At 37.8% G+C, this 279,876-nt stretch overlaps 3 protein-coding genes across 6 annotated transcripts; 1 reads left to right on the top strand and 2 right to left on the bottom strand.

Annotated features, from left to right (window-relative positions):
* Window positions 1-39,950: 39,950 nt before the first annotated feature.
* On the top strand, window positions 39,951-231,618 carry LOC127962673 (trichohyalin). Of its 2 annotated transcripts, XM_052562317.1 has the most exons (29): window positions 39,951-40,169; window positions 84,927-84,994; window positions 100,786-100,932; window positions 102,027-102,110; window positions 154,077-154,148; window positions 177,204-177,332; window positions 179,340-179,429; window positions 183,239-183,295; window positions 187,682-187,906; window positions 190,621-190,752; window positions 190,833-190,916; window positions 193,720-193,887; window positions 200,619-200,840; window positions 200,917-201,147; window positions 202,391-202,621; window positions 205,430-205,552; window positions 206,758-206,854; window positions 206,925-207,070; window positions 207,163-207,409; window positions 208,892-209,081; window positions 216,214-216,346; window positions 217,489-217,656; window positions 218,509-218,646; window positions 218,726-218,893; window positions 222,117-222,284; window positions 222,357-222,529; window positions 223,854-223,928; window positions 224,083-224,163; window positions 230,292-231,618. In XM_052562317.1, exons 2-28 carry the CDS (start codon window positions 84,938-84,940, stop codon window positions 224,159-224,161), a joined length of 3,834 nt encoding a protein of 1,277 aa, XP_052418277.1. In that variant the 5' UTR covers window positions 39,951-40,169; window positions 84,927-84,937; the 3' UTR covers window positions 224,162-224,163; window positions 230,292-231,618. The 2 variants fall into 2 exon arrangements, with proteins under 2 accessions (XP_052418277.1, XP_052418278.1); XM_052562318.1 differs by lacking the exon at window positions 154,077-154,148 and having other exon boundaries at window positions 39,969-40,169.
* Window positions 231,619-238,164: 6,546 nt separating this feature from the next.
* Window positions 238,165-261,001, bottom strand: LOC127961912 (pre-mRNA-splicing factor ATP-dependent RNA helicase PRP16-like). Of its 3 annotated transcripts, none has more exons than XM_052561223.1 (27): window positions 260,229-261,001; window positions 259,282-259,631; window positions 257,898-258,103; window positions 257,658-257,819; window positions 256,994-257,144; window positions 256,789-256,907; window positions 255,856-255,935; window positions 255,368-255,523; window positions 255,124-255,285; window positions 254,928-255,035; window positions 254,716-254,837; window positions 253,876-254,013; window positions 253,577-253,763; window positions 252,539-252,724; window positions 252,207-252,347; window positions 252,016-252,126; window positions 251,676-251,792; window positions 251,481-251,588; window positions 251,287-251,399; window positions 248,957-249,165; window positions 245,731-245,885; window positions 245,462-245,617; window positions 243,903-244,037; window positions 243,680-243,805; window positions 242,820-242,915; window positions 242,617-242,738; window positions 238,165-239,513 (listed from the first exon to the last, which is right to left on the bottom strand). In XM_052561223.1, exons 2-27 carry the CDS (start codon window positions 259,596-259,598, stop codon window positions 239,432-239,434), a joined length of 3,765 nt encoding a protein of 1,254 aa, XP_052417183.1. In that variant the 5' UTR covers window positions 259,599-259,631; window positions 260,229-261,001; the 3' UTR covers window positions 238,165-239,431. The 3 variants fall into 3 exon arrangements, with proteins under 3 accessions (XP_052417183.1, XP_052417181.1, XP_052417182.1); XM_052561221.1 differs by having other exon boundaries at window positions 259,282-259,675; window positions 260,229-260,404; XM_052561222.1 differs by having other exon boundaries at window positions 259,282-259,610; window positions 260,229-260,404.
* Window positions 261,002-261,102: 101 nt separating this feature from the next.
* LOC127962585 (cytochrome b5) lies at window positions 261,103-269,926 on the bottom strand. The gene is made up of 5 exons (XM_052562207.1): window positions 269,560-269,926; window positions 265,218-265,346; window positions 263,140-263,166; window positions 262,989-263,020; window positions 261,103-262,893 (listed from the first exon to the last, which is right to left on the bottom strand). Exons 1-5 carry the CDS (start codon window positions 269,725-269,727, stop codon window positions 262,803-262,805), a joined length of 447 nt encoding a protein of 148 aa, XP_052418167.1. The 5' UTR covers window positions 269,728-269,926; the 3' UTR covers window positions 261,103-262,802.
* Between the last annotated feature and the right edge of the window lie 9,950 nt (window positions 269,927-279,876).

Genomic DNA, 279,876 nt, shown 5'->3' with positions numbered 1-279,876 from the left:
CTTTCAAACAGTACTAAATTTTGCATTTTTGATACTAATATATATCTTTAAGTTACCAATATGAGCCCATTAGGGGTAAATACGGTACAAAAAGGTATTGACCTAGTGACAGCTCTGTTTGTGTGTGTGTGTGTGTGTGTGTGTGTGTGTGTGTGTGTGTGTGTGTGTGTTTGAGAGTATGATATTTATGATCCAGATAACCCAAAGAATTGAAATACCTTTTAAGAGTGTCACGAAAATAGGCCAATTTAATCAAAAGCTATAAGCATTTTCTTTGAATACCAGTGTGAAAACCAAGGATGAATAGAGATTTAGGTATGCAGTTAACACAAAAATTTGAATTAAAATGGAGAAAATATCATGAGACTATTGTACTTGCTTAGTATTTACCTGAAAGGTATCTCAGGGTGGAATGGTGGCTCAATGGTTGTACCGTTGCTTTAAATCAGTTCGACTTCTGGCTGAGCCAAGAGGCCTTTTTTCTGTTCTGTCAGTGTTTGTGTGGGTTTCCATTTTGCTTCTTACAGTTCAAAGACATCCGGCAGAGGTGAACTGAAAACACTAAACCAGGTGTGTCCATTCCTGATCCTGGAGCGCCAACGTCCTGCAGAGTTTAACTCCAACACAATTGAAGTTTTTAGTGAGTGTGAAAACCTTGATTAGTTGGTTCAGATGTTTTTAATTAGGGTTGGACCTCAACTCTGCAGGATAGTGGCCCTACAAGAACAGGTTTGGACATGCCTGAACTAAATAGCCTCTAGCTGAACGTCTGTCAATGCACCCTGTAATCCAGAATGCTGGGATGGGCTTCATTATCCCTGAGACCCTACATAGAATAAGCTTTTTTGAGGAATGGAAGTATTATTAGCTAATCTCCCAGTTCAATGTCCATTAAAAAATTGAACAAGGGCGTTCAAGACTATTCAGTCTTAAAGCTGAAGTTCACACAACAGATGAAGGGGTAAGCACTGCATGGGATCTCCAAATGCTTGAGCAGCTCACATATTAAGGTACACTATTGCAGTAGTGCTATGTGATGTCTTATGCATTGCATGTTCTCTCCTAATCAGTCTGAATCGCAAAACCCTCCAAGCTCTGCTTCCATCATTTGTGGAACATCAAGGGTACAAATGTTCGACAAGTTAAGCCGGCGTGACTACAAAAGGCACAAATGTACAGAAGGCTGTGTGATCACAGTCATTGTCTTAAATGGAAAACATGAATGGTTTACTGGCTGCTGGCACTGAGATGTATGACCACATAGACAGCAAATGAGGAGCAGAAGCCATGGCAGCACAGATCTCAGAGTGCCTTTGAAGGCTCTATGACACTGCTCTTCCCTTCCCTATTTCTGCTTAGCCCACATTCAGGGTTTGCTCAAGATAGGCCCAGAACAGCCATTTTAGCAGCACTTATTAAGTTGTTTGTTCATATTTGAGTTGTTGTTTTAGTCCTATTTTAAAGGATGAGAGAGGTGTAAAAGGTAAATGGAATCAGATCTAGGTAAACCTGTTCTAGGTCAAACTCGAATTAAATTAAAATGGTTTGTAGTTGCCCATGTAGGTTCTGAACATGTGCACAGTCTACTGTCCCACTGCTTGCACTGAATGGTTTGTTGAGTTACAAAGATTTTCAAAATGAGCTTTTACTTGGCAGATGATGAAACAGGCAATAGTTCCATAGATTGGTTGGAAAGAGAAGCTCATCCAGGACTGAAAAAAATAAATAAATCATTGAACCTTTCACAGAATGATCCACTGTTAAAAGCGATAGTTCACTCAAAAATGAAAATTCTGTCATTAATCACTCATGTTGTTCCTAAGCTGTTAAACCAAATAAAGATATAATTGATAAAAACAGAGCGCTCTGTGTTCCCCCGCAGAGACAGCTATGCAGCTGAAATGCTCCCATGCTCAGAAACAGAGAAAGGACATCATTGAAATAGTCCATGTGACATCAGTGGTTCAACCATAGTTTAAAGAAGCTATGAGAATACTTTGTTTGTGTCCCTTACACAAAATAATTAAATTGATAGAATTAAACCAATATAAACATACAGTATGTGTGTACACACTAGATGTAATCAAGTATATCAAGTCAACTCATCAAAATAATCGCATTCCTTTAAAGCATAGTTATAAAAAAAGTGTAATCAAAGGGCTCGTCCACTCCAAAAAAATAAAAAAATAAAAAAAAAATCTGTCATCATCCTCAAATCCTTGTTTTTCCCCTTCCTTTTTCATACTATGGAAGTCAATAGTGACCAGCAACTGTACTGTTCATTTTTGTGTACTATCCCTTTAAATGTGTGAAAAATATAGTCATAAAAGATTTGAAGTACACTAAAAGTGCACATTTAATACAATTAAGCTCAATGCTTTTTCACAAGGGTATACATGGATAAATGGATATGAGTCATGCCATATTTATGAGCCAATTTGACCCCTTTTATGCATTCTGCAGACCAAGTTCTTAAAAATATATATTTTTTATTATATTTAAAAGCGTATGGTTAACTATTGGTGTAATTTTCTTTAGAACAGTGTTTTAACAGCAGAGGTTTTCTCTCTGCATGGTCTTTGCACATGAACCGCTTGGCTAGGACTGGTCCCTAACAGACTGATCCCTAACAGGTCCTGTGAGATAATGAGATCAAGCAGGGCATTTTATTTGGTCAAGGCCTTAAAATCAGGCTGGACTCCTCCTTCATTGCTATGCATCCTGTGATCACTTCCTTCCTCTGTCTTCCCTCTCTCTTCCATCTATTCATGTCAGACATCTTCCCTGCTATCAATGTCAAAGCCAAATTATGCTCGAACTGTGAGGACAGTTCAGACTAATTCGATCTCATCCGTCAGAAGAAATGATGGGTGAAGAGGATCCGAGGAAGAGACATCCAGAACAGGGGGAAGACTTAAATGGGAATGACAAGTCACTCCCTTGAATTGAGGGAATCGGCAAGAGCTTTTATTTAAACAGGCCCTCCTCACAGGCAGGAATATGAGGCCTAAAAGAGCGGGTGAAGTGATCATGTGATCGCATAAACCTCGACTGGAACGTTTCCAACAATTTCTTTCTGATTTAGTACACAGAGCATTTTAAAGCAATAGCTCACTCATAAATGGAAACCCCATACATACTATGAAATATAAGTGCAATCTATCTATTGCTTAACAGAAAAGTTTACCCAAAAGTGGACAATATCCATGACAATAACTATTACATGTAAGTTTAAGGGTTTTTTTTTTCTTTCTGTTTTTTATAATTTGGTGTGGATGATAATATAGTTGTTCACACCTGGTGTGAACAGGCTTTTAATCTCGTCAACAAAATGACTGATGATCATTTACCAATGTTTTTTTTTTATTATTCTTGTTGTTACATCAATGTGTTACATTGTTTTATGTGGTTTAATTATAATCATCTTCATCAACTAAAATTATTAGACTAAATTAAATTGACTAAAAATAAATATGATGAAATTCAACATTTATTGCATTTTTTTTTAATCAAAAGACAGAAACTACTTGCTGAAACATACATACACATACATCTTTTTCTGCGAATTCCACGGACTGAAATATACCATAGGTGAATAGGGTAAAAACAAAACAAAACAAAAAATTACAGCATACTTTCCCCAAGTTGATTAATGACAGTTTAAGGGCCCTATCTTGCACCCAGCGCAATTGACTTTGTACACCGACGCATGTGTCATTCCTATTTTGCACCCGCGCAAAGCGCGCTTTTCCCTCCACAGAAGCACGTCGCTAAACTAGTGAATGAACTTGCGCTCCCTGGGCGGTTCAGCGCAAAAAAGGAGGCGTGTTCTGGCGCAAACGATCCCTGGTGCTATTTTGCTGTTCCATTAAACAATTGCGCCACTGACCAGAAAAAACCTAGTCTAAAGTCAGTGGCGCGTTGCGCGTTGTTCATTATGCTATTTTAAGGGCGCATGCTTGACCATAATGTATAGCGTGCATAACGCGCATACACTTTGCTCATGTAATCTACACAGATGCAACAGTTATTTTTGCAAATCATAAATTGTTACACTAAAAAAAATATTAACACATGAGATGACGGAAATCATTGTGGTGTGCCACCAAGTTGAGAAAAAATAGGCATAAATCTAGCTTACAAATTATTCAGGCTAATTGTAGTAATTAAGGATCAGACCTGTTGGCCAAATAGTGGCAAGACATATGTGTATATAAGGACATCTGACAAATTGTGGCTATTTCCTCCCACGCCTGTTTAACCGACGCTATTTTGGGTGGGTTTCTCCCATCCCCATACAACACAACTTCTCTGTCTTTCACTGCTCTTACAAGAACATCAGTCTCCTCGGCTGTGAACCGCTCCTGGCGTGCGCCTGGTAAATACGCCATAATAATAGCAATCCATAATGGAACTTGCGCACCTGCTTTTAAAGGGAATGTTGGATGAAGTTCTGATTGGTTTATTTCACGTAACGCCCAAACCACACCTATGAATAATGAAGCTACTTCAGACCAACCCATTTTAGATTTGCGCCGGGCGCAAGAGCCATTTATCCCGCCGGGAAAATAGCAACAGCGCCGAGACCCACCCAAAAAGTTACTTGCGCTTCGCGCTTTGACACTTGCGTTTCAGATCGTTAAAATAGGGCCCTAAGACTATTTGTTATGTTTAATTATGCAAATGAGTCTAACTTTAAACATTATGTAAAGTCCTGTTCAAAATTCTCATTTAATTTAATTGACATAGAGGTTTTTACAGAGAGAATTTTGGATATAATTTGGATAAATATTACAACTGAAATCTATACAGATGCAAACAGATAAAGTGTAAGAATTTTTTTTTTTGTTTCACTAATTTCCACTACCTTCCCACAATTGACCAGTGCCTGAAATAAAATTAAAAAATGTCTGTAGTGTCTTGCCTTAGGTAAATCTTAGATAATATGCATTAAAGAATCCATACTCATATTAATCAAACTCCTGCAACCTTTTATTCAATTCAGTTCTATTCAAGTTTATTTGTATAGGGCTTTTTACAATACAAATCATTGCAAAGCAACTTTACAGAAAATTACGTTTCTAGAATTTGTAGAAAGTAGTAGCTTGTCAGTGGTGACTGTAAATTTATGTGCATAAGGCAGACATTTTTGGAAAAAATAATTAAAGACGTAGTCAAAAAGACGATGAACATTATTAACAGCAATTGTTATATGATGCAATCACACTTGTAGCAAAATTTGGTAGTTCTGTATGTTGTTTCAGGGTTGGCATCATCTGAGGTCCTCTGAGGGGTCAGCATCATCTCTTCTCGGGTGTTCTGGATCCAGACTGGAGCTTGTGCAAATCCTGGACATCCTGTGGCAAAACAGAGAAACAAACGGAGACAGAAAGCTCTACCTCCTTTATTGGACTTTGCTATCCTAGGAACTACCAGCGTTTTGAGACCTTAGGGAGCGTGATGGATTGTAGCTTGGTAGAAGGCTAGTTAGTTACACAGGAGCTAAACCATTTAGGGACTTATAGGTAAGTAATAATATTTTGTAACTGATACAGAACTTAATAGCTACTGCAGAGACGGTAGAACTAGGGTAATATGATGCTACTGCATTTTGTACTACATGTAGCTTGTTTATTGAAGATGCAGGACAACCAGCTAGCAGTGCATTGCAATAGTCCAGTCTAGCGGTCATAAATGCATGAACTAGCTTTTCTGCATCAGAAACCAGTAAAATGTTTCGTATGTTGGCAATGTTTCTAAGATGGAAGTATGCTGTTTTTTGTAACTTGGGAAATATGGTTTTCAAAAGACAAGTTGCTGTCTAATATATTGTCCAGACTTTTGACTGTAGAGGAAGTAACAGTACATCCGTCTATTTGCAAACTGTAATCTAGAAGATTCTGTGTACTTTATATTGGTCCAATATATAATATTGGTCCAATATATAATATTTTTGTCTTATCCGAATTTAATAGGAGAAAATTATTGGTCATCCAATCTTTTACAATTTTACAAATAATTTTGAAGTTTCATCTGGTCTCACTGAGATATATAGTTGAGTATCATCAGCATAACAGTTAAAACGGTAATAATATTACCATAGGGCAACATGTATATTGAAAATAGCAGAGGACCTAGGACAGATACTTGTGGCACTGCATATTTTACTGGTGATAAATTAGATGTATCCCCATTTAAAGGGGGGGGGGGGGGGGTGAAATGCTATTTCATGCATACTGAGTTTTTTACACTGTTAAAGAGTTGGATTCCCATACTAAACATGGACAAAGTTTCATTTGAAGGAGTATTTTTGTTCCCAAAATACTCCTTCCAGTTTGTCAAAAGTTTCGGAAAGTTTTTTTCGAGTATGGCTCTGTGTGACGTTAGATGGAGCGGAATTTCCTTATATGGGTCCTGACGCACTTCTGCCGGAAGAGCGCGCGCTCCCGTATAGCGAGGCTGAGCAGCACAGACATTTCACTGATCAGAGCGATTCACTGATCAGAGCGAGAGCGTCGCGAAAAGTCACAAAAGAAGTGTGTTTTTGGTTGCCAGGGCAAGACAACCCTGCACAGATTACCAAAGAAACAGCATTAAGGGACCAGTGGATGGAGTTTATTTTTACAGAGCATCAACGGAGTTGTGCAAGTGTTTTGCTTTGTTCCCTGCGTTTCGAAGATGCTTGTTCACAAGGCCCAGTTTGACGATGGATTTGCATATCGTTTATTTCTTAAGGATGATGCAATCCCAACGTAAAAGGGTCACGATCGTGTGTTGGAACCGCAGGCGGTGAGTAAAACTGCTTCAAATATCTCTGCCTCCTTGTTAGTGCGTCCCCTCCCATGCCGAGACCCGGGTTCGAGCCCCGCTCGGAGCGAGTCGTTGCTGCTGCTGCTCTCGTTCAGTTTCAGCCTCTGGATCTGATTCTTGATCATAAATAAACGGCTGAATCTGACTGTAAGCCATGGTTTGTTTTGGATGATGGTTTTTCCCTCACGGTAATGTCACAGTTTCCACATGCTCTCAACGCAAAAGCCTATTCGCGCTCGTGATTCTTTAGCTCCGCCCACACGTCACGCCTCCAGTAGGTCGTGTTTTTCCGGCAAAAATCGGTACAGACTATCTTTCTCTTATGAATATAATAAAACTAAAGACTTTTTGGATTTATAAAGGATGCAGTACTGCTCTATAGGTACTCAAGATTAACAGGATATTGAGTGAAAACGAGCATTTCACCCCCCCTTTAAATAAATAATGATTTGAAATGGGCCTATGATTTGATAGTTCACTAGGATCTAGTTATGGTTTCTTAATAAGAGGCTTAATAACCACCAGCTTGGATGGTTTTGGGACGTGACCTAAAGATAACTGCGAGTTAATAATAATAACTTTATTTTTCAGATGCTGCAGATTCTACATTTGTTACTGTATTTCTGATTTAATCTATTTTATCAGTGAAGGAATTCATAAAGTCATTACCATTAAATATTGATTAAATATTTAAAATGGGTGATGTGTGGTTATTTGTTAATCTAGCCCAGGGTTATTCAAATATTGTCCTGGGGGGCAAATGCGCTGCAGAGTTTAGCTCCAACCTTGGTCAAACTCACCTATCTGTGATTTTCTAATGATCCTGAAGACACTGATTAGCATGCTCAGGTGTGTTTGATTAGGGTCAGAGCTAAACTCTGTAGGACAGTGGATCTCGTGGGCAAGATTTGAGGATCCCTGGTCTAGCCACTTTGCTAAATAAAAACCTTGGATTGTTGGGTTGCTTTGATTAACTTTGACCAACACCCCTAACCCGTCCCACCACCCATTTGGAGTCCTAGGGAGGGTGTCTGCAGAGAAGGTGTGTTGGCAGGCACCAGGCCTCGCGTTGCACTTCTCGTCTCTTGGACACAGGATCAGGTGTCACAGTTTTCACAGAAACTTCTGTTTCTGGTTAACATGAAATGAGCTCCATCAAAAGGAGTCTGAGCAAAACTGAGCAAAAATCAGGGCTGACAGGCAGGAATATTAGCCTGTGACGGCAGCCAATAATTGAGCGATCGGCTCTCTCTCTCTGGTAATGAGGAGAATATGTGCAGGGTATGTGGTTGTACTTTTCTCCCTCTCTCTCTCTTGCTCATATTCACTTGCTCTTCTTTCTTGTTTGCTCTCTCCTTTCCTTACTCCTCCAGCCGCCTCTTTTCTTCAATACCCGATATATCATTTCAACAGAAACGGAGGGATAGTCTTACTTCACTTCAAAGTTGTGCTCCAGGTGTCATCTCGGTAACCTCAAAGTAACTTTCTGCAGAGAGCTCTCCCGGGCCTCTGTGAGAGAGCAAAACTTTTTTTTTAACTCCTCAAATGTTTGCTAAGATTTATGGGAGTGAAAGTACATGGTGCCGTGAGAGAGTGGACCATTACACTTCATTACTGTTTGTTTTTTCTTTCTCTCCCATGCAGAAATGATAATGGGAGGACCATGTACGCTGTTTTTCCTTCTTTTCTCGGGGTGTCCCAGTCAATGTGCTTCTCAGATTCGTCTCAGATGGGTCTGGCAAAGTGCTTTAATGCTTTCACATATAAAAATAAAATGTCTTTGAGACTGTATATATATACATATATATATATATATATATATATATACATATATATATATATATATATATATATATATATATATATATATATATATATATATATATATATAGTTTTTTGTTTTACTTTCCCCACCTGCATTGCAGTTATTATACCTACATTTTACATACACAGTATGCACACTATTTACTGTGCAAAACTACCACATTTTAGCCTATAAATAATGTAATTGCATAAATTCTCCCTCTGCAATATTTCCTTCAATAAATGAGGAATTTTCGGGGAAAAAAAAAAAACATTTTAACTGGAGCAAAGTATTTCAGATGCCCCATTTGCACATTTTAAACTATAATGCAAAATGAGAGTTAGCTTCTTGCTGAAAGAGTTAATAATGTGGAGAAGCATCACTGAAAGGGAGGTGAATGAGAGAAAAGGGGTGTGGGTGCAGGTGTAAATGGCCGTAATATACATCTGCTTCGCTAGGTATGTATGCATACTGTATGTTTTAGACAGTTGAAGTTTATATGGAAATCAAGAAAGATTACAGCTGTATCAGAGCATCGCTTTCAAACTGTGTCTGTTTCAGACTAGAGCCCGGAACAGGCCTGAAATTTAGGGCCCAAGCCAGGCCCGTGTCCGACAGCTTATCAGAATTACCGGCCCAAGCCAGACCAGAGCCTACCCTTCTCCCAAAACAGCTTATACTACTGTTTCAGCTATTAAAAATATTTCAGTTTTGTATGTAATGGCAAAGTGATTATATTTAGATTAAGAGTAATTCATCATTCGTAACTGTAAACGATTGTTTTATACACTGTGCTTTTTTAAAACAAAGAAAACAAACATGATGCGCTTTTTGCCGTCTGGTCTTGAATAGAAGCGCTTCACAAAAATGAACCGAAACTCAGCGAATACATGCCTCACGGACATGATAAATATATCTATAGAAAGCTTTAAATACGTACTTAACGAAATAAAACATATTGAATACAAAAAATATTTTATTATAATCATAATCTTTATAGATGCATTTCTTAAAGTCGCGTCTAATGAGGAGATGGCGAGCACTGCACATGACCAGTTGGCTCGTTGTTTGTCGTGGTAATCGAACCAAAACTATTTCAAAATGCAGCTTTTCCCGAAGCATTGGGAACTTTTAATAACTCCCCATGCTCCAACTTCTCCCTGGTGCTCTGCATGGTCAACTTTAACCTATATGCTAATGTGTGTGTATATCTGTTGCATATTGTGTAGGCGATGTATAATGTTTATAATAGCCTATAATTATTATAACAGTATTTCATACAGTAACCTACGTGTGCTCTGTGCGAATATGGGTACAATAAAAGGAGAGAAGCTAAATGAGCCCGAGACCGATCTATATATATATAAAAAAAACATGTTCCGAGCCAGGCCCGAATGGACTCGGGACCTCGAGACCCGATGGGCTTGCAGACCCTAGGCCACTGCTGGCCAAATGAGTCCCCTAAGCAGAATTGTATTGTTGTGACCCCTCCCCAAATTATTATGGAAGTAAAGAAAAAACACGGCAGTACTTTGCAGACCTCTATTTCAGACAGACAGAGACTGGTTTCTCTTCTAGACTCTTTGAGGTACAGCTTCAGGTTTCACATAGTTTTTGGGACAAGGTCCAACCCCAAGCAGAATTCTTAATACAATAATTGGTAGAAGACTTGCTCTTGTTAATACTTCTCAGACTGTAGCCTGTTTCGGATTTCTTTCTTTTTTTCCTTCTTTTTTCCCCAAACCAAAATCAGTTCTGTGTGTTGCCGCTCGGAGGGCTATGGGACAGGACCCTGACCCCGGGCGTGCTGCTCTAATGATGAGAGGATGAAAGCGCTGAAGTTGGTTCCCAGGCTGGCCCGTGAGGGGGTGCAGGCCTGTGAAATGGGCAGATAATGGAGACCAGGTGTGTTTAGGGGATCCTTTTCCTGAATGGGAGGTGCATTCCTGCTCAGAGTCCATACCCTGCCTGGCAAATTCCAGATTTGCCACATAGTATCCCTGATATACTATTATAGTTTTTGTTAATATTTAGATTTTTAATATACTATTTATTTATTTATTTATTTCAAGTAAAGATTTTTTTGTATGTTTTAGTCTGTGTTTAATGTTAACAGTAATAACCCTGGTACACCCTGCAAGGTAGTGATTGCAAATTTTAGTATTCTTTTGCTGGTAAATTAATTTATTAACTCATAACAGAGTGATATTTAAAACTGTACTGCAGATTGGACTGTAGATGCTGTCACATATTTTTCTTAAACTTTTCTTAAAGTTTATTAATTTCCTACGAAATCTTACTTAACAGTCTTGAATGTATGAGCAAATAATTATAAAGCACAAAAAGATCAGTGTTAATTAAATCCCTTTATGGTGTAACTTCAGAAAATTGATGTCCTGGATGATGTCCTCGGACATTAACATTGACTTATTCAGGTTTTAATTGAATATACGGTTTTCCTAAGAAATAAGAAAATTTCAAATTTAAAAAGCTTGGAGAAACAAAAAAAAAAAAAAAAACCCTTGACATGTTCCCAGGAAAAGGTTTTGAGGAATATAGCTTAACCAATAATAAATAATCAAAAATCATATTTAAATGTATATATATATATACATATATACTCTCACTGGTCACTTTATTACTTTCTGCAATCAGAACTGCCTTAATACTTTGTTGCATAAATTCAACAAGGTGTTTCCTTCATCTGAGATTTTGGTCCATATTGGCTGATAGCATCACACAGTTGCTGCAGATTTTTCAGTTGCAGATCCATGATGTGAATCTCCCTTTCCACTACGTCCCAAAGCTGCTCTATTGGATTGAGATCTGGTGACTGTGGAGGTCATTTGAGTAAAATGAACTCATTGTCATGTACAAGAAACCAGTCTGAGATGATTTGAGCTTTGTGACATGGTGCATTATCCTGCTGGAAGTAGACATCTGAAGATGGGTACACTGTAGTCATAAAGGGTTGGACATGGTCAGCAACAATTCTCAAGTAGGCTGTGGCATTTAAACAATGCTCAATTGGTACTAAGGGGCCCAAAGTGTGTCAAAAAAATATCCCTCCCACCATTACACCACCACCAGCCTGAATCGTTGAGACAAGGCAGGATGGATACATGTTTTCATGTTCTTTTACGCCAGATTCTGACCCTACCATCTGAATGTTGCAGCAGAAATCAAGACTCATCAGACCAGGCAAAGTTTTTCCAATTTTCTATTGTCCAAGTTTGATGAGCCTGTGTGAATTGTAGCCTCTGTTTCCTGTTCGTAGCTGACAGGAATGGCACCCGGTGTGGTATTCTGCTGCTGTAGCCCATCTGCTTCAGGGTTCAACGTGTTGCTCATTCAAAGTTGGTATTCTGCATACCTTTGTTGTAACGAGTGGTTATTTGAGTTACTGTTGCCTTTCTATCATTTCTAACCAGTCTGCCCATTCTCCTCTGACATCATCAAGGTGTTGTTTCCTTCCTTCCTTCCTTCCTATATATATATATATATATATATATATATATATATATATATAATTATATAGTAACACATTATTTTAGTGGCCAATTCTCACTATTACCTAGTTGTTTTTTAGCATGTGTATTATTATCATATAGGTTGTTTATAAGTAAAGAACTTATTTTGCATGACTATATTCTACATTCCTAATCGTACCCCAAACCTAAACTTAACAACTACCTTACTAACTATTAATATGCAGCAAATTGGGAGTTTATTGAGGCAAAATCATGGTTAAAGATTTGTTAATATAGAGAATTGGACTATAAAATAAAGTGTGACCCAAAAAAACATTTCTTAAAACTTTCATCAAGTACAAATAAGGATGTTCTGAGGATGTTATTCTAAGAATGTTTTTCTCAACTTTATGAGAACATTCATCAAGTAATAAAGAATAAAGGTAATGTCAGCACAATGACAATACCACTACAATATTTATTTATTTATAAACAATGTAGAATTTCAACTGATTCATCAGACTGTATTACATAATTTAAACATTTATTTTTTAATATTCTAAGAAAGTTAAAATTGTCACATTTTTCCAATCATAAAAGTCTAATTTTCTTTTTATGATTAGTATATTATTTAAAGGTTACAAAACAGTTTCTTACAACCTTCTACTATCTTTATTTTTAATCAAAATGTGAAGTTATTCAAACGTTTATTTTTTAATATTATGATTTTTGTCCTAACATTTATCTAACTTAAAAAAAAAAAAAAGTTAGTGAGTTCCTTGTTAACTGAGTCGTGCCAGTGTTCAACAGCAGCATGTACAGTAGACAGTCCTGAGACTTTATGTGGTTGAGTACTGCAGGTATGAATATTATAACACTGAGCCTAAGTGTATTGGCTCTTCTGTGGTTTCCCGCACAAACACCCTTTTATCTGCAAATTTCCTGGCGATTAAACCAAACCAGAGCAGTGATCCTGTGATATAATGACTCGCTTTGATGCTGATAAGTGTTTTGCTGCATAGATGAGCCTTTGTGTTATCTTTCATCCAGAACACCTTCATTTGTTGAACGTTTACCCCTGATGCTAGCTGTTAATCTCGAGTAGCTGAAGTTTTAAAGGAAAGGTCAGGAGGATCAGGCCACAAAAGTGTTTCTAATCAGAGCAGACAGTCTCACAAAGCTCCCTCGTAATTACAATCTAATTAGCAGGCACCAGATGAAATCCAGCATGCCATTTCACATCAATAATTTAACTCCTTCCTAGACGGCCTTTAAAGAACATGAGGAACGGCTATTGCAGCTGGCATTAAAATATAGAACGTCTGACTCTTGCTCCTCACCGCAGGTCATAGAGTGTGTCAAACGCAGGCAGTTAGGGCTGCTTATGAGGGCCTTTACACTAGGGGCCCAATCTAGACCCTCAACATCACAGCGCTTCTCAAAACCGCTCGTCCTTCAAAGGGAATGTGATATCATTATAAAGCTGGATATTGTTTCTCATTGCGATCTTGGTTGTGTTAAGCCAAAATTCAGATGTTTCTGGGGGCAGGGCATGTGTCTGAGCACATGGGATGAGAAGGGACAGGACGTTGGCAGATACTCAGGCAATCATTTTTGAAGAGTATTGAAAAGAGGAAGATTTCTATTTGATTTACACGCTCTGGCTATTGAAACGTCTGTCACTTTCAACTGTTTATCTTGTGAGGGAGAAAAAATAAATACATTTTTTTGACATGTTGGCTTTTCTGCAATATTAATCAAATGCTGACATTGTGTTTACTATAGAAGTCCAGGAAGAGAGGGGGAGAAAAATAGAGTATACCACAGATATTAAAACAGAGCCATGTCATGAGAAGGTAGCTTCTTGCATTATATGACCAGCCTCTTTATAATTACAGACTTTGTCTAGAGTGGAGAATGGCTTTGACATACAATCGTGTGCAGCTATCTGAAGTTATTCTTGTGAAAAGCTCTTTGGCAGAAGCAGGCGTGCTGAGTGTCTGAACAGAAGGAAATAGGATTTCAAAGACAGATCCCTATTACTTTGTGTATTAGGCTGTTTGCAGCAGAAATGTGTGCTGTACTGTTAGTCTATTGCGATGCGTTGATCACATTTTTGTGTCCTTTCCTCTCAGACTGTGAAGTCACCTGACAGGCCCTGATAGAATAAGTATTGACTGCACAGGAGGGATCAGTATACTCAGGTTTGTAACTGACATTGTGTGTGTGCTCATCTTTTTTCATCATTACAGTTGTCTCACAAAAACCTTTGAGTCATTTTTTGGCAGCAAGCAAATTATTAGCAAGTTAACAACAAATAAACAGGAGGATGTTTGGTGGCTGGTTTGAACATTTACATTTTCTACTAGAGTACAAATTATGGAAATTATATATATATTTGTATATTGAAAATATACTGAATATTAATATATTCAGAAATGCTGAATAATACATAAGGAATTGCTATGTTTCATATATAAAAAAAAATATGAAATAATATCAGTCATAATATACAGTACATATATATGTACATGCAACAAAATATGGTACGTGTGAGTAAATATATTTGAACATATGTACCGCCTCGGTTACATATGGTAACCCTCGTTCCCTGAAGAAGGGAACGGAGACGCCACGTCAGTGACCGAAGAGAAATGGGATATTGCTTCGATAGACCAATGCATATTGGCATGCAATTATTGCATACAGCTGCCGCTGATCACAGCATCAGTATAAGAAGGCAGCAGGTTCAATGCATACCAGGTTTTTGCTGAGGAGCCGAGCCAGAGAACCGGCTGCTCAGCAGCAGTACAGCAACCATGGTGATGGGACGTGGCGTCTCCATTCCTTTCTTTCAGGGAAGAAGGGTTAACATCGTTGACCGACGTGAATGGGGTCCCTACCAAAGCGCCATGGGTGTTGCCACTTCCAGTGCCCTGTGTGAGCCACCTACGCCCCTATTAGGTGTAGGCCGGGGCTCGGAACAAGTATTTCCACTCACCGTTGTCAAAGCACTACCTCACTGGGTGAGACTATGTACCCGTTCCACTTGGAATAGGGTGGCTGCGGGAGCCCCGTCATTCTCGTAGGAGGTCTCGGGAGCATATACACATATAGCATCCGTTTAGGTATAGATGGAGAAATATGAAGTGATTAAAACCCTCTTGGGAAGGCAGAAGTCTGCCAGGGAAACACAGGCTCTAAGGCTATAACGTGGACTATACACATACGAGTACTGCTTTAGTTCTCAGCGATTCATCATGATGGCCTGGCGCCGGATGTTCCGCCGCGTCCAGCTGCCTAGGGTGATGGAGGATCTCAACAGGGTCTACAGTACGGACACTCTGGAGCAGTTTAAGCAAGCCGACACTAACCGGGCCTCTCAGTGCCATTACCCGTTTGAGGTGAGAACACAGGAGGATAACGGCTCTACACAAAGGCTATAAAACCATCACCTGTTACCAGGTAACAACCACACCCAGAAACGTACGGGTGAAACGGCATCCTTATAAGGACAATCCGTCCTTTGTGTGAGCCCAAAGAAAAAAAGAAAGAAAGTTATTTTTCTTCTTCCTTTCATTTTTCTTAGTGTGCAGGACATTTCAATAATTGAATTAACCTTTTTCCTATAAAGAACCTTTTGTGCAGTGGATAGGTTTAAATAATGTTAAATGTTCTTAACCATTAATGCCCATAAAAGATCTTAAATTATTTTGATTAAGTGCCCCAAAAAAAATTCTCAATATTTTTCAAGGAGCCATGATCCCCACTTGCCTGTCTGCGTTTGTGTGTGTGTGTGTGTGTGTGTGTGTTGTGCATAAGGTCAACATACAGTACATAAAGGCGCATGCATATGCATATCATCCCAAGTGCCTTGTGTTACATTATGCTTGAAAACAGTGGCTTAAATTACCGAGGATAATTTCAGAATCCCTTTGCACCTTGTTGTGCCTTCAAGGAATTTCTGAAATCATTTTTTTAAGAATTCTATGGGATTCAGATACACATTTTCCTATTAAACATCAATCAAACTAATATTATTTCAAAACGAGCAGCAGAAAGAAGGCACATTTGACCCGAGGAAACACATATTAAAAAGTTTTCTCTCCAATGAAATATAGATGCTGCACAAAACTAATCTTGTTCCCTGCTTATCTGATGATAATCACTTAACGAGGAAATTGCCTCATATTAGAATCTGGGAGACTGTAAATGTGTAAGTGTCTGGTGAACACAGACATGTTGGATTTGTTTGAGGTGTTGGATAGCAGTGATATCGTTTCCTGTCTGAATGAAAGGATTACAGTGTGTACGTTAGTTTCATTATGTGCAGATAAAAGCTTCTGATGCTTCATGCTGATGTTTTCCACACTTGTGCCACCAGTACAGCCTTGCGTTCACTTTCAATCATACTATTCTGGTCACTGACTATATCTAAACAATTTTACTGTAAAATACACTCACATACTCTGTGACTTACACAGACCCATACAGACATGCAAAGCAATCAAACTTAAGGTTAAATTACAAAATTAATCTATTTTGCACGTAAAGCTAAATAAACAGCATTTGTGGCATAGTGAATCATAATTGCTCTTAAAGCAAATTGGCGCAAGGCAATAAAACATACATGATATTAAATATATAATACATGATATTAAATATATTTTCATGTTTTCTACAAGACTTTAGGGCTCTTCACACCAAGGACAATAATTGTAAACAAAACCAGCATTGGGGAAAGTTACTTTAAAATGTAATGCACTACAATAATGTATAACTCAATAAAAAAATGTAGAAGTAACTTTTTTTATGGAAAGTAATGCATTATATTACTTTTGCATTATCTTTGTCACCTGCGCTAGGCTTGCTTGTTTGTTTTTTGATAATAACCGAAACCCTAAAGTTAATTTTTTTGGCAAATTTAAAGGTACCCTTACACACAAAAAGTGAAATGAATTAGCCCCAGTCTGTAGGAAACAGCTTTGCCACACCTCACTCAACTCAAATTTCTCTCAACATGACAATAACTACAACTATCAATTTTTTATTAATAATTATAATTATATGAGAACATGGAAGTACACATCACAACTATAGCAATATTGTTGAAATCACTTTCAGAACATAAAATGTAGTTTATGAATAATATCTGGTGACAAATTATATATATATATATATATATATATATATATATATATATATATATATATATATATATATATATATATATATATATATATATATATATATATATATATATATAAATAATCTGCTGTTTTTTCCTGACACCAGGACAGAGGTCTCAACACAAAAGCTGTGCAGCTCAAATAATACACAAAAATGAATAAATAGATATATATTTATATGCTTTAACCAAAAAATAAACTTCATATGTGATTTTCTATGAAAACTAAGGGACTCTTTGGTAATTAGCATTATACCCTAAATACAATCAATTAAAGCTTAAACTGTGTTGACTGCAGAACATTCATTTATGGTGGTCAAGCTGGTTTTTAGCTGGGTTGTTGATGGTCTACCAGCTGCAGATGGTCTACATAATGGTAGATACTAAAACCCATTACCACCTTAAGCTGGTTTAAGATATATTTTTAACAGCAACAATCAGAGATAATTGAAAAAAAAAAAAATAATAATTTTAACATGCGGGGAAATCAGTTTTCTGTAACGGATCTTGAGCAATCTATCCCATTTTTCCTTCGATTTATACATTTTTGACCAAACATCCCCGCTTGACTACTGTAACGAGGTATGATGTATTGAGCCTTTGCTGTTGCCATGGAGACCATAGTCCCCTGTTACTTGTCACTGGAGCACAAACACACACCGGCATCTAATGTCATTCCATTCCAAATGAGGAAAAGATGGAGCAGCCGTCTGTGTATCTACACACACACACATCATTCTGTGTGCAAAAAATTGTGTTTTCTTTTTGTGAGATTCATCATCGTGTTCCATTCCCGTGTGTAAGCGGGCAGGAGAGAGAGAAGAGGCCTTCAGGGGAGGGGAGACACCTCATCTGCTGCCTCCACCCAAGCCTTCGGAGATTGAAGGTGGATCTGTAGATTACAAAATGGAGTCAGCATGTCTCAAAATAATTGCTTTTTCCAGAGAGACCTCCGTCATCTCTCTCTCATCCTTCAAAGCCGCTAGTCTGCCGGTGTCTTGCAAGAACCATTGAGGAATCCGGAGATAAAATATTCATCCTATATAGCGGTGCTTCATGAAGTATACATTTAATTTGCTGCTGGTTACAAATCTAGAACTTACATTTCTCATTGACTTTCATAGCACAAATATTAGGGGACAGACCAATAAATAGCCAGATATGTCTAGTCTTACAGATATTTACCACTGTAACTATAGTTTTCACCCAAATAGATGGCTTGGTTATTATTACTGTAGTCATAATAATAGTTATTATTGTTGTTGTTGTTGTTATAAAGAATCTGAAGATTGATTATTTTAATTACTATGGTTATTGCTACTTTAGTACAACAATGGCAGGAGCAACAACAACAACCATCATCATCATCATCATCAAGATTCTGAATTAGATCAATTATTATGGTTATTGTTACTGAAGTAGCAATATTAATAATAAAAAATTATTATTGTTGTTGTTGTCGTCATTGTTGTTGTTGTCATTGTTATTGTTAATTAAAACAATTGACCTTTATATTCTTTATTATATAATAATAATAATAATAATAATAATAATAATAATAATAATAATAATAATAACAATAATAACAATAATGAAAATTCTGAATTTGATCAATTAATTTAAAAAATTACTATGGTTATTTTTACTGTCATACAAATGAGAATAAGATATAAAGATATAAAAATGAATATAAAAAATAAATGTATATATCTATTGGTCTTTGTTCAAACTAATGCTAGTAATTATTATTTAAAATCCTATCATTTTAATCAGCTTGCATAATATGCCAACATTTACAGCCCTGGCAACCTGATGAAAAAAGCTGTCATTGAGTTATCCCGATATTATAGATCTCTGTGGTCAGATGGTAGTAAATTCCTTAAGAAATTTAATTACGAGTCAAGTGAAAGGGTTAATTGCATATATACAGTATTATAATTGGATTATAATAATATTTTATTAATTAATAACACTATAGTTAGTGCATAAACTGAAACTGTCCCTAATTTAGACAATAGAAATAAGATATTATTGCTTTGGTAGAAAAGGTCATATTCCAAACTTGAATGAGATTCGAAATGAAGTAGTCCTCGTTCAGAAGTGTTTTATTCTAGTGTTGTATAATTTGCAAGCTGCTGGCTGTCCTCTTGAGCTTCACTCTGGTGTCTTTATTGCTGAATAGCTATTGCTCTCATTTAAATGGAGATATGGTTGAACAAGCAAACAGATTAACAGCAATCAGAATACTTCACACCGCAGTAACTCACACACAGCAGAACATGATCTAACTGTCACTGTGACCTAGACACAATGTGAGGGAATGAGATTGTTTCACATAGTTTATTACATCGCGCCTAGTCTTGTATTCCAACTGGTCATTACAGAAGTCTTGCTGTGCTCAAATTCACTATATTGTAACCGTTGAGACATGAAACATTCACCATATCGCTGAACAGCACACACAGATTGGCAAATATCTTAATATTTTTATGTAACTATTTTATACAAGCAAAAATTCACAGGCTGTGATGTATTGTGAAAATCAAGGAATCAAGGTTTAGCTGGTTAGTATGGTCTAGTTGGCCCCTGCTGGTGAATGCTGTAACTACACCACAAGGGCCTAAAAAGCAGGGGTGGGGGGAAAAATACATACAGTATAGTATCGCAATAATTTCCGCAGCAATACTGTATCGATACACATGTGCCAAGTATACATTTTTTTGTATACTATTTGGTATAATAATAATAATTGTTTTTTTTATTATGAAATAGTTTTGGGGGTTTTTTTCTGGTGAGGTCAGCTGGGTCACCTTCAGCAAGCAGTAAGTAAAATAAAGGTAGCAGCATCGCGGATTGTTCGCAGGACAGCCCCGTCTGCATTTAAATCGGATGTATGGACTATGGACTACAGATTTATAAACAAGGAAGGGATGTAAATAGTGATGCGCCAGATTTCTGACATCCAAAAATAATCTGCCAAAAATGTGAGCAGAAAATATAGGCTACCTTTATTAATAATAATAATAATAATAATAAAACACAGCGCCCCATCCTGAAGTGTTTAGCGCGCATGTGTTCTCCTTGTCTCTTCGTGGTTTAACACTCCACTCAATATTCCACTCTATGAATGTATACTTTCAGTATAGGCTACCTGCTCCTGTTTGCAGTAGCGCTACTGTGCTGTAACATGGTGTAGGCTAGTAGCTGTACTGGGTAACACTGGTTAAATGATTCTCAATTCAGCGTGGCATGGAGGTGAACAGTTTGTGGCACTGCTGAGGTGGTATGAAAGCCCAGGTTCCTTTGACAGTGGCATTCAGCTCATCTGCATTTTTTTGATCTCTTGTTTCTCATTTTTTCTCTTGACAATAGCCCATAGATTTTCTTTGAGGTTCAGGTCTGGTGAGTTTGCTGACCTGTCAACCACACCAACACCATGGTGTTTAACCAACTTTTGGTGCAGTTGGCAGTGTGGGCAGGTACCAAATCCTGCTGGAAAATGAAATAGGCATCTTCAAAAAGCCGTCAGCAGAAGAAAGCATGAAGTGCTCCAAAATTTCTTGGTAAACGGGTGTACAATGGATCAACACCAGCAGATGACATTGCACCCCAAATCATCACAGACTGTGGAGACTTAACACTGGACTTCAAGCAGCTTGGGCTATGAGCTTCTCCACCCTTCCTCCAGACTCTATCTCATCTATAAAGAGGACTTTGGATTACTGGGCATCAGTCCTGTTCTTCTTCTCCTTAGCCCAGTTAAAGCCTGTTTCACATATAATCTGTCTGCAGTGCGTATGCAGTCCGAGTGCGTTACGTATGTGATGCTGAAGCAGCATGGACTCATTGTGCTTTCACACAGGACGCGTTTGCAGTCTATATATATAAATATATATATATATATATATATTTTTTTTTTTTTTTTTTTTTTTTGCTACTCCAAGATTTTTATAAAGCATCTTCAAGCATGAATTGTAAACTTTTAAAAACACAATTTTTTTGTATTTATTATCCTTTTGTTTTGCCGCGCTTTACTGTAAAACGTGTATTGTTCTGTGTAATATGAAATTACTATATAATGAATGACATGGTCATTCATATATTTTACATTCAAAAACTTTCTTTTACCGTAAAAGTATATGTAATTTTAATTATATATTTTTTCACCATAGATAGGTTGTGAACTTTACATATATTCACATTATAGAGCGGCCTCTTATACCTTATTGCTTGTTTAAATCACTAGTGAGAAAAAGCTACATTTTCATTCTGAAATTCTGCACTCTACGGGGTGAATTAGGGGAGAAATTAAATTGAATTATGGGCAGTCAAGATGGTGTTGAAATGGCTGTAAAAACAGAAGTGTTGGGGGAGTGATCACAGACCAGTGATGAAACTCACAGAGTAGAAGACAGAATGTGATACTGCTCAGGAGACAGTGCACAAACATTCTGGCTTTCTGCCTTATTCTGTCACCAACTTTTTGTATTGATAAACTAGTTTTTCTTCCTATATATATATATATATATATATATATATATATATATATATATATATATAAATAATTTGGCTCAAGATGTAACCCTGAGAACATTTCTGTCTCGTCCTGGACTGTTTCAAATATTTTTTAATACATTTTCCCCCTTTTCCTCTTTTTATATCTTTAGAGAACAAAGTTTGACTGTTTCTTTCTAAAACTACCACAATGTCAAACAAAGGCTATTTCTCCCCCCTCATACCCTCTCAAACACAAGTTTGCCTGTGAGCGAGACAGGGCTTTTCTCACCTGCAAGTAATAAAGGGTCCAGCACAGAGAGAAAATAAGTGAGGATTAATGTTCAATGCGAGCAGATTATTTTCCAAGAGAAGACAGGAAGGAATGTAGTGCACTGGCAACAGCACCAGAGAAGCAAACATACAAGATATCTGCACTGCACGTGGACAGAAATAGGTGAATAAAATAATAATAATAATGATAATAATAATAATAATAATAATAATAATAATAATAAAAGACAAAGATTCACAAGGTCATGGTTATTATTACCATGTCTGGATCAGCTATAATACAAGAAGACTTAGCTTAACAGAGCTTAAAATATACCTGAGAAAAAAAAAAAAAAAAAAAAATATATATATATATATATATATATATATATATATATATATATATATATATATATATATATATATATATTCAGTGGTACAACAGCAGACATACACAAACACACAGTGAAAAAAAACAATGAAAGATATAAAAAGAATAAAAAAAAAAAAAAATAAAAAAAAAAAAAAAAAATATATATATATATATATATATATATATATATATATATATATATATATATATATATATATATATATATATATATATATATATATATATATATATATTACCCCAAATTATTAGATTTTATATTAAATGTCTTTACTGAATTAATGTTAGGTTGCCATGCCTTAAAATGTAATCTCATTGTAACAATCATTGTAACAAAGCATGTAACATGGACACATCATCATTACAGTTATACCTCCAAAAGGCTTTGCACAGATGAAACAAGTTTGGACATCCTTTGTACAATTTTGCTTAATAATAATAAAATAATACAGTATTTTATACCATTCGTTTCTTCAAATGACACTTTATTTTCATTTGTTAGGAATATTATTATTATTATTATTATTATCTTGTTTTTATGAATGAAACAGAAATGAGGATCCAGCATGCAAGATGCACATAGATTATCTCAACAACCATGCAACATTTCAATAAATATTTATTTTAATATAATATTGTGTATAATTTATTTTCTTATAAATTTAAAATGTATACCTTTGGGGATTAAGGATTATTAAATTATGTATTTTCCATATCAACCGGTTTGTCTTGTTCGATGTGCATTTTAACCTAATAAAGGTTAATAGGCCATGACTATAGAGAAATATCTATAGAGAAATCTATATTGATGCCAGTTACCAGGATGTACCACGACTTGTAAACATGTTTTATCAGCTAAATGTTCTCGACTCTACCTACCAGGGAATAAATATGCAAAACTGGTAAAAAATAAAAAAAAAATAAAATAAAATTGATTTGCATTTCAGCAAAATCTACATTCTGCCATTCCTATACCGTATTCTGTGGGACCCAGATCAATCACATCCACTAACCAACCATCATGGAATTTCAATTTACTGAAGAATTGGTGATGGCAGTTATATCAATGAGAATTTAAATACTTTAAATAGCTTGATTTCAGTTTGAATGCCACATAAAAATGTCAACGGGACATATTGTATATCTATACAGTGGCTACATGCTTGAGAGGAATGAGGAATGATCCTGGGCCAGACAGTTTGTCGACTCAAACCCTCCTACTTTCCCCTCTGGACTTTCTCTGTTTTCCTGTAAGCCGCTAAACTGAGATCCCATGTACTTGCAATGAAAAGTGACAGGAAATTGACTAAACCATTGGAAATCAATGGAAAGTAAATGCACTTCTTAAGTACAAGTGAACAGCTAAGAGCTGCCTTCTGTCTTTTCTCTCCTTTTTCTCTCCTTCTCTTCATTCTCAGCCTATCTCTCTCTCTCTCTCTCTCTCTCTCTCTCTTTCTTTGTTGCTGTATCTCCACATTTTCTCTATCTAGAGCTTTCAATCTCTGTCTGTGTCTCAGTGTGGGTCAATACCTGTGCAAAGGCATGAGAAACGTAGCTGATATGGATGGTTGGAGCCTGAAATTCTGTTTGTTTGTTTGTGTGTGTTTGTGTGTGTGAACAGAAGCATCACCAATTCCAAAACACTCAATAAAACCAAAATGCCCAATTTGCACACATCAAAACCACCATCTAAGGGTCTCAACTTCAGAAAATCACACCAATACAAACCACACATAAACCATGAGATGGAAATCACACACAAAAGTTTTCAAAAATTTTTTTCAAAAAAATGTCAAATGATGTGATTAGCTGGGCATTCCAGGAGTTAAGGTGCTCTGTCCCAAATCTTGTACTCATCACCTTGTGGTCCTCTGCATAAAGTGTCTGGTAGTAGAACACCATGAAGTCCTGGCTCAGCAAATGGGTGTATAAAGGGCAGAAATATAGCAGCAAAAAAAGGCTTGTAAGCACCATTCTAAATCATAAAATTACAGAGGATACATCCTTGTGAACAAGCACAAGATACTTCAAGTGGATCATTTATATGATAGTTGTGTACCTAGACCAGGGGTGTCCAATCCTGTTCCTGGAGGACAGTGTTTAGCTCAGACTTGTCCCCTCACACTAACCTGAAGTTTCAAGCAAACCTAAAGACCTTGATTATCTGGATACGGCTAAATAATCTTCAATTAAAATAGGAGCTATAGTGGCCCTCCAGAAGCACTCCTGCAATAGACTTTTATTTTATGCCCTTCCAAGAAATAATATCCTTTATTCAATATTTGTGCAATTCATTCCATCACATCATAGATTTTCTAGAATTTAGTTTGAGACTATAAGCAAGCAAACAAGATATCTTTGTGCACAACTGCATTTTCCACTTTGCTTTTAGGATTAGGTCAATGTTTGATTTAGCTTTTACCTGCCAAAAAAAAAGACAACATAAAAGCAAACTTTGTATGATCACTATAAGGCAAGCCAGCTAAAGGTGGGCCAACCAAATGACAAACAAAGTCAAAAAGGCACACACAGAATTCTCTTCTAATTTTATATATGCATCTTACCTTAGCATTGAATATGCAAATATTTTCAATAACAATATGGCTGTTTGGAATGAAGAAAATTAACTGATCAACATGATTCATATTCAAAATGGAAGTCAGGGGTTTCTTTGCTCTCAGCTTTACTGACTAACATCTCAAGGCTATATATGTAACCATAATTCCCAGAGGGAACGAGTCGCTGTGTCGAACGTTTTGGGAGCACCATTCAGCATGACTATGATCTGAATTTTGTGTGTAATAAGACCAATGGATAGGTGCAACATCACGGACGGGGTGACGTGTGACCAGGAAGCTATAAAAGCATATGAAGTGAAGTGAATGAGGGAAGCACTCGCAGGGATGCTGGAAGTATGGCAGGAGACGCAGCATCTTGTTGTAGAATCTGATGTATGTGAGCAACATAGATCAACCCTCAGCATTTGATAAACCCTCCATAGCCACACCTGACAGTACGGCCTTGGAGGCCACTAATTTCGGGTGGAGTGAGCCTTGACCCATAAAGGTAAGGGAGGGCCAAAGGAAACATATGACAAAGTAATGGCATCAACGATCCACTGACTGGAGTCTACTTAGTGGTGGGCAGACCCCCATTGGAAGTACCACAACAGACTGGTCAGACTTCCTCCACATGGCAGCTCTGTGGATATATGGCCCCAGTGGAGCTGGTTGAGTCAGAGAGTACCAAGAGGGACATTCCGATGTTTCTTGAGTCGCAAACATGTCTACCTGAGCCTAGCCAAACATTCTCCAGATCTGACACACCACCAGGATCTGATGTGCAAGCTTGTACAAGGGCCGCGAACACAAATGTCATTGGTGGTTGATGTACGAGACCATCGATGTGTTGTTGTTGCACACAAACACTTGCCGATCTCTTAGGTCTGGGAGAAAGTGTTTCAATGCTCAAAATCTCCAGGGAGTTGATGTGCCACATGAGATGGCGACCGCTCCACAGACCACAGGCAGGGTGGCCACTCATGACAGCACCCCAATTGTTGAGGGACGCATCTGCCGTTAACAAAACCTAGCCATCGCGCCTATCCATTGGTCTGATTACACACAATTCAGAGCATAGTCATGAAAGGCAAAGCATTTGACACAGCTCGAGTTCCTGAAGGGGAACTGGTGATTTCCACTATGAATATGAGCTAGTTGGCCATTGGCTACAGTCTTTTGTTGCCATTTGCAATTATTTGTCCCAGTCACGGGTGACCCAGTTGGCTTTCTTCACCAATAGTTATTTGATATTGGTTTGGTGTGTCAAAGCCTTGGCCTGTTTTTGTCCAGAATCAGCTGCTGTGTGGACCGAGAGGTTGTGGTAAGTTGTACAAATCTCAATCAAGTCTCAAGTTTCTATCATCAAGTCTCAAGTAAGTCAAGTCCCAGTGCAAACAACTCAAGCAAGTCAAGTCAAATTACTGGCTTACCTCAAACAGTCAAGTCACAGTACCAAACAGAAACAAGTGTATTATTTGCCACAACCTTATTTATTTTTATTTAATTAATTATATTTATATAATCTTATTTAAATATAACATTTTGAAAATAACAATATAAAATTAAATGAAACTTTTAATTATTAAATCAAAACTAGTGGCTAAGCACAAATGTTGGAAACCATGCTGATATTCTAGATAAATGGCTTAATATAAAACAAACTCATATAGGGCTGTTTTGCTCTCATTTTGAACATATCTTCAATTTTATGTGCAAGAGAAACATCACTAATCGATAAAAGGGATATTTGACATTAAAGCACTAAGATTAGAGAGGCAAATGTCATTAAATTCAAAGTTGGAAGACAAAGCATTTGATCATCATTATACTGTACTTCATATTCAAGTGAGAGTTACAAAGAAACCTCCAGTAGTGTAAAGTGAAGAACAGGACATGGACAAGTTAAGGAAAAAAATGGTTTTGTTTTTGCATAATGCAATGATTTAATGAATGGTTTTTCATTTATTATGAAGAAATTTATATTTTGGTTTGCATGATACATACCATATATTCTGCAATATACTATAACACCCACACTGAAGTTTCTGTTAAGGCCCTTTGCCAGTTTGTGTCTACTCTCTTTAACAAGAGTCTGTGCAGTCTGAAAGGTTAATGAGGTGTGTATATCACAGTGTGTGTGTGTGTGAGAGAGAGAGAGATCAGAGGTTGTGGGTGAGTGGAGGCCTGCAGGTTCATGTTTTCATGGATAAAGCACAAAATGGGGCCTAGAGCTTTTATTTTAAACTCTTAAAAGGGCTTTTTTTGTTCAACAAATGGTCAGTTAAGAGGGGGGCTTCACTTTTAGAAAGCTGTTAAAATCTATCTAAATATTATATATGAGCTACTTTTTAAATAATATTTATTTCTGATTTGCAACACAAAAATCTCTATATTTTTTAATTGGTTGAAAAAAATAAATAAATAAATAAATTCTTAGTACAATGACCTGAATATATTAGTGTACGTTTTTTTTTTTTTTTTTTTTTTTTTTGTGAATACTGTAAGATCTCTCCAGCCCAAAATCTTATTTTTTTTTTTTTTTTTTTTGGGTTAATTTTTAAGGACTTTTTTTATGTTAGGTTAGTTTTATGCTAGATATTATTTTAGTTAAAATTTCCAGTATTTCACATAACGAAAAAAGGGTATTAAGGCTCTAATTCAAAAAAGTTTTTTATTTTTTTTGTTTTTTTCTCATGGGACACAAATGTGTACTGTATTCATATAATGTCCCTTTCATTGGTAATGGCTAGCTCCTGGCAAAAAGACTAGGTTGTTTCTCTTTTTGCTGCCTGTATTTTCATTACATATTAAAAACCATCTCTGGGGAAATTAGGCTGCAGGTACAACAGAAATTAAGAACAGATCTTTGTCAAAACGTAGTCAGTTGTAGATGATGAACACGGAGATGTTTGCGCCAGTTTATCTCCATTATCTCGCAGCCCTGCAGCAAACACATACACTCGGTGCATGAGCAAGGGTGCGACTAGGCAGAGGTTAAACCCGTTGCACCATAAAACCAGAGCTGTTCATAAAACTGGGGAATAAGATGGAGAAATAATATTTCAAGTGTGATTAGTTCATCCGCAGGGCACCTTGTGCGATTGAGGACGGGGATAGGTGGGGGGGATGGGAGTATTGTGCACAAAGAGCAGTAAATTATATCTAGCCTTTGAATGATTCTTGCAGATCCTATTACAACAGTGAGCGTGAGAGAGGGAGCGAGTGAGAGGGAGGGGGGGGGGGGGGGGGTGGGAGAAAGAAAGTTACAGCAGAACAAATCGGATGAATTCTGTTTCCAGCTGTCTGAATGATCGGGGGGAGCACTGAATGCTAAGTGCAGCGAACTGGGCTTAAGGAAAAGGGGAAGCAATAAAAAATGCATTTGTCTCAATTCATTATGCTGTCATTGTTTCATGCAGGTACCAGCTGCTAAAACACAGCGCATACTGTAAATTCTCTTTGTTATTCACTTCTGCCAGTTCTGTGCCCTCTCGCTGCGATTGGCCTTCCTCTCTCCCTCCAGCCTATAAGAAAACTAAAGTGTAACTATCTTCTTTCTCATCTGAGACTTTACCTGCTGGCCTTCTGGAATATTTGAGATGTTCTTGTTCCCCATTTGTCACTTCGAGTGATGATAGAGTAGCTGACACTGGCTATTGCACTAGCGCTTCGGTGAAGATTGCCTCCTTGTGAAAAAACGTACCGTTAGACAGGCAGAATTTACTCGCACCACTCTCCCATCTGCCGTGTGTGTGTGCATTCACCCAAATATTGTGCCTGATCAGAGTTTTCCCCAGCTCAGTCGAATTAAAAACACACAAGTGATGAATAATTTCCACATTTGTCCTTGTGGCCATGTGCTCTTAAAGGGGGAAGTTGTGGGCTAATGGTTAGAGAGTCAGACTCGCAATCGAAAGGTTGTGAGTTCGAGTCCCGGGCCGGCAGGAATTGTAGGTGGGGGGAGTGCATGTACAGTGCTCTCTCCACCCGCAATACCATGACTGAGGTGCCCTTGAGCAAGGCATTGAACCCCCAACTGCTCCCTGGGTGCTGCAGCATAAATGGCTGCCCACTGCTCCGGGTGTGTGTTCACAGTGTGTGTGTGTGTGTGTTCACTGCTCTGTGTGTGCACTTCGGATGGGTTAAATGCAAAGCACGAGTTCTGGGTCACTATACTTGGCTGAATGTCATTGTTGAATGTTATTAACCATTAATAAAGATTTGTCGTTATTTCTGACCACTTTTTAAAATTCTGTAAATGTATTTTTTTAAATGAAATTAGTAGTTCTTAAAAATGAACAGAACTCTGTTATTGAGCTAGTACATTATAAACACTCCATATCAAATAAATACATTAAGTAACATTTATTTATGCATGAAAAGTGCCGCCTAAACCTTTATCATCTCCCTTGTGTTCCACAGAAAATACAGATTTGGAACAACATAAAGTTTCTTAAGGTATGTGACAAATGAAAACAATATATGGTCTAAACTCAGCTCAAATAATCAAACATGTTTGAAATCCTCTGACAGGATGGAATCATAGTCTGACGACCATATGCACTTCTATACAAAATCCTTCAAATTCAAATCTGCAGACTGGCTCTAACTTTCAACAACTAGCGCCAACTTTTCCAGACACTGCGGAAGAAATCTGGGCAGAAGTTATGTAGTGTATTCTAGCCTTCAGGTGAACTTTTGCTTTAATGTAATAGAGCTCATCAGCACCACCAACACGAGTGAAGTAACAACGGATAAAAACAAGCTCATTCAGGATTTGACCCTTTCAAACGGTCAAATGAGAATCTCTTTATACGTGGAATTCATAGACACAAGTGTTGCCACCCGCCGGCAGCATACTGAGCGCTCAACGTTCTGCAGAGGATGAGAAATGAAAACAGGTGAGACTCTGACAAAGACACGCTCCTCATGATTCACCTCATCTGATTGTGTTGCATTACATTACCTGCCGTGACATGTGTTACGCCCCAACCGCAAAAATCCCTCCTGCTGACCGCGGTCTCTCTCACACGTTCACCACCAAAGAGATTCCACTGGGGTCAGAGATCAAGCATCCTTTGGTACAACATTTGTCTTGACAGAAAATTCAAACTGCAGACTGGAGAGATAAGAGCCGACTAATCAAAATATAACCAGAAGCTAAATGAACGTCTCTGTGCTGGACTTGCAGGTTAGTTAAAGCTGCTCAGTCCCTGTACTGCTGTGAATGTTGTACTTACGCATCAGAATATTAATCAAGTCTTATTTTCCCTCCAAACATAGGGAGGTAGACATAAAGGTAATAGGGTGGCCGGACATGTAATGCGGAGCATTATTAATAAAGTGGGGGTGATTGGAGAAGGAAAATTAAAACGAGAGAATCTTGCACCCTACCTCCTCCTTTAATTGCAAATTTAAATTTCCCATAATGGATTCTGACATCTCAAGTCACCAAAATCCATCATTCTGAAGGGTATTATTCTTCAATTAACCCGTCACCCCACAGCGTTTCGCCTCTTTCTGCCCAGGTCCGCACAAAAGGAATGAAGAATTCTAATCAGCTTCAAATGTAAAAGCAGATTGATAATTCACTTTCCCCCACCTCCTCCTGTCTCCCTCTCTGCTTATTTTCATCTGACTTCTCTCAGATCAGAGAAGCACCTGCCTCCCAATATCCATCCACACATGCTGTCAAATCTTGTTTATTTCACTTTTACCTATACTATTTATAGAAAAGTCTTATTGTTGACTCTTACGCTGTATATACTAATCATGGGAGAGCATAAATTTCACAATTTATGAGCACCAAACTAAATTTTATGTCTGAAAGAATGCTGAAAGTCTTACAGACATTAATTAAAGAAACAGATGGATGAATGTAGTGTCAGTTGCTTGCAAAGCTTTTATCTTCTGTATGCCCGAAAAAATTCTGTTATTAAGAGGTGACTCATATCTGATTTAACTAGTATTAGTCTTTCACATCCCGTTTTGCAGTAAAAAAACAAACAAACAAACATATATATATATATAGTTTGACGAACACAGTTTTGCATATGTTGAATTAAAGTCATTTGAAATGTTATCTGATCATTCAAGAACAGAATGGGTCGCATATTCTATTGGGACACTGCCATTGAAGGCGAGAAAGAATATCTATGCCGAAAAAAGGCATTTTTTTTAATCTGATTTAATTGTCATTGATTTGTTATGAACGTTAACACTAAATTTTCTCTAAATATGAGAATAGTTCGTTCAAAGAACAGATCATAGTCTAAGTTCTCAGCATCCTGTGTGTACTTGTCTTTTATGTCCATGATCTTCCCATGTGTGGCTATTGTCAACACACACCATGAATTCTTTGAATACAATGTGTGTGCAGGTATCAGCATTCCAGACATGAGACTACAACTTCAGTTTCAATACCTGCTTTTGCAATAACGCTTCGAAGCCAAATTCATTTTAATGCAGCTTTTCGCTTAGTTTTGTCATACACCTGGACTCATTTAGCTTGTTTTTGCCCAGTGACCCAGTTTCTGTCTTCCGTGATTAGTTCCCAGGTGTGTCAATTCTATTCCTCATGTGTTCCATGTCCCTGTTAATTTAATGATTCCATCCACCTGTGTTTCCCCAATTATCTGTTGTACTTAAGCCGTGTCCCTTCAGTTCTGTTTTGTCGGGTCTTCTCACTTGCAGCTCATTTGCCACTTGCTACTTACGTGTGTCTACCTCTGTGCTCCATGTTGGATATCCCCTGTGTTGGATATATTAAAAACCTTATTCCGTTTATCCTTGACTCCGTATTCCTTCAGGCAGCGTAAAACCGTGACAGAAGACCCGACCTAAAGGAGAAAATAGAAAACTGCGTGTTCTTCCCTCCGTTTTGCTTTTGTTTTTTCACAGTCTTTTCGTTTCTTAGTGTCTATGGATCCCCTCTATCGTCCCGAATTCCTCATCCTCCTGCTGAAGCAGGAAGGACGTTCTCTCGAGGACCATACCAGACAGTTTTCCTTATTAGCTAATGCCACCAGCTACCCGGACGGCGCGCTCTGCACCTTCTACAACACCAGCCTGAACTCCAAATGCAGAGCGTTGTCGTCCGAAGATGGTCCTCGAGAGGATTTCGCCGCATACGTGGAGTGGACTCTGGCGAGAAATGGGTCACCTCTCACCGTCTGCCCCATAGAGGACCTCGCCAGCCCCACTCCCGACCCAGAGACCAGCCAGCCACCATCACGCCGCACGGAGCCAGAGCCCACCGCAGCCGCAGAGCCCGAGCCATCCACTGTCAGGGAACAGGATCTCGAGAGCACGACTGACCAGGTGTGTGAGCCGGCAACACCGTGCATCGTGGGAGTCCTCGTGGAGATCGAGGGCGTGGAGGAAAGCCCTGCCCACACTCCTGCGACTGAGGGTGAGCTGTATGCAGTCTCTGAAGATCATATGGAGCAAGTTCAGGATCTGATGGACTGGTCTATGGAGGTAATCCCTAATTTTCCTGTTTCCCCGCTGGTTCCGTCCAGCCCTGATTCCCCTGTATACCCTCTCAGTCTCCCACTCCTACCTCCTCCAGTCATTTCCTCTGCTCCATTTCCGCTGGTTCCGCCCAGCCCTGAGTTTTCTGTTTCTCCGCTGGTTACGCCCAGCCCTGAGTTTTCTGTTTCTCCGCTGGTTCCGCCCAGCCCTGAGTTTTCTGTTTCTCCGCTGGTTCCGCCCAGCCCTGAGTTTTCTGTTTCTTCGCTGGTTCCGCCCAGCCCTGAGTTTCCTGTATCTCCGCTGGCTCCGCCCAGCTCTGAATCTTCTGTGTCTCCGCTGGTTCCGCCCAGCCCTGAGTTTTCTGTTTCTTCGCTGGTTCCGCCCAGCCCTGAGTTTCCTGTATCTCCGCTGGCTCCGCCCAGCTCTGAATCTTCTGTGTCTCCGCTGGTTCCGCCCAGCTCTGAATCTTCTGTGTCTCCGCTGGTTCCGCCCAGCTCTGAATTTTCTGTGTCTCCGCTGGTTCCGCCCAGCCATGATTTTTCTGTTTCACCACTGGTTCCGCCCAGCCCTGAATCATCTGTGTCTCCGCTGGTTCCACCCAGCCCTGAATCTTCTGTGTCTCCTGTATTCCCTCCCAGCCTCCCTCTCCCGCCTCCTCCCAAACCTGCTGGTCCCTCTACTCTTTCGCTGGTTCCGTCCAGTCCTGATCCTCCTGTCCTTCCTCCCATCCTTCTCCTCTCTCCTCCTCCTAGACCAGCCAGTTCCTCGCCATCCCTGCTGGTGCCAGTCAGTCCCGCAGCTCACCCTCAGTCCGCGCCATCGGGGCGCGGTGGTTCGCCGCTGGACTGCCAGTCTCCAGCTCCGCCTTGGCGCGTTAAGGCCCTGTCTCCGCCTCCAGCCTCCGAGCCCTGGACTCCTCCTCGGTCCTTCGACCCAGCGGCTCCGCCTTGGCTCTTAGCTCCCTCGTCTCCACCGTGGCCTGTCATCCCACCTGCTCCACCGGGCTCCCTCGTCCCTCCGGCTCCACCTTGGTCAGTCGTCGACCATCCGCCGCCTCGGGACTCCACTCCTCTGGTTCCACCTCGTCACTCCATCCCTCCGGCTCTGTCAGGCTCCTCCTTCCCTCCGGTTCCACCTCCATCCTCGGTCGCTCCGGCTCCACAGCGGTCTGCCAGGACCCTGCCTCCGCCTTGGTCGCCTGAGCCTTCTGCTCCACCTAGGCCCTCCGGAACCTCGACGTCCCCCTGGCTCTGCGGCTGTGCTGCTCCATCTTGGGCTCCTCACCCATCGGTGCAGTCTCCGCCTGTCGGCCGCCTGGTGTCGTCGACCCTTCCTTCACCATGGCTCCTCCCGCCGTCGACTCCACCTTGGATCTCCGTCCTGGCTGGTCTCTGGTGGACCATCTGGCTCCTCCTGCTCCTGTCTCCTCCCTGGCTCCTTCCTCCGTCGTCTCCTCCCTGGCTCCTCCTTCTGTGGTCCCTGTCTGCTGGCCCCCTCCTCGGAGTCCGTCCTCCACCGGAACCTCCTCCCAGGTTCCCACCCATGCCTCCCTCTGTTGTTTCTACGGTGCGAGGACGCACCTACCGGGAGGGGGGAGTACTGTCATACACCTGGACTCATTTAGCTTGTTTTTGCCCAGTGACCCAGTTTCTGTCTTCCGTGATTAGTTCCCAGGTGTGTCAATTCTATTCCTCATGTGTTCCATGTCCCTGTTAATTTAATGATTCCATCCACCTGTGTTTCCCCAATTATCTGTTGTACTTAAGCCGTGTCCCTTCAGTTCTGTTTTGTCGGGTCTTCTCACTTGCAGCTCATTTGCCACTTGCTACTTACGTGTGTCTACCTCTGTGCTCCATGTTGGATATCCCCTGTGTTGGATATATTAAAAACCTTATTCCGTTTATCCTCGACTCCGTATTCCTTCAGGCAGCGTAAAACCGTGACAAGTTTGCATGTACAAATGAGTTGCTATTTGTTCTTCGCATTTTATTGTTCTTATTCACTTTCCTTTTCATCTACAGCCACTTACAGCGAACTAACTGAAGTAACAGTCCTCCGGGGGCCAGCTAGGGTGAAGTGCCTTGTTCAAGAGCACAATGGTGATAGAACAAGGCTGTGATGTCAGTTCCTAGGTCAGCTGCTCTTGCTCTTGAACACGTATCCCAGGTGCATATTCATCAGGGAGCTACCAGCCCATTTTCCTTTTTGATTTTTCCATTTTTAAATGTTTCAAAAGAAAGCGGTGAGTAGAGAAATATCAAACTTTTTTTCCCTTTGATTTTTTTTCAAAGGAATTGAAGAACAATAAAGAGGCCATTTAGACAGAACCTTGACATTAAAACATGAATCTGAATGTTTGCGCAAGTTACAGAAATCAGTCAATGAGACAAATGACAGGCTTTGCACAACGTTCTACGAACCGAGGGCTGAGAGTATGTGTCTTTTGTTGTGGGACGTGAAATAAAAATAAAAAAAATTCACTCTGACAAAATCCTGCTTAACTTCTCAGTTCTCGGTGGATGAGCTGTTTCTCTAAACAGTGACATTCACAAAGCCGATAATTAGTGACGACAGACACGGTTTTACACACAATATAATTGTGTTTTTGGTCTCTGTCTAAGCTATTCACCACAGTCAATCACTTTCATGTCCTTTCATGTATGTGGAATTAGATATAACACAAAGAGAGTGAAAGCACTCAAGAAATGGATGTGTTTTTACAGCTATTCTGTCACCACAATGTCATAGAAAATTGCATTGTCTTGATTGTAAAAGAGAACATTAACTATTGGTATGTGGCTAACCAGCATTCAGAGTTAATGGGACAGATTCGAGCACTAAACTGAGGAATTTTGAAATCAATAAAACAGCCCTGAAAGATTTTAAAGGATGGGTGTAGTCGGTCTGAAATAATGTTCCGTTCCATTAAATAATTTATTCCAAGATACATCTATGTAGGGGAAATAAATAAGCCATATACTCAGAAAATTGAACGGACTAGAGGAAAAGCTGGAGGATGGACAGATGGACAAAGGGGTGATGGGATGAGAATGAGCTGTAGGCATTGCAGGGACAGTTGAATGGCAGGGACAAGGCACCTGCCTGCTGGCACAATGTCATACTAGCCAGCAGTTAGATAGCTGTTGATTTTTCTTGATTTTTCAGATTTAATTAAAGGGTTAGGAGAAAAATGGCCTAAGCTGATGGTATAATGAGGTGCTGCGGGACATCTTTTTAATAATCTCAGTTTGTAACAAAGACATTGCCAAGTCTTAGTGTGCTCATGAGTCACAGGCTTCGGTGGCCATGTACTTTCATTGCCCAGATAAATCTCTCAGAGCCTAAGGAATGCTTTTGTTTGCACGTAATCTTTAGATTAAACTGATGACTTCATTTCACCTTCAGCTCTATCCTATAACTGACAATAGAGAAAGGCTAGTGCTATATATCACATTCACTGTGTACTTTTCTTGGTGGACCTCTAATAAATACTTTCCTTTTGCAAAAAGATTGCTATGGTCTTCAGATATATCCAGACAAAGGTCAAAAGTTAAAAAAAGTAAAAATAAACTATATATATATATATAGAGAGAGAGAGAGAGAGAGAGAGAGCATGCTTTAAGAATTTTTTTAGCATGCATGCTCTAAAACAACAACAACAAAAAAAAACCTTACTTAATACACCCCAGAAGTGAACATAAAACTGGATCCCACATAAAACAGGTCCGAAGTTCACAAGAGGGAAAAGTAAATATGCAAAACAACTATTTACAACAAAACAACATCAATAATGCTAAAAACAGTTAAAGCCACTATTAATTTTTAATGACGGATTTTGAAATGTCCTCATAAGTCCCTACACACTCAAAGAAATAGCTTGTTGGTCTAACTTGGTCTAAAATTATGATGCACATTTCCACACATTTAGAATTATTTATTTGAACTTAAATTAAGTTAATTGTGCTGATGAGTAAAATTCATGCTAATTTAATGAGATCAAACCAATTTCCGTGGACATACAGGTCCTTCTTAAAAAAATTGCATATTGGATAAAAGTTCATTATTTTCCATAATGTAATGAAAAAAAAAAAATTTCATATATTTTAGATTCATTGGATACCAACTGAAATATTTCAGGTATTTTATTGTTTTAATACCGATGATTTTGGCATACAGCTCATGAAAACCCAAAATTCCTATCTCAAAAAATTTGCATATCATGAAAAGGTTCTCTAAACGAGCTATTAACCTAATCATCTGAATAAACTAATTAACTCTAAACACCTGCAAAAGATTCCTGAGGCTTTTAAAAACTCCCAGCCTGGTTCATTACTCAAAACCGCAATCATGGGTAAGACTGCCGACCTTACTGCTGTCAGAAGGCCATCATTGACAACCTCAAGCGAGAGGGTAAGACACAGAAAGAAATTTCTGAACGAATAGGCTGTTCCCAGAGTGCTGTATCAAGGCACCTCAGTGGGAAGTCTGTGTGAAGGAAAAAGTATGGCAAAAAACGCTGCACAATGAGAAGAGGTGACCGGACCCTGAGGAAGATGGAGAAGGACCGATTCCAGACCTTGGGGGACCTGCGGAAGCAGTGGACTGAGTCTGGAGTAGGAACATCCAGAGCCACTGTGCACAGACGTGTGCAGGAAATGGGCTACAGAGAAGCAGCACTGGACTGTTGCTCAGTGGTCCAAAGTACTTTTTTCGGATGAAAGCAAATTTTGCATGTCATTCGGAAATCAAGGTGCCAGAGTCTGGAGGAAGAGTGGGGAGAAGGAAATGCCAAAATGCCTGAAATCCAGTGTCAAGTACCCACAGTCAGTGATGGTCTGGGATGCCATGTCAGCTGCTGGTGTTGGTCAACTGTGTTTTATCAAGGGCAGGGTCAATGCAGCTAGCTATCAGGAGATTTTGGAGCACTTCATGCTTCCATCTGCTGAAAAGCTTTATTGCTTTATGATTGTTTTTCAGCACGACCTGGCACCTGCTCACAGTGCCAAAACCACTGGTAAATGGTTTACTGACCATGGTATTACTGTGCTCAATTGGCCTGCCAACTCTCCTGACCTGAACCCCATAGAGAATCTATGATATTGTGATATTGTGAAGAAAAAGTTGAGAGACGCAAGACCCAACACTCTGGATGAGCTTAAGGCCGCTATCGAAGCATCCTGGGCCTCCATAACACCTCAGCAGTGCCACAGGCTGATTGCCTCCATGCCATGCCGCATTGAAGCAGTCATTTCTGCAAAAGGATTCCCGACCAAGTATTGAGTGTATAACTGAACATAATTACTTATGCAAATTTTTTGAGATAGGAATTTTGGGTTTTCATGAGCTGTATGCCAAAATCATCAGTATTAAAACAAAAAGACCTGAAATATTTCAGTTGGTGTGCAATGAATCTAAAATATATGAAAGTTTAATTTTTATCATTACATTATGGAAAATAATCAACTTTTATCCAATATGCTATTTTTTTTAGAAGGACCTGTATTCTGTGAATGTTCCCTGAACATAATTCACTCCTGTTGATCCAAGCAGTGTTGTTGCTGTTCAGACTGGTGCCGTTGTGCAGTTGTGTGAGTTTTCTGCATTTTTATGAAAATGGAAAGTCTTGTTAGAGTTTAAGTTTTTAACATTTAGTTATTTTGAACATTGAAAAGAGTTCAAATAACATAAAATTAAGTTTTTTTTTTTTTTTTGGTTACCATTCTGGTGAAGAGTGGAGCTTGAGCTTAGGTTGTCAATAGGCATCATACACGCATGTAAATGTTCTATGATTGTTTGATTGTGAAGGGTAGAAATGCTGATAATATAGACTACGTAAATCACGTGCTGGCGCTTAAACTGATTTCTGTAAAAATGTTCTTGTTATTCTCATAAAAATGTAATAGCAAACATACAGTGACAATTGTTCTCATGCTAAGTACAATTTTTTGTAGCATACAAGTAATAATCAAATAAAAACATTCTCATGACATTAGTATAGTTACAGCTCATGTGGTTTATAGCCTAACCACAATGTCTATACTTCACCATAATGGTAGCCTCAAAAATCGTCATAAACATAAACTCTTTTAAATGTCAAAAATAACTAAACATCACACTTTAATATGTCTTTCCCTTCACTAAAAACACATTAAACAGCACTTAATTTAAAAATGTATTCTCCTAGTCTATCCCTATGCAAAGCATGCTGGGAACTACTGTAGAAATCCACTGCCCAGTTTCAGTCAATGCAACATAAATGATTCATGTAGGCCCAACTTAACTTCAATGGTTTAAGTTAATATTTTACAATTGTAATTTAATTAAATATAATTAAATTGAGTGCAAATGGCAACGGAATAAAAAACTAAAGATTTATATTGTTTAAGCTTATTTTAAGTAACAACAACAAAGCAAATAACTAAAATCATTTTTTTTTTGAGTGCACTTTGACTAAGCAAGCATACATAATTAAATTAATCAAGTGCATGGGCTTATGGGTATATTACATCTTCTGTCATAATTTTTAAGATTAAAATATTAAAACACTTAATATTTTTTAACAAAAAAATAAATAAATAAATAAATTCATAGATAACTATTTGAGTTAGGATTTCATAATGTTTAATTGTTTCACTGTTGATAACAACATTTTTATTTCCAGTGCTGGGTATAACTGCCTATGTATAAGCCTACATAGTTTTACATTTACATTTACATTTAGCAGACACTTTTATCCAAAGCGACTTACAAATGAAGACAATGGAAGCAATCAAAAACAACAAAAAGAGCAATATATAAAAGTGCTATAACAAGTCTCAGTTAGCTTAAACACAGTACATGTAGCAAGGGCTTTCGAATAATATAATAAATACAAAGAAAACAGATATAATAGAAAAAGAACAGAGCGAGCTAGTGTTAATGTAAGAGCTAGTGTCTTTTTTATAATTGCATAATAAGTGAAAAGAAAATAGAATAAAAAAGATTAGAAAGGTAGTTAGATTTTTATTATTATTTAAGAATTGAATTAGAATAGTGAGTGCTAAAGTTAGAGGGTAAAATAAAGATAAATAATAGCTAAACCATGGTAACCACAATGTCAACATGTTAACCGTGGTTTCACCCGTAGTTTAATCTGTTTTTTTCTACAGTCTATGAGTTTAACCAAATATATATATATATTTATCTCCATGTACATTACAATGTGGGTTATTGTTGACTAATACATCCAGTCAGAACAGATGCTGGTTTTTATAACGTGCGGCTTCAGGTTTGCCTCTATCTACACTGAGCGATGATGATAATGATCCTCAACAACATTCTCGTCTGCTGCGTGCTCGTCGTGTTTGACATGTTCCCATGGAGACCAGCAGTTATCCATTGCAGAGTTCCGCCCACCTGGCAGCAGCTCTGACTGCGATTGGTCGTCAAAATCGGCGACAGGCGAGTTCTGAATGGTCATTGGCTCGCTGCGCTGTTTGTCAATCTGTGAGCAGGAAGTGTACAAGTGGGTGAAGCGGGAGAGAGAGGCGGCGGAGCGGGCGTTCAGAAATGATGAGAAAGTAATAAAGTGCAGAGATTTCAGTCTTTTCTATCGACTGTTGTCAAAACGTCTGCAGCTTGGAGAAGATGAAATCTGCGTGAACAGTCATCAAATCACGAGACACGGGTGAAATGAGGCATTGTCTGTATAACTGCAGAGCAACAGGTAGAATTAACTTTATTAACCATTTGTTTATTCCGCCTCATAACCACTCAGACGCAAGCAAACACGTTGTATGAAAAAATGCAATGATGTTGTTAGAAACATGTAGCAGAGTTACTCTTTAGATAACCAAATCCTGCCAAAATAAGGAAAGGTATTTCTCTAACACGCAAGACCTGCAAGGGCTGTGTTTGTGTTTACTGGACGAACATTTTTTTAGGCCAGAGTACATTTAGAATAATTTAAAACACCTTTAAAAAGCTTGAAACATATTTTCTCTTTAAATATAATCAGTATGTTTTGTAAAGTCTTTTAAAGAAGCGGTTGTTAATTGCTTGTTTATTCAGTGTGTGGTGTAATTGCAATTATCACATTTAACAAGAGCTGCAAATGAAGCATAGCTCATAAAGAGATATTTTATTACTGTACATATCTGAGACTGCCGGGATGTTTCCATTAGGCTGAAGATTTTTTCTTCTTCATAATGCTGAATTACTGCTAATCAAATTGCTGGAGTTTGTTAATGCAGTCGGTGTAAGGTTTACAATCTTCTCATTAACTTAATAAGCAGATAAATGTCATTGATATGGAATGCAGAATGAATTTCCCTCTTGATCAGGTTTGCTTGCCTTACATTTCCAGTCCAGAAATGGATATGACTGAAATAGGAAATAAATAACAGCTTACAAAAAGGTTAGTTAACATGAATTTATGATGACCTAACTTCAAGAATAAAAAAGCATGTTGTTTTCAATTTAAAAGGAGCAAAGTTTAACATAAAACTTAAAAAATAAAATAAATAAAAAATAATAAAAAGAAAGCAAGTAGATAGAATAGAAAAATAACAGAGAATACTAGTGTTAGAGGCTCAAATGTTTTTTTTTTTTATAAAAAGAAAGCGAGCATTGCAAAGAGTACAAGTGTTAAAGGATCAGGTGTGTTTTTTTTAATACATAAAAAGAAAACGAATAGATAGAATAGAAATAGAATACAGAGTGCTAGTGTTAGAGAGTCAAGGTTAGATGGAAAAGATGTGCTTCTAGCCATTTCTTGAAGATTCGAATTGAGTTGGGCAGGTCATTCCACCACAAAGGAACAGTGAATGTTAAAGTCTGTGAAAGTGATTTTGTGGGGTATCACTTAGAATAGAGTAGAATGTGTTGTTCGCTAATTGCAGAATGCAAGCATCTAGACTGAACATAAATCTGAAGTAGTGAATTAGGGTAGGGGGTGCAGAGCCAGTGGTTGTTTTGTAGGCAAACATTTATGCCTTACATTTTATGTGAGCAGCTACTGGTAGCCAGTGCAGATTGATCAACGGTGGTGTGACATACTCTCTTTTCAGCTCATTAAAGACTAATCTTGCCGCAATTAGATACAATTTTCAAAAATAGGAACCAGCATTATGTTTTTCTAAATTCTCATATTGTTTGTTTCTTTCTTTTTGCTAAATCTGACAAGCTTGGGCCATTTTATGACACATGCTTTATTTTACTTCGGCGTCCCATATAAATAAAGCACATCCTTTCTGATTCCACAGAGATATGAGTGTTACACTGCATCTTGATGATCGGTCATGGTTGCTCATGTTGTAGATGTTCTCCGTGCCGTTTGTTTTCACTACAATCATTTTGGTTTTCGGTGCATTTCTTTACTAATACAAACCAGGTTGCATCAGCACAGACATAGATCAGACCTTTTGTCACAGTTGATGAGGACTCCAAGGTCTAACCGTCAGAGTTCAAGCCATATATTTTCTCCATAATGTACTTTTTTTGTCCAAACCTTCCCTTTTCATGAAGTCGCCTGGTTTTCTCATTAATTACAGCTGTGGTAGAAGATACAACTAGCTATTGTGATCTTAGGCAGCCAGACCTTGGTAAGTTTTGCAGCACATTGCCTAATTAGAACTGGTTACATGTGGAAAACAAAGGCAAAGTACGCTTGGGGATTGTGATATGTTATTAAAACCGTTTATTGTGGGGGCGGCTGGCTTTTAGGACAATGAGGGGGCCTATTGGAGATCTGAGGGACTTTAGCTGTCATCTGAGGCTGTGGTTCACTTTCTTTTCTTTACTGCTGCTCGAGGGAATTTTTAGTTTGTGTGCTACAGAGCTTTGTACTTCTGACCTTCATGTTGAATTTGTCTGTGTGCAGATGACCAGCCCCATTAAGGAGACAATGGATTATCCAGACCAGAGGAATGGTATTCTGTAATGCATGTACTTTTGGAGGAGACTATCTGCTTCGTGCGTATTTTATGTACTGAAACTGTTAAGTCAAGAATTGTAAAAATAGGCCCTTTGAAATTGCTGTTGTTATGGATAGGGTAGATAGGGTCATGCTTATTAAATCAGGATTAAGGCCACAATGTACAGTAAATGCATCTTTGAAATTGATTCTGCTGTTCATGTGTGAAGACTGAAGAGTGAAGACATACTGTATCATGTCTTATATGAATGGCAGGAAATCTGATATTTTGAGGTACTTTGAAACTTTATTTCCACAGTTCATGGCTGCTAAAAGGAATTGTACCATAATGAAAGCCTGACAGTTTGATCAGCACCTTTAACAGAATTAGTTTCTTTACATCAAAAAGCTTTTTGGGTTATGTTTTTTTTTATATATCTCGCCTTTCCATTAAATGGCCTTGCATTGAATATTTTTCAGATGCCCTTTTTCACCAGCGCCTAGCAGTCAGAGAGGAAAGAGAATTTGCCACGACATGAAGAGAGTAATTTCTTTACCTGCACTTGCTCTCAGCTCGTGTAAATGTATTACTAATTCACTGGGTTCCTCCTCAACATTTAAAGAGGAGCTGTTTTTAAGACGAACCTGGCCGCTGATGACTGATGAAAGCGGGTGGTGTCATGTCATAGGTTCAGGGCTGCTGCTAAGGATTGTGGGAGACGATAATGCGCACCTAGCTTTGATGAAAGATGATGAAAATTTCAGAGAGTAAAGGGCCCCACAGTTTCTTCCAGCTTCAGGAAATAATAAATGTCATCTTCCTGCTTTAAGGAGCACTGGAGGTTTAAGCAAGACTTTTTTGCAGGTTTTAGCTTTATTTTTGGAAGTGTCTGAGAATATTTTTAACCTCTATGAAAGAGGTGTACTGTTTTGGCATCCTTATTGTTGACTATTTAAATTTTTTTTAAATTGCGATTATAAATTTTAATTAAAAGTATTTGCATTAGAAAAACTGTTTTATGCCATATTCTGATGATTCATTCTAATTTTAATCAAAGGAAGCTGCAAAACTGTTAGTTGCCTAAATAACTAATTGTGCTTAAAATATTGTTCTACCAAAAAGGAATTTTTTTTTTTTTTTTTTTGCTTCTGTCAAATACATCTACGGTGTAGCGACCATTTTCAATGCAATTACTAATAATGGGGCTGTTTTCAAGCCTGAATAAGGATGCATGGAAAAAAAAACACCATCAAAAACTTTCCTGTAGCAATAAAGCCTTGCATGGTGAGCGTGCATACAGGCCACAGTGGATGAGTGCATTACTTATTGTATTTATTATTTTCTTTGAAATAATTGTAGATGCTAATTCCAGGTCTTTCTGAAGCTCTCCCCAAGTGATCTTTTGCTCTTGGACAACTCTTCTGCTAATATTTTTCACTACTCCATCAGAAATCTTGTTCTTTCCACTTCTGGATTATGACCCCAACAGTGCTCACTGGAACATTCAGAAGTATATAAATCTTTCTGTAACCAAATGCCATCAACTGGTTATGTTTTGCAACAAAAAGGTTGTGAGGGTCTTGAGAACTCTCTTTGCTTTTAGCCATCATGAAATGTTTCTTGTGTGCCACGTTGTCCATGAAACACCTTTTTATAGGCCATCAGTTGGGACTGAACCAACCAGCTAATATTAACTTCCACTGACTAGGGGCAGGATTGCTTTCTAATTACTGATAAAGTTCAGATGGTGTCTTGGCTTTCCAAGTCTTTTTGCACATCCCTTTCTTCATGTGTTCAGTACTTTTTCCCCTAAAAATTTTAGTTTACACTTTATCCTTCATATAATGTATTAAGCACTCGTTCAACATGTAAAAACATATATATATATTTTATTTATTAAATATGGAAAACAAAATATATACAGTTTAAATTTGGATTTTGCAACTTTTCAGTTGTCAGGCATTAGTGGCACATGTTCATTGGTAAAGTGATGAACAACACCTGTGCTTATTTTGTTAGGACACCTGTGTAAACATCAGAACTTTCGTCACTTGTTTGCAGATGCCAGTTGATCCAAATACATTGACATTCATACCTTTTTATGAGTGGCTTTAGTTTTATGTTTTGAGGGTCACAGTGTTTGCTGTTTACAGTATTTGTGAAAATTTGTGAAAACTCCTTGTACACTAAGGTCCTAGAGCAGATCATTTGCAATCAATTTTCTCTGTATGTTTCAAGTTCAGCGTGGAGAAAATAAATGCACATTTTCTCCAAACTCAGTTTCTCAGTCTTATAGAAACCACCATGACCCAGCCAGTCGCATTAAATGGCATTCTACTGTTTACAAGTAGCAGTTTACTCGCCATTATGCTTGTGTAAACAAGAGTGAGTGTGGATCATTGTAAAAACAGAGTCTGAGTGGCTGGGCTTTTATAGGGCATATTCGCTTACCCTCTCTGACACTGAGAAAGCTTTATATAGACTTGTCCGATAAATAGTGTTTGTCCTCCCTGGTGTATTGTGGGAAGACAGTGGCGGCAAGTGTATGGAATCTCTGATACGTCAAAGGACAGGTTGGATGATTTAGTAGACGTGTAGGAACCCGCACGGACAAATGAGCCTATAGCCACAATTTACAGAGACAGGTCGAGCTTTGTCTTTGAGACATACAAGTGGTGTTGTGATGGTCTAAGAAGCCATTCATCTACTTTGAAAGGATGCTCCCTGAAGTAGGCCTATGGCTTAATACCTTGACAAGCGCTTTAAAGACGTGCCTCTTTGTCAGTCTCCGCAAACGTCTCGCTGTCCGTGCTTGCATGCAGTGCACTATGGGAGCTGTGGGGGTATTAGGAGCCGGGAAAGATGAAGAGATGTCTGTCTGTGGTCTGTTTGACGTTACAGACCGCATGCACTTGCTGATACTTGATCTGATGTTAATGTGCCGCTCTGTGAGAGTGAGCGCAAGAGAGGGAGAGAGCGAGTAACGGAGGGGGAGATGGGCAGATAATCCCGTCTGCCTGATGAGATTGAAGGCTCAGATTGATTGATCGCCTAATCATAGGAGGAAATGGGCCTGAAAATGAATGGGACTCTGCCCTTGGCTTCCCGGGGAGCCGGGCGGCTGGATCGCAGGGGATGTTAGCTGCAACTCTACATGGCCTTAATGTGCACGGGACCTGATTTCATTTGCGTCTGATATACAGTTATACGATCCCCACTAAATGATCAAATATAAAAAGCAAGAGGGGGAGCCAGGCAAAGGGTGTAAATCAAGCTTTATTGCTGGAATATTACTTTTTCATGCCATCTGAAATTGATGCTCGCAGCAAGGTGAACGAATGAAAATCCAATACGAATTAGCGCCAGTGGAAGCGTCAAAAAGGAAAAGGAAGCTGAAAAAGAGATGACAAGGATATGAAATACTAGTTAAGGGTACAAGTAGTTGATGATTAGGTTCGCATTATCAGCCCGGTGCCTCGCAAATTTGTTTGGAGAAATTTCCTCACAACTGGGAGGCAGGATTACGAGAAGATCCTGTGCTGTCATGAGATAACAGGTGGGACTCTCTCACTTTCAAAGGTACCTGAGGTTTCTGCTGCATCTGAGCGTGTAACCCAGAGCTATTCTTCACCTTACTGAGGTAAACCTCATCACAGAGGGATCTCCATTGGTGGGCTCTGCTTTACATGAACCCCAGCCCTTGGTGTTGCATATAAATGAGACAGGCCTGTCACATCCTTTCGGTCTCCAAATGTCGCTAGTGGAGAGGAGCATGGATTGTGCATTTATCTTTATTTCCACTTGATGCCCGACAGACCGGCAATAATGCTGGCATGTCCGTCCATGCCAAATAGTATTCTTAAGACCAAAAGACAGCAGCCCTTTTGTGATTGGAGCGTGAGCGTAACGAGGGTATATTTAGCGCTTAGCTGCCATTTGTAAGTGGAGGTGCCATGGCAGATCAGGGGCGGTATGTGACTAATGAGATGATGTGTGTTATCACCAGCAGTCTCGTAAACAGGGAGGTCATTTGGTGTGCCAGCCCAATTGTGGATATGTGAATCTTATTTGACAGAGAACGCTGACCCAAACCGCCCCTCCTGGCTTGTCCCATTGGATCAGTGGCAGTGGCTGTCACAGAATTGAAGATGATTTCTACTCGCTGGACATAGGAAAGGCTTCAGTTAAGCTCTCTTTCTTTTCACGTCATCCGTTTTTCACTGAATGCTGTCAGTGAATAAGAATATATCATGGTTAGAGTGTATTTTGCCACGCTCAAGTGAGTTGTTTTCCCATCATTTTGATTAATTTATATCTTTTTTGCACTTTTATTAGAGAGGATAGGCAATGTCGGTTCTGGAGTGCCGATGATCTGCAGAGTTTAGCTCCAGCCCTTATCAAACACACCTGAACAAGCTAATCAAGGTCTTCTGGATTACTTGAGCTACAGGCAGGTTCAGTGACTAATTCAGGACTTTTACATTTGGTCCAACCCAGTTCACGATATTTGTACAATATTCACATTATATTGTGCTCAATTACTTTTTTAGAATGCCATTTGTGGGTTTCAGGAAGGCCAGATAAAACTCACTTCTGGTAGTTGACTCCCTGGTAGATGGTGGGTGATTCTCCTCTCTGTCTCCTCCTAGAGGAAGGTGTCTTGGCTGCAGATCTGGGCAGGTTTCCAGTTTGCATATTCTTTGGAGTCAGCAGAGGGCGAGACAGAGACTTTGTGAGGGCTCAGCGTGCCTGCTGAAGGAGAGGGAGTGCACTGATCAATAGAATTGATCATGTAGTCAATACCCCAGTTTATATGCCTCTGTGTTTACTCCCACCAGGCTGTTGGCGTGTTAAACAGAGTGTGCTCTAAGCAGTCACCCTCAGGACCCTTTAGAAGCCACCCTCGCACCCGACAATGATTGACACGCAACAAGCAGCGGGTCGACAAGTGTCGACAGTCCAGTGGCCAGATTATATTTCCAAATTCCAGTGGAAGATCAAGAAGAGATGGCTTTGCATATCCCAGCAGCTCCACACGTATGTGGTTTCAACAAGCGTTCACATGTCCTAGCGGTGCTGAGTTTCTAAATAGCCTGGCTCAAAGAATCTCCAAATGCAACATTTAATCAGTTTTGGATTTATTTATTTTCAAGGCCAAGAACGGATGACCTCAGTCTTACTCAAAACGATTTCTCTTCCACTATTAACAGGAATCTCAACTGTTCTGAACATCTTGCATCCAGAAAAATAGTAAGAATAGTAAATAATAAGAACTCAATGTGTCATGTGTTTGATTTTTAAAGGTAATTCTGAGTATATTTTTAATGATATACCCTACATAGTTTCACGCTGCCATCTGATTTCACCCTCTTTGTATGTAGACCTTGGGCTTTGCTCATGCAGTATAATGAGAAAGATAATTGAGATATCAAAACATTGTGTTTGGAGAGTCTATTCACTTCAGTTTTCCATTAGCACAAGCTCTACTCTGTAAAGTGAGTTGACAGTAATCGTGAAACAGTGAATTATAACTATGACACTTGACAGAAAAGTTAAATGACTGTTTTTGTGCTGGATTGTTCCAATAGGACCAGAGTTCTCTTGAGAGTGACTGCTTTTCTTGGTCTCTCTCTATATTAGCCCAAGTTTTCGCTCCCTCCCATCCCTTTCCTGCCCCTCCCATTCCAAAAACACTGACTGAAGACCCTGCAGTGATTTAATCTTCATGTGATTTGAATACGCTTGACCTGATACAGACAACACTAATTACAAAACCAAATCAGCTCTTTAATACAGTGCTGTGCATATATTGTGAATATTTGGCACTTTGACGCAGTGCAGAGCTACTATTGTGATAAGAGCTTGGTTGATGTCTAGCTTACCCTATTTGCCTGTAGGGTTGAACATCATACAGTCTTTTTATGGCCAGAGTTTAATTGGTGCCAGGTTGTCTTTGGCATTTCGAAGAGCAGTTGTACTTACCGAGTCAACGTTGCTTCTCAGTGTCTGTTTGCTTGACAGCTCAAGATGCGGTCACTTGGGATTGGAATCATAGCGAATTAAATGATTCTGGTTCTAGTTCCTTTTAACAATAACCGTTATGTTAATTAAGGGTCCCATAAAGTATTCTTTAGTGCATTTAAAGAATAAATATTTGGAATTAATAAATATATGTAATCAAATACATAAGATATGCCACTGGAAAACAGTGAGATAATTTAAAGGTCCCGTTTTTTGTGCTTTTTTGAAGCTTTGATTATGTTTACAGTGGGCAATATAACATGTGTTCATGTTTCGCGTGTAAAAAAAAAACAGTATTTTTCACACACTTCGCCTATCTGTATACCGCTGTTTTCACTGTTTATAAAAACGGGCTGATGACTTTCATGTTCTATAAAGTCCCTCCTTCAGAAACACATAACGAGTTGTGATTCGACACCAGCTTAGCGCACGCGGCCCTCCTGGAAATGCGATTGTTGGCTAGTTTTGAGAAGCAAGCATTTGATTTTTTTGCACAGCCCTAACATCTAGTTAACAAAGCTAAACAGCGTTGCCCTTTATGTAATAAGTTACAGAAACTGTTAAACGCACCAACTTAAATAATAAAATACCACCAGTTGTGGTCCATAAACAACGCCTTCTCCAGACAAAGAGGGAACTGCTCCATCTTTCAGGAATAATCTTTGTGCGAATCTGCTATTAAACTGATTGAGATTGAGGAAGCTGTCCTCGGCAAGCTGTCCTCAGCAAAATGTGCTGCACATAGTTCTACATGTTGATTATAATTTTCGGGAACCGAGTTAAAACATAAATTGTAACCATTAATCTCCAAGTACAGCGTCACTTGGCGACAAACACAAACGCAACTCTTCCTCTTCTCCGTCGGAGCGCAACAGGACCATGCCCCCTTTTTGTGTACTCATGTGGGCGGAGGTTAGTCAAAAAACTGTTTTAGTGACGTCATTACTGCAGGAACTAGAGGGATGCAGTCCAAACGGGTCGTTTTTTGTAGTCGAATTCTGTTAAATAAAATATCTCGCTTGGAATTGAACTTTGAGCTTTAGAATTTTACAGATATTATTTATACTCTAACAACAACATTACACACTAACTAAAGTTTAAACATGGGATCACGAAGAACGGGACCTTTAAATAGTCTATATGTTTCTATAAGCTTTCTCAGATGAACAACTAGTCAGTAACTACACAGTATCACAGTCTGTTGAATGCATTTGATTCACTAAAAAGAACTGACTCAATCAAACTGACTTAATAGAGTCATTCATTCATTCAAGGAGACAACCTACACTGGTTTCACTGTATGTGTTTGATTAATTAAAAGGAAAGGACTGAGTAGATCCATTCATTTGGGAGTTGAAAAACACTGGTTGTGCTGTATGTTTTTGATTTACTGAAAAGAACCGACTCATTAAAGTCATTCATTCTATAAACCAACTGCACTATGTTTCTCGCAATGTTTTAGCATTGCAGATTCATTAGTGATTCTGTAATGCCAATGAATAAACAGTGCAGAATAAACTCTGCCAGAATATTTTACTATGGTGTTCTGTTTGCATTGACAGAAGAATGCACATGCAAGAACTGCAAATTGGACTGAAAAAAAAAAAAAAAATAAATAAAAAAAAAAAATATATATATATATATATATATATATATATATATATTATTTTTTTGGTTCTGGTAATTTTTTTTAGACAATGGTTCTGTTTAAATATGTGGGCAGCAACCACTTTTGAGAGACTAATGGTTGTGTGAAGCCAACATTCACTACCTAACCCAACCCAGCCCCTTTAAACCCACCAGCCATCCTGTTTTCTGTTTAATGCATCATTTACTGCCTGTAAACAGTTTGTGTAAAGGTGTTTATAGATGATTCGTGAGCGCCACTCACCCCACCCGTCCTACAAAAGTGTTGGCCTGAGTTACACAACTTTGATAGGGGCTCAGTAAGGGTAGGACGGGCTAGACTGTGGTGGTGGAGGTGGTTTTGGGGTCTGAACACATAAAAGCTTCACGCTCAGCTGGGGCCATCTGCCTTCCAGCTTCTGAATTACTCCACACAGCATGGCACCGACTGCAAACGAGAGTGCGAGTTCATTATGGTATGCCGCATGTGTTTTTCAGCACCCTTTTTTTGGCTGGTCATCAGATAAAAGTCATACTGCACTGGGCGGAATAACAGAAGATGTGGAGGCCCTTCTGTAAATTTGACTTGAATCTTTTTGCCTTTTCCATGTCACCTCCAAACATGTGGAGTTTGATATGATAATAATGTGAACCTGTCCTTGGTATTAGAGTTAAGCTGGCTGATTAAGCCACACATCGATTAGTCTATCACTCAGTACTGACCGCACAGGTTGAGAAGTGCATTTCCGCTCTGAAGGACGAGGGCACACACACACACACACACACACACAACTTTTATGCATTTCAGAGGGAACACGGCTATTTATCAGACAGACCTTCCATTTATTCTCATTTCTGTTTAAACTGTTGGTGTGGGTGTTAATGCTTGTGAAACAGACAGCAATGTTTTTCTGATGAATTCTTTTTTTTCTTTTGGAACTTGGGAAATAAGAATTGGAGGTAGTTTTTGTCCAGAGACAAAAGTGCAACTGAATTATAGGAAAGGTTCACCTTAAAGTGTAAATTGCCATCATTTATTCACCTCAAGTCACTTGGAAATTGACTGAGAGAACGATAGATAGACTCTGCACGTGTTCACACACACACACACACACACACACACACACACAAATATAATTATATATATATAAAATATATAAATATATATATACATCTTTCAATTTTTATTGGTAAAAAATATAGAGATATGAATACCGAATAAAAATGGTAGAGCACATTTATATTGCAAGGCTTAATCAACTGTGTGTCTTTTTGTGACCTTTAAGGTGATAGATCACATTTAGGGACTCCTTTGAGGATAACACATTTTTTGGACCCATTTTACCCATATTCATTGACTGACTGTGTTGAGAAAGTGTGAGAGAAAGAAAAACAGTAAAGAGAGAGAGCAGTAAAGGTTATAACCCAGCTCTTGTCTGAACAGTCTGAGGCCTTTAATCCAGGAACAAAGTAATTAAAGTCCACCTCTCCAGAAAAGGCCAATTAAAGTGGACCGCACGTCTCAGAAATGTGGGCATTTGCTGGAGAAAGGGAGCCCTTTTATCAGAGCAGTGGGAATCTTCACCCTGCTGCTCATGCTGTCCTTGAGATCACACTAGCATTGTGCTGTTTACATGCTAAGAACATGTGCTGTATGCCTCTTCTGTAAATGGTGAAAACTAGTACTGGATATCATTAACTGCTGATACATTTGCAATACATGATTCAATATATTGCAGTGCATCAGAATGTCATAGTTAGATTGTGATGGAAACTGTGCCAAATGTGTAAGAGAGACCCAGTGTGTCCACAGGAGGAAGGGTAAATCTGTGGGCTAATATTAAATATGAAGAGAAGTGAAGTGCACACACACATTGTGAACACACACCCAGAGCAGTGGTTAGCCATATTGCTATGGCACCCATGGAGCAGTTGGAGGCTCGGTGCCTTGCCACCCTATTGAGGGTGGAAGAGAGCCCCCATCAACAATTCCTGCCAGTCCTGAGACTCAAACCTGTAACTTCCGGGTTACAAGTCCGACTCTCTAACCATTAGGCCACGACTGGCCCTATATCAACGCTGCTTCCAACGCGGGTTTGGGGGTGGGGGATATTTCACTTCTGAGTTTAATCTTTTTGTCCTTTATATCAGCTGAGTTGCTGCCTAGATTTTATTCCAAATAAGTATTATTTATTTATTTTTCTGTCTGGTTAGTGGTGTCTATGTAGACAGTTGTTATTAGAGCATTTTATTAGGCTTTGGAACTGAGCTAATATTTTACATTGTTTATTAAAACGATACACTGTAAAACAATAGATTTTCAAAGTTGTAAATAAAGATTATTGGGGTATGTTTTACGAACAGATACAATAGTATTTCAGTTTTTAAAATTAAAAGTTTCACATTTAATTCAATGTGTTACTTGCCCTTGTTTGTCACTATTTTTGAAATTTACTTGCAATTCTTAGTGAATTCTTTTAAGTATTGTTTAAAATTATTCATTCATTTTTTCACCAAATATTCATTAATTTGTTCATTGAATTGTTAAGCGTTAAGCCCTTTCACACATTAATACCACTAAATTGCTGTAACATTACCAGAATGACTTTACCATTAAATTAAAAAATGTGATGTTCACACAGACAACAACGTTCCGTCTTTTTTTTAACGCACCAGTCACACGTCGGTTTCAAATTATTCATTAACCAGAAATGAATAATCTAAACGGTTGTACCTCTCGGTGTTGTTTTTGTAAACATGAAGGAGTATATATATGTTAAGTGGTCAGTGAGTGTTTTGTTTAGTTTTGTTTCAAACGTTCACATTCATACAGTTCTTTTGGCCCAGAGATATCACATTCCACACGACTTCAAACCAAACTGCACAGTGTGGAGTAAATGCGTCATCTGCATCAAAATGTTATGATTGGCCTAGGACCATTGAATTTTGAATTTCAATGGCTCTGGATTGGCCTAGAGTAAATCTTACGTTACCACGTTCTGAACTCATACATGCTCATACCGGTAATCTTCATTCTGCATTTTTTCACACAGCAAAAGTCCTGCAATTTACTGGTAATGTTTCAGCTTCTCATACTGGTAAATTGCCGGAACGAATTTACTGTTTTTTTTTTGTTTTTTTTTAAAGGGTTAGGCTGCCCTATTCACACATGATCTTTTTTTTTTTTGGCAATTTACCGGTAATTTTCCAGGAGAAGCTATTTACTCACCCTCATGTTCCAAACCTATATGACTTTCTTTTTTGAAAAATACAGACCAAAGAAGATATTTTAAGAAGATATGTCTCAGTATGTATTTTATTGTCCACACAATGATAATCAGTGTTGTTTTTGGCCCTATTGATTTTCCTTGTGTGAGCAAACAGTTAACACTCTTTTGATATAAGAAAGTCATGCAGCTTTGCCAATGCCAAACATTTCATAAATATCAGTGGACAAGTTTAACTGAGTGTAGTATGTTCAGGGTGGATGATGTAAGCACAGCTACTGTAGTGTTATTAAATAAGACATGGCTTAGGTTAGGCAAACAGGCCTGACTTAAGGCTCTAATGTGAAATATTCTGGAACAGTGCCTGATGTTGGTTGCTGTGCCAGGCCTCTGTCCTTAAATCCTTCTCCAAATATTGGGAGCGTTAAGAGCACTGGGGTTGTGCAGCGTTACAATGATGAAAGAGCCAGCAAAGCAAAGCGAACAGCCTTAAATGCAGCCAGAGTTCTATCAGATTATGTTTACTTAACCTCTGAGCATCTATTAATCTGTTCCCAAACTCTCTGGTTACAGTGAGCGATGGGCACCCCTGCCATCGGCCTCTGGTACAACTGGCCCCAGCTGCTCCCCAGCTGTGCTCTCTGGGTTTTAGCCTGCTAACGTAGCCCCATCCAACACCCTGGCCTCGTTCACATCAGCCCATCAAATACATCTGTAGTGCATTCACCTCACAAGACTACAGTAAAGGGTCCTGCGTTTACCCAGAAGTCACCTCGACACATGATGCACACACATTTCTTTGCCTTCTCCAGCCATGCTAACGTATTCACTGGGGAGTTCTTAAGGATGATGGATAAGTTGTTTGAGTTGTTGGGCTGATTGTCAGCTTAATATGTATGCATTGAGTGCTGCTTTGCTTTGTTAATTTGTTTTGGCTAAAACTCTGAGGAGGGTTGAAGTCTGGTGCATGTTTGAATCATTGTGTATGTGTGTGTAAAACAGATTAGGAATGCTGCAGGCCTGCTCTGTGGAGGGATGAATGCTGTTTGTGCTGTCAGGCTCAGCAGTCAGCATCCAGCAGGTTGCCACTGTCAAACACTAAATCCACGGGGGGACCTTCTCTTCGCCTCTGTCCATTTTCCCTGTAGATGGTCTCTTAGTCCTGCTACGGATTCTCAAAAACATACACACACCCACATACGCCATTCTAAAGAGGCCACATCACACCTTGAGCTCCTTACTTCTTTTGACAGGCTCAAACAGAACCACTGGTGGTCACTCTCTGCTCAGCGTCAGACTTCTTCACAGGCAGAAGTTAATCGATAGTGTTTTGGCAAAAGGCCTATTAATATTCATAGAAATTTTGGATGATAGTTTGACCAAAGCTGTTTAATCAAGCAGTAACATGTTCCCAGTGCTAGGGTCAGAAGTCTTCATTACGCTTAAAATCTGTAGAAAAGAAAAAAAGGTTACTAAAAGTTTTGGCTGCAAAACTCTAAACAATGCATGCTAAAAATGGGCAGATCTACTAAAAATTTTATTTTGCATATACGCTACGATAAATGGTAAATATATATGAGGAATGTTTCAACTGGTTTTGTCCATTGGGTTCCAATGACTTTGGCTATGTCTATATTAATCCGGATTAATTAAAAAATGCATTTTCGTTTTAAAACGCTCTCCAATCACACTAGCATTTGCAAGCGTTTTCAAAAAGTGTCTCATCCACACTGAAACATCAGAAAACAATAAATTCACTTTCTGCACATGCGTAAAGCCTCAAAAAGCTCACTGCAGATGAAACACACCAGTGATGCACAGGTGAATGTATAAACAACCCGCACCCGACCGACGTTTTCAACTAACCCGCCCGCAACTCAGACCGCAAAAAAAGAAAAAGAAAATGTTGTATCCGACCCGCTTCTTGACCCGCATTTTTTAAAGTAGTAAATGCTCATCGTATCGTCATTAGCCCATAGATGTAGGAACTAGGAAAAACAAACAAAAAAAACAAACAAACAAGCAAAAAAAAAGTATATATTCCAAATATTCTAATTTTGTCAAGAATTATAAAAAAATCATCAATAAGCTCATAATATGTACTAAAATAGTCTAAGTCTGGCTATATCTATTTTGATGTTTCTGCAAGTTCAGCAGACATTGAGGTTCAGGTTTGTTCCCATCAGAGCTCGTGAGCGGAGAGCGCATTTCTGAATATTACGCTCCGCTCATTCATTCTATGGGGTCGCTCGCTCAACCCAGCTGGATTCGGCCTGCTGGTTCGAAAATATGTCGAATAAGGGCTGCCTCCGACTATTTTTTATTTATTTTTCTCTAGTCGACTAGTAGGCCTAGTTATTAATTTAAGCCATTTGTGGACAAATCGCTCCTTTATATTAATATAATTACTTAAATAGGCCATAGCCTACAGGATAATAAGCGTTATGACCGCATGCATAAAACTTGCCACAAAGAACCGGTTAAATTAATGATTATGAATGTGTCTAAATAAGCAAGGAGGCATTTAATTGTTTAGTAATAAACTGGTGTTTTCTGTGTCACAGAAAACACCGCAAAGATGAAGTTGACGATGCGGACTCGCCATGAACGCCAGAGAGAAATGCACATTTAATATGGATTACATAATCAGAGATTAGCCTATTTTGGTTCGAATATTTTCATTTAAAAGTAGACATTTCAGAGCTTTCTGTAATATATAGCCTGTATTTCTCAAATCTGTGAGGCACAAGCTGAGTTTCAGCAGCCTCCAGTTCACATGCAATGCAAGTGATAATGCCGTCGCCTCATTACATTTTCTGCTATATATTTGCTTCTTATTTATTAAATATGGGCAATTGATTGATAAAACATTGATTAAAATTAAGATAAAATTTATACAAAACGAAAATCTTTTAAAAAGAGTTTTTTATAAAACAAAACTTAATGAAGTCGTCAAAATCATGTTTTACCAAAAACAGCACCGTTGCTCCCCAGTAATTGTATGGACAAAAATACTACAATGTTTTCAAAATATCTTCAGAATAAGATTTGGAATGATGACAGAATTATTATATTTTTTTTTTTGAGTAAGCTATTCATTTAAGCTTCCCAGAGCATACATGAGGGAACTAGTCGTCACTTTTAACAGACTGTAGACCATTACATTATACCAAAGAGTATAGAACACCCAAGACGTGTAACTTGTTTAGTTGAGAATGTGGAAGAATGTCCTGTCCTTTCTTCTGAATAGCCTTGAACATAATCTTTTTTTTTATGCGATTTGAGCAAAATTACCAATATTTATGGGACAGTTGTCACAGAAAAAGATTGGAGCTGCACTTTCACACTCAAATGTTGTGTTATAGAAGTCAAATAGACTTATTTATTATCACTGTGTGTGTGTGTGTTAGTGTATGGAAGGGTATACATGAAGCCGGTATATAAATGAAACTGTGTTTTAGAGGATAGAGACTAGAGGTGGATGGTAAAACAGGAGAGAAATACACCTGTAGATCGTTCTTAATAATGAATAAGACAGGTTTTCACAAAATTTCTTTAGTTGCTGCTTTATGTGTTCACCAGGATTACATGCAGTGAACTGCTGGGAGACAGACCGCACTGGGACTCTCCGTCAAGACTCATAGAATGGTTTCTCGTAACATGTGGAAACTCAAGCTGTGTTATCCAGTAATTGAGGCTTCCTGCAAAAGCTGTTCAGTAAGCAGTATGGGAGGCCATTTTCAAGGCTGCTGCATTTTTAGCTGTTTAAAGGCATAGTCCTCTCAAAAATCTACAGTCTGTGATCATGTTTTCATTTTCATGTCATTCCAAACCTGCATGGCTTGCTTTCTTCCGTAGGACACAAAATCAAAATTTTTTAAGAATGTTCGTGCTGTTCACTTAAATACAATGATGGAGTGGATGGAGGCTAAGCTCCAAAACGACAAAAAGCATCATAAAAAGTCAGTATTAGCTGTGTTGCGATTCAGAGGCTGCTTCCTTAGAAGGACGCAGACTTTAAACACACATTTTCGAAGGCCGCGAAGGTCAGACCAAGTGTTTTTAGATTGGACGGTTTAGCCTACGAAGGATTTCTCTTGTCACCTAGCAACAATTGCAGCTGCCAGAAGTAATGTTTATACTGGACTTTTTTTTTTTTAAGTTATATTCAAAAGGTTCATAGCCTGAGTAAATATGTTCACCTTGATCCAATTATGTCCATTTAGATAGACATAGGGATGTGCAAAAAAGCGAATGTGATTTTCATGCGCATCTCATCAGTAAAGGCGCTTCTGTGATTAGTGGTAATGAATCGCCTGCGATTTTGAAAGCAATTTTGTGTAGATTGTCAGTGAACTACTGCTCTGTGTTGTAATGTTGTTCCATCTGAACCAGTGTTGCCAAGTCCGCGGTTGTATTTCATGTCCGCGGGTTGAGGCGACCCTGATTTCTTGATATTTACCCCCTAAAATCTGAATTTTATCAAGGGAACCCAGTCCAAAAAATTTGGTATTTTACTTCCATGAACTTAATTTTTATCGGGGAATCCCTTCAAAATGCGATTGGGCAAGTTTTGAGAAGCAATTGGGCAGGTTTTTTTGTGAAAACCTGGCAACACTGATCTGAACGCAGGTGGAGGAGATAATCACAGGAGCTACTAATCACAGGAGCACCTTTACTGACGAGATCCGCATGAAAATTGCATTTGATTTTCTAGATCAACAAAATTTAAACCACTTGATTTGATTACATATTCAGTACGTGACCTATTCAGTGAAGTCGTCAGCAAGGGTGCAATGAACCTGGGTCCACAATGAATCTATCTGCTCAATTCTTCATTGCCAGGGAAATGAAGGACACATTTCGAGGCTGCATTTGAAGGAGAACTTATACAGCCTTTGTTTGCATCATTGTGACACATTCAGTCTTCAAATGCAGCCCTCAAAGGATGCAGCCTCTGAATTGGGACTCAGCTATACACAATACTCCAAGTCTTCCAAGGCATATGATGACTTTATGTGAAGAAAAGAATAAAATGTATGCTATTATTCAAATATAGAAATAAATGTTCTTTTGTAAATACTTATCTTTTAAAACATACAAAGTTGAGATGTATTTTAGTTAACATTTACTTGCAATAAGACTTACTACATATGGAAAAACTGTATTAATTTTTTTTTAACATCTCAACAAAAACCCTACTAGTGAGAAATATGTTACTGTCCCTTTAAATGGTTTCTTCCTCAGGCTGTTCTGCAGTCCCTCAAAACTTTCATCAAACTTGCCACTTCAATCTCGTGCTCGTCTCATTCTGTTTTTATTTTTATCACACTAACTTTTAACTTCCTTCTGTTTTGTGTATTGTTCTTCTTCTTCTTTCCTGTCTGTCTGTCTTCCTGTCTCCCTCCTCAGTTAGCATTGAACTGCTACATCCTTTTCAAAAGGTATTGATGCTGGTGTGTTCAGATGTGCAGAGTGCAATGCAATGGCCCTGCTTTTTATTGCCTGCTGCATACTAATCTCAGAGCTGGGGGTGTAAAATGACACCTGCAGGGTGCAGTGTACGAGTGTGTGTATGTGAGACAGAACGCTACACACCCACATGAAAGTACTGCCATTAAAAATGATCAAAGAAATTACTGCACTCTGCTTCACAAGCCTGTTCTCTTGCCTGGCTCGGTGTAGGATACATCTTTGTACTTGCACAATCACGTACACACACACACCTACACACATACCTCTGCATACATCAATTAGCATCTGTTAATAGATTCCTGGAGATTCACTGTGTATATATTTCCACATAAACTAGCCTAAGGCCTTTTACAGGCATACATATGCTTTGAGGAAGAGGAAATGGAGCTCATGGATGAGTTAAAAAAAAAAAAAAAAAATTATTCCGAATTCTTCTAAATTATGTATGGATCACTCATTTTGTGTTAGCATTCTGCAAACCCATAATGAAATATTGATATAATATTAAGTTGAGGTATTATTATGTGGTGCAGTTATCATTAGTGGTGCTGACTGAAGGAAGAAACACTTATTGCGCACACTTTAGGTGTTATTCTAAACCCTTAACCTTAACTAATAAACATTGGCATGTTTCTCATCCCACACTTGTGCAACAGACAACAGTGGTGCATTAAATCACAATTAAACTTACTTTTTTTTTTTTTCTTGGGGTTAATGAAATATATGGAAAAAGTTAATATTATAGAGGATGGTCTCTTTTGATAAGTCACCTACCAAAATGATTTTTTTTTGTTTACCGAAACATCAAAATCAGACAAAAATAAAGTTTATTTAATAGTCAATTAATGAGCTTTTTAATTATATAATTATACTTCTACTCCAATCCGTTATTACAGTATAAACATTTAACCAATAGCTGTAGTAAAAACTTGTTTTAATGACAGATCTATTCAAACATACATTAAATAGTGACAACAGCACTAATGGGTGATATAAAAATATGATGAATATGTAATATATTGCATATTTTTAGCACAATGCTCTTCCCTTAAGGTTTTTTTCCTAGCTAACTAACGAGCTGTGCACAATTAATGCCTTATGATGTAAATGTAACATTGTATACCATTGTTTCCAAGCTGTTTTAATGAGATCTTTATGCTGTTGAAATGCTGAATAAGTGATTACATGAAATATCATTGTCACTGTTTCGGTCCTCCAAAACCTTTTCAACAAAACCATTTTTAATTCATTAATTTATTTATTGCTCTTTCTGGTGAATATATCTGTTGAATTAAATGTCAGTATATTTTGATTTGGGCCAGTCAGCAACCACCAGGAGCACCCGAACAAATTAATGTTTGTGTGTGTGTCTGTACTGAGATATGTACCGGTATTTAAATTATTTCATCTTGCCATGTTGTCTTTCTACGTCTTGCCACATCATTTTAAAGCCTATCTAAACCCAGCATCCACCACTTTATTTTGTCCATTTTATTTTCCACCACCGTCATATATAAAGCTTCCTTTTTTATTTGTCTTTATACAGAAAGGACATTTTGTGCAACCACCGTGGCTACCTACTCACAACAGACCCACATTATGATTAAAGACAATCTCATTCCCCATCGAGCCCTGAATAAAGTACTTGCTCATGTTAAATAGCCAGTCTGGAATAGCAAGTGCATCCTAATATGCTCCCATATCAACATGTGCAGGAAAACTGCCACACACTGGAGGCAGATCAGGGAGAATGACAGCGGGGTACTGGAGGAAACCGCATTGTGTTCTAATTATTTTCAGAAATGTCATCATCACTATTCTTTTATTTCTTTTCACATTTGCGATGAATGGCACAGAGAGATGGTTATCTCAGGGAGCCATTTTAGTGAAGGAATACTCCTTCAGCCCCTTCCCCTCCCTCGACGGTCCATTTTAAAAGCGAGCGGCTGGCTGTGTGTGGTGGGCTTGGTAATTTTGCTGGCTTTTCATGTGTTGGAGGGTGATGAGTCGTCCTCCATTAGGTAGCGTCGGCCTGTGATGTATGATGTATGCGCGGCAAGACATTCTGATGTTTATTCATGATTTTCAAGGCAATGTCTCAGTGAAACCCTCTGATTTCCTTTTAAGGAACAAACTTTGTGAGATTGAGATTTCAGTTTAAAGGCGCAGAGCTCTATATCCTGCAGCGATTCAGCCCTGCTTCTTTTCCTCCCTCTCTCTTTTTAATCTTCATCTCTCCTCTGATATTACCTCTGTCAGCTTTCATTTACTTGACCACCCCGAGTAAAAAGATCACATATTATAATTCTGCCAGCTAGCTTTCCTTCCATGCCCTCTACTCTATGAAGGTCTTTGTTAAACATTTTAAATGTAACATTTTCATGTCTAAAATTTCCACACTAACTATTGCACTTTTTATATTTATGGGTTTTAATGGTATTTTTGTATGTTGTGTAAAAGACAGCAAAGTTAGACCAGAAAGTGGAGAGAGGGGTGGCATGCAGACTGGATTCCAACCAGTGTATGTGTCAGGAACATTTGTAATATATAGTGCACTCTGATAATAGCTGAACATATATTTAAGTTTTAAAAGTCAAATTAAAATATACATTAAATAATACTATAAAAATATCAAAGTTTATACAAAAATATTAAGTTTTTACTGTATTTTTATCAAATAAATCCATTCTCTTTAAGAAACTTAAAAATAAATAAAAAAAATAAAAAAGATGGTTGTTTTTTTACATATTTAATGTTTAAATTTTTTTTGTATTCTTATTAAAGTTAAAATATGATTTATTTAAAAAGTCATTTATTGGATAGCCACCCAAAATCACAAATTCTGAGAAATGTATGAAAATTAAAAAATCACCATCATATCATGCCAAACCCGTTAGACCTTCGTTCATCTTCGGAACACATGAAGATTTTTTTTTTTATGAAATCCAAGAGCTCTCTGACCCTCCATAGACAGCACGGGTCAAGGAATAGAAACATTGTAAGGACATTGTTAAAATAGTCCATGTGACATCAGTGGTTCAGTTGTAGTTTTAAAAGATAAAAAATATCAAAAATACCTTAATTTGTGTTCCGAAGATGAATGAATGTCTTACGGGTTTGGAACAATATGAGGATGAGTAATTAATGACAGCATTTTTATTTTTGGATGAACTATCCCTTAAAGTACACAAAACTTATTGATTTTGGACGTACATTGCTGAAAGTAGAGAACACCTTTAATTCAGTAAGTTAGTCAGATGTTGATTCTGTAATTGCTCTGTTGGATTCAATTCAAAGGGATAACTTGTGAGATCAGTAATTTCCAGTAATCTCTTCTAGTGGTCGACTGATGCCGATGCCAATATTTTGGAAATAAGGGTGATCGATGGCCGATATAAAGCCGATATAATTGTATTTATTTTAATTAGTATTTAAGAAATTTGAAATCATTTGAAACTGGATTTAAAAAAAAAATGTGTTAAATAAACGTACTTCAGATGACAATGTATTTTTCACTAATAAGTAAATATTTTATAAAAAGTCAACATTGTAGCCAACATGGCACTAAGTAATCTGGGAAGTTTGAGTGCACTGGGAATTATATTTTTTTCAAATAAAGCCAAGGTAACAGTCATTTTACATACAGCACACAGTAAAAATTATATGAATATGACAGTGGGTAAATGGATAAAGCAGAGCAGAATTTTAATTTTAGTCGATTGTACATCTCCAGTGAGGCTGAACTCTCCTTCTGCCTGCATTCAATTCACACGGACCGACCATCACGCAGAGCATACGCGATCATGGAGGATACAAATGCACACTTCTCAACTAGATTCGACTAAGTTTTCAATTTTTGTGAAATGAAATGTTCATTAATAGACATTCAAGATTTGTTCAAATGATTTAAATGCCTATTTACTGAATGCTGGCCGCAAACAAGACAGTATCAAAATTATTGCTTTTCTATTACTAATAGAAAATATTAACTGTTTAATATGATTAAAAGATGGACTTTTATCCTTATTAGACAGAACTGTTAATGACGTCAGGAGGAAGAATGTGAGCAGTGAGCACTGTGTGCTCAGACACTGCCGCTTATAGGGTCAAAAGTCCCACCTCTAACGCATCTTCCAAACAGGAAAAACACATCGGCTGATGCCAATATTAAAAGTCAAATATTGGCCGATATATTAGCCTTGACGATATATTGGTCGACCACTAATCTAACGGTTCATATGAGTGAATCAAACTACAAAGGATACACAATAAACCTAGGAACTTTTACATGATATTGACAAGGCTGCCAAAGTTGAATTAAGGTCACTAGAACATAATTTTTTACCTGGTGCCAGTAATGGACCAGAGCCAACATAAACTCACTTGTTTACAGAGCAGCAACTAGAATCTACTTTAAAACAACTGTAATGTGCAAAGCTAGTCCCTATTTGTCTTGTAAATTACTTTTTAATGATAATTAAGCCACATCCATCCATCACATCAGTACAAATCCACAAGGACTCCTCCTACAAAAAAAGTGACATATTTTCCAATAACTGACCAGCAAGCCTTACCATAACAAATGCATCATAATGAAGCAACATAGAGCAGGAGAAACATTTAAGACCTATGCAGAGATGGACAAAGCCTGGCGTTGTTGCATTGTTCAGTGTGAATGAAAGCAGCGAGGCTACAGCGCCACCTGTCTCCAGCAGAAACCTGTAATGAGGTTTCACGCAGAGCCGGAGAGCCTCTTTGTCCAGATACATACGCTTTCACTCACACACGCGTGCATGACAAATGGCCCCGTGCTGCCATGCCACTTCATGCTAATGCCTGTTTGGTGTGTGTGTGTGTGTGTGTGTGTTTGGCCGAGTGCCTCTATTTGCATACGCAGAGCAGCGAGTGTCCCGGCACCTCGCTGTGTCGTCCTCTCTACCCTCCCTGCTATGTTTGGTGTCAGAGCCTCTAGGATATTAATAAGAGCCCTGTTTTATTTTCAGGGCTGAAAGCGGTGCAGTGGAGCATTAGTAAAGGGAATCCGTCTCCTTGTGCTTAACATATGTAATGCCACACTAATCAGCGTCAGCTCTGCAGCACAGCGGCCCCATATTCACACTGATATGATAAATAATGCAAATGTGGCCAGCCACTGCAAATGCCAGAGTGAGCCAGGGAGCAGAGAAAGCGTGCCGGAGACTGAGAGCCGGCGGAACAGAATGATTGTTGTGCTGTCAAATTGATTTGCATGATAAAGGACAGCCTAATTGCAACACTTAGCTGTGGCATCCTGATAATACGCTACAGGATTATTAAAGGACGCGTGTCGGCTCTCCTCTGACTTGACTGATATACCCTGGACTTTTTGGGAGGCACCAGCTTGGAGTTGTTTGCTGCCACCACTCCCAGTGTGAAGCCTAGTGGTTGCTGTATGCCACACACACTTGCATTTCCATTTAAACGTCCATGTGTATTTCTGTTTCTTGTCCATTTTCTGTCACATGGGTGGCATAGAGTGGACTGTGGGGGGTAGGGGAAGAAGAAAAAGACAATATTTCCCTCCTGCCTTGATTCCTTTTCACTTTCCTTTCTTCAGCGGTTCTTTACATCTTTCCTTACTTAGTTTTTTATTTTCTTCAGTCTTCCTTACTTTAGTTCTATCCTTCCTACACCATAAAAATTTTACCTTTAGGGGTACAATAGCTTGCCACTGGGAGTGGAAGGACCCTCAAAAGGACATCTTTGTACCTTATTTTCCCCTAAAGTGTTCATGGTAGTACCTTAAGGGTACATATTATTAATCAAATTATCTAATATGCACATTTTAAGGGTATATAAGATACAATGTTGTCATTTTAAGCGCCCTGTTCCGGTGACAAACGGTTGTACTGCTAAAGGTGCAGTTTTTGCGCATCTTTGTAAAGACATAAAATAATGAAGAAAGGATTTTTCCTTCTTTCTTTCATTTTTACTTTCCTGCCTTCCGTTCTTTAATAATAAATGATTGATGTTTCAAATTAGAAAACACTGTAGAAAATCCAATTTAGTCTCTAGCTTTGGAGAAAAGAAAAAAATGGAGTTCTGTATCACTGAGCCAATCTTTAGCTTTAATGCTCACACAGGGGCCGGCACTCTATGATTTAATGTGGCTTGTGAAAATGGCCACCATTATGTACACTATTAACAAATCAAGTGCTGTGCTATCCCAGAGTGAATCTGTGGCACTTATGCTGGGTGGGTTTATGCCTTCCACTTATGATTTATGGACCCTTTATAATCAAAGCAATTGTAGAACATTGGATGTTAGAGATTAGTATTCCGGATTCTGCTCTTTTTAATCAAAGGAAAAACGATGTTTGAACGAATATCTAGCTTGGTCTAGCAGGAGGACCTCAGCTTCACCATCTGGAAGTCCAGCTGATCACCCGTCTAGACCAGCTTAGAAAAGCAAATGACCCTAATGACCAGCAAGAATCCACATAAAACCAGCAAGGACTCTTGGAAGATCTAGTCTTTCCACTTATCCCTAATGTGCTCTGTCTTCTTCCTTGTCCTAATATTCCAGCTCTGGCTCCTGCTTTCTCATTCTACTGGAATCCTAATGAAGCCAGCATGACCGTCGAGCTTCAGCCAGGAGGAAGTCTGGCTTTTAGCTCTTGCTACAGATTGGTTAATATCCCTGTGCACAGCATTAAAAAAATAAAAGAAATAATGGGCATTCCTATTTAATGAACCATTTCCTCAGAACAGGGACACAAAAGCCAAACCATAAAACTGCAGAGAGTGCAAGGAATAAAAGCAGTGTACGCTATAAAAGACACATTTCCTCTTTTTGTTCTCGCTGTGATAGCAGTAATGCTCGGCGATCACATTGAAAACACTGTTAATTCTTTTGGCCAAAGCGCGGAAGGAAAAGTTTGCTCAACTCCCTTTAGTGCTCAGCAACGTCCATATGTCCATAATCTTGAAAGCATTAAAATGCTGATTTTTTTTCAGCCCTATTTTTATGCCTCCCAATGGAACTTCAAGAGAGGCTGGATTTAATGCAGAATTATCTGCTTATATTACAGATCCATTACAATGTCTTGAGCCAAGGTAAGGGACACAGATCTACAAAAGCACAAGTACACATCAGTACTTGTGCACTGATATAGTCCTCAGTGTAAGGTGACATATTAGCACTCTTACAACCTCCTCCTCCTGAGAAAGCAAAGCATAGAGCCCTCTGTAGGTCTAACACCCGCAGTCAACAAACACTCATTCTCTCAGCTCACACATAAACAGATACAGCTGCTCTAAAAAAACAACCGGCCTTTCATACACTTCATCATAGCATGCAGATGTTTTTCTTAGTCTTTTCACACGTTAGAAATGGCTTCTACATCCAAGGCCACAGCTGTGTGGATCTAATGTCTTTCCCCCCTTCCTCTGACTCTCAATTGTGAACTATGTCAGCTCTTTTAAAGATTTGGCTTGGAAAGGGGACAGCTCTGCAGAGTACATGTTAGTTTTATTTACGTTGAGGTTTTATTCGCGATTTGAGCTGGGCTTAAGTGGGTCTCCTGCGTATTGTATTTAAGCAGCTACAGATGCCGGCCCGTACGGCTCAGGGTTCCCATGTTGAAATTGGCTACCACATTTGAAAGGTACCTCTGACAGGAATCACTGAAGTTGCCAAAAAAGCTGAAAGATGCATTTTCTCTGATCCAATTAAGTCTGTCAATGCCCTTTAAGTGAACGTGTGGACATAGCAGAAACATTTTTGCAGCAGTCACAGGTCATATACCAGAATCTCCACTCATATGTTTGGAGAGAGTCGTCTTGGCCTTTCTCTTGTCAGCCGTGTAGCCCTGTCTAATTTGGTGGGGTACGAGACTTGGATGCTGATGTCCTGACAGAACACGTAATTTGGAGCGGTGACTGGCGGCTCTGGGCTAGCACTGAGTGATTCAGCAGGACACCTCAGCTTTATTAGATCAGTCCGGCGCTTACCCATCACCCCATAGGAGTGTGCTTGCCGTGTTCGTGGGATTCTGGCACACACACAGGTGACAGGTTAAACACGCACAAGTCAAATGCGATATAGAAACCAATGTGGACTCCAGGCTGAGCATTTTTGACAGTCTTAGCTATATGAAAAATACTGCCTTGCTATTTACTGCCTACTTGGGTAGTTGCCTTCTAAGCTAACAACTTATTTGTCCACACAATTGGCACTAAAAGACTAAAATCACAGCTGACTTTAACAGAGTTTGGCGTTAAGCTAACATTGTAATGCGTTGATTATCTTAAATTTCTGACATATTAGGTAAAAAAAGTCAATTTTGTTTTCATTTATAGTTTGTTTCTACAAAATATGCGTAATGATTGTGTTTGATTATTAAAGTATCATGTTATTAGCTATATGCTAACGTCAAACTGGTTTTTCCCAAAAACTGAAAATGTTTTTACCTTTTAACATTTGTTTCCCTCAATATTGAATATATGTTTTGAAACTTTTCCGCTCATTCACCATTGTGAAATCATAGTGCATTCTGGGATTGCCTTCTCCTTGAGGAGATGCTATGTAGCGCTGTCTTATATGGCCAAAACAAGGCATATTTATGTCGTCTACCTCCGTAAACAGGCAGGTTAGGTTTTGTAGTGGAGCTACAGGCAAATAAAAAGCCATGTAGTGTAGAACTCAGAGGCAGCAGGGATTGAGTTTTCAAGATCACACCCTGGATCAGATTATATTCTGATAAGTGCTGTCCTTTGCCTTCTCTGCAGCAAAGTGAAGACACAATGTTCAGCAGGTTGAGTCCTTTGATTTACTCACAGCTTATGGTGACTACAGTCTACTGTGAAGCAAACCAGGTTACCCAATCATGCCACATGTCCCATGGAAAAGAAGGGATTTGAGCTGTGTTTGGGGAAAAGTGAGGTGTCTGCCAGCATGAGGAGTAGGGCCCCAGTGGAGAGCGAGAGAGAGTGTGTGTGGACTACAGGCATCCTCCTGCTGTAATGAGAGCATGAGCTGTCAGAGGTGCGTATGTAATGACTCCCCTGCCAGCTGCTCAGTTCAGGCCCTGCGGGACGACATGCAAACCTGCAGATACGAAGACATACACTCTGACATGCACACTACACCCACACGCACACATTACTGACAAACATCTGCCCTCCCCTCTTCTTGATGAGAGTCACAGTTTGATGTTCCTGCACATTCACAGTTCTACTCGTAAGTTTGCATATACGTTTAACATTTGTTTGAAATGAGATCATAAAAATAGTTGTAGTCAAACACTTATCAAAATGACTCGGTAAGTAAGAAGCTGTCAGACAACACAATGTAGTAAGAATCAAAGGATTGTAGACTTTTAAACACAATAATTTGTTAGTATTTTAAAAGTAAAGTAAGTAAAAGTAAAGTAAGTATTTTAAAGTTATTTTTAATTTTGTGTAAATTAAGTAAAGCACGTTTCTGTTATATAGATTGTTCAAGTGAGCAACAAAAAACAAAACAAAAAAAACAAACATTTAATTTATTTTTTATATGAATTCTGTATTATTTCTATATGAACTGGCCAGTTCTAGATCAAGCTCACAAACCGCCTGCAGTTCCTTCATTAACGCCAGTTTGATAAACCTTGATTTAATGTACGTAATGGTTAATCCACTTCATGTTGTTAGTAACAACTAATTAATTAAATATATTTACTTTCTCTTTGTATTTTTATATCAAAACAAGGTACAAAATTTTCCTATTTAAAGGGGGGGGGGGGATGCTCGTTTTCACTCAATATCCTGTTAATCTGGAGTACCTATAGAGTAGTACTGCATCCTTCATAAATCCAAAAAGTCTTTAGTTTTATTATATTCATAAGAGAAAGATAGTCTGTACCGATTTTTCCCGGAAAAACATGACCGGCTGGAGGCGTGACGTGTGGGTGGAGCTAGACGTCACGAGCGCCAGTAGGCTTTTGCGTTGAGAGCATGTGGAAGCTGTGACATTACCGTGAGGGAAAAACCATCATCCAAAACAAACCATGGCTTACAGTCAGATTCAGCCGTTTATTTATGATCCAGAATCAGATCCAGAGGCTGAAACTGAACGAGAGCAGCAGCAGCAACGACTCGCTGCGAGCGGGGCTCGAACCCGGGTCTCCGATGGGAGGCGGACGCACTAACAAGGAGGCAGAGATATTTTAAGCAGTTTTACTCACCGCCTGCGGTTCCAATACACGATCGTGACCCTTTTTCGTTGGGATTGCATCATCCTTAAGAAATAAACGATACGCAAATCCCTCATCAAACTGGGCCTTGTTTGTAAAACAAGCATCTTCGAAATGCAGGGAACAAACAAAAACACTTGCACAACTCCGTTGATGCTCTGTAAAAATAAACTCCATCCACTGGTCCCTTAATACTGTTTTTTTTTGGTAATCTGTGCAGGGTTGTCTTGCCCTGGCAACCAAAAACACACTTCTTTTGTGACTTTTCGCTACACTCTCGCTCTGATCAGTGAATCGCTCTGATCAGTGAAATGTCTGTGCTGCTCAGCCTCGCTATACGGGAGCGCGCGCTCTTCCGGCAGAAGTGCCGTTAGGACCCATATAAGGAAATTCCGCTCCATCTAACGTCACACAGAGCCATACTCGAAAAAAAATTTCCGAAACATTTGACAAACCGGAAGGAGTATTTTGGGAACAAAAATACTCCTTCAAACGTACAACTTAATTTTTGAAACTTTGTCAATGTTTAGCATGGGAATCCAACTCTTTAACAGTGTAAAAAACTCAGTATGCATGAAATAGCATGCCCCCCCCCCCCCTTTAAAGCAATGTGATAAATAAGTTGGCTCAAAATTAATCTGAAAGTAATCAAAAAGAAGTTTACATGAGAAATGTTATGGATTACGTTACTAACTCCAATGTTTCTATGTTATTTGCTATCAGTAACGGACTACAATTTTTTATACTATCTACCCAGCATATTACATTTCTCTCCAAAGTATAAACATAAAAAGGAGAATGTAAACTATGTAAGTGTTGAGTCTTGCTGATTAAGCTTGTTGAGGACATCTGCTTACCAGCATCCAACACAACATATGTTGATCTTTTTTCAGCAGAGGAAACTTTTGGCTCTTGTCTGAGTGGTCCTGGCCATGGCAAACATTTGACGGCATGTTTTCAATCTTAATACACCTGTGACAGCTCAGCCAAGCCTCAGCCAAAAAGCTCCTAACAGCACCTGCTTAGCAATGTCAATTTGACTAATTTATCACGACACTTCTCACATACCAAATGAATGTCAAAGGCACTGAATATTCAAAAACTCTGGCTTTAAAATGGATGGACTGATCATGTGGGGGTTAAAGTTTTACAGATAATACTACACAGATGACTTAGGCCTACTTTACAGACTTAATTTTTTATCATTCTTATAGTGGTCATATCAAAATTACACAGATGTGTTATTCCGAAACGTATAGGTTAACTTTCAAGATAGCATTTTAAGTCATAAATGATGTGTTTCATGCACAAAGGCTGTAACTAAAGGTAGGTTATAAAATGATGCAGCCTTCTATGAAGCCTCATTTTGGATAAACTGGTCACATGTTGATTGCTTATGACAGAAGAGACATGACATCATCAAAATGTCTTACAATTAGCTCTGGTAAAAGAATAAATCCAAAACAGCGGAGAGAATCATAAGGTAAACTAAGCAGTAACATAAAAATAAAAACGTGTTTTTCATTTAATTTAAAAAGTATGACTTAAAATGATCTTAATCTAACTGAAATTTTTTGTGTGAGTACTGAATTTTCATAGCAACATCGTTAACATCGTTAACTGCATAGCAACATCGTTATAGTTCAATTTGAGTGTAAAGCATCCAAATCATCAATAATGTCAAATCAAGTCATTTATGAAGGATGTACTTTTGTACATGTAGACACACTTCCCATCAATCCTTTATAAACCATTTTTACCACAGCCAATATCATCCCTTTGTCTTAAAGGCCTATTATCATATTGTGTGTAATGATTGACAGTTAACCTTCACTTGAGATCATGTTGTACAGACAGTGCAGGTGACCTCCGTGGCCCTAGCAACAGTGTATTAATGCTAATCTGATAGAATTACCGGGAACCAATTAATGTGCAGGCCGGTGTCTGGGCGGCAGTTAAAGAGATAAATGTTACTGCACTGCTGGTGCTGCAGGAGGACTGCGGATTTCAGCGGCAGGAAGTGCCATGCCTGCAGCCTCCGTCTGGAAATGTGAGAGGCCAGGAGGTGAACGCATCAGCATACAGGAAGCTTGTAGGTTGGCTTACAGTGTCCCTGCTTGGGTCTGACTCAAACCTCCCCACTCAGCTCCCTCATTAGCTGTGTCGAGCAGTAGGGGGAGAGAGGACGTTGAAAAGGGCAGTGTTTTAAGGTCACTTAAGAAAAATACAGCCACGGTTATGTGGCGAGAGAAAAGCATTGATCAAACTGTACATGTTTTGTGCTAGTTTTTTTTTTTTTTAGCTCTTCAGATCATTTTAGTAGTAAAGCCACTCCTCTTTAATACTACTCGATCTGGTATTTTTAGGCCACTTGATGATGTTGTTCATTATGGCATTTTACCATTTTCACAGGATGTGTCAGCTCTCTTAAAAGTGTTAACCATTGATCAAAACCATTGATCGCCTGTATTTTTGGACAGTGAGATTTTGGCGGATCTGAGCCCTGGATTTAGGAGAAGTGCCTCTGAACGAATCTAAATTCATGGATGCCTGTCATGTCTCAAGACGACCTCAAGCTTAATATCTTCATTAACTCTTAAAGGAATGTTCTTAAATACTACTTAAGCTCTGTGGTCAGCAACATGTGTACAGTCACATGCTGAAAATGGAAGTCAATCATTTAATCTTTCATAATATCATACTTTCAAGTCCAAGTAATGCGAGATTTCGAGAGTAAAAAGCTGCAATGCTCTATACAGTAGAATAAACACTGCAACCAATGTCTCTTTGCCCATCTTGGTAACATTCCCAGGCTGATATTTTTTATATAAGTAATACACATTTTAGTTCAGGTCCTACTTTAGTGGGGAAAGAGAGAATTCTACAAAACTGTCAGAATTACATTTATATATAAATAATAATAAATAAATAGTATATTTTAAATCAGCAATGAAATTTAACAGGAGTGGCATCATTCATTTATATCTAGCTCAAATCACATGAAAAATTACTGGATAATCAATGCATGAAAATGTCAAGAAATCAAAAAAGAAAAAGAAATAAAAACCTACAAACAAACACAATCTAGGGTAAACAAACAATATTTCAGTATAAAATTAAATTTGGGTTTTTTAAGTGAAAGTTTTTCCAGGACTGCCATATTTAGTGTTATGAATGTTCCAATTCATATTTCTACAGGTGGTCCATCATCTCCATATCTCCCTACTTGTGAAGGCAATGTCACTATGTAGTTAAACAGTACGTCCTGTAAAGACATCACAAGCTTGAGCATTCAAACTTCAGTAAAATCATTTCTAAATGAAAGAATCTTATAAAATAAATATAATACCTCAAAAGCAAGAAAGCATCATGGCGATGCTTATTTCAGAGGACTTTTGAGTTCATGCTTGACTGATGCAACATGTTGCTTATGTTGGTGTTGCTATCACAACAAGTTAATCAATCCCAAACCCCTTTGAAATCAGAAATGTCCAGAATTTTAGATATTAGTCTGTTATAACCTCACAGAGAATCATAAATGGTCTGCTACTGAGAAATCTGTCAGATAGGTAGATAAGTAGAACATAGCATTACTGCGCCTGACCAGGTCAAGAGCGTCTGGAGGGCAGCTTGAGCCAGAGGCAGCAGAGCTGTGAGCAGATTTCTCACTACCTGCCAACCAAAGGCAAAGCCAGTATTACCCTTCAGTGTCATATCAGAACCAAAGTGATGGAAACCTGACCATGGCATGCGTTTGTCATAACTGACGGGCACAACCCAGTGAGAAGGTCATGAAGTGAGTAGTGGACTTGCAAGTGGACATTTTTCCCCACATCACACTGGTTTATTGTTAGACTCTTCCAAGAATCCACTAGTGGGGTTTCGTGTAATTTGATGTCATTCTTCGGGATTTACTTCTAAAACTGTGATGATACTGCTTGATATGGCTTGTGCCACTCCACTCTTGCTAACTGTCAAAATACAGTGCCACTATGAGGCGTCTTGGGCATAAACAGTCAATCATCTGCCTGCTTGCACTTGAAATTTTCATGTTGTCTTTTTTAAACAGAGCACCAGATAATTAAATATTTTGAAAGTGGTTAGAGGAAAAAAATGAAGGTCTGTTTGCTCTGAAAAAGATAATGTTCGCCTACTGTAACAAGAGCATGCCTGGTGCGCCAAACAATATTGCTTTAGTGCAGGTCTGCATAATAAAGAGCCTGCTTATGCATATTAATGAGGACACTTTGCATAATGTCTGCTCCATGTGACATGCACAGCAGAATACAGACACTCTGTCAGTTGTACTTTACTTAGGCGGGACATGAATAATGTTATTTCCATCCACCTTGCTCCATTCAAAGATCTCCAGTTAAACACCCCCCCCCCCCATCTTAACTTCATTTGCCCCCCATTCCCCCCCATTCCGACACACACTCGCTTCTCTAAAAACATATGGTAGAGGTGTATGTGATTCCAAACGAGGTCCTCGTTACCCCCCCCCCCACCTCCTTTTCATTCGTGCAAGCTTTTGGAAGAACTACAGCGACATCTGCATGTATCATGGCTCAAAAGCGCCAGGCAGATACCCACTGCAAGCGGGCTCTTTCTGCCAGGCTGCCGCCCCTTTGCCCCACAGCTCTCATTGCAGCTTTCGTAAACGTGGCTAATTGGGCCGCATCCTCTCAGCATTTGCATATGCTAAGAACCACCCAAGGGCATTTAGCAGGTGAGACTTGGGCAAGACAGCTATAGTGAGTTTGCCGTTTGCGATTACATAAGATAGTTTAGCGAAGAATGGAATGTAATCTAAATATGGATGTGTGTGTATATATATATATATATATATATATATATATATATATTTAGAAACTTTTTTTTTTTTATCCAGCACCCTTTGTGTCACATGTGAATAAATGTTTGTATATATATTTTTTTTAATTATATTTATTATTTCATAATTCTGACTTTTTTGTGGCCCTGTATTTTTCAAAAGAAATATGTACATTTATTTACTCTTCATATTACAAGTAAATATTTTTTTTCTTATGAATAAAGTGCCTTAAAAGGTTCATAAACAATGTCGAATCAAGCTCTCATTTTCGTGTACCGAACAATCTCTTCCTCTTAATTAAGCGTGTAACCGTTTGTTTAGATTCGTGTGTTCGTGTGTGTAAATTTCACACGTGTTAAGAAGCTCTTTTATCTATTCTTTGCACTGGACAGTGTGCCAGACATAATGACAGCAAGCACATTTAACCAGAAACAAAGGATTAATTTTGCCAAGTGATTTAATACAGGCAATCAGAGTCTCGGCAAGCATACTAATTATGCGCATAGTCTGTTTGATGGGTGGTTGGCAGAGGGGGCAGATGTGAGCAAGTGTTGGATTTGTTTCATACAAGCAGAAAGCTTGTGACAGAATGCCCCCAGCGATTCCCACGCTTTACTCCCAACCCGAGTTGCTAGTCCCCCACCTCCCGATCATGTTGGCACATGGTGCCAACTTCTTGCATTCCCATTTATGTATCAAACATATTTAATGTTTCACAATAGCTACAAAATTTCCCAGGGCTCCTGAATAAACATGATATTTAAAAGTGTGCCTTTAAGACGTCACGTACAAGATAACATTAAACATACAAATATACATTTCCTTTCTGTGCAAAAATGGCATATTTTGGCCTTCGTTCGTGAAAAAAATATTCCGGTGATTACGAACAGACGTATCCGCATTCACCCAGCACATAAACAGTGCTCTTGTTCCTTGGAAGATGCTCAATTAATCCGCATATGACAGGCTGAGCGAGCCCCTCCTTCTTTTTTTTAATTAACGTTGAATTAAAATGAATTGGCAGGATGCCGGAAAGCAGGCACACAGCTTTGAAGATTGCCATCGCATAATGAGTCGCTCTATCCTTTTTTTAACACATTGTGCTCCTCATTTCCCCCACTCCCTGTTCTCCGCTGCCAGTTGCCAGTGTGCCTTAGCGATTTAATGATATGCAAATGAAATATGCATAAAACCATTCTGCTGTTCGATGATTAAGCGCTGAGGACATTAGCAGGTGCCCTGCCATAGGCTCTCTTGTTGTCTCCTCTCCATTTCGCTTCGCCTGCAAACGCCACTTCTATAACAAAGATCAACACTAAAAACAGCAGAAAACTAACCATTTTAATAATGACGGTAATATCCAATCGGCAGAAATTTAATCCCATGCAGCATTTGTCTCGCCCATGTTTTGTAATATCCACATCCAGGGAAAGCAGAGGTCCTTGGCATTTGAAGGACTTGGCTGCAGTGAGCAGGGAGAGAGGAGAAACATGCTGGGTTTTCCTGGGGAGGACTTGGGAGAGACTAGCATAGCCAAGCATTGCAGTTGCTTTTCTTTGCTTGTTTGCATGTGGTATTAAGTGTATGTTGGCTCACAAAGAAGGAAAATATTCTCCCTTTCTTTTCCTTCTGCCTCTCCCTCTCCCCCTCTCCCTCCTTGTTTCTGCCAGCCAGTTTTTTTTCCTCCATTTTTTGTAATCCATTTGTATAATGAGGACGAGACGCAATTAACTTCCCCTGTGGAATTAAAATAAAAGACAGATCATCCAAACCTCATTAGCTCCAAACGATTATATCCACACGTGTTCCGCGGCGACAATTAAAAGAAAAAAAAAAACACACAACAAGAATTATGAATTAAAGCACTAATTGCGTATGCGACAAATACTTAATCGATCGCGTTGACGATGCCCCAAAAGATGCCACCATTGCCCAGCCTGTCCTTGCTGGTGGCAGCCTTGGTTCTGTCATCTTGGTGGTTATGCCAAGGCAGTGTAGGAAGCACAAAGATCTTATAATCCCTCCCTTTGGATGACTTCTTCAATTATTCATATTCCACAACCGTGCCCCTTTGTCCAACAAAATCGAAAGACATCAGAACTGCAAGTAAAAGTTTGGAGTATCCACTCGTAATTAGTGCGCGCTGATGAGCCTCCTTCCCCTGCTCTAATTGCCGTTTTAATTTTCGGCATGCATTTTAATCAGTTAAAACGAACTTAAGCAAATCATCCGTTCTTTCCGGTCGCATCACCGCCCGTAGTTGGCTGTGTGCCCGATGCCCATTGTCTTTGCGGAACCGGGACGATGTTCCTCCTCCGAACCCTGCAGGTACCAGCTCTCAGAAAGGGCTACTACTTCTGTGGTCGATTTATGTATCTAAAACATAAACAAAACGAACGGGAGGAGTTTGCCAGTTTCTTGATTGGGTGGCAAAGCGGGGGCATGCAAAAAAAGTGGGGTGGATGCCAAAAATGTTCCCACAGCCCCCCTGTCCCATTTGGCAGAGTTACAGGCAGGCTGGTCTGGAGGTTACCGCCTCCCCAAAGAGTCTGATGGAGTGATTCTGTGCCCCCTCCATCAGGTTCCTGCTTGGCTGTTGTGGGTGGCACCCCCCTTGTCTCTTGTCTCCCATACGGGTTGATGGCGTAAAGAATCTACAGTCTTAGCCATTCATCTCCCTGGTGATTGCTGTGAATGTAGATAAATCGCACACGCCTGCCTCCTCCTTCCCTCTCTGGCATAGCCTTGCTTGCTGCTGAAGTGGAGTTTCATACTTCTTGTATTCCCTCTTCTTATTTTGCTTTTTAAAAAAGCCGATCTTGAGCTACACCTGGACAAGTCCACGTAGCGAAAAAAAAAAAAAAAAACACTTTTCATTGTTGAAAGAATTACAACGATTAGCATGTCATTAAGAAAAAATGCACAAATTAAACCCCATCTGGTTAGTTGATTATAATTTTATGTGCCGGCTCATTAGTATGCATCCTCATGTTTGCTGATTCTCTTTCTTGCTCCTTTTTGTGTTTAGCTTTTGTAAACAGCTGCTGTTCTGCCGTTGGCATCGTCCCTCAGGTCCTCTCATGTTGAAAGGCGATTGACAGATTGGCCGCAATGCCCGTGGTAGACATTCTTCACTGTATTGGTTGGCAGGCGGTTGACAAGTGGTGGTGGTTCATATAGAGCAAAATTAAGTAGTAAAGGGAGTAGGGCTGCCACAAAAAGACGAACACCTCCCCTTTTCGTATAACAGCTTGGTGCTTCAATTTTGTTTAGTCGTTTTTCTTGCGCCAATTTGTTTTCATTCACAGCCGCCTCGTTGCCTTATTGAATCCGTCTCGCTAATTAGCTGCGCAAACTTTTCTGTTTAATTAGTCAACAAAAGCACCACCGTTGTCTTTGTTTGTTCTTGATTCCAGTTATCTTTGCCAACCGACCATGTCGGGCAAATACACGTTCACCTTTTCCATCTTTCCACAACAGATGCCACTGTAACAATCCAGGCACCCTGTTCAACAAAAAAACGCCTTGGCATCTCCATAAAACGTATCGCTGTGGATCGGTAGATGCTGAAATGTGCCACATGTATCCACCTGGTGTCTGCGGCATGGTTGCCAGCAAAGATGTTGGCATGGCATATGCTGCCTGGCTGGCAGACTGCCTGCTTGGCACAGAAAAATGCACTGCAGGAAAGAAGAAAGCGAGGAAGAGAGAGGGAGGCACTTCCTCATGCCCCGCCTCCAATGCCATTCAGCGGACAGTGCCACTATTGCCAATTTCCCATAAAAGTCTGGATACACTTTGTACCTTTACAGTCCCGTGGGGTAGAGTGGTTTAACGCTACTGCTGATGGCGTCCATTGCGATGGCGTGCAAGGACTTTATGCCGCCTATGTTGTCTCCGATATTGGCTCCGATGCCAGAAAGGCATTATCGACTTCTTTCCATCTTTCAATTCCACACTGAACGTCACCGACATTCCGTAATCATAAGCAGCAGATGGTATTCCCCTCCTTTTCCTGTTTGCATTGAGTTATCCTATACTGTTATTAGTGTACTGTCGCTTAAAAAAAAAAAAAAAAAGACCATTCTCTTTTGCCAAAACGAACTAAATGGCATGGGTCTTCATGTTTTTTTCCTTGTGTCTACCAGAAACCCCCTCCCCCCAAAGAGCCAGCACGCCGGTCCGCTTTGGTGCTGCCACTGAGGGGATGGCACCGTGCCAGCTATTCACTGCCACAATCCGCATTCACAGCTTGTTTCTTGTGCTCGCCCATCCCTTATCTTCTTCCCGTCTTTTCGTACCCTCCCCTCCATCGCTTTCAGCTCTGCCAGCACATCCCCTGCCGCCCCCCCAACTTTGTTCCATAAGCCTGACATTAATTAACATACGGGTTAATTGATTCTAAGAGCTGATGAATTGCTCATAACATCTGTCGTAGGCTGGCTACCCCGCTGCCTGCCCCACAACACCATTACCCTGGCATTGCCCGCTTGTCTACTTTGCCCTTCCCTCCATGGAGGTGGTCACCCCAGCATCTGAGGTGAATGGTTCCCTTGTTCCTCTGTACGCTAGGAAGGAGGCTGCTTATTGGACTATAGCTGATCACAGCTGATGTTTGCCATCTGATCTCTGCACAGAATGTTACATGGCATTTTGTTATAAATAAGCAAAGTCCTCCTCGTAACCACCTCTCACCCCCCCCCCCCCCCTCAGTCACTCTTCCAAACTGTCTTTTCCTGATCCACTAAAATCTTATCTGCTTCCCTTGCAACTGAAGTTTTTTGGGTCTTAATTGTGTTCTAATTCGAGGTATTCTTCATAACACTCTGATAACAATAATAACATTTGAGGAGTGTACCATTTATTTTATTCACCATTGTGAACTTTTCATCTGCACTTAATTATCCTCTGTCTTATGTGATCGCCTACTGGAAACATTTCTGCGGTGTCGGTCATATTTGATTAAGCAATCAAAAGTGTAATTATCAAATATTATCGCACAACTTGCATCTCCGCTCTTTTTTTTTATGTGTGTGTTACTCTATTTGGAGCTGACAAGGCTAAAAACACGAAGCAGTTTTGAATTATTTAATCATGGATTTCCCCCTTAACTCTGTCTCCTTTCTGCAATTAATTAGTCTACTGCAGTACTCGCATGCAAATGATATCCCTGACTCATTTAGACATATACACGCACGTTAGCGAATCACCACATCTTATTTTTGCACACAGTATTATTTGTTATTCTTAACCACGTCATTTAATCAGAAAATTTAACTCTGGAAGATCAAGTTTTGAATTGCCTCACACTGTCAGTGTTCCGTAGCAAGTATAGCCCTAAATTTTTTTTCTGAGAAGCAGCGTGCGTGTGTTGTGGGGCACTGGCACACATGGCTCCGGCAAAGCTACATTCTTTCCACTTTCTCATCTTTTGCTTTTTTTCATTATTAAATAAAAAGGAGCACAAGGCTTTGCAGGCAACAAGAGGAATCCATTATGCAAATCGCCTGTTATTTGCATAATGTCGTATGCCAGGAATATGCAAATGAAGCATGTAATTTATGAGTGCCTGCATCTGTCTCAGAGTGTTCCCATAAGTTACAAAGAGAAGATTTATTTTAATTAATAATTTTTTTTCCCTCTGTGTTCTTCTTCTCAAACTGGCAAATATGTCAAGCACCATACTAAAAACAAAGCACAAAGTGTGTTCTTACAGGCTGTGTACATTCAAAGAGTGAGAAAACTTGGCAGCTGGTGGCTAGGAGACAGGGGAGGGGACATGCGGATGGCAGATACAGGGAAACTGGCACAATAAATTGCTTTTTAAAAGGGTGGGAGCAGAAGGCTCTTTTCTAAAACAATTGAACGTGTTAGTGCGACGAAAAGAAAGGGAAATGCAAATGTCAACAAGCCTCATTTAAGGGGAAGTTGGAAGTTCCCTGCTGTCCCCCCACACTACTGGGTGCCGTCCTGCCCACTTGGCTGGGCGTGTGCCCCTCTGAGGAGCTGCCAGCTTTGCCTCTTCCCCCACAGGAGTGTCTGCGGAGTCATTCATGATGTTGGCTGCGTAGTGCAGCTTAGCTAGAGAGAGGGAGAGAGAGAGGGATGAAGAGAGAAGCTTCATGAGGAAATGTAAATGCATGAGTACGTAAGTATGTGAGAGCACGGGCTCTTCCAGTACCTAGGAATGCCAATGCCGCCTTGGCCAGCACATCGACGGCAAGAGCGGGAACCATCGCCATCGTTGTCATTGGACGTGCCCTGCTGTCTGCGATCTCGCTAATTCCACCCATTCTTACCTTTTGTGTTGGGCTTCTCGTAATCAACGGCCTGTTTTGCATTCTTGATCTCTCCCCAATGTGACACATTGAGACAAAGCAGAGGGGGGGTGACTGGTACAGGAAAAAAAATGTATTTTTTTTATTTTTTTATACAGTCGACTGGAGAAGTGATAATCGTTTTTCTGTGTTGTTCTTCGCAAGGCCTCTGTTCAAAGTGAAATCCTTCTGATGTTTTTTCTCCCTTGCCGTCAAGTCAGGATTCGTCAGGACAACTTCAGGATTTTACCCGTATGTTGTTTTTGGAACTATTTCCTATGGATTGGGATGAAGTTGGCATGGCGTGGAACTTGTTTACCTGGATTACTCTTTGCCCTAGGGATGTTCTCTATCCCTTCTGTAATATTTCCACAGAATTAAACAGCCAGTTGTGTACTTAACTGCTTTCAGAACCCATTGTGCTCTACGTGACTACAAAGACTGATGATCCAGAGGTCGTGTGGCAGTCTGGCAACGGCTCGGAGCAGTTTGTGGGCATCTGGAGGGGTATGAGAGGATACTCGGAGCCTGAGTGAACGGTTGCTGGAATTGTTGTCCTTGGTTTCAGAGCGATCCTCTGGCTGTGGCGCTTGGTCTCATCAGGTCTCCTGTTCTAAGATTTTTAGAGCCGTTGTTAATTAAAGCCCCGAGATCATTATCCGCATTCATTTCATTCGCCTGGAAATTTTTGCTTGAAGATATGAGTTCGTTTGGGTTGTGAATATTAGCATGATGTAATTGGGAGCTGTCTGTAATTTTTTTTTTTCTTAACATTGCCGTTAAGCTTCATCTTAATTACGCAGAGCAGACATTTCATTATTTGCTTGCATACTGATGAGATTCGTGGAGCTTTTTCTTTTTTTTCAGAGGCGTTTCTCAATTTAATGGGTTAAGAGATGTGTATTTTTTTTCTTGTACTTTATTTACATTTTTTTTATTTTTGTAAAAAAAAAAATCTTTTTTCTTTAAAGACAAGTTGTTCAAAAAAGTGAATGGAATTTTAATGAGTACAAGACATTTCTGATCTATTAAGCAGGATTTGTAAAGAACCAAAATAGCATGACTATTATGACTAATAGCTTTCTTATTTTGTTGTCACATTATGCTTCTGTAAGCTTATGTATCTTCATTTACTATTTCTTTGTTATTTGTGAAAACCAAAGAAAGACCAGTTTTAATGTAGTTTGGCTAAGAAAGGAGATTAAAGCATTAAAATACCTCACAAAATTTGTCCTTTTTCCTTAGAAATTATTACTGTCTTTTCTTGAATTCAAAAAGAGAAAGATAATTCAACAAGTTGGATTGAACAAATGGTACCAGTAAACACACTTGCTCATTTAACTCCAACATGAGTCAGCAGTTCATGAGAGGACACTAAACTACCTTTTATTTGGCAACCAAGAGGAGAGACTTTAGAGTAGGTATTTGGATTACAAGAAATGAAATGAAACATTGTTTGTCAATCATAAAATGATTCATTGTACTGAAATACGACATCTTTAATGCTGGATTTTTGGAATTAGCTGATATAATTACAAAAATGAACATAGTTTCAACAATACGTTTTAAATAGTTTTATTTTATTGTGATAAAATGGAGCATTGCATGTTAACTATTGAGTAGTACTAAAAATGTAATTAGAAATGTAACATTTTGCTAGTGTAAGCAATCACAATTTCTACATAAGATTTAGAAATGAACATTAAGATTTTTTTTTTAAGAAATAACATTATGCTTGAACCGGACTGCATGAGAACAATACTCTTGTACACACAACAAAATAATGATACTACGTGCTTGTGAAAATTAGCGCTATAATTGGGAACGCTGTATAATTGTTCAGTAATTACAACTCTTTTTTTCCTTTTTTTTTACATTGCCGTTAAGCCGTCGTCTTACTGTAATTATGCAAAGCAGACAGTTCATTATTTTCTTGATGAAGCCATTTTTTTCAGACCTCTTCTAGCGGGAAGATTACCATGCTTAATAAAATGTCCGCTCTGTAATACATTTCCTCAAATTCTTAATTTTTAGATTAGTTTCGTGGAAATAGGTACCCTCTAAATAAGTAAATAAAATAATAAATAAATAGATAAACAACCGTGTGTTTTTAATAATAGCTGTTTCTCATTAATTTGTCATTGAACTATTTGAGAGCCATTGTTAATGCCTATTCTCTCACATTCAGATTTATTCTTCTTTCAACTCAGCAGTCAAGTCAGTCTTGATTGTCTTTATGTTTAAAAAGCATCTAGTCTTTTCTTATGTGTTGTTTATTTACTTGACAGCAATGATCAGAGGACACTAATAAAGATGATTGGTAAGATGAAAAGAGCCATGCCGGCACCACTGTTTAATTGTGTGTTATTCAGTTTATTATCAGTCATTCATTTATACTATTTTAATGCTATTTTAAAACAGCAGCTCAAGTTAGTTTTTAACAGTGAAAACGTGTTAGTTGTATCAGCACTTGAAGCGGTGTTTCATTTCAGTCGTGCCCTGACACAATCCTTGCTGTATGTGCGAGACAAGTTTGAATCCGGCTGGTGTCAGTTTTGTTTTCATTATAAAATATAATTAATAAACACTGAATTGTATCACTGCTTCAGCCTCACACTGATGACACCGAACAAACATTTTTGTTGTTTGTGGTAATTAGTTGCTTTGTGAAAATCATTGCACATTTCATATTGTAGCTGGTGTTTGGCGATGATGGCACCACTACTCCAAAATCGATGATGCTTTTAAGATAAATAATGGATCATGATTTTATTATTTTAAATGCTTTATAACAAGGCTGTTAATATTTGCACGGTTAACATACTACTATATATATAATATTATTATAAGCATTATTAATTAATGCTTCAGGCACGGCTCATGGACATTTCCCGATCTTGCACCCCCCCACCCCCCTTCCCCACCTTCGCTTCCTGTCTAATTACTGTCCTATCAAATAAAGACAACCCCCCCCCCCCCCTCCAAAAAATAAATAAATAAATGAATTCCAGGTAAAAAGTCAGCTCACCACTCCCTATTTCTTGAGCAGCCCTGGTGTTTTCAATTTAAACATATAAAACACACACACACACACACACATATATATACATATATACCTTCGCATTCTAAAGTTTTTCCAATTCTAGATGAAGGGAAATATTTAGCAGAATGTCAAAGCTACTCTTTCCCTTTAATGAAAATAATGAATGTTGACCATAAATGTCCTTGGTCTCCATCCACTTTTATTATATGGCCAAAAAACAGCTTGGATGGGGTTTAGACCAACATAAGGGTGAGTAAATTAAGCAAAATAAAAACAAAACAGTTTTTTTTTTTTATACCTTTATTCCGTATCACAGATGTATATGTTAATGCGTCAAGTACAAAATTTATGAGTCCTTCTCATAAACCTTGACAAATTGTGTATTGTCCTTTTGTTTTATTTTTTTCCATGTTTATTGAATTCATTCATGTATGTTCAAAATATATTATACAGAAAATTATTCAGGGTCAGTGTTACAGAACTCTTAAATCATATACATTCAGGTTTGAACTTTTGTAACGTGTTCTATTCAGTTCGGTTGGTCACTTGAAATGTGCTCTTTTATACCACTTAACAGTGAAGGAGACATGGTACTTGATTAAGGCCCAATCCACATGTGCTTCTTTGCATTCACTGTGCACCTTGACCTTACGCTATATGTCACTTGGCAAGCATTTATTTCACAAGATGCTCTCTCATAAAACTGGTAATCTAGCTTCAGCTGTGTGAAGGTTTTAGCATTCAGAGTAACTGCTCCACAGAGCACAAAGACACAAATAGGCCCAGGCTATGAATAATTGAGGTGGCCCTTGGAAAAGATGGAGATTGGCGCTCTGTGAAAGGACCTGGACAGCTCTCTGTCATGGTAATCACATAAGTGACTCAAAACACTTCAAGTAAACACTCATCCATTCCAGGGTAGATGGAGAGGAGCAGCTTGCTTCGTGTTTGATGATACGGTAACGTTCAGTGTGCTCCTCAGGTGTAGGGATGTACACAACTACATATTTTCAAATCAAGTTTGTGGCTTTTGCACTAGTTGAGGTGTCTGTTTGCATGTGTATGGCTGTAGCAGCAGTGATTTAAAGGGGAAAAATTTAAGGACGCAACTTTGAAGAATAGTTTTAGCTGATAGCATGCTAATTAAAGTTTTGGACTAAGACCTTGTCTGTCTCTGGTAAATCCTAATATTGATCGTATTTGATTTGTTTCCACCTAGGAGCATTGAAAATACATTTCTGCAAACGTTTAATAACATAATTCACTGTAGTTTCCAGTGGAAAATGTACATTTCTTCTCTACCCTGTAATTATGATTACAGGGTAGATTATCGATTAAAGGAGACAGAGACAGTTCTGTGGAGTTTCTTGCACAATACTGAATTATTGCCTCAAATTGCTTTTACTACAGAACATGATTTGTAAAACTAAACAATTTAAGTAGTCAAAAACTTGTAGATGCAAGCCACTAACCAGACATTTTATTTCTGAACTGCTGTAATAAGTACAACAATCAATATATAAAAAAAAAAACAAATGGCCAGATTCACATTCATGTGTTTTTATTGGCACTGACTGAGCGTTTCACTTTGAAAGTGTTGCAAATTGTGCAATTGTGCCAAGCAATATCAGTTTGCTGAAAGGTCGACACACAGGCATCTTTTTCCAATAACCCTTGGTCGATTCGTTTACATGGTTGAGGTTAGCCTACTTCATGTGAGTTATCATTTATTACACTGACATTAATTTATTGTCATTAAGCTAAACCTGAGCACTGATAGCCATCTGTCTGTTTTTCTTTCTCCACTGCTAGTTGTCTGAGTTATGCTGGAAGCCATTCAGGATGCCGTACAGGAGCAGCCTGAGCAGCCTAAAACTAAAGTAAGTTTCAAATATTGCATTTCCATGAAACCTGAATCAGCTGTTTCTGTTGTGTGACAGTCGCTATGTTCCAACCTTACTGAGCTGTCTCACTGTGTACGATGTTCTTACATCGGCAGCTGAATCAATAGTGTCGGAAATTAGCATGTTGCTAAGCTATCAACTTGATGGCTAAATTTGGAATAGCATATTAGCTTAGCTGATTCCATAATTATATTAAGTCTTAAATTGCAAGAAAAACACTCGAACATTAGGTGAAATATAGCCCCAGGCTCAAAACATGCCTTTACTTATGTGTTTGAAAAATAATCATAAAAAATGTACCTAAAAAAAATGTTTTACTGCAGTTTCCAGCTGAAATCAACACTAGTAGCAGTAAAACACCATCAACATTTTCACACAAATCATGATTACAGGGGCAGATTATTATTGCCTTCCCTGTGAGCGATACACTACTAAAATCTTATAAATCTTAAATGTACATTTAGTCATTTAGCAGATGCTTTTATTTAAAGCAACTTACAAAAAAGGACAGTGGAAGCAATCAAAATCAACAAAAGAGCAACTATATGGTAGTGCTATAACAAGTCTCAGTCAGCTGAACATAGTACACGTAGCAAGGTTTTATTTATTATTATATAATAAATAAAAAAGAAAACAGATATAATAGAAAAGGAATAGAGCAATCTAGTGTGAGAGGCATTTTTTGCTTTTTGTTAATTATATAAAAAAACATAGAATATTAAAATAATAGTGTTAGTTGTTTTAAAAGAAAACAAGCAGTAAGTAAATGAATAGAGTGCAAGTCTAAGGGGCAAGTTTTTTTATGAATAGAAATAGAGAGTGTCAGAATAGAGAGTGTCAGAGGGTCATATAAAGATAGAAGAGATGTGTTTTTAGCCGATTCTTGAAGAGAGAGTGAAGTATTCAGCTGCTTGGATTGAGTTGGGCAGGTCATTCCACTATTAAATCTTATAAGGCAACATATATATATATATATATATATATATATATATATATATATATATATATCTTCTTTTCAATGTAGTTATAGGATTGTCAGTGCAGGTGAGTTGCTCTTTAAGTATTGCAACAGATCCTGCATTTACTACCGTGTGTTGTTGCATATGCAGTGCATGACCTTGTCCCTGTTTCTTTACTCTACATCTGCTAAATGGAAAAACCCATGTGTTCCCATTTGTCTTTATTCAGTGTTTTGCACCTGCCTGAGCATAAGGAGGACCTGAAACACAAGGATACCCCTGAGGGTATCGGATGCTTGGTTATGCAGTTATATTAACTATAGCATGCCATAAATGCCTACATAAGCAAAGGATTGAATAATTCACAGTGCTTGGCAGATCTGTAATTAAGAGCATCTTGTAGGACCCTCCATGATTCATTTTTGCTGTCCATATGTGGTAAACAGAGCTGGCACATGATGCTCAGGCCTGACATGGTCATGGTGCTTCATTTAGCCTGAAGGGAGGGGAGGTCCTCATTAATACTGTACATACATGTATACATTCAGTGTTTTCACAAGTGAACTCCAGTTATTTAATAGGAATCCTATTGGAAAAAGATTTCCTGATGTGGGTTTAACAACGTGTTCAAGTTAGTCACTCCGATTCAGAGCACTGACCAACAGAAAGCTGCTTGGTTAGGCAGTGACTTCTGTGCTAGCTGTGCTTCATATATTCACAATAGCTAATAATCCTTCTCCTTAATTTCTCTGAAACTTTTGCTAATGTTAACAAAACTTCAAAGGAATATACTTGATTACTTACAGCTTCTATTTTTAAACGATGCTTTTTGAAAGTGAACCAAACTAGGGATAAAATGCAAGATTGAACCAGCTCAGTTTATTTTAGAACAAATGCTCTTATTATTTTAGAATTATTTTAGAAATGTTCTTATTATTTTAGAAAATCATAATTTTCAATTAATTCAATTAATTGATTACATTTAGAAATTTTGCTTTATTTTTATTTATTTATTTATTTCCCACATAATTTTGTATCAAAATGACATAACTAACTGTTATACAACAAACTTCTCCTTGGTGATGTATGCAGGACTTTTCCAATCCCTACCCATTTCAAAATCTTATTAACAAACAATAAATATACTGCCCTACATTTCTTTTAATAAAGCTGTTTTTCTAAATTTTCAAGTTGTCTGACTAGAATCCATGTTTTAATCTGCCCCAGGTGAAATCTTGATCCTATTCCCTTCATCTCGCTTCTGTTTACTGTCCTATACTTTAGATAAAGGCTACAACTTCAACTGAAGCATATTTGGTGAATAATGTAAAATACATGCTAAAAAGAAGACTGTCTTTGTAAGTGTGAATCATAGTTTCACATAATAATTAAAATGACTAATCTAATCTAATAGTGAATATACTTTCTTTAATAAAATATAATCTTTACATTGTTGTTTTCGATTTCCTGTTTTCCACAATAAGATTGACAAGTGTACATTTGATTATACATTGAGTGAATGTCTCCTGTAATTTTTTTTTCATATAAATCGTTAATTGATTTTTGTGTTATAGCATCATATAGAATGAGGATCACAGTCTAAATTGGTTACGCAATATGAAAAGTTGATGTTAATTTGAGCGAAATTCGTAATTTGTTTGATAGATGCCCTCTACTATATGGTTGGACTGCATGTCCACAGACGATGGTGGGGCATTAGAGCTGTTATTGATTCAGCATATTTAAACAGCTCCAAACTAAGAGAAAGGCTTAAAAAGGGCACAACTAATTAGTCAGTTGTCAATAATTGACACCAAGATTTATGCAGTGCGACTAGAACTGGCTTTGATTGAAAGGCCCGTTTATCTTTTACAGATCGGACTGGATGTGCTTTCTTTCTTTTCTTTTCTCAAGCGTTTAGTGTAAAGGGAAGTGAATTAGAAGTGAGCTCTGTCGAGTATGAATCATTAACCTAAAGCAGACCACGTCTGTTTCATCAGTCATTGAATACTCACTAATAGACTATCAAATTGTTGCCTCTGGGTTATGCTGTGATAACCTTGGCCTCAGTGCATACATACACACTCATGAGATGTGGTCTGGCAGGGAATCAGATGATGTCAGCTGTCAGGCTTGGGGACAGCGGTTCAGTTCATTGTGTAGCCCCCTCTTTTGGAAGTCTGCTGAAACACAAAGTGATTTCCAGAGCTGTTTCATGACCTCTGATCAGTAATGGTGAAAGTCTTTTCTTTCGCCATTTGTGTTCGCAAGATGAAACAGGACAATGGAATCTTTAATATTTACATTGAAATAGAGACCATATCTATGGACCAGAATGTCATGTAGACTGAATCTGAATCAAAGTCAAATCTGAATTCAGTTAAGTGCCAAGTTCTTACACACTTACAGTACTTTTTATGCTTATTTTATTTTATTTTTCATGGTAAAAAGTTACTTTATTTCTTGTTTTATGTACCTTACTCCTTCAGGTTGTTTGTACCAAATTACTTTAATTTGGCAAAAAAATAAAAAATTCTAATATAAAAAAATAAATATTTCTAAGAGGTAATTATAAAATATTAGGTCAAAATAAGTTTTTTTTTTTTTTTTTTTTTATGACGTTTGCACCTTTATTATGATACGAGGACAACCCTGACATCTCATTAAAAAATATTTCCATCTTTAAAAATAAAAACAAGTTTATTTGAAGAGGAGGTATCTTCCACTCAATGTATTTTTTTTTTAAATAAATTAATCTATTCATGATTGATCATGAGAGCAGCCTATCAATCACACACATTTTCTTCATATAATGTAAAAATCTATCTGCAAGTTAGTGTATTGACAATATTGTGAGTTTTTGCATGTTTTGAACTCGTCATGATTTGATTAATTTAGCTGTTTTATATTGTATCATTGAATTTTGCATTTTAATTGTTTTTTTAACATTGTGGTAGTGCTTTAGGTGTGAGAAAAGTGCATTATAAATAAAATGTATTATTATTATTATTATTATTATTATTATTTATCAGTGTGACGGTGTTTGTCCTTGTGCCATGTCACACTTAGGGGCCATACATGGGGTCATCACTGACCTCTCCCTCTCCCTCACTATCTTTACCTCTAAATCTCATTTTGAGCGCCACAGCATTGTGTGCAGCGTGCTCTGGCGGCTAAAGGTTCTTGTTAAAAGCTGTAACTTATCTCACGTTTGAAGCTAATGGGAAGAACACTGGCCACAGTGAAAAATAAATTACATTTTTCCCCCCCTTCCCTTGCGATGCCCTTCTAACCCATCGCGTAATATAGCAGTGGTGAGAGTATGCATTACAGAGCCGAGACATTAGAATTTATCTGTACTGCACAACGCTGACTGATGCATTTGAAAATAATGTACTGCAGTCCCAACATTACAGGACCCCGTAACTAATGGACAGCTCTCGCCTGAGCTCGCCTCTGTATATCATTCAACTGCTGCACCTCATCAAGCCCAGAGTCCTTTACAGAGCAGCACAGAACATCTTTTACTTTCTGTCTTGCTCTTATGGTACAGGTACGTGCCCACTGGTGTGGAATGAATCTGCCCACTGTTGCTTTGGTTTTTGGTGTCTGTAAAACATTCAGCAATGCAGTTGTTGTCATACACGGGTGTTTCTGGGACACATTTATATGAATTGATTTATAGTTTATTGATTTTCCATTGATTTCTGCATAATTTTTATGTAAACTTTCTTGGAAACTTGTTCTCATGCCTTCATTATTTAATTATGCTGGTTTGTAAAATGCATTTACCCTTTTACCAGAACCAGACTTTATACATTAAAGTAGTAAAACAATCATGAATCATTTCAATATTTATTGTGTGGATTTTATTTTTTATAATAATAAATATAGCTGACCCTCAGCGCCACCTTACCTACAATTGTACCTGTATTTTTAAAGTAATGCATTATTGGGGGAAGTCGTGGCCTAATGGTTAGAGGGTTGGACTCACAGTCGAAAGGTTGTGAGTTCGAGTCTCGGGCCGGCAGGAATTGTGGGTGGGGGGAGTGCATGTACAGTGCTCTCTCCACCCTCAATACCACGATTTAGGTGCCCTTGAGCAAGGCATCGAACCCCCAACTGCTCCCCGGGCGCCGCAGCATAAATGGCTGCCCACTGCTCCGGGTGTGTGCTCACAGTGTGTGTGTGTGTTCACTGCTGTGTGTGTGTGCACTTCGGATGGGTTAAATGCAGAGCACGAATTCTGAGTATGGGTCACCATACTTGGCTGAATGTCACGTCACTTTTTTCACTTTTATATTTAAAGATTGTGTACTTGTTTGGTTACCAATGAAAACTTGATTAAAATGAAATCTAAAACACGATGCTTGAGAAAAAGATGAATCAGTATTACATAATACTTTCAAATATTAACAAATAACACATTTTGAACACTATTTTTCTAAGAAATAACCCTGACATTTCTGACTTTATTCCTCTTAAATGCCCCTTTTCTCCCTTAAAAAAAAGTTAAATGTTAAGGAGTTAAATGTTAATATTTTTAAGTCATGGTATTTTTAATGCGTTTTTGAAAAAATCTATAGATCTGCCATTGACCCTCAGGGCGCCCTAACTATCACCCACATGTTCTTTATAGAATGTAAACCTCTAGCAGTGTATTGACAATATTGTGCTGAGGACAATGTGATGCTTAAGGAAAAGAAAAATTGGTATCACTTATAAACAATGGTTTAATTTAATGGCATTTCCAATAAAGCTGTATATCTGTCAAGTTATGCAAAATATTTTAATGTTTTTGTTGTATTTAAGATATATTAAATACTAAATATATGAAGTTAACTTTAGAAAGAAAAAGAACTTTGTTTAAAATTTCTTCTAGCTTGATCAGGTAAAATATTTTTCTTTTTAAAGCTCCATCCACACCAAGAAGAGAGAGCTACAACAATAACTGTAAAAATCACTATATTGGCATCCACACCAATGGACGGTAACATTTGATTTATTATAAGCATACACTCCATTTGTGTCATGTGCTGCTTTATGCTGAACTCTTTGAAGTCGAAAAAAAAAAAAAGGTTACGAAAGTGATTCTAACAAAACCGTTCCTCTGTGTCGTTATTTTTATAGTTATATGTATTGGTGTGTTATTGACTATTAGTCACTAGTGATTATTAGAGCTTACAGTTATCATCCTTGAAAAGGTCTTAAGTCAGGTTAGTGCTGAAGGAGACGATTCAAAGGTTCAAAATAAATTACATCCATACAACCTTTATTGTCATAAGAATATAAAACTGATAAACTTCCAGATTATTAATAAATTCTGTCACAAGCTGGATCTTTGTGAGCCTCTGATTTTCTTGGTCTTGGTAATGTTAAATGTTGATGCATTTAATTCTCTAACCAAGGACGTCTAGCATTTACCAGGAGTGTAAAACAGTACACTGTTGTGCTCCACAGTACCTTACCTTAAGGATTTTTTTTTCGATCTTAAATTTTTTATATAGTAACATAAAATATGTATAATGTGGTCTGATTTAATAATTACTGTCAAGGTTAAGCTTTTCAGGAAGAAAAAAAAAACATTCAAAACTTGCAGACATGATGTAAACATGACCAAATCAGTCACACACATCAGCATTCAAAGCTTAATAAGTGACTGATGAGACTTCTTTGAAGCACAGCTATATTCCAACTCTTTTATCCTCCATCCTATTTCCATTATCTGTATTTCTTTAATAGTGTTTATCTGAAATAACCATGGCCAGCTGCCTGCTTAAGCCAAATCAGCCTAAAGATTGAGAAGACAGAAAGACCAAATGAATTCGATCCACACAGAGGTCAGAGAGACAGAAAGTGCGTAGCAATGCAGTTTGGTCAGCGATGCTTATAAGATCACAGAGAGATGGGGAGCTCGGGCCCCTGGGAAAAACATAAAGGTGTTTTCTGTGCATTACAAAAAAGGACTAGCTGAAAAAAAATAATAATAATGATACCTGCCTTAAGGTTTATTAATAATCAAAGGCAGGCTTTTTTTTTTCTATCCAGAGGATTGTTATGGCTTGGAACCAGCATAAACCATGTCAGAGAAGATAAAGGAGGAAAAGAAAAGAAAAGAAAGAGAGAGAGAGAGAGAGCTAGATCAAAAAATCTTCTTTCCAGTACTGTATTGGTGTTTGGCTCAGCCAATGTGGATTCTCATTATCTGCTCTTTCCTATTACTCTTAATGGAATACTCCACAAGGTATTTTGGCTCACGTTTGGCATACTTTCCTTCCAGACAATGCCCTTTCACTAACAAAGGTACACAGGAGCAGTACTTTGTAAGGTTACCTGAACAGGGCCTGCTCGTCCCCTGTGATAAAGACCTGGAAGAGACCTGGAAGCTCTGTCTTGTTGGCCTCAGCCTAATTGGAAATTCATATAATAGCTAATGAAATGAGAGACCTGGATGAAGCATGCAGTATTTGGTATCGCCTGTCAGGAAAGACCAGTGCTGCATTGGCTTTATCATACTGCGGATGACTTAAGTGGATAAGATCTTGGTTATGAAAGAGTAATGCGACAATGCAGATGGGCGAATGCTGCAAGCAGAAAGCAGATATGTTCTGAAGAAAAGTGGGTGTGTGAAAATCAAACGTCAGCAGTATCTCTACCTAACCAGATGCACATGCTTCACTTTCAAGCTCACTTTGTGTAATGTGTAATGTGATGTCTACAAGTGAACTACTTTAAACTTCCTCAAGGAATGTGCTTGGGAGCAACTGCCCTAGTATCCAGTCCTGCAAAGAAAGTTCCAGCCTGCTCCAGCTGTCGACCCTGTTTCGGAGGACCCACTGTACTGCACAGCTACACCCCTAATTTAACACACCTATACCAGCTAATCAAGATCTTCAGGTGAGCTGAAGAAGTTTGGAAATAAACTTTGCAAGACAGTGGATCCCCAAGAGCACTGTTGAAGACCTAGTCCAGAGGTCTCCAAACTTGATCCTGGAGGGCTGGTGTACAGCAGACTTTAGGCAAGGCAAGGCAAGTTTATTGATATAGCACATTTCATACACAATAGTAATTCAAAGTGCTTTACATAAAAGAAAGTAAAATAATCATGAATAAAAATAAAAATGCTCATTCAATAAATGCACAGCTAAACAGATGAGTTTTGAGTCTAGATTTAAATGTGACTAGTGTTTTAGCACATCTGATCTCTTCTGAAATCTAATTCCAACTGCAGGCGGCATAGTAAATAAAGGTGGACTCCCCTTGTTTTGTGTGAACCCTTGGTATTTCTAACTGACTCGATCCTAATGATCTGAGTGCTCTGTTAGGTTTATATTCAGTGAGCATATCTGCAATGTATTTAGATCCTAGGTCATTGAGTGACTTATAGACGAGTAAAAGTACTTTAAAATAAATTCTAATTGTAACTGGAAGCCAGTGTAAGGACCTGAGGACTGGTGTGATATGCTCAGATTTTCTGGTTCTAGTCAAAATCCTGGCAGCAGCATTCTGGATGAGCTGGAGCTGTCTAATGGTCTTTTAAAGGGGGGGGTGAAATGCTATTTCATGCATATTGAGTTTTTTACACTGTTAAAGAGTTGGATTCCCATGCTAAACATGGACAAAGTTTCAAAAATTAAGTTGTACGTTTGAAGGAGTATTTTTGTTCCAAAAAAACCTCTTCCGGTTTGTCACAAGTTTCGTAAAGTTTTTTTCGAGTATGGCTCTGTGTGACGTTAGATGGAGCGGAATTTCCTTATATGGGTCCTAAGTGCGCGCTCTTCTGCCGGAAGAGCGCGCGCTCCCGTATAGCAGAGCACTGAGAGGCTGAGCACAGCCTGATCAGAGCGAGAGCGTCGCGAAAAGTCACAAAAGAAGTGTGTTTTTGGTTCAAGGGCAAGACAACCCTGCACAGATTACCAAAAGAGAAACAGCATTAAGGGACCAGTGGATGGAGTTTATTTTTACAGAGCATCAATGGAGTTGTGCAAGTGTTTGTGTTTGTTCCCTGCATTTCGGATTGCACATCGTTTATTTCTTAAGGATAATGCAGTCCCAACGGAAAAGGGTCACGATTGTGTGATGGAACCACATGCGGTGAGTAAAACTGCTTTAAATATCTCTGTGTTGTTAACTTAGCTATCAGCGCGTAAGCACATCAAGTAAACAACATGCGATGTTGTCATCAAACTGCACTTTCCACATGTACAGCTTAAAAAAAAGAAAAAAAGAAAAAAAAGATGACATAAAGTGGAACTTAGTCATTTTCCAAAACCGCTAAGCAAATATATACAGTTTCAGTACATACCACATAGCATACCGCCTTTGCTGATGCTGCTCTTGTTAAATTTCAGCCTCTGGATCTGTGTCGCAGCTTCCACATGCTCTCAACTCAAAAGCCTACTGGCGCTCGTGATTCTTTAGCTCCGCCCACACGTCACGCCTCTAGGCGCTCGTGTTTTTCCGGGAAAAATCGGTACAGACTATCTTTCTCTTATAAATATAATAAACATAAAGACTTTTTGGAGTTATGAAGGATGCAGTACTACTCTATAGGTACTCAAGATTAACAGGATATTGAGTGAAAACGAGCATTTCACCCCCCCCTTTAAGGAAGGCTGGTGAGGAACCCATTACAATAGTCCACCCTGCTGGTGATAATTGCACGAACAAGTTTATCCAAGTCTTGGCTTCAGCTTACCTCAACACACCTGCCTGGAAGTTTCTAGCATGCCTAGTAAGACACTGATTAGCTGGTTCAGGTGTGTTTAATTAGAGTTGGAGCTAAACTCTACAGGACATGGCACTCCAAGACCGAGTTTAGAGACCCCTGACCTAGACTCTACAGGAACCTGGCCTTCCAGGAGCCGGATTGGACAAAACATATCCATTAATCTCAAGCCAAAGCCCAACTCTAACTTCAATCAAAACAAAAATCTAATTTCCAGTTTATAGTAAGGGCAGCCAATCCTGCTCATGGAGGGCTACCTTCCTGCAAAGTTTAGCTCTATCCCTAATCAAAGACACTACACCCAGCTAATCAATGTTTTCAGGATTACTTGAAAATATGTGGCAGGTGTGTTTGAGCAGCACTGGAACTGTAGCCTGCATGAAGGTAGTTCTCCAGAAACAGGGTTGGCTATCTTAAGAATGTTTTTCCAAGAACAAGGACTTATCCGTCATGTTGACCAAGTCATACCTACTGAGGTCTCACATGAAAGATAGGTCTGTCAAGCCATATGGGTGCAGATATTATTCGGTTTGTCTTTTTCCAATACAGTGGGGCAGGTATCCGTTGAGCCTGCTTCAGGTGAATGGCATGGCAAATCAGACTGGGGTGCTTTAGTAATTGGCCTATGTGGAAAACTTTGCTGGAAATTGTTTTAAACCAGGAAAGCACTGAAATGCATTCTGGATGGTTATCGGTTAGCGATGCAGCATTAAAAGGTTGACCATGCCTGATGCAAAATGGAGCCAGTGAGCGACTGTCCCAATTTCAACAAATCCCTGCTGCCTGATTGTCTCCTGAAGTGGCCTTGCGCTGCCCGCATTTATAAATGGTCCACTAGAGGAATTATTTGATTATTGCATTTATTTCTTTTTCTACATGTTTTTTACTCTGTCTGGCTATCATTTATAATTTACCAAACTGCATCTATTGCATCAGCTTGATTTAGATGGATCTGATGGAGTCAGAGTGTTGTTGTTTTTTTTCATGGTAAATAGCTTGTGTTTCAATGTCAAGGCAGTAATGGTAAAATTGTGCCTGGTATATTTTCATTTGCTGACTATAACAGCCCCAGAACGTAGTCATTGTGTCCTACCCTACCCCCATCCCATATTCCCCTCGCTCTATAGCTTTGATGTGTGCTATCGGTAAGCCACATCGCTAACACCCCTCTGCATCTCAAACCACTCCATGTCAGCACCTTTTGATGTAGCCTATGTGCACATCCAAATAGAATTTTTAACAAGCTGCCATTATAATTTTGATTTCTGCCTGAATGAAAAGAGTGACCTCTGGCATTTGTGCAGAGAGTTAGGTGGAGGAGACAGTGCAGGGAGATACGGCTCATTGACATTAATCCCATTTGAAAAATACCTACTTTGGCTTTATTTTAGCAAGAGAGATAACTATGATAACCAATGAGTTTTACTTGTGATTTGACATGTTGTTAAAACATAAGCAGTTTTGGAAATTTTTGGTGTTTCTACATTAAGAAAATGGCTGACGTTATCAAGATGGCTGCCAAGTATAACCCTACTTTCAGACTACCTACCTACTTTCTACAGTTAGGCTAATGAATTACAGTATATTACCATATTACTATATTAATATAATATTTTACTGTATTAAACAAGTAAAACAGTAAAACGTGAAATGACTTTAACACTACAGTTGGGCGATGTCTACAAAAATTGGCATTGGACAATGGCTACAGTGAAATATTGTGATGAACGATGACATTGGGAGGAGGGGGAGCAGTTAGGGGGTGTGCCTGAAGTGTGAATCCATATTCAGAAAGACACGGAAAACAAATAACGATTGTTAACGGTTGCTTGTTACATTACATTACAAATTTAACTCAACATCGTGATGTCTAACAGCCTTCGGCGATGGACGATCTGCTCAACCCTATCTAACACATGGTTTTTCATGATCTCTATGCATAAATTTCATGTTTGAAATGACTACCAGAATTAAAGGCTGGATGCTGGAGTATCATGTTGTGAACTCTTTCTGCTGAAAGCTATTTGGCCAGACACAAAACTCACTCTACCTTGTTCGAGGTGAGATACATAGGACATAATGTAATTCTATACAAAAAAGCTATTTGTATCAGCAGATTAAAAAGAAATCCCATGGCACTAGCTGGACAAAGTACTTCTCTTCTTTTCTTTTTTTTCTCTCCCTCCTTTTTTTTCAGCTCCGCAGACAAAGTTGCAATTAGCATGCCAATGCCGACATCTGAACCTCAAAAGCTATAGAGTCAGTAGGAGGCTTTTCTGGGTGTCTGGAGATTACAAAGGACCTTTTACAAAAATTACTAGATGAAACACTGCCATTTATTCTGAAAGGCTCAATTCTTCAAGATATGGACGTTTGGCTATTTTTAATCTCCTTTCCTCAGTATGGTAATGAGGTTGTGTGAGCTTATGGCCTGTTGTGGTTAAGTAACTTTACCATTCTCATTTGGGTAGAATTCAGTGGATCAGCCAGGTTTTTTTTTTAATGCATTTTAGAGTCTGGAGTTGTTAATTTAGGAGTCCTACATGGTTGTCTTTTCAAAGAGTTGAAGGATCAAAGGGTCTCCTAATCTAGAGGTGCTGGGCACCAGCTTAGACCTGTGGTTCAAAGATGGCTGGTCTTAGCATCAAGTCAGAAATAATGAAGAGTGCATAATAGCCCTATTAATGGGATCTTGGAGTCCAGACCCAGGTACTCAAAAGAAACAAAGAAATGTGTGCAGTACTACAATTAAGAGAAAAAAATAGGCGTTGTTCTTAATTATGCAGGCAAAGGGAAACAAATGATGTGAAAGATGGCCTGCTAGTATAAGGGGGCTTCTGTGATCAAAGCAGCTGGGGCCCACTCTTCAACAGCATTGAGACCAAAAGGAGAACAAATTGAGACTTTTTGTTATAAACTGTGCTCAAATTCGCAAACCCTTCTGCAATCAGTATAAGATTTCAGTATGATCTAGAATGAACAAATTCTTCCAAATAAAGTGTACATTTTCTGAGATTTGAATTGTATGGTTCTATATTCTTATAGATCGCCAACAGTTGTCTTAGTTGTTCTAGTTTTCAATTTTATTAAAGGGGGGGTGAAATGCTTGTTTTGACTCAATATCCTGTTAATCTTTAGTACCTATAGAGTAGTACTGCATCCTTCATAATTCCAAAAAGTATTTAGTGTTATTATATTCATAAGAGAAATATAGTCTGTACCGATTTTTCCCGGAAAAACACGACCGGCTGGAGGCGTGACGTGTGGGCGGAGTTAAAGAATCACGAGCGCCAGTAGGCTTTTGCGTTGAGAGCATGTGGAAGCTGTGACATTACCGTGAGGGAAAAACCATCATCCAAAACAAACCATGGCTAACAGTCAGATTCAGCCGTTTATTTATGATCCAGAATCAGATCCCAAGGCTGAAACTGAACGAAAGCAGCAGCAGCAACGACTTGCTCCGAGCGGGGCTCGAACCCGGGTCTCCGGCATGGGAGGTAGACGCACTAACAAGGAGGCAGAGATATTTTAAGCAGTTTTACTCACCGCTTGCGGTTCCAACACACGATCGTGACCCTTTTTCGTTGGGATTGCATCATCCTTAAGAAATAAACGATACGCAAATCTGGCGTCAAACTGGGCCTTGTTTGTAAACAAGCATCTTCGAAATGCAGGGAAGGAACAAACACAAACACTTGCACAACTCCTTTGATGCTCTGTAAAAATAAACTCCATCCACTGGTCCCTTAATGCTGTTTTTTTTTTTTTTTTTTTTGGTAATCTGTGCAGGGTTGTCTTGCCCTGGCAACCAAAAACACACTCCTTTTGTGACATTTCGCGACGCTCTCGCTCTGATCAGTGAATGTCTGTGCTCTCAGTGCTCTGCTATACGGGAGCGCGCGCTCTTCCGGCAGAAGTGCCCTCAGGACCCATATAAGGAAATTCCGCTCCATCTAACGTCACACAGAGCCATACTCGAAAAAAACTTTCCGAAACTTGTGACAAACCGGAAGGAGTATTTTGGGAACAAAAAAAAAACTCAGTATAAAACTCAGTATGCATGAAATAGCATTTCATCCCCCCTTTAAGGAATCTAAAGTGTAACATCTGAGATTTCTGAGAATATTGGTACTTCAGTGAAATGTCAACAAACATATGCAATTGACTCAAATCTGTATGACATACATTTGTCTATAGATATTTATTATATATTTTTTAATTGTTTTGTCCATACAGAACAAAGAAAATATCATTTATTGTATCCTACAGGAAAAAAGTTATATCCACTAAGTATGAAAAATGTGAGCATGATGATATATCATTATTTTAAAGTAGTAGCAATAAGTTACAGTGAAAACCACCAACATGTATGGTATTAATTTTCACTTTTCACTCATGTTTCAGTTAATATCTGTAACCTTCGCTTCAAAGGCAATGGATCACAATCTGCTGTAGATTTCATACAGCAGTCTAAACACAATTAAATCTTGATTAGATCATTCAACAGTTTACATAACAGCCCTTCTGTTTATTGCTCTCAAATGAGTTCTCTCGCTTAGCAACATCAGATGTTCAGTCTGATGGAAGACAGTGTCTGGAGAAATTGATTTCCTTACCCTTCTGTTCACAATCTGATTTATCGGGGGCACATTTCAGATGTTCATTAAAACATCTTTATGTGTGTTATCTAAGATTTTCCTCACTGATGTGCCCACTTATGCTCTTTGTGATACGAGATAGGCCTCTTCAGTGCATAGATTCATTTTGCTCCAAGTTCTGAGAGGATGGCTTTGACCTTTTGGATTTTTTTTTTTTGTATCACGATACTTATAGTTCGCAGTGTGATTGTTGCTTCTGAGGTGAATCCTATTGTGTCTTCTCTCTTCTGGTGCACCTCTCACAGTATCTCATATTGTGACCCACAATTTCAGAGGCCAATTTAGTAGTGGAAAATGGATTCATACAATCTCTTACAAGTACCACCATGACACACTCTACCTGCCGAGCAATTCCATATGACTGATACGTGATGCATCACGGTTTGGAGCCATATCTCTCGTATTAATGCATTCACATTATATGTGGAGATTTGAGGAGGTGTTGGTGTTCCTCGTCGACATAGGGTCAAGAATCAGAAAGGTTAAATGGGCTTTTATATCTATCCTTCTGTCATTTTTCAAAAAGAAATCGCTTATGCTCACTAAGGCTGCATTTATTTGATTAAAATGCAGTAAAAATAATATTATGCATTTTTTTTTAGCAATTTGAATAACTGTTTTCTATTTCAGTATATTTTAAATATAATTTATTCCTGTGATGCAGGAATAATGTAATAGCTGAATTTTCTGCATCATTACTCCAGTCTTCATTGTAACACCATCCTTCAGAAATCAGTTAAATAAGCTGATTTCATGCTCAAGATTTTTTTTTTTTTTTGTGATTCTTATTACCTACTTTAATACTACCATTCCAAATTTTGGACAAGTGTTCAGTAAGGATACAATGTAATAGGGCCCAGTTAACTGTATTAATTTGCTTTTCTTTCTTTTTTCTTCTTTTTTTACTGGTTTTACCTGTATTTTCAATTTTGTAATTGGAGATGCAGGCTCAAATCTGAACTGTGTCCCTGACATTTGTATTTATATATATATATATATATATATATATATATATATATATATATATATATATATTACTGTCTTTCAAAATAAATACATCAAAATATGTGAATAAAAAAAACCTTTTGGCTTCCACACAGTTGATGTTGTGGTGGGTAGTTTTATGACATCTGTCACGGTAAACACACAAAATCTGATTTAGATGGCATGACATTACCAGGGCTTTAGACATTTGCTTGGACATTTGTAGGTGATTTCTGTCTAACTTCATATGTGCACATGCTTGTTAGTTTGAACATGTCCCTGCAGCAGTCACTGCTAACCCAGACCTCTTTTGTGTGATCTTGCTGTGTCCGAGTGTTCTTAATATTTAATACCCTCACAAATAACCATGCAACTCAACACCTATAGTAACAATTGAGTATAAGAGTCTTTTGACATGGCAGCGGTCATGTGTTGTAGGTGGAGGAGCGAGAGGATCTGATCCTGGAACTACAGGATGTCATCACTGAGCTACACCAGGAGATGTCTCTGAAAGAACAGCACGAGCTCCAGCAGCTCAAAGAACTCCTTCAGCTGGAGGCCAGAGTCAAAGAGCTTCAAGAGCAGGTACCAGATACACTGCAGACTTCTTTAGACCCAGCTGGATCTGATTGTCTCATATCTTAATCTCATGTACTCCATATGAAATCTGCTTTCACAACAATTCAAAAGTTTGGGATTGGGAAGATTTTTTTAAAGAAGTCTCTTATGCCCACCAAAGCTGCAATTATTGGAATTAAAAGTGTAAAAAAAAAAAGATTTTAAAGATTTTCTGTTGTAATGTTTTATTGTTTTATTTATTATTATTTTTTAATGTAATGTATAACAGAATTTCAGCAGAAAAAAATCATGTTAAAAGTGTCACATGATCCTTCAAAAATTATTAACTTGCTGATTGTGTGTTCAAGAAATATTTATTTTATTATTGTTAAAATTATCATTTTGAATGGTAAAAGTATTCATTTTATAAAATGACAGTGAAAGCTATATGATCTTAAAAACACAAAATTTAGTAAATAATTAAATTTATTATATATATATATATATATATATATATATATATATATATAGATAGATAGATAGATAGATAGATAGATAGATAGATAGATAGATAGATAGATAGATAGAGGCCTGTAAATCTTAGCCCTATAAATGTTCATTATATCGTCCTCTCCCCCTCCATCTGTGTGAGAGAGCAACTAATTTAGTGTGCTGAGCATCTCATTGACTTTTTAGGAGGTTCAGTGTGAGAACAGAATCACTGCAGGGATGAAACTGTAGAGCAAACCGTTCAATCAGCTCAATGTTCCCCTTCAGCCCAGATGACTGGATGAAGGATTGGCATGTCAGGTTTTGACTGAAGAAGTCTTTCACAGGCGTTACACTTGTTAAAACTACAGCAGGCTTTTTTCTAGCACTCACAGTGATGCAATGTCCAAAAAAAAAAAAAAAACCTGCGGAGATGAGAATATTGAAGGGTCATTATTTTACCACATCAAAACACTTGTATATTAGAACATTGACAGAGTTTGCGTTTGTCTGCATTCAGGTTTTCAAGTTTAGCAGTATGGTTGTTGATTCACAATCTTTCAGTGGCTCTCTGTTAGTCCTGTGCCCTTAAGAGGGACATACTAAACAAACTCTGTTTCTCATCTGTTCAGGTGCAAGGTTCAGAGGAGACTATAGCTCAGCTGAGACTAGAGCTGGCTGAGAAAGCAGAGAGCAGCAGCACCACGCTGAATGTCGTAAGTACCCTCAAAAGCAAGCGTTTGTTTATGAGTGTGTATTTACACCTCACTTACTCTTAACCTCATGTCAGCATGGTTCTATAACAAACCAAAAATGTGTTAAAAAAAGGTGTTGGGGTTAAAATGGATATCCTAATGGTTTTTAATATTTTAAATGCTAAATGCACTCAAGGCCAAGTTTGAAACAATTTGAAGTAGAAAGCCAAAAACACACACACTGCACAGCTTTAAATAGCTTGCTGTGATACTATAAGTAAAATATATTATTAATAATAATTGCAGTAAACAAATTTTACACCAAGTAATGCGGTTTGTTAGCCTGACTGTATGCTATTTAGAGAGTGTTGATGAAACTGGGTTTCAAATGTGGTTTATACATTCACTATTTCGAACCAAAACAGAGACCTGTTTTATCATAGGACATATTACATGAAACAATAGTTTGATTTAGATTTTTTTTTTATTTTTTAAATGGAAGTTTTTTAAACTTTTAGACAACATTTTATTTAATACAATTTTACTCTTTTATTTGGCACATATAGTATCATATAAGAGATTATTGATCAAGGAGAAAAAAACACCTCAATTTTATTCAGAGGCCCAAACTGTGTGAAAATTTGCAATTTGTTGAAATTACCAATATTTATAGGGCCAGAAGTAAAATACTGCTTATATAAAATGCATATAAATATCAGTTGTCAATCTATATATCTCCTAATAATATATCTTAGTAGGATAATATTGAAATGCTTAGTTTTATGAAAACTATATGAACAAAGCTGTTTTTATTGTGGGGATCAAACATACAATTCAAATCATTATGATGATGATTGAGTGGTACAAATAAACGTTTCACAAAAGCCTGATGAATCATATTTTGTACTTACATTTTATCATGATTTTTCTAAAATAATGATGCTTAAGTTAGTATGCTTAAGTTGCTTCAGTCCAGTAGTTGTGCACCTTGAAATATTACCAACAATTTAAAGTTATTCTCATGTATGCTTCATAAAAAAATCTGTAAAGATTAAAAAAAAAAAACAGTTGCAGTGACATCAAAATATGATAGAGCAAACTGTATAGGATTAAAGTAAATTTACCACTGATCTAGAATAGCCATTATAGAATAAGTTTTTAAGATAATCAGTGTTAATTTATAGAGAATTACTCAATGCTCTCATATTAACTTATTGTGCAATCATATATAATACAATATTGGGTTGGTCCATATGGGTGCTCTAGCTCTGAGAAATTGATACATAGACCAGAGTGCTTCATCCGTCTTGGTCTCAAGCACACAGATATGAAAACCCACATCCCTATTGACTATTGAGTCTGTGTGGAAGTTTCTGATGAGGCAGAAGCAGGAGCAAATAGAGCCGCTGTCCCTTCTCCGTCCTTCATCTGGGGGCTGCTGACATCTTCACGCATCTGGCTGAAAGCCCAGAGACACTGCGAGTCAGTTAACTCAAATGAATTGTAATATTGTGCAATTTTAATCAGGCACAAGTTTGGTATAATTATCATATAATTTCTGGATAGAATTAGATGGCAATTAAATCTGTGACTCAGAAATGGGAAAGAGGTCAGCTGTGGAGCAAATAGACAGACAGTGACAAAGTTCTTTTTGTTTTTGTCTAACATGAAAATCATTCAAATAATTTTTTTTTTAAGTTCTTTTTTTTTATTCCTCAGTCAGTTACTGGATTTGGAATGGTTAGATGCAGTGATTCAGGATGCAATTATGCATGTCGTTTCATGTAATTAGGTGACGTCTGGAGATTTTCTTTCTCTCTGGTTGATGACCCTCAATTAAAATCAAATATCAAGGGTCTTAAGATGGTTTGAGATGGTGTAGGTGATTGATTCGGCTGTTTAACAGCCTGAGAGTTTCTCATCCTGTTCATCTTGGAATAGAGTGGTTTCAGAATATGTTTGGCAGAGGTGAAATGTCACCCAGCAATCATTAGAGGAATGGTTCACGCAAGAGTTTTGATAAGCTTGTCATCTGCATCTAATTCACCTGTGCTTATTCAAACTTGCTGCATTCAGACAATGATGCTAAAATCTACTGGTTCTTCTGAAAATAATAACTGCAACAGATTTGAATGTATAAAAAATAGCTACAGCCAAGAGGGAGATTATTGGAAAATGAGAGAATGAAATTGTATGTATATGTGTGCCTGATAAAGGAAAATCCAAAAACATATATGACAAGTCTTAGAAATGTACTCTTTGTATTTATTTAGATTTTGTGTTGTTCTGAAAATCTTTTATACCATTTTACATTTGCATTAAGCAGTCATTTAGCAGATGCTTTTATTCAATACGACTTACAAATATGTAGGCAAATTCAAATACAAAGGCCAAAAGAAGCAATCAGACCCAATAAATAACAATATTCTGTAAGTGTTGTGACAAGTCTTGGTTAGTCTAACAGTACGCATAGCAATTTTGTTGTAATATAATAAACAAAACATAATGTAAAAAATCAATAAAAAGAAAACAATAAAAAAAAACCACTTAATTCAAATAACAGATTAAATTTGAGTACTTTAGTCACACAGGTCTATCGTTCAGTTTATGAAAACTTGGAATATAGCTCACGAGTTGAATAGGCTGCTTCTGTGGTGCTTTAATGCATTCTACATACAGGCTTCTTAAAATAATTGTCATTTTCAAATGAACTATTCCTATATTTTGAGAAATTGTGGCAATATGTAAATGTTGTGGTTTTATTCCTGTGGTGCCAATGGGCAAGGTAAGTAGAAGGGGAAGGTTATCTGTGTCAAATCACTTGCTCTTACTACCCACTCTTTGGGTATTTCCCAGCTGCCCCAGGGGCTGTCAGGATCCTTACCCTTGTCTTCGATCTCCTTACTTTGCTCTTCTCCTCTCTCCTCCCCATCATTCCTGCCCTCACTGTAGCAGAAACGCATTGCAAAGGAGAGCCAAAGTCACACAACATTAGTTTGGTAGTAGCAGCAGCAACAGAAAGCCATTACTCTTCCCTGACAGTATCAAAGAGAACAGTGGAGCTGAGGTGCAGCCGTTCCCCCTCCCTCTCACTTCCTCAGCAATACACGCTGCTCACAGGAAATTGCCTCATACTTCAGTGCGCAGGAGGTGACACGCTGGTGACAACCACGCATGTGTCACTTTCAGGGTCTGGGTGGGAGCAGCCCCTGAATTCTGAGACAAGTGCTGCCCAGGGAGCTGCATGAGGCCAGCGCCTTGGAGGGCTTCAGCCGGCAGTCCTGCAGCTGATGCGGTGTCTTAGAAGTGCAGCAGGGTTTGGAGCTCTAATGTTGGATTCCATATGAAGGTCAATGCAGAGACTAAGAGTCAAGATCGGAGTGAAGTGCTCCTGGACTTGTTGTGTGACACCACTCTTTCGAAGGTGATGCCTAACAGGCGGTCTTGCTCTGAGATGGGTGCACTGAGCTATACACTCACCGGTGAAGAGCTGTTGTGCCTTTGACCCAGTCTTTTAAAGCACGGGGCAAATTACATCCCGAGATAATGGAGCGATGTAGTGATGATGTGTTTTTCTAGGCCAAGGCCAACACGGAAGTTAGCATCACTCTGGTTCCCTCAACAAAAACCCAATAGCATTTTGCCACTTGCTTTTGGATTATTGCAGAAAATAAGGTCTGTGAGCAACAGAAATGTATGACTCTTACATGTTTTGTTCAACATTATAATCTTCACAAATGAACAACTTTTATGAATTCTGAAGCTTAAATACAATCACCAGGCGTATAATGCTAAACATAGTCTATACATCAGCTACACTACAGTCGCATGATGTTAACGTCAACACCATTAAGCTTCTGACAACTCTTTAGTTAAAACATTTTCCTGGAAATTTTAATTTAGAGTAGTTTGCAGAGAGCTTTTATAAACATAAGGAAGCTGGGGAAAGCAACTAGTGAGTAATTGAATTTACCAGCTTGGTGTGATGATGTCCCTGAAACCATCTGTAGTCGCATTTACTGTAGCAACCATCTATTTCAAGACAAATAGAAGCTTTAAAATATGACACAGGGTATTAGTTATGTATTTAAAACATAGAATAAAGTATAAAAATATCTAAAAGTATAAAGTATAAAATATTAGTTTGAATCTAAATAAATTAGAATTTTCTTTTATTTAACCAAAATATATATAAAAAAGTACAATTGGCATCAGGAAGATGGAACCAGATGTGCTAAAATGCTAACAAGTTCCCATACTGCACAGTGGTGTGGTAGACCCCTTAACAACCCTCAAATGCTTGCCGAAATATTCATGTCTAGTTTGCCTCTTTATACCAAAAAGATCTATACAAACTGGGGAAACAAATGTCTCTTACAAGAACATTTTAAATTTGCCTTCTTTGCTGATGGGAACCACAGAACCTTTTGAGTCAAACATGTGAACTGTTAATGACATGTGACTCAATCTGGGGACCAACAAAAGAAAGTGTCTTGTCCCAAGCTCTTCAAGACTGACCGTCACTTTAGCTGTTATGTGAAGGGTAGTAGACAGGGAAAACATAAATTGTATTTTAAAAGGAATAGTCCACTTAATTAAAATTCTGTGATCATTTATTCGCCATCATGCAATTCCAAACCTGTATGACTTTCATTGTTCTGTGGAACACAAAAGAAGATATTTTAAAGAGCACTGGGAATTCATTGATTTCCATTGTATGCACAACAAACGTTCTCAAAATGTTTTCCACCGTAAAAAGAAAGGCATACAGTTTTGGAATGACAAGAAGGTGAGTAAACAATGACAGAATTTTTTTTTTTAATAATTTTTAAATAAACCATCTCTTTAAGAGCATAAATTAATTGGCCACTGATAAAACATTTACTACATGCCAAATAAATATTTAGGTTTTTAGAACCAAAGTTAAGTTTAGTTCCATTATCTTCCACCAGGGGTTAATAAGTCCATGCCAACCATGTTAACACTAGTTTCACGCAGCCAGACCTTCAGACTGATGGCCTCAAAGCCGTTTGACAGACATGTCAAACAACCAATCACAGTTCGTTTCGTTCAGCATAATGTTTTGGGTCGTGGACATTTCGCCACAATTAAAAAGGCCGGTGTGTAAAACTCTCAGATGTATTTTAAAGATTCTATGCCGCAAACGTTAAATATTTCACATTGGAAAATCCAGCATTTAGTTGATCCTAATAAGCACTTATCGTCACAGTTGTAAACATGATGGCTTTCATCTTTTGTGATGGGGTTTGCGGTCACAACATTTTTGTTTCCAGGTGTAACATGAAAGAACACAACATACACATCTCCCGCAAATCTTATATAATTCACCCAATCAAATGATGACTACGAAACTCCTGAAGTGTTTCCACTTTTGTGTGCTGTATGCATCAGACATTCATCCAACGGATTGCTTTTCATAGTTCTGGAAATTTGAATGTGTTAAAGGTTTGCAGAGTTGCATCATATGTGGTTTCTTCTTGGTAGCTTTTGTCAAAGCAGAGCAGTCTGTGTTTTGTTGTCATATAAATACAATTTTTTTTTTTTTCAAGGCTGTTGCTGACCTCCACATATCCCCCTTTTTCCAACTCAACATAAAGCTTCAGACTTCTGGAAGAGCAGGATGTTTATTGCTATTCTACAGCAGGCCTTTGTTACCATTGTCTACGTTGTCTGTCCTCTTCTCCTTGCACCCCCTGTCCTTTAATTTGGCGCAGGGTTGGGGGGATTGCGGCAGGAGCTTGTGCGGTGGCTGCGGCTGTGTGATTAGAGCGAGAGTGCTTCTCAGCAGGACTCTCTGTTTTATATTCATCAAAAGCGCTCGCTTTGATTTGCTCCTCCTTGACGTGTGGCGGCGCAGGCTGTCGCACCGCTGCTGAGGAAATCATGCGCTTAAAATGTCCCAAACCCCCCTCTTCCTCCTCCACCAGTTCCCTTTCTTAGCCAGCTCCCTCAATATCATCACCTAAAAGACTCCTCTGCCCAGCCCTCAGGCTACCCTGCCATCTTATTAATTTCTCTATTATTTCTAATATTGCCTTTTTCCCTGAGATGGGCCGACTTTCTCCAAGGTCACTGTGAAAGATTTGCTGAGCTGAAACTTGAAATACTCCCCCGTTACACTCAAGCCCACATTATTTATTGGCTTAAATTTAGATCTTTGGTGTTGTTCATTTCATGGTGAATGTGAAGTTTTCTTGCCTTTCTTTGTCTGTATTTCAGTGACATTAAAGAAGAATTCACCAAATATGTATTTTGCTTGTTATATGCATATTCAGACATTATTTCTATTGTTAATATGACTATGCACATTGTGTTTTTTAAACAAATTGATGTGTTAAAATTATTTTTAATCATGTTCTTCAATCATTCGACATATTTAATATACATAAGATAGAGATTCAAAAGATGGGACGTGGAAAAATATCAATAATTGTCACATGCTGGAATCAATGTATGTATCAGACTCAGAGCTTGTATGCTAACCACTTCGCCCTGGTTCCAACTGAATTTAGCAATTTATTCAAACTTCACAGTTTTATGACATTTTGCTTTTTTGGCATTTGCACTATTTTCATTGCCAGGGGCCTGTTTGAGAGTAGACAGGAACCACTTTGGAGAAAAGGGCAGAGTGGGACTGGAAAATGACCAGAGTCATTTTCAAATGCATGTCAGAGCAAGTGCGTTTACCAGCCAAGTCTCATTTTCTGAGCAGTCATTCTGTAACAGGACTGTAAATAAATGAATTGAGTGAGTTAATTACACAGTATGTAGATTCATTTATCAAATTAATTGCAATTAATTAAATTGCTGATGAACAAATGAAAATAATTAAAAGATATTTAATTGAGGCGGATGAGTAAATATGAATCAAGTAATTTAACAGTATAACATAATCATAGAGAAAAAGGATCAAGCAGTATTTTTTTAATTAAATTATATTTTTTGCTAGTAACTAGAGTTCACAGTAGCATAGTGAATCCATTGTAGAAGTGTGAAGAACAGTTTTTGTTTACTTACCGTATATTAATTTTGCACTGATTCTAATTTAAATTAAATAATTCTTTTTTTTTTTTTTTTTTTACATCTGCATTTAGCAGATGCTTTTATCCAAAACAATTTACAAACGAGGACAACAGAAACAATCAAAACCAACAAAAGAACAATGATATGTAAGTGTTGTGACAAGTCTCGGTTAGCCTAACACAGTACACATAGTTTTGTATTTTTTTGTGCACATTTCTCAATGCCAAGTACGCAAATTTCGGACTCTCAAATTTGGTAGCTCGGACTTCGCAAATTTGACTCGGGAGTCTGAACTCCCGCAGACAGTATGACGCGAGTTTGGTAATACTTCAAACAGCAAATATTATAATATATACAAATTATATTATATACATATTCAAATAACACATATTAGATCAAACAGTATTGTCTCTTTTCATTTTTATTTTAACATATTAATAGATTAATTGAATAAAGACCATATATTACCTGTTAGATTTACCCACATCAAATTATATCTTGTGTTTAACCACAACAGAGACCAGCAACAGAGACCAGCCTAGGCCGATATATCAGCCGATATTTGGCATTTTTCAAATATCGGCATTGGACAATAAGTTTTTGTTCTGGGCCAATGTGTTTGAGGTGGGATTTTTTTTCACATTCTCACATTCTCCCTCTTGTTTGCTGTCAACTCTAATACAGATTTAAGTCTGTCTAATAATCAGATACAACTGTTACAAAAATTTATACAAAAAGGTATTCAAAAGTATTATAACGATTTGTTTTTATATTATTAGTAACAGAAAGGCAAACATAATACTTTCTTGTAGGGATGTGCCGGTACTAGCATCGGTACCGAACAGTACCCGGGAAAATTCCAATTGGAAGTGATCATCCTTATCCCTTTGGAGTAGGGACTTTGGAGTGAGTAGGGCACGTGCGTGCCATTAAGTAGTCGTTACTCCAAAGTCCCCACTGCAAAGGAATAGGGATGATCACTTATATTTGGAATTTGCCCGTGAACCGTTCGGTACCGATACTAGTACCGTCACATCCCTACTTTCTTGTTTGCCTTCAGCATTCAGCAAATACGTATATCATTTAAACAAACCTTTAAATGACTAACGTTAATGAACATTTAATTTCACAAACTTTGCTAACTTAGTCGAATCCAGCAGTGAGAGCTTGTGGAATGTGCATATGTATATTGCCTGATCGCGTGTGCTCTGTGTGACAGTCAATCCTTGTGAATTGAATCTGGACCGGAGGAGAGGTCAGTTTCACTGTAGACGTGTGATCAGTTTTAAACTTGACATTTCAAACTTTGCTGATTTGTGCATTTACTGCATGCTGCATGTAAAATGAGTGTTACCTTGGCTTTAGTTTAAAAAATATGATTCCCAATGCACACAAACTTCCCAGATTACCAAGTGCCCTGTTGGTTACAGTGTTTACTTTCTTTTTGTTTATATATTTTTAAATATTTCCTTATTTTTGAAAAATACTGTACTAGAATTATAGAATCAGGAAGTTGGCATCACATTTATTTTTAATATAATTAATTTTCTAATTATTTCAAGTTTCTCAAACATTAATTAAAATAAATGTCAGCCACCCTGCTCGCTAAGATATCGGCATCGGCTATCAAAAAACAAAACAAAAGCAAAAACAGTATCGGTCGACCACTATTCAGTGCCCAAGTCCCGCCCCCAAAATTTCTGTACCTTTGAAAAAGTATTACCTCATGAGCAGGGACTTTCTGAGGGTCAAATTTTTACCTGGAACTTTATTTAGATCCTAGTTACTACAGTAGAAACACACTGAGTACCGGCCCAAAGTCCTTAGTTCCTGGGGAAAGTTCCTGTGGTGGAAACAGGGCTTTAATCAACACGTTTTTCATGTGGTACTAGGGCTGGGCGATATGGCTTAAAAAAAAATCTCCGATATTTTCACACCAAACCCGATTTTCGATTTTAATAGATTTTTTTTTTCTATTTAAAAACAAACTACAACCGACAAAGAAATTGATCAAAACAAATGTACTCTTTATTTTGTTCTGATTTTCACTTATGCAGTTTAATCTAAATTTCCCCTTTGTGCATAAGTGTAACAGGAAACAAGCCTCAAAACATGCTTGTAAACAAGATGGCAGGCACTGTCTGACACTAAAAAAGCAAACCAATTCCAAACAACGGATGAAACGGTGCCTTTCTTTGGAACGAGCTCTGCGCTGTTAACTGCAATGTTGTCTGTGTGCGGCTGTAAGGAATGCGGGGGGAGGGCGAGCTCTGAACTACGGAAGCCTTAATTAAGCCTGGTTCACACCGGACGGCGAAGCGGCGCAGAACGGAAAATCACGCGCGGTCCGGCGCCTGCCTGTTCACACCAGACGCGTATTCTCCGCGGCGGTCGACAAGCGCTTCTGCTCAGACACCCATCCCCCCGGAATTGACACGGATTGCTCGTGTCTCGCGCAAAAAATAGACCAGACACCGAAACTGGCGCTTCACGGCGGAACGACACCATAGGTTAACATGTGAATCAGGCTTATTAAGGGGAGAGCCGGTGGTGGAAGTTAAAGAGAAAACCGATTTTCATTAAAAACAAATCGCCCTTAACATCAAATTCGAGTTAATTGATAAAATCGATTTAACGCCCAGCCCTATGTGGTACCTTGTATAATTGCATGATATGACCTCAACACTCTTTTAGCACGTTGCAAGACTTATAAGCTGATACATTTTGAAGTTTGCATCACATAACCAGCTCCTTGTGTATGGCTTTTCAAATGTAGTAAATAGGGGCGTGCATGGATAGTCAAACATTCGAATATTTGTTCTGCTCTAATTATTCGATAAATAAAAATTATATTCGAATTTCGCAAAAAAAAAAAAAAAAGTTCACAATAAAACCTAATTTGGTCACTTTCTGTGATTCTCCATGGCATATTTGAAGATGTACAGTATGCAAGAACAAAATAATGAATGAATAAGGGGCCGTTCACATATCGCACCTAAAAACGCGTGGAAAACGCTAGGCGCGCCGCTGCTACTGAAAGCGCTTGGACAGAAGCGCCCCTTAGGCGTCTGCCGTTGCTAAGCAACAATGACGCGCTCTCTCCATGAAGAAGCGGAAATTTTAGCAAAGGATAAATGGATTTGCAGCACAAAAAAATCGCTTTAAGTAACTCTGCTACTAAATTTATTTCAAAATGGCAATCTATATACAGCTATGATCAGCTGTTCCGTCATCTTGGCTGAGCTTTCAACGTTGTTAAGGGAAAGGATGAAGCTGAATGTTTAGTTCTTGTCACATGACCTGCGGTGCGCTTGCGGCATTCTGAAAAGTTGAGACGTTTTTAACTCGATGCGGTGCAGACGCGCTGGGAAAAAAACGGGCACATAATGCCCTTCGAATATGAACGCGCATACCGCACGCTTACATTGGAAATAACGAACTTGAGCGCGCAAAAACGCGATATGTGCACGGCCCCTAAGAACTGTGGTCTTCTACAGTAACTTACTTCAAATATGCCGTGGAGAATCACAGAAAGTGACCGAATTCAAGAACATTGTTGAGGCATCTCTCAAGCAACGAATAAACACTGCTAACTTGGAGAATGAAGTGAAAACTTCTCTTCTCGCATTTGCCCTAGACCCTCGGCACAAACATCTCAGGTTTCTCGATGAAAACATGAGAGAAGTAAGAAAAAAAAACTTTTTGAACATTATCACAACATTTTCCTTGATGCGAGTGGTGCGGATGCAGCCGCCGCCAGCAACGATGAAGAGGATGCAATGCCCACTCGTCAGAAAAAGGCTGAGCCAGTTCTTCAGCGATGATTACAGAGAGTCCAGCCGAGACGAGTGGGAACAGAACTTGAACAGTTCTTGATGGAGCCATGTATTCCACCAGATGAGGATCCCATTCAGTGGTGAAACAAAAACACAAAGCGGTTCACAAAATGTATTTGCTTAGCACACGTTATTTGTGAGTCCCGACAACGTCTGTGCCGTTTTCTCCGCGGCCGGCCTTATTGTTAACAGACTAAGAAAACGCCCATCCCAAGTAGTAAACTTGCTTGGTAGCCCATCTGGTACAGCCTTTGGGTACTATTCTCTTGAAACAAGAGTCATGACAAAAGCGAGTGATCTAAAATGGCAAGATTGCTTCAGCAATCAAGGTTAGGTTGGTTTAGGTTTTAGTGTAGTTGGTACATTATTTTCAAACACAATAGTGTTAACCTTTTAGCCCCACTAACCAGACATTAAATTTCCAAACTGCCACATTACATACAATTACTGTCCAATGAAACATTGGCAAATTCACATTCATAAGTTTCGGATAAAACTATTACTACCGCTTACAGCACACTTCACTTTGTGAAGTGTTGCAATAGGAGCCAGAAGTAATGCAATATCACTTTGGCAGACATGTTGCCACAGGCACGTGTTTCCAGTGAGCATGGGATGGTTAAATTGATAGCTCTATGCTTTTCACCTAACAATTCGGAAACCATCATTTTATTTTTTTAGCTTCATCTTTAAAAAAAGGACTTAAAAGAATACTGAAAACACTGGCTCTCCTGCAAACACTTTGAGGCTATATGCCACACGTAGCCACTAAGGATCAGTGGTCAAAGGTTAATGAAGCTGGACCTGTAGGCATTCTTCACTCGAGTGTTGTATTGTGACATGTAATTTGTAGTGTTATTTTAGCTCTTACATGATAGTTACTGATATTGGATGGAATAGCTTGGTTTTATCTAACACTTAATGAGCTTCCAGTCTCATCCCATCCACAAGCGTTTACATTGCAATCTCATTACCCAGAGCAGCCGTACAGTCAATACAGCAGAGTCTGTGAAGCCTCCAGCTAAACTCACACACACTCATTTCTCTCTCCATACAGCTCATTCACCGCACAGCTCAAGGGATTTCTTGTCACACGCATTCATGTTTGAACTGCGACGGTCCAAGTGCGGCCAGGAAATTAACTTTGTAAATTATTAAAGCTATTTCCAACTCTGCAAACATTGTCAAGGAAAACAGAGCGAGCATAAGAATGCACAAATGCACACGGATGTAAGTGTGCATACACGTGTGTGTGTTCAAGTTCCTTGGGGAGGGATGTACCAACAGAGGCCGTTTGCTTGGTCCAGAAGTGGACGACTAGCAAGGTCAGACCAGCCTCAAGGTTAGGAGGGAACAAATGCTCTGTAATATTTCAGAAGTGTCTCAGTGGAGACTCAAAACAAATCTACACATACACAACACACACTCCTTCAGTAAGTGAAAATCATCATGAAGTGCACCATTTGCATTCAGGGAGAGCAGCAGCAGAATGAAAAGCAGGAATAGGAAGGGCTGTGCATTTAATTTCTCACCTTCAGCAGCCTGTGCTGCATCTAATTTAGCCTCCAGTGCCTCCCACATCGTGTAATGTACTATATGCAGGTGAGGATATGAAGGCTTCTTTGTCAAAATGCACACCACAGCAATGGTTGAGTCCTCTACCGGCGACTTTGTGAACTAGATCTAGCATGACTAGGAATGGAAACTCATCTACATTATTTAGGGTTGTTTTCCCCTTGAGTTTGCAAAGTATGTTTTGGAATAAACACCTGGTTCTTTTATATGAGCTCTCCACCAAAAGTAACATAGTATAACTATACATACCGTGACAATATGGTTGTATTTGATACATATTGCATTACCATGTATTCACCATGGTAATGCATTTCATTTTACATTTAAGGGCTTTTAGCACTTTGAATATATGTGTATAAAAATATGATTAAAATGAAAAAAAAAAAAATTATTGTGAAATATTGGATGACATTTTTTGTATCAATCATGGTCTACTGTGCTATCATGTACTATCATGTTTTGTATAAATAGTTCCTTGTGGAAAGAATTACACTTTAGCATGCTTACAAAAAGAGTACTTATTGTGAAAGTAATATACTATGTTTTTGGACACTAGATTAATACATGCATGTTTGTTATAGCTATAAATATGTTATAGTTTAAGATTATATTAAATGTGATTAGCTTAACTTTACTGTTTTTTGACCCACTTAGGTAGGACATATTTATATGCAATTTCATTATTACTTTCAATTATTCTGACAAGCATTTATGGCAAACTGAAATATTCTTTATTATTGTTTCTTTTATAACTTGTATGTCAAATATTTACATATATTTGTATTTACACACTTATGATGACGTTGTAAATTGGTAGATTTCAAATATATGAATTTTAAATTTTATTCTAAATAAGACACTACAGTTAACATTATTAATCATGCACATTAAATTTAGAATCCAAGAAAAAAAAATACAAATAAATTCAGTTACCTCTCTAAAGCGTCTATCAGAAGTGGCAAGACCCCCCCCCCCCCCCAAAAAAAGAAATGTAATTAATTAATGAAATAAAATTAAAAATAAAATACATTCATACATCGCTGTACTCCGATTTAACTGCTGAGGCATTTAAAAACTATCACACTTGCCAGAGCATGATAGTCGGGGGCAAATGTGTTTGGAATTGCCTGTTCTCTTTACGCTTCACTTTTGTTTATCTTTACATATTCACTCAGGAGCTTTCCATGTATATCTCTTATGCTTCACTCTCTGTGTTTGAATTGTGCTTCAGCATCTCTGACAGCCTCTTCAGGATCACTGCAAACATCGCAATTCAGATTACACCAGGAATCACTGACGAGCCTTGTGCTGTTTGTTTCTTCTTATTTTGACACATGTAATGTTTTTATTTGCAGGCTGCGTGTATGATTAAGAAAAGGGTTTGTGAATCACACCAGCATCATTTGGTTTATCTGCATGAGCTCCTCAGTATCATCCTCTCATCCTGTGAAGTCAGAGAGTTTGATTGTGCTGTTGACGAAGTCAGCTTTTGGCACCGATCCTTTTGTTCTCCATCTGCCTAAAGTGCCGGAGGTGGTTCAAAAGCAATAAAGAGTCGAGCCATTTCAAAAGATGGAAGTTCTCTCATCAGACGAGGGCAAGTGCTTTAGTGCAAAGCTAGACAATGTAATGGTTATAGAAATTCAATTTCAGGGTTGGCGTTGCAACCTGTATCAGTTTTGACACTTCAGCTTACACTGATCTGCAGATATCAGTCATCTAGTAAAGGGTTCATACCATACATTTTTTTTCTTTCTTCAGTCTACTTATAGTTTTTGTAAAGGTCATCTTTTCATTTTTTTTTTCACAGCCATTTTCCATCCTCTCTCTGACCCTGGAAATTTATTCTGATGATTGCTACACAAAACCTTAGTGTGTTGGTGACTCTTTAGCTATGTCCACACCATGACTCCAGGAGCTTGACTGTTTTTGACAAAGAGCGGTACAGCTGTATTGTTAATTTTGTTAATGAAGATGACGATGAAAAATATTCGTTAATGAAAAAATTTTCTGTGACTATGATGAGACATTGACGAACTAAAAATAATGTCTGATGATGAAATTATGATGTAATTTATGCTGCGTTTTCGTTAACTAGATGAGACTGAACTATAATGTTATTTGAGGACTACCGGACATTCAAAATGCATCCTATAATTTATTGTCTTTCAAAATGTGCGTCCCTGTCATTGGATTGTGATCGGATCTATTCAGTATAGCAGCTGCAGTGGATGGATAGATTAATAAAACGCGAACTAGCGATCTGAAACAATGGCCTCAGCACCCAAAGGGGTAGGGATAAGGTGACCAGACATCCTGTTTTTTCCGTAAGTCACAATTCGTTGTCGATTAACTTAAAGTTAGTGAAGTCGGGATAGGCGAAATCACGCTGATAGAAGTGCTCTCTCTCTCGCGCGTGTACGCACCACTTCCTCAGTTCAGACATACAGCGCGCGATCAGTTCTCAGTGCTCAAATACACACACAGCAGTCAAATGTTTTATCGTGTAGAGTATCTCACGTAAATACAGTCGGTTATGGATTAAGTGAACGTGAAGAGGTGGGTGAAAACTGAATGTGTGTCAGTATTTCATGCATTCCTTTCGTCTTAAAAGGACATCATTCCAAATTAAATACCTATCTGTCATTATTTAAACGACAAAAGATGTTAAATAAATGTGAACATGTTAAGTAAAACTTACAGTATCTGAAAAATGAGTTTAATTTAGATCTCTATAGTATTTGTCTAATTTGTCTTATATATATATATATATATATATATATATATATATATATATATATATATATATATATATAAAGTTGGTCCTTTTTAACTTGAAGGGAAAGTTCACCCAAAAATTTTAATTGTCATAATTTATTCAAGATTTTTCAAATTCTGTCCTTGATTCATATTTCTCATAAGCTTGATTGATTTGGTCTAAAGAGAGAAGAATTAATGATTATTTTAATTTGAAAACTACATATAAAATAGCTACCAAAATAAATTGTTAACTACAGTTTGGCTAAAACTATTGACTGAAAGTTGACTAAAATGCAATGACTTTTTGTCGACTAAAACTAGACTAAACTATGAAAGACTCAGATTACTAAAATGTGACTAAGACTATTAAACATTTTTGTCTCAAGACTAAGACTAAGGCCCAATCCCAATTCTATTTTATATCCTTCCCCTTCCCCTACCCCTTCTCCTTGTCCTTTAAAACAGAGTGTCAAGGGGTAGGGGAGAAGATATTCCCCTAAGGATTGGAACACCACTACCATGACGTCACACATCATCAGGGTTCATCGTGTAGCTCTACAGTTTAAATACTGAATCGCTACATTATATTTTCCAGCGAGATGATACAATCGCTGTTTTTAAGTAAACTCACTCTATACACGCGAATACACTCAACCTCCCATTTCTCTCTCTCTCTTTCTCTCTCTCTCTTTCTCTCTCTCTCTCTCTCTCTCTCGAATAGGCAATATTTGAGAAAATGGTTTAGCGTTTTCTAATTATTGGGGGGATTAGCAGTTATTGCCCTGATCAGACATATGCAATGGCACTATCATGCAGTCTGTAAAGATATGACGTTAGCAAATATTAGCGATTTTTTGCAAACATTTCTTTGAGTAACATGACCGTTAATATGAACTCACAGTTGAATGTAACATAAAACAAATGATTACTTTTCGTTAAAATCTTTATGTATGTAAAAAAAAAATCTTACATTTATGTGTCTTTTTGTTCGTTGTAGCAGCCATGTTGCCGAGATAATTCATACCCCTTCGTTTGAAGTGTGGCCCCGAAAAATCTTTGTTTGAAGGGCTATCTGGCCCTTCCCCTTACCCCTAAAGTGGAAGGGCTAAGGGGTAGAATTGGGATTGGGCCTAAGACTAAATCAAAAATGCCTGCCAAAATTAACACTAACTATATGTATATTGTAACGATATGCAAATCTCCATATTCATCGGGAAGAAGGAGGCGGGAACCGGTGCACAATCAAAAATCATTTTAATACTCAAAAGTAAATACAAAACGGCGCACCAGCCCCTCGCGGACGACTGGTGCGCGCAAATAAAAACCAAAACATAAAATAATATCCCAGGCCTGGTCCTCTCTCGTCCTTCACGGTCGTCGCTCCAGTTTTATATCCTTCCATCTCCTACGTGGGACTCGATACTAGCGGTGGGGCTTAGGTGTAGCTCATCTCCAATCACTACACCTGGCCTCACTCCTCGTTCCCACGCCTCTCGGCCCCGCCCCACTCGCCACATATATATATATATATATATATATATATATATATATATATATATATAAATATATAAATCTTAATAAATCTGATAAAATAAATCTACAGAGATATGAGGGATGTAATACTGCTCTATAGGTACTCAAGATTAAAATGAGGAACTGTGTGTATTATGTCCACTTTAAAGTTGGTTTTCTTTTAATTCACCGAAGATGGATGTCATCATGTGATATGTATTCATAGATTGATTTCACAAAACTTTGGAACAGAGTTAAATGGATGATGAATGGTAGATTTTCATCTCTTTAGGCTCCTTTTCTGTACTTTTTCATGACTGCAGGACCTTGTACCAAGTAAACTTCTTGTGACAGACACTTCAGCACAATGTTTGCAATACTTGTATTTTTCCAAGGTCCTTTTAAATACAACTTTACATCCTGAACTTGAATTTAAAATATAGATAGATAGATTGCTGTCATTCCATTATAAATTCCAGTTCAGCGTTCTGCTGGATGTGTGTTCGGTTCAAATTTACACTCGAACTGAAAGAGAGCCAATTCTTCAGTTTTGAATTTTGTCCAAACCTGATCTAGACCCAAGCTTAAGAAGAAAAGAATAAATCACAATATATCCCGGGATAGAAAAGTCACCCTGACTCCCAAACTGCAGCACATGGCTTTGAGTGATTTAAGCTGAGGCCACTGCAGGCTCCCAGCCAGCGGATCAGATACCGGCTGGATTTACACTGTAGAAGTGCTGACCATGATTGCTGCCAGCACTCGTGGTCAGCTGAGGTCCTGTCTGGACCTGTAGGGCTTCATTAGAGCAACTCCACAGCTCTAGTTTTTCCGGCCTCTTTGCAGACTTTTGTAATGTAAGAAAGGTAATCATTACATCTGTCAGCAAGCGGTGTGGGTTATTACAGAATTGCATCTGTTATTATTTCTCAGGCCTGGTTCGTTTAGTGAGGTAAGTTAAATGAGGCTTAGATTCGAGTGTGTTTATTGGTTGCGATATGTGTGTGTGTGTAAGAGAGTGCATTCTGGCTGAGGATGTTTTTGTGTTTTGATGAGGTCTCTGTGCCGCGTCCTGCTCTTCTCTTGTCGAGATGCTTGGCACCCTGCGTCCCCTTCACTTTCCCAATTTGACAGCTGATGGGATCTTATATGGAATGTGGGAGAGTTTGAATTGCCCACAATATACATAATGACCTCATTTCTCTTTTCTATCCATTGCTCCTTACCGACGGCCTCCTCCTGCATGCTCTTTACTCTTCCGTCTCATTTTCTCTCTCTGTTTTTACCTCTGCTACCTTTCATTTGCCTCACGCTGGAATATGAAATCTCATTCCCAAACAGTTGATTTCTGGGTTTTTAATAGAAAAATGAGTTACATTCACTTTTTGTGTAAACATTCTTACACAGAAACCATGACTCATCCGAAAGTTAAAACTTACACTAAGAAATGATGATAAGAAATGTTTCTTGAGCAGCAGACCATCATATTAGATTGATTTCTGAAGGATCATGTGACATTCAAGACGGGAGTAATGCCGCTGAACATTCGCATTTGTCATCACAGGAATAAACACATTTTTAAATATATTCTATAGAAAACTTTTACAATTTAAATTGTAAAAAAAGTAAATGTAGTCTTGGTAAGCATATGCTTCTATCGAAACACAAACTTTAGTGACCCCAGTCTTTTCATTTCTTGGATTTTATTATAGACTTTGATTCAAGAACATCTGGGTAGGCTCTATAGGTTTTGTAAGAAAAAAGCTAATATGTTTTAGCATGTATGCTAACTGCTACCTAGCTGAACAGACCAGCACAGATGTCTTGTGTTGTATGTGCTGGTGTTCAGTGCACTATTCTACACTGAACACCAGCACAAAAAAAAACAAAAAAAAAACAAAACAAGCCAGCACATACAACAAACAAAAGGACAAAAGCTGATACTTTTTCAAAAGATACACCTTGCACCATATATATTCAGAGGAGTGTGGTTTGCTTAACTAGTAAGAATAAAAGTGCTACAGTAACTACAATACAAAGTGAGATTCAGCAACAATAGTCACTGTGTTAGCATTGAAAATTGGAAAGTTTTTTCAAGCAAGAGCTTAGTTAATATTAGCTAGAAACCTAACAAGCTAATGTTCGGGAGTGTTTGGGAAGCAGTGTTAGGGAAGGAGTATGTTAATTTTGAATGTTGACTACTAAAGCATGTGTGAAATACTTAATTATAATTTGAACTTGTTAGTGTTCTTCAATATTGCATTTAAAATTAATACATTTTAGATATACTAAATTACAACTTCATCATTACAAATTTATAATCATAGATATGCTTAAATTATTTACAAGTTTCATTTGGCAGGACATCGTATTTCAAAAACATTAGAAGTAATTATAAAATTACATACAATCACTTAAAGCACTCCAAAGTGCAGCTAACTGCAGTTGCATACATTTAAACATTTTAATTCATAACACTGTGCATTTCCATTTAATTCCAATAAACATGCAATTAAGTACCTGAAAACATTACAATCAGTTTACTATTGTTTTAAAGTATATTATTTCCATAAGTACTCCTTGTAAAAGTTTGCTAAAGTATACTTCATTTTCACAAGAGCAGGCTTGACAAACTACGTAAAAATGTTGTCATGCACTCCTTCAAACTGACTGATTTCATATCTTGTGGCAAATGATCGGAAAGTGTAATATTAAAGGCAATAAATTAAACTTAATGCTTTAATGGCAGTGGAACAAAAGTTACACACTTCAAATATATATATATATATATATATTTTTGTGCTCTGGGATGACTCTGATACATGGGCCTGTAGGCACTGGCCATACTTTCTGCTCCATAGCTCATCACATCCAAAGCCATAGTGGAGAATATTCATACACATCCACGTCTATACATCATCTTCAGCAGCACTCTTTAAATTTGTATTTACTCTTTTTTTTTTATTTTTTTTTTATGAGATTTGGCCATGGACACTGACTATTTATGGCATTACCTCAGTCTATTGTTCCCTTAATACAAACGTGTTCAGCATTTGCCTCTGTGTATTTGGATAAACTGCTTTTTTTCCCCCTCTCCCTCTGAGCAAAGAAATCCTGTTTTATTATTCATCAAGCAGACACTGTTCCAAATCTCCCTGCAGCAAAATAGAGGTGCATGAGACGGATAGTCACATGGACACGGCCGCTCCTCCAATTCCCATGTGAGTTGATGCTGGGTGACAATGGAATTCATTTCCTAAGAGCTGCCACGTTTGTGTGTATGTGTGTGTGTGTGTGTATGTGTGTGTGTGTATGCGCATCAGAGTGGGCTGTTGTAATGAGCTCTGGCAGCAGCCTGCTTTAGTATTAAAGGCACACGTACACTTTTTCTGTCTTCTCCACCTTTAGTGGGCTTCAGTGTGCTGTTTACAGCTAGCAAAGAAGAGACTGGAGCCTTGCCGACATTAGCCATGCAGATTACAGCTTCCTTCCTCTCCATAGACTTTAGTCTAGATAGAGCACCAAGGTCTATAATACCTGGAGACATCCGATAGCATTCATTTCAATGCCAGTAAGATGAAAATTCTAAGCTTCCTATCAATGTTTATAAGTCCTGTACATTAGGTTTAAATCCATCCAAGGTTAAAAAACATTGTCATTTTGTCAAAATATCATTTAAAAATTACCTCAATTCTCAGAGATCCCCAAGCGGTTCGCGCGAAGCTGTTCAAAAGATTCAGTTTCCTTAAACCCCACCTTCCGGTTGCATACTGTGTTCTGATTGGTCAACTGACATAGTTTTGATTGGCTGTTCCGCACACAACTTCATGGTAAACAATGAGTTAGCATCTGTTTGGGGTGAATTATGTTTTATTCCTCTCACCGCGAAGCAAACAGTAAAATAAAAAACTTGAACAGTCTCGCTGCTTTTTCTTCTGAGTGTGTGTATTCAAGCCGCGCGCTTCAGTTTGAATCTGAATAGCGCGTTCAGCGCGGGGGCGTGGTCACATTAGATATAACGAAGGGAGACATGAAAAACAGACATAGCGTTGTTTTTATATGGATTACTTTATCACAGAATATCTGTTGTTTACTTGTTTAGTTTTAAAGTAGACATGTCAAGCTTTCTTCTCTCTCATGTCTTACACTTACACTGTTACACTTCATTTTAACGACGTGTTTGTACATGACGATCAGCACAGACAGCACACAAAACAGACACATAACTTCATAATCATACTTCGCGTTGTGATTCGGAGATGCTCGTTGTTCTACATAAAGTTGGTAATGAACCATCTTTTATGGCCAAACGCTTTGAAAATCCCGCTGTACTCACAGAGATTAGAAAAGCAGTCATCAGTGAAATGTTGTAAACACAACAAAAGGGATTTGTTGTACCACTCTGGTATTGTGGTGAAAATGAATTTTAGCCATTGGTTCTTCTGATCTTCATTCTTTGGCAGTGAAAATAAAACAAACGGCTCGATGCTCTCACACCAACCATAGCGTCTGTGTGTGTGTGTGTGTGTGTGTGTGGGGTGGGGGGGCAGGTCAGAGCTTCGTTTCTCTCAAGAGGGTAGGCGGAGATTATTATGCAAAGTGTTCCTATTGACGTACATAGAGATGAGCAAAAGATTTGAAATCTATAACGACTCGTTTCAGCGATTCAGAGTCGACTCCTTACTTTAGAAGCCAATAACTTTATAAATCGTGTACTTTTTGGTTTAATTACTTTGCACATTGTTTACACTGATGGACAGCTACATCATACACTGTAATACAGGTAATTTTTGATTTCCCATCTGTGTGGCTCTTTAATTAAATAAAACATATATATATATGCAGTATACCAAATTATTCATTATAAGTAAAATATTAAAATAATAAATATTACTATTGTAACATTTCAATGTAAAATAATCTAGTATTTCAGTTTTTAATTTAAGAAGAAATAATATAATCAGAAGTGTCAGTAATATTTTCTAAATAATATTTAATAATGATATAGTTATTATTTTATTTTACAGTACAACAATTTCAACCATCAAACTTTTATCAGCTGTAATCAGCTTTTACTATAAACTAAGCTGCTCTGAGACACTGAAGATAATAAGAATATCACATGTAAAATTATGCTTTACTAAGTTTATTTATAAATACAAAAAAATATATATTTAAATCAATTTACTTAATTACAAATTTAGCGATGTCACAATTTTGTTTTTAAATTCGATTAATTGTGCAATCCTATTTTGAAATAATATTTTATGAATTTTCTTTATTTTTCATGACTTAAATTAAATCCAGTCAGATAGGTAAAATTTACAAAAATTTCAATTAATGTAATACAATTAATGAATATAAGATGACAAAATTTTTGCTAAAATTAAAGGATATTTTGGTCCGTAGAATTTGTATTAGCTGGAAATTTCGTGGCAGCTGAATGGATGACTAATGTAGATGTTTTCATTTGTGCAAAATTAAACCGATGACATCTCACTTCTGACCATCAGTCCCATACTTTAGGGGCATGTCCTCAAGGACTCCCTCCATGCTAATAATCATTAAATGACATAAAACACAGTCCATTTTACATAATGGTGTGCCAGCACCCATAAATGTGGCGGCCCGGGTTTTGTTCCACTTTGTCCAGTCCAGAAAAAGGCTGTACAGGTGGGCAGGAGGTGTGACTGTGTCAGAGTAAAATTGTGAGGCCTGATGGAAGGCTCCTGAAAGTCATTGGTGGGACAGGGAGGTCAGTAGGAGCGAGGGGGTGAAAGTAATATAATGAAGCCGTGCTGTGCTGAGTTAGAGGGTCGCAGTTTGTCATAAATCATCTTGGTGGCTAAATTGGATTTATTTGCCATTCAAAGGGCCACATAATCTTTCACACAAATGATCCACTTTTTGGATAGATGGAAGTTTGTGCCATCATAATGTTGAAGGGAGTTTTTGACAGGCTGTTTTCTCTTCCTCCTGCCCGGGGTAATCAGTCTGTGAGAATGGTCTTGTGGTGGAGATTCGCTGTGTCATTATGGGATAGTAGTGGCTGCCAGTTTATCCTAAGCCACCCCAGCTGCTCTGTGCTGATTTCACATGCATTCTGTGGGGAACTGCTATTGCACACAATCATCACATTGGATTAAAAGTTGTTGTGATTTTTAAGCACTCAACTCCTTTGCCAAAATCAATAGAGTAAGTCAATAGCTAACCCTACTCTTGCCACTGTGCGGTTTTGCCTAGCGTAGCGGACTCGCTGTGCTTCACTATAGCACCTGAGATATAGTCATGTGTCAAATTAATCCAGGAATGCTCAAAAATCGCATTTGTCTTGTTTTATTTAAGTCTTTCAAATTTTGATTATCTACAGGGTGAAACATGCAGGTGAATGCAAAGGTTTATACATGCTAATGTTTTGTTCTGAATGCGTCTGTAATTGCTGTAGTGGGCAAACTGTATTATACGATTTCCTTTTTTAGCTCAAGTAAAGTCAAGGCAGAACAGCTCAAGAGAATCTTGCTGAGCAGGTTAAATGGACATGCTAACTGGTTAGCAATTTTGAAGGTAACAGTCAGTCCCATGAGGTTTGTTATTTTCAGAGTTATGAAAGAAAGCGCTATCAACCCGATCATATGCCAGCAATTTATTGTGTGCTTCAATCAAAAGCAGAGAGCTTTTACGTGACCTGCCCTGTTATATGCTTTGCCTGATGCATGTGCTGTTTACCGTTTCATTTTCCTCAAAGCAAAATTTTGATTATAACCTTTATTTCCAATTGATCAAATGAATAATCAACAAATAAATAAATGATCAAAATAATTGATAGGGTTAGCCTTAATGTTATATTATCGAATTAATTAATTAAAGAAAAAATGCCAGATTTATCGATCAGCCAAATAATCGTTATCTGTAGCCCTAATATTTTGTTTATTGTGGTCTCATACGGTTTAGTTTGACCTCTTCAGTTTGTGAAGGCCAATTAAGAACTCTCTTCTCAGGCATGAAAACATATGATCTTTTATAGACCATCATTAAATCCCACAGACTTCCAACTCTAGATCCAAGCAGACTTCCTTCTGGCTGCGTGCTAACGTTAATTGAGTAGCGCTAATAGCGAAGTGTCAAGGATGGAGAAACATTCTCAACTGAAGCCAGTCCACCAATGGGCTCTTGAGAATTATTTTTAGCTTAATCGATCTACCCATAGACAGATGCAACTTTTTTCACTCGTTTGTGTAGGTGGCGGCGATAAAATGAATGTTTGGCCCAGTGTCAGGAGTGAGAATAACCACGCATTGTGATACTCAGCAAACAGAGTTAATGGTGAGTGCTCAGCGGAGCGAGCAGAGAGAGTGGGTGGCAGGTTTACAGAGGACAGAATAGAAAACTGATTAGATGACTTTCCCTTGCATTTTTGAAGGTGAATGCCTAAAGAAATGGGCAAAGACTCCAACTTCTGTCAAATTCTGGTGCCAGAGAAGAGGAAAGGTGGACCTATTTAAGGTTGCGGCTTTGAGAGTACTGTTCATGTTCTGTCTTTCTCGTTCTTTCACTCATTTGCTCTGCTTCTTTCTCAGCTGTTCACACACACACACAAACTGATACGCCTGTGTCGAGGGATGAAATAAGCTGCTGTGTGCTGTAAGACAGGTGTCAGGGTGTCCTCTTCTGCAGTCATAAAAGTTAATTAAAAAGAGGAAGGTTTATTGTGCTCCTGCACAGACGCAGGACCGCTGCTTAATAACAACTTGTCCTGGATCTGCTGTCAAGACGAGCAGCCCGGCTGAATAATACTCTGTTATTTGCTGCTCTTCCAAAAAGAAAAAGAAGACCAAGAAAAAAAAAACTCTTAGAACGTGAGATATTATTAATTAAATAACCTGTGACAGTTATCTGTGGATTTAGTGAAGTATATTATTTATTTATTTCAAGATATTTCTTGTATTTCCTTGGACATTGAGGCTGGAAATAATAAGGGAACCGGAGTCAGGATGTGATTTGAAATCATATTGTTGCATGAGCGCTATGACTCAACAGCTCTATTCAAAAACACAGTGAACTGACTTGCTTTTTACAGCCTACATAGGCTGCTGTCTTCTAAGGCACTGTAACCAAAATAAATATTATAAGGTGATTCATAAACTCTTTTGTGAATAGAAATTCAATGTGGTTCACATCATACACTGGATTCAATTGGATTCCAATACAGCTTGAAGCTAGCATGTTGCAAAGTTAACTCAGGAATACTAAGGAGACAAAACACACAAAACAACTTGGGATAGGGCAGGGTGATGTGGCCAAAAATATTATTAAAATTCATACGAGATTGATATATATCACAATGTTAATTTACCATTAATGGGCAACAAAATTTTTTCCACGTTTTTTTTTTTTTAGACCTGGAGAAATAAAGTCAACTTTTCACAATAAAAATGTTATTTTAGTTTTATTTTCTCTAAATTCTTTCTTTTGCAATTTTATTTTATTTTGTAATTTTATTGTGATTTGAATATAATATATTGTTTATCACCCAGCCTTGGGGAAGTGTTTAGTTACTCTTTTGATCAATATTTTGTGTTTATTAAGCAGAAATCTATCTATTTATTATTGACTTTACCCGATCTATCATCTTGGGTATTTTTTTTTTCAATAAGCTTTTGTTCATTTTAGGACTGCATTGTCCACAACGAACTTATGTGATGCTATCTGAGAAGGCGGTAGATGCCTGTAATGCCTATAATGCTTTCTAGGTAGGCAGCTCACTAACTATTCGAACAGAGTTGATATGTCAGAGCTTGAACTTCTGATGAAATAACCAGCATACTGCAGCATTACCAATAAATGCAGTGAATCTTGCGCTAAATTTCGTGAATGAACAAAAACCCACTATTTTGTTGGCCATATGGTCTTTTCATCATGGAGAACTCTCACTGCATTACCAGTAGGGGTGTGCACGGATAGTCGAACATTTGAATATTCGTTCTGCTCTAATTATTCGATTAAATAAAAATGATATTCGAATTTCGCTATATTTTAGCTTGCCATAAAAAAAAGAAAAAAAAAAAGTCCACAATAAAACCTTGAAGATGTATGCAAGCAAAAAATAATTAACGAATGAATAAGAACTGCGGCCTTCTACAGTACTTCAAATATGCCGTGGAGAATCACAGAAAGTGACCGAATTCAAGAACATTGTTGCGGCTTCTCTCAAGCAACGAATAAACACCGCTAACTTGGAGAATGCAGTGAAAACTCCTCTTCTAGCGTCCGGCCTATACCCTCGGCACAAACATCTCAGGTTTCTCAATGAAAACATGAGAGAAGTAAGAAAATTTTTTTTTTGAACATTATCAGAACATTTTCCTTGATGTGAGTGGTGCGGATGCAGCCGCCGTCACCAACGATGAAGAGGATGCAATGCCCACTCGTGGGAAAAGGCTGAGCCAGTTCTTCAGATGATTACAGAGAGTCCAGCCGAGACGAGTGGGAACAGTTCTTGCTGGAGCCATGTATTCCACCAGATGAGGATCCCATTCAGTGGTGAATCGAAAACACAAAGAGCTTCACAAAACTTATTCGCTTAGCACACCGTTATTTGTGAGTCCCGCCAACGGCTGTGCCGTCATAGCGTGTATTCTCTCTGCGGCCTTTAGGCTACTTTGGAATTTGCTGTTTAATTACGTTGACGACCTTTTCCAGTCGGCGTTTTGGCATCCGTTAGCTACTTGTGAATCAGATAACGCTTCTATGTTAGTTCTTGGTGCCAACTGTGGAAAAAAAACTATCAATAAAAGGCTTATAATAAACCACAGAATGTTTAACTGCAAGTGTTGCATTCAACTGAGTGACGCGCGTGCACGCGAAGGGGAGTGTGATTTGTCCGGGGAGTCCGATTTCGGTACAACACTGGCCTTGTTGTTAACAGAAGCCGACTTTTCCCCGATCATGTTTACATGCCCGTTTCTCTTATCAAGAACATGTAAAACAATAGAAAAAAAAGCAAAAAAGATTTGCTGACAGTTTCAAAGTTTCAAAGTTAAGTGTAAGCTACATTCTGTACAATAGCTTAATTCCTGCAGGTTGCTTTACGTTTTTCTTTGTTCACTTTTTTTTTTTTTTTGCTTTTAATCTGTACTTTTGTTTGTTTGCACGCATTGTTAAAGGTTTTCAGCTACAAAACACGATGTGTAATCTTTATAGCTTATTGTGTGTAAGCTTGTTCAAAAATGACGGAAACAAAAAATGTTGCTGAAAAATAACGTCTGTCTCATTAAACTTAATTTAAGTGAACTAATATTTGAATATTCGTTTTTTGTGAGCTATGGTGGATCCATATTTGAATGTGATATTTGCGGAAAACTCCCATCCCTAATTACCAGATGCATGTTAAACTCACATATGCAGACACAGAGCACGCTTCACTCTGAAACAACCTGCAATGGATAATATACTTATTTTATTAAATCACAGCCTTTTAGTAACGGTACTAAGCCAAGCAATGATGCAAACCACCACATTAGAGATCTCTGGCTGAATATTATTATGAGAAGTTTCAAAATATTTTCAGTTTATTTTGATGGCGGGACAAAGTCTATGTAATTAATGTGACACACTGGACTGGATCCACCACTTACCAGAACAAATATAACACTTAAAATAACCAACATTACAGCTTATACTGACAGATAATCTGAAAATTCTGAGTAACATAACCTCAGCAAACGTTTAAAGATCTCACAACATCCCTGATTTTTTACGAGACAGCTCATTGTATTTCATTGCGGATTTTAAGGGGTTGAAAGATGAAAGATGGGGGACCGAATAGCCTGCTAAATAGGGTCTATCAGCGCCTATGCATGAAATGCTGGACGTCATCACATTTTGCTTTATGTCCAGATTCAGGTTTAATTAGCAGGGCTCAGCTGCAGTGTTGCTGCAGTGGATGTGAGCGAGAGAAACAAAGAAAAGAGAGAGCGAGGGAGAGAGAGGAAAGGGAGGGAGGCAGAGGGTGGCAGTCCAGCAGTAAAGGATGCATTAAGCAATTAAAGTTAGGGAGCGTACAAATGAAGTCAAGCGATGATTTCTTTTTCAGTAATTGCCTGGTGATCACAAGGGAGACAGGCATAGGAAAGAAGGCAGCAATATACTGTTCATCAGCATTTTATATTGACAGTCTTTAACACACACATGCACACACATATACAATGCTTTTTTCTTCTTCTTATAGTAGCACTTCCGCCTTTCTTTCTGTGTGCATCTATATACACTAAAGCATCTTATATATCAGCCCACATGAATAAATACACAAACATACCTTATGCATGCATTTGACATTGTCTAATTATGTATGCATGAATATTTGATGAAGAACACATGAATTGTCAGTTTACTGTATTAGTCAGTGTGAATGGTGGGGTTATATGAACAGCGCTCAGACTGGCTCATCTATGATTTATCTGGTGGCTGTGGCGGAGCTCGGCTTGCTTTCCTGCCCACTTTCAAAGCATTTGTCTTGCCTGTCTGTGCCAGATAAGATAGAGGAAATTCTCCATTCAGGATGCAACAAGAAGAGAGAGGAAGAATAGGAGCGATGGAGAGGAAGGGGGCAGAGGAGAAGTATAACCTTTTGTTTGTGGCTGGTATGAATAGTGCAGCAGGGCGCAGGGCTGTGATTAATGCTAATGTATGCGGTTGGGTGCGGGCAAGGCCTCCTGGCCACTGATTACCTATAGTGGAAATGTGGAGGGGGGAGAGGGAGGGCGACCTGGCTGGCCATCTTATTTCAGTTAATATGTCGCAGCATGCAACACACAAAGCGTTGAAGAGGCAGAAGATAATCAAGAGCCCAGCCCATGGGGACAGGCTAGATATTGAACTGCACAAGCAGCAAAAGCAAACCAAAGCCAGATGGAACAAGATTTATTCCACCAAAAAAAAAAATAATAATAATAATAATTATCCCCACTAGTAGAAAACCAGTTTCAGTGAAAATCGGTTGGCGATTTCTAGGCGAAACAATTCATTTTACTCTCTGTTGCACATAAAGAAATGCATAGCAGTTTATAAAATGTCAGGATCACATGACCAACAGAATACGACTTGATTTGTCCTGTTAATATTTGTTAATATCTGGCCATGGAATAAGTTGTAAGTTATGAATGTGCCAGACTCTTCAACTAGAGTGGTTAATAATAATTAATAGCAGTTAATAGTTGTAATAAAATTTAATTACATGTATTTCTATGCCTTTAAAATTTGTTTAATATATTGTATTAAGTTAAATATATGCATGGTTTTATTATTTTGAATCAAATATTTGCACTTATGCTTATAAGCACTGTTACTAAATACTTATGTCTGTAACAGACCGTACAGTGTCTGAACAGACTATGTTTAGATAAGACTACATTTATCAAAATGGTATCAAATATGTTAAATTCACAGGCATAAAGCTTAAAACCATATACTGTAGTAAAATGTGACGTGAAATTTAGCTAAACTTATGAACATTAATAAAGAATGAATAATGTACCTGTCAGATGAACCATTAGTTGCAATTACCTTTACACGCTAAAAGTAGCCTGAATAAATAAAACTGGGGGACGCAACTTTTTCTTCAAATATCTTAAAAAAAAAAAAATATATATATATATATATATATATATATATATATATATATTTAGTTGTACGTTACATAAAAACTATAACCACATCCCAGGATACGTCTTTGAAGTATAGCAAGAATATGGAGATAAATAATTGATACATTTCTTACATGTATATAGTGCTTTTCTGGGAACTCAAAGCACATATGCATTTACATAGAAAGGGGGAATCTCCTCAACCACCAAAAGTGTGCAGCATCCACCTGGATAACGTGATGGCTGTCATATTGTGCCAGAATACTAACCAAACACCAGCTTACTGGTGGAGAGGAGACAGAGCAATGAAGCCATTCAGCAGATATGGGGATGGTTAGGAGGCCATGAAGGAGGCCAATGTGCGAATTTGGCCAGGACACCTTGGATACACCCCTACTATTTTTGAAAGGCATTCTGGGATGTTTAATGACCACAGAGAGTCAGGACCTCGGTTTAACGTCTCATCTGTGTCCCCGTCACTACATTAGGGCATTAGGATCCACACAGGCCACAGGGTGAGCACCCCCTGTTGGTCTCACTTACACCTCTTCCAGCAGCAACCTAGTTTTCCCAGGAAGTCTCCCATCCAGGTACTGACCAGCTCAGCCCTGCTTAGCTTCAGTGGGCACCCAGTCTTGAGCTGCAGGGTGATATGGCTGCCAGAATGTATATTCTGAACTATAGAGTACTACTCACTTTATCTTGGTAATGTCATCTGACACTTTTCATTGCTAAATAAATTATAAATGTGCTGAATATGCCACTTTCTTTACAATGACATTGAAAGCAAACTTGTTTTTGCACACCTACCTCCACACCAACAGGTGTCAGTATAAGTCCAAGACCACTGTTGTAATGGTTAAGTAGGCAAAAAAAAACAAAAAACACGTTGAATAACATCTAAATCTAAAAGCCAAACATTTCAATTGAGATGTCCATGTTAAGCTGACTGACTTGGGCTGCGTTTCTCTTCTGCGTAACGATTGATCTTAGCGCTTAAGAGCGTTTTCTACTAGTCATTTTATGATCGTTTGTTATTGTTTCACGTGCGTTTCCCAACAATGCACTAAACACAATTGCACGTAGCCGTGTTTTAAGTGTTACTTAGGCGTCGCTATCCATTTGTCAAGTGCTAAAATGTCACCTAATAGAATGGATCGTAATTGTAATACACGCTCGTTTAGTGAAATGTTAACCTATGTTAACCTGGTTCAGTCATTCATTTTAGATGCGTTTCTATTTTTCTGCCCTTTTTAATTATTTCATTTATAAATTCATAAAAAAGAGTAATAAAGTGTACAATAAAGTACAATCGAAATCTTAGATTATAATCTCATTTCACTTGAATAAAGTTAAATGTGTAATCTGCTGATTGTCCTGCAGGTGACCGCATAAATATTTCTTCTTACAATGCACTTAGGGCTTTACCATTACTCCAGAGCAGCTATAAATCTACAATGATTTTACTTAAGTTACGATGCTTTTGGGAAACAGACAGTGATATTAAGATCAGTCGTACGATCGTTTTTCAAACTTTTTAGGCTTACAAAGCTTGAAACCCAGCCTTGGTCAGTTCACAGCCTTCATGTGAACATCACATCATATCATTGTGTTCTAGTGATTAAAACAAACAAATGCTGTTTTATTACATAATTCTGAAGGAGTTTTTACTGCTGATTATTATTTCACAAAATGCTCTGGGAAATTTAGTTTATGTTGATGTGTGCAAAAGATAAGTGGGAGTATAAATGGGAAGCTTTGGTTCGTATTATAGACCTCCATGATTTATTTCACCGAAGAGGTTGGATTTTGGAAGGTAGGCCGTACTGTGTCATATTTTTGGCCACATTGTGCCAATAAAGATTAAATTGTTCCCATCTATGGGGAAATGCTAGAGGTCATAGAAAAAAGCATGCTTGTGCTGCATAAAGAAGGCCTAACCTCTCCACCATCAACATTTGTGACCTTTGCTCCACTACAGAAGAGCTCTCAGGGTCACATTAATGCATTCATTAATGCATTTCCATGAACTTATTGCAAACCAATTGGTGGATGGTGAACAGACCGGAGACCCGCAGAACCCCAGAGAAAAGGGGAAAGGGGAAGAGAGTGACAGAGATAGATTGTGTTCCCCTCCCCATTTGTGAGATGGAGCAGTAAAGTGCTGTCTGGCAGACGAAGAGCTCGTTTGGTGGAGTGTGCCACTGGGGAGCGTGAGGCTGGGGCTATGAACTTAATGAAGTTTGACTAAACTCATCAGCGTCTGAGTATCAAGATCTCAGAGACAGAGAAAGCAGATGCGGAGGGGGAAGAAAAGCAGAAATTTCCAAAGGAAGCAGCTCACTTAGAGGTCATTACTGTTCTACAGGATGTCCCATGTGAATGAAGGGGTAACTGAAAGAGTAGGGTTGGGGGGTTGCAACCCACCTGTTTTGTTCTCCTTTCACTTTTATCATGTTTTTTTTTTCCCTTTTAGTGAGGAGAAAGAAACTCCAAACTGGACTTGAATTTAAAAAAGGCAGGAATTTAGTGTACTACTGGTAATTGTGATGGTTTTAAAGAATGCTGGATACATATATAAATGATCACAAGTACAAGTCGACAACTCTAAAATGTTGGAATTTTAGGGTGATTTTTCATTTTTAATGTATTGGACTTGAAATGCCATTCAGAATGATCTAGAAGTCACATTAGTTATGAAGACACTCAACTGTAAAGCAAGTAAAGCTGCTGCCATTTTGGTTGTTTCAATAAAAAAATTTCATGCAGTTTTAACTTTACAACTTAAAACAAAACTTTTTACAACAAGAATAGAGCGAGTCAGTTTAAACAAATGTTTTATTGAACACACTGGCAGCACAATAAGGTCCTATTAGTTAATGCATTAATAAGTAATTGACTTGTTACAGTATTTATTATTCTTTGTAATCGTTAGTTAAATAAAATACTTCTTTTCATTGTTAGTTCACGTCCATTAGGCTAAATAATATTAGACAAATTTTGATTTAACTGATGCATTAATAATAATGTTAAAATGAACATTAGTACATGCTTTAAAAATATTTTTCATTATTACGTAGTTAATGTTAACTAATGCAGTTATCTAATGTTAACATATAAAACCTTAGTGTAAAATGTTACCAACAAACTTGATCATCTGAAATTCTTTGAGAATTTGAATTTGTATTTGAAGCATAAATTAATTAAACCCCAGTAAAAAGAAACTCTATGAATCTCCTAAAGTTACAGTAACTAGCTAACAGAATTGCATGTTAGCATGTTATTGTTTATGACAAAGCATGCTGGGAACCGGAAACCCACTGTCCAGGTTAGCTGTCAGACAAAATGATTTATGATTATGAAAATAATAAAAAATGATTAAATTAACCCTTTATTTTACAAATTTAAGTGAACTGAACATATTTGAAATAAGGATACATGCTCAAGAATTATGCTGCCTTAGCTCATTTTAATTTAGTAAATCGAAGCAGCAACAAGGAATGATGAGTTCTTTAAAAGTGTGTGTGTGTGTGTGTGTGTGTGTGTGTGTGTGTGTGTGTGTGTGTGTGTGTGTGTGTGTGTGTGTGTGTGTGTGTGTGTGTGTGTGTTTTAAGCAATTCCAGTGCGGAATGAATGATGGAAACATAGATTTTGAATGACGCCGAAAAATAAAAAAATAAAAAGTGTTATGTAAAAAAACACAAAAGCACATAGAACTAAACTACAAATAAGAAGACTGTCAGTTATAAAGTCACTAAATCAAACTTGTTTTGTACATATTGTACTACTGACACTGGATCGGTCAAAGACTTATTCAGACTGTGTACTATATCTTTTAATACTGTTTCAAGGATTACTGGAATGCATATTAGACAAATACGGCATTATTTGAGAGACATGACTATAATGTGAAGTATAGAACTTCAGATTGTGTTTGGTCTTTTATAATTTTTTTCAATGACAACCTGCTTTTGGAATATGTGTGCTGGTTCTGTGTGTACATGTATTAATATTAAAGGCAATATCAGCACACATATTCCGCAAGAACATAGTCTTTAAACAAAAACTTATCAAGCGCTCTATGCAGCTGAGAACTGAAGCACATACTTAGGACCTTCTAGAGCCATTAAACACAATTCAGAACACTTTCTGCTCATGTAATAAGTTGTTCTTGTGGTGGACTGAAAAAGTGTCATTCAGCATTTCTAAGGTGGAATCTCTAAAAATCAAAGGCTTTTGTCAAAGCATATTGTTGATGCTGATTGTTCACTGTAGCACTTAAACATAAGTGGAAACCTGGTAAGATTAACATGGATCAGAATGGACCCTTTAAAAAACAAAACAAAAAAGAAAAGAAAAAAAAGCTTCTTGTTGTGTGATATGTTTCCCCAGAAATAATTGCTATAAGCAATATTATTGCCATATTAAAGACCATTTTATGCCACTGAATATATAATCATAACGTAACAGCATATTAATGCAAGAAGGCCTACACACTTCCAAATGAAAACAAACGTGTTATATATATATATATATATATATATATATATAGATGGATGGATGGATGGATGGATGGATGGATAGATTATGGAAATTAAGTACAGTATTGTTCAAAATAATAGCAGTACAATGTGACTAACCAGAATAATCAAGGTTTTTAGTATATTTTTTTATTGCTACGTGGCAAACAAGTTACCAGTAGGTTCAGTAGATTCTCAGAAAACAAATGAGACCCAGCATTCATGATATGCACGCTCTTAAGGCTGTGCAATTGGGCAATTAGTTGAATTAGTTGAAAGGGGTGTGTTCAAAAAAATAGCAGTGTGGCATTCAATCACTGAGGTCATCAATTTTGTGAAGAAACAGGTGTGAATCAGGTGGCCCCTATTTAAGGATGAAGCCAACACTTGTTGAACATGCATTTGAAAGCTGAGGAAAATGGGTCGTTCAAGACATTGTTCAGAAGAACAGCGTACTTTGATTAAAAAGTTGATTAGAGAGGGGAAAACCTATAAAGAGGTGCAAAAAATGATAGGCTGTTCAGCTAAAATGATCTCCAATGCCTTAAAATGGAGAGCAAAACCAGAGAGACGTGGAAGAAAACGGAAGACAACCATCAAAATGGATAGAAGAATAACCAGAATGGCAAAGGCTCAGCCAATGATCACCTCCAGGATGATCAAAGACAGTCTGGAGTTACCTGTAAGTACTGTGACAGTTAGAAGACGTCTGTGTGAAGCTAATCTATTTTCAAGAATCCCCCGCAAAGTCCCTCTGTTAAAAAAAAGGCATGTGCAGAAGAGGTTACAATTTGCCAAAGAACACATCAACTGGCCTAAAGAGAAATGGAGGAACATTTTGTGGACTGATGAGAGTAAAATTGTTCTTTTTGGGTCCAAGGGCCACATGCAGTTTGTGAGACGACCCCCAAACTCTGAATTCAAGCCACAGTACACAGTGAAGACAGTGAAGCATGGAGGTGCAAGCATCATGATATGGGCATGTTTCTCCTACTATGGTGTTGGGCCTATTTATCGCATACCAGGGATCATGGATCAGTTTGCATATGTTAAAATACTTGAAGAGGTCATGTTGCCCTATGCTGAAGAGGACATGCCCTTGAAATGGTTGTTTCAACAAGACAATGACCCAAAACACACTAGTAAACGGGCAAAGTCTTGGTTCCAAACCAACAAAATTAATGTTATGGAGTGGCCAGCCCAATCTCCAGACCTTAATCCAATTGAGAACTTGTGGGGTGATATCAAAAATGCTGTTTCTGAAGCAAAACCAAGAAATATGAATGAATTGTGGAATGTTGTTAAAGAATCATGGAGTGGAATAACAGCTGAGAGGTGCCACAAGTTGGTTGACTCCATGCCACACAGATGTCAAGCAGTTTTAAAAAACTGTGGTCATACAACTAAATATTAGTTTAGTGATTCACAGGATTGCTAAATCCCAGAAAAAAAAAAAATGTTTGTACAAAATAGTTTTGAGTTTGTACAGTCAAAGGTAGACACTGCTATTTTTTTGAACACACCCCTTTCAACTAATTGCCCAATTGCACAGCCTTAAGAGCGTGCATATCATGAATGCTGGGTCTTGTTTGTTTTCTGACAATCTACTGAACCTACTGGTAACTTGTTTGCCACGTAGCAATAAAAAAATATACTAAAAACCTTGATTATTCTGGTTAGTCACATTGTACTGCTATTATTTTGAACAATACTGTATCAAATTATTAGATAACTTATACAACTTAAATACTTGTTCTAACAAAAAGTAACAACAAAAATAAAAAAATACACTTGTATTTTCCCAGACCTTCTTTTCTCTAAAAAATGAAGGGTGCACCTATACAAGACACTCAACTCTATACAAGATCCCTAAACAAGATCATATCTGCCGATGAAACTTTTTTTTTGTAGAAGCATTTTTAAAATTTGATCTACCACCTTATGACTACATCATGTTATGTGCGAGGATCTGCAAAAGACACAGGCACTAGCTGAATGTACAAAACATGGTGTCATTATTTTTTAAGTAAATATAATGGGCAAAATATTGCATCACCAAAAATGATTGAGGTCATGTACCGTATTTTTCGGACTATAAGTCGCACCTTAGTATAAGTCGCATCAGTCCAAAAATACGTCATGACGAGGAAAAAAACATATATAAGTCGCACTGGACTATAAGTCGCATTTATTTAGAACCAAGAGAAAACATTACAGTCTTTAGCCGCGAGAGGACGCTCTATGTTTTCAGTATTAGACTACAGGAGCATTGAGCAGCATAGAGCGCCCTCTCGCGGCTGGAGACTATAATGTTTTCTTTTAGCGCATTTCTCTCGGTTCATGTCAAATTCATTTTGATAAATATGTCCCACCTTACCATAAGTCGCAGGACCAGCCAAACTATGAAAAAAGTGTGACTTATAGTCCGGAAAATCCGGTACATATATTGCGCGATAAGTCGATATATTGATTATTGCGACAGGCCTAGTTCCTTGATTTATTGTGCATGTTTGGCTTGTGAAATACTATAACTTGCTATTTATCTGATATATCACAAAGTGAGTAACATTTGAACATTTTATCAAAAGAGTCAGAGCAAATGCTGCCTGTAAGTATAAATTAGATTACAATATAGGAATTATATGAGCAAAATAACTAATGTCACCTAGGCCACATGGGCCATTGGATATGGATATTTAAGCATAATTTTAGCTAACTCATGTTCAGTCTGGTTTCATTTTAGTATGGAATGCAAAAGTTTCACAAACTGATTAATTACTGTCCATATTTTCTTGTGTATATTACATTGTGGAAGCAAAATGGGTTTGAAAGGCAATTCATGTTTATTTACTAAAATGCATTCAAAATATTTAGATTTATTTAAAATGTATGTTCATTTAAGATTTATGTATATTCAATTGCAAATAAAATTTTCATCCATTTGGATTATTTATGTAGTTATTATATTTTATGTATTTTTAACAAGCTAAACTTAATGTGATGCATATTTTTTACTCAGTCACACATAAATGAAACAGATAATCATACTAATATATATATTTTTTTTTAAATACACAATAACCAGGTTTATGTATGTTTTTACCATTCATACTTTTTAACAGAGTAAAATTAATTGTTTTCACATTTTATGCTGATTCTAAGCAACTAGAATAAATTTAATTTGGAGAATATTTTTAACCAAATCAAATCAAATACTTAATAATAAACTATTTGCCATGAATCTTACCTTGTTTCATTTATGTATGAATGACAAATATGCATTGCATTAATATTAAAAGTATATACATATAATATATACATCATGCATTTAATATTTATGTATTTGAATTGTACATAGCATTTCCTTCCACTTGAGCTGGCCAAGTGTAATAGCCTTGAAATAAGTAGAATGTAGCTCTAAAGCTCTGTATAGTACAGTCGAAAATCTTGCTAAGAAATACAAAAATAGAAAGAAATCTATTATTATCTGTGGTGACAACACGGGCTCAGATAGATTGCAGATATGTTTTAAGGTTGAGATTTCCTCTGGCGTATCAGATTTTATTTCAGGACACATTACACCCCTTGCATACAGAAACAGATAAACAATGCAGATGAAAAACCAGCTGATTTTTTCCTTGTCACAGTTTCGTTCAGCTTCACCCATTGGCATGGTTCCTTACTGACTGGTTTGTTTGTGCTATTGATATGAATGAAATCTACCTGACTTGTTTTTCTCCTTTCTCCTCTCATGTTTTCATTCTGCGATGCTGTTTTTCTCTGTCTGTCCTCCTGCACCCACCTTCCCTCCCCTCTTCCATCTCTGGTGGCAGGGGGGAACTTACAATGCATTTCACGTCCAAGTGGAAGTGTGTTGCTATGGTGGTTGCTAGGGATTTAGTCTGGAGTGACGTGAGAAGTCCGAATATTTAAGGTGTCCTTCTAACGCAGGGATGTTTGAAGCCGCTCGGAATGAGCAATCACCTCTGAGGGCTGCATTTTCTCGCCTCTCTCTCTCATTATCATGTCTGCCTCTCTGGAAATATCACCATTGATTTTCAAAAACACACTGATGGATAAACTCAGAGAGACATCAAGCTATGCAGAAGAGAGCTTGGCTTTCTAGTAAATACCTAAACAATATGCAGTCACCATATAAATCTGTGGTAGGAGTAAACATATTTTTGATGATCTGATCAGAATGTGGCTTAAAAAAAAAAAAACACAAGGCAGCGTTTCTGTTGTTTTGTTTTTTTCGCCATTCTTCACTTGCAATGAGAAAAGCAGGTTCCTAATGTCCTTTCCTCACCTTCCTAATGGAGTGTTTCTCCAGCACAGATTGTGTGGTTTAAAGATCTTCTTGGCCATGAGTAGTGAGGAAATAATTGATTGTGCTGAAGTAGAGTTGGCCGAGGCCATGCTTGTCATTGTGAACAGGTTTGTAGGCAATCAGTGTTAACTAACTGTTCTCCAGAGACATTATTGAAGAAAGGGTCAATACGAGCGTGGAAGAAAGTATCAGGTGTCGTCATCGACTCCTCTCACCAGCACTTGTGAACTTTTTAACTTTCTGCCTTCACAACAAAGCAGATCTCATGAAAGACATGTTCTTCAATTACACACGCTCTGGGAGTAGAGATGTTTTGCCATGACTTATTGAGTTCTCTCTCTTTTGTCTCTCTGTATTTGCTAGCTGTATTTATATTTCATCTCTTTATAATCTTATTTTAATAAACCCTGTCAGTAATTTTTCTCATAAAACTTTGGAGGGGGAAAAAAAGAAGAATTTTGATGTTATACAGTATAAAATAGAGCTGTAAACATGAATGTAGATAGCAGCATCAATCCTTTGGTCATGAATAGATTTGATGAGAAGATCGGTTAACAATGATGGTACACAGTATATAGTTTGCGTCCATGACATACACTGTAAGAATCTCCACAAGAAAGAAAATAAATTGAGCTCAGTCTCATCAGATGCTTGTTTTTCTCTTTAGGCTTCCACTGATCTCACCACTCTCAGAGGAACAGAGCTGTTGAAAAGTGAGGTACGACCACAGTCTCTCCTTAGACCTTATAAAATATTCTAAAATCCTCCTCAAAATCCAATTACAAGTGGCCACATTTTGAGATTTGTTTTAAAGGTGTCTTTTAATGTTATTCAAATTTTCCCTTTCATTTTGGAGCGTTACAAGTTGCAAAGACTAAAGTCTCAAATCCAAAGAGATGTTCTTCGTAAAAGTTGAGTCAACCATTCCTACCTAAAATGGCTCATTCTAACATGACCCACATGTCTGCGTCACGATGTGGGAAGATTTGCATAATGCTCCAAAAAATGTTCATGCAAACAAAGAAGGCATAACTTTTATTCTCACTGTATTTCTATTAAGTGGGAAGTTCCAACTTTGCAGGGACAGTCTGGCGCTTCTTACTCACAGACTGTAAGTAAGTTTTTTCAAATTTAAAGAATTTGCCACTGATTCAAACGTGAGTTTTGAGCTGTGTAGAGAAGCATTTTTTCTTTGTTGTTTCTTCAATCATAAATGCAGACATGGTTTTATGTTTACACGTTGCAATACGCAATGCAATGCGTAAAAAGAAGGATGTAAGTAATTATAATCAGTAATTATATCCCCACTGGATGCAACAAATGCCTGGGACATGCCATAACAGTATAGTAATGTGCGTAACATTTACGTCACATGGTTGAGGAATTCAGCCAATCACATTGCACTGGATAGCTGGCCAATCAGTGTACACCTCGATTTTCAGAACAATGATCTTTATAAAAATCGACTTGTTTCAGAAAGGCGGGGCAAAGAGGAGTAACAATAATGTACATTAAATTAATGTAAAATAATGTGTTATTTAACCTTAAACCGCATAAACACATTGCATTACACCAAATACACAAAGTAATGTTCTTTTAAGCAATGTCATATGACCCCTTTAATACTAGGTGAACTGTCCAGTCTGATGTCCTAAAACAGTCACATGAGATGGGTGTTGATGTATTAATTTGGAATTTAAAAGGCATTGTTAGTTCAATTCTAAATGGTACACAACCCTAGAGGGTAGATGGCTTGCTTGATATTACATGGATGAGAACAATTCTGTAAGGGATAAATGTACAGTGTGAACAATGTACTGCTGTTGTTCTTGTTGTTTATCATTTAGCCAATGAAGCATTTAAAATAGGCCTTCTGAGTAAATTCCAGCAAATATCTCATCGTTTTTGTCAATTGTTTTTTACCCCACTGACAGTCTGCAACCTGGTTGGTAAAACATGATTGGCACACAGCGCTGTACCTTCCCAAGAACCCTAATCTCTTGTGCAAAACACGGTAGCCTATCTGTAGCAGTCTTGCAGACAGATCTGACTGTGTAATGTATTGACAGTTGAGCAGTCTACATTAAGTGCATACATTGAACGTGCACATCTGTCAATGGAGGGGGGTTATTTAGGAGGAAGATCAATAGAAGGTTAAATGACCGGCCCCTCTTCGGCACTACAGGCCCAACGAGAGCAAGAGGGAGTCGCTCTTCCGAACTCTCCCCCTCCTTCTCTCTTCTGCAGCAATCACACATACTCAGCTTAGTTAGCCTGGGAAAAAGAGCCCCAAACCCCGATCAATAACTTTGGTCTTGTCTGCCTAATTGCTCATTGGTTGACATTGGCACCCGGCTATATGTAAGTGCATGTTCCTGGAGTGATTCACTCTTCCCTTCCCTCTCTCTCTCCACCTCCCTCTCTTTACTCTTAAAAACACCTCACGCTCTCTGTTCCTTCCTCTTCACCACGTTTGGGATGGGAAACCCGAACCGCAGTTGTCACGTCGGGACGCGAGCATCCAAAGACTCCGGCAAGACCTGCTCCTCTCTCATCAGGCCCGTGACGCCCAGAGCGCTCAGGTAAATAAGCTCTGCTAATGACCATTAGGCAGATAAGACTCGCTCTCGTTCTCTCGCGCGCCTGTTATGCAGATCGGCGACAGGAAATTACCTTTTTTCCCTTTTTCTTCTTCTGTCCTCCCACACCCCCCTGTGTCGATGATTACCATCCCTTCAAGTCTTAAGTATGCAGTGTTTGCATAGCGCTCTGATTATTCTCATGACATCCTGCATGTATAAACAAAGGCATGAGGGTGCATATCACACAACCACCAATGCGTATTTCTACACGTTCTTTGTATATGGAAATATCTTTTGGGTTTGTTTCAGCGGGACTTTAACATCCCGAAATACGTGTTGATTACGGCAGCGCTATATTTGCATTTCATTTAACATCGAGTGCTAAAGTGACACTGCCCCTCTCTCTGGATTCAAATGCGATATTGATCAGTCAGTCTCATGAAGCTCAAATCAAAACAATGATGTCGGTCCTGAGCGCCACGTGCATTTTAACATTAGTTTTTACGTATAAACAAACAATTATGGTCACTAATCAGATACGTGATCCATTTTCCAGCCCTCCATTTGTCATAAAAAGCATTTTGCTATTCCTTTCGGCTTTTTTCCAGTTGTAGTGTGCTAATGTCATGATTTAAATGAAGTATTGATCAGTTTAGGAGGGGAGAATGGAGAGGGAGCGCAATTGTAAGGCAAAGAAAGAGCAGGGTTATCGGCTTGCATCACACACCGAAAAGCAGAGCAAAAGGATGAGCTGGGTTTTTAGGATTTAAGGGAAACGATTCTCATTCTTCCTTCATCGTTTTAGTCCACAATCTGGCAGGAATTTGAGCGTTCGCTATGCCAACAGACGGGTGGGAAGACGAGGCAAGACTTGACGTGCTTGTCACCAGATCACAATCAATGGCTAAGGCGAGAGGCGACTGTGTGATTTTAGGTGACTTAGGCGAATTTGTGGATTACTCTCGGGCCTCTAATGAGCAAGGCTGATTAATTGATCGTCCCCGGGCCTCTATTTTGGATATGCGACTGTCATTGTGCGACGATTTGAAATGCAGAAGAGGATGTTTGATAATGTCAGACTGAACTGGAACCAGGGGTCTGCCAAACCTCCTCCTCCTCTCTCTTTTTCTCGACTCCCATCTTCCCCTCCTCTCTTTAGCAGGTGATCATATTGTGCTAATTGCAATAATAATTATTTATTTTCGATGTGTTGTGGTGGGCCTTGCTTTAATTATCTGAAAAATAACAACATTAATGAATACTTTCTTGCTTCAAAAAGCAGATAATGCGGTGATGGCATGATGCAAACTGCCTGTGTATGTAACCAAAAATTTTAAAGAACTGCCTGCAGAAGTATTGGTTTGTCTTCCGCATTTCGTGTCGAACAATGAGCTGTGATTTCGCATTTGGTTAAGAAGCATTGATTTTTGCTTCTGCATTCAGTGCAGGGCAGCCCTAGCCTGTCTGGAGTATCAGGGTGTTTGCGAAGGGTCCTAGAGCCACTCGGGTGGATGTTGGGGCTGCGATGACGGCCAGATGAACATCGGTTCCTCTGATGGAGCTCTTGCCATGAATGGTTCTGCAAGTCGAGCAGGCGAGCAGAGAAACAGGCTCTTTGTAGTGGATTGATTTTCTCTTCCTTTGCGCCCTGCCCTCTATTGTGGTTGGATAGCTGGACGTCCAAGAGCAGAGACTGTGGGATCTGCAGAGACAGCTGCAAGAAAGCCAGCAGGAGCTCCAGAGGGGACACAACTACAAACAGCAGCTGCACAGGCAGCTACAAGATGCCAGGAAGCAAGATCTGGAGCTTCAGGCTCAGGTAAAAGCTTCACGGCCAGGCCCAGGCTGCTCGGGCCCACACACTCTCTTTCTTTCTTGCTTTCTCAATGCCAATGCTTTTGTTCTGGTCTCTTCTTTGTGACATATTTTAATCTCAGACCACTACATTTACAGTAATTTTATGTATTTTTCTCTTCTTCTAAGAAGGATTATTTCATATGAGAATATTAGCTGTTGTTATTATAAATTAAATTAAATTTAAATTAAATTTATTCATTTGGCAGACGCTTTTATGGAAATTCAGGCTATACATTTTTACATATCATGTGTTCCCGGGGAATCGAACCCCCAACCTTGCGCTTGACAGCACAGTGCTCTACCAGTTGAGCTACAGGAACACTGTAATGAAACATTATAATGTTTTAACACTGTAATGTTCATTATAAGCTCCTTATTTGTTAAGGTATATTCCAGGTTTGTTTTAGAGAGTGTAATGCATGTGTTGGGCAGATGGCTGTGCCTGTCTTAACTCTTCCAGCTTGACTGAAGTTAGAGTTTACTTTGAGACAGGTGTTTCCCCCTCCCCTGTTGAGATGAGGAGGATCCCAGAATTTTTGCTGCCAGATGCCAGGGAACACAATCCCAAAGAAGACATTTACTCTGGAAGGAAAAATGCAAAAAGATACTTAAAACATGTCACAAAACCCTACTAAATTAGCTCTTTCAAACAAAGCTCAGGAGACTTATTTTTTATGCATCAACCCTGTCTGAGATGTTTCTCAGGACAGTTATACAGTATAATAATTTGATCTTGAGAGAGATTGATGAGAAATATTTTTGCTGACTTTTCTTTTTTATTTGGAGATTTCCAGAAACTCTAGTAAAGGACACACAGAAATTACAAAAATCTGAAGGTTAAAGCTGTATTCTCCATTTATTCTCATTTGGATATTGAATGTTGTTTGTTTTTCTCTCTTTTGGACTGTAAGATGTAACACATGCATAATTTAAATGCTTATAACTAAACAAACAGTTTGTTGTATTAGGCAAGTAGCTGCAAGCTAATGTTTGCTGCAGTGATCCTCTGAGCCCTCCCCTCCTAGATGGGACTGCTGACCAATCAGAGCTCAGGCCAGTGCTGTCCGTCACCAGTGGCTGTGTCACCTGTCGCTAGGCGTCATGGCAGACTTGTTGGGGGAGCTCAGCACTGATTGCTCAGAGAACAATCTCACAGTGCCTCTGTTTACTAACACTCCCACAGTTAAGTTCATGACCTTTCTACGCTCCAGCCGCAGTTTGTTTGTTATCATGAGGGTCACCTTTATCATCTCAGTGTTCCCAGCTTTGTAGTATTTTAACCAATTCCATTACTTTGTAAGCTTGAGTTTTGTGTGCAGTATCATTTTCAGTTCTCAAGACATGATAAAAATATAGGTATCAAATATTTTGGTTGTTGTTTTTATTTAGCAGATATATTTAAAAGTATTTTATCTTCATGATTTGCTGATCGGAGCAATAGAGCTGTTGTCCTTTATACTGACACCTATTATTGTAAATGCAGTATCACATGTTTGGTCCCCAATGATGTTTTTAATAAATATCAAATTTACAGACTGGCTGCACACTGTGCGCAAGAAACACAAACTGTGTGATCGATTTATATACCCGTTAAGTGACTGTGAGCTTCATTACACGTGGGGCTGAATTGTTGGCTATCATGAAAAGTATATAGATGGTGGAAATACCGTCGTATTTAAGAAGAATAGTGTCAGCAGCACTACACAACCACATGAAAACAGAGGAGCAACCGGTGTTTATCATAGCAACATATGCAACATCATATGAATTCCATGAGCAGAGAATGGGTATGATAGAATTTATGATGGTTAGAAGAAATCTCTAGCATTAATTCTGAACAACTTTAGTCGTAGGAGACATCACACTGCAAGCCTGTGCGGCAAATCTTCTGACACTGCCAGAATTTCGTTAGAGATTGAAATCAGCGATCAAAGACTACAGATTTTAGCCAAGAATTAAAGGAACATTTTAGGATTTTGTGGCCAAAATCACACCTTGTGTGCTGGGCTTTAGCTGATACATTTATTCCACAGATGAAAGAGTTTTAAGCTCCATACCGCTTGATCCAATCCCAAGTGATCAGCCAAGACACGATATGTGCTGCCGATTTTTTTGGGCCGATATCTTGATGTTTTCCCCTTCATTTGCATGCTAAAATGTCACACGAATAATAAGTGGATGCACAACATTTCTAAACGTATCCTTTATTGAGCACTTACTTGAACCATCTCTCAAATCTTAATTTTGTGCACTGCACAGTATTAAAAAAAAAAAAATAAATTAAACTATAAATGTCAGTTTTTTTTAAAACAAATGGGCCTAGCGGAATGCAAAAATTCTAAATCGAACATTTTGCAGAATAGTACTGATCAAACAAAAAAGTACTGGTCATAATACTTGCATAAAATGTTTGATGTGAAAAAAGCGGTTCACTGACTGGGCAGCACAGCCACAAGTGCCACAGTTACTTTTGGGATAATTTTATTTTTAATACTATAGTGTCATTTGAAAACATTGCAATTGCGTTTTAAAATACATCAACGAACACCACGAAACCATTTAAAGAGACGTATGGCGCGCTCTCTTCATTTTAGCAAATGGTCATAATCACATCTATTCATTTTACAATCCTGCTGCTAGCATTTTATTCAGACTAAAACCCCTTTAATTCGGATGAGAAAGCTTTTTGTCCATGTGGCTTTTGCACATAATAATAATACTGCTGCAGAGCCATTTTGCAGCATTAAGGTTATTAATTGATTGTTAATTTAAACGACGATCGAAAATGGAAATTATAGAATATTGACATCCCTAAATTCAAATGAGTTGGATGACTACCTTTATCTCCCAGGACTGTTGTTGAATCTTCCAAAGTTTTGGGTTGGGGTCCTTCACATGTGGCAGCAGCAGTTTCCACGGCACCAATAACACGGGGCTGCCCGCCGACATGCCTGATTTTAAATCGGTGCTACTAAAAATGGATATCGGCCGATGCCGATATATTAAAAAATTAAAAATATCTCCCCGATATATCAGCCGACCTCTAATTTCTACCGTCGGGCCAAAAGCTAAAACCTGCTCTTCACATGCCTCTCTGGAAAAACATCAAGCAGCTCCATCATTTCACCAACAAAGAGAAGTTATCAGAAAACTAATCAGAAAAAAAAACACTGAAGCTAGAGAGATCACAAAACGAATGTGATAAAAGTGGATGTTTATTTGCATGCTTTGTTGTTTACTTAAAGATTTAAGTCCTAAACCATTGATGTTTTACAAAGAATTAATTATTTGTCAGGACTGAAAATTAGTCAGAGAAATAAAGTGGTATTTACTGTTATTTCACAGAAGAAAGAGGAGACACTTATTCAGTCACGTCCGTTTCTGTTTATTTGTATGTAATACTCTATTCATGTGACTCAATATGGAAACCACCATGAATAGGCAACCCACTCTATGTGAAATAACACAGCAATGTCTTTATCTCATATGTGTGCATGTGATCTGTCAAAACTATTCATTGCTTTAGCGGAAATGTTTGCTATAAGAGAGCTAATATATTTGAAGCATGTCTGCTCTCTTTTAGCTCTCAGATGTGAAAGGGCATCTGGTGAATCTGCAGGTGGAGAATGAAACTCTACTGGGAATCAAACGACAGTCCTGGTACCACTGTTGATGACAAATTTTACCCATAAATTAATTTCTGAAATGATTTTCATGCTTTATTGGGTATTGATGCATAAGCTTAGCCAACAATTGAAGATTTGGGTCTGTCTTGAAGAATATTGGTGCTGCATTTGCATAACTAGTAAATAGCTTTGGATGTTCACCAATTGTACTTGAAGGCCACTTTGCTTAAAGGAACTTAGTACCAAGTTGTTTCTTTAATTTTGTTTGTTACCATGAGCATAACATAAAATTAGAAGTATAACCCTGTGCCACAGAAAATACTTTGATATTGGGTGCAATATATCTCGTACCTTTCATATAGTCTGAAATCTTTTTAGCTTGTTTGTGCAGCGGTGTTGTGTGTACGTGTTCACGCTCTCTCTCCCTCATTAACCTGTATGGCCGAGGATCTGAGCTCTAGCAGATGTCTCTCTCTAGGGAGCTGGGTTTTATATTGGAGTTATACATAGCAATGGCTGAGGGGCTGCTGAGAAAAGGTCAGGCCTTAGTGAGCCAGTCTGATTATAGCTGGGAAATAAGTGCTCCATGGGGCTGATTGCAAGGAGGTCACCTCCACCAAGGGTCAGATTGAACGAGTGTGTCTGTGTGCGCCCTTGGAAAGAAGCTTCAATTGCATTAAGTTTCTCGTGTCTGGCGCCTCCCTGTAGGTGGACAGAGTCACTGCGGAGCTTGGTTTGGTTCGGTCCACATCAGAGCAAAAGAGCAAAAACGCACAAGAAGCTAGGAGAAAATGCCACGAACTGGAGGATGAGATGTCTGTTGTCCAAGCCCTGCTGAGTCAGTGCAGGGAAGGGACACAGGGTGCCAAAAACAAAGTGAGATTGGATATGTCACAATTTGCTAATACAATCAAACTGATGGTGAATATACAGTATGCACTTGAGTAATTGTTCTAGGAATTGAATTGTCTATGGCCATACCATGCAGGGTTATTATCATTAATAAGTGTTGTCATATCTATCTATTAGTGCTGTCAATCGATTAAAAAAAATTAACTAATTAATCACACAATTTTTTTAAAATTAATCGTGATTAATCGCGATTAATCGCAATTAAAAGACTGAAACTTTTTGGATATGTAAATGTAAAATTTAAATAATTAATGTAAACTCAAGACAAAGAAACTATTTAAATTCAAAATATGATTGTTTATTGGAATTTGTGTTTAACTTGTAACACAGATTTTCTCATGTAAACAACATACCTGCAATAAACCATCAATATCCTTCAAATTAACTGTTGGCTTGAAAGCCATATTTATTACAGAAATAAAAACACAGGCATGTAAGTACCATTTGAATTTCAAAACAATCAATGCCAATAAAAAACAAAAATGATTTCCATGTTGAATTCTAAGTGGACTGCAAAAAAATTCCAAAGTATAGTCATTGCCAGTGCTTTAAGTGGGCCGATATGCACCGGTACTCAGTACCGCCACTTCCAAATATAGCTCTTGAGCGTACCGCCACCTCTCCGTGCGCCCAGAACGTGCTTGTAGCGTACCGGTACGCTCATTTGGACATCTGTTTTAATAGAGGTTTTAATCTTTTACCTGCACTGCCAATTTTCAGAGCGCCCTTCACAATGCAAGCTTCCTAATTCATCCCACCCAGAGCATAAACTACATTACCCATTCACCCTTAAGTTATAGAAGTGAATAGCGCATGTGTCGCTTTTCCCACTGTTAAGTGTCAACAACTCAACGTGGCCGGAGAAGGTGTGTGAAACTCGTTATGAGTGTACACCACACTCGGTTCGGCTAAAAATCAAATACAGTTAACAACAACACTTAATATGTTTTCTTGGCTTCAGACTCTGAATATTGCAAGAACAAGACCAGAATCAGTTGATTCGCTGACTGACACCTCACCAAATTCGAATCCTATCACTGCAGGTCAGACTCAACCAAAATGAATTAATGCAGCTCTTTCAGGAAGGGTGACCAGATGTCCCGAAAAATTCGGGACAGTCCCGAAATCTAAACTGTTGTCCCGACTCCCGAATCTGGCCCTAATTTTCCCGGAAGTTATACTAAAGCAAAATCTTCAAAATTGTCTGATAAACATTAAAAACTGTCTGCAGAGGTTGAGTCGTCCTGCAGCCAGGCCCCGCTGGATGCTCATTGGCTGCAGCTTTTTTTTTCTAAGTTCTAAAAAAATACCGTAGACGGCAAGGCAAAAATTTAGATATTCATTTATCTAATTAATCTATAGCCTATGCACAAAGACAATATGATATTTTTGTCCCCTTTTTGTTTTAAAGCTTGATGAAGAGAGAGAGCGCAAGTTGCTGCAGCTGCGAGGAGGACAGTGATGCACGCGTACAGGAGTGATTGACAGTTCGCGGCACTGTGTACAAAAAATACTCCGCTACGCTACACAATTATTTCGTTATTTTCGTTTAAGCTTATTAACGTTAGCGTTACAGAAAGGTCTGATTTACGCACTGTTACAACAGTCATTGTTTTTTTTTGTTTTTTTAAACAATGACATTTGAGTTCATGATTTTAATGTTGCTGTTTCTTGTGGCAGACTGAATGAAGAGTAATGTTTCTTGTGGCAGACTGAAGAGTAATCCGGCAGAGTTTTATACTGAAACTTTCCGTCTAAAAGTCCTTCCTTGGTCTTATCCATATTTCTTTGCACGTTGAACACACATAGGCCACAACCGGAAATAAAAAAAACTGCAACCGCGTTAATTGCGTTATTTTTTTTTTAACGCGTTAAATATTTCAAATTAATCGAATGCGTTAACCACTAATTTTGACAGCACTACTATCTATATTTAAGTTTTTTGTTTGTTTCTCATTTTAGTTTACTATAACTACTAAAATAACTAAAACTAAATAAACTGAATAAAATAAAATGAAAAATAAGGATAAACAATTTTTTGCCGATATACAACTATTTGAAAATCTGAGGGTTCGAAAAAATCGAAATACTCTGAAAATCACCTTTAAAGTTATCCAAATTAAAGCTCTAAAAAACGCTCTAGCGGTTAATAAACAGAACTGCTTGCGTCTTGCGGAAGAACATCGTAGCCGGAACTACTTCTCTCTGTTTATGTCTATGAAGAATCACAAAGGTACTGGGTTACTCCGCCGCGGTGCCCCCGAAGCAATCTAAAATAGTCCGAATATAAACAGTTATTATAGGTGCACCCTAGTGATTCAGGACAAGCTAAAAACATGGTTTGGAAAATGGATTCATGGTGTACTCGCTTATTATATACATTTTGAACACAAACAAAGTTACGGACCGCAGCTCTGATTGGTTGATTTCTTACCGGGAGCGGTCCGTAACTGCAAATGGCAATAGGACCACTGGGAGGAGCCAGAGGAGCTTGATTTTTTCACAGATTATCTGTCACATATTCTACTGTCAGGACATAATGACAGGTTTAACAAATATGTAAAAAATACATATGTACAAAAGTTACCTACTGCAGCTTTAAGTTCTTAGAAATGCATATTGCTTATCAAAAATTAAGTTTTGAAACATTTATGGTAGGAATTTTACAAAATATCTTCATGGAACATGATCTTCACTTAATATCCTAATGATTTTTGGCATAAAATATCTTTTTTTAATTTTGACCCATACAGTGTTTTTTTTTTTTTTTTTTTTTTTTTTTTTTGGCTATTGGCAAAAATATAACCCAGCAACTTAAATCATAAAGAGATTTAAAAACAACAATAATGAAAATGGCGAAAACACACATCAAAAATGACTGAAATTAAAATACAAAATTAAAGTGAAAACAGAAAATGTAAACAAAGTACAATTCAAAATAATAAAAATTGTAATAGTATACCAGTGATACTTAGATAAAACTGATACCATGGTGCAGTAATGCTATTGGCTGTTAACACCATGGTACTGAATGATGAATATTCATAAACACCACAGTGTCTACATGATATTCCAAGGTACTTCGAAGAATACCATTTATTACCATTGGACATGTCCAAGAAACTATTGTCAATCTCTAGTTTGTATGTCATTGTAGTCTCTGGCCTATGACACACTTCATGTGCACTTGCGGACTTACAGTGTCCGCCGCATATGCATGTCCATTATTAACCATAGGTTGTCCCATTTATCATTTTAATGAACATCCCCTTTGCGGCTGCTATGCACACTTGATGCAGATTTCTACCTAGCATTCAAAGCAGCATTTCATCACACAAGTGTGGGTTTTAGGGTGTGATTTGGGACAGGGCCTCTGTCATTCATATACCATCTGCTGCTTGCTCATAGTCTCTGACCTCTCTGTAATGTTGCATGGTCTGGGAGTCATTACTTTGGTTAATGCTATTCTGTTGATCCAGTTGACCTCTACTCATTTTACTGAGCTGTCTCAAGCAATTTTACAGACGTCAGATTTTTGAAATAGTTTTTACCCTGAAACATGCATTATACTGACAGATGTTTAGGATAGAGGAACTTGTTTAAGAAGAAAGCAGGAAAACCATGGCTGATCACAAATTATTAGAGTAGTGCCTGTTCTGTTTTTGCTGTTTTTATTTTATTTTATTTTATTGATTATCCTTTGTTCATGATCTGGATCTTTAATCAAATTTCTACTTTTGAGAAGTTTCTAAACATAGTATTTTTCAAAATTTCTCACCTAGAATCAGACTTATAATACATATACATGGATGGCATGTCGCTTCCTTAAAGGCATAGCTCACCCCAAAAAGAAAATGCATTCATAAGTTCTCACCTTCATGATGTTCTAAACCAGAATGACTTGTCGATATGTCTAAAAGGAGCCATAGAAGTGGTCCGTATGTCCTGTTCTCTATATTTCAAACCATCTGAAGGTTTATGATGAGGAACAGAGTGAAATTCTCAGTCCTTTATTGTACTCCGGTTTCATCCACATATTTAAATATATTGTCTCCAGTTTCCAGTGAATAGCAAATGTGTATCTATTCCTCACAAAGATCTATTATATGACTTCATTTATAGCATGTAAGTCATATGGACTACTTTATTGTGCTTTTTGGAAAGAACATGAGTCACAGAGTTTGTAACAACATGAGGGTGAGTAAATATTAAAAAGAGAATCTTCATTTTTTGCTGTACTGTTGCTTTTAAAATCATTATTACTCCACTGCACAGCTGGACAATTTTGCCTTTTGAAAGACCTTTGTATCTGATGTTAAAATAAGCCCCCCGGCACAAGCCCGTCTGCCCACAGATCACACACTTCCTCAGTCTTAACGCTCATGATTCTCACAGAAATGAAGCTGCGTTCATGATCGAAACTTTGGACGCGTTATTACTCACGGGTGACTGTGTGAGTGTGTACGTGTCTGTCCTGTGTGTTTTAATGACGCACACATCCTTTATCTGCAGCCTGCACTTAATCCCAGCACTGCTGGCTCAGGAACAGATTACTGACAGCAGATGTGATGAGAGCAGAGCAGGGGGAACCTGACACACACACACACACACACACACACACACACCTCCGCTTCTCATTATGACAGAACAGCGCAGCCATTTTCTCACAGCTCTGTTTGTTCTGTGCTACCATCTTTGCTCTGGTTATTGTCTCCTTCTCAAAACCTTTCTGTGTTTGATGGTAAACCTTTGTGATGTGAATTTCATGATCTTTGTGCATGTGTGTTTTCAGGCTGAGCAGATCCAGCGGCTGGAGGAGGAAGTGTCCAGGCTGAAATCTCAGCATAGTTCAGTCAGTCAGCAGGTAAGAGCAGCTCTTTGACACCCCACACTCTTATTTCTAACATCTCCCAGTCTTACCCTGTCAACAGAACTGTCACTTGAACTGTCACTTTTTATTTTATTTAACTTTTTCTACTTGAATATTGAAAGGCAATCAAGATAAAGATGGGGGCCAATATCAGTCCTTTTGAGGCACGTGGTATACTCTTGGCACATCCATCAAGCAGCTATTCACTTATGAAGTTCATTTAGCTGGATTTCTGCTTCCATTAAATAAAAATGGCTTCTAGCACCAGGGTTATTAAAGTAAACTAAAACCACAATAATAAATTAACAAATAAATGTATACTTGTATAAAAGTAACATTTTAGCTATTTGCCTAATACATATTAATTTATATGAATAAAAAATAAAAAATCTAAAACCTATAAACCATATTCAAAAACCAAAAAACAAATAGCAGGCGAAAAAGGAAGGCAGCACATAATAAGTCACATGATATTTAGAGATCAGGTGACTCGCTCAAAACGTTTTCCAAATATGTTCAGGGTGTACGTACTGCCAGAATCGAACCTGCATTTCCCTCATGAGCACCAAGGCTTGAACATTAACCACTAAACCACTGGTCCAACTGTCTTTTGCCTCCTTACACTACCCAAATTTAGTCTCTCACACCTAAATCACAATCTCTGCCACATGACGCCATGGCATGTCTTTCTTTCTTTTTCTCCCCACTCTTAAGTCTTTGATTCTTCTCTGGTTGAGTTTGTAACCCTCCGTCCTCTTGGGGAAGCAGTGGGGACGGCTGGCTGCTTGAGCCCTCGTGGAGGTTAATGATGACTCGGGCTCCAGGTGGGAGTAATCAGCTGTGTGCCGTCCAGAGGGGGTCAGCGGGTACCAGCACTCCCTCCTGGAGCCCCCCTTCTTCCTCCAGCAGAGGAGTGTTAGGGCCCGGAGAGTGCCGAATGATTGCTAATAAAACATTTGATTGAGAGGAGAGCAGAGTGCCAACCATAAACAGGCTGGATTCTGCCCTTTAATTTCAGCATCTCCAGAGAATTGCTTTCGCTGTGCCGCAGAGCGAGGCTTATACACAAACAGTTAGTCGTCTAGCCTGGAACCGAAGATCTAATTTTGCGCGTGTGAGCGTGTGTGCGTGCGCACGTTCGGGTGTTTGTCTATTTTGTGTTCCTGGGGACAAAAACTAAGGGCTTTTCATTTTAAATTCCCACTGCTGTAGATGCTGCCTCGACGCTGATAAGAAAAAAACAATCATTTCATACTGCTGAGAAAATTGGCCGTAGTGCGGCTAAGATGGCAACAGCCTTGTGCAGAACACGTCAAATTCTAATTTGCTTTTTCTGTCAGGTTGAATCGTGTTGCTGAGTTTGTGTGTGTGTACCTGACTGCATGCAGATGGTGTATTAATACACCGTATGATTGACTAAATGCATTTTTGCTGCACTCCTAGTATACAATCACCCCAGTAACGTTCACAACAACAACTCTGAATTTCTGAATTTCTGCATAAAACACACGCTTGCTTGCTTGCTTTTGTGTGTGTGTGTGTGTGTTGGGCTCAGATGAAAGGTTAACGCATGAGCATATATCAGACACTAGCGTGCAGTAATAAAGGGCCAGCTATAGAGCTGCTTCTCTCCTTCTGGGAACTGCACGCATTTTTATAACCTCGCTGACAGCAAGATAAAGTGCTCGTCCAATTAGAAAAATATTTGGGCGCATACCTTCCTGCGAGAGTCCCCGGCTTTTTCATTCTCAAACCCATTTTATATGGAATCTCGGGCATTTTGATTGTTTGTTTTTCGCTCCTTGAAAGCGACACGTGTGTTTTTGCCCTCGCAGCATGTGTGCCGCGTTTCTCACTTTAGAAGAGAATGATCGCATACATCCGGTTTTTGTAAGGGCTACGGTTGCAGATATTGCAATGCCTGCACTCCACACTCACACACGCGCCCTGATTAATTCTTAACCCTCGTCCGTATTCTTTCTTCCTCCTTTTAAGAATAGATGTATTTTGGGGGGCTTTTCTTATGGAGTGCATTAAAATTAATTTCTCTCTTGTTGTGAAAGAGGCACACGTTAAAAATAATTGGATGAGGGAGAGAACAAAGGGTTGCCTCTCCCTTGTGCTGCTGCATGGCCCAGCGAGGCGTTAATGCCGCGCCCGCCGCATTGTTCGGCTGTCTGCAGCCATCTCCCCAGCCAGACACTCAGCGCTGCTCAAGTCACTTTTAATGTCTGATAATCAAGGTGAATTTTCAAAAAGCTGCCATTTTCAAATGATGGTGTATATATTATGTGGAGATGGGGATTTTGAGAGAGGGGAGGGGGCCGGCGGTGGGCGGCAGATGGGATGAGAGCCATCCACAGTGAAAGAGAGACACCTACTGGTTGCGGGCCGAACTGCCGGGATGCTGTGCAGAGGGTGTGAGGGTTGCATGACAGAAGTGTGATTGGCTTGCATGAAACCTGTGAAGCCTATGTGGAAAATGGCATTCCAAGAACTGCGGTTTCTTTATTAACTATATTTTTCGTAGTACAAATCAGTGAGAGACAGCCAGAATGTATGGATGTGAATAAGGCACCATATTGTGCTTTCCTCAAAAGAGGACACTAAAAAAAATTAGTAAATGTATTTTTAGTGCATCAGCAATCAGCTATAAATATACCATTTAGAAAACTTGTTAAATGTGAATATGCAGAAATCAACTATTTTCTCTTTATAAATTAGTTTATTGTTAGTTTATACCTAATGGATTAACCAATGTTAACAAGCCTTATTATAGAGTGTTTAATTTATTTAATTTGGCTTACAAATGCACTCGTTTGGCAAATGTTTTTTTGCTTTGCAAGAGGAATGTGTGCTTCTCAATGGTTTGCACCTTTATTTGCCACTGACATGTGTCAGCTTCGCAGGCTCTTCCAAGAATTCACATTTTAATTTGTGCATATATATATTTAGAAATCCCAGTCAGGTCCAAACAAAGGGTGTGTCCAGGAAAAAGATGATGTATGGTCACCTTAATAGAGTGATGCTGTTTTTTTGTAAATGGACATCTATAGTTGTCCATTACTGTGTTAAAGCCCTACATCATTACCTTAGTGTGTAGCAACCAAGCGCTGTCTCACTATAGCTCCTTTTTTTTCTTTCTGCAGTGCTTCTGCATTCTCATTTTTCACCCCAGCGTGCACCACACCGAACGCTGCAATACATTACAGAGGTGAATGTATGCAGCACATAGAATGTAATAAGTGTGTATTTATTTCCTCCAGACTGATTTACTCTCCCCTGGCTTGGTGGAGGGAGAGTAGAACAACCATCTGCAATGAGCTTGATGTATCAGACCGCACTGTTTTTTTGCAGTGCAATCCTTTTTATTACAACATTGTGACTGTTTTTGTTATTTTTTGGATTGTACGTATGTTTGTTTGTACATCCTGTTTCAAGCAAAAGTCTCTGTGGTGCTGGACTGAGGCGACTGAATACAAAATTGGAATGGAAGCCTGAAATTGCCACTGAGCTTTGTGAGGGCTGTGATGCGACAGGGTCCAAATGCATTATGCTCTCCATAAGGCCTCAACTAGTGATAAAGATGGAGAAAAAAATATATATTTTTTGCTTTCTTAGAAGAAAATGGACGAGTAAAAAGCCTTTGGTCTGGTGCGTCTGTTTTTGTCATTGATTATGAGAGCGCTGGGGTTTGTTTTAAGATGTCTGTCTTCAGTGGACTGACTTAATGCACCGGCAGAGCGGGGGAATGTGAACGAAGAGGACAGGAGCCTGTGTCTTCACTTCTCTTTCATGAAGAGGCCGCTGCAGACGTGACGTGCTTCCTGAGAAGGATCCTTATTTCTGTTTGTGTTTGTGACTGCGAAACGAGGACGGAGGTATCTTTGAGGCACACAAACATTTATAAACAAAGAGGAAGGATTTTAATGGGTCATGATGTAGGGTTGTCTTGTTTTTGTTTTTGGCTTCAGTACTGGAATATGTGACTCTGACCTGTTGATCGACTGCTCAACAAAAAAGGAAGTTAATGTTATGACGATGCATCGTGACAAGTTTCTCTGGTAACCCCACTAACCCTACTAACCCTAACCCTATCTGAAAGCAAAAATACAAAGTTCTGGCATGAAAATCTAAATGGCGCAGTCCGATAGATCTAACTCAATTTGACATAATGACTTCATCACGTCGCAGCTGATTGGTACTCCCCTTTATTGGTAGCCAATGAGCTCCCTGATCATGTTGCAGGATTACGGACCAATCAGATTCTACTTAGGGTGGAGCTACCTAGTGAGATTCTGCATGCATTTAAATGAAGTGACTGACAAAAAATCGCTTTTATTGATTAAGATACTGTTAGAAAAAATTCTGGGTGAAAGATCTGGACTCCAGGCTGGCCATTTCAGTACCTGGATCCTTCTTCTATGCAGCCATGATGTTGTAATTGATGCAGTATGTGGTCTGGCATTGTCATGTTGGAAAAAGCAAGGTCTTCCCTAAAAGAGACGATGTCTGGATGGAAGCATATGTTGTTCTAGAGTTTGGATATACAGTGGGTACGGAAAGTATTCAGACCCCCTTAAATTTTTCACTCTTTGTTATATTGCAGCCATATGCTAAAATCATTTGTTAATTTTTTTTTTCCTCATTAATGTACACACAGCACCCCATATTGACAGAAAAACACAGAATTGTTGAGATTTTTCACATGGTCCTAAGTATTCAGACCCTATGATGTGACACTCATATATTTAACTCAGGTGCTGTCCATTTCTTCTGATCATCCTTGAAATGGTTCTACACCTTCATATGAGTCCAGCTGTGTTTGACACACCTGTCTATATAAGACCTTACAGCTCACAGTGCATGTCAGAGCAAATGAGAATCATGAGGTCAAAAAAATGAACTGAAATGATTTTAGCAAATGGCTGCAAAATAACAAAGACTGAAAAATTTAAGGGGTCTGAATACTTTCCGTACCCACTGTACCTTTCAGCATTGATGGTGCCTTTCCAGATGTGTAAGCTGCCCATGCCACATGCACTCATGCAACCCCATACCATCAGAGATGCAGACTTCTGAACAGAACACTGATAACTACTTGGGTTGTCCTTGACATCTTTAGTCCGGATGACATGGCATCCCAGTTTTCCAAAAAGAACTTAAAATTTTGATTCGTCTGACCACAGAACAGTTTTCCACTTTGCCACAGTCCATTTTAAATGAGCCTTGGCCCAGAGAAAACAGATAATCTGAATCTTTGGATGATAATATACACTGTAGATGATGATAACTTCAAACTCTTTGCTATTTTTCTCTGAGAAACTCCTTTCTGATATTGCTCCACTATTTTTCGCTGCAGCATTTGGGGAATTGGTGATCCTCTGCCCATCTTGACTTCTGAGAGACACTGCCACTCTGAGAGGCATGTTGCCAATTGACCTAATAAGTTGCAAATTGGTCCTCCAGCTGTTCCTTATATGTACATTTAACTTGTCCGGCCTCTTATTGCTACCTGTCCCAACTTTTTTGCAATCTGTAGCTCTCATTAAATCCAGAATGAACCAATATTTGGCATGACATTTCAAAATGTCTCACTTTTCAACATTTGGTATGTTATCTATATTCTATTGTGGATAAGATATAAGTTTATGAGATTTGTAAATTATTCCATTCATTTTTTACTCACAATTTGTACTATGTCCCTTTCCGTACCCACTGTACCTTTCAGCATTGATGGTGCCTTTCCAGATTTGTAAGCTGCCCATGCCACATGCACTTTTTTGCAATTGGGTTTGTACATAGAAAAGCTAATTATAAAGCCACTGAGCTTTGTAAACAGTTAAGAGTAACCATGTCATCTCCATAAGAATGATATGATTGCCACAACAAATTCACCGGGATTTTTGAAAAGGTCCTGTTCACACATGATCAATTAATGGTAACTTACCTGTAATTTACCAGCAAATATTGTATGTATGAAAGGGGCTAAACTCTTCTTTTGTATATGCTGTGAATTTGAAGTGTGCATTATCTCACTAGATTTGTAACATAAATCATTTATAAACCTTTGCCAATACAGGAGGACATTAACCTATGTCTAAATATGCCATGTATTGTATATCGCGATTTCAAAATAAAAATTTCTGCACATGGCCAAATATCAAAATAGTTAGATATATAATAGAATAGTTGTTTTCCACCCATTAGTTCATTTAAAAGCAGACATATCACTTTTTTTATAGATAGGTCTATATTTCTTATGCCTGAGGCAAGCCTACATGGAGTTTCGTTTTATTATTTGACGCGCTCAAGTTCAAAGACCACAATGAGACAGCAAAAAGCACACATTATTATGTTTTCTTTCATTATTTTACAAAATCACAAAGTGTTTTTTGTTATTGTGACTGCACACAAATGAGAGTCTTTAAAGCTTACAAAGATGTATAACATTATATGACCAAACAAATTTAAGCGCAAGTGATCACACTTCCACATTCCGCACAAACACATGTATAGGTTCATGTTAGAGTGATCGGCCATCTGTAGTTGCTACTATTACGTTTAAGGTTATAATCCATATTTCAGGTCAACAAATTATATTGCAGAATCCAATACTTCGCAACTTCCTGTGGATTATTTTTTTTTTCTGTAAAGAATTAACAAAACAAAAAAGTGATCTACTAAGCCTTTTATTGTCAACTAACAATTAGTCGACTATTAGGGGGCAGCCCTATAAATTCCTTCATGTAGCTACTACTGATTATTACAGACTTTTCTTAGAGTGACATGTTTAGTGTCATAGAGATACTATTATAGATTTTATTTATATTTTGATGTTAGTTTTTAATGTTGTGTCTTCATTTTAATTTTATTGAATGTTTTGGTCATTTTGTGTGTTTTGTCATGTTAAAAGCTCCTTAATAATGTAAATGTAAATTTGTTTGTTTTCCACACTGCTATTTTGAAGTAGCCCACCCTGCTATGTGATTGGTTTGGTTTGACTTAATTTCATCTATTGAAGTCTACTAAGCTTGTGACAGAGAGGAAATTTTCCCAATGGTTAATCGACATGCGACAACACTCGTAATACCAGTATCACTGTGGGGCTGGGGGCGTTCCCTCTTTTTTCGCTTTGCTTCACTTTTAATAGCTTAAAAGTGCTGTGCGCATTTTACGTTCACTTTTGAATTAGCATCAGTTCGGCATCAATTGCTTGAATACAACAACAAAATACAAAGTCAAACTCACTTTAGCCTACATAAATATAAAACATAAAACTTTTATTAACAAAACAAATAAAAATGCACCATGCTATAGGCCAGGCTATGCCTAATTTAAAATAACAAATAACTTACATAAAGTTTATATAGGTATAAAAAATTGGAAATAAGTATACATGTAAAATATATTACCAAGTAAATAAGAAATGTAGAACGTTTATTAACAAAACGAGTAAGAAAGCTTGGAGGCACGGCATACTCTTTGATGTCAAATAAAATAAATAAATGACACAAAGTTTAATTAAAGTAAAAATCAGAAAACAATGAGGAACCAATTCAATGAGAAATTAATGTTTAAAAAAAACTTCCAAAATCACCTTAGATAAATGGCAAAAGTCAACAGGCTTTTCAAAATCCAAAATATTGCCAAACAGGTGCTTTTGCATTTAGTTTTGAAACTAAATCATCTGTCATCGTCTTGTCTGTCTCACCTCAGTCTTCTAGTCAGTCATCTCTCCTCACTCTCCTCACTGGATAAATGAAATCTAATTTGTGATGCGACTGTCATTCGGCACACTGCACTGAGCAGCCACGTTCAGTTTTTAATTGTAGTGTCTGTTCTTTTACTGAACTAAATGATTTTTATTACTACAAAAAATCTAAACAACGGTGGGGGTTGGTGCCATGGTGGTAAAGTGGCTAAACCAGTGTTGCGGCTTAACACCGGTATCACCGTCAGCACCGTCAGCACCGTCTTTCGCAGCAAGCCTAAAGTCTACATAGTTTAGCCACATGATCTGGTGCTGTGAAACTTTGCATATTTTTCACTACTTTAATTAGTAGGTTAGCCAAATGCTGCTCTTTTACTGCACCACAATAACGGACTATGGTTACCAAACATACAGTAGCAGCAAAAGTTACTCTACCTTCATCTCCGATGTTAGACTGGCAAAACCAATTAGCTTGAGTTTGGAGTGAAAACTGTGCAAATGTGCTAGGGTTATAAGTTAATTTAAGTGGTTTATAGTAGGGTAGGTAGAGAACTGTACTGTAGGTAGTTGTATATGCCGTTTGTTTGGCAACATGCTATTCTAATTTTATTTATTTATTTATTTGAATGTAATCTCTTTTGTGGAACTAAAAACCATGTAGAGTATTAAACTTAATGCCAATATGGGCACGGTGCCCACAAGGAGGCAGTGTGTGGCCTGAACCTTCCGCTCACACACACACACACACACACACACATACATATACACACATTTAACCTATAAGATACAGGTAAAACAGTCCTGCAATAAAAAAATATATAGTATAGATACCAAAAAAGTTGTGCACACACATATGCACTTATTTTGGTAAAAATAATTGGTACTAACACTAAAACTGTGTTCCTTCACAGAGTGCTGAGGAATATTCCCCCCATCCTCTTTTATCTTTCTCATTCCTCTTCTCTGCTCTCCTCTTTGTATCCTTAAAATATTCTGCACATCTCGCTGCAGTTCCGCATGACAGACACTCCTAATATAATCTGTGTGTCTGAATTCTAATTTATACCGTCAGGATAAAATAAATAGTCTGCAGTTAATTATAGGGAGCCAGCGCCTGCCTTTGCCCGGGTGATTTATGAAGCGCGTGCGAGCATTCTCCAATGCATTTTTCTTAATTTATTTTTAATCTGCCTTTCTATTAATTCTGCAGAAAATGTCTTAATGATGTGCGAGGTGTGCATTAATGAGAGCAGGTGGAACGAGAGGAGCTCGGGTGGGGGTGGGGTACAGGGGGTCTGGACCTACAAGGACCGCTCTTAGACCCCCTTCACTCCTAACCCCCAAAAGCCCCCCCACCATGTGTTTGCTTTGTTCTGTCTGCTCTGAGGCTGTGTGTGCAATGCCAGCAAAAAGCAGTTATACCATACAATGCAATGATAGTATCAGATGGTAATACTATAGTACTTTGATATATATCTCTCGATTAAAATATGTATACCTTATATTTACATAGCACTCTAAAATACTTAAACAATACTACTGTATACTGTATTTCCAAAATCATGCTATTAATGTACCATGGTAGAGTGGCATGTGATAGGCTGATATATCAGGTCATAAAATCCATTTTGAGGTCATGGGCATTAACCAATATCAGTTGTATATGATAAACTAACAAATAATTAACATTTTGCATAATTAACCTTTATATTACTTAACTTTGTGCTCTGTCATACACAATAACTTAAGTGGCAAGTTAAGCCAAACAATTACAATTCTGCCATTATTTACTCACCCTCACATATTTCCAAACCTTCTGCAGAAAACACAAAAGAAAATATTTTGAAGAATGTTGGTGGTGGTAACTAAAGAGTTTCTGTGACAATTGAATTTCATTGTATGGACAAAAAAAAAACCTTGAGGCATTTCTCAAAAATATGTTATTTTAATGTCACAAAAGAAAGTCTTTGGAATGTTTTGGAATGAAATGAGGGTGATTTAATGATAACAGAACTATCCTTTTAAATGTGTTCAAAGTATAGCACTGAAAATCTATTAACTTTGCAAAATTATTAGCATTGTTATCTGCTTTATATGCCTTTCTGTTGATACTTTCATTATCTTTCTAACTCAGCAACTCAGATATAATTTTAAAACATCTGCATTTCCCACTACTGTTTTCAAACTACTGTTTTATGTACAAAGACTGTATGAACATTTGACGTTCTATTAGTTGCTTATAGATTTGTCCTCTCATTTAAAAGCGAAACGTGTATTGCTTTGTTCCAGTGTGTATGATGCTGTGTTGCTGTCTATTTAGACCATTTCATATCAATCACTTATGACGTTCTATTAGAGTTACGATTCTGTTCAGCTGCCAAATGTAGGCAACAGACAGCATGGCAGCTCACAAGGTTTGGTAACAGAGCTTACAGATAAGTGCGTCTGTCTCAACACATCTCCTCAACTCTTTTCTCACATCCTCTACCATTTCTCTCCCCATCTGCCTTCCTTTCATTTCCTCCTCACAAACAGACCCTCGGTGAAGCAGCTTAGCATGGACTACTGCGGCACAGCTCCTGCAGGAACAGGGATAATTTAATTTATCTTCCCTTTTGTCTCTCCAGTCTACTCATTTTATTCACACACAGATCATTACACACCAAGACCCCATTTTCATTTCCTATTGCATACAGATGCACACACACACATACACACATGCATGGCTTTAACTAGGCTGGCAGGCCCTGGCCTGGTGCTGCTGTCGATCGATACCCGCGCTAGGATAGGAGAAATCCGCACTGCCTTAATAGGTCCTGCAGGTCCTACCATAAAACACCTCTACAGACCTGAGGGCCAGAGGCTTCATAAATTTCTCTCTCTCTTTGTGTCTCTGCAAGATGGAGTGGGACTGAATGCAGCCACATGGGGTTGGGGCTGAACAGAGTCATGCTGGGCGGCACAAGAGCTCGTCTGAACAGGTTCAAGACTGTAGCTTGAAAGGAAAGGATTGGGAATGTCTTTATGGAGTGGGCTGGCATGATTGTGTAATTTCGTCTTTCATTTAGCACGGGGAAACTATTTAAAACTAGCTTAATCAGCAAGACAAATTGCATTTTATAACAGTACTGGAATTAGAGCATTAGGTTATTTTGGTGGTTGCTGATCCTTGCACCAATGAGGATGGAATAAAAAAAACTGTATGGAATACAATACTGAAAAGTGTTCCATCAATACGATTCAGCATAGAATTTACAACATAACCAGTGACTGATGTAATCTGGTTCTCAAGCGAATGACTCTCATGAGCTAGTACCTTTAGTGAATCATTCTGTGTGAGCAATGATGGATTTGTGAGCAAATGATTCATATGAGCCTGTTCTTGTTGGTGAATCATGTAGTTTAAGCAGTGATGCCTGATTCTCAAGTAAATGACTCATATGAACCAGTCTTGTAGGTGAATCATACAGCATGAGCAGTGATGTATGATTCTCAAGCAAATTAGTCTTATGAACTGGTTTTTGTATAGGTGAATCATACAGCATGAGCATTGATATCTGATACTTGAGGGCATGATTCTTACGAACCAGTACTTGCATAAGAATCATGTAGCTTGAGCATTGAAGTCTGATTCTCGAGAAAATTATTTGCATGTCCCAGTTCTTGTAGAGGAATCATGTAGCTTGAGCAGTAAAGTCTATCTCTCAAGCGAATGACTCAATCTTGTAGGTGAATCAAACAGCATGAGCAGTGATGTCTGATTCTTGAATGAATGATTCTTATGAGTCGATTATTGTAGGTCAACCATACTCCGTGGGCATTACTAATAAATTATAATCATGTCCATGTAATCTAAAAAAAAATGTGGACCAATGTGTACAGCCCAACAAATAATCTCTTAAAAAATGCATTGTTTAAAAATATTTGTCTCAAATTCAGTAGAATCAATAATGGAACCCATTAAGGAACCATGATCGCTAAAAGGAATCGTTATCATAATTGTTAAATTCCAAACGATTTTGATGTCTTGTTGCTAGTGGTTGCCAGGACATCACTAGATGGTTGCTAGGGTTTTCTGTGTAATTTCACCTAGCAATCTGAGATGTCGTTCTCGTCATACTTGGCTAAATTACAGCCGCCAAAATGCACGCCATTTAAGATGATCTTTTCAGTGGTGACAGCTCGACTGTTGAGGAGATGTTTGTAAGACGAAAAGCATTTGTAGCTGTAGAGGTTCTCCAAGTCCCAGCATGATTCATTCCGAATGATTTTTACCTTCACGAAGCTTCGCAGCTAGAATGCACACAGTCGTGATTTGGCGCATGAAGCACAGCGGGCTGAAACGAGGCACGCAAGATTGGATTAAGAGTTACACAGCAGTAAAAGGAGATGGCCGCCCAACATCTTTTCTCCCTCTTTCCTCCTGGTCCTCTGGCAGCGCACAAGCATTATACAATGTGTGTGCGGCTGCATTAGCCAAACAGATATCTACCAACTTTAATTGCCTCTGCATCCACTTACTCACCCTTAACGCCCTTCAACCTCATCCACCTATCCCGCTTTCCTTGCCCGCGCAAATGAAAGAGCGAATGGCGGGAGATGGAGAGAGAGAGAAGGCAAGCATAATTACTTATTTTAGTGGACTGCTGTAGAATGCCTCTCGCCAAATGACTCTAATTCCAAATGGTTAACAAGAGCCGAATCCGTGTGACAGCAAATTGCTTTCCCATTTGCAGCCTTAATGGCTTTTCATACTTTGCACTTCCAATAAGCAGTAAACTCGGAAATTAATATTGCACGCTGTGTTATGATGCAAATGGGAGGGAGATAGGAGAGCTGTACCTTCATGCAGAAAGCTCTGATTAGATCTGTAATTGCTTCACTCTGATTTTTTTCTCCCTCTCTCGCCCTCCGTTCTTCTCGTTTGTAACTTTCCGACGTATTTATTGAGCTATTTTGAGATTTGCCATTTCACTTATGCATCAACATTGACTGCACTTTTGATTTGTGTCACGCTGTGGTTTTTGTTTTCAAATCAAGGCTAATCAGCTGTAATTTGCCAGCGGCGTGGAAACGCTCGTCCTGGGGGTTTAATGTCTTTGCTGTCACCTTTAAGGTGTTTGTCACACATTCTAGTCAGAACAGCTTTTTAAAATGAAACGGAATAATAACAGGAGACTTGTAAACGAGGCACTAGTGGTTTTAAGGTGTCTTATTGAAATGCACCCCACTCACACCTATACAAGCGTTTGCACAGTGAATAGACAATTGCATTCGCCAGTTTGAAGATGTTTGCAAAACACTCTAAGGTGACGTGTTAATGGCAGTACTAATGAAAGCCTGAACTCTAACCGCTCGCTCTTCTGCCTGATTAGCACATGCGTCTCACATTTAGCTGTGCTTGATTAAATGTAGATTGCTCTATATGAAATTAAATTAAATTTTGATTAAATAACATCAGGGCTGGAATGAAGCATGTAAATGTGTAGATAATGCAAATAGGATGATTTTCCTCTCTGCTGGGTAAAAGGGACGTCCGACCATCAAACTTCAGATGATTTACCAAAGAAAGCATCAGTACAGTTCCTCATGTTCAGAGTTAAGGATCTGAACAAACTCTTAACTTTAAAAGTATGTATTAAACTTAAGTAAATGAACTAAAATTATAGGGCTGTGTAGTAATAGTGATATATTCCCATTCTTTATTTCAGGTTATTCTGTTTAATGTCTTTTTGATTGTAATTTTTTTTTTTGTTTTACAAACAAATTACTTCTATGAGCTGATTCTTTTTAGTAAATCAGAAACTAATTAGCCAAATTATTTAAACTGAACACCCTTATTAGCTGGTTCTTTTAATGAATAGTTCAAAAAGATTGTATGAATAAGTATGAAATCCTCTCTATGTAGAAATGTAGAATCTGAATTAAACTAGGAGCTACAGTATATATTGTAACTTGTTATTACATGCACTACTGTCTGTTCATTCAGAAACACTGAATAATCCATTTGCTCACTGAAATATTTTCTATGCACTTTACTGTTCATTGTACTAGTGTAAATGATGTTTCTGCCTATAGTGTACATACACTTTTACATAATCCATAAGTATAGTATGTTCATAGTACACCTATCTGTACATCATGCTGATAGTATTTAAAGGGATAGCAAAATTATGTCATTAATAACTTACCCTTCATGTTGTTCCAAACCTCCGTTTATCTTTGGAACACAGTTTAAGATATTTTAGATTTAGTCCAACTGCTCTCAGTCCCTCCATTGAAGCTGTGTGTACGGTCTACTGTCCATGTCCAGAAAGGTAAGAAAAACACCATCAAAGTAGTCCATGTGACATCAGAGGGTCAGTTAGAATTTTTTGAAGCATCGAAAATACATTTTGGTCCAAAAATAGCAAAAACTACGACTTTATTCAGCATTTTCTTCTCTTCCGTGTCTGTTGTGAGAGAGAGTTCAAATCAAAGCAGTTTGTGATATCCAGTTCGTGAAAGAATCACTAGATTTAACCGGATCTTTTTGAACCAATTCACTGAATCGAATTGAATCGTTTGAAACATTTTGCATCTCCAATATGCATTAATCCACAAATGACTTAAACTGTTAACTTTTTTAATGTGGCTGACACTCCCTCTGAGTTCAAACAAACTAATATCCCGGAGTAATTCATTTACTCAAACATTTCACTGACTGAACTGCTGTGAAGCGAGAACTGAAGATGAACACTGTGTTATTTAATGATTACGTAAATAATTTTGTGATACATGTTTCTGTATTTTAAGTGTAAAGTAATCTGAAAGTAATCCTAAAAGTAGTCAGAATACGTAACCTAAATGAGTAACTTGTGTTACTAAATACTATTTTCATAATCTGTAATCAGTAACCAGCGACAATCAGCACTATACACACACACACACACACACACACACACACATATATAAATATATATATATATAGATACAGTGGGGATCGAAAGTTTGGGCACCCCTTGCAGAATCTGTGAAAATATGAGTAATTTTCAAAAAAATATGAGAGATCATACTAAATGCATGTTATTTTTTATTTAGTACTGTCCTGAGTAAGATAATATTTTAACAGAAAATATTTTAACATTTATTTCACAAGACAAAAAAAATGCTTATTATTAATGCTTAATTATTAAAATAACCCTACTCAAAAGTTTGGGAACCCTTGGTTCTTTATACTGTGGTCTGTTACCTGATGATCCTCGACTGTCTTTCTGTTTTGTGATGGTTGTGCATGAGTCCCTTGTTTGTTCTGAACAGTTAAACTGAGCAGCGTTCTTCAGAAAAATCTTTAAGGTCCTGCAGATTCTTCAGTTTTCCAGCATCTTTACATATTTGAACCCTTTCCAGCAGGGACTTTATGATTTTGAGATGCACCTTATCACACTGAGGACATTTGAGGGACTCAAAACACAACTATTTAAAAAGATTCAAACATTCACGGATGCTCCAGAAGGAAACAAGATGCATTAAGAGCTGGGGGGTGAAAACTTTAGGAATTTGAGGATCAAGGTAAATTGTACTTAATTTGTGTACCGGGAAACATACAAGTATCTTCTGTTGCTTACGAAGTGCAGATATTTCAACAAAATAAGACAAATTTGGCCATCTTCATTGTGTTCAAAAGTTTTCACCCCCAGCTCTTAATGCATCTTGTTTCCTTCTGGAGCATCAGTGAACGTTTGAATCTTTTTAAATAGTTGTGTTTGAGTCCCTCAAATGTCCTCAGTGTGATAAGGTGCATCTCAAAATCATAAAGTCCCTGCTGGAAAGGGTTCAAATATGCAAAGATGCTGGAAAACTGAAGAATCTGCAGGACCTTAAAGATTTTTCTGAAGAACGCTGCTCAGTTTAACTGTTCAGAACAAACAAGGGACTCATGCACAACCATCACAAAACAGAAAGACAGTCGAGGATCATCACGTAACAGCACACAGTATAAAGAACCAAGGGTTCCCAAACTTTTGAATAGGGTTATTTTAATAATTTCAGCATTTTTTTTGTCTTGTGGAATAAATGTTAATATATTTTATTTATAATATCTTACTCAGGACAGTACTAAATAAAAAATATCATGCATTTAGTATGATCTCTCTTATTTTTTGAAAATTACTCATATTTTCACAGATTCTGCAAGGGGTGCCCAAACTTTCGATCCCCACTGTATATGTACACTCACACATGTACTATACTGTACTATAATGTTGTGATTCTATAATGATTATCATTATAGTGCTGTCTTTAAAATGCCATCAGCTTGGTCCCTGCCAGTGTTCTCCATCTTTGGGTGGAAAGTGTACTGTACATTCTGCAGCCCCAGATGCACACAAGCAGCTGACCTTTGGACAAAAATAGCAAATACATTCAGCCTGATTGGCTGGCGATTGCAAGCAGTGATTGAGGTTAAGTGGCCTTTGGTCTTTAGTGTGCTGCTAGGCCGCTGTATGCAGCAGGACTGAGTGGAGGGGGTTCACCTGCCCACCACACATGTAATCTGATCCCCTCGCACCGTTTCCATGGTAACCATCTCTTTCTAGTGCTTCTTGTTCCCATTTCACTTGTCACTTCAGTAATTGCCTCAGAATTTCCCTGTCTGGGAGAGTATTGGGGAAAAATGATGATGATGACAATAGCGATAAGACAATATTTATGAACTGAGCATTAGTGGACAGTGGATAGAGAGGTAAAATTCAAAGGGAGACGCTGCTGGAAAACAGATGTTGATGGTTTTACACGGTGATCCTAGCTGGACATTTCTGGTCATCAACTGGCAAAAATGACTGATCAGCTACACTGAAAACAATGAAAACCTAGATACTGCCATTCTCAAAAGGTAAACATTAGGTTAATGCAGTCTAGGTTACTGTGATTAAAGTAAGCTAGAACTATATGGCAAAGAAAATCTAGTTTTTCAGAATGTTTGACCAATTCAAGATAATAATTTATATTTTAGTTTAACTAGTCCTTTAATTGTTAAGATTTTTAAAGATCAGCATTCTGAAATAAAAGTGATCAAACTGTAAGGAGTAGACACCTGAAACTAGTAACTACTGAAAAAAGGTTTGTCGTGATTGGCCTTACGGGGGAATTATGGCGATCAAAAGTACGTAATCATAAAACTCCTAAACCATTCGGTGCAGAATCAAGTCTCTTATAACATGGGAAACCTTGGCTCAAGACAAACGAAACACACTTGTTGGATTCTATTTTGGATTTTTTGGAAAACCAGCGGGAAAAAAAATCCCTGATGACTGACTATCAGTAATTATCAAAAAAGTTGAGCATTCGACTCACCATTGCAAACCAATAACAAAACATTTGAAAGACACAGGGCAGCTTTTCCTAAAAGGATTTTAAATGCACATGTATTTTTTATTTTTTTTAAGTGGGTAAATGGTTCGATGTTGTGTGTTTTTTTTTTTTTTTTTTGTGTTTTTTTTTTTTTTTTTTTTGCACATACACACAGCATTCATATCATGTGTTAGAGCTCCTCATTCTGAACAAGTTTTCCTCTGGGATAGCTGACATGAATCAAATTGTTTGTTAAATAATAACTAGTCTTTTTTTTCACTCACTCAACAAAACCACTGCAGTACAATTCTTTGGTATCTCTAGCAGGGTTGTTACGGTTAGGAAATATTCCCACCATTTATTCGACGTGTGATAACACGAGTAATACATGTATCACCATTTGGGGGAGTAAGTTCATTTGAGTTTTCCCTCTCTTCCTTATCTTTTTTTTTTTTTGTTTTTTTGTAAATACCTTGTAAAAGTGCCATGCACATTTTACTTTCACTTTCAAATTAGCGGTAATTCAACATCAATTAAATTCAAGCAACAATAAAATACAACATCAAACGCATAAATTTTATTAACAAAACAAATAAAAATACACCATGCTATATGCTCAATATAAAATAACAAATTACTTAGGCTACACAATATTTATTTAGGCTGGGGAATTTGTGGCCTAGTGGCTAGAGAGTTTGACTTCTAACCCTAGGGTTGTGGGTTCAAGTTTCGGGCCTTGTCAGGCTCCTCCTTCCCTCCGGCTCCACCTTGGCACTCCGGATCCTCCCAGTTGCTCTGGCTCATTGGCTTTCTGTCTCCGTCTCCGGCTCCACCGTGGGTTGCCGTCATGGCTGTGGCCAGTAACTCAGAGGGATGAGGCACAGCCAGAGGAGTGGAGTCCCAAGGTGGCAGATGTTCAACGACTGACCAAGGTGGAGCCAGAGGGATGAGGGAGCCCAGCGGAGCTGGTGGATCAGACGTAATATGAGGCTCTGGCTCTGGGGTGATCTTCAGGTCTGTCACTCTCTTTGGTGATGGCGCATTGGTCATGGCAGGCACTGGCACTCCATCTGCGATGGGCTCAGGCTTTGGCTCCGCACATCGGGGTGATGATGGACTGGGCTCTGGGTCAAGATTGAGACTGGTGTCATGGTGTTTCACTTTACACTTTACAACTTTACACTCTGGTTAGCTATTTGGTATACTTTGGTATACCATAAATGCAGCGTTGCAATAGAAATTTATCTCCAAAAAAATGAAGAAATCTTACTGACTCCTAAGTTTTGAATGGTAGTGTAAACCAAACCGGTGAAGTCCAAACTTTGAGTCCATTTTAAAAGATTCCAGTTATTTCCTGTTCTCTTATCACTATTATTGTCATCCTTCAGTGTTTCCAACGAGACTCCCCTGATGCCTTCCCGCGGCCATTAGCACTAGCGCTATGAGTCTGAGCTATGTTTTACCCTTGAAGCGATGCGGCATAAGTCTCTGGGGATTGATAAGGAAGGCTGATGCTTCTATCCATCATTATGTGCAGAATATCAACAGCAGAAGATAGAGCTTCTGATAGAGCTTTCTGGTAACGGAGAGATTCAGCCCGAGCTTCTTGTCTTTCTCCTGTGCTCCAGATCCTATAACCTTTTAATACAAAGTTGTCAACAAAAACAAATGTGTTAGCTGGTGGAATATTTTAGAAATTAGGGCATAAAAGTAAGAAATGATTCACCATTCTTCCTAAAACAAAAACACCAAAGTCATGGCCTCATGAAATTTATATTGTGTGCTTTCGGTGGGAATGTCAGTGGAATTAATTGATTTGCTCATATTTGTCGGGAAAGAACAAGTGCCTGACTCCAGCCCGTGTTATTAAAGCTAATACCTCAGCACTTTACCGCAGTGAATCAAGCTCTGACGTGTGCTTTTGATGTATGGATTTATTATTCAAAGTGTTGTGCAGGTCTGGGAGGCCCCGCACTCATCTTGGCCCCCAGAGACCAGCTGTGTTTTCAGAGTAAAGAGCACTTAGAGAATGGCCCAGGGCAGCAGCGTGCTGGAATGCCTCTGGACACAAGCTACTGTCTGGACCTGAGGAAACATCTACAGACGGACCTCACAGTTAGGACTGTTTGGATGAATTTAATGTCTCCAGTGGAGCTCTGTGTTTCCAAAGTGTCTGATGATAAACCATACAAATCTGTCATGCATTTTCATAGCATTGGCTAAAAGGGTTAGTTCACCCAAATATGAAAATTATGTCATTAATGACTCACCCTCATGTCGTTCCAAACACGTAAGACCTCAGTTTATCTTCAGAACACAGTTTAAGATATTTCAGATTTAGTCCGAGAGCTTTTTGTCCCTCCATTGAAACTGTGTGGGAAATTGCCGGAACATTGCCGGGTCGCCTTCTGTGTGAAAGCAACCATGTCCCGGGATTGATTCCGGCATTGAACCCGGGCCGGGGACCTAGTAACATTGCCGGTTTCAACCCAGGACGAGCGCTGTGTGAATAAAAGCCAGATCTAATGCGTGTCGAAGTGATGACGTGCGTTATCTCGCTACTCCTTTACCGGCTGTTTTGAAGGAAGATCAACGTTCGCGACGAAAAAATATTGTGCAAACTGTAATGAAGCAGAGATCAGTTAGTTCCTCACTTTCCGCGCTGACGCGGAGATCGTTCGCTTGCTTCAGTGCCTAACGTTTTCGACTCGTACATTACATGTCATGCCCTGATGTCACGTGTTGTTACGGGCTCTTTACGGGTTGTGTGTGAAAGCACGCACATATCCCAGGTAATCACTGGCAATGTGAAAGTGCAAAATCTAGCGACCCGGGAACAATTGCCGGAACACTTTACCCGTGTATTTGCCAGAATGGCAGTGTGAAAGGGGCTATGGACAACTTTGATGATGTTTTTATTACCTTTCTGGACATGGACAGTATACCGTAAATAAATTTTCAATGGAGGGACAGAAAGCTCTAGGACTAAATCTAAAATATCTTAAACTGTGTTCTGAAGATGAACGGATGTCTTACGGGTTTGGAATGACATGAGGGTGATTAATTAATGACATAATTTTCATTTTTGGATGAACTAACCCTTTAATAGTGCAAGGCATGTTTATTTAAGTTTATTTAGTTAAAAAAAATAATGTACCAGCTGGTCAATAAGACAAAATCAGGATGCCAGCATGAAGCAAAGGGCCCTCATATCATCCTGATGAAGATTACTTTGCATCTGTGATCCTGTATGTAAGCTACAGGATGTAGAACAAATGTTAAAAAGTCGTCACATATACAATAAAGTGGTCATTTTCAAAATATTTGACCACAGAATGCCATGCTCAACCAATCAAAATAAAATATTATAGAACCATGTAATAATTAGCAAGAGCATTGATAATAGTAATGCTTGCTTTAACAATCAACACTAATGAACATGTAATGAAGTCAATACTTAACAAATACATATCCTTTGGAAGGGGGCCTTTTAATACCTCTCTCCAATCAAGGAATCTGGGTCAAAGAATGTATATTTTGACTCATTTCGTTCACTCTGGCTCTGATCAGGTGTGAGGAATTGTATCATTAAGGTAATGTTCTTGAGAGGGTGTTTAGCTGAACTGTGATGTCCTTCTGCAGTCTCAGCCCAACCTACAGTGACCTTTCCAGATTAATATATCAATACTGAATATTGAAACACATCCTAAACCAAACATCTCTTAAAAAAAAAAAAAACAAACTTGTCAAAAAGAACTTCAGCTTGGGAAGTAGAAATGTTCAACTTTTTACTGGTGGTAATGACACACATTGATACTATGAATTATTAACATTTTAAAACACTAGAATAAAATAATAAGTTTAAGCTAAATAGAAATATAAAAAACTAACTAACATTTAAATAAAGCACATAACAAAATGACTTATTTACATCATTTTATATATTTGATTTCATTTAAATTGAAGTATTTTAAGTAATAGTATTTTAAGTATTAAAACTAAATCAGATTTAAAATTTTAAAAAGAAAAAAAACTAATTAAAGCATATAACAAAATAATTTTTACATGCATCATTTTTATATTTATTTAATTAGATTTTTCAGTCATTCTCATTCATTCACTTTGCGGAATGGGCTGATCATGACACTGTGTAGAAGCTCTTAATCCATGTTACCTGACCAAACATGGCAATTCAGAGAGTCCACCCTCAGTCCTGCTGCGAGGGTCAACAGCACAGTTCATATTTTTATTTCCACATTTCTCTTCATTTTATTGATTAATGCTTTCTTTTGGAGCGAGGCAGTACTTTTATTGCTTTGGCTTTTGTGATATGTTTTTGTTTTGGCTGAGGAGTACGGAGCACTTTCATATATCATGCACTTCTGCACAGTTTGCCCTCGCTAGCCTGTGGTGTTCGTCAGTAATTAGACCAAAGTCACAGAGGTGGCCAAGTTCAACCTCTTCATTAAGGATCACTCTTCTCACTGCAACAGCTGTAAATGGAGAGAGAACTATCATTCAGAAGTGCTGGGTGGACATGTAAAATACATTAAAAGTGAGATCCAAAAGTCTGAGACCATAAGTCTCCAGTTCTGAATAGAGCTGGAAATTTTAAACAAATAAACATTTTGATTTGAATTAAAAATACATTCTGAAAATGATGGGTTTCTTTCAACATTAATTTATAGTCTTATGATAAAAATATAGTACTGAACATTTGAATTACATCTTAAAAATGCAAAATAGATTCATTTTCACGAATATATAGTAGGGTAATGTTTTAACACTCTCAATAGTTAACTTCTACACAAACTATTTTACTTTATTTATTTATTTATTTATTTTTGTACTTTTGTGTCAAATTCCCACCAAATCTCAAATGGCATATGTTTACTAACATTCTTTAAAATAAACTACATTTAAAAATTAAAATGTAATAATAACAATAATTAAAACCATCTACTGTATCTTTCTCAACTGAGTTAATTTCATAAATAATAGTATTTTTGCATAATTTGACAAAATAGCAGCTGGATTGGAAATAATGAACAATTAATAAAAAAAATATATATATATATATATAATATAAAGCAGTCATGGAGAAATTAGTGTTTGTTCATGCTGAAAATGATAGTTGAAGATGGATAGTCTGGATCTGGGACAAGGGTAAAACAAGCCTGTACATTCAAAGGTCAAGGCCTTTGAAAAATAGCTAAAGTTAATAATAAAGGCATGATAAAGTAATTTTTAATCCGATCTTCATATATCTGAAATCTGTTAGCTTTAATAAAAGAGCCCTGAGACCCAAAGTTAGAAAAACAGCAGTAAGTGTTTTTGTTAGGATCACCGCAGCGCATGATTAATGATGTCACAATGATGTCACGTCTGAGGGCGGTTTCTGAGTGTGTCAGTTCACCGCGTGCGTCCAGGTTAAATGCAGGTGTGTGTGAGAGCGCTTCAGCACAGTGGCTGTCTCTTCACTCTCTCAGGGACCCGGGCACAGCTTTCCCAATAGATCTTTATTTACAGCACAGGAGTCGGAAACGGCTGGTCAATCCATTTAGCCTAAGGCCACTGATTTGTTCGTATTTACTGCAACACCCAAAGAAAAGCCGAGGTATTTTTCCCTCTCTCCTTCCTATTGATTCGGCTCTTAGAAAATCTGCTCTGCTGTCTAAACACTATTGATCCCCCTGCTCTCCTCGCCAGCTCTTGCACCAGTGTATAAAGGGACTGGATGAATTGAAATTTCATTTCCGACAACTTGTTCCTTTTATGTTTTGCCTTTTTTTTTTTTTTTTTGAACGAGAAGCAAGACAGTGTGGGTCAATAGCCGCATGAAGGCTGTAGGTAAAGGTCAGAAGAGGTGAACTGTTCTACTGTTAGCTAAGGGGCTGTACAGTAAGGGGCCTTTGAATTTGGCCAAAATAAGGGATCACAGAATCCATTTCCTTCGCTTTTAAACTTTTGTATGACCCATAATGCGTATGTGTATGTGCCTACAGGAATGGTGTTGGCTCCGGGAGGCACAAGAGGAGCTGAAAGCGAGAGAAGAGGAGTGGAAGAAAGAGAGATCCTTCCTTCAAGAGCAGCTCAATGGCGTCAGAGAGGAGCTCCTCCGCGCCAACCTCAGGGTACCACCGCCAAATCTTTCTTCCCATGAGCCCTTTCACATTTCTCAGAAGTGGAAGTTGTATAGTTGGGTAAACTACTACAGTGGTGAATGGAAACTACAACAGAAATTATGTTTGTGCTCCCATTTGCTCCAGTACCAAAAGAGAAAATCGACCATAGGATTTCTATGACTTTTCTATGACAAATTATTGAGAGATTGATTACACTGGTCAGAAGAAAAAAGATGTCAAATTTGCCTCATTGAGTAAAGACAAATAAACCCTTAAACAGGCCATGGCGACTCCGTCCTTGGCCTTGTGACACTCCATCTACACTGCATATTCATCATTATGCTGAGATCGTAATAAACTGTTTTAATAATTTTCCTGCCATTGACGAAATCTTCTATAATTTAAGATATGGCACTTCCCCATCATTGACGAATTATTCCAGCAATCACAGTTTTCACTGTTTTCACATATGTAAGGCGACGCTGTTAAAGACCTCATGAAATAGTACAGCATCTCCAGATCCAAAAACACGCAAAGAAGAAAATATGTGTAAACAAAAAGGAGTAGATAGAAGTTGTTCATGGACAAGTAAGCTAACATGATGGCCAAACATTCAACAGCATATAATGTTTTTAATGGTTCTTACCCACATTTAAGTGTGAAAAAAACAGAATGAAGCTAATAACATGTTTTGTTTGTTTGTTTGTTAATAACTCCATTCATGTTTTCGCTGTTTACATATGCATTCATACAACTAAATATTCTGGGGGTCATGGAAGACTGATAAATATTATCAATATCAAAACACTGCCACAGACTGGAAACTTAAAAATAATAAGAATAATATTTTTGTTTGTTCGATTCTTTAGTCAGTGACAAACTGTGTGTGTGTGTGTGTGTGTGTGTGTGTGTGTTGATGACACAAGTGGAATGGAATGTTGGAATTTGAAGTGGAATACTGACAACAAATCGACCAGATTTTACATGCACAACCACAACAATTATATTTCAGATAAGATTGCATAATCACTTCCTCTGACATTGTGCTTAAACACTAGTTATCTATAATTGAATACCAGTGTTATATAACACAAAGTATAGTGTTATAAAAGTACCTTTTTTTTCTTTTTTTTTACGAGATTTACGAGGTTAATAAGCATGGAAAAGCATCATCGCAGTCTGTGAAAAGAGTCCACGCTGCTCAAAAGGGGGAGGCCCTGTTTTAATTATCATAAATATTCATATAACTACCATGAGCCCATCCCACATTCCATTTCCATCCCTTAATGTTGATGCATATTTTAATAGATTATCATTACCGCCATCATAACTCTTATTACGGTAAACATAATTACCAGATTTACGGGCCAATTATTATTTCCTTCCCCTGCAGCCATTTTCCTCAGCAAAGCCAATCTTTCCCCTGTCATAAACAAGCTGCTTCTTAGGCTGCGATCCCCTCCCAAAACGTCGAGCCATTGATAAAGATAAACACACAAACAGGCAACAGGCGGCTACGTCCGTGTCTGTACGACACTCCATCTGAATTGCATATCTGCCCTGCCGCTGAGATTGTCATAAGCCGTATTAAGAAAAATGGTCACGCGGTTTGACACAAATTGGAAAATGACATTTGGAAAGCGCCGCTGCGGTGGAAATTAGATATATTAAAATTATAAATCAGTGTCTGGATAGAAGGGACAAATGGAGGGCGGGGGTTAAAGGTCCCCTCATGACTAGGCCCCGCTCAGGCTAATCTAAACCCACCGGGCTTTGATTGTTCATCCACTGTCCACTCGTAAAGAAAGGAAGAGAGGATATTGTGTCTTTTCTGTGAAGTCAAGTCAGCTTATTTAGCGGCTCCCACACCACAACCTGCTAATGGATCATCTCAAAGGTGTGATATGCATTATGCAAAGGCATCCGCTTGACACTTTTAACAAAATCTTTCCTCCCAGTGCGTCTCACCTTCAGTTGCCTTTGTCTGTGTGTGTGTGTGTGTGTGTGTGTGTGTAGGAAGAAGAGCATCGTCTGAAAGTGCTGCAGATTGATGAACTCCAAAGAGAAGTTGACAAGACGCTGGCACTGCTTGAAAAGGAGAGAGAGGTCAGCAAAACCCTGTTTAATAGCCTCCTGTACATGCACTTTGGGGTACACTTTTACATGTGCCATGCAAAAACATAAGGATGTACCTCCGGTCACAGAGAGCTTGAAGTACACACTTCTTTATCTGCAATTTTATTTTTTTATTTCTTTTTAAAAGTAAAAGGTTCCCTGATGGTTAGGTCTGCTAGGTCTCTGAAATCCTTGACACGTCTCACCCTTATTCGTCTCAAGCCTCTCGCTGTACTCTTCATGATGCTCAAAGTTCAGAACGCAACAGCATGTTATACACAGCACAATAAAATGAGCTCTGAATATCTGCTTCTTTCTGTAGTGGACCTTTCATTTTTGAGTGCCACAGTATTGGTAAAGTTAATGCACAGGTTAAGAGGAAGCTCAGGGATCATACTAAGTAGCACGGTTTCTCAGCTTTATCTCCACCTCATACAAAGCTCTCACTGGGGTGGTACCCTAAGGTAAAAAAGCTAAAAAGGTACTTTTTTCACCTTATTTACACTTAAATGGTACACACTGTATTAGCAGTGTGGGGTAGATTACTTACAAATTGTAGTCTGTCACTGATTACAAATTACATGACAGAAATTATCGTTTGTAATGTAATTTATTGGATTACACATGTTAGGTAATGTGTAATACTTTTTAATTACGTTTAGATTACTTTTGATCCAGAAATATATTCCATTCTTTGTTATCGACATCATGAAGTGTATTAAACATTACATTAGTCCTGAGTTTCCCAAACTGGGGTTCATGAATGAACTAAAAGTGGTAGAATTTTAGAAAGGAATATTTAAGGGGAAGAAATGAGGGCAAATCAAATGATTAATAATTAACTGCCATTGTGTGAATAATATGTAATCATGTAATCTATAAAAATATAACTGCAATCTAATAATGAGCATATACAGTACTGTGCAAAAGTCTTAGGCCACTAGTATTTTCACCAAAAAAGTTTTTAAGTTGGTTATTTGTATCTTTTGTTGTAGTCTGTCAGTAGTACATATCAGTTTACATTTCCAAACATTATTTTTGCCGTTAATTCTAATAATCCAGTGAGATTGTTGTTTGCACAAGGAGTCTGGCAATGTCTCCAAGACACTTCACGAAACCTACCTGAAAAGCTGCCTGAAAAACATTGCCCAAGTGCACCTAGGACGAAAGCTTTTTTAACGCGCAGTGTGGTCACACCAAATGTTAATAGAAGTTCATTAATAAAATCAATGTATGGCATTATTTTTGACGACATCCTCACTTTACAGCATTTTTACACAAGTTCCTAAAACTTTGCACACAACTGTCGCTTTGCAGGTTTCTAGAAGTGTTTCTTGAAGTGTCTTGGAGATATTGCCACAGTTCTTCTGCATTTAGTCTGTCTCAGTTTTTCCAGCCAGGCTCTGTTGACAGATCTCTGTTGTCAGATTCCTTGTGCAAACAAAAATCTCACTGGATTATTACAATTAATGGCAAAAATAATGTTTGGAAATGTAAAAAGATATTTCCCACTGACACACTACAGCAAAACATAGAAATAACTTACTTAAAAACATATTTTGTTGGTGAAAATACTAGTGGCCTAAGACTTTTGCACAGTATGAATTAATATCATCTAATTACAAGTACTTGATAGTTTTAATCTGATTACATAATCCAGATTACATGTAATCATTTACTACCCAGCACTGCATAGTAGTACCTTAAATGTATGTATTAGTACCTTTAAAAGTACATATACAGTAAGTACTAGTGCTGTCACACGGTTAATCGCATCCAAATTAAAAGTTTTTGTTTACATAATATATTTTAGTTACATAATTATATTTACAAAATATAGTTCCAAATGTATGATATATTATCGGTATTGTACAATGTCTGCTATAGTCAACAGCACAAACCTATAAGAACATTGTATAGGGTAGATTCTATTATGTTGTGTTTTTGTTGTACAGGTGCTAATCATATAATTAGAATATAACTTGTATAGTATATTCATTTATTACACACAGAATGATATTTTTGCAAATGTTTATTTCTTTTAATTTTGTTTTTTAAAACTGACAACTAAGGAAAATCCCAAATTCAGTATCTCAGGAAAAATTTGAATATTGTGAAAAGGTTCAATATTAAAGACACCTGGTGCCACACTCTAATCAGCTAATTAATTCAACCATTGACACATTGCACAAGGAGGGCAAGACACAAAAGGTCAGTGCAAAAGAGGCTGGCTGTTTAAAGAGCTCTGTGTCCAAGCACATTAATAGAGAGAAGAAGGGAAGGAAAACATGTGGTAGAAAAAATTGTACAAGCAATAGGAATAACTGCCCCCTGGAGAGGATTGTGAAACAAAACCTTTTCAAAAATGTGGGGGAGATTCACAAATAGTGGACTGCAGCTGGAGTCAGTGCTTCAAGAACCACTACACACAGACGTTTGCAAGACATGGGTTTCAGCTGTCGCATTCCTTGTGTCAAGCCACTCTTGAACAACGACTCTGGAGGAAGAGAGGAGAGGCACACAATCCGCGTTGCTTGAGGTCCAGTGTAAACTGTAAACAGGTCCAGTGAGGTCACAGGGTTAAACTGATTTCCAGTGTAAACTGTAAACAGTTTCCACATTCTGTGATGGTTTGCAGTGCCATGTCATCTGCTGGTGTTGGTCCACTGTGTTTTCTGAGGTCTAAGGTCAACTCAGCCGTATACCAGGACGTTTTAGAGCACTTCATGCTTCCTGCTGCTGACCAACTTTATGGAGTTGCAGATTAAATTTTTTCAACAGGACTTGGCACCTGCACACAGTGCAAAAGCTTCTAGTACCTAGTTTAAGGACCACAGTATCCCTGTTCTTAATTGGCCAGCAAACTCGCCTGACCTTAACTCCATAGAAAATCTATGGGGTATTGTGAAGAGGAAGATGCAATATGGCAAACCCAAGAATGCGGAAGAGCTGAAGGCTACTAACAGAGCAACCTGGGCTCTCATAACACCTGAGCAGTGCCATGGTCTGATCGACTCCATGCCACGCTGCATTGCTGCAGTAATTCAGGCAAAAGTAGCCCCAACTAAGTATTGAGTGCTGTACATGCTCATACTTTTCATTTTCATACTTTTTAGTTGGCCAAGATTTCTAAAAATCCTTTCTTTGTATTGGTCTTTAGTTATATTCAAATTTTCTGATATTAAAGATATTGAATTTGGAATTTTCCTTAGTTGTCAGTTATAATAAAAATAAAATAAAAATAAACATTTGAAATATATCAGTATGTGTGTAATGAATGAATATAATACACAAGTTTCACTTTATGAATGGAATTAGTGAAATAAATCAACTTTTTGATGATATTCTAATTATATGACCAGCACCTGTAGTTCCAGTTTGCTATGTAGCCTAGATAAAGACATTGCTTCATTGTTTATCTTAGTTTTGGGTTTATATTTTTGGTTATCTGCTAAACCAATTATCACAGCATGTTTTATAAAACATGCCAAGGAAATAAAATGCAATGTGTGTTGCAATGTTTGTGATTAACGTTCACACCTTGCATGAGACCTTGCTTTTGTTTTCCACTACTAAAGAATAAGAAAAATAGAGGATATCAGTCAATGTACACAATATAACAAGAATCCATTGTTGCATTCTCCTGTAGTTTACCTGTGGAGAAAAGATCAAGTAGAGCATCTTCTCTAGGACACTCTGAAGGACTGTGCATTTCCTTTATTTTATTTTCCTGTTGTTCTTACACATTCATCCCTCAGCGTCTCTCTGTTTTCTTTATATTTCCCTCACTTTTGCTGCAGGATTGTGTAAAGCCCGAGGAGCTGGAACGACTGAGAGAAGAGCAACTCAAGGACAAGGTCTCTCAACAATCCACTGCTTATTAGTTTCTAAGCAATGTTTTCCTCACTTTAGTTAAGTGCCAGTCATAACCTTGCCATAGTTTGAATTAGAGCTGCAGCCGCTCGTGTTAGACACTTAACACAAAGACCCCACACGCACGCCTACACAATTGCCAGTGCTCAAAACAACATCTAATATTATGACTGGCCCTAAAATAAAATCTAATATTAATGTGCTGCAGGGGCCTGATCTCAGACTCGGGAGGTACAGCTGATGCCAGTCACCGCTCAACAGGCCATTATTGAAAAGCTGCAAAATTACATATTTTCTAAAACAACTAGTTAAGAGGGTCTCTCTTCCTAAAATATAAATGCAAAAAATTAATAAAAAAAGTTGAACGGTTTAACTTTTTCAAGGTTTCGGTTTGTTTCACTGTTTTAGAGACACGGTTTCAGTATGGTTCAGTATGTGCTATGTTTATGGAAAAGCGTTACTTTTTCAGTTTTTTTAAGGAGGTCTAGCATTAGTTTTTAGGTACAGAAATTGAATAAAGTAATCAAATGTAAAACGGCATTGCATATACGACTTATAAATTTACGTATAAATTAAAGATTGTTCTTTATTAAAGTTAAAAAAGCTTTTCAATCAAGAGCAGTGCGTGATTTCTTTGTTTTTGCTGTTCGATTAATATAAAGACTGTCACTTTAAGAGAATGCAATGATACAGTAGGCCTACGTTCAGCCGGCTATGTCTGCTGTAGGATACATACCAAGAAGGGCATTTTGATATAATTTTTGTGTGAATTTGTCCATTTAAATGCGATACTTCAGAGTAAGAATGTCAACGATTAATCGATGATCGATTAATTGTCGCTAAGAGATCCGATTAAAGCTATCGATGGTCGATAAACCTATTTAATTTTGGGCTGCATGCGGCTCGTGCGCAAAACATGTGTGAGCTGCTTTGAGTGATGGTGACTGTATAAAAATGCATCATCATTCATTCATAATGTACAAATTAGGCTTTTAATGTGATTTAAACTTTAAAAGTACATTAAAATAGAAACAAAACAAAGTTTTTCAACATGGAAAGCAATAGAAATATAGTAACCAATTCATTTCACCAGATAATTGTTTCATATCGTGCACTTTGCAGGTCTGCAGAACACAGGACAGATAGTCTATTCATTCCTACAACTTGTTAATTCATTCCTTCCACTTATTAATTTGTGGAAACTGTTCATGTTTCATTCATTTTATTCCTTTAATAACTCATGATTTAACTGAATTGAAGGAACAAAATAATAAATAGAACGAATTCTTAATTCATGAAATCTTTCATTTCCCTTCCTGCATGTTTACCACAGTAGGAGATGCGAAAACTGTGATTTAAAAGTGAAAGACAATAAAATAAACTTGCAAAATAATAGGGTTAGACGCTGAGGATTTAGGTGAAGAAACAGTGCCTAAATATTATTGAATTTGTGGAAATTTGTGACCAACCAGCAAACCAGAACAAAGCCGCATGAACGTAGGCTGTGGGCTCGAACAGCATCCAAAAGCATGGATAACATTTTACAGCTAACCTATTATTCCTCTCATAAACAAATATTTTTAAACTAGACTTGTCAAAATCAGAGCTTATCATTTGTAAATAAATAATTGCTGGATTCATAACCAGAGCATTCAATGATGTCACTAAACGCTGACGCCACAACAAGAGCATCGTTCACAAGTGTCTACATGGACCTAACTAGCCTAGGGCACAGGTTCTCAATCCCTGGGACACAATAGGATGCTTTAAGGAAAATATATAAGTAATAGGCCTAACATAAAAATTACAATTTGTTTTTATGAAAAAAAAAAAAAACAAATATGCAAAATATATCTGACCTTTATTAAGATAACGGATTTAAAACAGAGGTGTGGCGGGACTCCATAAGTTGGAAAGAAAAGGATGACAACTCGCATTCCATTTGTTTGCTTTATTTTACAACAGCACAAGTCTGTGAGTGGTCTGCCTTGGATCGAAGCACGCTGAGCCAGCTCTCGAGGCATTCCCTGCAGTGCTGGCCCCGCTTCTGCTGAGATCGCCAGATCGTGGAATCATCCATACTCAGCCCGCCTCTTTTTCCCCGCGTCAGAACACTACGGCAATGTAGTGGGGCTGGGAGAGCATGGCTACAGAGCGATGCAATGCACCTGGCATGGCCAAAGCGTTTCTATACCCTTGAGCAGGTTATGTTCCATAAGTTCCCTCTGTCACACCTCAACCTATAGTGCTGCAGGGCTACCGCCCTCCTCCCTTTCAGGAGCCCGACCAGGAAAAGCTTAATTGTATGTGTCCAGTTTGAGTGCTGGACACATACGTCCACAGAGCTGCCTTGTGGAGAAAGTCGGACCAATTGCTTGTGTGCTATATTCCCCCCAAGAGGGGCTGTCCTGCATCTTAGCAGACCCTTAGTCGTTGGATAATTGAGGCTATCAACCTGACCTATGAGTCCTATGGTCTCCCCTCGCCGATGGGAGTCAAGGCTCACTCTACGCGAGGTATTGTGGCCTCTCAGGCCTTCTTAGCAGGTGTGTCCATGCTGGACATCTGCAACACTGCAGGGTGGTCCATGTCCTCCACCTTTGTGAGATTTTATGATCTAGATATGCGAGCCACTCCCGGCTCTTCTGATTTCTCGCCTTAGCTGTGCTCTTCAGATACACACTAGGCAAGAATTTGGAAGTCTGGTGGTGTGGGCACCTCGTTCCCCATAGGGTTTTGACACAGTTTGAGTTCCTGAAGAGGAACGTCTTAAGGTTATGCATGTAACCATGGTTACTCAAGGGAACAAGACGCCGCGTCTCGATACCATACTCCAGGCACCCCTGCCAATGCTTGCCTCTCTACTTGAAGCTTGCCTCTCTACTTGAAGCAGCTGGAAATTACGAAATTATGCATGTAAATTACAAGCCTAATTTACATTATAAATAATAGTTTAACATTCAATCAAATCATCGAAAATGGGCAAAAAGGCAGGAGCTGATTGCTTAACGCAATGCCCACCTAGCTCGATGGCAGTGTCAGCAGTAATCTACCTGTCACTCATGTGGCCATGCTCTTAATTATGCAGAACTTTAAGGCGTATGATTTATAAAGAAAGTCACCCTCCTCACAGTTGTCATGAAGGGTAAAGGGTTATTTTTTTATTTTTATTTTTTGATGTAAATTTGGGCATGTTAACATGGGGAGTCTATGGGATTGACTCGCTTTTTTAGCCAGCCTCTAGTGGCCAGTCGATGAATTGTATTTTTATTTACTTCCTTGTTGGCTTCACTAGAGAAACCAGGATTTTGCCGCTTGGTTAAGACCCAGGTATGTTTTATTTCCAATGTTCTGCTCACAGTTGAGTGCACAACCATTTCAAATTTTACCCCATTGATATTCAGCACTGATGGATACATTTGACCCATCTAGTGGAGCTTTCTTTTTAATCACTCAAATCACTTGTGTTGCTGTCCATGCACAAGTCAAATAGACTATGAATGTCACATACAGTGGAGATGAAGGACAATTTTTGGGTGAGGATAACCTGAGCGAGTGCTCAGATGCTCTTGTTTTTACAGTGTGGCCTCCATGAGCTTTGAGACGTCTGTAAAGTAGCTGCTTTAAAGTGCAGCCAACTGCCATTTACCACTGCATTTTCCTCTGCTCCTTGGACAAGATTACTTTCCAAACAGAGTGTAGACAGCTTGATTAATAGAGGGGTCCACCGAGGTGCCCGCCTCAGTATATTTTCACACTTACTTATGCTCATTTCATTCGCATACACTTTTATGTGCTGAACCTTTCACCACAGGAGTCCATCAGTTCGTAAAAAAACACAGCTCTCTAAGATAATGTCTGAGAAAATTCATAAAAGATACTAGATGTTGTGTTTAAGAGCTGATGGACAAGGTCACTTCTAAACTAACTTCTGTGTGTGTGTGTATGGGCATCAGTCACGGTGTGATGCAACATTCATTAAAAGATTAATGTGATGGACATGGTGTATATGGTCTTTAAATATCTTCAGATCAGTTTATTGTCTTTCTTGCTACTTTTTTGTGTGTGCAGAGTGATAGTTAGGACAGAAAAGGATGGCAAAGATGGACGATATCAGGAAATGTTGCAAACTGAGTTCAAACTTGAGTTCCCACTTGAGCACCATGGCTCATTGTCTCAGTACATGTAACTGGACCAAAGCTCTAACAGAGTAGATATGTATCTAGACTGAAGACAGCAAATCAGTCTACAGTCTAAAAAATAAAACCAGCAAAAATATGCATTGTATTGCACGAGCTGATAGAAAGATAAAACTTCTGATATCAAATTAACATAAATATAAATGAAGCTTCCTTTACATGTATGCGTAGGTCAGGCATAAAGAAGAGCTGATCGTAGAGCTGCAGAAAGAGCTGGAAAAGGCTGGATTCGACCAGAAGGAGAAAGAGCTTAAGGAATGGAAAGATCGCTGGTACTCTGTCTCGGAGAACCTCCGGCTCACACAAACACAGCTCCAGCATGCCCAGGACCGCCTGGAAATACAGCAGGAGAATATCCGCAGCCTACAGGATCATGTGGATAAACTCCATACTGCGGTGAGAACAGAGCACTAAACACTAGAATTAATGCATCAAAGGTCAAAATTACTGTCAGTTGGTTCACATATTTAACAGAAGCTGTGTTAATATGCATGTGTGATTAGTGAAAATCATTGCAATCATACAAACGGAATGAAGCAGTTATCATTTTATATTAAATATATATAAAAATAAGGTTATTAATAATATTTAATTAATTGCATGCTTTAAACTGTTAAAAGCTAGGAAAAATGTAAGAAGGAAAATTAGAAGATGAGACAGGAAGGTTATAGATATAAAGACATAAAGAAAGGTGTGATAGGGAATGTTGGAAAGACTAGAAGGAGATAAATGAGGAAGAACAGGGTGCATGTGGATGGCTAGAGGTCAACAGGTCCTCCCGACTTTGACCCTGTGACCTCTCTCCATTCACACATCAGCACTCTGGGGGCCAATTAAACTGAGCTCCACACTAGTGTGTAATCAGAAGTATAGGAGAAGAGACCAGTTCAGGAAATGATCTTTCTGAGCTCCTCCACACACACTTAAACTCACACTAATACATTTAGGGGTCATTTACACAACGTTTTTAGCTAAAAACTGGAAACATTTTATGTGTTTTGCCTGTTTGTTTACATGACAACAACATTTTGGGGACTGAAAACGCATAAAAAAAATAATTAAAAAAAAGGTTTCAAAGTGCATGTTTTTGAAAATGGCACTATTATCATTTCCGATAATATAGCTTTGGAGGAAATAAAACACAAATTGCATACTTACAGTAGTCAGTGACCAATAATCTGGATTAATACTATGTTTTCCATCGTAAAAAAAGAATAAATACATAAATAAATAATCAGATCAAGATCAAGGTCACTTGTGTCCTTCACATGACCCTAAATACCAACCCTTAAAACTGGTCCAGCCTAAATTCTTACAAAATATTTCAAGGACCCCTGCTAGTTCAATTTGTGTTGTGTTGTGTCTTCCTTTATGATTACTGTAGGTAATTTGATTAGACCAGCTATTCTCTGCTTTATATCCTACATCCACTTACAGAAAGATGCTAGAATCATGTTTTATTTGAAGTTGGATCATTGTGTTTGGAATAAAGGGGGAATGGTACTTTAGCAGATAATTATGTGTAATCCACAATCATTTCCAATAATAACAGATGAAGTGGTTTGAGCCCACGTTATCCAATTTGCCATTTAATGTGAGATAGGCTGCTGCTCGCTCCCTAAAAATTGAACCATTTCCTTAAATCGCCAATTTGCCCTGCTTCCAGAATGCATCTAGAGCACAGAAATGATGGACCTTCATATTCCAGTACTGTTTTTATATAGAAACGGAAGATAATCTGTTTGTTTTCCTCTCTTTGTTTTGATTGGATTGAACCCTGCTGGGTCTGTCAGATGGGTCATTGTGAGGACAAACTGCAAGACTGACACGAGCAGCAAACTACAGTTCTTCACACACATTAATACACAGTAATATTGTTGTAATTATATAGTTCATATAAATATTATTATCATTTAAAATACCTATTTTCTATTTGAATGTTTTGTGAAATTTAATTAATTCCTGGGATGCAAACCTGGGTTACACTTTATTTTAAGGTGTCCTTGTTACAGTGTAATTATACATTTAAATACGGAGTAATATTAATTAACTACATATACTTACTGTGTGGTTAGGGTTAGAGTTAGGGTTTGACTTAGGGTTACTTGCATGTTGTTAATATTATAGTAACTTGTAATAAGGACACTTTAAAATAAAGCATAACCCAGCTGAATTTTCAGCATCATTCCTCCAGTCTTCAGCGTCACCTGATCCTTCAGAAATCATTATAATATGCTGATTTGCTGCTCAAGAAACATTTCTGATTATTATACTTTTTTCCCCAAACTATTATGTACTTTCATTTTTCATCATTATTTGATGAAAAAAGGTCAAAGGCTTTTTGTGTCTGTACTGTCACTTTTTGTCAATTCAGTGCATCTTGGCTGAATAAAAAGTGTTAACTTCTTTTGGATAAAGAATTTGTGTTTATATACATACAGTTACATAAATATTTGAGGTGAAATACAATTTATTTATAATTTCCATGCATGTTCAGCATTAAATGAATTATTTATATTTGTTATCAACATTTCAAATCAATATTATAGGCATCTCCCTAGGTTTTGATGCAGAGTTTATACCTTTTCACAAGGGTGTAGAAATCAGAAAATTGTAGAGGGGCATCTAATCATCTTGGCTCATGAACATCAAATGCACAACAACCAACTAACCCTGTGTTTTTAATAACAGATCAGCTTGACAAGTGTTTTCTTTCCTGTGTTGAAAAAAATAAGTTTAGGCCGTTTTCGATGTGAGAAAGTACTTCGGAATTTCCAAAATGTAATTGTTTTCACCACCGTGCCTTTTCATGTTTTGTTTTTATCAGTTTTGCTCCAGCTGTATTGATTGTTTATCCAGTAGTCCGCTGCTCAGTTAGAATAAACGAGTGCAGTGTAATGTGTTTTGAAAGAAAAGCAGCAAGCAGGTCTAGATCAGCGATGGACGGAGTTTAAGACTGATCCACATCGATACACCACCTGCTACACCCTCTCCATGATCTGCACATCTATAAACACATCCACTGACCGGCATGATGCAACTTGACCTGTATTAAGAAGCTTTGCATCTCTGTTTCTGTCTATGTGTTTGGTGTTCTGGTGGAAGAACAGTCCACAGTCTCCAGGCTGCAGCGTGAGCTACAGGAAGCAGAACATCAGAGGGATCTCCTGGGCTCCAGAGCAGCTGAGCTGAACTGTGACATCCAGCCGAAAGACAGCAGGCGGCTCGCAGAGCAGGACGAGGTACACCGCACCACATACTTCGGTATCTTTGATAGTGTCTGGTAAGGGCTCATGTCGAGTTAAAGCTGTGTGTGTGGCAGGTTTCCAGTAGAGATGAGACAGTTCTGAGACTGACGGCAGACCTGCGGGCCACTCAGGAGAATCTGACCGCTGCACAACAGGAGGTGAGGATCACCTGTCAGTCATTTTGAAACGTATCTGTGACACACACTTTAAAAAACAGTCACCTATGACATTGTTGAAAAGCTTGGGGTCTGGTTTTTGATGCTCACCAAAGCTGCTTTTATGGAACTGTATTTCAGATAAAAAGAACTGATTTCTGTTTAAATATAATATAGCATGTAATATATTCCTGTGATGGAATACTGAATTTCCAGCATCACTACTCCATTCTTCCGTGTCACATTATCCTTCAGAAATTATTCAGATATGCAGATTTGCTGCTCAAGAAACATTTCTTATTATTAACAGTGTTGAAAACAGTGCTTACATTTTTTTTGTGTGTGTTTATTTTTTTAGATTGTTTAAAATAGGAAATTCTATTATTTGAAACAGAAATCTAAAAAAACATTTACAGTAAAATACCTGAAGCTGTGGTTACCTAAACTTTACCATAAAAAATATGGTAGCGTCATATCAGGTTTTACAGGCTGAACTTAAGTAAATTCAAATAATTCTTTGTAAATGTTGAAACATTGAAAAATACTTTTTTGCACTGAGTAAACTTGGTCAGTCATGCTGTAAGCCAAGGTTTTGCAGTTTAGCCTCCATTAAGTATCTGTGGTAGAAACTGAAGCCGAGCTTGTAAACATTGTTTCATTTCATCTTCATCGTCTCAGCGTTTACTTGTTTATTCTGGTACTAAGATGTAGCTCAGGTACATATATAACTCTATATAAGGTCTCTGTGGGCCGAATGCGGCCAGGATCAAGGACACAGGCCGTCTAGTCCATCTGCTCTCACTCACACACTCAGAAGAATAAAGATGGACCTGATGCCCAAACTTTTTCAGAACCTGTCAACTGAACTAGAAGCTGTTCTGGTTTATTTATACATCTCTGACTGGTCAGTTATTTGTTTGGCAGGGTGTCCTTGTATGTTATAAATGGGACAAAGCTGTCACTTCAGTGCTTACTGGGTGTTTTGAGTTCTTTGAGAGATTTTCTTTTTCATATTTATTAATTTAGTTTGACTTTTATTTATTTTTTTCGGAGCGAGCGAGCGAGTGAATAATGCATTGGATTCTGCTCCATGTACTGTTTTATCATTAGCATTCAGCCCCAGTTATCTTCCGAACTTATGAGTGCCTGTGAAATGTTTGTGATGTTATTTATTTATGTTGCCCTCTCAATTATTCATTTGTTTATTTATTCATGGCAGAACTAACTGCAATTGGAAAATTCATTTTTGCTGAAGGGCACATCCATCCCTCCCCCCCCCCCCCCCCCCCACACACCTCAATCTTGCACATCAGGTTTGTTAGGAACTGCTTCATGTGGCATTTCCTAAGACTCAAGGGGAGATGTCATTTTAATCCGAGCAGACGGGTGAAGAGACGGGAGAGACAGAAAAAGAGAGCGAATACTCCATCTGAAAAAAACTTTGCACTATAGGGGTGATGGTGCAGGACTATAGAGAGACATTTAATGAAACACGGATGAGTTTGATAGACCTTATATATCACGTCTCTGTGCTACAGCCGTGTTTCATGCTGAATTCCCTCAGGCCTCTGTGCTTTACTGCTCTTTCTGCCAATTCCTTTCCTGCTTTTTTGCCTATATATATACAGTACAGACCAACATTTTGGACACACCTTCTCATTCAAAGAGTTTTCTTTATTTTCATGACTATGAAAATTGTAGAGTCACACTGAAGGCATCAAGAGCTATTTGACCAAGAAGGAGAGTGATGGGGTGCTGCGCCAGATGACCTGGCCTCCACAGTCACCGGACCTGAACCCAATCGAGATAGTTTAGGGGTGAGCTGGACCGCAGACAGAAGGCAAAAGGGCCAACAAGTGCTAAGCATCTCTCAGGGAACTCTTTCAAGACTGTTGAAGACCATTTCAGGTGACCACCTCTTGAAGCTCATCAAGAGAAAGCCAAGAGTGTGCAAAGCAGTAATCAAAGCAAAAGGTGGCTACTTTGAAGAACCTACAATATGACATATGTTCAGTTGTTTCACACTTTTTTGTGATGTATGTAATTCCATATATAATTCCACATGTGTTAATTCATAGTTTTGATGCCTTCAGTGTGAATCTACAATTTTCATAGTCATGAAAATAAAGAAAACTCTTCGAATGAGAAGGTGTGTCCAAAATTGTATATATATTTATTCATACGCTATATGGACAAACATATTGGAACACACCTTAATTATTGAATTCAGGTATTTCAGTTCGACCCACTACCATAGGTGTATAAAATCAAGCATCTAAGCATCCAGTCTCCATTTGCAAAATGGGATGCCACCATTGCAACTAGTCAGTTGGTGCATAAGGCACATGGTGTGGAAAAGTCACCATCGCTCTGCTGATTTCAATAGCTGAAGATTTCCCAACTTCCACTGGTGTTAAACTGTGTAGCGGGAGCTTCATGGAATGGGTTTCCATGGCCGAACAGCTGCATGCAAGCCTCACATAAATGAATACAATGCCAAGCATCAGATGGAGTGGTGTAAAACACACCGCATCTGGACTCTGGAAACCTGTTTTGTAGAGTAACAGTTTCCACTCAGCTAAATTCCACATATTTTACCCTAATCCATGGGTGAAACCATAGTACAACCATTTACATTCACGAGATGCTTTTATAATTTTTTCAGCCTTGGGGAGATTAAAACACTTCTTTAAAAAGCATTTAAGAATCTTCATTATTCCCTATTCACAAGATAAAATATGATCGAAATAGTCATATTGCTTTACCATAAACTTACAGTTAAATTGTGATTTGGTTGATTGTTTAGCTGGGAGAGCAGATGCTGCAGCTCACGTCTAGGGAAGAAGAGGTTGTGGCCCTGCAGAAGGAGGCAAGCAGACTTCAGGAGATCCTGAAACAGAGAGAGGAAATGATGGAGAAGAGCAAACACAACACGACACATCTCCAGCGAGAGACGGGCTCCCTTTACAGACAGGTAAACACACAAAGCACAGACACACTGAAAATCACAAATTGGCCAGTCTGGGTATTGAGACCTGAGAAAGAGCCAGCGTAAGCATGAGTTTGTTGTGGTGTTGTTGTGAGGCGCTTGTGTGTGTTTAGCTGAAGGGTGTTTGTGAGGTCTCACGTGTAATATTTCCTGTCTGCTGCATCGACAGTCCACACATAGGCATGGAATTCCAATTAACTCCCTTTAATTAGGCCCTCCCTTGCTCATGGCGCAGTTCCTTCATTTATTTTAATCTTGTTTATGCACCTTGATTGTTTCACAATATAGATTTTTTTTAATTAGGGAAGATTGATTAAATTGCATTGATTCCCTGTCCTTATTAAAATGGAACAGCCCCCCCAACTCTACTCTCTCCAAATCAGTGTTATTTTTCATAATTAGAGCCTGTGCCTTCAGCTTGGCTTTAGGAGTGTGTGTTGTGTTTGTGTGGGTGTTATGAAAATAATGTTTATCATACTTTATTACAGCATCTGAAAGACTGTTGTAGTGCAGCCACTTTATGATTTAGGGGAGGTTTCATTAAATGGTTGTGTGCTATTCATTAGTTGCATTTACCAACATAATAGTTCCTAAATACATTTAAAAAAGCAATACAGTACATTGTTGTTGTTGTTTTGTGTTGTTGTTTTGTTTTGTGTTTATATTAATATTTTAACTCAAATGATAAAAATAAACAGAAATATATAACTATTGTAAATTATAATTGCACTGCAAAATAAAAATTATTTATAATATTTATTGATAATTACAACAATAATATTATTCACACTTAAAGTCCCTCGTGTCCAAATCCTTGAGCTTCAAACATTTCAGATCCTTGTGCTTTTATTTTGGTGAAATATTGCTCAAATGCTGTAATTTTCTGTCCACAATTTTTTTATATTATGTAAATATGCAAATAAAGTAAACTTAATGCATGTTGCATTCAAAAATCCATGTTAAACTCAAGTACAAGTGTTCTCTGAGACTGATTGTTTCATGGAACCACATTCATTTATGTACATTTTACATTCAGTATAGTTAATTACCTTACTTTTCATCAACTAAATCCCTTTTGGAAAAGCCTGACCTAGAAAATACCCAGAAAACACCTAGCATGTGCTCAGAAACACCTCAGCAAATGCACATCAACCATCTACAAAAGTCCTGTTCACACCAAGAACAAAAACTCTAAATATAACCAATAACTATATTAGTGTCACATTATTAGCAAATTAGCATCCATGCCAATTTGTGCATACTGAATTTATGCCGTCTATTGCTTTAAATGCACAGGTGGATTCTGATTGGCTCTTAATGTTTGTATCATCCATCAGCTGGAAAAATTATCTTTCTGCTAGTGATACTAATTATATTGTTTCTCTATATCTCTGTTCTCTCTGAATTACAACGAGCATTAGAACAAATATTAAAGTTATTGTCGTTGGTGTGAACAGGCCTTTAGTGTTATGTTGGCTAGTTTTGCACATCAGGCAAAACTGATTTTATTTATAAAATGTGACAATATATTTTCTTTCACGGTGACATTAGATGATTTTTTAGCAAATGCTGACTGCTTGTATAACACTTGAAGCTTCTAGAAGATCCATTGCTTCTCAAACACCTGCTGTCTGCTTCACCTGATAAACACTTGATGCTGATCTGTAGAATTTCTAATCATGAAGCTCATCTCAGCTCTTTTAATTTTGATCGATGACTCAGTTTATCCTTTATATAACACATTCCTGTCTCTGTTCTAGCCCTCCACCTCTCTCTGCACCCCTCCGCCTGGTATGAAAATGATATTAGAAACTAAATGAGATTTGAAATTGTGTGTTTGACAAGTGACTCGATGACAGGGTTTTATTGCAGGGCCTGATCCATGGAAATTTTATGCTAATAACACTGCTGGCCAAGCGATCTAGTATGAAATTAATCAGCGGTGGAAAAGAGCGAGAGAGCTCTATAAAAAGTGTGTCTACCCTCCTCTCTCTCTGTCTGTCTGAGTCTCATCTGAAATAGCCACAGGCTGTTGTCTGTGTGATGAGTTTGCGACTGAAATAGGGACTTAGAAAATTAGGCTGAGCTTAGCACTGATTGCTGTAACACCGCCACGCAACACAGTCCTGTCAACTCCTCCAAGGACTCATCAAGGTGTGCAGAGTAATTTTTTTTTATGTTGCTTTGGCCCATATGTCATCTTGGACGTATACTGACACCTAGAGGTGTGGATGTAATATCATGTGAAAGTTTTCAGTTGCTGATGCCATTGATGTAGACATGCAGTATTCACAGTCAACCAATGTTGATTTATTCTGTTTGAGAAAGTGTCCAAACAGGGAAGTACAGAGATAAAGCTAATGTTAACATGTCTGTCCAGATTAGGCAACCAACTCCATGTGGAATAAAACTTTTTTAGGCTACTGATACTTCATCTAATTTTTCAAACTCCTTTTAATTTCTGTTATCAACTTTTCATAAAGCTTCATTCATCTGTCTCAAAAATTGCAACAGTAAAGGAATAATGGAAAGGGAATATGAAGTCAGCTATACAGTGATACAGAAATCTATAGTCAAGCATAAAGAGTACATTTTATAATATAATATAATAAATATTACAGAGTATTATTATTATTATTATTATTATTGTTATTATTATTGTTATTATTATTATTATTATTGTTGTTGTTGTTGTTGTTGTTGTTGTTATTGTTGTTGTTGTTGTTATGGTAATAATGGGATCGAAAATAAATAAGACAGTGATCCATAATCATGCATAAAGCGTCTACATTTCATTATTATATATATATATATATATATATATATATATATATATATATATATATATATATATATATATATATATATATATATATATATTACATTGTATTATATATACAATATACATACATTCTGATTATTATTGTTATTATTATTAATTATGAAAATAAGATCTCTATAAAATGATAATAGTAATAGATTCTTAATATTATTATCAATGTTGTTTGAGTTATTCATCACAATTATCATCAACATTATCATAGGAATAATGGGATAGGAAGTCAACTATACAGTGATACAAAAATCTGCAATCAAGTATAAAAGAGTCTATATTGCATTAATAATATAATAAAAAATATTATTCATGAATAGTATTTATATAATAATAGTAATAATGTAATACATTATTATTGTTGTATTTGTTAATGTTGCATTAGTTATTATTAAATAATAATAATTATAATGTAAAGTGGACTCTTAATATATAAGAAGAACAATAAGAAGAATAGTATTATTTATGTATTTGTAATAAATGACAGGCCGACTAAACGAAAATTTATGAAATGATAATTGAATTGAACTGAAAAAAAAAAAAGAAGATCCATTTTCTCATGATTAACTTTATATTTGGAATTCTGTTCAAACTGATCCCAAAGTGTTTTATTAGCTAGCAAATAATAAATAAATAAGAACCACCTTTAAACTGTACAGTTTTCTATGATTTTGAATTCTTGTTTTTGCATCTATACGCCATAACTTTGACTCATTTAAAAAATTCTGCATCAATGTGCTTTTTTGTGCCACTATTGCATAGTAAATCAATTTAGTTAACCAATCAGACAACCTCAAAGTCTCAAATGTCCAGATTTTTCTTGTGGTTGTCAAGCCTCACCTTGCCTTTATCAACTTTTACTAGTTTACATCAACTTAAGGAACATTCATATTCTCTCCTTTCCTCTGCTTGCTTCATTTATCCCATTCATCTGTCAGTGGTTTTCCTATGTGCATGTCCATGTTGCTCCTCCCAGCTCGATTCCAAGGAAACAGAAGCGTAGGTGAATCTCTAATGGAGTCATTATCAGCTTCCAGTCTTTTAAAACAACACAATTAACAGTGTAGTCTTAATGATGCTTGCAAGGGAAATAAGGTGCACTGAGGAGACTCCATCCAGGGCCTTCACCAAGTCCAATAAATCACGTAAGTTAACTCACAGAACTAATATACCGCATGTGTGTGTGCAGTAGTCTGTGTGATTTATTATTTTCACCCTGCGAGACATCTGTTACAGTGCTCCTTATTTTTGTAATGCATCATCAGCCAGGGGAAAAAAAATAATATTATCCAATCTGGGATCGTCTCCCTCTGGAGTCTAATAATCTAATGTAGAGCTGCTATAAGTGAGGCACCACAGACACGCTTCAGGGAGCAAACAGGCTTCGCTGATTTCTGTCTGAGAATCTAGCATTCATTATATATGCCAGCCTGTGAGTCTGTACATATAGAGTCATAATAGGATACTTGTGACTCTAAATTCTAACTAAATAAGATGTGTTTGAAGTATACTAATTAAGAGTGCCGTTGTACTGAATATCAGCATGGCTATGATACTAGCACATAACTAATTAATTGTGAGTTTGATATTGTGTTTGTACAATAGTTCTGTGAATTAGAAATTAGAAGTAACTTACCAGCAATATTTGGCCGGTTGTACATTTATTTTTTGCCAATAAAAATAGTTCCAATTACATTGTACATTGTGTCTTTTGTGTGAATTATTGAAGTGTCTAATTAGCTTCAATAGTTATAGTGCTTGGCTACATTTTTAACCTTGTTTGTGTGTGTACGTTATCAAAGTATTTTAAGTGTTCATTGCCGAGCTGATGAGATTAGCTCACGCGACACAAGCTCTGTAACATTGTCCTGTTGACACCCAAGACCAATATTACTTCTTGTATAAAGGGGCATAATAGGTAGCCCTTAAAATTAAAGTGACAGGTTTTTCTTGTTTTGTTGTTCATTCGTTTAGACATAATAATTATACAGAATTTTAACATTGGCATTAACTTGAAAATAATTATGAGCTCATCGGTATCAAGCAGAATTTAATTTTTGTTACATCGCTATTTCAATCCGATTCCACACGACACTCATACTCTGGTCTGGGTCACAACAAACACAGAAAAGAGGAGTGATATAAAGAGTGAAAAGTCCTAGTGCTGTTACAGTATATATTAGCACTCTTAGGACGTCATGGTCCCGTAACAGTTAGTAGATTCACTCAAAGCAGAGAGCGTGACACAGAGTGACTGAGATTCTACCGACAGTATATTCCACTCTTATTAAATGTACCATTATTTTGCTAGCATATGGAACTGACCAACTTCAGTGATTATGTGTGATTTAGTAGCAAATTGAAGAAAAGTTAGTGACTTTTCTTACTTCATACACAAAAAAGTGTTAAATGATGACAGAATCTGATTTCTTGAGGATTCGATATTTTATAATAGTGATTTTATAATTTCAAAATAAAGAGAAAAAGTAGAAATGAATAATAAGGCAATAAGTGCTCCTCTGCTGCTGTCTGCTGGTTATAATTGTGATTTGATGTATTTTTAAAAATTTTACATAAGTGTTTGTTTACCACAAACAAAGTTTATTTTGTTCATCCTATTAAAAATAACATTCAAACTGGATCAACTTAGAGCTTTAAAGTGCTGGAAATAGCTGTATGAAATGCTTGAAAGTCATCGAATAGTGCTTAAATTTCTCTCTCAAAAGGTTGTACAAACCCAGAAATAAATGATATAATGCAGTTGACTATTTCTACCACAACACAATGGTTAGAGTTAGCATTACCGCTTCTGGTTTCCTGACGTATGTCAGTGCTGTTTATGACAGAGATTTCTGTGCAGAATTTGAATGATTCGCACTAGATCTCGCAGAAACCTTGTCATTGTGCGGCAAATTCAAATGCTTGTAAATCTCGTAGCACTGTTATATCTGTGTAGTAACTGTGTCTTGAAATCAACACTGGCTCCCGAGTAAAGCTATTCTGAGCTCAGACAAGTTTGTTTGTGTCGCGGTCCAAGCTGCGATGCGCAGCTGAAATGTAGCGCAGTTTAGCTTCGATTTGTTTGCCATTTGATATTTCTCAAATGCAACAGAAATGGCAGAGATTATGAGTTGGGCAACACTGTTATCGCGCCAGTGCTCACAAAAATTAGTCACACCAGCAGAAAAAATGGTCACAAAATGCGACAGTTTGGTTGCAGTCTGGAGACTTGATATTTTAGATCCCTTAATCCTACCCCATAGCTAAACCTAACAGCTTCCTTATTAATAAGCAGTAGGGTACTACAGGGCTAAAGGCACCCCGGGGTAAAAGGTGCCTGTTCCTATTCTCCTCTAAAACACAAGATGGCACAAAAACTTCCAAAACATCTGCTTTTCAAGATGCATGTGCATATTTGGCTTAACTTGATGTAATTTTTTATTTTATTTGATATTGTAGGTTTAAGTAGCAAATAAGAATCACTCAAATTAATGCATATATTTTGAGACGAAGGTCTTCTTAACGTTTTAAGATAAATAACGAAAGAATGTATAAAAGTATGGTAGTGGGGGTAAAAAGCACTCCTGCTGTTGGGGCAAAAAGCCCACAGAAATTAACATTATAATTAATAGATGGCCAAAATAAACAACAAAACGATTTCTCTTACTCTTGCTCTCTTTTTTCTTTTCTTTTTTTTTTCTTTATAGTTAAATATAAAACCCCTAGTCTTTTCTGTTACTTTGAACATTTCATCACACTTATGGTGTCCAAAAAAAAAATATCTAAATATGCTTGATCTTTCTTTTTTTTTACACTATCAAGCAAGCTAGGTGTTGAAACACATCCTGTTTATCGCTCAGTCTTGTTGTTTGTTGTGTGTCAGAGTGAAGTCCGAAGGGAGGAGCTGTGTGATCAGCGTGAGGAGGAGCAGCGATGGCAACAGGAGGCGCAGGAACAGAAGGAGAGCCGGGTGAAGGAGGTGCTGGCCCTTAAGGAAGAGCTGCAGAGCACACAAAGCCATCTTCAGCAGCACAGAGATAGCATGGAGAGTCTGTTTCAAGAGCTGGAGATAGCCCACAGACAGCAGAGAGACCCAGAGGATGAGGTGAGACAGCTCAGCAGACTTCACTTTCACTATATCACAACTTCTGCTTCTAAATATAAGTGTTTGTGTGTGTCAGGCCTCCTGCAGGGCGCCAGCTCTCCGCAGTCAGGATGCAGAGTTGATTGAGCTGAAGGCAGGTCTACTGGAGGCTGAGAAACTGGCCACAGATGCAGAGGCCCGACTGCAACCTCTTAGCGATTCCCTCGAGCTCTGCAAACACAAGTACCAGGCCTGCCTCAGCAAGATCGCACAACTGGAAAACACACTGCTTGCCCGCGAGGAGGACCTGAAAGAGGCCCACAGTCAGGTTGGTACTTACATTAGTTTTAGTTACCTTTAAAAATGAAACCTATATTTCTTATAATATTAATCCTTATTCTTTCCACTTTCCAACAGAATATCCTTTCTTTTATACAGTGTAATAAAATATTGACCATGTTTTAAATAATCAGCCATAACATGAAAATTATTATTTTGAAAGGCTATCACGTTAAAGTGCTTTGTAGTTGTACTTCTCCTCTAAACCAATACCTTCCAGTCTACCAGAAACTAAAAATTCATTTTTCTTCAGAAACTAATATTTCTTTTCAGCAATAAGTTGATCAAACGTGACATTAGAGACATTTGCATGATTAAAGAAGGCTTCAAATAAACGCTGTACTTATTAACTTTCTATTAATCTATTCATCTCAAAAAATTTTAAGCAGCACAACTGTTTTCACCATTGATGATATTACGAAATATAAGACTGGAGTAATGATTTTGAAAATTCAGCTTTTCTCCACAGGCATGAAGTACATTTATGTTTACTTCATTAAAATGTATTCAAATGCAAAACAATTACTTTAAGTTGTAATAATATTTCTTAATATTTGTTTGTTTTTTTATGAAAGAAATGCAACGTTGTTTTACTAATACCAGGCCAGTAGTTGGCGCTGTCACCTTGTTAGTAAACAATACCTGTAGGGGAGTGATGATTATATGTTGTTTGTAATGTTGGTGAAGTAAATCCACACTCTGCTGAAGAAGTGTTCACAAACTCTTGAGCAGCATCAACAGTACCATGTACTCCGCCATAGTTTGTTCACGCTTGCTTTTAAAATCAACACATACTGCGCATGTCTACATACCTAACATGTACTATGCACATGCTTGATATCAGCATTTTCAAAGATTCCCATTTTGGGTGTTTGCATGGAAATGATAACGGTGCCTTTTTCAAAAATGTGCACTTTAAAACAGTTTTCAAAAACATGCATTTTCAGTCCCCAAAACGCAGTTGTCATGTAAACAAACAGTTTCATGTTTTTGGCTGAGAATATTGTCGTGTAAATGGACCCTCAGTGCCACATTGCAAAAAAAAAAGTCATAATTTTAACAGTAAAGGTGCTACTACTGTAAAAACAGTGAATAACTGTAATAGATATAACCATACATTTAATGTATTTTTACATTAAAATACTGTTAAATGTACCATTTTTGAAAGTGAAAAAGAACAAGTCATTGTATTATTTGAGTGTTTTTGGCTGATGTTGTTTGTTTCTCGTCAGGTGTCACAGAAGGAAGAGCAGGTCCTCCGTCTGAGGGCTCAGGTTGTAGCTCTGCAGGGGGATCTGCAGGTACACTGCGCCCAGCTGGAGAGTGGAGACGATGCCCTCGCCGCTCTGAGCCAGCGGCTCCGAGACACGCTGAGTGAGCTGGAGCACAGCCGTAAACACAGCCAGGAGTGTGAGCTGCTCATCAGCACTCTCAGAGACACCGCTGCTACCCTTCGCCGACAGGTAACCTGACTCTAACTAACACACAGCTCGACTGATGTGATCCTTCATGGTGACCCAAGTAGGATCACACATCTTGGTCATCCACTTAAAGGGAATTAAAGGAGCCTGATTGGTCAATGATGAACAAGATCTTCAATCAAAAAAAATTATCGATATGCACAAACAAGATCAACATCATTATCAATATTTAAATGAACCAGCAAACAAATAAATAAATAGTGATATTAAGTGTATTTATTGAATATTTTGTAATATTGATTCATAAAAGTTGTCTTGCTTATGTGAAACCACTGTATATTCACACCTGTGAACTAATAAATTGAGTATGAGAAAGGCTGCAGATCTGAACTATGAACACCCCATAATGCAACAGACTTAACATGCTCATCTCTTCCCTAGAGTTGAATTCTGTTGGGTTCAGATTGCATAACAAGCCAATTGAAACCTAGTTACCACACATACAGGTGGAAAGTGGCTTGTTAGTGCAGCTTGAGGTGTGAACACAATTGGGAAGCAAATCTGCGCCATTCTCCGGGTGCAAAAGCCAATCTGAGCTTCAGAGCTCTTACCGGATTGTATCGATCCAGGACAAAACCCTCACGCTGCTCGCTGTGTGAGGAGAGAGCATTTCCAGGTGTTTCATTTCCCACAGCATCAGTGAGAGAGCTGCGATAGGCTCTCTTGAGGAATTCTGGGAGTTGTAGTTGCTATTGATTTGTAGTTGTTGGGTAAAGATTGCATGTGTGGCCCTTTCAGACACAGCGACTGGTGTTTAAATGGACCTGAAGTTGTTTGGATTTGCGTGTACATCCGCTGTGAGGGCAGCTGGGTGGTGTAAAGTGGAAAAGCCTGCTGGGTCTGCGTTGTCTGCTTGAAATAACAGGCATTGCTCTCAGCGGTGCAGGGACAGGCCTTGTCTACAGCCCATTGGTGCGGTCATCTCTGTCAGATACTGTGCACACTAGGTGTGAGGACCTTCCTGAGCCTTTTCTCCTCCAGCACCTCCGGCTTCTCCTCTCAGATGCCTGTGATGCCCAGCGTCCCATTAGCAGTCCCTCAACATCACACTCATACACGCTATATTGATCCAACTGTTTCTGGTCAGGACTTCCGAACACACGTCCTTCAGCTGTTCGCCCATGCCCTTAATTGCTCCCGCTCACTCAGAACCTGCTCGGCTGTCGGCACTGTAGCACATAACCTTCAGCAGAGTGAAAAGAAAAGTTTCCTTTATCTGTGATTGTGATGTAAAACAGTCCCGTCTGTCAGTCGCCTCACTGTCTTCATTCTCAATGGAAGCTGTCAACTGCAATATACTCGTAGACAGACTGCTGTATTAAACTCTCTGAGATGATCCTGTTTGAATTTGAATTCTTCAGTGTTGAATGAGCAGGTTGCTCTTTCCATAGAATTATAAACTGGGACTGAAAGTAAAGTCTGTGCTGCTTCTGAATTAATATAATAGCTTTATGTGAATGAACGCTCCAATGGTGGATGAGGAGAGACCCCCTGACTCTATGTAAAGCGCTTTGAGTGCTTAGAAAGGTGCTATATAAATGTAACATGTAATAATTGAGTCAACTGAGGTACCGGATAAGTCTAATTTCTAAATGGATCATTCAGATCGGTTTTGTACACTAAATCTAACAAATCGGATTGGACTAACTAATTGGACATAACTGCTTTTCTCATGCTACTTTTTTTCTTTTTTCAGAACACAAAAGATATTTTGTATTAATGTTGGTATCCGAACAGCTACTACTGACTTCAGTTGTATGTAAAATTAAACAATATAAACAAAAAATATCTTCTTTTATGTTGCACAGAAGAAATAAAGTCATACAGGTTTGAATGACATGAAGGTGAGTAAATGGTGACCGTATTTTCATATCTGGATGCACTCCATTTGGTTTTTCCTTTTGTTTTGTTTTGTTTTTTTATTCACGTCATTTTCGTTCGTTAATTCATATGTCCTTTTATTCTTTTAATTGAATTAAAATGAACTTAGTCTTAATTTATGTTATTCAGATGTCTATATTTCATGTATTTATTGTTTATATTGTAACTTTGTAAGGCACTATAAATTGCCAGTATGATCTGTACTAGATAACCTTGCTTGCTCTTCCTAGCTTGTTGTTTTAAATCTTTCTCAGAACAACAGTAACAGTAACAGAAATATTATCTTCATTAAGCCTGAGCCCATTTGGAGCTGTTTTATATTCAGTCTTCAGCTCTAATGGCACTGTGCTGAACTGATTTATCTTTTTCAGAAGGAAGAACTTAACTGTCTTTAGGGGCTGTTATCAGACCTTTAGAGAGGAAAATAGAGACCAGATTGACATTTTACAGTTTGCTTTACAGTTCAGAATAATAACTGGCCATTCTTTCGCTCTAGATTACAACTTCTTTCCCTACTTTATAAAAATTTTTTTAAGAGATACTTCAACTTATTTCCATGGGTGTAAGAGAAATCAGAGAAGTGAGGGGCACTTAATATACGGCATCATCCTGGTTTATGAAGATCAATTATGTGATAGATCCTTTGTCACCTTATTAATATTCAGTAGTCTTAACTAAAAAGCAGGTAAGTTGGCACTACTGGGCTTTGAGGTTATTCAAGATAGATTTTTTAGTGAATGTGCTACCTAGGAACGAAAACCAATGTCCATTTTGTTTCTAGCTGCCATATAATATCAGGCAGTCAATTTTCATATTTATTGCCCCCAAGTTTGATTGTGTAAACGGCCTGTCGCTGTCATATGAATTTCCAACATCACCGTAAATCTAAAAACCTTGTGTGTTTTCAAGGCTGAAGAGCGAGAAGAGATGGTAGTGAAGACACAGGCTGATTTCTCCATCTACCGGGCCACTCACTTTCACTCCGTCTCAGACTACGAATCCCAGCTGTCCCGCGTTCAGGAACTAGAGCACGTGAGTGAAGGGCTATCAGTGTTTGTCTTTGTAGTTGAGAGAAACACCACATGCCACTCGCACATCTGCATGGATCCATCACTGATCCATCATCTCAACTTGTTACAAAAATGGACTTTGAATGGACCCACCTGCTCCCCATGTCGTGCGTTACTCTATGCATTGACACCCTGCAACTCGGGGACTATTTATCAGTCATCAGCAGAGGCTTTGATTGAATCTGAGGCTTTTTGCAGTTCATGGGCACCTTTGTGACTAATTGTTTGTTATGTCAGCGTGGCAGGGAGCCATCCAGCTTTAATGGAGTGTAGTGGAGCGATCCATCAGTCTGTCGGGGAGCTCAGCGTTTCGTTGCGCTCTGCGCAAACGGCGACGTGATTTAGTGCCCTCCTCGCGCCACTGCCCACCCGCTCCCCCTTCTCAGATTGATTACCCTCCTGTCCCTCTGACAGTGCCCGCCATCTTCTGGCAACCTTTTAGCAGGCTTTTATAGATGATTCGAGCACCTCGTTTTGCTATTTATACATCTGTAAGTGGCCATGAAATATAGATTTGTCTTGACACGTGTTGGCGTTGGAGCGGCGAGTCAAGGCGCCTCGTGACACCTCGTTATTTTAATGATGCCAAACGAAGGCCCCCAACCTTGCCCCTTGTTTGCTGATTATGCCTGTACTATATTAGTTTCACAATCAGATCTCGCTAAAACCTGTCCTGTTTGCGTGCAGCAGACAGAAATGCGGCATCGAGAGCCGTGACATGCCGGTTCACCTGTCAGAGCCGTGACGTGCGAGTGCAACTCGGTTCCCAGGGTAATTTAGAGATGGCACCCACACGTAGAGCATCCCTTAATTGAATGGTTGGCGCGTCAAAAGCACAGGCTGCCAGATTGGAGGCGACACCTGTCAGGGACAAACCTTGCGTCGAAACCTCAGCATGCGTATCCGTACATGCCGCAGTGGGGATCCTAAATAAAGGCCATACAGGAGAGGAACGGAGTCGAAGAGGCGAGAGGAAGAGGTGCGTGTAGTGATAGCCTTAGGGATGGAGACAACGCGGGGAAGAGGGGGAATTCTTATCCGCCTTAGGTTGGCCCCTCCAGCGCCCCGGGCATCAACACGACTCCCCCAAGGCACAGTCACAGAAGTTTGACAGCTGTGTGACGACTTTGCATGTTAGTGGAGGTGTGTGTGTGTGTTTGTCCTCAGGCGCTGTTCCAGTCGCTGGAGCGCTGCGGTCAGAGCGCCCAGGAGTCGCGGGTCTGCCAGCTGGAGTTGGAGCGGCACCGTGATGCCAGTACGGCAGGTGAGTGAACTCGCAGCTCACTTTCAGACTCGATTCTCACGCTGATTCCAATCAGCCGTGTGTTTTGCAGAGGTGCATCGGCTGCAGGAGCAGGTGAGGAGACTCCAGGCGGATGCAGCGGATGAGGACCAGAGACGAGCACACGTTGATTCTCTGGAACAGAAGGTTGTCAAGCTAGAAGGAGAGCTACAGGCAGCTCAAAGGCAGTGTGGCCAGGTAAACAAGTACACACACATATACACACACAGTATGTGTACACAGCGGATTGGTTTAGCCTGTGGCGGATTCTCACAGTCATCCTCTCTCAGGCTATCCAGAAGAGAGACGCCCTACTGAGACAGTCGGAGGCTGATCTTCTGCAGGCACGGGAGAAGATCCGAAGCAAGGCGGCGGAGGCAGAGAGGCAGGCCATCTCTGCTCGAGGGCTGGAGGCTGATCTGCAGAGAGCCAAGAAAGAAAAAAGGCAGAGGGAAAAAGAGTGTGCCTCACTCAAAACACAGATGCTTCAGCTCAGAGAACAACTGAAGGAGGCTCACGCCACCTGCAGAGACACGGGTAACACAGAGCAGAACACCTGGAGAATGAAGAAATTAGAAAAAAAGCTTAGAGTATACTTTAAACTCTTAAATTATTGGATGAAACTGCAAATGGCCCCGAGAAACTGCACTGGGTAGATTACTAAGAAATTGTAGTCAGGTAATGATAACAAATTACATGACAAAAAAATGTGTTATGTGATCTATAACAGGAGACATTTTAGGTAATATAATCGGACCACTTTTTGATTACTTTTAGATTACTTTTGACCTGTTTTATCACATTCATTTGAATTGGACAATCTTGTATCATATTGATATTAAATTAAAAAGTGGAAGAAAAGTGGAAGAAATTATATCTATTCTTTTTTTATCAACAACATGAAGTGCATTAAACATTTAGTCAAGGTTTCCCAAAGAGGGCATCTTGAAAGTACTTAAGGGGGTTCATCATTTTATGAAAATCTAAAAATGTATTCATTAAATCATAAACAATTTAATCTAATTTTATTTAATTAAAATTAAATATTTAGTTTGCTTACCTGCATGTTACAGTATTTAACGACTGACTGACTTTAGATCCATTATCAATCAAATCTAGAAGCCTTTCTGAACAGATAAAGGGATAATCAATAAATTAAGAATAATTCACTGCTATTGTGTTAATAATATATAATCATGGTATTGATAGAAATGGAACTGTAGTCTGATTTTGAGTATTTAAAAATGTATTACACAATAAAATACATCTGTGCTTACTCTTATAGGACACATTCATTAAAATCAATCTTGGGGCCAGCTGATTAAAAGTCTTTTTTTATTAAAATGGCAAAAAAATTGAGACCTTTTGATTCAGAAAAACTTGTTTCCTCGGTTTACCATCAAATATGGTTAACGGAAACTCAGATGTGCTTGCTTGACCCATGAAAACAAACCATGGAAATTCATGCTGGTCTAATTTGGTCATTTCAGCAAGGCAGTGATTTTCTCTTGATTTCGCAAAAGAAAAGCAATTGCATTTAAATCTGTGTGATAGAGCATGTGGGTTTGTCAGAATATATGTGTGTGTATCTGTGTGTGTTCTTCAGCAGTCTATTCTCCCATCTGAAATGAAACAGCCCATCAATTCAGAGCCCCAAGCCATCAGATACATGCACATCTTCACACACACACCACTGTGGGAATGATGCTCATTAGAAACAATATCCTCAACATAGACGAAGACAGGCAGATGTGGCCATGGTATACCCTTAAAAAAGGATTAGCAATTTATTTTTTTATATAGCCTACGACATGAATTAATTCAATGAATTCAATTTAATGAAGGTTTGCGAGCACACACACTCACACGTGTGTAATGTAATCTATATGTATGTATGTATGTATACACACATACCCCAAACATTTGATCGGTAGTGCATATATTGTTAGTCATATCCAAAACTCTGACACATTCAAGTGAAATCACAGATATTATGTTTTACATGTGTGTATGTTTCAGCCCAGGAGCTGGCGCGGCAGCAGGAGAAAGAGCAGCTGTTGGAGAGAGGTCAGCGTCTGGCTCAGGAGCAGCTCTCAGAGCGTGTGAAGGAAGTGGTGCTGGCAGAGAAAGCCCAGAGGAGACTCCAGGAAGAGCTCAAGAGAATAACAGAGAGTCTGGAAAGCACCCAACTGGAGCTACAGGACTCACGGTAAACTCAAAACCAGGGAGTCCGTATGGTCCAGTTAGTTATGGTCCTGGTAGATTCCAAAACTACACAATTATATGAGACAAAAGGATGGCTATTCAAAAGTAACCATGTGTTCTGACGAAAATGTTTGCAGCAACATACAATCATAGCAGTATTTTACTATAATTGATGTCACAGCTCAACACATAATTTCCCTAAAGTGAATAGTCACATGGAAATCACAACTCAAATTATCGTCTCAAAGATGCTGTGTGTCCAGAATTAAACACCTGTGAGCAAAAATGGCAGCGTGCATTTTGCTTACTTTCTCAGCAGTGACTGTTTTCCATTGATCTTAAATGCAGTTTGAGTGATTAGTTGGACAGCATAGTACAGCAGACAGCTTTCCAAACTCCTATCACACTCATATTAAGGCTGCTAGTAAAGCTATTAGCCGATTAATCAAAATTTCTCAACTTTATACTGACTTCAAGTCATGTCTGAATGATCAAATTTACCAGATGTGTGCCCATGAACGCCACCACAATGCCAGTGTTACCAGCGGGAAACTTTGAGCACAATGCCAATGTTACCAGCGGGAAACTTTGAGCACAATGCCAATGTTACCAGTGGGAAGTTTAAGGATTTTCCTTAAGCCCTGACTTTCTGAGTTTGGGACAGGTCTATTGTAGGCATATTTCTGGTTAAATTCAACTTAAGTTCTATGGATAGCAGCTGTCGATTACTGCAGAAAATAATTTAGTAATTTAAAATGAAGGTAATAATTTAAAACTACATTTCCCATGATGATAGCAAAATGATTATGGAGTGCACCAGTCGGGTTCCGAAAGTAAAAATATTCTATTAATTTTCTCCATAGAGGGATTGATTTTTAACACTAACTTAAAACCTTTACGGACAGACGTACTGTGAGCGACTGTGTTGTTAAAGGGATACTTCACCCGAAAATGAAAATTTTGTCATTAATCACTTACCCCCATGTCGTTCCAATCCCGTAAAAGCTTTGTTCATCTTCAGATGACGTCTTTCATACTTTTCTGGACCTTGACAGTATAACTTACTTGGCAGTCAATGGGACAGTCACAAGCCTCCCGGTTTTCATCCAAAATATCTTAAATTGTGTTCCAAAGACAAACAAAGCTTTAACAGGTTTGGAATGGCATGGGGGTAAGTTTTTAATGACAAAATTTACATTTAGGGGTGTCCCTTTAATTATCGGTGCGTATTATTTTGAATTATTTTCGAAAAGTCAGGTTTAACAGTAGGATTACTGGTAAGAAACTATATTAATCATTGTTTTGTAAAGAAATTTCCGTCATGTGTGGTTGTATGGTTTGATAATAGCTTATTTCTAATCTCCTAGTGGTAAAAAAAAAATAATAACAATAATTAATGGGAAAAATACTTTTGGAGCTAAGAGACAGGCACTGTTGAACTATATGAAAGTCATGATAATGTACTTAAGCATCAGTTGCACACCTAAAACACACTTGCTCTCCATTTTGTGTTGCAGTTGGTAAAAAGCATCTTTGGTTTAAAGTGAGGTGACATACAGCCAAGTATGGTGACCAATACTCAGAATTTATGCTCTGCATTTAACCTATCCAAAGTGCACTCACACACCGTGAACACACACCCAGAGCAGTGGGCATCATTTATGCTGCGGTGCCCGGGGAGCAGTTTGGGGTTTGGTGCCTTGCTCAAGGGCACCTCAGTCGTGGTATTGCCGGCCCGAGACTCGAACCCACAACCTTAGGGTTAGGAGTCAAGAAAAAGAAAAAGAAAACTAAAATTTACCCTCAATGTCCATAGGCCTTACATTTGCCCACTTCATGCAATTTCTTTGAATAAATAGCTATTTGGTCACGCAAAGGTCCTTTAAAATGCATTCAGTTGCATTGCCCTTTAAAATGCATTGCAAACTGGGCATGAAAAAAATGCCCAGTTTGCAGTGTGATGGCACAAATCATCCCAGATGCAACTGTATGAATGCTTTGGTTGTTGAAGACACATGTGAATTCTACTCTTCCCAAAACTGTACACATGTGCCAAATCAGTTATGCAGAACACTCCGCTGTGCAAGGGAATAAGCCGAAAGAGAGAGAGATATGTGTGTGTACTGTGTATATTTTTTATGTGTATATAAATACACACTCATGCTCATATATATTTTAGAGAAATATGTCATGTTTATGTATTAAATATATTTGACACTGGAGCACAAATCCAGTCTTAAGTTGACAGGGTATATTTGTAGCAATTGGCAAAAATACATTGTATTGGTCAAAAATACAGATTTTTCTTTTATGCCAAAAATCATTAGGATATTAAGTAAAGATAATGTTTCATGAAGATATTTAGTAAATGTCCTACTGTAAATGTATTAAAACCTATTTTTTGATTAGTAATATGCATTTCCAAGAGCTTAATTTAGACAAAATTAAAGGCGATTTTCTCAGTATTTAGATTTTTTTGCACCATTAGATTCCAGAGATTCAAATAGTTGTATCTCGGCCAAATATTGTCAGATCCTAATAAACCATACATTAATGGAAAGATTATTTATACAACTTTCAGATGATTGACCCTTATTACTTGTTTTGTGGTCCAGGGTCACATATGTACAGTACAGACCAAAAGTTTGGACACAGCTTCTCATTCAAAGAGTTTTCTTTATTTTCATGACTAAGCTCATGACTATAGAGTCACACTGAAGGCATCAAGGGCTATTTGACCAAGAAGGAGAGTGATGGGGTGCTGCTCCAGATGACCTGGCCTCCACAGTCACCGGACCTGAACCCAATCCAGATGGTTTAGGGGTGAGCTGGTTACATACATATACAAAAGTTATATACATCACTTTTTTGTGATGTATATAATTCCATATATAATTCCACATGTGTTAATTCATAGTTTTGATGCCTTCAGTGTGAATCTACAATCTTCATAGTTATGAAAATAAAGAAAACTCTTTGAATGAGAAGATGTGTCCAAACTTTTGGTCTGTACTGTATATATAATATAAATTATATGAATACATGTAAATATTTTCAAAATATATACTGTAGCAAATGTGTGTATTCATATATACACACACATATATTGTATAAACAAAAATTTTATTTTGGATGCGATTATTTTAATCGCGATTAATCTTTTTTTTTAATTTTTTTTTATTATTATTTTTGCAGAGACATGTTTACTGCATGTGGCCTAACCTAACCAGTTAATCAAACCAGATAGATATCTGATTAATAAAAGACCCATGAAGTGACTGTGTGTTTAAATGGGCACCATCATGTTCCAAACAACACACAGTCATAATTACATAATTATATTATGAGCCCATAATTATGAGCTTCCCAGGAGGACTTGCATGCAGCATCGGCGAAGGGAGAGAGAGAATGGGATTGGGACTCAAACCAGGTTCCCAAAGAGCCAACAGCTCTTACATTACGTGTCCTGAGCTTGAGTTGTATTAAGCAAAACTGCAATTCTCAGGACAGTTCAGAGCGTGTTTTTGCCTTCATGACCCTTGGCTTGCTGCTTTTACCTCTCGCTCTCTCTTATGAGAAGGTGTTCTGCTCAATGAAGGAATCACCGTGGGTCTGGATCCATGTGTGAAACAGATGTTTAACTGGCTGGAAGAGGACAAGAGAGCGCATCCTAACTAGCACCTTGCCAAAGGTCTCTTGTTCAGTCAGCCATCCGCTGGTGCTCAGCACAACTTCCCATCTGCCAATACGTATTACAGAGGATTTAGTAATTAAGTGGTAAGTTGAGGACTAAATTGGGTGTTTGTGGGCCACAGATCTACCCCGAGGTCCCTGCAGTCATGCAGATAGGGGATTCTAATTGCTAGGGATATTGATCATTCCCGGCGAGGGTGTGCTGGGGGATTTCGCGAGCGATCGATTAGCTGTTACCGTGGTCGCTTCGCCAATAGCAGAGAAAAAGGTAAGAGAGACACGTGTGTCTTTGGCAGGATGTCCCCACGCTCTTCACCTCCTGAAAACATGACACATCACCTAGGCAGCCGCCCGCTTCGGTGCCCACACACCCTCTCTTGTCCTTGACTTGTTTTGGTTTCATCTGAAGGCCAAGAAGGTTTGGGTTGGTCAATAACTCTCACTTCTGCTGCGTTAAGCTTTTCTCTTGCCTTTCCAGTGTTTTTTTTTTTTTTTTCGAGACGCTGTGGTGGGTCTGATTTGTTGTGGTTGGGTGTGATTTGTTGATCCATGCTGAAACGGTTCATGAGCTCATCGCCGCCTTGCTCTCGTAATTACTTTCGGCCACACTCATTAAATATTCACGCTTGCCTTCTCTAATTAAATCGAACCTCTCTCTCATGCTTACCATTCCTCCATGTTATCATGCCTCAATTAAGATGTGTTCTGGTCTGTCTAACTGACTAGTTGAGTTGGAAAGAGATGTTCTCGAAGTGTCCCATTCTTTCATGCTCGATACACAATTTGCACTGTAAATAAAAATCAGAAACTCCATGCCACACACAAAAAAAAAAAGACCAGCTTAAACCAGATTTGGCCTCAGATGGTCCAGAGTCTGTTCACTGATCATCTAATGTGTATTGCACATAAGAATTGTTGGCATGCTTTAATTATTATGGAAATAATTTACTTTGAGTGCACCCAAAAAATACAATTAGCCAAAAAATCTACTCACCCTATGGTAGTTGAGTTTATTTTCTTATCAAAACAGATTTGGTGAAGGTCAGCATTGCATCACTTGCTCACCAATGGATCCTCTTCCATGAATGGGCACCGTCAGAATGAGAGCCAAACAGCTGATAAAAACATCTCAAATAATCCATGTGACTCCAGTCAATCTTTGAATGTCTTGTGAAGTGAGAAACTGTGTGTTTGTAACAAACAAATACATCAATAAAGCTTGGTACTGTCGCTTGTGAGAAAAATACAAATCCATAATCATTAATAATGCTTCCTCAATTTTAACAGCACCCATTCACTGCAGAGGATCCATTGTTGAGCAAGTGATGCAATGCAACATTTCTCCAACTCTGTTTTTGATGGACTGAGATGAGTACATTTTCAGCAGATTTTTATTTTTGGTTGAAATATTCCATTAAGTGCAAATTGAATGCAATATTTTCTGTCACTTAAAGGGGTCATATGATGTTGCTAAAAAGAACATTATTTTGTGTATTTGTGTTTATGCAGTTTAAGGTCAAAAAAACATTATTTTCCACACACTGTACATACTGTTTCTCATCTATGCCCTGCCTTTCGCAAACATGTTTAAAATTATTATTTTTAAAAGCTCATCATTCTCAAAAGCGAGGTGTCTTCTGATTGAGCAGCTATTCAGTGCATTATGATTGGCCGAATACCTCAAGCGTGTGACGGCAATTATTTCTAGTCGGGTCCTCTTTTGGAAGGCCAAACAAAGTAGTTTTGCTTTCACAATGAAACACAGCGTCACATACGGTGGGCTAGAGAACGGCTTGCCCGGTGGATTCGACTAAGGAGCATGCAGCAACCACATGTGACGACCCTGTGGACTCCGCCACAATGAAAGCCAATCTACAGCGTGAAGTTGATGTATTTCCTCAGCACCAGCACGGATCAGCTCTTGCCATGAAGAGGCAAATATTGTCCTCTTTTGGAAGGTCAAACAAAGCATCTCCACAACATGGCGGTGCGGCATCAACAATACAACAGCGAGGATAAAAGTTACGCCTTCTTTCTTTGAGAGAACATTTGAACATAAAATGTCAATTTAAAGTTAAAATGTATCATAGTTCACATTTATATTAAATGCAAGTAGACAAACTAGTCATGTAGTAAAGCAGTGAACTAGTGTTTACCTATTTAAGTAGAATTTAAGTGCACTTTCATGATTAGTTCTGTTTTCTTTGAAATATGTTTAAAGTGTAGTGCTGAATACTGGCTAACTGGCGGCAATTTCTATTGAAAATGTTGTATTTAAAAATATATATAATGATGAAGTTATTTTATTACATTTAAAATATATTAACCTTAAATGTAATAGTTAATACCATACTGCAATTAAAATAAGTGTAGTTCTTTAAAGCATGACAAAAGACAGAATCTTATGCTGAAAACTGGCTGTTCTTGGCCAGAATAAGAAGAAAAGTGTACCAGAATTTATACTGGCTACAAAGGGCTAAGCTCAATTGGATAGTTCACTAAAAAAAAAAAAAATTGTCATCATTTTCTCACCCTAATGTCATTCCAAACCCATAAGACTTTCATTCATCTTTAAAACAAAAATTTTATTTTTAATGACACCTCATATGTCCCTCCATTGAAAGTCCATTTCACCCACACTTCAAAAAGTCGAATCGAAGTCTTACTGAATGTGTTTGGGACAACTTAAAGCTGCAGTAGGTAACTTTTGTAAAAATATATTTTTTACATATTTGTTAAACCTGTCATTATGTCCTGACAGTAGAATGTGAGACAGGTAATCTGTGAAAAAATCAAGCTCCTCTGGCTCCTCCCAGTGGTCCTATTGCCATTTGCAGAAAGTCATCCGCTCCCGGTAAGAAACAACCAATCAGAGCTGCGGTCCGTAACTATGTTTGTGTTCAAAATGTAGAAAAATGTATATAATAACACCATGAATCCATTTTCCAAACCGTGTTTTTAGCTTGTCCTGAATCACTAGGGTGCTCCTATAATAAGTGTTTATATTCGGACTATTTTAGATTGCTTCAGGGGTACCGCGGCGGAGTAACCCAGTACCTTTGTGATTCTTCATAGACATAAACAGAGAGAAGTAGTTCCGGCTACGATGTTCTTCCGCAAGATGCAAGCAGATCTGTTTATTAACCGCTAGAGCGTCAAAATGTTAGTAAATGATGAATGATGACAGAACTACCCTTTTAAACTATTATGACTCCCAGTATGTTTTTTCGCTGATTAGAGCTGGTTTGGTCTGATTCGGTCTGATTCAGCTTCCTGTAGATCATCCCTGGTGGCCCTCATGAAAACAAAAACTAAAAAACCCAAAGCATTGACCAGCATATTTCCAGCAGGATGTGGTGACTTGATCATTTGAACTCATATTCATTGCCCGGACTGGTAGAGGATGGAGTTTGGTAAAATAAGGCTCATATTGTCCTCTTCAGGAGGCTGCTGGAGCGTGTGCAGACAGAGGCCAGCAGCAGCAGACAGGAGGTCCTGAGACTCCAGCAAGAGAAACAGCAGATCCAGAAAGAGCTGGATGTCAACAGAGAGACCGTTTCAGCCCTGCAGATTAAAGTGAGAGCCACTTCACACTCATCCTGAGCTTTAAATGGCAGCATTATTAAACAAAAGTGCTTAACAAAGCCCCCTGTAAGGTCATGATCCACTGTATTGATCTATATCGATTACTGTGTGCCTGAGGAACCACGCATGCTTACATGCATTCTCGTGTGTGTCTGTGGTTTTGTGGAAAGAGCATGAGCTCCACATGTTTGTGTAAACCTGAAGCTCATGAAATCCAGCACGATTCAAGAATAATCCGTCTAGTGGAGAAAAGAAAATTTGAAAGTGTACTTTCAGGACAATTTCATGCTTTTTTGCTAATTTGATTAGTGACCTAGAAATAGTACTGATTATTTAATATTTCTCATTAATTCTACATATTAAATTTGTTTGTTTTAACTTCCTTAAAATTCAAAAACTTTCTGTATATTTTCTGATTTAAATTAGAATTTGAATCCATTATGGCCTCAGACTTGTGCACACTTTTGTTTAATGCTATGAACTTGGTAAAAAATCTCAACTATGAATATCATTTAGCAACCTCCAAGTTATGATGTATTGTAAATGATGCAAAAGATGCACAAATCAGGTAGAACTATGATTTCATTGCTCTACTCTGCTCTGAAGAGATGTTAGTCTGAAGCAAAGCTGCTCACCTGGTTGTAAATTTACTCTTCTATCTTTAGAAACGTTTATAGATCTGATCCAAAAGTCAGTAACAATTTCAAATTAATCTCCCTAATCCCAGTTTAATATCTGTCGTGCAGGAGTATATCTCTAAATTAGCCAGCCATATGAGTGAATATGTCAGCTTCACATCTTTCCAGTTTATCTGAGAAGCTCTGCACTATTAGGAGGTCATATCATGGGGATTCAGATTTGCCTCAGTCTTTTGAAAATGAAAGAGTTTACGGTAATAAACGTACTGCAACTACTCCACATTTGTGTAGCAAAAATGACCATTTCAGAAATCCTTGGAAAAAATAATAAATGGCAAAAAAAAAACAAGAAAAAATTATAAATAGATTAATAATTGAATTGCCATATATGATATATAAAAGTATGTATATGTACTGTAGCCTATGTGATACAGTCAAAGAATGTGATTGTCAGATTGTCATCTGCGTGTGTGTGTGTGTGTGTGTGTACTGTAGATGTGTGAACAGGAGAAGCTTCTAAACACACATCAGGAGTGTGTTTCTGAGCTGCAGCTCACCATCCACAGACTGCAGGAAGAGGAAATGAACAGGCAGACTCAGCTGCAGCTGTGCAGGAGAGAACTGGACACCAAAGATGAACAAGTGCAGAAGCACTCCCAAGAGGTTATGGGAACACCACATATTAATAATAATCCATATAACCCATCCAAAGCTTGTCATTAGCCAGTACAAAAGAAGTTTTGAACTATGAGTTAGTAGGCCATATCTATTAACCTGGACAGAGCACTTTTTATCAGCTGTTTGAGTTAGTTAACTATATTGTAGTCAATAACTTAAAGGAAATGTTAAAAAATGATGTTTTAAAAATTATATTTTTAAAAGTCTCTTATTCTAACTACGGCTACATTTATTTAAACAAAAATACTGTTAATAAAGGTAAAGTAAATTAATGTTACAATTCAAAATAATCATTTTCTGTTGAAATACATTTTTAGTTTTACATTATTCCTGTGATGGCCATCCTAAATTTACCAGTTTTCTTCATTGTCACCTGATCCTTCAGAAACCCAGCTATTAAAATGTATTAAACATGAACAAAAACTAATATATAAATATAAACTGAAATAAAATCTATAATATTGAAAACTTTTTATTTTTATTTTATCCTTTAAGTTTATATTTCCGTAATTTATAAAACCTTAATTTTATTTCTGCTAGTTATCGAAGTAACATTTTTCATGGTTGTTTAAGTTTCTTTAAGTTTTTTTTTAACATTTAAAACGAAAAATAACTAACTAAATAAACTTATAAATGACATAGAAAAGTAATAAAAATGTCAAAAACATTATATAAAATTTTAAGGCTTTTGAAGATCTTTTATAACACAGTGAAGGTATTTTGAATGCATCCTTGCTAAATAAAAGTATTAATTTCTTTCCAAAAAAAAAAACATTAAAATCTTATTGACCCCAAACTTTGAACAGTAGTGTAAGATAAATGTTCCTCTTTTCTCAGATGAGCGCTCTGCAGGCTGCGGTGTCCAGGCTGAAGCTGGATCTGGAGCAGGAGCGGGACAAGGCCCATCAGAGAGGGAGAGAGCTGAGACTGGAGCTCAGCACAGCACAGGCCTCTCATAAAGAGTACATGGAGCTGGTACGCTCACTTCCACTAACACACAGACACGATGTGAACACACTGGAGACAGATATCACCGGTTAGCTGTGTGTTCTAGCTGGCTGAGTACAGTCGAGAGGTGACGGCCCAGAGGAGTGAGCAGGCCCGTCTGCAGCAGTGCCTGACCCAGCTGACAGAGGACAGGGAGACTCAGGAGGAGCGAGTCAGACAGATGAGTGCAGATCTACAGAGAGCGCTCAGAGAGAGCAGCTGCTCTCAGCAGGAGGTAGGACTGATGCATATGTATATTGAGATTCATTGTTCAGCCTATATGTGTCACCATTTACATTTTTAAATTGGCAAGACGATTTTATCCAAAGCGACTCACATATACATTTCATTCAATATATACTTTTTATTACTAGCTCCTGCATTCTCTGGGTAATCGAACCCTTGATCTTGGCATTGGTTGTCCTATTTAAGTATTCAGTAACATCAGCCAGAGGAACATCAGCCACTAGATTGATTGCAGTTTTGTGATGTATATGTATAGGTCGCCGTGATTTTGCCAAGTAAGACATGTTCCTGGATCAACATCTTTTGATGATCCTGGATCAACATTATTGTCCAAAAATAGACTTAACCCAATCCCTACCCCTGAACCTGACCCTACCCGTAATGTATTCCTAAAATCAGTGGGAAATGATAACTGATTAACAAGGGTGTAGAAGCACCTAACTCTGATTGTAAGCCTAAAACAGATATTTCCTGAAAAGTTACAGCTCAATTCTGATTGGTTGAATGGAATGTTGTTCCAGGAACCAGGAACATGTTGTACTTGTGAAATAACCCTCGCCTTTTTTGAATGGTCTTAATTCAATAAAAAATTTAATATGCAAAATTTACTCACAAATGTAATATGTAAAGTAGCAACAAACTTCTTTATTTCAGCTTACATATTCAATACCCATACGTGCATAATTTGGTGCGAAATGATTAAAATGAATGTAATTGGTAATTTAAATGCATTTAGACTCACAATTAGGTCATCTGAAATTATTTGTTTTTCATTATTGTCCAAAAATATAGACTTAACCCAATCCCTACCCCTGAACCTAACCCTACACGTAATGTATTCCTAAAATCAGTGGGAAATAATGGCTGATTAACAAGGGTGTCTAAGTCTGATTGTAAGCCTAAAACAGATATTTCCTGAAAAGTTACATCTCATTTCTGATTGGTTGATTGGAATGTTGTTCCAGGATCAACAAGGATGTTGAACCAGGAGCATGTTGTACTTGGTGAAATCACACTCGCATTTTTATGAATGGTCTTATTTCAATACAAAATTTAATATGCAAAATGTACTCACAAATGCAATATGTAAAGTAGCACCAAACTTCATTTCAGCTTACATTTTCATACCCATACGTGCAAAATTTGGTGCAGAAAATTAACATTATATTTTTCTTAAATGCATTTAGACTCACAATTAGGTCATCTGAAATTTTTGTTTTTCATTAGTTTTCTTTTTATTTCAGCAGAACCTTTTTCTGTTTTAATGCAAATAAATGCCTACATAAAATCTGTTCCTCCCATAAAGTGATTGTGTCGTAGATTAAACGGTTCAATTCATATGGATTACTTTTACAATCTCTTTATGAGCTTTAATGGTTACTTGGACTTTCAATGGAGGGACAGGAATCTCTCAAATTTTATTTAAAATGTATTAATCCGTGTGTAAGATATATTAAGATTAACCCAAATCTTATAGATTTGGAGTGACATGATGGCGAGTAAATGATGACAGAATTGGGAGTTTTGGATAAAGTACCTCCTAAAATCATACTGATAATACTGACTAATACTAATCCTATTGAAGCCACAAACCCAAACCTACACCTTAAATCTGATTGGTTGATAGGAATGTTCCAGAACCAACAGTGATGTCCATAAGGAAGGGAGTTCTCTGACTTTGGCAAACCCCTCAGTGACACTTTGTCCTGAAGTACCTAAAACATGTGCATAACTGCAGTGTAGGGCCAGTGTAGTTATTTAAACCTTTCACTCTCATTCATTCTTTAAGTGCTGTCAGGGTTGTAGGTTAACTCTAATTGGTTTTGGATAACCATCCTCATCATTTTATGGTCAGCAAACTCTACAGGATAACAATAAAACTGAAAAATAGAAAATAAAGTGTCTCCTCTGTCCAGGCCCTACTGTATACATACACACACTCACACATTCACACACAGTCAGACTGCAGAAATAATGATTATGCATGTGTGTTGTGCATCGGCTGTCTGTTTTCAGCTCTGGCTTTTAAAAATAATTGCTGTTGGTGCTGCAGCCGTATCAGAGGAAGGCCAGTAATGATTCTCGCCAGTCGTGTGGAACGTGGCATGCGAGGAAGCGGGCGGAGACAGACGCCTGAATAAAGGCAGTTAGGATGCCTGTGTGTGTGTTTGTCTGCCTGGCACATAATTATGGTTGCGTAAGGTTGTGTTTTCATATGGTGTGTGTGTGTGTGTGTGTGTGTGTGTGTACGAGGTGCTATGATTAAAGCAAGTGTGTGTGCAAATATACTCGGGCCCCCGTCTATAAATCAGGTGTGAATTGAAGAAACTGATGAGTCGAGAATCTCATTTGAGTGTGTGTGGGGGATCACAGAGGGATTAGAGTTGGATATAAAGCTGCACAGGTGTCTGAGACTACCTCATAACCCCCCCCCACACACACACACACACGCACGCAGCATTTTAATTGTCTTTCTCCTTTTCTTCACCGCTTTTATTGGCTCTCCTCTGCAGTGTGTGTGCTCTGGGTAAAGGTCACTCGCTCCGCCATCTTACTCACTGACAACGTTACTAGCCATGAAACTAGTCTGCCTTTTCATTTGAGCTGAATTATATGTGTGTGTGTGTGTATAGAGAGAGAGAGAATTTTATCTCAACTTTTAACATTTCTCATTTGCATTTCGTTTACTTCAAGATATAATTCAACTTAAAGGCATTGTTCACCCAAACATTTAAATTCTGTCATTAATTACTCACCCTCATGTCGTTCCAAACCTGTAAGACCTTTGCTCATCTTCAAACAGAAAATAAGATATTTTTGATGAAATCCGAGAGCTTTAACCCTTTGTGAATGTTCATTTTTGGGTGAACTATCCCAGAACTAAAGTAAATATACCAAAACTGTAATAGTATATCAATAATACTTAACACTGATACACACATACGTGATGAATAGAAAGTTATAAAGATTTTGTCTTTTTTTTAAGTACATACATTATAAATGCTTTTACTGTCACATTTGATCAATTGAATCTATCAATGCTTAATAGTTTCTTCAGACAAACCAGTCAATTCAAAGGTAAAAAGCTTAATACAGACAGTTTTCCTCAAAATCAGGTCAGTTAAGTAGGAAGTGAACATAATAAAAGCTATTGTGAAGTTATGGTCTGTGCACATTAGGCCTTTAATCAGGACAGATATCTGTGTCTTCAGGCCCGGGCTTGTGAGGGGCGACTGGCGGAGCTGCACACCCAGATGACACGCTCACAGCAGTGTGCACAGCAGCAGATGACGGCCCTGCAGGCCAGAGACCAGGAAGTGCTCACGCTAAAGATGGAGATGGCCTCTCTCAGAGACAGCTACGCTGCTAAAGTAGCTCAGGTCAGCCACAGTGTCTAACCTCATTTCTATTAATCTGCTGTGTTTCTATGTTCATTGTCTCTTCCTGTGCAGGTTGAAGCTTTGCTCTCACAGATGGACGCTGTCAGTCAGAAGTACAGCACAGCTGTGTGTGAGGCCGATGTTCTGCGGCGGTGTTTAGGAGACGCACGGAGTGACAGCTCTCGACTTCACAGGGAAAGCGAGCTCGTGGTGACCAATGTGAACCAGTGGGTGAAGGAGCAAAAGTAAGAGTCTTGTCTTCTGTATTCAACACAAATTATCTTTTTGGGAAGTAATCAGTCGGTAGCATGAAGTTGCATTACCACAGTACTTTTTTGTAAGTGTAAAAAGCTAAAAACACAGCTGTTGGAATACTTGAATCTGATTCGGACAAATGTTTTTGTATAATGACAACTACATTGTATAATTGATCATGACAGGCATTGCCATTATTCTTAAAACTATTACAAATATTTTTTGGTCTACAGAAAATAAAATGTTATATTGGTTAAATATGAATACATATGCATAATTGTTAAATATTCAATATGTGTAATATGTTAAATAGTAGATGAAAAATATAAAAAAAAAAAATAGTAATGTTGCCTTGCCAACAGAAATAAATGTTTATGTTGAAGTACTAAAATTACTAAAACGGAAAATAAAAAGAATGTTTGATAGAAATATTCACAAAATCGCATAAAATGATGAAAATGTCACTATAATTAAAATAAACATATAACATAATAAATAATACTAAAATAACACTAAATTGCTAGTAAATTTCCCAAAAAAATTACAGAGAAATGGCAAGTAACACAATGAAATATATTGAAAGTAGAAAGAATTTCGTTTTTTGTTTGTTTGTTTGTTTGTTTTGTTAAACATACTCCAAAAAAAAAAGTTCCAAAAATATTTTTTTGCTAGTTTTGCATCACTCCCATCTTTTCTATCATTAACAAAATAATAATTTCAACTCAAATAAGTACTTCATGACTATTTGTGTTTTCATATTTTGTATATATTTTGTATTTTATAAGTAGCTAATTAACAGTCGGTTATCACTGCCAAATAAACACCTTTATACTCTTTATTTAGAAATATTGAATACATTTGAATAAATGAAATATTATAGGAGTAGCTTTTTAAAGTGTTTAACAATTGTTTTTTGTAATTTGTTATGAGATTTACAAGCAATTCATGAGTGAAAACTTTTATTGTTTTGCTTTATGTTTTGCTGTACCTTCTTTTATCACACTTTTAGTGTTTATATTGCAATAATGACTGTCTGGCTGAGTAGTGTTTTCCCTTACGTAACATAAAATGTGAGATTTTACTGCATTACATGTCACAGATCATATCCCATGTTGCACTGCATAGTTGCTGTTGAAACCAGTATATAGATTTACAAAGTCTAGAAAGTGTCTGTGGTGCATCAGAACTTTTGCATCTAGAGAGAGGCAGTGTTATAATGGCTGTATCATTATCATTCAGCATCATGGTTCATTGTGACAGCAGCTCACAGCTTCCTCACTGCAGCCCATTATCTCTGCCCCTGCTCCACTCCAGGCACACTAATGAGAAACTGGCACTCAAGATCAAGGACCAGAGCAGGAAGATCATCCACCTGACAGCTGAGAGAGAGTAAGCGCCGCTCACCCTGTCCACAGCTGTTTCCGCTCTTCTCAGATGGAGTGTGTACAAACATGCATTTTAGGTCCAAGTAGCAGGGAATGTGCATGCAAAGATACAGAGAGAAATGGGATAAGGTTGTAATGTTTGTCCTGTCTTCATGCAGTCACCTTCAGGAGAATGTGAAGGGTTTGCAGGGGGAAATCCGGAGGCTGAAAGCAGAGCTGGATAAGCAGAGCGACTGAAGGTAACACACACTCCAGCGCAAAGCCTCTAGTTCAAAATTCAAAGTTGAAGACAACATGAAGCTGAAGTTTTTAACTGACTTTACTACCGTATTTCAGAGTGAAACAGTTATTGAGTAAGGAAAACAAATGTTGAGCAGTTTCTGATTGGACTGTGAGAGCTGGTCATCGCTTACAGAAATGGAGGCAGATCTGAACGCAGTTGGCTTAGACACTGAGTTAGTCGTATCACAGGAAGAGCATGCCACAACACTATGGTTAAAAAAAAATTAATCAATCAATTATACACTACCATTCAAAAGTTGGAGCAGTACAATTTATTTATTTTTATTTCTATTCAATTATTATTATTTGTATTTATTTTTTTAATTAGAGGCACATTACATTTATCAAAAGTGAAAATTGTTAATGTTACAAAAGGTTTGTATTTCAAATAAATGCTGTTCTTTTAAATATTAAAGAATCCTGAAAAATACGTATCATGTCTTCCACAGAAATATTTAGCAGCACTGTTTTCAACATTGATAATAATCAGAAATGTTTATTGAGCAGCAAGTTATGTTATATTACTATATTAGAATGATTTCTGCAGGACAATTATGTGAGTGGACTAATGAGGCTGAAAATTCAGCTTTGAAATAAATTACATTTTAAAATGTATTAAAAAGAAAATTGTAATAATTTTTCACAATATAACTATTTCAGTTTTTGATCAAATAAATGCAGCCTTGATGAGCATAAGACTTTAAAAGCATTCAAAAATATGACCCCAAATATATATACAATTAATTCACAGCTCAATTGCTCACAATAAGTCCAGTAACTTAAGATTGTTAAGAAAATCCTTTTTGGTTTCATGTTTTATTTATTTATATATATATATATATATGTGTGTGTGTGTGTGTGTGTGTGTACAGTATGTATGTGTATATATATATATATATATATATATATATATATATATATATATATATATATATATATATATATCGATTAGATTATAGATTGTCTTTGATCCTGTAATTGGTCACTATCTTAGTCACTGGCTTGCATTATAATTTTACATGGTCCTGCTGTGTGTTTTATCTGACAAATATGAAAGTACAAATAATCCATGTAGCCCTCCAGTGATCTACATGCATAATTATTATACCTACAACAAGATATTGTTCCAAATCCTTGCCGATGGAGAGAATAGCATGCCACACTGCAGAAAATATCAGCTTTGCAAATATATTTTATGTATGCTACCCTGTAGAGTGTGTACTTCTCTTAATTTGTGTATTCTCAGGAATATATTTTGATAAGATTGCGGGATAAACAGGTCTTATATGCAGGTTTCGTCTCAAATCACCTGTCCAGTTTGATCTTTCTTCTTCTCCTCTTATAATTCCTGGATGATCCAGTGCTGGCCATTTCCTATTACACCTCCCCCTGTCTTATTATTTTTTTCTCTCTTCCTCTATTCTCTGTGATCCTGTACTCATGCATAACATCAGCAAGGCCATCTTTGTTGTGATTAAGTTGGTATTTCTATTAGATGCAGAGAAAAGGTGTCCTATACCCACAGTTGAAGGTGCGTGTCACCATTAGCCACCTCATTCTGGAGCGCCTGTCCTCTCACCACGCAATGATCCCACTCTGTAGGTACAGGCTTATCCTCTGTAATGGGGTCTGGTCTGATTCACACTTGTGAAATTGGAAAGGAGGAGTCTAGAGAGGATTGGAGAACTTTTGGCGTAGTAGCAGCCGAGGGCTGGCGCCCAATCATTGGGGCGATGTTGACCGTTGATCCATTCTCCTTCCTGTTTGTTCTGAAGGTCCAGGACCTGCTCCACATGCCACCTTATTGATGAAGGAGAAGGAGCAGGAGAGTCAGAGACCTGCTCAGGCCTGACTTTACAGAGTTACAGTATTAACCCCAAAATGAAAATTTTGTCATGAATCACTTTTTGTTGGTAGATGTAAAACCAGTAGAAAGGACAAACAACATCCACACTGCCCAACCAAACCAAAGTAAAGCTCAGCTAATATTCTTCTAGGACACCCCAAGTCCCTTCAGGAGAGATTAAATACAAATAAATAGATAGGAGAGGAAATGGCTTGTAGGCTTGTGGTTTATTTATGGCAGGCAGGGCTTCTTCTGCATGCATGGATTCCCAGCTTTCATTAAGTGTCATTACTAGAGCTCTTAGGGCAGGTGTGGCCTAACAAATCTACTGAGACCTGACATACAGCCCGAGTCGAGGCAGCATGTATATAGATGGACTCTTCCCAGAAGAAGGGGCTTGATCCTTTGGATGAGTAGATTCAGCTGTTAGTAAATACAGAACAGTATGACCGCTTGATTTGTTGTGATAAATAACTTATAATAGCCTCAGTCATTCCATCAGAAAGCGATGGTCGTGTTTATACCACTGCGGAGGAGGGCATATATGGTCACATTTAATGGTCGCGCTCTTAAGCTTTTTTTTAAAAATGAGAAATAAAAAAGAGATGCTTTTACAAGACATGCTTTCCCCCCAAAGCTCGCTATTCATTAGCAATTTCCACTTTCCAGTTGACTTCTTGCAGCGTCTCCCTGATTGATGGAAAGCCTGCCATGTTTATTTGGATATCAGGGAATGAAATATTCATATTGTACGCTCTTCCAAGCAAAAGTTATCTGGGTGCAGCGTAAATGGTACTTGGGATTAGATTTTCACAGCAGATTGCAGTTATTAAAGAGAAAAAAAGGAGGGGGTTACAGGGAAGCTGCCATCTTCTGGGGAGGCAATCTATTTCTTTTCACGCAGACTTGGAGCGGCTGCATAGCCTCTTAATGCACTGGAGCAAAAGTGCTTTGGTCCGCAACCTTTCACGCCTTCCTCTCCCTTTTATATGATTGAATACTTAATAACTTTGACTTTGCTTTGAAAGCCCGCGCCATGGGGCCTGTTCGGTTGGCTCGTGGTGAGGCTGGCGTACCTGAGTGTTTGTCTGCTGCTAAGTGCCCTTATTACCAGCTGTCTGTCAGCCTCTTTTGGACATCATTTCGCAATCTTTATCTTAATATGAGTCTGACTTTTAGGCTGCTTTCACACCTATGATGTGTTTTTTGTCTCTTATGATTGTTGCTTGTCACATTGTACAATGTGACCCGGGTAGGATCTTGGTTAAAAGCCTGTGCAGACTGTGCAACATTATTTATTTTTTATGTCAGGCTGTGTAATAGTTTGGACATAACTGACAGCGTTTACTGGGGATCAATCGCGTCATATGCTCATTGACTTGCAAAAATAAAAATGGTACTTTGCATGCTAGAAATGAGTGAAATTTGACGGTTTCTTTACATGACAACAATTGTACTAAAAACTAAGTTTTTCCTTTGCTTTTTTGAAAAGTTTCAAAGATGATAGCATTGTCTAAAATGATCCCTGTTCACACAGATCCACAAACTGAACTACTGGATACACAACAATACCAGTCCTACATTGACAAGTGTTTGTGTCAAGGAGTTTAGAGGTACTTGCAACTCTGGTTTAAAAGAGTAAAAGGCATTTTTGTAACTCATAACTTCTGGAGAGAAGTAGTGCAGACACTGGACAAACATTTCAGTTTCCATGTGTTGTCCAATGGTCTTCGCAAATGCTATCAAATGGAGTGTACTTTGAAAGGCTGTGTGTTCAGCTGTGTTTGTATATGCTAAGTGGTCAAAAGTTGGTCAGTAATGAAATAAATCTTTTACAGTTCTTTTCCCAGTTTGTCAAGTGCAACAAATGTGGCCACTTTACACAAAGCTTTTGTTCAATATCTTTGTCCAAACCTGACACCACCTCTAGTCACTTTTCACATTGTACCTTTGATTCCAAACTCCAGTGTGTTATTTAGGTATGCACTCTATTATTTAGTTTTGTAATACATTTCCCAAATGCATGTCCATCTTTTATATTTACTTATATATACTTTACTTATAATATCAACATGTATTGATGGGTTTTAGGATGGATATTCATGTACATATAATACATATGACCAAAAAATGTATAACACGTACATAAATACACATACAGTAGATATATTTGTTTATATATAATATTGTTACAATTCTTATATGTGGTGAAAGCTGTGGTGTGAATTTGTACTTAATGAAGCCCTTTCTATTCCACCATAAGTGCTGTGGTTGTAGGCTTTTTATTCACGTCGCCTGACTCTTTGCACATGCTGAAAGGTCAGCTGTCAAATCTGAAACATGTTTTAGGCATACAGTAAGTGGGAAAAGACTACCTTACGATGAAACAAATCTTACAATTCACTAAGTTTGTCTCAAATGCAAATAATCATATACTTTACAAGCCAACAAACCTGATTTTACCTCTGTCCCCAGTAGAGTCACTTTTCACATTTACCTTTGAATCCAAACCCTAATATGCTGCCGTCATCAACTATAATTTTTCTTGCGTTTTTATTTTTATGTTTTTGTCACTTTGAATTCAGCACCAAATCTTTAAACACATGACACAGCACTTGCATTAGTAGCTCACTTCCGTTACTTGCAAACAGATAATTTTCCTATTAAGTGCTGTCAAACGATTAATCGCGATTAATCGCATGCGAAATAAAAGTTTTCATTTACATAATATATGTGTGTATACTCTGTAAATGTATTATGTATATACAGTATAAATACACACACATGCATGTATCATATCAGAAAATTTTATATCAATTATATATATATGTGTGTATGTGTTCATATGTATTCATATATATTCATATATATTATATATATTTAGATGTAATATAAATTATTAAATAAAATAAAAAAATTAATCAAATTTAATATAAATTATATGAATATGTAAATACATATATACAAATATATACTCTATGTTTGTGTATTTATAAACAAACACATAAATACTAATAGATAATAAATAAGTTATCAAACATATATTATGCAAACAAAAACCTTTATTTTGGATGCAATTAATCGCGATTAATCGTATGATAAAGGTTTGGTCCAAATGTTCAAATAAATTGCACCCCAGACCATCTTTTGAAGAGAACTCAGTTGCTGTTTATAAGAAAATGAACCAAACTCTGACGTCAAATGGCACCAAAAGCTGTAGTGTGAAAGTGTCCTTAATGAAGCGCTATCTATTCCTCCGTAAGTGCTGTGGTTGTAGGCTTTTTATTCAGGTGGCAACTGTCTCTCTCTCTCTCTCTCTCTCTCTCTCCCTCCATCCCCCTTTCCCTGACACGCACAGAGCTCATTAGCACATGGCGTGCTCGCAGCCCTCGCCGAATGTGACCCTGCCTAATTGTGCAGCAGGTTCATTTGCTCGCCCTGCATGATGTAGTGATTGCTTATTTGTTCTCCTCAGGGCTTCTCTCGCACATTAAAATGATTGACTCATTTCATTCAGGGTACATTTACCGAGCTTTACTTGATAAGCTCATGCCCAAGCTACCCACGTCCATCTTATTCTCATGCTCAAAAGTTCTAATGTCTACCACTGCGGATTATTATTCATACAGCTGATTGTTTCCCCGGTTAATTATCTGGGTTTGAATAATTTTGCATGCGCGAGCCTGTTTATCCTTCCAGAATTAAGCAGCGCAAAAGGTCTCGCATTAGCCATGCCGCTGAAGTCGCCGATGAGCCCATTGTGTATGCTAAGCTGTCTGAAGCAGACAGTGAATTTCTCCTTAAATAAAGGGTGAAATTTGCATGCAGCAACAGAGACATGGTGCGAAAAAAAGGAGATACATATTTAGCTAATAAGCTGGATTTGTTTTCCACAGAGACCATAAGGCTCGACTAAAAACCTTGATGAACTGTTCAAAAATGAGAGTCCTCATTATATTATATGTATTTTCGTCTTTAGCCTTTGACCTTTCATCTTCCACACAACAGTGGTCAGACCTGCTCTCAGAAATCAAAAGCAGAGGTAGAAAGAGAGAAAGAGAGAGATGCAGCTAGAGTAGAATATTTATCTGCCAGTAGTATCATGAGTGAGAGTGTAATCATGATGAACTTGTCTGGAAATAATGGTTGTTTAGTTAATTGGAGGAGCCCATTGAAGCAGTAATGGTCTTGTTTATGAGGTGGCTGTAAATAAAATTGCATGTTTTTTTGTTCTTTCAGTGAAGAATGAGGCAGAGGAAGAAGAAAGCACTTCCTGACCACCAGCAGCACGAGTCTGTGCCAGTCAGTGTCTGATCGACGTGGATGGCTATAGAACTGCAAACAAACTCTTGGATCCTTTCTTCATCACTGACTCGATGAGTTCAAGAATAATTTGATTATCCGATGATGACCTTTTGACATATAATTGTCCAAAATAGCCAATCAAATCAATTTGCCAAATTCTGTACATCAAACTTACTGAATTGTCCATCATACAATTTACTTTCTGTCTCCTATTTAGCAAATTACCAGAATTATGGTAAAAAGTATGGTCTTGTCATGGTGCATGTACTTCAGATACCAGGTATGCTGAGAGGCAAGTGAATGCAGTTTTGTTTGTTCCATTCCTGAAAGCTCATTAGTCTTGAAAAAATACTAAACGTCTGAATGATCATCCAAAAGCAAAACATCTCTATGCTTGCACAAAGGAAAGGAGTAGTAGAATACAGTGTGATCAATGTAAAAAAAAAAAATGAGACTCATTATGTTCCTGGTTGTAAAAAATACTGGTTGTAAAAATGTGTGAATACTGTAGAATGTGCATGCAAAATGTATATAACGATTCAGATTTTTGACCTATAAATTTCATGGTTTAAAGCAGGTGCACAGACCCAAAATCAGCAAATGATCAGTTCATGCAAATTATTTTTTGATCTTTTTGTTGTTAATGCCATGGCCTACTGTTTGAGCTTCAGAAAAGCACACACACACAAAATTAAACTTAAAAATTTAGGGGAAAAAATAAAAATACTGTTTATAATGTTATTGTAACTGATGTTTTAAAAAAATAGTTGTTAAAGATCGTTTTAAAAATCGTTTACGTTTTTGTATTGTGTAAAAAAAAATATTTTTTTAGTTTTTTTTTTATTAACAAATTTTATTAATATTTTTTTTAGTTTAATAGTTTTTACCGTATTTTTATTTTGTGTGTGTGTGTGTTTGTGTAAAAACAATTACATCCAGAATATTAGCACAAAACGAGGGATAAATAGCACTCTGCTTTTTTAAGACATTGACATTCATTAATTTTTCATTAAATACAAAGACCGCATAAATGCAGCCAAACTTTAATTTAAGAAAAACACACACAAAAAATGCACTTGTCCTGTTTGCATCTGCAGAAAGTGTCCATTACATTACATTACATTACATTTATTCATTTAGCAGATGCTTTTATCCGAAGCGACTTACAGATGAAGACAGTGGAAGCAATCAAAAACAACAAAAAGAGCAATGATATATAAGTGCTATAACAAGTTTCAGTTAGGTTAACACAGTACACGTAGCATGGGATTTTAAATAATATAATAAATAAAAAGAAACAGATAGAATAGAAAAAGAATAGAGCAAGCTATGTTAGAGGTCATATATATATATATATATATATATATATATATATATATATATATATATATATATATATATATATATATATATATATATACACACACACACACACACACACACACACACATACACATAATTGCATAATAAATGAAAAGAAAACCGAATACCAAAAAATATTAAAAAGGTAGTTAGATTTTTTTAAGAATAGAATTAGAATAGTGAGTGTTAAAGTTAGAGGGTCAAATAAAGATGGAAGAGATGGGTTTGAAGCCGATTCTTGAAGATGGCTAAGGACTCAGCTGCTCGGATTGAGTTACATTACATAATTATCTTGTTTATTAATGTCAATATTTGTCAACTTTCTAGTTTCTTCACACTTATCTAGAGTTTCCTTTGTAATTTCACTATGTTCTCATCTTCTACATTTAGCGTTTCAGATGAATAACCTGATACAAAAGCCTGTGCTTTCTGTTTTTCTTCACAGTGATTTTAAGTAATTTATTCCAAAATCATCAGGTACATAATTCGCATATACATCACTGACTCGCATTGTCAAGTCATAAGTAACTAAGTATCTGATGCCCCTCGTGTTCATTTATATACAGACATCAGCTGCTGATTTATTTTTGTCTTTCAAATCAAATTTGTTGAAGTGCAATACTTCATTTTAATTAACATTCTACTGTGAAGTGCCTGGTTACATTTCTAGTTTACAGAGATGAATGAGAGTGTGAATTCTACTGGCAAGTAAAGTTTCAATGCTGCTTCTGTCATAGTTTGTGTTATTTAAAAAAGTTGAAGGTAATGCTTGCATTATTTGTAGAATAATCAATCATGTAATAATGCCTCATATGACTGATACCTAACATTTTAATGGATTATACGTTAAAGGAAAAGATTTCAGTGATGTTGTATCATTAATACGCATTACAACATAAATAGCACTTTTAAATGATTAAATAATGTCATGCCTTATTCACATCATCATGTGAAACACAAATCAGTCAATAAATCTGATGCATGTTTGTATTTGGCAGCTTTCTTAACTAGTCAGGATTGAATGAAACCATTTCAGTGGATGACTCCTTACATGTCAAGTGCATGCTTTTAATTTTTCTATTTTAAATAACGATGCTATTTATAATAAAATCCTCTGCTGCTGCTCTGATGTGCATGTGGAGAGCGTGTCGGTGATTGAGGGCTTGTTTGAAGTGTTCTGAGTCAATGAGAGTTGAACCCCAAGTGACAAACTGTGAAATCAATAGACAACAGTCGATATCCAACACTTAAGGTGCCTGTTGAAAAAAAAAAAAAGGATGCCAATAATTGTTATTAATACTCCCAGAGATTTTCCCAGAGCACTGTTTAAGGCCAATCCAAGTGAAACCGACTTCTCAAACTCAATGGTGCCCTGAAGCTACGCAACCATAATCACATGCAAAACAAGGTTGTGATTATGTTAAATAATGAGGAAGGGCTGTGAACAATAGTGTAAATAATAAGTGAGTCATATGCATTTGTGTAGTGCTGTTGATCTTGGCACATCTCATTTTCAAGCTCATCTATGAGTGGGTTGTGTTCCAAGAAAGGCAATAAAGCAACTTTATGCATGTGATAATAGACAAATTATTTGTGATTGTAAAAATTGAGTAACAAGCAACATCTAAAAAAAAGATGGATGAAGGTGCTTTATTAATAATATCCTGATTTAAACACTATTTTATGCAATGTATGATTTGTCAACAGTAATAATTGTTTATTTTATTTATTTATTTTATCGTTCCACTCATAGGGAAATTATGGAAGCCCTTTCATCCACGGAATGCAAAAGAACTGTGAGATATAAACTCGCAATTACAAATTATAAACAGAATCGCAAGATATAAAGTCAAAATTGTGAGATATAAACTTTTTTTCTCACTATTGCGATTCTCACAGTTCAGATTTTTATTTTCTTAGTATCATTTGTGTCATGTAATTATGAGGGAAAAAACATCAGAATTGTGTGATTTTTTTTTTTTTTTTTTTTTTTTTTATTCAGTAGTGGAAATGGGCTTCCAAAAAACTGTATATATATATATATATATATATATATATATATATATATATATATATATAAAAATATTTTTTCAAATAAAAAAAAGACTACTGGAGTACATTTAACAAGAAAATATTATTTCAGTCTTTCTACTTTAACTTTAATTTAGCGTGTTACCATTTCTTTGTAATATTTGTGAACTTTACTAGCAAATTGTCTATTGGAGTTAAAATTGTATCAAGGTAAATCCTACACCATTTTTTTTCCCACTGTGATTGTTCAGACAGATTGTGGATGCATCCAAATTTGTATATTTCCCTGTTTTGTAGTGAATGAAAACAGTATCCTAAATAAAAGTAGTAGTATCTCCAAATTCACAGTATTTGTAAAACACTAAATGTTGGTGAAAACTACCTGCATGACTTCTTTCCACTGAGATTCTTCAGTTCACGTCAACGGACAAATTACCAAGTAAAACTAAATCATATAGCATACATTTTAACGATCATAAGGTAAGTAATTCTCCTAAATATGTACCTACTTATGTCTTTTTGGACAGCATGTCAGTAGTGAGGAATTTACATACAGTAGCTACAACAAGTGAACTCTGAGTGAGTCATTGAATCATTCAAGAACAAAACACCAATACAGAGTAGACAAAATAGACAAAGTGGCCTAAAACAAAGACACATTCACATTTATTGTATAAAACATGACACTGGCAGAGCTGTGATATCAGAAATGATTTATTTTAAATGGGACGGTTTATTGAACGTAGACAAAATATATTTTAAAATACTACATATCCATATGGTGTACAATATTGAGCTCATACTCAGAGGAAAATAAAAAATATGTTTTATTCAGAGTCAATATATATATATATATATATATATATATATATATATATATATATATATATATATATATATATATATACACACAACTATTGTAACCAATCTTCCACTTGCCTTTTTTCATTCATAAAAAAGCAAAAGACCTTTTAGTATCATCCCAAAAACATTCACACTTCAAGTCGTGGCTCATGCATTAAAATGTAGAAAAGGTTATATTGACAGTAGTGCAGTCTGTTACCATTGAAATCTGAATGGAGACTCACTCTTTATTGCTTTTCTCTTTGTTGTCAATGACAAATACATGACATGATCCCTCCCTCTTTAGTCACCCTAAATCTGAGAGCGGAGCGGGAGGGATAAAATGAACACGCTTCACTACCCAAAGCATCTTGGGATCCCCGAGCTCATCTGTGAGGTGAGGTTTTACTCTTAAGCCACCGGCTCCTATTCACACGGACATCAAGGCCATTATAACTCCCTCCATCATCACCAAGACCTTCAGCTGAAATCTCTTGGAAAGATGACTGCAGGCACTGCCATTCAGGAAGAGGATCTTCAAATGTCAGCCAATATCAGAGATGTGCCTCATTAAAGAGGGCTGAGGGGGGGCTTCTCCCCAAGACCATTATTAGAGGGAAGAGTTCAGGGGATATATCGTCTATAGTGGTCTGTCTATTACTTCATATTGCTAAAAACACTAAAAACTCTTCAGGGGAATAAGGGTAAAACATTTAACTAACAGATCCAGACCATCATTTCCTGTTTTGTTTTAAAGGTTTTCTGAAATATTTTTTTAATATGCAAATGGAGCTTTATTTAATTATATATGGACACATCTGCATACATTCTGAGGACAGACATGTGAACAGTGTATAAAGCCAGGTTCAAAATTCTTGATTCATATTAATACCTCTTTTTATCGCTCCATAAATCAGAAATAGATGTGAACTCAGAGATATGAGAAATAAACCTCAGAATCCAGGACTAATTTTCTCGCATTTCCAAATGTACTTCTCGCAATTCTGACTTTTTCCTCAAGTAAGTTGTGAAACAAATAAAAATAAATAAGATAAAAATGTGTGGCTTTTTATCTGACAACTGACTTTTTCTTGTAATTGCAAATGCATATCTCACAATTTAGTTTAGATTTTGCGGTTCTGACTGTTTTTGTTTTTCATAATTCTTGCAGTTCTGAGTTTATATCTCATAATTAAATCAGAATTGTGAGAAATAAAGTAAAACTGTGAGATATAATATCGGTTATGAGAAAATAAAATGTTCAAACTGCAATATATAAACTTTCTCTCCAGAGCTTACGTGACACAATTCTGAGGATTTTTTGTTTCTGCAAAAAAGTTTTTTTTTTTTTTTTTTACTTTTTTCTTGAAACTGCAAAGAAAATCGTCCATCGATTTAAAGCACAGTGCAGGAGAAAAAGACTAGTCTTGAGAAAACAGCCTGCATCGATATGCATTGTAATTAAAATGTATAGATGCAAATATATAAAGTGTACTAAACTCTTAAATGTGTATTTGTGGAGGTTTTTTTTTTTTTTTTTTTTTTTGACACTAGTCTGAAAGAAGTCCAGTTATGTTAGCCAAATAGCTCAAAACCTCAGAACTGACCAGGGTCTGAAAATGGTTTTGCCATCTTGTCATGTCTTTATCATCAGACCGCAGGTAATCACTTAGCATCATGTAACATGTAACCTACTACACCCTCATGATGTTCATGAAAATGCCATGCAAGATGAAGAAAACAAACACTCGGTGAAGGAGGGTCATCAATCATAATTATAATCAGAGTGTATTGCCTCACCTCAGGCTGATGGACGTCTGATTAAATGTCCTCTGGCTGTGGTGAATAATTGAATTCTGGGATGTCTGTCTGGTGAGCTCACGCTAATAGTGATACAGAGTTGATCTTTCGGCTTCTCTTTGAGCTCACCAGGTATTTTACTGAACTCTGCAATATCAGCTGGAATTGGAAAGAAACAAAAAAAACACCAATTAACAGTAAAATGACTTATGACACTTGAATTGAATTTTTGATCAAAGTGTAGCAGTAAATCTTCTGAAACCATGTTGGTGAGGCTCTGGTCCACTGCTGTGTCCAGATCAGTCCTCCAGGCGTCAGGGTTTTCACTGGCCGAAGTAAAAGTGAAGAAAAAAGTTATGAGCTGTTCTTACTCGATTGCATCTGCAGGTAAGAATCTGAACAAGGAACAAAGCTTATCATTTGAAGTAGTTCTGTGTTGGTCCTGAAGTTTCCCAGCATTGCTCATTTTGGATTGTGACACCCAGGGATGTGTCAAAAGCTGCTCCTGTAGGAGTTTAACTCCAACGCTCCTGTCTGTAACCGAAGTAATCCTGACGACCCTCAGCAGACAGCTCTCGGGTGTGTTTAATTAGGGTTGAAGCTCAAGACTGCAGAAGTGTGGCCCTCCATCCATCTTGGAGTTAACAAGAAGCTGATGATATGGATCATGTGTTTTAAATCAGGGAGCCATCCAAAATGTGCCTTATACTGGGTTCGGGAGTCACTGGTTGTCAAATATTGCAAATACTTACTTTATTCCCTTTCTGACTTCCACCTCTGAAATTAGCAACACTTACATTTTCATACTTTGTGTTGCATGATTACCAGTATTTTATGACTAAATAATGATTTGTCTAAATCATCATATAGAGACTGTGGAAACAGTAGAATTTGTGATGTGTAATAAAACGTAGGCTACTCACTCAAAGACCACGCAGATGAGTTTTGTTTCATGGTCAGAATAGATTTGGGGAAATTTAGCATTGCATCACTTGGTCACTGCTGGATCCTCTGCAGTGAATGGGTGCCGTCAGAATGAGAGCTGATAAAAACATCACAGAAACCCACGTGAATCGTGAAGTGGAAGGTAGAGTTTGTAAGAAACAATCCATCGAAAAAGTCAAACCATCTGAATCAAGAGAGAATTATTTAGACTGTTTATTAGTTCAAAACAGTCCAGAAGAGTTAAAAAAAAATTAAAAATGTTTGTGGATTTGAGAGAACAACAAGGGGTGGATCTTTCACTGTTATGGAATATGGCCAGGCGTTTTGACCAGAACTGACACTTTGAAACACTTTAATGATTCATTTGTTTCTTGCAAACAGCTTCTTACGTCACAAGATGTTAATTAATGGACTGGAGTCGTGTGAGTTGTTGTTTTTATCAGCTGTCTGGACTCTCATAATAATGGCACCCATTCACTGCAGAGGATCCACTGGAGAGAAACTAACATTAACAAAGAATAGATATTATTATTAGTTAATAAACACAACTGTTTACTGTCAGTTACTATTAACAGATACAACCTTTCATTTGAATGCATTATCAAATTAATTTGCTGTTAACTATTATAGTATTGTAAATGTGATCTGCAATTACAAAGAGTCAGTGCTAACTGAAGAAACATTTCCTAATCGAACATAACTAGAAAAATGTCCATCACCTTATAATATTTTATTAATTTCCAAGATTTTTTACAGACCTGGAGATCACACTTTTTAAACTCCGTGGTATTTCCAGGAATGTGGGATCAAATGACAAAATGAAGTGTGATTTTGAAAAAAATATTTTTATTTTTTTATTACTTTTTGGGGAACAAAATGAGACGCTGATAAAGACCCAAGGGCAACGGTCAAAGATGAACATTCAGTACATGTTTACAATAGAAAACCACACAATGGACAGCAGAAATTAATGTGGTGTATACAGCCCTGCTAATGTTTGTTTTTTAACACACTAAATACAGTGATCCAACCACTACCAACAATTAAAGCATTTCTAGATTCATTTCTTTAATATCTAATATAAAACGGTACAATTGAAATACAAAGGAGACACAGAATGAACTTTACACACTTTCAAAAATAGTCATTCCCGGTTTTCCAGCCTTTCTGAAAACAATTAGTCACATCTAAACATGTTTGACTTCTGCCCATCTACATCATACAACAAAAGAAAGAAAGAATCACAATATACAGACATACTGTACACATCAGTGATGGAGATTAATAAAGTTCAACAGACTTCTTTTTTTCAGTTTCCAAAAATGCAAACAGAGCAACAGAGCTCTGGAAATCAGAAAGAAAGTGAAATGGCCCTCGGTGGCGAGCGGTTGATCATGTTGTGGATCGGTCAATACACAGCACATCTGTTCAATGACTTGCAGCCCAATTGCATCAAAGACGACGCAGGATTTGACCGCCGCCTGGTCAGCCGTGATTCCAGCGGAGTGATGAAATATTCTAGCAATGTTTTTGTCAGAATAACAAAGACAAGCTTCATCCACAGGGGATGAACCTATCAGAGTACAGGAAGTTAATATTCATGGATGCTCTGTGTTCTCTGAAAGAATGCGCTTCACAAACCGAAATATGAGAGAACGTGAATTATAACTCAATGGTAAAGTGAATATTACAGCAGGACGTGAATAAATTCTGCTGTTCTGGTTTACACACACACATTCAAGCATTTAAAAAAAGCCTGTCATTGGGCTAAGTATATACGTTTTTTTCTTTAGTTGAAGTGCATTCATATATAAGGACAAATGTGTGTTTTTGAATTTGGCTTTAAAAAAAAAAATGATCGAAAGCAGTACTAGCATCTTTTTTTTGGTCTTGATCCAGAGTCACACATAACACTGTCTGCGGGGAAGAGAATTTTCTCCTTATACAATTGCTCCTACTTCTGGACGAGCCTGGGAGCTGCATGTGACAAGCACTGTGATGAGCAGATTTAATAACGTTGCACTGACTGAAGCGACTGTGGCAAATAAAATCAGATTTGCAATATTATCTGGCGGAGAGTGTAGGTACAAGCACTATAAGCCGAATCGGGCCGGTGTTCGTTTCGGGGTCATGGGCGTTTCCTCTCTCCTTCCTGGGGTGAAGATCTTTATGGACCTGTTTGGAAATGATGAAAAGACATGTTTATTTCAGGATGTTCATTTAAACAGGTTGTGTGTGAGTGTGTGTGATGTGCAGCGCGTCAGAAGTTGTGAGATCTGCTCTAAGGTTAAATGACAGGAACTTCGAGGAGAGAGAAAAGGACAGTTTGTCTCAGTGGGGACCTGTGGGACGAGGGTCTGATGCGGCTGACAGGGCGATCTATCAACTTTAATTACAGCGGTGCACAGCGCTCCCCTCCTCACACCGCCAGCAATTACATCCGTCAGGTCATGACCCTCCTGCTCCTCCAGCACAGGCTCAGATCACACATCCCAACATCTGAACTTTCCTAACGAATATTCCAATTAACTTTTACATGTTATGAAGAAGATGTGAGTCGCAGAACGGTGCTATGATTGGCTGCGGAAGCTCGCTTCTCCATTTTGACATTATTTGGAGTGTTTTCAGCATGTATTAAAGGAACCGTTCACACAAAATGTCATGAACATTTATGCACACGTACGCCATTTAGATGTAGAGGAGTTTGTTTCTTCATCTTCACAGATTGGGAGATATTTAGCATTACGTCACTTGCTCGCCACCAATGGATGCTCTGCAGTGAATGGGTGCCGTCAGAATGAGACATCACAATAATCCACACCAATTAACGTCTTGTGAAGCAAAAAAACTGCAGGCTTATAATAAACAAATCCATGATTAAAGGGATACTCCACCCTAAAATGAAAATAGTGTTTTTATTAATCACTTACCCCCGTCGTTCCAAACCCGTAAAAGCTTTGTTAATCTTCGGAACACAATTTAAGGTATTTTGGATGAAAACCTGGAGGCCTGAGACTGTCCCATAGACTGCCAAGTAAATACCCACGTCAAGGTCCAGAAAAAATATGAAAAATCATTGTTAGAATGCTCCATCTGCCATCAGATGTGCAATCTGGGTTATATGAAGCAACGGGAACAGTTTTGCAAGCAAAGAAAACTAAAATAATGCCTTTATTCAATAATTCTTTTGTCAACAGTCTCCTCTTGTGTGTCTCCACATCACTCAAACTGCCTACGCTCTTCTGTGTCATCCGCGCCACAAGGATGCGCTGTTTTCTTTTAAATCAACGCTAAATACACAGAAACAGCTTATCCTTGTGGCATGGCTGACACAGAAAAGCATAGGCAGCATGGTAATACGGAGTGACACAGAGTAGGGGTGTGCACGGACAGTCGAACATTCGAATATTCATTCTGTTGTAATTATTCGATAAATAAAAATGATATTCGAATTCCGCTATATTTTTGTTTTGTTGAACATTGTTGCGGCATATCTCAAGCAACAAATAAACACTGTTAACTTGGAGAATGCAGGGAAAAGTCTTCTCACGTACGCCCTAGAGCCTCGGCACAAATATCTCAGGTTCCTCGACGAAAACATGAGAAAAGAAAGAAAAAAACATTATCAGAGAGCATTTGGCGCCGATGCAGCTATTGTTAACACAAGGAGCCGACTTTCTGTAAAACAATAGGACAAAAAAAAAAGCAAAAAATATTTATTTTATTGTTTCCAAGTTAAATGTAGGCTACGTTCTGTCCTAATTGCTGCAGGCTGCTTTATTTAAGTTTTTTTTATTTAAGTTTTTTAAGTTTTATTCTTTGTTCACTTGTTTTTTTTTTGCTTTTAATCTGTACTTTTGTTTGTTTGCACACATTGTTAAAGGTTTTCAGCTACAAAACACGATGTAGCGTAATGTTCAAGCTTATTGTGTATAAGCTTGTTCAAAAATGATGGAAACAATAAATGTTGCTGAAAAATAACGTCTGTCTTATTAAAATTAATTTAAATAAACGAATATTCGAATAATCGTTTTTTTGTGAGCTCAAATATTCAAATGTGATATTTGCGGAAAACGCCCAACACAGAGAAGACTGGTGACAAAGGAATTATTGAATAAAGTAGGTATTTTTGTTTCGTTCTAACAAAACGTGTTGTCATAATGTTACGGTTGAACCACTGTTTGAAGATGGAGTATTCTGATGATGACTTTTCATAAAATGGACCTTGACACTGTTATTTATTTTGCAGTCTATGGGCCTGTGGGTCTCAAGCCTCCCGGTTTTCATGCAAAATATCTTAAATTGTGTTCCGAACTTTTACGGGTTTGGAACGACATGGGGACAGTAAGTGATTAATGACAACATTTTCAGTTTGGGGTGGAGTATCCCTTTAAGGCCAAAATAAGAGTCCACAATCCATAATAACGCTCGCTCTCACACTCAAATCCACTGACATCAAACAAAATGAAAATATCTGAAAATGGAAATGGAAGATTCCTCAACCCAGTAGCAACCACACATCAACGCCCTGGCAACCAAGCAGAACTTCCTGGCGCTTTATGGCAGTGATTCTCAAAGCATTTTCTTCAGTAGAAATGTCAAATGTCCTCTAAGTGACCCGTGGGTCCTGCAGGATTCAGGTCAGGTGAGATGAGCTGCGATCTCATCTTAGATCAGCCAGCGTCTTATTATCAGCTTATTTAAAACCCCATGAAGGCATCAGAGCCCAAGAGGGAGGCCGGCACCTTAATTATCCATCTCCCCATCATGCAAATCAAACGTCTAATCTTCACTTTCGATGTGATTAGTGTCAGGACGTCCATCACGCAGACAGTCAGCCCAAGGCTTTGATTCACAGATAAAAGTCCTGATTAATTAATGAAGTGTTATTTTACAGGACATTCTTTTTTTCTCGCTTTTGTGGAGCTGAAAGGTGTGTGTAAAATTAATTTCCCCGGATTAGTCTGAAAACTAGCGTCTGTCTCTCTCCTCCCCGTCCGTGGTGGCACGATTTAAATTGCTACAGTAATGGGGGTCACCAAGGAGTCGAAATTATTCTTTTTCTCTCCTGTGGAGACGGGAGGTGAGAAAAGCTCATCATGGGGAAGACAAGGAGATGTTAGGAGAGGAAGGAGACGGGTGTGAACTGTGAAGGGGACAATAGCCTTCCCAAAAATTGTGACATTAGTATTTGATGGCTTCCGTCTAAATGGGACCATTCTGATTTCATGAGAGTGCGAGCAGTCGCTCTAAACTCTCTCAGTGAGGGTTGAAGTACCTGACGCTGCCCAGATTGCTCTTCCTCTCCTGCTCCTCTTTCCGTGCACGGATCTGTTCTTGTGCAAGAGACATCTCCTCCTCCATGTTGGTGATCTCCTCCTTGGCTCTTCTTCGGTTCTCCTGAGAGAGGGACCCAAAGTGAGTGAGACAAATGCGTATTTGTATGAGTTAGGTCAGATATTCAGGAAGGACGCTGCTCACCTGTCTGCTCTTTCCTGCGTGTTTGATGCTGTAGAACATGGGTCCCAGCTCAGCCAGCCACTCGCCGTCCACAGCCGTCACACACTGCATGTACTCCTGAAACACACACACACATATAGGTGTCAACAAATCACTCTTCACTAGAATTTGGGGTTACGATATTCATATTAAGGTCTAATTTTATTCCTGTGATGGCAAAGCTTAATTTTAGCCTTTATTGTCATATGATCCTTCAAAAATAATTCCAATATGATGATTTGCTGCTCAAGAAACCATTATTATCAATGTTGTAAACATGTTTCTGCCAATTCTTGTGGAAATTGTGATGCATTTAATGTGTTTCAGATTCTTTGATGAATAAAAACAGGGTTTAAATGTTACAATTCTGTACCATTATAAATGTCTTTACTTATTGCCTTTACTGTCAATTTATTGCATCCTTGCCAAATGTAAGTAGTAATTACTTTTAAAAAAAATTCAGATGGTAGTGCATCACAGATTCCAACTTAAACATTAACATTGATGATAATAAGAAATAAGCACCAAGTCAGCATATTAGAATGGTTTAAAAACATAGAAAACATAAAATAATTTAATGCTAATCATTTTTATTACTATGTGTTTTTTTTTTAAATGCATATTTTCATAACTTTTATAAATACTACATTGGAGAAACTACATAAAATCATAAAATCGAAACAACATAAAAATGGAGAATGTTGCAAGCTGGATTCAAACGTGCGCCCCCCATATAAGCACCATAGCTCAGTGTCTGGTGTGTCAGAGCACGTGCACTAACTAACCATGATTCAGACTGACTGACGTCACTTCACATTCGAGAGCTGAGGAGGAAGACGTACCTTGGTGGTCATGACCAGCTCGTGGTAGATGATGTAGTCGGGGGTGTAGCCCATCCCGAACAAAGCACTGGTGGGGTGCAGATGGCAGGGCATCCCAGTTCTCACATTCACATACTCCCCTATTCCCTAAACAAACAAATACAGGTCATGAAGATGCTTCACATGTTGCTTGATGAAACTGAACCCATCATTACATTGCCAAAAATGTGAAGTTGTTGTGTACCTTTAATTTAGCAGCCTGATGGAAGTACGCAGCACAGATGCACTTCCTGATCACATCCCAGTCTGAGCCGCAGGAGACCAGGTTCATTTTCTGCTGCACCATGATGTCTTTGAGCTGAGCTCGCACCTCACGCACCTGTGACACACCACACACTCGTATTCAGGATAAACTCAAATAAAAAAGGAAGCACACTTATTTAGTGCTAAATGACACACCTCAACTTTCAGAGATAGATTATAGTTAAATTATTACAGGGTTTCTTCAGGGTTATGAAGTTAAATTGTTTAGGCCATGTAAAGAAAATGTAAGGAATAATACAATGTGCTGTATAAGCAACACTTCAAAAGCTTAAAACACAACCAATACCCATTACTTTTTCAACTTGTTCAAAGGCTTCCAACCACTAGAATGTGTAAACATCTTTTATTGTAGCTTATGATCAAACTGCAAGAACCCTTATGTTATTTTTTTAGTATTGTTGTCTTGTTTTCCAGTGCAAATATCTAAATGAAGATGCATTTACTTCAGAAGCTAAATTACATACGAAGTCTTGTTTTTCAAAATGAAGTGAATTCTTGATTTATTCCCTTAACTGTCACCGTCCCACTTTCAAGCAATCAAAACTTTTTGATTTCGATAAAAAATCTTGATAAAAATATATATATTTATATTTTTTGAAAGGTCTGAGTCTCAGGATTCTATATTTGGTTGTTATTTTATGATAGAAGCAACATGGCAAGATAAATTTCAACATAAGTTACAGAGAAATGCATAACAAAAAAAAAAAAATCAATGGAGTTTGAATGGCACCCGATGGCGGTTTGTGGTATAACACCCTAAATAAAATCTCACAGAAACACTTTTTTTTTTTCAGATCAACTTTAAATTTGCAACATTACTTATTTAGTCAGAAGGTTTACATTTTATAACAATTTTATAGAAAAACCAGTTATGTAAAATGTTTATGATATACAAAATATAAAATTAGTACAGTGTATTTTCTTTACAATCATTTAGGTCTGTTTTCCAAAGTGTTCAGAAATTACACAAGTTTAAGTTTAGATTTAGATTAAGTTAAGTGCACTTTCATTTTTTTAAGAATGGGGTTGGGTGGGTGACAATAAAGGGGTTAAAAAACAAAGATCTGTCGTTGGGCTTAGAAAAATCCATTCAAGTTTTGATTTCCAACTATGATATTTGATATTTGTTCTCATTTTAAACATAAACACACTTAATTTTGCCCACTTCTCAAAAAGCAAGATTTCATATCTTTAATCTTGCACCCTTAAGTAAATGTGTCTTAATTTAAGGATGATTAAAAAAAAAAATAATAATTGTATCAATTTCTTTTTTTTTACAATGTATGCATTAATTAATGCCATGACTTCATGAATTTAAGACCTTCTACTCTGACTAAGAGCTTTCTAAGGCCTTAATTTGTGGAAGGATGAATTAAGCTCATAAATAACATCTTATGTCTCAGTATTTTTCTAAAGCAAGGATATTATCGCTGGCTAAAACTCCTCAAACATTGACTGATTAGACTTAAGTTAAGGTACCTTTCGCATGGCTTTGGTGTGGATGAAGTGATCGTTGCACCAGATGCTGGAGTAATTGTTGTTCTTCCACTGCAGGTAAACGTTGAGGTAGGTCAGGTGATCACTCTCAGGCACCGAGAACTTCTCTCTCACCTGGTCACTCTCCTCCTCTCGACCCTAGATGAGTAACGGCAGTGTTGAACGTTCGCCACATTTACAGGTCAATATGTTCTAGTAAAGTGTCTGTTAATGCTTTTGAGTGTGCGAAGAACACAATGTATACTCGGTACCTTTGGTCTGTAGAAGATGGACGGCACAGACAACATGGAGACGATGATGAGGATGTCAGCACTGCAGCCCATGTCACATGACACGATCAGCATTTTAGACAGAGCTGGATCCAGAGGAAACTCCACCATGAGCCGCCCGGTGGGCGTCAGAGAGCCTGAGACAGAGACGAGCGAGAAGAAACCAAAAGTCAAAAGGGATTAGAAAGCTCCTCTTTCAAAAGCGCTGATGGCGGGAAAATGATTCCACTTTGAGATTGTGAAATCAGAAGCTCAGATTTCAAAGATTACATGACAGACTAAGAAGATTAGCGAGAGAGCGCCGTGAAAAGCAGAGAAGATATTTGGGCAGGTAAGCCTTAATCAGAAATAATCTGCTGTTAACACGAGACGAGAGCTAGAGGGAAAAGTGCTCCACATAGTCAAATCCCCACAAACCCTGAGAGATACGCAGGAAATGAGATTGAGATCCCTCTCTGGTCACACAGATGGTTTTACTTCAGTTGCTAAAGCTGAACTTTGAGTAAGACCTTAATACTTCACTGCAGCGCTTAACAAGCTTCAATCTACTCAACTAGAAGAGAACTCCGTTTTATCCCCCAAATAAAAATAATATGACTACCATCAGCTATCTTTAAACACTGAAATATCCAAATATTTACCATCACTGATATACTTATATATAATTTTTTAGATTAGATGTCTTTATATTTTCTTTTTTAATTTTGAGTACATTTACGTTCTTTATTGCATTTCATTTTAACTGAAGGTTTAGTAATCTGTGTAAATGTTTTTGTCATACAATTTTTTTTATTTACTTTTTAGTTTTAGTTATTTTAGTACTTTAACTTGATTCAAAGAAAATAAGAAATGCTGAAATTAGAACTACATGACATAAAATAAGTTAAATGTTTTAAGATTTTATTTTGTTTCAGTTCATTTATTTACTTTTCATTTATAACTTTTTTATGGTTTAAATTTTAGCTAACACACAATGTTAAGTTTTCGGAGTACAAAATTAAACTTTGTTGCTGACAATGCACACTGAAATAATGCAATAATTACCCAATAATTCAAAGTTTATATGAGAAGCATATAACAAACATTAGTTAGCATGAAATGTAAATTAAAACTGTTGTAGGCTGCACAATTATAACAAAAATTATAATTGTCGATTACTCCCTTGATATTGTAATTGCGATTATTAATAACGATTATCACAATTTACACTGAATTAAGTTTATACCATTGTTTAAATGCAACTGCATGCTATATTTTTATGTGAAAATTAAACAAACTGAAAACACTAACTGCTTTTCTATAGTTTTAAGCCTCAAATGTCGAATATACATCGGATTTGTTTCTTCTTTAAATTATAAAAAATGTAAAATATGAATGGTTATTATATGAATTATAATATACTAATCCAAAATTAAATAATGGGAAAAACTCTCAAGATAACGTAGAAAGAAAAAAAAAAACGCATCTTAAGCACACAGAATGATATAAGTTGACTTTAAACGATTAATTGCTTTGCTTTGAACGATTTTGTTATTGTGGCATCCATAACTGTAATCGCGATTAGAAATTTGATTAATTGTGCAGCCCTACTGTGTTGTATAAATGAGTGAAAGACTCAGTGAATAAGGAAAAAAAAAAGACATGTAGGTCTGAACATGATTTATTTTTGCCATTGGGAAATGACTGGATCATCGAAAGTGGTCAATGCAAAACAGACACTAAAGTGTGACAGGTTGATGAACGGGGAATAACAGAAACTTATTATGCCTTTAATTCATTTGATTAAAGATTTCACGCATAGATACATTATTCATAATTAGGGATGGGTATTGTTAAGGATTTAACGGTATTATTACTCTTAAACGGTATTCTTATCGGTACTTTGTGTGGTGTTACTTTTTGTTGTGTTAGGCAGTTGAAAACTTTGCATTTCTCTGTCTGCACATAATGGACTTTTGAAATATGCTTTCACAGATTGCTTGTGTTTCCGCCCTTACATGCAAAAATTTGCACTTAAGACAACCAGCATTATCTGCATCAACTCTAGTGAAGTATAATCACACTTTGGAACGTTTTGCTCTCTCCGCCATCGTCACTCTTTGTATTAAGCAGGAGTTTTCGTACTGTAAGGGGCCGTTCACATATCGCATCAAAAAACGCGTGGAAAACGCTTGGCACACCGCTTTCTGATTTTCTGATTTCCCCAAAGCCTTCGGGCACTTGCGCTCATGAGGAATCTGCCGTTGCTAAGCAACCATGACCTGCTCTCTCCATGAAGACGCGGAAATTTCGGCAATGGCTGAATGGATTTGCAGCACTAAAAACTGCTTGCAGTAGCTCTGCTACTAAATTAATGTAAAAATCGACATACAGCTATCAGCTGTTCGTTCATCTTGGCTGAGCTTTCAACGTTGTTACAGAAAAGGTGAGGAAGTTACATGACCTGCGGTGTACTTGCAGCTCTCTGAAATGTTGAGATGTTTTTAACTTGATGCGGTGCGGACGCGCCTGGAAAAAACGAGCTCATCGCACCACGTGCGTGTCGCGACAGCGTCGCTTCCATTATGAGCGCGCATTCCGCGTGCCTACATTTGAAATAACGAACTTGAGCGCGCAAAAGACGGAATATGTGAACTGCCCCTTATGCATGTATGTGCGCCGCGCACATTCTTGTTGTGTGTGTGTGTGTGTGTGTGTGTGTGTGTGTGTGTGAGAGACAGACAGGCGCGCATGAGAGATCTCGCAGATCTCACAGACAAACATCTTAATATGATCGCACATTAGAAATGTTTGATGAGATAAAATGTGCACTATAACATTATTGTGCAAAAATACATAGTACATTAATTTTTTCCCTCCAGTACCGAAAGCAGAACAGAGACCGTCATATCTTACTGATACGACAGTCTTTCATAATTTAGCCCCGGGGCCAGTTCAATACCTGGTTTCGGTAACCATCCCTATTCATAATAGATATTCCAATATTCCATAAAAACTAATAATTAACCATTTAGATTTTCTATTTCACTTTAAACAACGCCCAAAATCATTTCTTGAGCCCAATAACTAACAGCACTGTTCGACTCAAATAACAGATTCACTCTTTACTGTACCTTTGAATGAAATGTGGCACATGGACAGGAAGTAACAACGAAAGGTTTATGTGGATTCTCTTTCTCAGGGCAGTGTCTGAAGCTGCTGCTCTCACCTGTGTTGTCAAGTGCTCCCAGGATCCACAGCTGGTACATGGAGTTCAGCATGTTGTCTTCAGGCGGCGGGTCCATGAAGTGGAAGAGCAGGAGATCTTGAACTCCCAGAGACTTGAGCAGAAGCACAACATTGGCCAGGTTAGTGCGCTGGATCTCTGGGATTGTGGTGGTGAGCATTTCATTCTTGTAGGCACTCTGAGTGTATAACCTGAAGTGGACCGACACAAAAGGTAAGAGAGGTCAGCTCATCTGCTAGAGACGTTTTAACAAGTCCAAACCCTTGTTAATTATTACTTTGATAGGAAAGCATTAGAATAAAATAAAGAGAAGTGGGTGAGAGTCTAGGAAAGGATCAGAATAAGCATATTCGATGTAAAAGGTCCAAATAAAGACTTGATGAATAAAAATAAATCAAATGGATGCATGTAGTACACCATTAAAAGAAAAAGTTTACATCCCAGCTTTAAAAGATCCAGAGGGAAGCCCACAACAATGAGCCATTCCCAAAATACCCCTGAGCATCTTAAAAAGGAGGAACTCTGGGAAGCTCTGGAGTATAACACATGCATCTATGCATCTCAGTCCTAGTGGCTCTTGTGAAGATGCCACAATCACAGCCGGAGTGTTCAGGTGCAGATTTAACACCGATGTCACACATTTGTTTCAAAGCGTCTGGCTGAACAGAATTGATTCCTGATGCACAGATGTTTGGTGAAGGATATATGTAACTGATCCTGCAAGTGCCACACACTGTCACGAGCACCCAGAGACACTCACAGGGAGGCTAAACAATCCCCTGCGTGAGTTTCCTTTGTGTGACCGCACAACAGCGAGACAGCATGTCGCCGCATCTTCAGGACTGTGCAGATTTGGAAAAGGTCACACTTTAAAAGCCCACAGCATTTGTCTCACATTCTCAGAGGTGTAAACAAGAATTAAACAGCGTGGAATCCTCTCAAGATTCCCGTCCTGCCTCACTGATAGAGGTGTAGAAACAAGCACTGGTGATCTGGTGAAATGCTCTTCATCTGCCTGCAGTCTGTATTTACACTACAGAGACACCGGAGCGATTCGCTTCATTTGGATGATTCGTTCCAAAGTACCAGATCCCAGAAAAATGACTTACCGTTTCATCACTCAAGTTTCACCATAAAATCATCATCAAATAAAAGTATATGCATGCATACGTTTTACTTTCTAGTTTTTGGACCTCAGAGTTTTTCATCAAATTATCGTAACTGGATTCTGCTGTGAAAATGTCTGGTGATGTATGCAGGACTTCTCATGTCATTTAGTTCTTGTGTGAGATCACCTTCCACTCTGAGTGAAATGCCCACATCTCAAAATTTAACAAATAGTTCCTGGACAGAACCAAGCACCGCTCTACATAATTTCTTTTTTGTTAATCTGTCATACTTTGGATGCATGTCACAATGTAAAAAATTTTTTTTTTTTTACTTCCTCAACTAATTTCCTCTAGTTTTAGATTTCACTATTTTTATTTTTTTTTTGGCAACATGAACTTTATAATAATAACATACCATAAAAGTAAAAAAAAAAAAAAAAAGTAAATTCCGATAAATAAAATGACAAAAATTATAGATTAAAAAAAAAAAAGACTTATTATCCTTAATTTCTAATATTCATTTATTTTAACCTGAAGTACTAAAATGAACAAAATGAAAATAAAATTAATAAAATTTAACAATAAAAGTATAACATTTTAGAAATAAATTAACTATATATGACTATATATAAATAAATGAACATAAAACATATAGTAAAATATATAATGAAATAAAAACTATATAGACATGTAAAATGTATAATAAAAAAAACTAAATAATATTCAAATGAAACAGAAATGATAATAAAATCTAAGTCAAAATATCAAAAAAGTTGACAGTGAGACTAAAATAACACTGATGAAGTCTCAAGTTATCACACTTCAACATGTCACCAGTCACAGGGTTTTACTTCTAATTTGTTACAAATAATTAAGCATTTGCTTTGCGAATCAATTTAACTGGATCATTAGTAACAACTTTGAAAAGAATTATATTTTTGATAAATCAAATTTGATTCTGGTCATCCCTAAAAAGTTACATGAAATAATAAAATGAGAGAGAAGCTGATTGCTTGGAAGCAGGACACTCGATTCTCAATTGAGATTTTTGATTCTCAGCTCTCTGAAGCTTTTTTAGCACAGCATCACTCCAAGTCTGACTTAGACCCACTCTAAACTTTGGCACTGTCATACACTGAAAACGATGTGCGCCCCTCTGCTGAAGAAACATCAGGAGTCTTTCCTGATCTGATCTGACCTGACCTGTAACACTGTCCCGGGCCTGTTCTTCCTGCTCTGCCGGCTCGCTGGTTTGCATTGGCTTGACTGATGGGGTAAACCTGCAGCGCATCCATGCCAATACGAGGATTGAACACCTTAACGACACAAAATAAGACTTCTGTTAGTAGCAGATATGCCATTCTCCTACTAAAGAAAGCAGTTTCACACGGTTCTACCTTCAGCTTGCAGTAACCAGCATCCACCACAAACATGATGCCGTCCACAGTCAGAGACGTCTCAGCGATGTTTGTAGCGACGATACACTTCCTCACACCATCAGGAGCCTGACAATAAACACACGGGTTCAGTTCACAAACCATTTGGTCTCATGATCAGGATCTTAAGAGTATCCAACAGTAAGAGAGGTTGACCTTCTGGAAGATCTTGGCCTGCAGGTCCGAGGGCAGCTGGGAGTAGATGGGCAGCACTGCCAGAGCCGGAGCGTTATCCAGATCCTCCAGTCGCTCCACAATCTGATCTGACGTCACCTGCAGAGCAAACATCATTTGGGTTATACACTGCCTCAATCAGACAATGCAAACTATGTCAAGAACTTTATTTCTAACTAACCTTTTTATCTATCTATCTATCTGTGTATATATGTGTGTATATATATATATATATATATAATTTTTTTTTTATATATATATTGTGCACAAATTGCAATTGCATTCATACCACATCATTAGCATGACTAAAGAATGTCCTCACCTCGATGTCCTCCTGACCGGGCATGAAGATGAGGATGTCACCCGCCATCCCGCTGAGATGAATCTGTAAAGCCTGTTTCACAGCCGCCTCCACATAGTCCTCCTGAGGAACCTGAATCACACCAACACTCAGCGTCAGCACAGCTCCCCAACCAGCGTCAGCGTTAACTAAAGACGCTATTAACACCCCACCTTGCTGAACAAGATGTCCACCGGGAACGTCCTGCCGGGAATGTGGAAAATAGGAACATTGCCGAAGAATCCTGCAAATTTGTCCGAGTCCATGGTGGCGGATGTGACAATGAGCTTCAAGTCCGAGCGTCTAGCCACCACCTAAGTAATCGAAAAACAGGTTGATGAAAAGAAAGGCGGCAGAAGATGACTCATCAGTATCAAAATCTGACTCTTTAACTATTAATGTAAGCAGCGATCAGATTAGTGAATTAAAACCAATTAAAAGGGACTACAGGGAAAGGGTTTTAATTTGGATTGATGTGAAAGTGGCTGAGGAGGACATGGTTCACCTCTCGGAGCAGGCCGAAGAGCACGTCAGTGTTGAGCGAGCGCTCATGGGCCTCGTCCATGATTACCGCGCTGTAGTGGTCCAAATCTGACTCCCGCAGAGACTCCCTCAGAAGAATCCCATCCGTCATGTATTTTATCACAGTCTTCTCTGACGTACAGTCTTCAAAACGGATGGCATAACCAACCTGGTGTAAACATTAAAGAAAAAAAAAACACAAAATGCTGTTATTATAACTATACAGTTTTAAAATAATATACACTAGTACTGGTCAAACATTCGGAATAATTATGAGATTTTTTGTTTCACTTTTTCATCTCACAGAGACTGCATTTATTTGTTAATAATAAAGTAAAAACTGATATATAGTGAAGTATTATTCAAATTGAAATTGCGGTTTTATATATATATTTTTTTACATATTTTAAAATGTAATTTATTTAAGCCATGGAAACACTATCTAGACTTCAGTGTCACATGACCCTTCAGATATCATTCTAGGGATACAAGAAACAAAGCTGTATTTATCTGAATAAAATCACAGCAAAAACAGTAATATTATGAAATATTATTAGAATTTTCAATAATTTTCTATTTGTAGTATATTTTGAAATGTAATTTATTTCTGTGACACCAATATTCCAGAATTCAGTGTCAAATTATTATTCAGAAATCATTCTAACATATACATATTTATATATAGTATATTTTACAATCTACATATGTTTATTTTTTTAGGATATTATAATATTTGTTTTGGTCAACAGCTCATTCATGGATGATAAACAGAATCTAGAAATCAACAATAGCATTACTATATTAGCATACAAAAGCTATTTATTTTTCTAACATGTGTATTGATATTCAACATCAGTGATATTTTAGTTTATATTGCTGTTCTGAATTTTTTTTTTTATAGGTCTCTTTTTTCTTTCTTTTTTTTTTTTTTTAAGTCATTTAAGTACTTCAACCTAAAAATAACATGCATTTCAAATCCACCAGGTGGCAGTATTTCTCCATAATGATGTTAGGCACCAACCTCTTCTCCCAGGTTGCTGTTCATTTCTTCGCTGACTCTCTTGGCCACGCTCATAGCTGCCACTCTGCGGGGCTGTGTGCAGCCCACCATGCCATAGCTGGTGTAACCATCCTCATGAAGATACTGCGTGAGCTGAGTGGTCTTACCACTGCCCGTTTCCCCCACCACAATCACAATATTGTTATCCCTGCAAGAGAAAACACAAAGAACATCAGCACACCAGGTGGGCAGACACATGAGCTCAGCAATATAGTGTCAGAGTTCGTATTTAATGAAACACATGTAAGTGTCATCAGGACCTGATGATGTTGAGCAGCTGCTGGCGAACAGCAAAGATGGGCAGATACTGCCTCTGCTCTAACAGGGTCTTCTTCTTAGCAAAATCACTGCTCGCTTGATTCTTCTCCTTCATGTGGTCAGCAAACTTCTGCTCCGCTCTGAAAACACGAAAGATAAGAAAGAGGCCCATGAAGAATCTACAGATGTTGTTTTTTTTTTTAATTATGTTCTGATTTTGGGGTAAAGAGCTTGATTTAAACATGCTTAAATGTGCTAAGCAGAGCTGGGAAAACTACACGCTTGATACCAAATACATAAAATATAGCTACACTACCATTTATAAAGACTTGAAAGAAGTCTTTAAAAGCATAAGCCATAAAAAAGTATCTGATCTGTAAAAACTGTGATATTGTGAAATATTCCTGTGATGCGCAGCTGGAGTTTCAGCATCATTCTTCCAGTTTTCAGTGTCACATGATGCTTCACAAATCACTCTAATATGCCCATTTGCTGCTCTAGAAACATTTCTTCTTATTCTCAATATTAAAAACACTTTTGCTGCTTAATATGTTTGTGGAAATCATGATGCATTACATTTTCTGGATTCTTTCAAGAATAGAGAGTTCAAAGGGACAGCATTTATGAAGCAGAAATGTTTTGCAAAATTCCTGTCACTTCTGATAAATTTAACGCATCCTTGAGAAATAAAAGTAATAAGTTCTTTCACCAAACTTTTGAACAGTTGTGATGACAGTTTGCCACGCATCATGCTATCATAATTACAATGGTAAAATCTATTTGTGATATATTTTAAAACAGATGGAATCAGAAAATCATATGTATAAGTGACATTATTTAACCTGTAATCCACTTTTCCATCTTCTCCGACGGCTTTTCCTTCTGATGCATTCTCCTCGGTTTTCTTGATTCCCATGATGTCTCCCAGTTTGGTGCCAGCGAGCTCCCAGTGTTTGTGTTGTGCCTGTCAGGTGAAAGAACCAAACGCAACAACAGTTACACAACACTTTAGAGCGAGAGAAGTGTAAATGAAACATGCAAACCAGCTGTGCACCTTCTTTCTTTCTTTCTGCTCTCGGTGACGCCGGACCAGCTGACTGCCCTTGCGGGAGATGATGGCCATGTCTGAGGTCGCATCTTTCACTGGAATGACCGGCTCAGGCTGGAATCACATGACAAATGTAAAATCATCAATTAGAAACGTTTGGTGACTCCCAAATAAGCACACTGATGCTCGGAGACTTCTGTACCTGCTTGGTGAAGACGATCCTCCCGTCCAGGAAGGGTGGCACGAGGTTATGCACAAGCAGATGCACTCTGGTCGCATTGTCTTCCTCGAAGTCCTCATCCACCTCCAAACGCTGGACCACTCCGCTGGTGAGCATGCGGTTGGTCTCCCAGCGCTCGTTATCCTGACGAGAAACACACATGTGAGTAAGCGTGACACGTGTTGAGGTCTTTAAGACGCAGATGGGTGAAGATGTGCACATGTACCTCGTTGATTTGCCGTTTCTGCGCTGAGATGCGTTTCTGGGTCTGCTTCTGCAGGATCTGCTCCCTCTTCTTCACATATTCCTCTGAACTGGATGTCAAGGGGTTGTGGAACTCATCGTAACCTTCGTCCATCATGTACCAGTCTCGATCAGCTTGCTGTTTGGACAAAATAACATATTTATATCTGGTGTCTGAATCATTTTTGGTTTGACTGTGTTTATACATGTGTGTGTATATATGTGGACAAATTATGATATAATTCAATTCAATTATTGCCATGCAAAATACAATATTGCTTGGAAATAATAAAGCTTGGAATATATATAATATAAATCCAACTTTATCCAGAATACAAAGCAGACAACTAAAAGTAGCTCTTTGACATAATATGCACTTATGAGTCACACACATTAAGATCAGGATCAATTTATTAGGAATCCTAAGAAACATAAACCAAGCATTTGAAGAGGAAAATGAAAAGCACTCACCCGCTGATCTTCCTCCCACCGTTCCTTCTCTTCTTCATCATTAAATAGGATGCCGTCCTCTCTGTCCTCCTTTTTATCAGCTACAAAATAAGAGTCCATATCAATATAACACCACAGATGCTGTACACTACGGTTCAAAACGATTCAGCAAGAAACCTGAGATTTGTGTTTCTGAAAGAAGAGTCTTTTCACCAAGGCTGTGTTCATTTAATGAAATATTTCAAATGTTTCTGTGATAGCAAAGCTGAATTTTTAGCACCATTACTCGGAAATTATGAAATCATTCAGAGCCATTCTAAAGTTAAGAATTAATTCTAATATGTTGATTTGTTGCTTAATAAACATTCCTTCTTAATAGTTGAATATATTCAGCCTGTTGTGTGGAAATGATTTTTCCTTTCATGAATAGAAAGTTAAAGAAAAATGTATCGTCAATATAGAATTTTATCAATTAATTGCACCTTTGCTGAATAAAAGGTTTCAGTTTCTTTAAAAAAATATATATATATATAAAATAAACCATACCAACACCAAATATTTGAACGGTAGTGCATACACGTTACATGTGCATTTTCAAATTAAAAAATGGCTTAATACATTCTTGTTATGTAAGAGTATTATGAATTCTATTTTATATATATATATATATATATATATATATATATATATATTATATACATATATATATATATATATATATATATATATATATATATATAAATACATAAAAAAAGCTAATAAATAGACAATAAAAAAAGAAATCTAGACTTTGGGAAGTTACTTTAAAATTTTCAATAAATCAATCAGTATATACTAACAAAAAAAAATAACTATAGTAATAAACAGATAAAAACAGTTAATGCAAAAATGTAAGTAGAACACACACACACAAATCACTTCTCCATCAAAAGAACTTGTAAGTGGTGTCTTTACTTTTTCCTCGAGACAGGCGTGGGGTGGAGCCAAGGTGCTTCCTGTCATTGGCCCACTCGTTGTACTTGTATGATGGCGTTGGCAGAGGAGTTTCTGCTGGATACTGAGGTTTACTTGACCTGGAAAACAAAAGTGACAATGTACCATCTACTCCTCCTCCTCCTGACAGCACAGATAACCTTCAGTGTTAATCAGTGTTTCACACCTGTCTCTCCTCTCACTGTCACGGACTGAGCGTTGGCTGCGCTCGGAGCAGTGGGACGGGGCAGGAGACGGACTCTCCCAGTGAGAGTGGCGTGAGCCCGAATATCCACTGTCATCCTCATCCCAGCTGGAGCGGGACGGAGTGGGCAGATCTGTGTGGACACACAAAACACACTTGAGCCATCATTTACCCAAACTCGTATTGGTCCTGGAACAGTACTGCAGCTTAGGAAACACCAATCAGATTTAAGGTTTAAGTTTATTCATTATAGCTAGGATTAGGGCTGCAAAAATTGAGGGGAAGTATTTTTTTTTAAAGTTTTTCTGATTAAAAAATTAAAAACAGGTGTGTTGTACTTGTTTGGAGAGTTTTGAGAATTTGGTATATGGCCAATATAGCAGTGATTAAATATCTACTGCATCATTATTATTATTATTATTAAGCAGCTTTTATCACTCTTTCACTGTATATGATAAAAAGTATTTAAGATTAAATAAAACTGCATTATTAGTTAATTTATATATAGCTTAAATAATACAATTAATACAACATACTTCAATATAATTATAATGTTGTTAGGATGAAATATGACTTTTTAATGCAATTCTAAATAAGTGTGTTTTGCTGGTGTGCTCTCTCGCTCTATATTTGTTCAGAAATGTACCTTTGGGTTTGTTGCGCGGTGATTCGGGCTCATCGCGGCGAGTCCCGCGGCTCATGCGCTCGGACGAGCCGTCTCTCTGGGAGCGTTCACTTCTCACGCTGCCGTCACCACGCTCGGAGCGACTGCTGCTGGAGCCACGGCCGCGGCTGCTTTCACGCTCATCTGCACACAGACACAAACGCAAGATCAGAGCCTGCCACGGTGAGGTGGGATCTCTCAGACCCTGAGCACCTGATCTACCTCGGTCTCTCCTTCTGTCTCTGTCATGGTAGCGGTCCCTGTCTCTGTCTCTGGACCCGTCTTTGTCTCTGCTCTTGTCTTCTTTGGAGGACGCATAAACCCCATGCTCACGTCTGTCCTTCTCCCTCTGCTGATGCTTCTGCTTGAACTCCTCACTAACCCCTCCTGGGTTTGACGGCGTCTCTGATCCAGTGACACGGTACTTCCTGTAGAAGCATGTAACACTCATGACTGCATTGCATTTCTTTCTTTCTTTCTTTTATGCATGTCTTTGATAAGATGGAAGGCATTAGGGATATTCTGGATAATACAATTAAGCTAAAAATAAAGTACATAATATTATGTATTATATACATAATTTAGCATCACTGATATGCTATTACATTTTTTTGTTTTATATCGAATTAGATCGTTTTTATATTTCTTGTTTCCTTTGTCGTTAAAGTTTATAGTTATTTGTTTTTCTCAGTTATTTTGTTATTTGTTTTTAATACACCTAGATGTTTTATAAGGCTTTAGTTTATTTTGTTGTAGTTAAAGCTTAGATTTAACTGTATACGAGACCTCGGACCACAAAACCAAGTAATAAAGATCAATTTTTGGAAATTGAGATTTATAAATCATCTGAAAGCTGAATAATTAAGCTTCCCATTGGAGTATTGTTTGTATTGGCAGGATTATTTGGAATTTGGAGACTATTTGGAAATCTGGAATCTGAGGGTGAAAAAAAACCCCATCTAAATAGAGAAAATCACCTTTAAAAGTTGTCTAAATGAAGTCCTAAGCTATACATATTACTAATCAATACTTACATTTTGATATATATATATATATATATTATGGTAGGTCATTTAGAAAATTACTTCAAGGAGCATGATCTTTACTTAATATCCTAATGATTTTTGGCATTTAGAAAAATAAACAAAATTATAATTTTGACCCATACAATGTATGTTTGGCTGTTGCTACAAATATACCCCAGTGACTTAAGACTGGTTTTGTGCTCCAGGGACACAAATGTGTTCTTGAGGAGCTATAAAGAGGACACTCAAGGATGGAGACATAACACACTGCTTTTCTTCCACTGTATATTAAAAAAATATATATTTAAGATTTATTAACTATGGGAAAATTAATGTAATTACAAGGAGACCCTGAGCATATTTGTGCATTTGTTGTTCCTACATTTTTCAGATATTAAAATAACTGTTATTATGAAAGTCACTGATGAATCATGATTGTTTGCATGCAGATTACACGCCAGAAAAAAATGTCTACATACACTTAGTCAATAAGGCCTAACGTTCTTTTAATAAAAAATAAATAAATAAATAAATAAAACTGATGTCAATGTTACAAATGATTTTCTTGAAGCTCAACCCACCTTTCCTTTTTTTGATTCCTGCCATCACCCTCCTCTTGATCTTCATCATCAGAGCCCGAGTCACTCTTCCCCTCCTCCCAATCCTTGTAGGACGACACCTTGGATTTCTTGGGTTGATCCTCAAGCCTCTCCTTGCCCTCGCGCTCCTTGCGTTTCTGTGCGGCCAGCAGATCGAGGCCCAGGAGCGAGGCTCGAGGAGCAGGAGCTCTGAACACATGCGGCTCTGATGAAGCGCTCCTCTTCTTCACTATCAGCCCCCCGACCTGGACCCCGGGGTCACTGCCCTCCAGCCGATGCAGGGACCAATCATCCTCCATCTCAGCGCTCCGCTGATGGATCGCCAGAAGTTACTAATTCAGGCCAAAATCACAGTCTTTATGATCTAAAACAAATGCTGATAAAACATGACATTAACATGATGACGTGATTTATGAGAAGTGAACTAGAGTTAGCTTGTCATTCAAATTGGTCTAAAATGCCCCTAAGCAATTTAAGAGGCAAGTTTTGCCACAAAAAAAGGCGATTTCTGATACTGTGACAATATCATCACTACATAGTATAAGTACACATAATTTATACAATGTATTACTGCAGCTAGCCTAGCATTAGTCATGGAGGTATTAGCCAGAGATATGTATACCTCAGTTTTGGTCTTAAAACATTACAAATACCTTTTAACTATAGTATTTTGTTTGCAAAAGTACATTTGTGTAACGTATGGTTAAAAAAAACATTAACTGAACTGATAATCTTAATAAAGCAATCTGATCAGAAAACGGCCGCTGCCGTTATATAAAAACTATCACATGAGAAACAGAAAGGGATGTATCTGAAGGTTAAAGGGCTCAGTGATTTACACCATGATCATCTTGATATATTTGTTCATGTTAAAAGCATTAACGTTACTGTGGCACTATTCATTTATAAGAGAGAGAAAACCGGTTTACCTTTCAAACGATGTTCTCAGAATACAGTCATTTAAGTTCCTCAAACCTGTTCTACACCGTGTGATAAAACGTATGCAATGTGTGATATAATATAAAAATATTCAATGAAATAGTATAGCGGCAAACGTCAACAATGTGTGAGGAAGGGCGCCATTACTATCCCAGCATTCTCAGCCTAGTGACGTCGAATCCGTCTCCTGAACGAGTCACTCTTGTGAACCGGTTGATTCAAACGATTCAATCAAATCGGATCACACATGCTGGTTGTGATGAAGGTTTTGATTCATATCAGTGACTTAAATTACAGTAAATTTGTTGAATTGGTCCAGCGAAACCGATGTTTACTTCATTAGTTTGTGGTCTCTTTCTGCTCATAGACGCCTGGAAACAGTTTTGCGTGATAACTAGCGAAATGTTGAATTATCTTTTTTAACCGATTTCAATGAATCAACCCGTCCGAAACAACCGACTCACTTTAGTTAGTTAAAAACATTGAAGTTCTTTACATGGATAGGTTCCAATATATTTCATAATTTATTTTAATTTTTATTAATTTACTTTAATTTCTTTAAATTCTGTCCTGTGCTTTGTGTGGCAGTGGTTACTGATATATTTACCGAGAAATAAAAGTGAATCGCATGTATTTAATTATTTTTCGCAAGGCTCCTTGCAACAATCTTGAGTAAAGACAACCCTAATTTTTTTTTTTATCATATTGTGCTATAACTCATGCTGTTCAAATCACTTACAGCAATAAAATTATTTTAAATAAAACTAAATAATTTCGTTATTAGTTAATACACACACACACATATATATATATATATATATACACACACACACACACACAAAGAATGATTACATATCAAAAATATTTGCATTTTTAAACATTTATTAAAACCTTTAACAAACACACAGATTCAGCAAGTCAGTCGTATTCATGATGACATAACACAGATAATCTTAATCCGACATATAAATACATTTATATTTGTTTATATAAATACATTTATCATCATGAACCGTGATTTTTCCTGTTGTCGAGCTAAAAGAGCAGACGGGGATCTAGATCCTAACAATAACTTGTTCTCAGTTCAGGACTGAGTTGTTTTCCCTCCATCATTAAAATATAAATATCAGATATAACTTGAAATATCTTCCGATAATACGGTTTATTAAAAAAAAATGACTATATAACTGCATAATAATGACTCACTCAGTGTGTTTCATTAAAAACGACCTGATTTAAATGCAATATTGTTTGGAAAATAAATGCAAGACTTAACAAGTACACAAAAGAAGCAAACAAACATTTTGGTTTTCCTTAAGCTTTTGAATTTAAAAGGCAACACTTGCATATGATGATTTTTCACGACGTGCCCTTTAAGCTACAGCAAGTAGAGCTGGCATAAACCACATGCAAGTGCTAATCTTGCTAAATGCTAAGAAGAGTTCATTATAGAAGCATATGCATAATGAATATATGAACAGGTGATCTACAAGCTATTCAAGTATCAAACACTTCCCAAAACTAATGTTCTCACCAACAATGTTTTCAGAAAAAAAAAAAAAAAAAACTTTTAACCATCTCTCAAATGCATTATTACAAAAAGGCTGAATAACGGCACCACGCTATAGAAATCTTCATTGTAAGAAAAAGCGTACCTATAATATTAAAGCACTGTATGACTGTAACTCTGTGACAAATTTCAGCAATTGCACGCTGTCTGACGTTGAATGACATTCATGCAAAATAGATGACAACATTTGAAACAATTATAATATTTCTGAGTTCACCCGAAAATGGAAATTCTGCCATCATTTATCACCCTCATGTCTGTTCAAATGACTCTCTTCAGTGGAACAATTTTTGTTTCTTTTTTCTTTTTTTCATACAATGGAAGTCAAACTGGTTACAAACATTCTTAAAAGCAACTTTGTGTTTTTCACAGAAGAAAGTCATTCAAGTTTGACTAAATTTGACAGAACGACAGAAAACTATCCCTATAAACATGTTATATTTAAAATAGAAATTTCTTTTTAATAGAACGAGTCGACTCTTGCTATTCTCTTCTCTTGGAGATGCATCTTTCTTGAATCATTTGGTAAAAATCCTTAGGTAATAACCCCAAAGCAATTCACTGACAAACATAAATAAGCAGCTATGTCAAGGCTGTGGACATGTGATTTGTCAAAATGTTCAGTGAATTAAAATCCATCATCAAAAGCTGGACCATCCCTGAAGGACCTGATCTTTCCAAATACACTCTAGATTCATTTAAAGGAGTTGAAGTCATTTCCAAGAACATTAAAAAAAAACATGCCAATCTGATAATAGAAAGTGTGTCCAAGATAATGCTGCAGGTTAAGTCCTGCAGGTTAAACAGAACTGCGAATTTTGGCAAAAAGAATAGCCTATGGGCTTTGGAGCTTCTCCAAATTGCCAGTCGAGTGGAAACTAAAGAAGAGAAGATGGGCACGAGTTTAGAGAGTGATCTTGCTGACTCACTCACTCAAACAAGTCAAGGCCTCCAGACAAGAGAAACATAGAGCAGTGACAAAGTTTGCAGGAGTTCAGGAGGATCTGTGCTCCAACATGTAGTAACGGTACATGAAGCCCACGAGCACAGCAGCCAAGCCGGGAATTAACCAGGAGCTCCAAGACCTGAGCAAAACACAAACAATCGTTTAAAAAAAAAAAACACATACAAACCAAACATGAGCAGCATTGTTAATGCAGAACATAGTCTGAACTCCTACCTGGAGTCTTTGGAAGTTGTGATGTAAACTTCCTACAACAGAAATGTGATGAAGCGAGCAAATGTTAACAAACCAGAACAACTTTTACATGACAAGCAACATGTGCATGCATCAGTCACAAAGATCACGAGAACTTTTTGTTTCGGTTTACCTTTTTTGACACTTTATTTCGATCATCCTGCAACAGAAAAATAGGTATTATTGAAGTTCACCACTTTTTTACATACTTGAAAACACTAGATAAGAGACAAATAATCAATAAGATTGTACATTCACAGTTTATTAACAATACATATCTAAAAACAAGCACACTGAACTACTGTAAAACACGTGATCCAAGTAATCCTAAATGGGAGAAAGCTTCATATTAAGCTTCGACATACTCATAATCTTTTAATATGTTTAAGGCATGTTTTCCTCAGCAAATAACTTACATTCGATAAGCTTGTATCCTTATCTAATAAAGTATTATAGTAATAAATACATTATATAGTAATAAAGTATTTCCAATGTTAAATATCACAAACTTCAATTTGCACACTGTTAGAATTAGAACAGAATTTGGATTTTTAAATCAGATTAATCAAAGACATAATCCATTATAAAAACAATTGTTAGTTGCAGTGCTAGACTAGATGATTACACTTACATTTAGTCATAAAGCAGGCATTTTTATTCAAAGTGACTTACAAATGAGGACAATGGAAACAATCAGAATCAACAAAACAGCAGTGATACGCACGTGCTAGGACAAGTCCCAGTTAAGGGGCGGTCACACTAGACTTTGAACGTGCAAAATTTTTTCGGATGCCGCTGCGAATATGGGCGGGATTAGTATATAATGGTTTCCCTCAGTTATCACAGCATGGTTCGATATGTGCTTGTACGGTGTCTTTTGCGACGGCATTGAAAGAGTCTTATATTATACTCTCTGTCTGTCTCTCTACACATATACATATACACATTATATATATATATATATATATATATATACACACACACTAAGAAATAAAAAATGATAAAACGTGTCCTCATTCAAATGTACCATCTGTTCCTGTTACCATTGATACGTGCGAACCATGCAGTTTTTTTTATTATTATAATCTTTTAAATATGTATTATATAAAATAGGACTCTGCGCTACAGCTAAAATTAGCACTTCCTTTTCATTTTTTTCAAATTTCTGAACGGAGAGGTCACGCAGTGACGTATCAATCTTCTACTGGTCCCACGTCTTCACATGATGCGAATTTGCAGGTCAGAGTTCACAAAACTTGAACTTTGGAACACAACGAAATCCAAAAATTTTTCGTATGAGCTTGCATTTCCGGTCTGACGCATTTGCATGCGTATGAATGGAAGTCAATGGAACAAAAAATGCAGTGTGACCACCCCTTTAGCTTAATGCAATACACGTAGCAATGTTGTTGTTTTTTGGACAAAAAAAGCTGTTAGGGCTGTGCAAAAAATCAAATGCGATTTTCATGCACATCTCTTCAGTAAAGACGCTCCTGTAATTAGAAGTATATCTCCGGCACGTTTGTTCAGATCATGGTTGCCAGGTTTTCACAACAAATCCTGCCCAGTTGCTTCTCAAAACCCACGGACATGAAAAACAACCACCACAAACTTGGCAACACTGGTTGGCATTTACTACACAGAGCCGTAATTCACTGACAATCTACACAAAATCGATTTTAAAATTGCAGCAGATTCTTTGTCGATTTTGAAAGCGATTTTGTGTTAGTTGTCGGTAGACTACGGCTCTGTGTAGTAACTGCCGCTCCACCTGAACCACTGTTGCCAAGTCTGCGGTTGTTTTCCATGTCCGCAGTTCGAAGCAACCCCAATACCAATAACGTGATATTTAGCCCCTAAAATTCGAATTTTACCAAGACAACCATACCAAAAAATAAAACGTATATTTTAACCCCGGGAAGCAATTTTTTTTTTATCTGGGAACCTCCTTGAATCGCGATTAGTTTTGGACTAGTTTTGAGAAGCAACAGGGAAGGATTTGTTGTGGAAACCTGGCAACCCTGATATGAACACACGTGCTGGAGATAATACTTCTAATTAAAGGAGCGTCTTTACTGATGAGATGTACAAGAAAATCGCATTTGATTTTTTGCACAGCCCTAATTGCTGTGTACAAGTTAGATAATTTTCTTAAGACTTTCTTGGCTAATCGTTAAACTAATAAATTTATAAGAAAACAGTCAACACTACCATATGAAGTTCACCGATGTAATACTGCTGGAGCATCTCTCTGGCATCTGTGGAATGACCCACATCCTCGAAGCTCTCTGTAGCATCTGCACCTGCTTGCTCCAGCAGAACTTCTTCACCTCCTGGATGCTGTCAGAGACAAGAAAATGATACATCTGATGAATTAGGTAACCCTGGGGCACAAAACCAGTCTTAAGTCGCTGGGTCATATTTGTAGCAATAGCCAAAAAACCACTGTATGGGTCAAAATAATTGATTTTTCTTATATGCCAAAAATGATTAGGACATTAAAGATTCATGTTCCATGAAGATATTTTGTAAATTTCCTTCTGCAAATATATCAAAACTAAATTTTTGATTAGTAATATGCATTGCTAAGAACTTAATTTGAACAACTATAATTTTTTTTTTTTTTGCACCCTCAGATTCCAGATTTTCAAATAGTTGTATCTCGGCCAAATATTGTCCAATCCCAGCAATATCATCAAATGAAAGCACATCTATTCAGCTTTCAGATGATCTACAGTATAAATCTCAATTTAAAAAAACTGACACTTAAGACATATGTTGCACAACATTTAAACTCTAATCTCACTTATGTTACACAATGGTGAGAAAGCTTGACACTTCGGCAACTAACCTCAAGATTTCTGTGTAAAACCTTCTGTACAAAACATGTTAAAGTTGCAGTAGGTAACTTTTGTAAAAATATATATTTTTTACATATTTGTTAAACCTGTCATTATGTCCTGACAGTAGAATATGAGACAGATAATCTGTGAAAAAAAAAAAAATCAAGCTCCTCTGGCTCCTCCCAGTGGTCCTATTGCCATTTGCAGAAATTAATCCGCTCCCGGTAAGAAACAACCAATCAGAGCTGCGGTCCGTAACTTTGTTTGTGTTCAAAATGTAGAAAAATGTATATAATAAGCGAGTACACCATGAATCCATTTTCCAAACCGTGTTTTTAGCTTGTCCTGAATCACTAGGGTGCTCCTATAATAAGCGTTTATATTCGGACTATTTTAGATTGCTTCCGGGGTACCGCGGCGGAGTAACCCAGTACCTTTGTGATTCTTCATAGACATAAACAGAGAGAAGTAGTTCCGGCTATGATGTTCTTCCGCAAGACGCAAGCAGTTCTGTTTATTAACCGCTAGAGCGTCAAAAGTTACCTACGCCAGCTTTAATGCAAGGATTAGGATCCAAGAACCGGTTCTTATAGCGTATTAGTGCCCACGCACTTTGGTTCCCAATGGTATTTTAATAATATTTTAATCACTGAAAGCTTACAAGCCTTGAACCAAATAGATAAGAAGTCAACTGGAACATTACAACTTTTGACTAGAAGAAAAAAAAAAAAAAGGAAATATTGCCCCTAGCTTAATGGGGGGGGGGGGGGGGGTGTACTAATATCCCATTAAGTACTGTTAATGATAAATAAATTAAAAGTGATGCAGAAATATAGTGGTTTAAAGATGTCATTATATATATATATATATATATATATATATATATATATATATATATTCCCCTCACAGGTCCTTCTCAAAAAATTAGCATATTGGATAGAAGTTCATTATTTTCCATAATGTAATGATAAAAATTAAACTTTCATATATTTTAGATTCATTGCACACCAACTGAAATATTTCAGGTCTTTTATTGTTTTAATACTGATGATTTTGGCGTACAGCTCATGAAAACCCAAAATTCCTATCTCAAATTTTTTTTGCATATTTCATCCGACCAATAAAAGAACAGTTATTTTAATACAAAAAGTAGTCAACATTCAAATAATTATGTTCAGTTATGCACTCAATACTTGGTCAGGAAATGACTGCTTCAATGCGGCATGGCATGGAGGCAATCAGCCTGTGGCACTGCTGAGGTGTTATGGAGGCCCAGGATGCTTCGATAGTGGCCTTAAGCTCATCCGGAGTGTTGGGTCTTGCGTCTCTCAACTTTCTCTTCACAATATCCCACAGATTCCCTATGGTGTTCAGGTCAGGAGAGTTGGCAGGCCAATTGAGCACAGTAATACCATGGTCAGTAAACCATTTACCAGTGGTTTTGACACTGTGAGCAGTTGCCAGGTCATGCTGAAAAATGAAATCTTCATCTCCATAAAGCTTTTCAGCAGATGGAAGCATGAAGTGCTCCAAAATCTCCTGATAGCTAGCTGCATTGACCCTGCCCTTGATAAAACACAGTGGACCAACACCAGCAGCTGACATGGCACCCCAGACCATCACTGACTGTGGGTACTTGACACTGGACTTCAGGCATTTTGGCATTTCCTTCTCCCCAGTCTTCCTCCAGACTCTGGCACCTTGATTTCCGAATGACATGCAAAATTTGCTTTCATCCGAAAAAAGTACTTTGGACCACTGAGCAACAGTCCAGTGCTGCTTCTCTGTAGCCCATTTCCTGCACACGCCTGTGCACGGTGGCTCTGGATGTTTCTACTCCAGACTCAGTCCACTGCTTCCGCAGGTCCCCCAAGGTCTGGAATCGGTCCTTCTCCACAATCTTCCTCAGGGTCCGGACACCTCTTCTCGTTGTGCAGCGTTTTTTGCCACACTTTTTCCTTCCCACAGACTTCCCACTGAGGTGCCTTGATACAGCACTCTGGGAACAGCCTATTCGTTCAGAAATGTCTTTCTGTGTCTTACCCTCTCGCTTGAGGGTGTCAAAGATGGCCTTCTGACAGCAGTAAGGTCGGCAGTCTTACCCATGATTGCGTTTTGAGTAATAAACCAGGCTGGGAGTTTTTAAGAGTCTCAGGAATCTGTTGCAGGTGTTTAGAGTTAAAGTGAAAGTGAAGTGACATTCAGCCAAGTATGGTGACCCATGCTCAGAATTCGTGCTCTGAATTTAACCCATCCGAAATGCACACACACAGAGCAGTGAACACAAACGCACACACACACTGTGAGCACACACCCGGAGCAGTGGGCAGCCATTTATGCTGCGGCGCCCGGGGAGCAGTTGGGGGTTCGATGCCTTGCTCAAGGGCACCTAAGTCGTGGTATTGAAGGTGGAGAGAGAACTGTACATGCACTCCCCCCACCCACAATTCCGTCCGGCCCGAGACTAGAACTCACAACCCTTCGATTGGGAGTCCAACCCTCTAACCATTAGGCCACGACTTCCCATAATTAGTTGATTCAGATGATTAGGTTAATAGCTCGTTTAGAGAACCTTTTCATGATATGCTAATTTTTTGAGATAGGAATTTTGGGTTTTCATGAGCTGTATGCCAAAATCATCAGTATTAAAACAATAAAAGACCTGAAATATTTCAGTTGGTGTGCAATGAATCTAAAATATATGAAAGTTAAATTTTTATCATTACATTATGGAAAATAATGAACTTTTTTTTAGAAGTACCTGTATGTATGTATGTATGTATATATATGTATATATGTATATATGTATATATATATATATATATATATATATATATATATATCGTGTTATTCACAGTGCTTCACAGAAGGGGATGCCTCTTCAGGCGCAGTTTGCTTATCGTTCTTTGATTGGTGGAGATTTGGTTGCAGAATCATGGGTAATGTAGTTTTTCACCAGGGGTGTACACCATGAAAACCGGTTTAGCTAGCAAACCAGGTACTTGTAGTTTGCATCAATCATTCAAGGTTTTAGTAATCATGAAACTGGTTTGAGTCTAAGCGGTGTTCATAACCAAAGCAGCTTCCGCTCCACGGCTAAAATCTGACCAATCAGCTTCGAGCAGACTAACACTGACTAAATGTTACTCCCCCAGTGACACTTGATCCAAATTAAAGGGCGCTAAGTTACATAGTAAAACATATTAAGGATAAAATCATCTGGCTTTTAGAAATGATTATTTCATCATAATTACTTGATATGATTTATATAATTATCGTACGCTTAATATATTGCACAAGCCCTTTTAGTTTGTATAATAAATGCCTATACAGACAATATGCCAAATAAATAATCTGTACGTTATATGTAGCAATATAAATAAGATTATACGCGTGCTGCAACAACACCGTAATTACGTTATTAAAAAAAAAATACTAAAAAACAAATAACTGTAACGTTAGATTGCATGAACCTAATAACATGAGTCAGGATTTGAAGGGCAATGAAACTTTCGCCACGTGGAGGAAACGCAACTGCAATCGTTGGTTGTAACATGACCAGGCTAGCAGAGCAGCTAACGATCCTGTGTCCCATGATTTGATACAAAATATTTCCGTAGTAGAGAGTTAACTAAGTTAGTGCTGTGTGGCTTATCAGTTGTGTCAGGTGTGATGTGGAGGAGGACAGGATGAAACTCAAACCCTCTTACCTCCTCCATGAAACGTGTGATATCGTAAACTTTATCGTGGATGATGAGCCATGTGTCATTGCTCATGTTATGGTTCTGCACCTCCTCGCGAGTGTAATATTTCACTGTATCTTCATCCTTCGCGTCCTGGTTCTCTCTCTTCACCGAGCTCTCGGTTGCTTCCCCCATATTTACGTGGATTCTGTCGCTACTCCGCTGGGTTTCAGTGGAAAGCAGCGCTTGGGTTTTACCAGTAATATTTTAGCCTGAAGCTGTTTTTAATACACCTGACGTTTAACCTGCCCAGGTTAGTTCTCGTCCAGCCGGTACACCATTTCACCACCAGTCACGAGAAACGACCCAATCCGCTCACTCGAACCGAACCAGCCAATCGGCGCTCGGCTCCGCACACGTTTCCAGGAACAGCCAATCAGAATCAAGAGCAGATCATCACGAGACCGCCAAACGTCACACGCATGTTACACGTACACTGGTCTCACGTTACACAACCCAAAAGCCTTTAATACCCCTTTGTTTGCGTGTGTATATTATTTTGTGATTGGATTGATGTTTTTATTTTATTTTTTAGCATAAATTGCGTTTAAGTGTCTATTTAAATTGTCTACCACGTCAACAATCTAATAATCTATCCAAAATGGTAGAAAAGGTTAAGGCAAAGTAAGTAGCTTTGAAAAATAATAAAATGAAAGACAATGCACGTCTAAATATTCAATATCCTGATTATGAAAGGTGTTAGGACACCACCACTGATGGTAAATACATATAAACCCTTGATTAAAACATATATGTATATCTGTTTTGCAGTTAAAGATGTCATAAAGTCATAATGATCTGTAAAAAAAAAAAAAAAAAAAAAAAACTTGTAAAGTAGCCTACTTGTAAAGTAACATTTTAAGTAAAATATTTTATGTTTATCTTGACAATGTATTTGAATGCAAATATTCAAGTCTCAATAATTAACATAGCCTGACTTCGTCATACGGGCTGGCACCCAAGCTATAATTAACATATTCAAGAGAGAGATTTTTTTTAAGATTTCAGGTTTGTATTCTCAGACAAAATAAATTCACACCATTGCTCTTTTCTAGTCGTTGCTCTGAATTTACTAGGACTATGTCAAAGGCAAACATTGGGTGTTTAGAAACTGCAGTTGTGTTGTGAGGAGGCATTCATTTGCTCTGTTTATTCTGTCTCTGTCCTGAAACCAGAACTAACAAACCCTTCCCTGAATGAGTTTGCTAATCACTTTTGCAGTTTGTCAGTCCAGGCTAGGCAGAGAGCAACTCTCCCTCATTTGCATATCTAATCAGCTAGTTGTGAGTGCCATGTGTGCTCTACTGATATCAGTTTAGGGAAAACAGAGGACTCATATTTGGTCTCGTCTGTAAAATGTGTCAATAATAAGCCCATGTAGAGCATGTGCACTTTCCCATTTTTACAAACTGAAATCTGCAGATTCTAATATTATATTAATAACGGGAGAAAACAATGAGAAAATATGTGAAATCGAATATATACTCTATATATAAAATTAAAAAAATTTATATTTCAGTTGTTTGAATTTGTAAAAATCTGAGCATTATTATTATTATGAGGTTTAATTTAAATTATTTCAACTGTTAAAGGGTTAGTTCGCCCAAAAATGAAAATTATGTCATTAATAACTCACCCTTATGCTGTTCCAAACATGTAAGGCCTCCTTTTATCTTCGGAACACAGTTTAAGATATTTTAGATTTAGTCCGAGAGCTCTCAGTCCCTCCATTGAAGCTGTGTGTACGGTATACTGTCCATGTCCAGAAAGGTAAGAAAAACATCATCAGAGTAGTCCATGTGACATCAGAGGGTCCGTTGGAATTTTTTGAAGCATCGAAAATACATTTTGGTCCAAAAATAGCAAAAACGACGACTTTATTCAGCATTGTCTTCTCTTCCGTGTCTGTTGTGAGAGAGAGTTCAAATCAAAGCAGTCAGGACATCCGGTTCGTGAACGAATCATTCAGTTCACCAAATCGAACTGAATCGTTTTAAACGGTTCGCATCTCTAATACGCATTAATCCACAAATGACTTAAGATGTTAATTTTTTTAATGTGGCTGACACTCCCTCTGAGTTCAAACAAACCAATATCCCGGATTAATGCATGTACTCAAACAGTCAGTCAGTGTTCAGTCAGAGTACTGTTTGAGTACATGCATTAATCCGGGATATTGGTTTGTTTGAACTCAGAGGGAGTGTCAGCCACATTAAAAAAGTGAACAGCTTAAGTCATTTGTGGATTAATGCGTATTAGAGATGCGAACCGTTTAAAACGATTCAGTTCGATTTGGTGAACTGAATGATTCGTTCACGAACCGGATGTCCTGACTGCTTTGATTTGAACTCTCTCTCACAACAGACACGGAAGAGAAGACAATGCTGAATAAAGTCGTCGTTTTTGCCATTTTTGGACCAAAATGTATTTTCGATGCTTCAAAAAATTCCAACGGACCCTCTGATGTCACATGGACTACTTTGATGATGTTTTTCTTACCTTTCTGGACATGGACAGTATACCGTACACACAGCTTCAATGGAGGGACTGAGAGCTCTCGGACTAAATCTAAAATATCTTAAACTGTGTTCCGAAGATAAAAGGAAGTCTTACATGTTTGGAACTGCATAAGGGTGAGTTATTAATGACATAATTTTCATTTTTGGGCGAACTAACCCTTTAAAGATTTGGTTTCAAACTTCATATTTATAAACTAAATGGTTGATATAGTGTGTTAAATAATGTTTTATCTTTCAATTGAAATAAAGTAATCTTAAACAAACAAATTGTGCCAAAGTAGTTTGAACTGTGCAAACGTTGGATGGTTGTTGGAGTCACAACAGTGCTCTGCTCAAACTTTTACATATGTTCAGTCTTTGAGTTTTGTAATTTCTCAGCCCTCCAAAATGTTTCCAATCCTGTTTTGAGTTACAAGTGACTGAATTATTAAGTGGCTGGCATACCTCTACATATACCATTTGTGTAAAATGTTAAGAGTAGACTATGCAATTTATACTTTCTTTTGTGTATGACTCATTCCACTGACTCATGCAGGAATGAAATGTGCTGCTCAGACATGCAGTGTATGACAGGTTGAGTCCGCTGCGGCTTTCTTTGGAACCATTTTTTGTTGGCGAGGTAAAAATGGTAACTAAAGATTGTGTAAATGTAAGTCATCATTAATCTCACTTAACTGTTATAATTGTGCACCAGGTGACCTGATCTGCAGTTGTGTGATGAGGCCCATCTGAAGTTGCTTGCAAAATGTTAATCCAAGAGTGACTGGTCTAGAAATAAATATATATATTTTTTATGAAAAACTGCACTGAAAAAGTGAAAAGCTGCATTGAGCACCTTTTATTTTTAGAAAGAAAAAACCTTCAGGTCTTTAGGAACCGGAAGCAGTTCGAATGAGACTGGACCAACCTGAAATATACAGTATAGCTCCACAAGTTACCAGCCACCACAGCACGGGACCCTCGCCTTCTGTTTTGTTGTTTTGATGCGGACATTATTTTGCTCTGTTTTGACTTCTACTGGTTTATGCTTTTATCAGATCGAGTTTCACACATTAACAGTGTACAGTAGGTTTGTCTTGGTAACTGTCATGTGCATCAAAAGTAACTCCTACACTTATTTATTTCCTCACTCCGAACTGTCAGCATTTGTGCATTGTGCCTTCGCTTCGGTTGATTTGTTTCTGAACAGGGCAGTGAATGGCTTTTCTCCAGTGTGCATTCTTTTGTGTTTCATTTCCTTCTCCCTCACAGAGAGATAAGGGAGCAGTGACTCTTCACAGTGTGAGCGCTTGTAAGGTCTGGCTTCAGTACATGGATTTGATGGATATCTCACTCATATGTGTCAAGAGTGAAGTTTTGCGTTGCTATTGTTATTGTGAATGATTCATCTGTACATCTTGTTCCTAAAAAGAGTACTGTTTTCATTAATCTTCGGTGTACTTTGACTGATTTGCAGCTGCATGTTAACCTGCTCCTCACACTATCTTTTCATTTAGATCATTTTTTACAGTCCATGGGGATCCCTATTATAATATTTATATATTAACATAGTTAGACAACGCACACAACGATTACTTGAGGGAAAAACAGATACTGTCAATCAAATATTACTGCATTTCAAGCAATAGTAGGAAAGAAAGATTTTGTGTGTGTGTGTGTGTGTGTGTGTGCATGTGTGTGTGTGTGTGTGTGTGTGTGTGAAAGTACAGAAGTACTTGCTTTTAAAAGTGCCAATTTACCAAAATTTACATTTCCTTTATGTAATACTTGCAAAACTTGTATGCCTTTGAAGCAACTTCCAATCCATTATGTCTACTGAATGCAATTTAGTATCAATGCATCGAAGGTAAAAACCTATAGAAAGTGATAACTGATAGACTGTCTGAAAAGAAGAAAGTCACATTTTCAGAGAAGAAAAAATCACCCACTGACTTTCAAAGCTTCTACATAGAAACGACTTTCTACTTCAAGGACCTAGATAGAAATGAAGTGGAGAGAGAGGATGATATTTGTCTTCAAATGCAGTGAAGATAAAGTCTTAAGTTTACAGAAAAATTATACTCAAGTAAAGTACAGAAAAAAAACTAAAAAGTGTACTTAAGTACAGTATAATCAAGTAAATGTACTTCATCTGTATATTAATGTTTCACTCTAAAGTGTCACTTAATATAATTAAATGGTTTCCCCTCATGTTGGTCTAAATATAAACTATATTATAAGGTTTATATTAGGTTTTCTAAAAATATACAGTGCATCTCTAAACTTTCCAAAGTTTTTTTCTTCTTCCTTAAAGTGCCACAGAAGCACCACAGAGTTTTCCAAATAACCTTTTAGTGAGTAGTTAAAATATTTTTTTCTTAGTGTGAATATGAATATGTGTGTGTGTGTGTGTGTGTGTGTGTGTGTGTGTGTGTGTGTGTGTGTGTGTGTGTGTGTGTGTGTGTGTGTTTTCCCAAACCCACCATAGAAAATTTGGTAAAATGAAAAGGTTTCATTAATTGTTCTTTATTCACACATGGTTCCTTCAAGAGGCAAAAGAAGAGCCTTTATTTTAAAAAGGGTAGGGTTTTGGGAAGACTAGTTGTGATGCTGATTAATTGCTTAAAATCAGTTTAAAAAATAGAATGTTCTAAAAATGTAATATGTTCAAAACTGACATGTTTCCAGTTAACTTTGCCTTCTGCTATACAGTATGTAAAGTGGTCTTGCCAAACAACCATTGCTCACCTTACAATATTTGAAGAATAGTTTATAGTGTGTGCATGTTTACAACAAATTATATATGCTTGGGACTTGGAACAAAGATTGATATAAACCTTATCAAAGGGGATTACATCACGTTCTAACCAAGCACAAGCAATAAACTGACAAGCTTTTTCAGCATAGGAGGTTTTGTTGATTGCTTTGAATGTGTGTGGATGGATTCTAAATCACAGGCTAGTTCTTGCTCACTATAAATGCATATTAAATATAAAATATGTTCTGACTGGCGGGATGTGGCAGCATTTTTTTGCTGGTAGAACTGAAAAGACTTGTCAGTAATAAACTGAGAACAGATTCAATGAGGTTTGTACAATAGATGGCTTCTCGAGGTGTATCTATCTATTAAAACTGCCCACAAGGTGGCAGTAAATGTATTTAAATAGGGCTGTGTGTGTAGTGCTATGGAAATATATATATATATATATATATATATATATATATTCATTACAATTGATCAGAATAACAATTTCAGAGAAAACCTGAACTGAAAACCATGTTTGGTTTGTCCCTATTTAGCTTTAATGACAGAAGATTGACAGCATGATGACAAACTTTTTTTAATGGCTTACTCAAAAATAACAATTTATGAATATTGTCAATAAACACAAATTATAAATAAATATTTTTTTCCTAAATAATTTATGGGCTGACGATATGCATTAAATTCCATGACTTTTCCAGCTCAAAAAAAAAAAAAAAAAAAAAAAAAAAATAGTATCCAGTTCGCTGAAGATAATTGAATTGAATTTAATTTGAAATGAGTTTATAATTTTTTTTGTTGTTGTTGTTTTTTACAGTTTGTAAAGGAATACATTTAATAAGACATATGTATTCAGCTTGCATCTTGATTTTAATTTTTTTTAGCATATTTTAAATCTTGTTTTGTGTTATTTCATTCTGCAGCCCCTCTTGGAAATGTGCTGAGTCTTCCTCAGAGCTTCTTGACTTAGAACCGCAGACTTACTGTTATAACTTCAAGATTGATCTATTTTAGTTTTTTTTTTTTTTTTTTTTTTTTAAGTGTGTTTATTTTTAATGTGGTTTCAGACATTTGGACCCCGCCGTTTTTCATCTCTAAGTTTGAATCAGATATCTTTTTTTTTTTTTTTTTTACAAAGATTGTGAACACTAATTGTGTGTTTTAAGTCATTGCAACATTTCCCACGACACACAACAGATTTCACTTCAATCCAGTAAATATTTGCATGCTTTTCCCTGGCAGAAGGACGGCGGCCCATGTAGTGGCTGTGTCCTCTCAAGCGCTAGTTGACAGTGAAACCTAATGGTACGTGAATAACTTACACACAGACAAAAACAACTAAGATGGAGACAAACTGGCCAAGAGAGCAACAGCACAGATGAAAGGTGGACCTGATCATCAATGACTCTGTTTATTTCCGTCCGGGCAAGGAAATGAGTGATTAGGATCTCAGATTGGTGGCACTAAACAGCTGGGGATGTTTACACAGGAAATTAGATGACTTTCTGTCCCCACTGTGCCATATGGAGTGAAGCATTAGGAGTATTCTGAGGATGAATCACAATTCAATGCCTCTATGAATTTCAGCAAGACGTTCATGCATAAAACTCCATTCTGTTATGATGCAGCCAGATGCAGTTTCATGTTCATAAGTGTGCTATCTCATATTAAAAACCCATCTTCCTTTATCCGAATTAGACAATAAAACATTGCACACCCTGCGTCATGTCCATTGGATCCAGTCTTTCCTGCTTTATCCTCTCTTTTTATATCGTCATCTGTGCCTTGAAGTCAACGGCAGCAGAGTGTGCAAAGATAAGATGTGAGAGGTTTACAGGTTTTATTGAACGCTGTAGAAACTGGGAAATCTCATCCTGAAATGTGGCATGACACTTCGGGAGACTCGATATGTCACCACAGCAACGGATCATCGTCTACACAGCCTGACGGGTCAGAGAACATCACACGAACACAGGCCTGACAAAAACACCCAAGGTCAAAGCTCACTGCAGAGGCGTGACAGCATTGATCATTAAATCCACCCACGCTCTTTAATATACCAGAGTTTAAAACATCGTTTGGAGCAGAGAGCTGCATGTGGTTTTGCATCAAGGTTTTGTTCGTCCTGCTGTGATGGAATAGTGCTATTGAATCTGACGGACGTGAATAGCTGAATGATGGAGATAAAAGAATATAAAAACCTTGTGAAGTTCTCGGTGAGTTAAAGAAGGTGACACGAAAGTTAAAACAGTTAATGTTGTTGCTAAGAGCCTAAAATCCTTTCAGTCTTTAAAGGGGTAGTTTGAATTTCTTTCTTTTGTAAAACATAAAAGCAGCACATTTTGAAGAATTGCACTGGTCTCCATTGACTTCTATGGAAAAAAGACTATGGAAGTCAATGGGGATCAGAAACTGTTTGTTAACCAACATTCTTCAAAATATCTGCTTTTTTTCCCTTCCTTCTTTTTTTTTTTTTTGTTCTGCAGAAGAAAGAAAACATGTTTGGAAATATTTGAGGTTATGTAAACAATAACAGAAGTTTCATTTTGGGGTGAACCCTTTAAAGGAGCACTCACTGATTTTTGCCTATTACAAAAAATCATTCATTTGTATTCATTAAGAAATAAATGGCACTTTTGAATTTTTTTTTAAATGATGTACAATCACATGAAATGAACACTACAGTCAGATAAGTAGTACAGTAAAAGCTGATTTATTCTGCTTTAAGCAGGTCACCTCCAAGTTAAGATCACACGACTAGCTGAATTCTCTGACTTTATCTCAAAAACCTTCCCGTTAAGGAATGGAATAAATTATGAATGTCTCTTTGGTAATAGCACAATGCTATAAAATAACTATGTATGACTTGTATCGGCCAATAAACATACACAGATTTAACTAAAAATATAATCTTAAATATAAAATACAATAGCTTAAAATACACCCTTTAAATGTTGGTTGTTTCGCACAGCTTTTTTGAGAAAGGATGATTCTAATATAGTCTCAGTTATGACATGCATTGGTGCTTAAAGTGCAATATTTTACAATAATTATTCTGTTTTTGTTAGATAAAATCTATTCACATTTCAAGTGGTTGTGTGAAAGGCACACACTGGTTCACTTTTTGTGATCTCACTAGACTGGAAAGCAAGCAACAGAAAAAAGTAATGCTCCTTTAGGCAAATATTTTGCCTTTGCTATCAAAAAAAGAGAAAAATAACAAACATTGTTGAAAGCTAATCAGCGGCTGTCAAGGGGAGTATTTATTGTGAAATACCCTAAAAGCATGTTTGCTGCAACCACAGATTTTTAGGAGAGCTGAGATAAAAGACAGGCCACAGCTGAAGCCCCCTAAACATGGTCTAGCTATGGCTATGTTTGAAAGAGATGTGTAATGATGAGAATGTAAAAAGAGGCTCTGAATTGCTATCATTACAATCAGTATAATTAGAATCCTGCTTGGGAAGGTCCAGCTTGCACAGATGAAGCTATCAGATGTCACTACACATGGCTAAATCTCAAATAATCCTGAATTCTGATGAGCTCTCACAGCCATAATGACTGTTCAGTGACTCTACTCACATTTTTGTAAAACTCCAGGAAACATAACTATACACAGGCCTACAATTCACTGCCATTTTCGGCTGAAATTGTCACTAGTGGAAGAAAAACACCAACAATAACTTTTATTCTTTTCACACAAATTATGATTACAAAGTCAGATGATCAGTTGATTTACTTCCAATACTATGTTATGACCTCAAAAACATTTTTACCATAAAGCAAGTTTTGTAAACAAGTACATTTGATGTTTGTCACATAACCAGCTCAATATGGAAATCTTTTCTGACATAGTAAATTTGCTCCATAGCTCACCCGGTACAGCATTGCACTTGTACCGTGGAGCACAAAAGCTCAAAGACTTAGAAGCAAACAAAACTAATCTTCCTGTAGCTCAGTTGGTAGAGCACTGCTATATCAAGCGCAAGGTTGGGGGTTCGATTCCCTGGGAACACATGATATGTAAAAATTGATAGCCTGAATGCACTGTAAGTTGCAGCGTCTGTTAAATGCATTAATTTAATTTTACGTTTTTTAATTTAAATTGACATGGCTGCATCGGCAAATGCATTTTTATCTCAAGTTTGCATTTGTTAATATTATCTGTTAGTTTTAGGGTTTAGTGTAGGATTTAAAACAGAACAGAGCTTTCACCTTTCAGCACCCCTCAACGGACATTTCATTTCCAAACTGAGGTGACACATACAATAACCAATGTAAAAAAAAGTTGCCAGATTTCTGTTCATCTGTTCCGGATAAAACAGAACATGATGTGCAAGAAGCAATCATTCTGTAGAAATGTTGTCAAAGGCACATTTTCCCAATGAGCATGAGTTGAATAATAGCCTAAAATGAGAATTCACTCTCATCTTTCCATCTTTTGTTCCATATAAGAAAGCAAGCCATAAGGATGAGTAAATTATGACACAATTTACAATTCTAGGTGAACTGTATCTAAGTTCTTGACCTTATTTTGAACACACACCTATTTATTGCTATCCTCACTTACATAAGTGCATAAGTTACATAAGTGTCCTGCACCCACTAGTAAAACAATTATCAAAAATTATATCTGGTGTTTGTATAATTTTTGGTCTGACTGTATATATATATTTATATGTACTAATGGCATAAGGGCTTCCACATGATCTAATATGGTCTCCTACACTCATCCTAATTGCATCTCCATAACAACAAACAGCTACAAAGTCACTGCCCAGCTAGCAGCTGAACCGCACGAGGAGGCTTTAAAAATCAGTTTCGCATTAGCAGCAGTTCAACAACCCCCAAGGTGTCGCTCTAGCTTCCTACACTTGAGGAATACTGTCACTGGATTTGCTGTTAAGAAGCTGCTGTAATCAGCCTCACGTAGTTGGTCTTGCGTTATACTCAACACAAGTTTTTCATGCAACTGAACAGATCAGAAGAGAAATATGCAAAACGGTCTGTATTGACCAGTGC

Source organism: Carassius gibelio, chromosome B7 (assembly GCF_023724105.1).
Source record: "Carassius gibelio isolate Cgi1373 ecotype wild population from Czech Republic chromosome B7, carGib1.2-hapl.c, whole genome shotgun sequence".
Taxonomy (NCBI): Eukaryota; Metazoa; Chordata; class Actinopteri; order Cypriniformes; family Cyprinidae; genus Carassius; species Carassius gibelio.
Note: the sequence above shows the minus strand (reverse complement) of the source record. Positions and strands in the feature narration are given on the sequence as shown.

Bases quoted from the DNA above. Each gene is read 5' to 3' on its own strand.
- LOC127962673 (XM_052562317.1), top strand. From the start codon at position 84,938: ATGCTGGAAGCCATTCAGGATGCCGTACAGGAGCAGCCTGAGCAGCCT. The intron at 202,622-205,429 runs GTAACCTGACTC...TGTGTTTTCAAG, and splicing joins CTGCTACCCTTCGCCGACAG to GCTGAAGAGCGAGAAGAGAT. The intron at 218,647-218,725 runs GTACGCTCACTT...TGTGTGTTCTAG, and splicing joins ATAAAGAGTACATGGAGCTG to CTGGCTGAGTACAGTCGAGA.
- LOC127961912 (XM_052561223.1), bottom strand. From the start codon at position 259,598: ATGGAGGATGATTGGTCCCTGCATCGGCTGGAGGGCAGTGACCCCGGG. The intron at 253,764-253,875 runs GTCCTGATGACA...TTTCTCTTGCAG, and splicing joins CAGCTGCTCAACATCATCAG to GGATAACAATATTGTGATTG. The intron at 239,514-242,616 runs GTACTTCAACCC...ATTTCCAAACAG, and splicing joins AGCAATCTGGGCAGCGTCAG to GTCCATAAAGATCTTCACCC.
- LOC127962585 (XM_052562207.1), bottom strand. From the start codon at position 269,727: ATGGGGGAAGCAACCGAGAGCTCGGTGAAGAGAGAGAACCAGGACGCG. The intron at 265,347-269,559 runs GTAAGAGGGTTT...TGTCTCTGACAG, and splicing joins TCACACGTTTCATGGAGGAG to CATCCAGGAGGTGAAGAAGT. The intron at 262,894-262,988 runs GTAGGAGTTCAG...TGTTTTGCTCAG, and splicing joins ACAACTTCCAAAGACTCCAG to GTCTTGGAGCTCCTGGTTAA.